The sequence below is a fragment of the Protomyctophum parallelum genome (genome assembly GCF_964188405.1).
Source record: "Protomyctophum parallelum genome assembly, chromosome: 20".
NCBI classification, from domain to species: Eukaryota; Metazoa; Chordata; class Actinopteri; order Myctophiformes; family Myctophidae; genus Protomyctophum; species Protomyctophum parallelum.
The window spans coordinates 16347426-16606955 of NC_139718.1; the positions used below are offsets into that span (position 1 = coordinate 16347426).

The window sequence follows — 259530 nt, forward strand, 5'->3', positions numbered from 1 at the left end:
CACCCGACTTTGAATTAAACTTTATATAACTTCACGGGTTCAAACCCCTTTGATGTTTTTCTCAATCATTGATTCACAATATACCAGAATGCACGTTTAATCATAATACATAAAGCAGACAGCCCTGTGATTAAACCTTCAGCATTACATTACACTGCAACCCCACTGTGGCTATACCTTTTTATTCACAATGCAAAGTTATTGTACTCCTAATAATATATCATGGTGTAGTCTAGCTCTGGTTTGATTGATTGATTTAAATATTTTATTAATAGTTTGTAGAATTACAGTACATTTCAAGCACAAACTCAATACAAAGACTGTTAACTGTGAGTGGACGACCCAATTAAGCATTACACTTGTTTTAGAGGGTCCACATTGTTCAATTCATCAAAAGTCCACATTGTTCAATTCATCAAAAAACAACATTATTACAAACCTACATTATGTGGGATCCTTTAGCTTACAAACGGAGTGACATTTCTGGCCACAACGTGGGTGTCGCTGGGCTGTGGCGCTGCCAACTGACTTTTGTGTTTCCCTCTGCTTCATGATCACCTTTTAGTTCCTTTATTACAGCGAATCAAAGGTGTGTGAAATACTTCTGTAATTAATGACTTGCTGACTATCTCGCGATTTTAGCCTGGATTTAGTGTTCACGCCACATAGGCTATACATTGAAGACCACATAGGCTATAGCCTACATGAAGACCCGACTCCAGCAGCAGAACTGACAGGTAGGCTACAGTACCAAAAAAAAGCCCTATCTTGACCACAGAAACGCCCCTAAAAGTATCCTACCGTCGGTATACGTGTAACATAGTGTGTATAAATTGGCAGATTTTATTTTTTATTTTGCACGTCACTTTCTGACTTTCCAAAGGAAACGTTTTAATGCCTTATTGCTGTGTTGTTGGTGATTTGTGGATTCGTTTTAGATCAATCAGGGATCTGTTAATAACGTAATACTGTACTGCAGTCTGCAGTTGTTCCCAAATCCACATTTGTTGAGCCAGACCCCCATTAGACACTACTTGATATGTATCAAACAAATTTGGCTAATAATAAATTAATTAACATAATTTCAAACATTAAACCATTTAAACTTCTTCACCTGAACTGACCAGCTCGGTGAAATAACTCAGTACTCAAAACATGTTAATTTATATCAATTTTATTTATAACTGCCAATGTCATGTAAATGTACAACGCACAAAATGTATGTCACCATAACCAAACATGTATTTCTACTTGATAAACCTTATTTATTGGAAGACGGAGCACTTGCAGCATGTATAGATTTTGAGTCTATAATTTTGTTCTAAATACCTGCAAATTGACAAATTGTACATAACTCCTGTACTGGACGCTTTATCGTATAAAGTAAAGAAAATAAAGAACCAGACCACGTGATTAGACAAAAAGTCTCTGCAAAAAAAAAAACAGTTTCTTACCCAAACTTACAAGTGAAACTTCAGTAGTATTTAACCCATTCTGACCTGAGATCAGATTCATACGAGGTTTCCACATGGACACACACTGGTCTGATTAACCCATTCTGACCTGAGATCAGATTCATACGAGGTTTCCACATGGACACACACTGGTCTGATTAACACGGTTCTGAATGTGAAAATCTGACATAACATTTCTATGTTCCGCATCTAGAGCCATACTGTAAAATAGATTCCAGCCTCACAAGAACTATGCATACATTTCACCTGGGCTGGTGGTGATTCACATTAAATGCCAGCAAAGCCATCCATCCTTTAATCACTTGAAACATGTGAAATTATCCTTTACAAATGTTCAAAAACAGCCTCACAATGCTGTGTTGTGAGTTTGTAGATCAGCCATTTTTACAATTGAACATTGTTGTGCGACTAAGTGTATATATTATGTAGGACTTAAGAGGTTAATTACAAAATGATGTAACAATAACTGAACGACTTCTACAAACATCTGTCAAAGGCATCACAAATTTAAAAAAATTGCAGAGTGTGGTTGCCGCAGTGGCTTACATATGCCCCTCCCACTAGTATTGCCAGCCAATTACAATTTCAAGTCACGCCTTAGATCATGCGTAAGTAATTCGGAGGGGATTTAACCCCCGAAATTCATGTTTTTGCGACAAACGGTTACATTTCTCGCATTTGCGGCGCCCCCTATGGATGAAAATGGAATTGCTTTGACATGTGATTGAAATGTGGGATGGATTGGACATTCCGTTCGTGATTTATGGCATTTTTTGTGATATAGGCCCCTCCTACTAACTTCGGAAGACGATTACGGCCGAACGATACGCACTTTCAAAATTCTGCAGTTCAGTTTTAATTGGATGGGTCCAGAGATCACGTGTGCCGATTTCTGTGAGATTTGGACAAAATCTGTAGGAGGAAAAGCAAAAAGTGTGTTTTGGACAAAATTCAAAATGGCGGAAAATCTATCATGGCGGAAATGGGCGTGGCCTATATGGGGAGATGCGTCATGACCCAAGGAACCTATGGTTCAAGAGTTATAAGCCAAAAGGTAAAGTGGGCTGTTATAGCGCCACCATGAGGCCGACCGATAAAATTTTAAGGTTAAATAATTTTAGGGATAATGTGGAATTATCCCTAAAAGTTTTGTAACTATAGTGATTACAGTCTCCGAGGAACAAATACTTGAATGTGAATTTTTGCCTTTTCCCATTCATGTCAATGGGGAAATTTAATTCACTAATAAATTCATATCAATTAAACTATACAACATTTCTCTTAACAAAATACAAGCACACGATTCCCGATTTTTCCGGTCAATTTGACATATGGCTCAAGTGCGTACAGCGTACAGTGTGGGAGGTATAAAGCGTCAAAATAAAGACTACTCCAGTGAAATAATAAAGTGTCACAGTTACAAGAGTCTGGTTGCCCATTCGGGCAACCACACTAACTACCAATATTTACAAGCAACTTTACAGAAAAAGAAGCCGCTTATAATAAACAGACATGGCAACACTCCAGCAGCCTCCCAGAGCCGCTCAAGTGTAAAATCAAACAGTGCTTTTTGCGTTTATGAGGTGGTCAGACCCACTCTAATCGTTATGCGCTGAGTGTTTTTAGGTCAAGGGGCTTAATAGCAAATTGCGCAAAGCGCAAATAATTAACATATGGACACTCCCACAATGCTAAAATATTCAGGAACGCCGTATGCCATATGTGTGTGCGTTCAACACGGGCCGATATACCTTTCATAATACGATTGTGTGCAGAGCGAGGGCAATTTATGTATTACCCCATTGTAAAACGCATCTTCAAAATCCAGCCCTCTATGTCTTCTGTCTATGTCTTCTATTTTTTATATTGCCTTATCCTGCACCTGCCGTCCAGTGGATGTGCCAGTTCTATTCTTCCAAACTGTTGAACTAACAGATAATATAGAAAAAGCAAGGACTCACTTTGTAATGCTCCAGGTTACTTTTATTCACGAACATTCGCATCAGCCCTTCCAATGCCTGGCTTTGTGTGTTCCGCCTGTGACATCATGTGTGTGTGTGGCCAAGTCTATGGAGTTTTTATGACGAAAAGTGTTCCTTACAAACTTTCAGGCCAAGTCAAATGACGTCATGTGACATACCCCGTGACCTCATCATCATACATGACCATCATGATAAAACCCACTACCCCATCTGTCTTTCTCTCTGTGTGCACCAGGACCCTCTGATATTAGGGACAAGTCCTGAGCACCTATACTGGCAACATCTTTCCTGAACAACATCACAACACTATGAAACTTCCCATTCTTCAAGTATAAATGCCCATGCCATTACAGTTATCAGATGGCATCTATTCCATACTCACTCAGAAACTTGTTGAAATATCTCACACCCTCTCTTCTCCAGGCTAGATTGTAACTCTCCATAACTGAATACAATGCCAAACTCGGGACACTCGTGGATGACCTGCAAGTGTACCTGCCTAAACCATTACTATATAAAGCAATACACAAGCTTGGCAATTGGTTTGTGTGTGATGTAAAACCAGAGCTATGCTCAGGCTATATAAGTGCTCATTGTATGGGGTACGTTAAGATGTTTTCAGACATTCACTTGCAGATGGACACCAGAAAACATTTTGCCAAGTTAACACCTAGAAACATGAATTCATGAAAAACATTGTCACTTAATCTCAATATAATTGTCTGGACCTCAGAACATGGTCGAGGCTTCGGCGCAGTCCGTCCGGGTGTCAGAGATTGGGGACCCGGTGGTACTGTTTGAACGGTACAACACAGAGGAGATCCGCGGCATCGAGCGCCAGGTCCGCAGCGAGATCGAGCAGAAGAAGGAGGAGCTGCGACACATAGTCAGAGAGCAGTACCGGGACCTGATCGATGCTGCCGACACCATCGGTGAAATGCGGCAGTGCTCGCAAAGTGTTGTCCGGTCCATACAGGACATGCACCAGTACTGCCACAGTCTGAAACAACAAGGGAGAACCGATGACTGCCAGCTGACAGAGGAGAACCAGTGGCAAGATAAATTCTACACCATGGCCTCACAGATCAAGCTTCTGCTGGAGATCCCTGTGCATATCTGTAGTGCCATGGAGTCATCTCAGTACCTGCAGGCGACACAGCTTTACCTGCTGTACTGTCACCTCCGCAGCCAGCTGCAGCTGGAGACCAACTCCACAGAGACACCTTACAGCCCTGTCCTAGCCCGCTTCCCCATCCTTATCCAACAGGTTTCCACCATTGGACACTTCAGGTCCAACATCCTCATGGAGAGCAAGTTACTACTGCGAGGACCGGCAATATCAGACCAGGCCATTGCTGAGGCGCTGGTGTCCACCATGCTTCTGGAAGACGGCTCAGCAAGACAGGCCCTGTCCGACTTTCTATTGGCCAGGAAGGCCTCCTTTCATCAGCTTCTTAGCCAACCATGGCACGTGACTGGAATCAAGGCCCAGGTGTGTAGCTTGGTGGAGCTGTATGTGAACACTCTCTTCCAGGCCTACACCATCTTCTACCTACCTCCAGAGGGGGCCCCACAACCAGTGGAAGGAGCCCCGAGCCGTGGCATGCTTTTCTCCACGCTGGAGAATGTTACCGCCAGAGGGAAAGGCTGGAGGGTTTTTCAGGACATGAGTGCAGTAAAGTTGTTCAGATACCTGCCTTCCTCTATCATACATTTCCAGCCCCTGCAGCGTAACTCCGCTCAGCCAATCCAGAGAGAGGAGCTCAGAGACACGTTGCAGCAGTGGATTGAGACCTGCAAGGAACATCTGTGTGGTGGCATCAGCAGCCTACTGGTTCATGTGAACAGCCTGAAGGGCTTGGCGTCTATCAGGGATGCTGTCTGGGACCTCCTCTCTTCTGAAAGTACCAGTCAGCAGCTCCTAGACTCAGAGGGTCCCCTGGCCATGTGGCAATACTTCCTGCAACAGCTCTTCCTTAACCGCCTGCAGGCCATCACCCGTGAAGACACTCAAGCCATTTCAGTCAGTTTCACCGAACACCTCAGCTCTGCCCTGAGGAACCTGGAGGTCCAGTCAGCCCAGTCACCAGCACCCTTTCCCGGTGGCAACCCAGATCCCAGCTCCACCCCTGGGGGAGGGCAGTATGAGGTGGACGTGGCTTCCTTCCTGTGGTCGGGGGACCTGCTTAGGGATGCTGCCTGGGAGAGCGTTGGCCTTACGACGCCCTGTGTCCAGAGCTTCTGTTGCTCCCTGGATGCCAGGCTGAGGACCAGGCTAGATGAACTGCAGTGCTACTTGTTGTCCCAAGACAAACCCTCCAGCACTGCATCGACCCCAGTCTCAAACTCTGGCACTTCCCGGGGCCCCACCATGTCTCCCTTCAATGTCTTCACCGATGCTGTGGTGGACAATTTACGGGAGAACTGCTCGGCCTGCATGCGTCACATTCTGTCCTCTGTCCACTCAGAACTGGTCCCAGGGCCAGAGGGCCCGTCCCACCTCAGCACAGTCCTGTTCTTAGCCAGGCTGTGCCAGTCCATAGGTGAGCTCTGTCCCAACCTCAGACAGTGCATCCTATGGGAAAGGAGTGGGTCAGTCACCCCAGGCCAGAGCAGGGAGCAGCTGTGCAAAGTGACAGCCCTTCAGGAGGTGACCCCTGCACAGGCTGAATGGGCTGGTCTGAACCAAGAACTGATTGGCTGCAGCTTGGAAGCATACAGCATCTGGACCAACGCCATCTCCAAGGTGCTGGTGGATTCATTTGCTACAGCCCTTCATGCAGAGTCGACAGGCTCCATCCTGACCACAGAGTCTGCAGGCTCCATCCTGACCACAGCCACCAACTGGGAAGAACATGAGATCCAAGATGGGGCTGAATCCGGTGGCAGCAAGACATCCAAAATTAGACTTCCTGTCCAGCCATCGTGGTTCATCCAGTCAATGTTGTTCCAGTTGTGTGTGGAGGTGAACCGGGTGGGCGGCCATGCTCTACCAAGGCCCACCCTGAACCTACTGCTACGAGCCTGCCTGGATGGAACCCTTCAACATTACCACGACCTTACACAGCAAGGCCAGGAGAGGGATGGAGTGTTCCTTATGACACAGAACAGAGCGTTGCAGCTGTTGTTTGACCTGCGCTCTCTTACTACCATGTTGGGAACAAGACCAGAGGAGGGCAAGAGCTGTCTGTCCAAACAAGACCCCAGGATCCAGCAGGTCTGTGACTGGTTGGAGAGCTACATTGACCCCTTTGACCTGGACGTCTTCACACCGCCTCTCAACGCTAACATCAAGCACTTCTCACAGAGAACCTCTGTGTTGCTGGGGCTGTTGATAGGCACAGAAAGTCAGTTAGTGTCACATAGCAGCAGTCCCCAGGAACAACACAACGTCATGCCACTGGCCAGCAGCCAGATCAGGTTTGCCTTGCTGCCTCTGGGCGCAAGGCAAAGTCATCCATAACAAGTACTAACCACATGTCTACTAGCTAATCAATCCAATTTAGCTAGGGGTAGGGGAATCATGAATGCAATCTTAACAGGTGCAAAAGCTTCAGCCTGAACATCTAGTGCCTAAAGGTTACTCATTATGTATAATAGAATGAATGTAACACTATGTAACATGACTTTTTAATATATATAATATTTGTATTACCATCTTTTGTTCTTGCTTACTGTAAAATGCTCTGGATTAAGAGTGTCTGCTAAATCCCTATAATTGTGTCAACACTGTGTCAACAGTGTCAACACTGAGCATTAGGTGCTCACACCTTTCAACAACTATGTCTTGAGCAGCAGGAAACAAGAATTGTTTGTACATTTAGTTAATTTCTTTGTTTGAACACTTTCCATCCAATGCATGGAAGCTACAGTATGTGCTTGTGTATAATGTACAGTATCTCTAGTGCATCTCCAGAACAGAGGTTATCAAACTTTTGAGGCTCAGGTCACCCCTATAAATACATTTTTCATTGATACTAACACCTTACTTACTTTTATGTTATATTACGGTACGGAAATATGTAAATCTCAACACTCGTGTGAAGTGAGCGGCGCACTTATCATCATACATCACATTCATATTTTTGAGGGGTACTAGCCTCATATGTCCAGCTTTGTGAGGGCAGAAATATGAAGACGGCAATTGTGATTGGCCGAACCACATTTGTGAAGATTTGATTGGCTGAGCACGGAATAATCAAATTAAATCTAAACATTCTGGGAACCCATATGGAAAGGTCTGTGTATACCGGTAGTCACACAGAAGATGATATGGACGTCCCCAAACTGTTACATTCTTAGGAGTTTTAGTAGGCTAGATGAGAAACTCAGCTCGAAAGAACACACTAATTTGCTCTAGACCGCTAGGTGGGGGGCATTGATATATATATATATATATATATATATATATATATATATATATATATATATATATAAAATAGTGAAAAATAATCTACAGGCTCACGTTTTATATTTTGCAATTTTTGTATTTCATACAATGGTGTGGTGAAAAAATAGTTCTCATGTTTGACATGGTAAAATGGTGCATTTGTATAGCGCCTTTTATCCAAGGCGCTTTACAGAGATTGTGCATTACATTCACCCATTCACACACCCATTCATACACCGATGGCAGCGGAAACCATGCAAGGCACCAACTAGCACATCGGGAGCAATTAGGGGTTCAGTGTCTTGCTCAAGGACACTTTGACACTAACTCTGGGGGAGCCCGGGTTCGAACTGGCAACCTTACGGTTACCATCCAGGCACTCCTGAGCCACCGCCGCCGCTATGGTAACCATAGCAACCTGATATAAACAAACATGGACGCAGGGCAAGGCCTTTTTAACAATTGGTAACTATAGTGACTGTAGTCATCTATCTGTGTCCCTAGTTATGCCCGTATATGGAGATCTCTATTGTCTATACTGCATTATATGTCTATCTTTCTGCCTGTGCCCCTTTATTCTCATATGCAGAGTTCCCTGATCTATAGTTCTCATCACTATCTGCCCAAATGAGCACCACATCTAGAGTTGGTGCGGCCCTCACATCTACGTCACATGGCTGAACCGGCTGATATGCCCATATATGGGGATCACTGGTGTCATCAGTATATGCCCATTTATGGGCATGCTGATGTATTTTGCGTAACTCTGTCTTACTGCCTTATGCTCATATATGGGTATACTCCATATTTGGGTGTAGCTGCATTGGGAACTACTTATATGGTTATGGCTGAGTCATGGTGACATGAGTGTCCGTCCAGTCCGTCCTCCCTTAAGCCATTTTTAATAGAGGATATCTGTACCCATCTTTAGGTTCGTGTCCCTTTTAAGAGAGAGGGGAGAATATAGTAAGCTGGCCTGTAATGGAGGCTTTCACCTCACCTAGCTTGTTCGATATAGGTCAACAAAAATTACCCAGAGTTTGGTGAGTCCTGGTTGTTATTAATGCTTTTAGTGGGTACACTGAACAACTACAATTCCATATATGGAGCTGACTGCAACATTTAGGTCTGACATCATATATAGACTCCATATTTGGGCATGGCTGACGTGTTACTCCATATATCGACATATAGCTGACTCAGCACTCTGAACTATAAATACAGAAATATAACATCAAAAATCAACGCTCCCAATAATCTCCAACTATCTGATCTCCAGGACAACGCTTTATAGACCTCTTCAAGATTCTACCTTCAAGAACTTCTGTTACCTACCATGACTGCTGCCATGTTATTGTTCCGGCGTCGGGTAAAGAACATTGTCAAAAACTACACAGAGGCTGAGATCAAGGTACGGGAGGCCACGTCAAATGATCTCTGGTATCCACAGAGCTCACTTATGTTAGAGATTGCCAACCTTACCTACAACAAGCTGGCCTTCTCTGAGATCATGCCCATGATCTGGAAGCGGTTGAACGACCATGGAAAGAACTGGCGACATGTCTACAAGACACTGATACTGCTGGACTACTTGATCAAGTCGGGGGCTGAGTCTGTGGCCATGCACTGTCAGAATCACATCGACATCATTAAGACACTGGAGGACTTCCAGTATAGGGACCAGGATGGGTGCGACCAAGGCGTCTATGTGCAGAGGAAGGTCAAGGAGCTGGTCACTCTGTTAAGTGACAGTGACACGTTGAAACAGGAGAGAACCAAAGCCCTGGTGACCAAGGAGCACATATGTGGGGGTGGATTGGGCTCAGGGTCCATAACACCTCCAAAGTCTCCAAGTTATCCCACAAAGGCAGCCCTCTATGGGGACGAGTTCAGCTGGTCCAGAGGTTCCCCGTCCTCTTTTCACTCTTCTTCCTATGGGATGAAGACCTCCTTCCACTCATCTTCACCTCATCTAGCTCGGAGCCCTGAAAAAACTGAAATGCCAGGTGGGGCTGCCATGGACCTGATAGATGTTTCCTCAGAGGGATGGCCCGAGGTTCCTGCTTACTTGGCCAGTTCAGACTCCTGGGTCTCACTTGCACAGAGAAATGTGAATGGACGAGGTGAGAGCAAGGCTTCCCACAGCCCTCATACCTGTCAGATCTCTGAGGCCTTTCTGGGGCCGACAGCAGCCTCCCTGGTCAACCTGGACAGACTGATCCCTACCAATCCCTCAGCTAACAAACCTTTTCTATCAGGTCTGAGTGCTCCATCACCCACCAATCCATTCCTCACTGAACAGCCCAAACCGACTCTAAATAAGATCTGTTCCAGCTCCAGTTCTATTGTGCCCCCATACAGTACCTCATTACTTCTACCAATGAGCCACCATCAGCCCACCAATCTCCCTTCGTCCCATAACCACCTGACCCAACCTAATTTGAAAATGCGTCAAGCGCTGTGGAATGCCCCGTGGAACAATGTCCCCAACTCAAACTCCACAGGTCGAATCTCACCCACTAACACAGCTGCTTTGGGGGCAGATCCATTCTCTGCCCAGCAGAAGGGTCCACAGTCCCCCACGGACCCCCCTGCCAATCCCCCAGCTAAGAACAACAACCCTTTTCTATCAAGCCTGAGTGCTCCTTCCGTCCATTCCAAGCGGAATGGATGACTTTTACCCCTTGAAATAGCATTCTAACTCACAATGTCTCAGCTCAAAATACAGTACATCTTTGGAAACATATTTAATACCTTAGTATTAGCTGTTTAGTATTGACACTAATTTATCCAACAAATGTATAATGGAGGACTACAGGCCTTTTTGTGTTATCCTTTTAGCCTTAATGTCTTACTGTACAACATGCTGTTTATTTCTGACTAATAAATATTCAATCAGTCAAAAAAGGATTAATAAACAAGTTCATTGCATGACCGAATTGTGTTCTGTTCATTGATTAAAACACCACAGACTACTTAATATGAAACCAATTTCATATAAGACGAGATAAAATGCAGTGAAAGGAATATAACTATAAATGAACTGATTATTCTGGGAATCACAATTCGAATCATTCAAGTAGAAAATCAGCGCATTAACTAATTGACCTCAGCGCATTTAAACCAGAAAGAGAAACTTTAAACTGAATTCAAAGAAGGTTTACTGGGGCAAACCCTTGTTTACTAAAATAAATTAAGTATAGAATAGGATTAGAGAGGTGATTTGGATTATGCCATTACTAATCTGCCCTCAATAAACTATTTAATACCATATGCCCATATATAGGCATAAAAGGGACACAGACAGACAAATGGGTACAACGGTTATTGCATAACCGGAAGGGTATGCATTCCCAATGAGAATGGCATTCATTGGCCTAATTATAGGCATTAGCCTAATTAAATGAATTACATAATATCACAAAATACCTAACCTACCTCAAGTCCAGTATAGTCATTAAAGGTCGGAAAACAATGAATCCAAAGATCTTTTATTCTAAGAGAAAATAATATAGAAATAAAAATAGAAAGTTCAGCAGAGAACTACTGGCAATGATATACTATTATCGGTGTTAGCTCGCCATTATCTTTGGACAAACTGCAAATGTGCCTGCGCAAATCAGTATTGGTAGGCATTGCATGGCAATGGTATGTGTTTTGTGTGATGTCTGACCAGAGCTGGAGTTGGCCTATAGGCTGACCAAGAGTCTGTAAAGATATAGGGTTAATCTATATTTAGATGATTAGATGATATATCTACAGCTGTATCTATGACCTATAGAGACAACATATTATAGCGAGTAAGAGTCACAAAGAGAGAAACATAATACAGGATATATAAAACAGCAAGATTAGCTATCAGGATGTGAAGCCTCCAGCTCCGCCGGGGACTCTCACAGGGCTGGAGGGATCAGATATGGAGCTTGAGAAAATACTGACTGATGAGAGGATGAGGTGTGAAAACCTCAAGCATAACTACAAGGCCTTGCATGCTGAGTACACCAGTCTGCAGAATGTGTTAACCCAGAAACAAGTAGAACTGAAGCAGCTGCTGAATGTCAAGCGGTCTCACCAGGAGAACCTGGCGTTTCTGCTGGCAGAGCTACAGGACAGCAGCAGGAACCTGGAGGAGCTAAAACTGCAAGTGATGAACCCTCAGTGGCTGGAGCGACTCAGGGCCCAGTTGCAGCAGGAGATGCAACTGGGGCCAGTTAGAGAGCATTTCAACAAGCTGGAAGAGGAGATGCAGAGGTACAGAGCAGAGTACAATAATCTGCGTTTTGAATACATCTCCCTTAAATCGCAGTTTGACCACAACGTAGAAGAAAGTGAACGAGTACTCAACGAGAGGAAGATCAATTTCAATGCAGTGATAGTCAATCTGGAGCGGGATAAGGAGGATCTGGTGGCCCGGTACAAGTGCTTCGACCCGTCTCGTGATAAGAAACGTGTGGAGGCTCTGCTGAAGGAGAGGGTCCAGCTCCATGTGCGGCTGAAAGGACTGGAGGCGGGTGAGCTCTGTGGCCAGAGAGACAACAGGGGCCAGCAGGTGGAGAACATGCAGCGCATCCACATCTGCCAGATGGCCGAGTCCCAGTTAACGGTTAAGTCTCTGGAGGCAGAACAGCAGTCGCTGTGTCTCCCATTAGATCGCTTAGAGAGAGAGCTGCAACACAGCCACAACCAAAACACCCAGCTGACTGGGCGACTGCACAAGGCTGAGAGAGAAGTGAACTCTCTCGCCTTCCAGGTGGAGAGCATGAAGCACACACACAAGCTGGAGATGGCCAACATCAAGCTGGAATGTGCCCGGTATAAAGGAGCAGAGAGGGACACGCTGCAGATGCAAATTGATGGTCTGCAGTCTGATGTGGAGGTTTTGAAAGGGACTGTGAAAAAGCAACAAGAGATGCTGGCTGAGAAAGACAGGGAACTCCGTAAGGTGCAGAGCACCCACAAGGAACAGTTCAACAAAACTTCGTTCAACAACTGCCTGGCAGAGAAGGAACAACAGAGGGTTATGCAGAGAGCCCACCCGGGGGAGGAGTCGGCCCACAAAGAAGTGTTAAGCCTGAAGACCAAACTACAACAACAGCATCACTCACATCTGAAGGATCTTGAAAGACAGAAGGCAGAGATAGATCAACTAAAACAACAGAATCAAAAGCTGGGTGTGCAGCTGGGGACGTCGTCTCGCTCTCAGAGCGATCTGGTGGAGACCAACAAGCATCTGAGGGAGAGGCTGGACAGTGTCCGTGAGGAGTTGAGGACGACTAAGGTAGAAGCTGAGAGGAGCCAGTTTGAGGCTGAGAAGCTTATGGAGGACCACCGTGTGCAGTGGCTGGAGGAAGAACGCAAGGTTCATCAGAAGGTTGCAGAGGTGCAGAACAAATATAGAAAAGACCAGGATAGATTGCAGAGTGTAATACAGGCCCAGGAAAAGCGCCACACCGAAAATGAGAAGAGCCAGCATGAGCCTGAGAAGCCTGTGGAGAACCACCATGTGGAGTGGCTGGAGGAAAAACACAAGCTTCAGCAGACAGTTTCGGAGCTGCAGAACAAATACAGCAAAGCCAAGGATAAATTGCAGAGAGCAGCACACGCCCAAACAAAGCGAGAAAGCCACAAAGAGAAGGAAAAAAGACTACAGGATAAGATCCAGCTGCTGGAGGCCAAGACTGCAGAGTTGGAACTGGAGGCCAAAGCAGCTGAAAGACATGCGTCCTACTCAGAGGATCACTTCAGTGGTCAATTGAAGGACCTCCAACGGCGACACAGTGAGTTCCAGTGCCTCCTATTTGGCAACCCGGTTCCTTCTGGTCAGAGTCCTGCCTTCACGACTTCATCCTCCAACCCCCTCCACATTCCTGGGTCTGAGGGAACTTCAGGACCAGGGTCAGAAACAGTTGGTGGACCAATGGACCATAGACCGGAGGAACTGCATGGGGTGCAAAAAGACCCCTCTTGGTCCTGAACTCGGACACCTGCAGAACTAACCGTGCTTTTAAATTGAATGAATCAATTCAATTGTGCCCTACTAGAATATAGCAATTAATATGTTTAGATTTTATAATTATATTATTTTGATAATATATAATAAATAATTATAATAAATATGCTCAGGAGGCACTAATTGAAATTGTATCGCTGCATTTCTAGCGTTACTATTTAGAGTTGTTCCAATACCAGTATCGGAAAAGCTGCCAATACTGCCTAAAATGCTGTTATGCCAGTCTATTCCATTATGATACCATTGTCATTTATCATTATATTAAACATTTACAGTCATATTTTGGTTGCTTCAGTTGATGTTGCACAACTGTTCTATACTGCCACAATAATGGAATTTGTATTTATTCCTAGATCAGTATTCAGTGGTTCTCAAACCTTTTAATTTCAAGGGCCCCCATAACCTTGAGTGTACAAGTGGAACCAAATGGACACATTATTTGGTTCCATTTGTGTACTATCATAGTTACAGAACTAAAGGTAAATTTTCTAGTATAATTTTGTAAATGGTATTGGTAGATTTTTATTACTAGCATTCATTCATAGAATCATATGCTAGCTAGTTTTTTGTTACAGTTTTCTATTAAGCAAACTGTAGTCACGTAAAGGCTACTTGGATTTCTGAATCCAAGTAACTTACTCCCTGTTATGTTACCCATTATGGGCGGGAACCCCTTTTTGTAACCATATACCTTTCAAGACAGGAACCCATTTTTGTACAGTATATATATGTACAGAACATAGCAATACATGTTTTGTAATTTATGAATAAACATTTTAAGTTTTTCAGAAAACTTGGGTAGGGATTTAGAAGGCGTTTTTAGAATCGGCCTCAGTCCTAAAATGGGTTAAGAGAAACCTGTACTGAAGTCAAAAAAGTTTGAGAACCACTGCTCAAAATCAAAAAGACATCTGTAACTTATGAGACTGGGTATGTTTGGGTGAAACAGTGGGAAAGGTGGGATTCCAACCGATTAAATAATTTGGCCTATTTCCATGTTTTTGTTTTTAATCTCATTCAATGCCATGAGCTGGCAGAAACAGGGATGTGCAGTTAACATAATTTATTACCACAAAAGCTTAATTTGAAGGGGAAAGGAGCAATTGCACTATATACAGGTAGATTGATTGATGATAGATTGATGTCACAAAATACAGTATCTAGAGTCTAAACTAGGGACGGAGACCACCTCTACTGCAGAATCACGCTATATACCGGTAGTTATGTTGTATTATTAACATGCTCTTTAACATCTGCATTGGTTAATAAAATGTTTTTTTTCAGGTGAAACCGGACTAATGAAAGCTCTTGAAATGTAGAGTTGTAGACGACATCTAACCTGACGCTGCCAGATCCAAGAAGCTTGCTACACAAATTTGTTTCACAGCTTATTGGGATCTGGGATCTCGGAAGCAAATTCGATGACGGGGCTGTTCCTTTTTTTCAAGAACGGAGACAGCGCCTTTCACCTGACACATTACTATGTAGCCTAATCATTTCTTGTTTATTCATTAAATTAAGTATCAGTATTGCAGCTTTATCACAAAGGAGGCCTTTTACTATATTCCCCACACAAACAGCCCATGGTGCATTTCTCGTAAAATAAGTGCTTTTACATAACTACTTGATTGGACAGGTGTGTAGCAGTGGGCCGCCAATGAAAACAAGAAGACAAAGACAAAAAAGAATCCGGCACGATTTGATCCATGAAATACGTTTGGGTGGCACTGACCTTCATCACCTCTGACATACCTGATGAAGGCCAGTGCATCCAAGACACATTTTCTGTATTAAATTGTTGTTGCAAGACTTTTTATATATATAGTCCACAACTGCCAAAATGTCAGCGTTTAACCACCTAAAGCCCTACATACTTCATTGACCGTGATCCCCCAGGGCTCTATACTTGGTCACCTACCAAGTCCTATACAGCACGCCATAACGTGACCTGTAGAGCTTCCATTTTTCAGTCAATGTTTGCCTATTTAATAGACCTTGGTGTGTTCTCACTTATCCGAGAGTGTCGAGTGTCAATAACAACCTAAAGCATCTGAATCAGGGCCCACTTGAAAATCTGTAGTTGAAAAAATACAATGTCATGCCGCGGTGGTCACGGCTCACACATGTTTTTACCAACCACCGTTTTCTGTGGTGAGTAGTCACCTAAAAATGTCAAACTGGAGTATGAACAGGCCTTAACCCATTTAGACCTGAGGTCGATTCTACAAATATCTTCTGAAACCTGACAGTTATCTGAAAAACCTATGTTTCTATGTCAGTGGTTCTCAAACTATTTTATGTCAATTAAGGAGCCCCAGAATTATATGTATTTGGCCGCTGACCCAGAATATGTTGTTCCACGGACCCCCAAGAAGCAAAGATTTGAGTTGAAAACGTTCACTCTGAAAGAATACATTCAAAGATCTGCGCCACATTTTCACAATTTAAAAAGAATGGTGCCGCGCTATGAGCTTGTAGATCTGCTATTTTTTAAAGCTTGTAGATCTATTATTCCAAAAGCGAAATAACGCCAACACCAAAAGGGGTTCCCGTCCGGAATGGGTAAAAACCATACATTGTTGAGCAGAGTCCCTCAGGGCTCTCTATATTGTTTTCTGTTTTCGCTCTACATCAAAGACTTTCACTGAAAATAGCAAATCTACAAACTTTTCCCAGGATGGGACCTGCCATGCCAGGTGTCCGAATTCTGGGCAGTTCATTATAGACCAAGTTTCAAGATCTTACTTTTTTGTGTTCAACATGGTTAAAACAAACAAAAAAACTTCAAAAATAGCAAACATAGCAGATCTACAAGCTCGTTCTATTTCTGTGTGAAGCAGACATACACAACTGTGTCTTATTCTCAACACAAACCGCACTATAAATCATATTTTTTATTTTTCAGTTCCTGCTGTTTACATCTGTAGGGCATAAATCTTGCCTGTATGTTTACCTCATTACACTTTGGTCGTAAAAGGTGTCCAGCTCAAATTGCTCAAATACAACGCATTACAAAAATAATAAACAGCTTAAGTATCCACAACCTTAATCTATGTGATTCATCACACTTAAATCGAGAGCAGGAAACCAACAGCTAGTTTAATGCTTTGCCCTACAGTAAGTTACTGTTGATACTCATACTCGTACATACCTGATCTACAAGCAACACGTCAGACGTGACATGTTGTGAGCTTCTACGTCTGCTATTTGTCATGCTTTTGGCAAGTTTAAATCAGGAAAGTTGTGGTTTGTGCATAAATGCTATAAGGATACGAGGAGGGCGCTTTAATGTGTCCAGCAAGGTTATTATAATTAATACTAACAAAAAAGCTAAATGTGGGGTGGGGGGGAACATGTTCAAATATGGAATTAAAAACAAAAGCTAGGCTTTGCCAAAAAAACGTAAACTACGGTATATTGAGTTTACAAAACTAGTATTTCATACACAAGCCTAGTATTTTGGGTGGATATGAAATCTATGTTACAATTTCAGATGTGCCAGATTAACTGAACACATTTTAGTATGTTTTTATTACAATAAAATCCCTCACAAATGCACCGTATTACAATAAAAAAAAGAAATATATATATGTATAGAAAAGGGCATTTCTGGCTCTGGCTACCAGAAACTACTAGGGCACATTTGACATCTCAAGATTAACCTAGACTTGGGGTGGGGGGCCTTTACGATTCTGTCCCTATTGGAACGTAACTCAAACGGCACCGAGTCAGCTGAAGCGTACTTTGCAACATTCAGCACGGCGACTCGCTCGCCTAACTCAATATAAAAGGAGATTAGCGTTCCACCTCGCTGGTACCGCTCATTAGTGAGCAGCACCTACCCTGGTAAACCATCCCGGCCACGTGAATTCACGAGTCTTCTGCAGACACACGATAATGTGAAATCACGCGACCCGGATGGTTTACCAAGGCTAAGCAGCTCCTAAGACCATGGAGCCTGAAGTTGGATATCACTGAAGAGCAGCAATTGTGCTCAGATAACTGGATAAATAAAAAGGTAAAAAGCTGATATTATGTAGACTCCAAAGTTAATGCTACAAGCATTTTATTCAATATATTCTACATCATTAGGGCTCATTTCTACTCTAACAATGTAGGCACCTGGTAAACATGAGTTGGTGTATTATGGGATGTACATGTACCAGCCACTGTTGCAGGTAAACAAGTTTCCTTCCCTGATCCCAAAGTAATATAATAAAATATAATGAAAATAATTGCATCAGTTCTACCCACCGCCCAATACAAAAAAAAAAGTAATTTCCTTGACAAATCCTCAGTTTAATAACACATTATTCCTCCATTGAAGACGTCTTTCCTCTGTTACTACTAGAAAACCCCTTTTTTAGGTCCCAAACGGCAGATTGGGATTGATCCTAAACTGAACACAAACGCATGAAGTTTCAAAACTAGATGGTTTGAAAACGAATGAAGAGAAATGTACGAGAAAGAGTTTCATTTCAAAAATGACCTATTTCCCAGTTAAGTGTCCATGTGGCTGAAGACACCGTCCTGTAACCTATTGGCTCAGCCTTCTATTGCAACGACCATTATGCTCCTAGTCTCACGTAGCCACACAACTATTCCACAATCTCCCAATGCTATATAGTCTGGAACTACACCTCCCGAAATCCGAGTAAGGAAGCTGCTATTTCCGTTCACGAAAAAATATATTTAAAATATCTTTACATTTTATTTTTTATTTCCTTTTCTGCTAAGCAACAAGCTATATATGCTTAGATGTTTTCCATTAATATTAGGATAAACTTGCGCGAATGTAAAGACGAAACGGAAGTGGGGAGGAGGCTCCACTTCCCCTTTATGTTTTACTCATGATAGCTTTTCGATTGCTCCAGACTGTATGACGGAAGCATTTGGAAATTGCGAGAGGCAACAGTCTGGCAACGCAAGACTAATATGCTCCTAGTGAGTGCAAGGAACCGGGATAAAATCTAATAAATAAAAAAAAACTTAAAAAATAGGTCACGTCTAATTTCTGCCTATGTACATACATCAACAGCCCAGTGTGTCTTTGAGCTGAAAAGAGTGTACAAATGGAACCAAAATGGTCATCTGGAGTTCTGTTGGAAAATTAAGCAAACAGAGTTGAAGCTCAAGCTACAATAATGATCCCAGCCCTGATCCAAACCCGAGAAGAAATAAACTAACAAACAAAAAAACTTAGCACTAAGGGATGGTGATAGATGAGAGAGACCATCACGTTTATGGTCGCGTGAAGTCAATTTATTTGTAAAGCATATTTAAAACTAACCAAGATTGACCAAAGTGCTGCACAGTGTACAAATGAAACATGTGTTGCATTTATTTAACTTCTTATGTCAGACACCAGTTCTTGCAGGTGAGTTCAATTGTGACGGAAACTATTGCAAACCAAAATACATGTAGTGTAGTGTAGTGTACATGGCTTGATATTTTGTCCATCTGGTTCTGAACAGTCTAAAAATAAGATTAGTGAAAGCCCAATTTTAGAGAACAGATGTAAACAGGAAGCATTGCAGCATTTTGAAATGAAACTCTTCAAGCAGCAATATACAGTTAGAACAAATAAAAACAATTCTTCAACAGTTGTCACTATGTCGACGTGGGTGTGTGATGACAGATGATGAATGGCATAAAGTGCCGCTAGTATCCCTGCTTATCAATCACTGGACAATAATTCAATCAAATGATCAGTGTCCATAATGGATTTTGACAGTTGGTGTTGGTCTCAGACCAGTCAGTCCAGAAGCAATGCGTTCAATATCAAACACTAAAACCCTAATAAAATAATTAAAATATGATTCTTTGTTTACCTGACATTGATCATTTACTAAAGTCAATCAAGCAACCCTCCATCATTGTAGATTAATGTCCGTTTGTCTTTCCATCTGTAAGCCTTCCCGTTTTCCCCCCCATCCTCCAATCTTCCCATCTATCCGTTCGTCTGTCTGTCTGTCTACCTGTCTCTGTGTCTACCCGTCTCTCTGTCGGTCTGTATTTGGTGTCAGCTGTGGACAAAAGGAGGGGAGGAAACTGGGATTTGTAGTCCAACTTAAAAAGGTCAGCACGAGGATCGCAACAGGAAATGACCTCTGGGAGGTGTGCTAATGTTCATAGGTCAAAGGTCATAGCTGTTGGCTCCTCATATCAAACAGAGAGAGAAGAGAGTAGCGATGAGGGGAGTGGATAAATAAGAGTGGGTCCAATCCAAGATGGCTGTCTCAGGAGGCAAGAGGCTTCTGGGAGTCCACTGGAGAGGAGGAGTCCTACACAGGATTAAAAAACAACAGTAGCACTGAGTACATTGGAGTCAAAGTCAGAGTAGAACAGAATAAAGTACATCAAAGCAGAGTATAATAGATCAATTGTTTTTTAAGTCTCCAGGACACTAGCCACAAGGCCAATGGTTTCCATTTATACGCTCTGGTTTGAATTAACATGAGGATTTTACAGTGTAGATTGGTAGAAGAGAAAACAAATTGTAGGCCTCATGCAACTGGGAGTTCTTGAAATTCAAAACAATTAGAAGCACTGGTTTAGACTAAAACATAATCGAACAAAGAAATATAGTGTTTATGCTCCCTCCCTCCCTCCTCCTCACCTCCTTTTGCTCCTCTGGGGTGTCTGGGGCCACGGCCCCGCCCCCAGCCATGGCTCCACCCTGCTCCTCCGGCGAGGAGGTGGGGATCACCTCCATCTTGTCGTCCTCCGCTCTCCCCGTCTCCATGCCGTGCTCGGCCTCCCACTCCTGAAGGACCTCGTCCAGGTTGAACCGCCGCCTGTAGTTGACGAAGAAGTTCTTCACCTGGACCACTGACTTGTTCCCGATCACGTCTGAGATGGCCTGGAAGTCGCGACCGTACTTCCTGATGGCTGTGACCAATGGGAAGAGTTGAAATTTGAAACTTCCCTCGGGCACATTCATACTTTCCTCTAGACATTTTCAGGTTTTGACAGAGGCAACTGAGGTCACTCATGTTGACATTTTAAAAATAACATGCATTCGTATGGTTTACCTTGTACAGCCAACAGCTGTTCATCTGTGGTCCACCTGGTGTTGAACTTCTGGTTCACCTGACCACAACAATGGCATCATGAAGAAGACTGTCTTTAGACTGTTTTTTTTCTCTCTATTACAGGGCAATGAAGTATTCTCTTTGTGTGTGTGTAAGTGTGTGTGCGTGTGCGTGCGTACCTCTGGTACTCTGAAATCTTCCAGTCCTGGGGTGAGTTTGTCCTTCAGTGCACTGTTGCTCTGTTTAATGGTCTGTATCTAAACAGGAAACACCATATTAGGAAACGGACAGCAGAATTAAAGGGAAAGACAGCGCTACATGACACACAAAAGGGAGGGACACGCGCGCATAAAATCACCACTCCAGCTCACCTGTCTCTTAATTGTGACAAGTTCACCGTCTAGTTGACGTATGACCCCTATGGCAGCGGGGGCGCTAGAGGACATGGCCGCTACGTCTGCCTGGTTGAGATGCATGCCTTTAGGAGGTTTCTTCTTGGCTCTGTGAAGACTTTTTCCTGACAGAGGCTGGACTTCCTTCTTCACGTGTGTGGGCTTCTCTGGTACACTGGCACTGGCAGGCTGGAGGGGAGACAGACACAACACACACTACTGAGGAGAAGATCTTTTAACCCATTCCGGACGGGAACGCCTTTTGGTGTTTTAAGGATTACGTTATGCTTTAGCAATTGAAAAATAACAAATCTATAAGCTCATAGCAAGGCACTGAGTGCCGCTTTACGAGCTTGTAGATCTGCAAATCTTTGAATATATATTCTTTCACAGTGAACTAAAAATTTAAACTCAAATATTTGCCTCTGGGGCAGTCCCCGGAAGAACACATTTTCAGATGGGGGTCGGTGGCCAATTTCATATAATTTTTGGGGTCCTTGAGATTAATTATTTGAGAACCAATGACATAGAAACATAGAGCTTTTCAGAAAACTGTCAAGACATTTTGTAGAATCGAAGAGACTAAATGCGTTAAATCAGTGGTTCCCAAACATTGTAGCTCAAGACCCAAAAAGGGAAATTAGAAGGGACCCAAACTAGTGAAAATAGCAGATCTACAGGCTCAGTGAGCTTGTAGATCTGCTTTTTTGTCTGTCTGTTTTGTCTTTTTTTTTAAGATATTTTTTAAGATATTTTTTTGCGGCTTACGCCTTTTATTGATTTTTGAAGGGACAGACAGTAGGCTGACAGGAAACGGGAGAGAGATGGGGGGATGACATGCAGTAAAGGCCGTGTCGGGTCCGGGAGTCGAACCCGCAGCACACTGCGACTGGATTACCAGTCCGGTGCCCAGACCGTTACGCTACGGCCTGGGCTTTTTTTTTTTTTTAATGGAAATTGTATTAAATACTTTAGAAAAATGTTGGAATTGTTTTTAATTGATGAAGTTTCTTGTTTGAACTTTTGAAATACATTTTTAAATGTAGAAAACCAAGCAGGGGACATTTACTCGCGACCCTTAACAATTGTTCCGCAACCCAAACATGACCCACTGTCAATGTCACCATAGCTTTACAGTACATGCTAGAAACAGCTATACTGAGAATTGATAGAGAGCTGGGTTTTGTTAGTTAACTAACAAACATACATTTAGAATGCATAATTAAGTCATGCTTTCTTTCAGCATACCTATTCCACTTCTACAATAAGAAATCAAGGCTTTCCTCCTAATGATAAAAAAATCTAAAACTAGGCCTGGGCCGGCCGAGTGGTCCAGGCGCCTAGGCTGGTGATCCTGCCTGACAGCGTGTAGCGTGTTTGGGTCCCGATCCTGACAACTTTTGCTGCATGTCTATATTAATCAATGAATAAAATAATAGTAATCGATCCCTACTATTACGTTTCAAGAAATGTCCAAAACAGTTCCAAATTAGCCCATCTGCCATTTTCACTATATTTGCACGACACCATTGTGCAAAAGGTAAATGAATGGAAAACAAGATGAATGATTAGTAGTAGAGGTTTACCTTCTGTCCTGTAGCTGGTTTGGTTTCTACCTTCTCTGTACCAGAGCCCAGCTGGAACAGAAATAACTCCATTAATGAGCAGGCTGATTTCAGTCACAATAGAAATTAGCACATTAAAGAAGGCTTCTGCAAACGATACTGTATATGCATATCGTCGCCGTTGGGTGGAACCTGTGTTCCAATGAATCCAATGCAGTTATTATGTAGTCACAGTTTTGTTAATACTTTTTTTCATTGATTCAATACTTCAATGAAGTACTGAAACACACACAAATAAAAGCAATTCGCTAAAATAACCCATTTACAAGATCACAATGTGTCACATTGCGATGAATTGTGAGCATGTCATTCGGCTATTGTCACTCCTTTTGTGCGACGCTCTTATACGACAAAGTAGAGTATTCATTTAGGGGACAAAATGATGAGGATACAATGTTTCTGCCCGACAGCAACATTGCCATTGGCTCACGTTTTCAACAGCCTTTGAGATACGTTGTTTATTTATGTGGTACATAATAATACACTAGTGTACATCCCAGAGGACACCACATTAAAGTGTACTTACTGTATACAACTGTCAACCTGGTGTCCCCATTTTGGACACGTGACACGTCATACAATGCAGTATAAATTAGGGTTTACTCTGCCAACAACAGGCCATGAAACCGTTTGTTACTAACCTCCTTTTTGTCGTCCTTGCTGGGTTCATACTCCGCGTCACTAGGAGGGCGGGCAGCATGTTCCTCTACCTCATCCTCACTACACACACACACACACACACACACACACACACACACACACACACACACACACACACACACACACACACACACACACACACACACACACACACACACACACACACACACACACACACACACACACACACACACACACACACACACACACACACACACACACACACACACACACACACACACACACACACACACACACACACACAAGCTTAGGAAAGGAACAAAAACTAAACAATTCAAAGAATAAATGACATTTTCCTCCTGTGTTAATAGCCAAATTGGATATTTTAACATCAGTTATTATGGTGGTTCTTGGAGAGACAGATTTTCTGTGGTGGTACTAAAAAGGGGGGAGTTGCACCACTCAGTTCACACAGGTGTGATTTTTGTTTTTTATTGTGAAAATGTGCCTCAAATCTTTGAATATAGATTCTTTCAGAGCGAACGTTTTTAACTCAAATCTTTGCATCTGGGGGTGGGTCCCTGGAACAACATATTTTCAGATGGGGGGCCCTTGACATGAAATATTGAGAACCACTGAAATAGAAACATGAGGTTTTTCAGAAATGTGTCATGACATTTTTTTTAATGCCTAAATGTGTTAAGGGATATCCTCACCTCTCATCTCTCTCCCTCTTGTGTTTGCGTGCGTGTCTGTCCATCAGGCTGGTTTTACTGCGCGTCTTCTTCCAAGAGTAGTAGAATCTCACCAGACTGGCTATGGACTTATCTGGCAGCTATAGAAGAATTAGCACATTAGATAGATACTATCTATACATTAGATAGATACTATCTAATGTTATCTAATTAGATAGATACTATCTAATGTTACTTATATCACTGTGCGTGTGTGTGTGTATGTGTGTGGTCCTACCATTTGCTGTATGCGGTGGAATGTCTTTCCATGGAAGCTGAAGCCTTGTTCAAATAGAACCCTGTCCTCCACTGTCCACTCGTCAGGGAATGGGGTGAAGTTCGGAAGGTCAGCCAGAGATTTCTCTATGTTGTGTCTGTGCCAAAACAACATCCCCAGGGCCTGCACACATACACAAACAGATGAATGGCATGAATGAGGTAAATGCATATATTAAATGAATATATAATAAACCAATTGCAGAGGTTGTAACTTCAGGTTAAACAACACAAGAATCCCAAAGGTCACTGGTAGATATAAAGGACTGGAAAGAAGTCAGAGGCAGAGAAAACAGAGTCAGAGACGAGTACCATGTTATGTTTGTATGTAAGAACACTAGCATTATGAACTTCAGACAAAAATACCTGCCAATTTATTTTATAAAGACTGCTACTTTCAGAAGAATTTGCATATAATGCCATTCCCAAATTTGGGACACCAAGTTGAAAGTGGTTAAAGAATGGGCAGGTGTTTTATAGTGTTATTTAGGATTGTTTTGTGTTCAGACTACAGTGAGGGTTAAGCCTAATTTATGCTCCGTCGGACGTCATGTGCCGGAACTTCATAGTGCGGTCACGTCACATCTGCGACACGTCATGAGGTTGTAGGTCTGCTATTTCAACAAATTATGAATGTACCTGTTCCATGTTGTAACCGTGCTTCTCTTTGGCAATGGCGATGTATTCATCCACTGAAACACACAAACACACACACACACTTTAATTTACAAAACACTATTATAATACATTATTGCCCTGTACTTGGTCAAAACGGTTTGCTTTAAAGGTTTTATGACATTCATTTTAATTTATTTATCTTTTTTCTTTTAGGTTTTATGACCTCAATTACACCCAAAAAACCTGAACTTTGAACATTCAGTGGATTTTCTGTGGTCTGAAGTTTTCTTTGGGGTTTGGAAGCCTTTTGAGCTACAATGAAAACAGGCAACACAGTGAAAACAGTGACATCTGCTGGCAAATCCCATTGACATATATGGGATTTGCAGGGTCTTACATCACTTACTGCCGGCAAATCAGAGCACCTGTTTGAGCCAGAAAACCCCAGATCACAGAAAATCTACTGAATGTTAAAAGTTCATGTTTTTTGGGTGCACCACCAGCCCTATAATACACATGACTTGATCATACGATGAAGAGTTCAAATAAATAAGGATTTGTTTTAATGAATTGAAATGGTCAAATACATCCACATGATATGAACATGATCATGAACATGATATGTGAAAATAAATAACACATAGAAAACAAAAAGTGATTTCCTTGTCATCTTACGTTTGTTGTCGGCGAGCGTCAGACTGGGAATCCAGACCAGCATGCCTAGGTTGTCTCTCTGCTGAGCCACCTTGGCCACCTCTGGGAACACACAGGATGTTAGGACGCACCGCAACAGGTACAGCAATATAGCCGTCCCAAATGCACGCTACAGACTAATCGGTATGGTATTTTGGAACATACTGTTGGGTGCATTCACAAGAGCAGCTTTCATTATGGACATACTATTCACATGATGTGCAATCAAAGAAATAATTTAAAAAATATGCATTTGTAATCTATGTTGTCTGCCCTTATTACAGAACAAGAACTCATGAAAGCAATCTGGGGAGGGCAGTGGGTTGTAGATACTGTAGATAAGACCTTTACAGAGCAGACAAGGGAAAAGTCACTTGTAAACATTGCGGGTGGCCCCCCTAACCAATCACAACTTAGAAGTCTTACACTCACTCTACTCACAAGTCACCTGAAACTAAAATGTTAGGGACTAGTGGACAAGAGATCCAGTATAAGTCATTTTACAATTAGTCAGTTAACAGTCATTACGACAGCATCAAGGGCTGCCAAAATACATTTTGTTCGACTAAATAAACTGTAGATCTATTCAACTAAAATCTTATGATATTTAGTCAAATAACTAACACTAAAACATTCCAGGTGACCAAAATGTGACTAAAACTAAATTAAAACTATTAAAGAGACTATGACTAAAACTTGCTGCCAAAAACAACACTGGTGACAAACAATTGCACAATCAGTTTTCTTACACTGGTTCCCAAATTGTCTCAGCTCAAAAGAGACATTTTGTGTCTCTCTCCAAATTAGTGAAATAGCCGATCTACAAAGCTTTTAGAGCTGCTATTTTCAGTTTCACTACTTCTTCACCCCTTCTTTCACTACATCACTTCACCCCTTTTGCAACCAGATCTTATTTTAATGATGTTTGGGAGACAAGAAACACTTTCCTGGGGTTTTTATGTGGGAAATATGTGTTTTTAGATATTTCAGTATTTCGAAGTGTCCATGGACTCCGTGATGTCATGGACACTGTGCTCACTTACTTGTGAGTCACGTGACTGGGCTGCGCCATGACACTTTCATAGGAGCCAAACTCACACCGGAAGTGCAATGAATACATGGCAGTGAATGGAGCCGGCTGGACCAGCTCATAACAAACATTATTTATGAACAATTGAGACCTTTGTCATATAAATCGGACATATCACAGGTTGTTTTGTAATCACTTGCTTTTCGATGTGCACAGTATATCATTTTATTTGAGGATCTAAACAGCAGCAGGTATCGTTTCTGGCTCGGAGGTATCGCGAGATTTGACTGACAGACAGGAAACGATGGGAAGTCTCGCGATACTTGGTACGTTCAGAAAGGTGCTTTGTGCTCTTTAGATACCATACCTCTATAAAATGACAGTGTACACATCGAAAAGCAACACAGCAGACAATAATGTGTTATATGTCTTCTGTTGTTTTCCAGAAACAATTACTTTACAAAACATCTCAGTCATTTAGAAATAGTGTTCATGAGCTGGTCACTGGGCTCTCATTGACTCCAGTGCATTCTGCAACTTCCGGGTGTGGTTTGGCTCCCATGAAAGTGTCATGGCGCAGCCCAGTCACATGACTATTTCCTTTCCTTCTCAAAGCTTCCTTGGTCTCAATTGCACATGTTTCTTTCCTTCCAGGGAGCAACATGGAGTCTACCGTACGGTCTTCGCTTCCTGTCCTCATTTAATAGTCCTTGGACAACATGTTGTCTTAATAAGACAGCCCTCCCCCTATCCACAAGGAGGAGCAGTGGGCCAAAGCATTATGGGAATTGTAGTCCAAGGACACTTTGAAATACAGAAATATCTAAAAACACATTATCTACATAAAAATCTCAGGAAAGTGTTTCTTGTCTCCCAAACATCATTAAAATAAGATCTGGTTGCAAAAGGGGTGAAGTGTCCCTTTAAGTTTTTATTTCATGAAATGTAGTATTAATTTATTTTGTAGGGTTTTTTTATGGATCTTTTGAAATAATATTAAAGAAGGAAACAAAACAAAAAAGACCCCATTAAATAAGTCTGTCTCTGTAGCCCAAAAATGGCACCCAACCCACTGGTTTCCCAGGAAACACTGGTTTAAACTGTCTCCTTTGAGTGACTGCAAGCCTGTCTGCCAGGTGTGTGCGCACACACACACACACACACACACACACACACACACACACTGTACAACAAATTGATGCTAGGATTCCATTCCATAGGGGTAAAGAATTCCTTATCTACTGTATACATTTATTCGTATACAAATGTAGACACAAACTAGAACTGCACTCTGTCGAGTGCCTACTTGCTTGTTGCACACAAGTAGGCCATAAATGGCCTACTAGTGCGCAAGCAGAACGCGCAAGTACGACCGCTACAAACTGTCAAATCTCAGTGAAGAACATGAAGGTAATTCTATTTATTCTCATTCATTCTTTCGTTACGTAATTAACAATCAATTACATAATGTTGTAATTACGGATGAGTGACGGCTTTCGATGGTGACGTATATGTCGATCAGTGTCGGGTGTATTAAATGAAATGCCTCTATGTATATGTAATTTGTAAGTTGATTAGCGGTATACTGTGGTTACTTTGCGTATGCCCCGTTTCGTAGCAGCATATGACGTCAGGGTATAACTGGTAACTATAACTAGCTCTCAATGATGACGTAATAAAGTAGTCATTACGTCATACGCTGGCACAGCGCATACAAATCAACCGGCGACATACGCATCGAAGCACTGGACGAAAACTATTAATTGTGCGCTCTGCTTGCGCAAGTAATAAGTATTAATAATACTTTTGGTAAACCGTAGGATTCGCAGTAACTGCTTTCTCTGGCACTTTTGAGTTACAATTTGAATAATGCTGCCTTCTATTCTATGAATTATATCACCGTCTGCAAGGTATTTAGACAGTGAATGAGTTGTTGGGTAATTTAGTATCTGTTGAATGAATTCATAATGTTACTGTTAATATCAAATAAAATATTTCATTCTAGTTTTCTGTAGCTGGCTTGATTCAGGCCTAGTTGTTTTCTTCAGACCCAGTGACTATTTACAAAAAAGGGAACTGGACAATGGACAGAGAAATCTGCTGAAATTATGAAGGAACTTAAAACTTCTACATCAACTGAAAGTTGATGTAGAATTATATAACAGTATGTTAGCTTGTAGGCAACATGTGTGAGAACCCATTGCATATCTTATTACTTTCTCCCTTTCTTAGAATTGCAAATGATGCCATCAATTACAGGAATCCCACCTGCAATATTACATCACAATCAAGAGCATTTGCATATGTATTTCAAAATATCCCGTTGGGGACAATAAAGCTGCAAGATTGACCAATCTTGACTCAATTCGTTAAAATATTAGCAGCTATAATTCAGCCAGTAGAATTAAACAAAGTTAAAACTTCCACTTTGGACATATATATATATAACAAACGGATGAAGTGAAAAAGATGGATGACTGGATTCCTTCATTTCTCCTCTCAACTCGTGGACTGTTCGAGGCTACCAACTGGCTCTGAGGTCTGCTAGTATATAGGCTTCAGCAGTTTGCAATAAATCTCACCTGGATCGTAATCGGGTACCACTGCTTGATACTGAGTCCCGACCCGCATGCCGCCGCCTCCTAGACACACAGAAACACACCTGGGTTTGATGCTTTCAAGGACCAAGTGTTCATGGAGTAAGTAAGACAAGAGACCGAGGCTACCCACCATGTTCATCATCACTGCTGGAGCCTGAACTTCCTTCCTCCCATGAATTGTTGCTGCTCCCGTTCGTGGCAGACAAACTTTTAGTGTTTCTGGGGTTATCATGGTTATTATTATTATTCACCGAATTCCTACCCCTTCTCTTCCCGGACATCTCCGTCCCGCTTTTCTCCAACATCGCCGGCATGGTCGGTCGTTGAAAAAAGATGGGGAACTCGGAAGAACTACACACAGCGGGGGTAGCCTTGTTTTAGCTTAGCAGGCTAGCGTCGTTAGCCCCACGTCCCGTTAATCCCAATGGGGTCGGTGTTAGCACCTTGCTAAAAAGCTAACGAGGCTAACTTTCAACCAACAGCCCCGAGGAAAGTAACCGTAGCAGGTTGGCCAGCAGTTAGCTGCCCGATGTATCTCTACTTAACTGAACAAATTGGAATTGACCCTTTCAATAAATCTTTCGGAATCAATGCGCCTCTTTAGCCAAATAAAAAACATAATCCCACCCATAAAAGCTAATAAATAACTCCCTGGATGTTTTACAACTAGATCTCTTATGTTGCCAAAGAGCCAGTGAGAAGTCTACTCTAGTCTGGACTATCAGGGATGCATCAGTGACGTCACAATCAATCAGACGTGTGTGTGTGGGGGGGGTGGATCACTTCTCCATGCAGATTTCTGCATCTGCTCTTGGTCTAGAGCGGAAACGGAAATGCCGAAATGGTAGGTGCATAAATGTGTGGGCTTTAATAACCGGATACAGTAGGCGGGATCTAGACCGGATTACACTGATCGATTTGGAATAGAAACCAGGCTTTCCACAGGTACTGCGGAGAGTCTGGTGACGTGGGTTATAGCCTGTAGTTTTTCCATGGGGCTGTTTGATTAGTCAAATATTGTATAAAACTAACAAAGGATAATATATATAAGTATTAGTTTACTAAGGTTTAACAATCCAATTTAATCCCAGAATATGAAATTTGCACAACATAATACCTATCGGATTATTATTTTTAAACCTATTGATTTATATTATTATATATCAGACTTCAATCAACAAATACAAAATAATAAATAAACTAGCAAAAATGTACATCTATGGTATCATTATTGCAGTGTTCTAACCACTGGTTTTCAAACATTTTCATGTCAAGGACCCCCATATTAATATTTGGTTGCCGACCCCATCTAGTCCCAGTGCCAGGGACCCCCAGATTTGTTTAAAAAATACTCAATTTGTCCCCCCAAAAAGTGTTTCAAGACTACAAGCTCACAATAATGCACCGTCCATGATGCATTTGTGAGCTTGTAGATTGGCTATTTTCAAATAGCCAAAGTATATGGTTAAAATCGTTGAATTGATGTTAATGTTATATTAACACATTTTGCTGCAGACCCCTGGAACCCTGTAAATTAAATGACTACATTTCCCAGTAGTTTGTGGGTAGCATACTTTACCTAATGATGTGGCCTTGTCATCACATCTGTGAAACCTCCATCCCCATACATTTGTAGCTTTTACAGTCATATTTTATTCAGTCTTCACTCAGCCACATTACCAACCACATTAGTTACAAAGCAGCTCCAATGTACACGTACACAGCTAGCTGCTTTTAGTCAGAGCCTTAGATATAGACAGAGTTACGCAAACTGCGTTCACTTCATGGGGCCAGTCCAATGGCTTCTATTGAGAATGGGGACAACCAACTGGGACAAGTCCTGGACCGGAAGTAGGCAGAAATGCATTGGACTCAGGCAACAGCCCAGCTTTAATGATAAATACCTTTTTATTTTAGATAGTTTTGTAGTAATAGTACCACATAAACATTAAAGAGACTTTAGTTGTTACTGTATAATACTTCAAAACAGTTGTCATGTTGCACATCTTAAAATAGCTCTTATTTGCGCCGCCCTCATTGAAAACAATATGTATTTCCAACTCCAGCTTGTCTCAGTTCAGGCTGCATGAACAGCGCTCGGTTTCTGCCCCCTCAATATCATAACTCTTCTATTAGATGGCTGTAATCCAAACATCTCTTCCTTAGTCTGCCCGGGGGTCTCCTCCCAGTGGGACGTGCATCGAGGACCTCACTAGGGAGGCGCTCGAGAGGCATCGTAACCAGATGCCTGAAGCACCTAAGCTGGCTCCTTTCCAGGCAAAGAAGCAGCGACTCTACTCGGAGTCTCTCTCACATGACCAATCTTTCTACCCCATCTCTAAGGGAGATGCCAGCCACCCGTCGGAGAAAACTCATTTCGGCCGCTTGTATTCGTGACCTTATTCTTTCGGTCATGACTCACACTTCATGACCATAGGTGAGAATAGAAGATTGCTCGGTAAACGGAGAGCTTTGCCTTCTGGCTCAGCTCTCTTGTCATCAAACAGTGCAGTACAATGACTGCAATATCGCCCCTGCCTCTCAGATTCTCCACCACACTTCATGACTATATGTGAGAATAGGAACGAACATTGCTTGGTAAACAGAGAGCTGTGCCTTCTAGCTCAGCTCTCTTTTCGTCACAACAGTGCGGTACAGCGACTGTAATACCGCCCCTGCCGCTCCGATTCCTCGGCTGATCTCCTTCTCCGTCCTCCCCTCACTCGTGAACAAGACCCAGAGATACTTCACCTGGGGTAATGTCTCATTCCCTACATGGACTGCACAATCCATTGGTTTCCTGAAAGCTGTCCAACAAGCTTGATGCTAAAAGCAACATCTTCAAAACCCAGGGCAAGATCATAATCATCATTTATACACTTGCCTCAGTTGCCTGGATGAATGTCTGACAGAATACTCTCAGGCAGTTAGATATCCAGAAAAAGGCAAACTGAGTCATTGCAGAACAGATGCTGGCATGCTGTAACAACTGTTCTTAAAATATATATAGATTCACACTCCCAGCTGTTCAGAAGATCTGAAAGCACTGCTACCCCCACCCTAGTAGTCCAACCACCAGGAGGCAGAGGCCTCCTTTCAGCCCTATTTTAAAAATACCTAATATAGCTGATCTACAAGTTCACAACAATGCAATGCAAAAATAAGGATGCGATGGAAATGTTTGTACTTGTATGGTTGCAGACAAGAACAGGTGGAGAAAATATGCATCAATGCAAATGCTAGGGGGTGGGTGGCATTTGCCCTCCCCCAGGACCCCAAATTAGGCCTACACCCCTGCCCAGAGGCGATGACCAAGGCATAATACCTAATGCCTTGACAGGAATATCTTCCATTCTGCATAGCGTGTATGTCTATTATTTTGGAAAGGGGCGCCACATTACGAGCAACATATGAATGACCAAATCTTTGTTTTATTACGCAGTTCATATAGCCTATTTAAACTAAATGAGACTCACCAGTCACCATGCAATCTCTCTCTCCCCCTCCCCCTCTCTCACTTTACGTGTTGGAAGCTGCCGTGACAAGCAACATAATGGGAAAAATTCGCCATGTACATAATGTAATGTCACAGATGATACAATCATCTTAAAACATATTTAAAATATGCCAAGTATAGCTAAAGTTCGATAGATGGTGGTGAAATAAGCATGTTTGTTTAATTTCGAAGATCTTATATTTAAATTTAAGATGAGACTCCCCACAGTGTTGTGCTATTAAAGAGGTTAATTATAATCGGTGCATCTCTGCTCTCGCATTTTGAAACAAGCCACTATAAAAAAATCAGACCAGTCTGAACTTTGAAGTGAGTGGTACTGTACTGTACTGTACTGTACTGTACTGTACTGTACTGTACTGTACTGTACTGTACTGTACTGTACTGTACTGTACTGTACTGTACTGTACTAGCCCTCCTCCATGGCCTGTGTGTCTGTCTGTGTGTTAGGCTGTGCAACAGTGACACTTAGTGGTGAACAGACTCTAGAACGCTATTTTCGTGCATTGACAGACAGACACATGGACACACATAGCTGTCTATAGGAGTGGTTGCACCACTCAAAAAGAACAGGCAAGATATGATATTTCAACAAGATGTCTGGAGCTCTGCTAATCCCTGAATCCCAGCTAGATCATGAAAAAAGGGGGTAAAGAAAGGGTATGTGCAGTCAGTTGCCAATACAAAAGGTTCAAAGTTAGTTAATTGTCAGCATTATTTGGCCCTTATAAGGAAAGTTGCGTGGAACAATCGGTTAAGTTTGGCATCGCTTGCTAGGGTTCTCCAAACGTGCGTACACTACACCGTGGTGTGTTTGGAGAGATGCGCTCACGGGCACTAGGCTACGGTGAAAGGGGCATGTTGTGGAAGACCGCCCCTAAGAACCACACACCCCATGTTCTCTTTGGGAAACCCGGTTACCCGACCAAAGGCAGTATGGATTTATTAAGCATTTCACGGTCTGAATACAGTCGTATGTAAAGATTTGGACACGTTGGCCTACCACATTTTGCTGAAGTGAACTGATTCACTTGAGTAAATGTATAAAAGTATTGGCATTAAAGTTCAAATGTATATACTGTACAAATCTTTTGAAAATAGCCGATCTACAAGCTCACAATGCGTACCATGGTGAGCTTGTAGATCGGCTATTTTCAAATGGCCGAAATGTATATAGGGCTGAAGTGGGTAATGTATGTTCTGTAATAATAATCAAAATCTACAAAGTAACTATAGTAGTAACTAGAACTGCACTCTGTCGAGTGCATACTTGCTTGTTGCACACTAGTAGGCCATAAATGGCCAACTAGTGCGCAAGCAGAGCGTGCAAGTCCTTTCGACCGCTGTAAAATGTCAAATCTCAGTATCTCTGTGAAGGAACATTTGAAATGATTAATGTTTAGATGTAACTATTTGCTACCTACTTTATACATATAAACATCTAGTATTATTAAGTATGATTCAAGTTTCTATCTATATAAGAAATACTGTTTTATCGTTGTAGATATATTCTGGATCCCTTTTTAGTTTTTCAGAGACAAATAAATCATTTATATGTGTTGAAAAAAAAGGTATATAAACTGAATTAAAATATGTTATACAGTATATTTTTTCTGTAAACGGTGGAATCTCAATATCTCTGTGAAAGAACATTTGAAATGTCTAATATGTATGTATACGTATATAGTATATGCCTATATACTATATATATACTATATATATTTCTCACGTCATCATTTAGAGCTAGTCATACGTATACTATATACATAATCAGTACAAAATAAAATAGCAAATTGTGCCTGATCTGCTGGGACCAGAGTACGTGGTGTGAAAAAAAAACATCAAATCTGTGCCTGTGTTGCTGGACCAAATGACCACAAATGACCATATTTCTTACGTCATTATTAAGAGCTAGTCATACACATACACACCACGTACTCTGGTCCCAGCAGATCAGGCACAATTTGCTATTTTATTTTTTACTGATTATGTATATAGTATACGTATGACTAGCTCTAAATGATGACGTAAGAAATATATATAGTATATATATAGTATATAGGCATATACTATATATGTATACATATATACTCTATACTCTACTGTATAAAGTGTGTAGTTGTAAGTTGATTAGCGGTATACTGTGGTTACTTTGCGCCAAAAACCGTGACAGCTGTTCCGCCATTTGAGGCTTACGCAGAAAAACATCAAATCTGTGCCTGTGTTGCTGGACCAATGATGACGAAATGGCCATATTTCTTACGTCATCATTTAGAGCTAGTCATACACATACACACCACGTACTCTGGTCCCAGCAGATCAGGCACAATTTGCTATTTTATTTTTTACTGATTATGTATATAGTATACGTATGACTAGCTCTAAATGATGACGTAAGAAATATATATAGTATATATATAGTATATAGGCATATACTATATATGTATACATATATACTCTATACTCTATATTGTATAAAGTGTGTAGTTGTAAGTTGATTAGCGGTATACTGTGGTTACTTTGCGTCAAAAACCGTGACAGCTGTTCCGCCATTTGAGGCTTACGCAGAAAAACATCAAATCTGTGCCTGTGTTGCTGGACCAATGATGACGAAATGACCATATTTCTTACGTCATCATTTAGAGCTAGTCATACACATACACACCACGTACTCTGGTCCCAGCAGATCAGGCACAATTTGCTATTTTATTTTTTACTGATTATGTATATAGTATACGTATGACTAGCTCTAAATGATGACGTAAGAAATATGGTCATTTCGTCATCATTGGTCCAGCAACACAGGCACAGATTTGATGTTTTTCTGCGTAAGCCTCGAATGGCGGAACAGCTGTCACGACGAAGGAGACCGGTCGAAAATATTACTTGCGCGCTCTGCTTGCGCAAGTAACTAAGTCTACAAATAGTTGTAGTGAAGTAAAAGTACAATATGTCTTTCAAATGTAGTGGAGTAGAAGTAAAAGTACTGAAAATTAAGTAAAGTAAAAATACCTCAGAATTGTACTTAAGTAAAGGTACTTAGTTACTTTTTTCCACTACTGCATATCAGCAAGCAAATTGTGATAACACACACAATAGATCCATACTGCCAAAATATAGGGATGCCGGATTTAAAGTGTTTTTCTTTTTTGAGGGGCGCTAGCCCCTCCTAAATTCAGCTATAGTGTAGATTATTGTCCTAACAAACATTAAATGCCATTGACAATGAATGGATGATGTCCAATAAGAGCGCACCCCTCCCTTCACACGAGTGTGATCTCCTCCAAACAGACAAGGTATTTGACTCTGAGAGTGAATACTTAATCACTTATATTCCGAATACTTTCCCTTTTCTTTTTTGTTTGTAGCACGGAATGTGATGATTTGATTGGCACATGAGTGTGATTTTATTTCTATCTTTTTTGTGACATTTAATTGTCTCAGGCAGGACACAGTGGGGTAGGGCCCAGGCCTTCTGACATCACAGCTGTGCACATTGTGCAAATTGACTAGCAAGTTCAAGAGTCAGGTTTTACCTGCTTCTTCTGACGGTTTCGACAGACCATGAAGATTAGGAGCAGTAGCATGATGACACCCATGGCCACTGGCAGTAGAGGGATGTTGGACAACAGTGTGAGGTTTAAAAGCAGCGCTCTCATCTTGGACGCAGACTCATCATCGATGGTTCCTGTCATATTGACAAACATGATGGGGAAAATTGTCTCTTTGATGGCATTTGTTTTGGGGAAGCCTTCCACTTTTTTCAGGAGGATATTTACCTGGCCTCTAACACAGGCACGGATTGGAAACCCTGTCATTGGCTGAAGATCGAGGTATGTCTCATGTTCCTCCTTCCTGGGGTTCAGCCCTTCAACACCATTGATGTATTTGGGGTCCGCCTGATAGAAATGGGGCAACGACATCACGACGGGAGCACCTTTTTGACAACTGCTGACTTTGAGCACGCCATTACCCAGGCAGTCGCCGGCAGGCACACAGAAGCCCTCGTTGACAGGGTTGTCTGTGGGACTCATCAGCACGTCCACTGGTGGGGAGAAGCGGTAAGCCTGGATGCCTTTCACCTCCACATCTTCCACATAGCCCAGATGGATGGACCTACAGAGTTCAGCAGCAAAGACATAGAGCAGCTCGTTCCTGGAAATCAGTGGGTGGAAGAGCGTGCCATCTGTGCCATTGATCATGTTGCTCTCTTTGGATGACCAACACGGCATCTCCCGCAGGCCCTTCCACGTGTCAATCTTGCCAAAATCCATGTAGTCGTGCTTCCCAGTGTGGAAGACAAACTCTTCGTCATCATGAGTCCCATTTTTCATCCACATCAAGCCAAAGTGGTCATCCACCTGAGGCCTCACGGTGTGGATAAGAGACAGCAGGGGGTCCTTGTAGCCCCACAGCACCTCATGGACGGTACGTGATATGAAGAAGTTGATGCCCATCCTGTCCATCCAAATGGACACTAACCTACGGAGCCAGAACGGGTATGAATTTAGCTTATTCATCACAGCCACATAGGGAATGTTGACAGTCCTGACAATGTCAACCTCAGGGTCACCGGATGACTTCTCGGGGACAAAGACATAGGTTTTGCGGATCTGGGTGAAAATCTTTCTGTCGTTTTCCAGGAATTTCACGTTCTCCTTCTCACTGTATACCCTGTAAATATAGGGACCTATCTGTCTGACAGCTGCCTTCCCACCAGCTACAAACACCTCAGGATTGGTCACGTTGAAGAAGTAATGCTCCCTGTAAACTGCAGAGGGTATGTTCTTCCACAACTCAAACACTTGGCTCTTCTCTGTCAGAGTTATTTCCTTTTTCAACTGGTTGTGTATCATTGTCTGGAAGACTTGTGTTAGAAGCAGAGTGATCCCCACACTCAGGAAGATGGTACACACTATCCCTGTGGTGTAAATGGTACAGGCTCTCAGAGCCATGACGGCTATCTGAATTAAACCATACTAAAACCTATGATAATAGAAGACAGACATTCCCACATTATTATCATCTTAGGGAGGGATGATGAATCCTGTTTTATAGACTGATCAGTGATGTGGTCTGACGTCACACACAATACAAAACGTTGCTGTGCCAGGTAACAACGTCGATTTGCGCAGGCATCTTTGCAGTTCGTCCAATGCTACGTTTGCTAACAGGTTCTGTTCCGACCAACTGTTTATTTTCTGTCTTCTTTTCCACCCCTCTGTATATTATAGTATATACTCCAACGTGAGTGACACCCACAGCCACAACACTAGAGGGAGTAACCATATATATGGTACCACCCAAATTTAGAACAAACATGGGAATTGTCTACTACTCTGCCACCAAAATGTGGAATGCCCTGACCACCAACAGGTGGACCACTGGTGGTCCGTGAAGGTATTGCATATGATCTCTTACTTAACGTGAGGATTTTGTATTTTCTTCCACAGAATGGTGCACTAACTAAACGTTTGTGCACTGGTCCATGAAGTGCGTCAATGTTGTCAGTTACTGGGAAGTCTGAGGTTAAGAAATTCCACAGAAAAGGGAGTCAGAATCTCAAGAAGGGATTGACTCAACATTAGGAAATGTGCCCACATCATGTGTCTGCTCTATCAGTACTGTATATCAGTTAACCTGAGTTTAATGGAAGGTTGTAAAGTAAGAATGGAATAACGGTAACCATGACTGGTTCTCAACCACCATCTCATACCACTTTAAGTTAAATCATGCAATGAAATCAAGCCCTTAACAGTCATGATTTAATTTCAATATTTTCAAATATTTTATTATTGGACTTTTGAAATACTGTATTATTTAAACATATTTTAATACATTTAACAAAGGCATTTCTATTTTAAAACATTATCCCATGGACCACCTGCAGGCCATGACCTAGTAGTCCGTGGACCATCAGTTGAGAAACAGTGGTATGTATAGGCATGGGATGCATTGCATAGCAAGTATTGTGAAAGCACTATAGCCCATATCCCATCGCAACACAACAGTGGTCCCCATGTTGATTCTTAGTCAAGATTCACTGGTTCACAATCAGTTGAAAACCCCTGCTCTATAAACTACTTGGAAACATTTTTTTCAGCAGATTTTGGTTTAGTCTTTTGAATAACAGCATTAGTCTAGCCTTAGTCGACTATACAATTATTCTGTTAATTTTGCCAGAAAAGATTTAGTTGAATAATACACCAGTTTTAGAAGGATCATAAATGCGTGTAGTGGAGTTGATAGCAACTCCCAATATGGACGCGAGAGATACTACAAGAACTACATGAAGAAGATTCGGCCTTGCAACTCGATTAGCATTACAGTAGAAGCTTCGGCATCCCGGTTTAAGTTCGGATTGAACACCACTGCAGCGGGCTCTAACGAGACAACCAGCACTGGTTCGAGCTATTTAATAGGTAGTGATTCACACCGAGCTGCACGAACTTCACTCTCCCACTTGGCAAACCGATGCATAACCCACCATGCCAAATCATGTGTGATTTTACACTTCGTGCCGAGTCACTCATGATCTTGTAGATCTGCTATTTATTTTTAAACTGTGTTGTTTGCAATTGTTGCAAATCTTTTAATATATCTTTGCTTCTGGGGGTTAAGGTTCGGTTAAGGTTCAGGTTCTTTATTATTTGTCTCCCGAGGAAGAAATTTGTCTTAGACAAAGGGCCTGCATGAGGCAAGCAAGAAGGGTCCCTGGAACAAATATTTTTAGATGGGGTCGTTATATAGTTTAGGCACTTTAGGGGGTCCTTTACATGAAAGAGTTTGAGAAACTGGTATAGAAACATACGTTTTTCAGAAAACGGTTACGATTTAGAAGACATTTGTATAGTCGGCCTCAGGGCTTAATGGGTTACCATTACCCTTTTTGTTTTGTTTATTTTAATTATCCATTTAGTTGGTAGTAAGGACATTTTAGGCATGATTTGAGTTGTTTTCATATTGGCTTGTTTTAATAGTTTTCTCTCCATCTCTGTTACAGTGTAACAGGCCGGGTCCGTCCCGCTGCACACAGCACTTTCTTCTCCTGTTGGGACTGCACTGTAGGACCTTTGGGTTTTATTGGTGTGTATTTGTTAACCCCCTGCACTGCATGTTTTTATTGATTTCATTGTTGTATTGCATGAGCTGTTTTTGGTGCTAGGCCTGTCCCCTTTCTTTCCCCAAATTATTTGAGTTAGTCAACTGTGTGCACGGGCCGACCCGCACTTCTTTAGGAGAGCTAATTATACACTTGTTTGTCACTTTATTATCTTATCTGCCTCATTGAAGTATTGCCCTAACTTTTTAATATATACTGTGTAGTTGCATACAAATAAAGTTGTTACGTTTTCCACAAGTGCCTCTTATTAATTGTTCCTTTTAAGGGCAAATTGGTCACAGTTCAGTTGAAGTGTTAAGGTTTACACTCTAGGGGTTCCTCCTGCCCCCCCTCAACAAGCGGGAGGTGGAGTAGTCAGGCTATTACCAGTTACTACATGTATAATTGTACGTCTTGTTCTGATTCATTGAAAATGGTAAACCCTATTGGAAACAAGTGTAATGCTTTATGGTGTCGTCCTCAGTTAACAGTTTTTGTATTGAGTTGTGCTTGAAATGTACTGTAATTCTGCAAACTGTTAAAAATACTTCAATCATTTCAGAGGGATGTGAAACACTGGTTCTATCACAATTGGCCTGAAAAATAAATAAACAATAAAAGAAATCCCATCTTGTTTGTTGTGTTTGTATTAGTGGTTGATGAAATTTCAAATTAGTGTTAATTTTTTAGATGTTGATTAATTTAATACATAGGACCACAATGTAAAAAGGTTGTGTGTTACCCTTTTAGCCTTAATGTATTACTGTGTGCCACGCGCCGTTTACATTCTGTCTAATCAAAGTATTCAATCAATCAATCCTGTATGCTTGGAGAAAACGATTTAACAAAGTAATCACATCATGTGACCACCAGGTGGCTCTGTACACCACCTCTTACGCTCCAACGTACAAATCAGTCAGTAATTTACCAGTAATCACGCCATTACAACAGCTCAGTTGTGAAGCCAGGAAACCTTGCATTCCTGTTGTTGTCACGTGTTCCTAGCTGTCATAGTCGGCTAATTAACGAGTCGGAAGGATGATTAAAATGTAAACGGTACAGAAATAAAGTTCTGTGTAAACAGCTAAAAACGGCTTCGAGGTGGTAGTATTTAGCCTACAGGTAAACTGGAAATATTTTCATCAGAACATCCAGTTGAAAGTTTGTGCCTGTTATTTATGAAATACTGGAGGGAGGGAGTCGAGGGACAGAATGTCACCTCTCTCTCTTTCTCTCAATTAAATTCAAAGATGTATTGGATTATTATTGGCATGAGAACACAACACATGTTGTCTGCATTGCCAAAGCAAAAAAAAAAAAAAAAGTATGTATGGGCTAAGTCTACAATTAGACCGCAATTAGCTACAAGAAAGTGCAAATAAAGAAATGTGTAAACAGAGCTGTTCTCTCTGCGGGGTGCCACGGCGCAGTGCAGCGGTCTCTGTTACATAACATGAACTGAACACTGGCAGCAACATGCGCGCTTTGCTGCAGCAATAAAGCGCGCGCGCGCACACACACACACACACACACACACACACACACACACACACACACAGCCAAGGGGACCTGCATGGTATGTTCGATATGCGGGGCACGGGGACACGGACACACGACACGGAGTCACGGACGGATGGTTATGAGAACATCTCGTCGTCCAAAACAAAAATAATGACAATTAATCATGATGTGTTTTTGCTTGTCTGCTCAAATACCGACAGTGCTGATGCCGGGGGTAAACAAATACAAATAGCCCACATGGCGCCATATAATTATATTACACAATAATATCATTACGTAACCAGGCTATAGAGCCAGCATAAAGCAAGAAGAGTTTAAAAGACTTTATTTTTTAGTGTACATTTGGGACGGCGCTGTGTGGTTTCACCCATCTAAGGTTTCACCACATTATCTTTAATCCGGATGTTTTTATATAGTCGCGTTTGTTTGTTTGGCAACTGCTCCAATCCAGTCGGTGCAATCTACTTATTAGCCTTGCACTGTCCACTATTATGACTGCTCACTGCAACCACCACTGTTGATATTATTGAAGAGGAGTGTGTCAGAGTGTTTGTGTGTGTGTGTGTGTGTGTGTGTGTGTGTGTGTGTGTGTGTGTGTGTGTGTGTGTGTGTGCGCGCGTGCGTGCGAAGTGCGTGCCCTGCCTCTGCATTGCAAACACTCTTGCGCTGCAAATATGGGCAAAGTTAGGACGGCACGCGGCTCACGGCCAGGGGACTTTGAACGGGGGGAGCTCTGACGTCACGCTGGCTGCCTTTGGAAACGAGCTGCCGTTCCCCCTCAGCCAATGAGGCGCTGGGGGCGGGGTGGTGGCTGGTGTGCAGGGGGTATAAAATACTCCCATGGAGTAGGAGGCAGGGGTTTGAACCTGCAGCATTGGGAGTCCCCAGGGACAGACAGACAAACACTGAAGACAAGAACAGGAGTCTCTCTCTTTTTTTTATACCCCTCTGAAGCCGCTGTTTTTTCTCTCCTGCCCTTACAACTTCCATGTGGTGTTGTGTTATGCAACTCCTTTATTGTGACTGTAACTGCAGCTGATAGGTTTGCTCTCCTCTCCTTGCCTCCTCTTCTCCATGTCATCTGAGCAGTGAGGAAGGATATCATTTATATATATTTTTTTTTGAATACCAAACAAATGGTCCACGGTGGAAGCATTTAAACACAAACAAACAAACAAAAAACAGATTTGTTTTTGTCTGCTAGAAAAAAAAAACCCACCCTAGCCATTTAAAACCAGGACACCAGGAGGAGCATAAGGGGCGGAGCCATGCCGTGGGATGTGGGCGTGGAGCAGCAGCAGTCGTGGGAGCGCCACGCTGACTACCGGTCGGAGAAGCAATGCCAGAGGAGCTCGTACGCCTTTTACTGCTCGGTGCGGGACCTGCTGCCCGTCTGGGCCCTGGAGGACATGCGCACCATGGAGGTGTTCCACTGGGAGGACGACGGACGGGCGTGCTCCTTTACGCCCTCCGAGGCGCTGCTGTACGCGCTCGTGCACGACCACCAGCAGTACGCACGCTACCTGCTCAACAGGTAAAAAAATATAAAATATAAAAAAATGTGTACTGTTGAATCCATATTACTTGTATTACAGTATTTTGACAGAGGTGTGTGCATGGTAGAGTATGTTAATACAATGTAACTACCGTAATACAACTGCACAACGGTTGTGGGTGTCAACAGAACCTGCTCTTCTATTGTATCCATGTGGGTAGGGCCAGTACTGGTTGACAAGAGTGCTCTCACAACACTATCCATTCTCTAATAATGGGCTTTCTATTATAGTTCAACTTAGAAAATGTGGCGCTCGTCCGGTCCAGTAGACCTATAGGTTCGAATTGTGGGTATCACAAAGACACAAACTCCTCTTGGAGGCATGAATGCGTCAGCGTGCAGATCTTGCCATCAGCTCACCCTTTACATTCTTCCACTGGAGGTGTGGAGATTCTGTGTGATGTCACCAATCCCACAAACCTATCATTGTCCGATATGCAAATTAGCCACATGCTGAAACTTGAAACCACTTTGCTTTGTGCAGCAGACTGTGAGGCCTGTGACATTTGCACGTTTGAATATTCATAGATCCAGAATTTCTAAACGAGAGTGAAAGACTAGATTCCAGACTCTTTTTCAGAGTTTTTATTTTATTTATCATTAATATTTATGTAGGAAAACCATATTAAACTGTACTGTACAGAGTATTTTAGGTTCCTGGGGGGGGGGGGGGGGGGGTTAAGGTGCTTTAATCAGATGCTGACAATGTCCCACTGATGTCTAATTCACACACATAAACACCACCTTGTATGTTATCCACAGGTACTCAGTGGGAGCATTGGAGATGCCCAGTCGCAGTTTCTGCTGCTGCCAGACCCACGCCGCTCCGCCACACCTGTCCGTCGCGGTACGCTACAACCGTACCTCTATCCTGAGGATGATGATGGCGCAGGTGAAGGACTTCTCCACAGAAACAGAGCGCCGCGTCTACCTCAACAGCCGCGGTGGGTGCGCTCACAGCGCTGATGCCGGGAAGACCCCGGTGCATCTGGCGTGTGACCTCGCACGCCCCGAGTGCTTGTTGCTGCTGCTCGGCCACGGGGCATGTCCCTACCTCGCCGACCACACAGGACTGAACCCCCTGGACTGCCTGCTGCACCACATGTGTCACGCCCCGTCCAATATGGCCGCCGACGCACGCAGGATGCGGGAGTGTCTCGGCTACTTGCTGCTCTTCATGCCCAAACCGAACTTCCAGCTCAAGGACGAGCTGCTGAAGAACCCACAGCTCTGGCAGCGGCTGGTCGGAGAGGAGGCTTTTAATTGGCTGGCGGGTCTGACTCCTCCCTCCTTATTCGTCCAGGCCATGCAGAGCCTCACTCAGTCCATCCCGGCGGAACAGATGGACGCTCTGCCGGCCTTCCTTAAACCTCTGGACTTCAGACTTCAGAATGTGTAAGCAGCCCTGTAGGCCAAAACATTCTGCCCCTACAGATGTAAACAGCAAGAACTTGACTACAACCATTAGCATCAAACACAGCCTGGGAGGAGTGTTGTTCTGGTTTTTACGGGTCACACTCTCTCTCTCTCTCTCTCTCTCAGGGAAACTGCACAAGACTGAAATGTCAGCAACTGAAATGTCCCTGCTCTGCTGAACTCTGGGTTGTTAGAAGTTAGGGGATAACCACTTAATCCCCATGTACTTTGCCGTATGACAAATAGAGCTTGTGAGTGTTCCAAGGGTACTTACTTGCTGTTCATAGTGATGGGGGTTGGAGGGGGTTACCTTCTTCAATGCGGTCCAACGATGACAGACAGCAGGACTATTTTTAAGTTCAAATGTCATCACAGGGTTTGAATCCTGAATGAATGAACGTCACTATGTTCAGCAGAGGAGACAAACAGAGAAGATAATTTTCATAGCCTTCTGTAACCTTTCTTGAATCTTGCAAGACAGAACAGTGAGCGCTCAGATACAAGCTGCTATTATTAATTTACTTTCTTCTCATTTACTGTATCTGAACACACAGACAAGCTGTTAGATAGACAGATTGATCAGAAGATTCTGAACATATTGATAAAACCTCCACACTGGTGCATTTATAGAGAATTTTAGGTGAGATCTGGTTAGACAGAATGACAGACTGTTAAGACACATATAGACAAACTGACAGATAACTGTAAGGTGCCAATCAATTGATCACTGAATCAATACACCTTCAATCCAATCAGCACAACATGTCAACAGAAAATGAGCCACTTGCTAATAACAAACCACTAAATGTCAGTTATGTAACTATGTAATATAATATATTTGTCATGAAAAAGTTGCAACAGTTTTTGAAGAAACGGCAGCTTATAAATCCTGACAGAACCGAAGGAAGGAGACGGTGTGCACGTATGTGTGCAGACTGTGCACATACCACAACACCAGAGTCGTATGTGTGCAGACTGTGCACATAGCACAACACCAGAGTCGTATGTGTGCAGACTGTGCACATACCACAACAGCAGAGTCCTAGTCATTCTCCTCGGTTCTTATCTTTGTCTGGAAAGTTCTAACCAGCCACTGTGTCAGGCAGCCATCATGTGACAGCTGTCATCACCGCCGGACATCCCGGTGTGTCCCTCCCTGGGTGAGACAGATGTTACTGTATATCACTGTATCATATCATGAATGTACGGTTACTGTAGCATGAAAATGTACTGTAAATAAATAGCAACAACAACCTCTGAAGGGTTTATGCACTTTAGACTAACTACTGTGAATGAGTTGTGTGTGTGTGTGTATAGAGATGCGTAGCGTGTTTTGTTGATATAATTGTAATGTAAATAAACCATTTCATGAATGAGTACCCTAAAGTTGTTTGGCGTTCCATGTTGTTACAGTTTGACCCCAGGTCTGGTTCTGGAGAATCTGAATGATGCTGGTTCTCTATCTATTCTAACACCTACAGTTAAATCCTCTGTTAGTTTGGTTCCCATGTCCACATTATCATTATCAGAGTTACAAATGGATACATTTACACTACACAGGATTATAATTTGTAGATTACTTATCGTTGCTGTCGGGCAGAAACCTTGCATCGCCATACGTCGTCAGATTAATGCCCTACCTATGTTGTTATACTACAGTATCACACAAAAATCACATGTTGTAAGCATGTAGGTCTGCTATAAAAAAAAAAAAGAAGCAGTGAAGTCTTTGCGGGTTTTAAGTATTGAATCAATTACAATAATACTAAAATAATAACTACATTGGATCGATTGGAACGCTGGTCATTTTTCATTCAACAGTTTTGGACATATGAGGTTTCCACCCGTCAGCAATGCTATCGTTATGTTCACCTGGTGTCCAATGTTTAAGCCATTAGACATAGACGGCTACCAGAATACTGACCAGCAGTAATCTCAGTCTTCAGGACCATAAATGAGAACCAATGTCCCTGATGCTTACAGAGATAATCTTGTGTACAGGAAGTCACAGATTTGATCTCTGAGACAGGAGCCAATCGGAGAGAGTAGCTTTCTGTAAAGATCTTTATTGAAGGAAGTTGTTACCGAGAGAGGGAGAAAGGCATATAAAGAGTTTAAAACAACAACAGAAGTCGGCGACTGTATCGACCAAACGCCTCCTGCTCAAAACAACTGACATTAGATCAGCGATAGCTTCACGTTTTTGCCGTGATTTACAGGACAGGTTTGTTTTGACTATGTTTAAGATAAAGTTTTATCAGTTGTGTTGTTTGATAAATACAGCCCCCTCCTCCCGAGTTACCCAGGCAACTTTACACTAGCGACACGTTCTTATTGGTCAGCATGACCAGCGTCTTAACCAATTACAGCTTAGAGATAACATGATAGCTTGTCTATGGGAGCAGCCAGACAGCAGTATGTATGGAGAGTTGGACACTGTATTGGAGGCATATTTACACAGGCGTCACTAAAAGGAGATACTGTAGGGAGGTCTGTTGTTCAAAACATCCCTCCATTTCCCCAAGAGGGGGAAGGATAACAACGATAAATTACTGAGTGACAAATTCATTACTGTGAATTAACTTCTATTATTAACCACTTTCAACCCGGTGTCCCTATTTTGAGCATGTCAGTATAGGCAAGAATTTAAAAAAATAGCAGATCCACAAGTCACACGTTGTGAGCATGTGGATCAGCCATTATTGAAACGTTTTGAATAGCGCGTAAATGGTTAACATGGTCAATGTCAACAGACCTGGAGGAAACACGAGCCGAAAGCTAGGAGTCAACGGACGTTAAAACATAGTTTATTTACAAAGGAGTTATTTCTTTGTACCATCGAGCATCGACATGTCAACCGTCACAGGCTCACTATGGTTGGAAGAGAATAAAGGAAGGGTAAATTAGAACTAAAACCGTTTAAAATATCATTAAAAGCACTTAAACTGCTTGATTTTTTTTAAATCTTAATGAAAGCCTGTGGTCACACGAACAAAGCATCTATCCTTTTAGTATGGATCGTTTTAATGCTAGATATTCCTATCAGCTCCTTTCCTCTGGCAGGTCTGTGAGTTCTAGATGCTCACACAGAAGGTACAGTCAGTAACAGTTAGTTTATGTTAAACATTTACATCGTTCAGCTGTGATCTGTACAGTAATCGATACAATATTTACAGTGTGTGTGTGGGTTTCCTTGTCATCTTATACAATAGCAGAATGGTTCTGGACTGGAAGGAGTTCCCACAAGCTGACTGGTTCCAGTTTTAAAGAACCACACTAGAAGGCAGAAGCAGTCATTATTTAGCAGCTTTCCAATGATGAAAAAGATAGATAATTTCACGTGTTTCAAAATATACAAAATCAAATTGCCATAAATATACTTTTAGTTTGTATATTCTTTTTTTACACCATGGCCCTCTCCATAGGCCTAAATATTTTATTAAAATAAAAATTCTGGACCATTTTGTTTGTATATTCTGAAACATGTGTGTTTTTGAGTCTTGGTCTGTTTGCTGCTGATATGATGCACCTTCATATAGACATAAACCATCAAACAACAGAATACATCTACTGGTCTGAGATACCAATAAAGGTAATAATCAATCACACTGATCGCAGTCATACACCAACACTCATCACATTTCGCGGCACAAAGTGACGTGCTGTGAGCTCGTATATCTGTTATTTATTGATATTTTCTGTGCGATCGGGTTGTCTAAATCCTAACAGTTTTCTGAGAAAACGTATGTTGGTACATACAGAAAACGTATGTTGCTACATACAGCAAACGTACGTTGGTACATACAGCAAACGTATGTTGGTACATACAGCAAACGTATGTTGGTACATACATATACTGTAGCAAAAATGACACTGATGCTTTCACGGTTTAAATGGGTTCACGCAAATGTATAATAATGTATGATGTATAATGTATAATGTTAATGTATAATGTATAATCAGCCAATCACATGGCTTCTTTAGACATGGTCAAGAGTCAAGACCATCTGCTACAGTATAAAGTGAGCATCAGCATGGGGCAGAAATGCCTTATTTTCAGTCAATTACACAGCCTTGAATTCATGGGGACCTTTTTTGTTTTTGTCGCATTCCTGAGCCAATAATTCAACCGTTTACTATTTGAATTGCATTAGGGAACGTACACATTGTTACATTATATTATTTGTCATATGGTGAAGTATTGTAGTGCAGGTAATTGCAACGACGACTGAAAAGTCAGGAGGATTGAGTACTCCCAGAGTCCCACTGGTCATCGAGTTAATGGCTCAGGAACGGGCTTAATGGGTTGTGTAATTGATAGAAAATAAGACTTTTTTGGGGGGAATGAACTACTCCTTGGTGGCTTTCAAAGTGGCTTTGAATATGGCATTAGGATTTTCATGCACAACCATCTGTAGGGTTTTTGCAGAGAATAGTAAAACAAACAACAGGTTTGAGCTGACAGAAAAGGGCAACTGTACTGCAGCAGTACAGTATCCCTGAAAGAACAACATGTCACACCTTGAGGCAGATGGTCTACAGCAGCAGAAGACCACACCAGGTGCCGCTCTGTCAGGAAACCGAGACTACAATTCACATTCAGATGGTAGGGTCAGAATTTGGAGCCTACAACATGAAGGAATGAATACATCCTGCCTTGTATCAACATTTCAGGCTACATTCAAAGCCAATTAAATCAGTTCTGTTCCCCATTCTGATATCCGGTTTGAACTGCAGTAGATCATCATGAGCATGTCTACAGGCCTAAATGCATTGAGTTGCTACCAATGTAATTTGATCATTAGAAATTAGACAAGCGTACCTAATAAAGTGGCCGGTGAGTGTATATCAGCAACCAATCATAATCATAAGATCAATCATGTTGGCCTGTCATTACAATCAATCATATGGATCGATCAGATGAGCGAATCAAGCTTAACGTTAAGTCATACAAACCTACAATCGTATTGATCGGTCAACTTGGACAATGTTTTGTAGCAAAGGAGAACTGAATACAGATGTTGGGCAGAGCTGTTCTCTTGCTTTTGTGGCGAGTGATTGTAATTATTATGATCTTGTCTGTGTATTATTCTGCCAGTGAAGCCTGGATATGCTTGTTTTGTATACTTGGTTGTGCGCTGCGTTGAAGTTCACAATTGCTTGTAGATTGGCTGTTTTCGATGCACAGCATCGGTGTGCAACTATCAGGCCTTAACCAACACGGTGACACAGACACGGACCTAAACAGGTCAGGAGAGGGACAAACAACAGCTAACGTACCGATCTAGAATCAGAGCACAGAGCACAGCAATACAAAGACAAATAATACTAAGTGACTGACTGAGTTAATCTGATGTTCATTCAAGGTGTTTTTGGTACATAAGTGGATAGAATGGTGTTTTCTTCTGTTATTTACTCATAATAACTACTCTTTACTTGTATACATACTGAACCCAAGCCATAACCTATCCATGGCCCTCAAAAGCCCTCTGTAAATAGTTTGTTTCCCGTCCTGTCTCAAATAGGACAGTGTAGACACTTAAGACAAGATGCGGGTCGGATTCGAACTCCAGGTCCTCGCGGTCACTAGTAGGAGCATATGGTATTTGCACTAACTGGCTGAGCCACCAGGTCCCTCTACAGCTGTTATTTTTACTGAAATGAACTCTAAACCCTAACGGTGACCTGTGACCTTTAAAACATGCCAAAAGTAGCTACGGCTGTATATAACTACAGTACACCATATGTCCATACTTCCTGCTCTCGCAAAGCAAACACACTACAACCACAATCTATTCATACTGAGACTGCAACTTCTAAAAATGTACTGTACTGTACTGTACTGTACTGTACTGTACTGTACTGTACTGTACTGTACTGTACTGTACTGTACTGTACTGTACTGTACTGTACTCAGTCCTGCAAAGTGTTTTACTGTAATCTGTTCACACACTGGTTGTCTATGGTTGTTATGCCAGTGGTTAATATAGCATCTAGCATTGTAGGTAGCACTGAACCACAATGTACAACATATATATAACCATAACTGTGTGGGATTAAGTCTAATAAACTGGGAGAATATTACATGAACAAAATGATAGAAAGAAAGAAAGAAAGAAAGAAAGAATAAAGAAAATCACCCAAATTAAGAAGTTAGAACAACATCCTGTCCCTTTAACTGTCCCTGCTACAGAAGTCTCTCAGACATGTTGGCACTGCCACAATGTTCAAATGCTTCTGTCGACCAGACCTGTCTGGTAATTCACAAGGTCTGAAAATAAGTAATTAGCCTTGTGCATTCACGTAAATAACCCTGACTGGAAAACAAATGAGCTTAAGCCTAGTTAGCAAGCTTCTTAGCAGAAATGGAAATTCCTAAAGGTATTTTTGATTCAACTCTTTATGAACGTGTCGGACGATAACCTTCCTCTCTGGAATTACAGCCTTTAAAGATAGTGGAAGACGAAGGCTTGATTTATACTTGGTTGCACACTGGTGCACCAAAAAGCAGATCTAGAAGTTACACAGCGTCACACTGCGACATGTTGTGAGCTTGTAGATCAGCCATTTTCATATACTGCTAAATCAGGCTAGTCTGATTCTGAGTGTTACAACAGCATCAGACCAGTCTGCAGCCAGACTAATGTCTCAATTAAAATTGCTAAAGTGCTACACAAAAAATAATTATAACTTACTTATAACTTCCTCCAACAAGATGCAAATAAAAAACATAACAGTCTTTACAACTAATGAGGTTATCAGGTGAAAGACTAATAATATTGAATATTTAAAAAACAAAAAAGATAAAACAGAGATGGCACCGAGGTCAGTGGTTTGAATTTCACAACTTCACAAAGTGCACGTACACGCACGCACACATACACACACTCACTCCTGTACAAACTCATACACCAGCAGAAACATGTACATTGGTCCTCCTGCCTTTCACTATATACAGCTCCTATGCATTTAAAAGGAGTAAAGTGCACCCTCGTAAAATCTACATCCCTTCTTCTTGTCATTTAAAATCCCAGAGTTTTAATCCGCTGTCCATTTTGTTTCCCTTCTAATCTGTATATAGTGATTCAAATGATTGGGGATCCCACGTTAGTGCGACGCCAAGAAACGAGAAAGGGGGATAATTATGAATCTCGCATCACCACCAGGCTTTCCGCAGTGTGTAAAGCCTGGTTTCTGCTCAGTGTCATCAGGTCTAGAGTCTGCCTACTCCATGAAATGTATTGACCAAAAATGTATTAATTGCACAGGGGAAAAATACCCCAGTGCGTTAGTACTTTTGTTGCTGTTCTCCCACATAATTGCCAAAGGGAGTATGCTAATTTTGTCAGTCACTACAAGTTATAGTAAAACATGGACAAACCAAATGAATTGTTCCAAGTAATAGTAGCCGGATTCCTAAGATCAGGTCTTCTCAAACATCAACCTGTTTTGTGCCAGGGACCCCCAGAAGAGAAGAGTTGTGTTAAAACATACTTTCAAGATCTTTTAAAATAAATGTTCAAAAATAGTAGCGACACTTGATGCTGACACTGAATCTTTGTAGTAGGAGTAGGCGGGCTCTAGACCAGGGGATAAGCAAACTGATCCCAGTCTAAGGGGGAATTGGGACGACGTGACAAACGTGATGTCACAGCAACAACAATGCAAAGAGTGGGGGGTGGGAGGTGGGAGATGTCACACAGCGAAGCGACGACGTTAACAAAACAGCTCGAGTCAATACAGCGTTCTTAAATAAACACGGTTAGCTCAATAATGCAGCTCAAATAAACGACCGCTAGTGCGTCGACTGGGACCAGCGTTCTAATGCATTATTTAATACGCTACAGCTTGTAGATTGGTGAGCAACACCACCAGGGACACCTCCTGTCGCCATTTCTGCAGTCCCATGAGTGTCCACTATTTTCAAATAGAATCCACTGGTCCCAGTGCTATAGCCCCCGTGCTCACTGGATTCCTGGGTTTGTCGGAACTTGGAAACAATATTTCCATGTCACCGTCTCAATCTTGTTTTCCAATATGGGAAGTGATGTTGCTGGCTAGTTGAAAGGGGTGATTTAATTCAGTGATTCTCAACCATCTTCATTTCAAGGACCCCCAGTTTGATTTGCATCACGCCAAGGAACCCCATTTGATTTAGATTTTTTTATCTCTGGGACCCCAATGTGCACTGCAAAATCGTCAGTGTATATTTCACTCTTAGAGCGCACAAATGGAACCAAATGGACCAGGGTCCATTTGTACACTCTAGAGTTACAGGACCTATAATGGTCCGTTTGGACCTCTGGTCATTGAGAAACAGTGATTTAAGTCAACACGTTTCCTTCTACTAACCTTTCGCTTTGTTCAGCTTAATTCAACTGGGGATCCAAAATGGTAACTACAGTAGAGCAGGATGTGTTGTGGGGAGGTTAGAGGATGTGATGTGATCTTGCTGGTCACTCCCAGACGTGTTGGCTTTGTTCATTCTGCTTATTAACACTGTCAAACTGTAACTTTATAAATCCTCTAATAATCCATGGAGGCAGGAAGTGACGTCACCAATGTTTAGATGACCTCCCATTCGTCGTCGAAGTCGTCCGCGCCGAGGGAGCAGGTGGAGGGGAGGGGCTTGGGAGTGTGGGGGAGGGACTTGGTGAGGCGGTGAGACAGACCACCCGACACCGTCACCGCCCACAACTCGTCATCGGGAGTCACTGCATGGCAGACACACAACACACTGTAAACAGCAACGCTACACACACCGTAACAAACAGCAATACACACACAATATAAAAAAACTACACAATGTAACAAACAACAATCACAGTTATCACACACTGTACTACACTGTTGAATAACTGAAAAAGACTAAATGCTGCAACATACTTTTTTTGGAAACAAAGTTTTGCCGGCAACTTCAGAGTCTAAAAGCCCTATGAATGGCCGCTAGAGGTTAGTTAAAACCTCCATAACTGTCCTAAGTAACGTAATGTATTAAGTGGTATAAACCAACCGAACAACACCGCCACAGAGGAAAGTCCATGGGGAGTATGAACATGAATATGTACACAGTAAGTTCCATGGCAAACTAGCAGGTAGTTTTCAATAGACAGACAGGTACTAATGCCATTGATTTGGGCTAAAAATTTAGAAGTTCTTAAAGGTGGGGTCACAAATAATACAACTGGATATGATCTTTGAGAAGAACAACGTGAAGGTTGTGATAGTCACCAAATTCTAATAGGTGATGTTAATCGTCAGAGCAAACAAGATAAAGCCATGTCATCATCTTATAATTCAGCATCTACATTCTACATTGCATCAACAGCTACGTAATCATATGAATACATTTAGATATCTGATTGGTCACTGATGTTTTAACACAAAAACAACCATAAAAATGGTAATATGCCGTTAGACAGGCATGTGTTCATAAATATTAAAAAAAAAAAAAAAGTGTTATGGACTTGGCCGGAATTGGCCTTAACCAATTATTGACCAACAGTGGACTGTTTACGGTTTTATCCGTGTTTCATAATGGTGATTCATAATGATTTGACTGCCTGCTTCTTACCAGTCAGCCAGTGAGCTGCTCCAGGGATCTTCTTCCAGTAATCTCCTGCAGGGTTTTTGTCAGTGATGCCGTAACGACGAGCCATCTCCCCACTGGGACAACGAACCCAAACTGTCCGCATACTGACCACCAGCTGACTGGCTGAGAGACCTGCACATAGAGATAGAACACTGACCACCAGCTGAGAGACCTGTACTGCACATAGATGTATGACATAGACAATACAGACTATCTAGTATACGACTATTAATAGTAGTGTAGTATTATACTACAGTACGTATTACATGTTCCCCGTTCACCCCTATTATTAGTATTAATGGTAGTATTAGTATAGTAGTATCAGTACCTGGTACGTGTTCCCAGTCTGTCCCTACAGGCATCTCGTCACTGATCGCAGTCCTGACGTGGACACTGCCTCTGTTGTCCACTCCCCACAGGAGACGGTCATTAGGACTGGTGTGGACACTCACGAAATGGATGCCCACCGGCTGAGCAAAAAACAAAGACAAATACCAGTAGTAAAGTCCCAATTAAGCCAGAGTTATGCTTCGCAGATGTGACACGTTGTGAGCTTGTAGATATGGCATTTGCGTACGACGGCACATAAATTAGACATCACTGTGTGTGTTCTACCTGTTCTGGAGGTTCTATACAGATCCACGCAGGCAGCATCATGCTGGGGTTAAATGGCTGGGTTCCAACCCGGAAGTAGACCATTCCGTGTGCATCCACGGCCCACACGTTCTGACTGCCACATGAAAGACTGACCAGACGGACTGGACCTAGCAGAGGACAGGAGAGTATAAAACAGAACATGAACAGAATCTTCCATTTCCCTCCCAGGACCACCACCCTGACTAAGAATCAACCTGAATGCTTTCGTAACACTTGCTATCCATCCCATGTCTATACATACATACCAACGGTTTCTCAACCGATGGTCCACAGAGGTGGTCCATGTGAAAATGTCTTAAAATGTAAATAAAATGTCTTTGTTAAATGTATTAAAATATGTTTAAATAATACAGTGTTTCAAAAGTCCATCAACTGTAAGAAAATATTTGAATTAATAGCTAATAAAAAGATAGAAATTAAATCATGATTCATGACTGTTGAGGGCTTGATTTCATTCATTGCACGATACTAGTGCAACAAATTATATCAAGCCCAGGCATAATTTAACTGAAATATACGTGGTCCAGAGCCAAAAGATTTTTAGATTCCTATCCCATGGTTACCCTTATTCCATTCTCTTACTTTACAACCTTCCATTAAACTCAGGTTAACTGATATACAGTACTGACAGAGCGGACACATGATGACATGATAATATAGGCACATTTCCTAATAATGATGACTCAATCAGGCAAAGCGAACTCCCTTTTCTGAGGAATTTCGTGACCTCAGACCTCCCAGTAACTGACAACATTAACGCACTTCCACGGAACAGTGTACAGAAGTTTATTTCACCGTACCGTGGAAGAAAATACAAAATCTTCACTTTGCTACATTACTAAATGGTCAGGGACCACATGGACTAACTTCACGGACCACCAGTGGTATATAATAGTTCGTTCCTTCAATAAGGTAAGCTACTGCGTTGCACATCAGTTGTAGCCTTGAAAGTGGGGCAGTAGCTGTCAAAATCATCTTTCCATTCTGTGTGTGTGTGTGACTACCGGTATGTGTGTTCATAATAATCCTGATTTTGCGGAGATAAAGCTCTCTTCCTAATAGCTTGTACTTGAGCGCAAGCCTCGTCTTTTCATTAGTTTTCTGTTCATTCTTTAGACGGCAAATGAATAATTTTACAAACGCAACGCATGTGAATTGTCATTCACACCGCTATGGTTCAGTTTGCCCCACAACACGGCGAGGGGGAGGAGATCAGAGAGAGGGGGCTCTCTATGACGAGACGTTGCTGGAAACTATACACTTGCACACTGTAAGTTGGTTTGTTAATCAGTCCTGACCCCCAGTTTGGGAACCAGTGGTGTAGGAGAGACAAAAGGCGACAAATCTCTCGTGGTGAACAGTAAATGTTCTGATTTATTTTACTTTTCCTCTTCTTTTTCCAGATAATGTTAATTTACTAGATGGAGAAATGTTTTGCTAACAACCACGTTGAAGCTAATGAAGCTAAGAGAAAAGACTGACATCAAGTAAGCTATAGAGACAAATAGTAAACAAAATGATGGTTTATTATGTAAGTGATCGACAAGCTCACATTTCACCTGTGACCTTGCAGACCGGATATTTTCGGTACACGACACCATCATATGAAGGTGTATAAGTTAACCACATTAACCCTGGTGTCCCCATTTTATTTATTTTACTTTGTTTATTGGTTTTTTCACAGAAGCATTCAAAACTGGAGTTGAAAAAAATGCTTCTCTTAAACCCCACAAGTGTAATGTAAAAGAAAAAACACATTGAATTTTCACCCCAAAGAGAGTTGAAAAATAAAAGGAAGACAAAAACAGACACAAAACAACAGTACAAGACATCCGACAAACAATTACAAGTACACAATACATCCATAATCCGCGTTACATCACAGCACTCCAACCACAGTAGACTTTCAAATCAAAAGTCCAGCAGACCTCACACATCCTCAAGCAGAGCCGGATTCAATTTCTGAATGAATTGAAAGAATGGACCCCATATCCTCCCAAACCTATCAGAAGAACCATTTAATGAGAGTCTAATCTTCTCCAGTTTTACACAGTACAAGGTGTCCCTAATCCAGTGAGTGTGAGAAGGGGAAGTAGGTGATTTCCAGTTGATCAAGTGTATCCCCAGAAGGTGTCCCTAATCCAGTGAGTGTGAGAAGGGGAAGTGGGTGATTTCCAGTTGATCAAGTTTATCCCCATTTTCAAAAGTAGATCATTATAGTGCATCTACAAGCTTATAACACGCTGCAATGCAAATGCTGTGAGCTTGTGCATTTTCGCTATTGTTATTTGGTAGGTTAAATTAAGTGATAAACATAAAATACACAGTAGCAGCTGGGGGTTGTTTGGGGATTAGAACCGCCAAGCTTATGGTCACCTCACCTGCTCTGTAGTGATTTGATTTGGAGAAAATGGACAGACAATCTGCTAATCTGGCTGACCCATGTTTACACTGATATCACAGACAGACTGCTGACCGGTGTGTAGTTCAGTCATGTGTTGTGGTTAAAAACAGCTCTGTCCCTCAACCAGGACCTCACTACCCTGTATCATATCACACTATGACGCACACACTCGCGCAAAGGGACGTACACACACACACACACACACACACACACACACACACACACACACACACACACACACACACACACACACACACACACACACACACACACACACACACACACACACACACACACACACACACACACACACACACACACACACACACACACACACACACACACAGTTCAAGTGTCCACTTGTAGTCAAAATGTCAGTAGTAAAGAGGCCAAACGAGCACACATCACTTGTGTGTTTGTGTGCGTGTTTGTGTGCATGCGTGTATGTATGTGTCTGTGCATTTTTGAAGGTAACTCATACATGTCCCAGCCTAGGGGGGACCCTTCCCTTCCAAGAACAAATTGTAAATATAGGAGTGTGGAGCAGTGGGACATCATGTCTCGTCTCCTCAAACTCAACTCAAACTTTATTTAGAAAGCACATATTACGACACCCAAAAGGTCGACCAAAGTGCTGTACAGGTTAGAGACCGAAAAAGACAAAGAAAACAGATTGAGACAAGAAAACAAAAAGAGGGATAAAAAATAATACATTAGAGTTATACAATTTACACAATCAAACCGTGTCAAAGGCCACAGTGAAAAATAGTCTAGGAGTTTATAGTTAAGGGACGCAATAAAACATTATGTAGTATCTATCCTACAATAACTGAAATGTGTTGCAGTAAGGTTACAAAATCAACCGTGTGCTTTTCAAGGCTGAATTAACAGAATCTGCATCCTTTAAATCCACTGGTCGTCCTGACTCAGGACCAGTCACTGTGACAGTGTCAGTTGCATTTAAAAAGAATGATGATGAGGAAGATGTCCCCGAGTCCATTCTCTGAGGCAGCCCTTCATTCTCTACTAAAACAATAGGAGTTATGTAACAAAGACAGCTTGTGCAACTCCAGCAGTCTGTTAGCCATGTGTTAATCAGGGCGTACTTGCCGTCACCTACTTGTAAAAGTTTATTTGTGCATGAGATGTAGTGGAATTCAACGTAGGTTTTAGCCGCAGCCATACAACTAGTATATATATATATATATATATATATATATATTTTTTTTTTGGGAATAATAAGAGGGCTAATAAAAGTTACAGGTATGGTGTGTGCGATATTAATTGTGAGATTACCATAATGACGGTAATCATTAAAGGACCACTTTTCAACCTATCTTCATATAATAGGTCCTCACTAATAATCATGATAAAATGTCACGTTTTTTTCTACTCAGTCTGTGTCACATAGGAGGGCTGTGGGCAGTTCAGAAACCCACCCAACAGTGACATCAATGGAGAATCCAAGCTAATAGAAACTGCAGGCTTTCTAGTCCTGAAAAGTTCATTTTAAGTATCAAGTATCATTTTGTACACTATGCACTTCTATAAAGCCAAAAACAGGAAATCATCATAAAGGAGGTAAAAACGTATACAGTGAGGGGGTTAAGGGGTGGGTGGAGTCAAGGGATTTACATGTCTTAATGACAGTTGGTAGGGCGTTCCACATTTTTGTGGCATAGGAGTGAAATGAATTTAGGTGGACCCTCTTGTAAACAAGTGTCCACTCGCAGTTAACAGTCTTTGTATTGAGTTGTGCTTGAAATGTAGTGAAACTGTTAATAAATATTTAAATCAATCAATCAATCCTTGTTTGTGCCGAATCTGGGTTGCACATGGTTTTTTGAACTCCCTCTGGTGTTGTTGTGTTGCTGGCATGATTAGACTGACTGAGCGTCACTGTTTATTATGATACACTTTTCATTTTTTTTCATTTTTTTTTTTTTAAACCACGGTAATGAACCCGATACCACGGTATGTGTTACATACCGGCGGTATGGCGATATTGCGGTTATTGCACCCAGCCCTACCAGGGCGGTCCGTATAACCCTCATATTATTGAAAGTGGATTGACCCAGTCTGAGAGGAGCACACTGCGCAGCACTCTCTCTGTGGCTGACTGCACGACTGGCTATTGCACGACTGTGAGCGACAGCCAGCAACATTACTGTTGTTTTGCTTGACCGGGCCAGTTCAGCCTGGAATGGAATGGACCATCCGCAAATTATGCTTGGTTATTGGACTTGCATATACTTAAGTTCTGACAGCAAAAGTCAACAATCTTAACTTAACCAAGGCCACACCTAATTAATGCTCCATCGCAGAAGAATAGCTCACTGTGCATTGCATTATGAGCTTGCAGCCACGTCATCTATTTTGACTTCCCAAACCTTGCCTGCAGAAGGTCATCAGTGACCGAAACGTTGCCCACTTCAAATGAATTGTCTGCTCTCTTGTAGTGAGCAGATCAACAGTGTGCGGGCGTATTTTATTATTGATGTGCACTTGCCTACGCACCTGCTGCTCATAAGCACTTACTCTAGGTCTAGGTTGTGAAAGTTTTTCTCAACAGACAAATCATCACAGACAAAACTGTGAACACAATTCTGTGCCCAAATGAACAAAGATTAATAAAATGATTACAGTTCTGATGAATTGAATATGGAAGGACCCCAATGGAAACAAGCCATAGGCTTTGCAAATCCTGTAATTTAAAGTGGCTAATGCATTGCAAGATTAAAATGCATTTCAATCTTGCAATGCAATGCATTAGCCACCTAAAAGTAAAGGCTCTTTATTTTTCTATAAGTGCTCATTCCTCTCTTTTTTCTAAGCCATAGGCTTTCTTGGGTTTTAAATCATCTTTGCATACATGGTATTGAACTGTAAGATGTAGCTGAAAGACTGTAGCTGAAAGATCAGCTACAGTGTGTGATCTGATCACATTGCCTCAAGTGTCTCAAACTAAATAAGATACCAGTAAGGAATAAAGGATGCATTCCAGATAATATAGAGTGCTACGTTCATACCTAGATGTGCAGAAACCTGTTGAGTAATTGCATGGTACAGCACGGTATAGCATTCTGTACACGAACATTCATGCACAAATGCAACAGCCACGTGAACGGCAAGACTCAATTCAAGGCAACCTTCAGGTCCTGTCCCGTTGAAGCAGTCCAGGCCCCCGAGATATTTGAAGTCTTCGACTGCCTCTAGCACTGCAGTGGGACGCCAAATATGCTTATCAATATTTATGCTCAATAAATAAAGATATTTGTTCAATCCAAGAGTTGTCTGGCTGAAATATCTCAGTCTCAAGTGGTGACAAATGTCACTCACTGATGTAACGCTTGCTATGTATAGCTGTAGCCTGGAGAACGTAAAAGTTACAAAATGCACGCACACAAGCACGTCTCGCGCGTGCACACACACACACACACACACACATACACAGTACACACACACCTCAAAGGCATTGACGCAGGGATTCAAGGACTTTTTTTATCAGGGAAGAAATACACACACACACACATACGACAATGCTGTCACATTGTATTAGGAAATAAGTGCATTTTGCACAGGTCATCTGGTCTTGTGATCGCACACGCACACACGCCTTGCTGCCTTGACCTCTGACATCTTGAGGTCAATTACTGGACTCTTACGCAAGGACCCGCTGTCAATCCAACTAAAATAACGCCTGCACCCATAAGCATTATACATGAGAACCCCCCCCCCCGCCGAGACACACACATATACAGAGTTGTGCCCACTCCAGCAATGTGTGTCTTCTAGGTAAACCGAACTAAACATAAACACTCTGACCTGACAAAACCACTGAGCTATCTACAGCTGGACTACAACTACACCAAAACAACACAATACACAACACTAGGACTACACAATACACAACACTATGACTACACGATTAACTAGAAAGCTGTGCTCAGTAAGGCGCACCAGGAGGCACACCCTGACCCTACCTCCCTCCGTTTCTCCGGAACATGTACTCACAATGTTTGTGTTTGTGTGTGTGTGTGTGTGTGTGTGTGTGTGTGTGTGTGTGTGTGTGTGTGTGTGTGTGTGTGTGTGTGTGTGTGTGTGTGTGTGTGTGTGTGTGTGTGTGTGTGTGTGTGTGTGTGTGAAAAGGCACAGGACAACAGGGGAAGGGATAATAAAGGAATGTTATTACATCATTAGAGTGAGCGGCTGTGGTGACCACAAGACATTTTGTCATCGTCACTCACTAGGACAAACATGCCGTTACAATGTTATATGTTCCAGTCTGACCTGGCAGGGGCAGGCTGGAAACAAAAGCCTTGGAATTGTCATGTATAAATAAACCTGTATTCAAAATCTTGACTTGAGGAGTACAAAAAGTATTGGCATCAGAATATATTTTAAGAACCAAAAGTGAACGTACCCTGTAACACATAATTATTATGTGTTAAAGGTAGGGTAAGTGATTGTTTTTTGGTCAAAAGATTAAAGCACTATATTCTTAGAGCAATCATAGCTATAGGGGGTTTTGTTCAGTCTCCCTGTCTCTCCAGCTCTTTAATAACCAGAAAATACATTTTCAGGTGGGTTGCAAAATGTCAGCCAATCAGGAGAGAGAAGTACCAGTGTGCGTAAATAGGGCTCCTGTCCATACAGTATGTAGGCCAGTTGGTGGACTACATACCAGTATGACATCACTGAGGAACTGGGAATGTTCCTATTCTGTCAGTTTACTTTATAGTAACAATCCTCTGTGTTTGAGAACCTGCTCTAAGGAAGTACTGTACTTAATTTATTTCCAGATACATGGCTCACTCTAGTGACTCTACATGTTCTCAAAGTCCACACAGTGTTAGGAAGATCTACTTTCTTTTTTACCATGTCGTACTTGTACATACACAATTACACATAAAGCTTTAAATACAAAACAATAAGTTTAACAACCCGAACCTCTAGTATGGCTTGTTTTGTATCCTATCAGGACCTCTAGTGCTGCTGATTGTGTATACTATCAAGTCCTCTAGAACTGATGGTTGTCAATCACACCAGGAAGACTTCTAGTACTGCTGGTTTTCGAGGCTATACAGGTACCTCTGGTGGAGATACTGAATGCTACAGAACTGGTGTAAGTGATCCTGTACCAGACACAGACAGACAAACAGACAGCTTGGCGTGTGGCCTAGAACTGGTCTGGTCTGAGGAACACAGCTGTTAGAGGGGAACTGGACACTATGTTCTGTTTAACCCATTGGGACCTGAGGCTGATTAAAGAAAATGTCTTCTAAAACAGTTTTCTGAAATACATATGTTGCTTAACTTGCTTATATCAGTACCCCCATGTATTAGGCCGCAGACCCCCATCTCAAAATATTTTGTTCCAGGGAGCCCCAGAAGCAATGATTCAAGTTAAAAATGTTTGATGTAAAAAATATTATATTCAAAGATTTGCACAAAATGTCATGATTATCAAACAGCAGATCTACAAGCAAGATGTGAGCTTGTATATCTGCTATTTTTGAATAGCCAACGCTAATAATTAATCTAAAATTATACAGATGCTTTTCTGATTTGAACGGGTTAAGTAGGGCAGACATGAAGGCTAGCTCGCAGACACAGGTCAATCGAAACACTGATAAAGTGTCTTTGTCCAAACAACTCTCAAGGAGTTTGCCAGCAAAACAACTTTTTACAAAACAACTCAAGTGTACCGTATCAAGTATCAACACCACCACCCCTGTTGGCTTGAAAAAACTAAACTATCACCCAACTGACACTAAAAGTATCTGCTATTATCATGAAACTTCATGTGTGATGGCTTCTTTGTCAGAAGTGTCCCACTTTGATGACATTTACCTTGGTGTACATATTTTGGGCATGTCACAGGTGAAACTTTTCAACAAGACACTGGACATGTTGTGTATTCAATTGTATTGTAGTACAGTGTTGTGTACTGGTGTGTATTGTACTGTAGTGCTGTATTGTAGTGTATATGTGCAGCTGTGTGTCCTACCTAGCTGGTTGAGGTCCAGTAGGGTCCACTGCAGGCCTGTAGGACAGGTGGGAGACAGGGTGCGGATGTGGACTCTACCGTGTGTGTCCAAACCCCACAATGCATCAGCACACGATGCCAACTGAACCAACTCCACCTACACACAAACAGGTTGGGGTTCTTCAGAAGTTCTTTGCGGTTGTTGACGTGCTTTATAGCAAGGATTCCCAAACCTTTCAGGCCACGACCCCACAAAATAATCATTGAACTGGGAAACCCCCCCCCCACTCTGACAAGCACTTGGAATTATAGGCATTACATTTAGGTTGACTCAGTGCCACAGATAAAGCTGACAAACTGACAACGCTCACTTATTTTCACATGTCCTGACTTTTTCTTACGTAATATTTGGCAACTTGCCCAATTTGTTGGGCAAGTTGCCCAATTAAAAAGATCTTAAAAGTAAATTGAATTGCAACTTTACAAATGTGCAGATATGCTGTATACATACATACTACATACTGTATGTTTGTTTACTGTGCATTGAGTGAGAAAACAATGGTAATTTGACTCCCAGTTTGGGAATCACTGAATTCACATCAGCAGCGTTAATCCGCAATCAATGCATTGTCTATGGAGAGGAGTGACCACCGCTCAGTTGACTTTAGTAGTATTGTGTGTGTGCGTGTGTTTGTGTACCTCAGGGGGTAGCTGTACAGTAGTTGGTCTTAGTTGTCCGTCCTGGTCCCAAACACAGAACAGATCTTTCCTGCTTTGAGCGAGCCACAAGAATGTACCTACACAAGCATGCATGCAAGCGCACACACACACACACACACACACACACACACACACACACACACACACACACACACACACACACACACACGTCGTGTGACATTCTATATCCCAAATGATGACACTTTCTGTGTGTGTGTGTGTGTGTGTGTGTGTGTGTGTGTGTGTGTGTGTGTGTGTGTGTGTGTGTGTTACCTTCTTTATGAAGTACTGATGATGAAGTAATAAAGACCCATCTGGTGGCTGATACCGTTCCCCTGGGAACCACGTTCTGCCAGAATGTACCTAACACACACACACACACACACACACACACACACACACACACACACACACACACACACACACACACACACACACACACACACACACACCTGTAAATCAAGCAGTTCAGAGTAATATATAGCTCTTGTCTGTTCTTTTCTTCTGGTGCGTGACCCAAACATGGGTCGTTTTGGAAACACTGTTGTAGACAACCACATGTCTCCTCTGATACACATTGGCTTACAATGTTAGACCAAGATTGGTCCGTTTTGAACGACATGGCCAAAGCATTTCCGGGGGTCCACAGCAGTACATGTATGGAAAGCCAACACCTTAACTGCTAGAGTGGGGTTTTTAAACAAACTAACTAACACATCTAAGAAATTCCAGAACATAGATATTAAGAAGTCGTGAAAATAGCCGATCTACAAGCTCGCAACGCGGCACGAAGCGATGCGTAGTGTGCTTGTAGATGTGCCATTTTCACTAGTTTGGTTCCCGGGCAAACGTCTAATCTCTCTTTTGGGTCACGACCTGAAAGGTGTGGGAACTACTGGTCTAGTGGTTAAGATGTTTGCTTTCCACACGGGAGACCCGAGTTCGAAACCCGGGTGTCGCGCACGCACACACACACACACACACACACACACACACACACACACACACACACACACACACACACACACACACACACACACACACACACACACACACACACACACACACACACACACACACACACACACCTATGAGGTTGCCCTTGGCAACGTGCAAGTGGTTCCGTCCCGATGCGATCCACACTCCAGTGCTGTTGGCAGCGAGCAGACTGGGTTGGCACTGGGCATGCTGGGAGAGGAAAGCCACGCGAAGGCACTCCGCCACACGCTCCACGGGCGCACGTGTAACCGTGGCAACACTCTGCGTCGCCGCCAGCAACGTCTGGAACAGACTGCCCTGGTCGAACACCACGTAGTCCGTGATACTGACCTACAGTCAGACAGGATGTAATAGATCTTTATTGATCCCACCAGAGAAATTCAGTCACCACAAACGGAAACTGAGACGTCAGACACAACAGAACTTCTACTGATCTTCAGTCAGACAGAGATACAGTCATCACTCAGTGTTCATTTAGACAGCAAATTCTGATTTAGTCTTCTGCATAACACAACATTTATTTTGAGTCCTCTGGAATTGTTTAGTCTTAGTCTAGCCTTAGTCAACTACGGTAAATAAAAAAATCGTAGTAGTCTTGTTCAACAAAATGCAATTAACAGTCATACTGTCATACAGTCAGGTAGAGAAACTGTCAAAATATGTTGATGCCTGGACCAGAGTGACAGAGAGGTGGACATTGATAGGTAGAGATAGAGACATATACTGATCTACAGTCAGACACAGAGACAGGTAGACAGGTATACAGATAGACAGGTAGACACACAGACAGGTAAAGACAGACAGACAGAGCAGCCTACCTGCCACCAGTGGTCATCCTGACCCTGTGGTTTGTCATGAGAGACGCCGGTTCGAAACCACAGACTGCCGCTGGTGTCCAGGGCCCAGGCCGTTCCGTTCTCACCCAGTGAGATACAGATAGGCTCTAACCCCTGAGCTTCACTGGACACACACACACACACACACACACACACACACACACACACACACACACACACACACACACACACACACACACACACACACACACACACACACACACACACAGAGGTTTGTCCATACATATTGTAAATATAAACTATTATATGACCTGTTGTGAATGTGATACACAGTATATGGTGATAAATGCGATGCAGTGCCGCAAACAGATAGATAGTCATGGAGCGACATCACACTCCACCCATTTGCTAACATGGAATGGGAGTGAACAGGATGCCTCTGTTACAGACGAACACAGTATGTGTGACCGGTGTACCCATAACCTCTCTCTGCTTCTCGGTTCTCGCAGCCATCTTTGGTTTGCTCAACATTTTTGTTATCTAGTTATTTCCGCACCATTAATATCTCTCTGCTTCTCCTCACAGGCACCTTTTGGTATGCTCCTGGTTAGGGATGTCCCGATCATGTTCTTTTGCTCCCGATCCGATTTCGATCATTTGATTTTCCGATATATTAAATTTTTATAGAACACTTATCCAAAATCACAGACAATATCATTTTATGGATATAATATTGATACTAGGGATCATGTTTTTTGCTCCTCTTCTGAATAATTTGAAAATGATGTGATTGGCTCTGATTTCCACTGACGTGATCGGATCAGGACAATCCTACTCCTGGTATTTATTTTGTTATTTAGTTATACTTTCATCACTTACACTCGGGGCTTAGTTTGAAAATTATTAGCTACTAATTGACACCTGCTTTGACATGAGGGGGAGAGGGGCCTTTGCGTTATTTGCTGAGAGCACACGGCTCAGAGGCGCAACCATTTTTCTAACAGCGAATAAAAACGTGATTACTGTGACGATTTACAAACTCAGTTTAATTTCATCTATGGTCCTAAATAAAAACGTAGTGCATTGAATGTGAATCTGAGGTGACAGAACACCATCTAGAGAGGTCCCGGAGCGCAGGATCCAGGTTCCGATCTCTGTCACAAATTAAGCCCTTCCTTCACTCACACTTTACTGGAACACTCATGTTTGTACCTGATCTTGTCGTATTTCCACATCTCTCCTTCGCTGCAGTAACTGGTCAGTCCTTCTCTGTAGAACACGGCTCTCTGCTCGCTCAGAGCCCACACCACCCCCCCGACCGCAGACACCTGAGAGAACGCACAAGGACACTCCACCTTCACTGAACGAGCGCACGGACGGTCTACTGACAGACCTACAGAGAGACACAGAGAGAGAGAGAGCATGAAAATAATGAATTCAACTGTTCCAATACATCTGTGTCATTGCCATACTGATAATACAATTTACAATTTAGGCAAACGCTCTTAATCCAGAGCGACATACAGTAAGCAAGAACAACACAAGGTAATACATCAAAAGCATAGAAATAGTCATCAATGATCGTAAGCAAGCTAAGAACCTAACATCCATCTAACAGTAGAATATCTGTACAGTGAAATTATGAGTATATACTATAGGTTGCTATGTCTACAGAATAGACTATCTAAATTACATATTTTAGCCTTTGCATATGCCTGCAAAGTCGTCGAGGCTAGGGTAAGTGCTATGGCAAGTGCTACGTTAAGTGCTACTATAAAGGGTAGCTATATTAATTAAAGCAATTACTATACTATACTATCTAGGGATGCACCGGTCGGAGATCGGAGATCGGCGCCGATCCACTCTAAAATTCTAGATCGGGTATCGGATCGGTGGCCGATCCATTATCCGATCCGATCCGATAATTATGTGTAATTACAGTATGAAAACAACTCTACCTCCTCTGTGACATAGCAGTGTAGTATTGACAGTATAACATGTGGAATGCAGCCAGGCTAGCCTGCGCACACATTAACCTGGTCTAATTTTTGCACAGTTATTTAATAAATAATTCAGTGCATTTATATCTGTGTTTGTTACATTTTGTTTTACAAAGTTGGGAAAGTAATGTTTAAGTCAAGCCTTGATGTTGCCTTACACAAAATAATGATTCCAGACTCCACACAGTGAGGCATACAGCTTAATAGGTTATTACGTTTCTTTGTGGGGGGTATCGGATCGGTACTCTGTATCGGCAGATACTGGACCCCCATGTATCGAAATTGGTATCAAATGCCAAAAAGCCGGATCGGTGCATCCCTAATACTATCATAATATAGTAATTTAAATCAGTGGTTCTCAAGTTGTGGGTCGTGACTATTTATCTGTGGAACCAAGTCAAACAAAATGGAATGCCTCAGCCCTGAACTCCTACATTCCAAGTGCTTGTCAGGGTGAGGGGTCCCTTGTTGAAATATGATCGTCTTAAATTGGGGGGTCACGGCCTGAAAACCACTACTTTAAGTCACTATTATCTAATGTGCTCTATAAATAGCAGGGGCAATACTGCGCTGGGGGACTGCATTAGACATTAGTCAAGGTCAGAACAGTCTAGGGCGCAATTGCTTTCTGACTTGTCTCACTCCACAACATTTAGCCAACAATTCACCAGACCACAGCCACATTTAGGATCAACCATGGGTGTACAGAAGGGTACAAATAAATGTGGTACTTGGTATGAAAACTGACCTAATATTCTGGAAGTTTGAGTTTGATTCAAGAAAAGGCCCTTAAGTCGAATGCTGTGTAGTCAAGTGTATACTCCATATAGAAAATTGTGAAAATAGCTGATCAGAAAGCTCACAAGGCAATGCTATGTAATGCATAATCGTGACACGTTGTGAGCTTATAGATCTGCAATTTCCTTTCCATTTTGGAATTTAAAAAAATGTAAGATTTAAAAATAAAAATAAACGGTTTTATAAATTGGGACTTCTGCTTGCCAAGGCATGCTCATATTTTTTAATTGTCACTATTAAATAGTGAGAATATTTAAAAACATGAAATAGTAACGTTTTATGTGAAACTACTAACTACTAACTAATTTAGACCCATTAGGAATGTGTATTGAGACTGAATAGAAAGATACAAGCTTCTGCACAAAATGACACATACAAGTCCATTGCTTATGTTATTTCTTATTATGTTACTTGAACGACTACAAAGCGTCAGAACTGTAATTGTATTTAAGAAACATTTTATTACTTCTATTCTTTATTGCTGTTTAACCACTTAAACCCATTTCTTTAAACATTATTACTGATGAATTGAGCACAATGGAAACTCGTTTGTGTTATCCTTTTAGCAGAACCTTTGACTGTGTTTATGTTTAGTAGGGTAGATATTATGAGTAGTTCATGTTTGTGTGTGCTGTGCATGCATCTGTGCCCTCAGTGTGTGCGTGAGTGAGTGCCAGAGACTTGGTTTGAGCTTCTGGCTGTAGAGACAGTTGTTTTGATGTAACTGCTGTGAATACCCTGAAGCAGTGGTTCCCAAACATTGGATCGGGACCCAAGTGTGGGTCACGTGCATTTTATTTTTTGTTTCCTACATACTATATTTCAAAACATTTTCAAAGAACATTCCCAAAAAAGCTAAACATTTCATGAATTAAAAACTAAATTCAGTGATTTATTTTTTCCAGAAACTTCATGAAGAAATCAAAGAAAAGTCCAAGAAATTCCATATATTAGAAAACAAATGTTTAAAAATAAGTGAAAATAGCCTATATACAAGCTCACAGTGTGGTGCGAAGCGCTGCGTTTTGTGCTAATGTCCAATTTATCTTTTTGGTCATAGGCTAAAAGGTTTGGGACCACTGCCCTAGAGACACCATCAAACACACACACTTACACGGTGCGCGTGTGTGCCTGTGTACGTGCGTGCGTGTGTGCGCGCATGCCTGTGTACGCATGCCTGTGTAGTGAGTATGTGTGTGATGCCTGGTGCACAATCTACATTTTGTTCCATGTCAAAGTCAGAATCTTTGGTCACGGGCCAGAATTGTTTAATGTGACCCGTTAATGTGACCAAACACGGTGACAGAGAAATTACATCATATCATATCTGACAATGAACAACAAAGACATATCATGCTGTACAATATAACAACAAACTTATAAGACAGTGGATAGCACACTGTGTACCTTGTCATTTGTGTGTGTGTGTGTGTGTGTGTGTGTGTGTGTGTGAGAGAGAGTGTGGGTGTGTGGTGTGTGTGTGTGTGTGTAGGCACAGGGTGGATCAAGACAGCTGCTCCAAGTCACCCTGCCTTCATTAGTTATGTAAGACACACACACACACACACACACACACACACACACACACACACACACACACACACACACACACACACACACACACACACACACACACACACACACACACACACACACACACACACACACACACACACACACACACACACACACACACACACACACACACACACACACCTCCTTATACAAGCAGTACTGTAATATCAGTGCCAAACCCAAAACACAACCTTTAGCGGCGACAGCAGCTGTCTGATTATGAAACAAAGCTCTGATTTACAATGGATATATCTGGGAGTTACATTCAAAACATAATAATATACCGGTATCAGTATGTGACCTGCTGGCAAAGCTACGATACTAAAGCCTATACTTAGTTGACCGCCCTATCTTTGGGTGACTGAATTCCCAAGGGCTCTACCCTAGATATCTTTGGCGAAAATAGCCGATCTACAAGCTCATTATGTGTCGCAATGCATTCAAGTTGCAAAAAGAATATATAATATGTAAGTAACTGAAACTTGGTGGACTTAACTCGATTTAGCTTGGCTTTCATAATTTGTATATATATTGTAAATATATAAATAAATATATTGTCACTCAATTAAAATAAGATTTTTTAAGTGTGTAAATGTAGATGCAGAAGTAGTTGAGAAGCTAGCACAGATTTATTTCTTATAGTTGAAAACCTAGTACATATTTTATTTTAACTTTGGTTGTGAAATTGCTGAGCAATTATCATTGTTATTAATACCAGTTGTAGTGGTAATAGTAGCAGTAGTAGTGGTAATAGTAATAGATATACTGTAGCAGTACTTAGCAGCAGCAGTAGTTAGTAGTAGTAGTAATAGTGGAAATAGTTGAAGAAGTTGTAGCAGCAATGGTATTTTTCAAGGACAACTTGAACTTTAAAGACTCAAGATTTCGATTGTTACATTATATACAGGTATAGGAGAGTAACATTCTTGGATGTTGTGTTCTTAACAGCAACAAGACATGTAGCTTGCGTGAATTTCAGTTGGACTCATTGAGACATGTTTGTGTTTGGTGTTCCTTCTACCATTTCCCTAGCTGTGGCCATCCAAGGTCGTCCAGCTTTTGTTATGGACCAGAGGAGAGCTCTGAGGACCCCTGCTGGTCGCAAAGACACATTTCAACAGAAACACTTAACTGGAAGCAATGTTTGTTTGTGGTCTCTTACTCTTTCACACGCACGCACGCGCACGCACACACACACCCTTATACAGTCGTACCAGTCTGTAGGTAGAGGTCCCCGTTGGTCCTCACGATCCAGGCAGTGTCATCACTGAGGGCAACGAAGGCGGTGTGCTCCATGGCCTTATACCAGTGACGCTTCCCCTTGATGGTCACTTTCCCACAGGCATACGCCGTCATGGACCTCTGCTCCACCTTCCACAGCAGCAGGCCTGGGTGGGAGACAACACGTCACTCAGTATTAATAATACAATGAAAACACAGAAATGTCCAAAGTCTCCAAACTTCCCATTAAGACCGGAGGCCGATTCTACAAATGCCTTCTGAATGAGTAGTTCTCACGCTTTCAAAAAAATGTTCAACAATAGCAGATGTACAAGCTCGCAGTGTGGCAATAAGTGACACGCTGTGAGCTTGTATATCTGCTATTTTTGCACAAAAACCGTGAAATGAGACAGTTGCTTTCCTGGTTTTAATGGATTGATTGATTGAATACTTTATAAACATGCATATTAACAGTACAGGTATAGTACAGTCAATGGATATGCGATAGTTTTGCCATAACCATTTATTTTGCCATAAATTAGGTAGTGTGGTGTATTATGAATAATATAGCATATTCATTAACTACCTGGTTACTCATAATTGTACATAACTTTAACTCTGTATCTCTCCCTGATCTCACTCCAGTGTCTCACCAAAGTGCCTAAAACTGAAGTCTATTTGCATATCAATTGTTCCACAGGCAGGAAGCCAATCTCGGGTTGAAAGACATGAAAGTCATTCCAAATTGTAGGTTTTACCCTTTGACTTCTCAAGATAATTCTTGGTGAGTGATCTTTGATCTGATATTATCTTTAGGGTCTCTTTGAACATCTTGTATCACTCAAGATGCTTTCAAAATAGACCATCTGGGGCTTTGGCCTTCCTGTTTGACTGATAAGTGACAGAGCCATTCTTTAGGGTAGGAGGCTACAGTTTGTCTCTATGCATTTTATTACACACACACACACACACACACACACACACACACACACACACACACACACACACACACACACACACACACACACACACACACACACACACACACACACACACACAGGGACAAAGGTGACACCCACTGCATGTTATAGATGTATAAAGAGATGAGACACAGAAGTGTTGGGGGGGATTGGTTGGGAGTTAGAAAACGGAGGAGACCATGATGGACAGGCTTGGCCTGGCCTTAATGTACTATACTATGGAAAGATAACTTTGTTATGCTGGTAACCTGATGTAACTATATGGAAGATGCCTTGTTTGAATAAATGATGGACTTTTCCTGGGAATCGCAACTCATTTCGTGCTACATTAGGAAAATAAGGAAATAATCCACAGACCCCTGTAAGAAAAGATACAACAGTAGCTTTAAGGTACAGCCATGACAGCAATGGTAGGAAAAAATATATATAATATTAATCATATTCGGATATTCGGTTTTCGGCCAACTGTTTCCTATATTCGGTTTTTGGTTTCGGCCAAGAATTTCCCTTTCGGTGCATCCCTAATCCCTTACTACACAATGAGGAGTCTTCAACATTTTTCAGGACAAGGACCCTTTAGCTGAGAGAGAGATGGAGCAGGGACCTCATTATGTTACATACTCCATAATAAATAACATTTAAAACACCTTAAATATGTTCTTTATTTTAGAAATATAATAGTTCATATTTTACTAAAGGGGGGAAACAAGTTGATGATGTCATTTGTGGTCCAGCCTTATGGAATATACAGAATGCATGTGCTAATAAAAACATATTTAAAATATTGTTTTGATACTCATGCAGGCCAAATATCAGATCAATTTATTGATAATGCAGCCTTGATTATACTGTATCTATCTGTGTCACCTGAGGGGGACAGTGCCATCTGGTGGACGTTGTCTTCAAACTTCTGCCAGTTGAGCCCTCCATCGGACAGAGAACTGCAGTACAAACCTCCTTTAAAGTCCAGACACCACACATACCTAGAACACAGAGAAACCAGTCACTGCACCACACATACCTAGAACACAGAGAAACCAGTCACTGCACCACACATACCTAGAACACAGAGAAACCAGTCACTGCACCACACATACCTAGAACACAGAGAAACCAGTCACTGCACCACACATACCTAGAGAACACAGAGAAACCAGTCACTGCACCACACATACCTAGAGAACACAGAGAAACCAGTCACTGCACCACACATACCTGGAGAACACAGAGAAACCAGTCACTACACCACACATACCTAGAACACAGAGAAACCAGTCACTACACCACACATACCTAGAACACAGAGAAACCATTCACTGTACCACACATACCTAGAGAACACAGAGAAACCAGTCACTGCACCACACATACCTAGAGAACACAGAGAAACCAGTCACTGCACCACACATACCTAGAACACAGAGAAACCAGTCACTACTACACCACACATACCTAGAGAACACAGAGAAACCAGTCACTGCACCACACATACCTAGAACACAGAGAAACCAGTCACTGCACCACACATACCTAGAACACAGAGAAACCAGTCACTGCACCACACATACCTAGAACACAGAGAAACCAGTCACTACACCACACATACCTAGAACACAGAGAAACCAGTCACTACTACACCACACATACCTAGAGAACACAGAGAAACCAGTCACTACTACACCACACATACCTAGAACACAGAGAAACCAGTCACTGCACCACACATACCTAGAACACAGAGAAACCAGTCACTACTACACCACACATACCTAGAACACAGAGAAACCAGTCACTGCACCACACATACCTAGAACACAGAGAAACCAGTCACTACACCACACATACCTAGAGAACACAGAGAAACCAGTCACTGCACCACACATACCTAGAACACAGAGAAACCAGTCACTACACCACACATACCTAGAGAACACAGAGAAACCAGTCACTGCACCACACATACCTAGAACACAGAGAAACCAGTCACTACACCACACATACCTAGAACACAGAGAAACCAGTCACCGTATTGGATAGAAAACCAGTAACTATATTGGACATACAGTAAAGCCATTTGCGGACACGAAACCAGTCACCCACCATACTGTACAACCAGTACAACCACTACTGTAATACAACCGGGGCTGTGCCTTGTGTTTATGAACTTAAATCAAATGCTATGCTATGTTCTCATTGCCTTTGTGAATAAATAAGGCTATGACTACAGTATATGACTATGTAGATATGTGACAACCAAATTATTGCCCATCATTTTTTTCATTGCCCTCATTATCCAACCTCAGGCTCATCTGCATTCTGCAAGGTATGATAATATGGCCCTCGGTTGGATGACCTCGGCCCCGGTGATAATTGATAAACTACGTACGGTATAGACAGTACACTGCAGTGCACATACTACTGTATTTGCAATATAGACATATACATTGAAATCACTATGCATTTTTTGTAAATATATAAGCTGATGGATATATGTGATTAGAGTGATGACCCTAAACTCATGCAGACCTCTGACACATGACCAAATTCACTTTCTGACACAATTGGCATTTATTGTACTGTACAACAGTATAAATGACAGAGGTTAGCACTAATAGTTGCCTCTGACATTAAGGACTGGGAAGCAAGCAACCTTTTTTGTTTGCTATTCACACAAAATGAGACAAAGCCCATCTGTCAAGGCTGAACATCCTCGCACTCTGTTCAAAGGGCTCTCTCTAGATATCTCTTGCTCTTCTCTCTCCATCACTGACACGCCAAACATGTACCAGCTAAGCAACGTACACGAGGGAGAAAAGGTTTGAGCTGTGATATATTTCACCCCTAAAACCTTCATTTGATGCATCTGTAATTGAGTGAGTGTTTGTGTGTGTATGTGTGCACATTGTAGCTTGATGCAATCCTTTCCTCGCCCAAGGCACTAGTTAATTTAGTTGGTTCGGGCGAGTCTTGACACTAGTATATATACAAGTAAGACGCGCAAACGTGGGAAGCGAACGCAGCTGTGTGTGTGTGTGGTTGTTTGTGTGTGTGTGTGTGTGTGTGTGTGTGTGCTACAGCTGCGCCCTCTGGTGGCGGGCGGGTGGTGTCACAGCGGGACAGACACACAGACACACACAGACATGATCTGCAGGGTCTCATAGTTAGTGCTCAGTGCATTCGCAATCATGATAGTTTAGTGTCATTCAGACAATATTTAATCAAACAAGTCCTAGTATGTTATTTCCACCTATTTTGCCTACTGACTGTGGCACACATACTGTATTACTCTGATAATGGTGAGCTGCTGATTTTTGTTGTGCTCAAGGAACCGAAATCAAGGGTAACATAACATGAATACAATTTCACTCCCTCAAATTAGTAGCATGAATTCGTTTAATTGAATTAATGAGGATAATTGAGAGACTTACCGGTCTGTCACCTGTAGACTCAGAATGCCACAACCTGGACCTGAATAACCCATCCAACTCTCTGCCAGCTAGGAGAGAAGAGGACAGATGCTATCACTACATAGTTCACAACACATTGTCTGCTAATGACGGCACGCAATCTGTCAATCACACAGGTATTCCTAGACGTAACCTCAGTAAAACTATGCCTAACCTAGCATCAAATGTTGGATGAGTGAGAACTTTCTCAAGCTAAATGAGGATAAGACAGAAGTTCTCATGATCGGTTCTAGTGAGCAGAAAGAATCAATAATAAGCAGACTTGGCAACCTGACTGTAGAAAGTAACAGCACAGTAAAGAACCTGGGGTTTATTATTGATTCTGAATTGAATTTTAATTCATACATTAATCATGTTACAAAGATTGCCTTTTTTCACCTTTATATATTGCACGAATCAGAGCCTATTTGTCCTTGGACGATGCAAAAACGCTAATCCACGCCTTTGTTTTTTCTCGGCTTGATTACTGCAATGCACTTTTTTCAGGACTGCCTAAGAAAACAACTGACAGATTACAACTTGTCCAAAATGCAGCAGCCAGAGTTTTAACTAGAACTAAGATGAGAGAACATATTACTCCAGTTTTGGCATCACTGCACTGGCTTTCCGGTTGTTTTTAGGATTGATTTTAAAAATATTTTACTTGTCTATAAAGCTCTCAATGGTCCTTCCTACCTACATGACTGCCTGCCTAAATATGTCCCAAACCGCCCCCTAAGGTCTTCCACTGCTGGCCTGCACGCTTTGCCTAATAAAATGGCAACTAAAAAATACGGGGAAGCAGCTTTTGCTTCTACGGGCCGTCGGCATGTAACAAGCTCCCACTGTACCTTCGTCAGGCAGCCTCTGTAGACATTTTTAAAGCTCAGCTCAAGACCCACTTCTACAACATTGCTTTTAATTGATCTTTTATTTTTTTGTTATTCATGTCCTAACTGTATTGCATTACTGCTTGTTTTTTAATGTCGTTGCCTTGCTTTTCTTTTATTCTCCATTGTTCTGTAAAGCACTTTGAGCTGCATTTCATGTCATGAAAGGTGCTATACAAATAAAGTTTTATTATTATTATTATTAACCTAATCTTAACTTCAGTAAAACGGTGCCAAAACATAACCTTATTCCTAAACTTAACCTGAGTAAAACTATGCCTAACCCTAAACTTATTTCTAACCTTATACTCAGTAAAACAAATACAACGCTGGGGGTGAACGTGTTTTGTAGCGAGCGCTCCGGTTACCATTATCACCACTACATACGGGATAATTCTTCTGACCTGGTCTGCTTTGTGTCTCGTCTTGTCCTCCTCCGTCTGTCTGTCTGTCTGGAGGGACAGGGAGCTCAGGCCGTCTCCTACGCTGACACTAGTTGGCACTGCAGAGTGCCCGTAGATGTCCTCCTCATCACTGGAGACACTGCTGGGCCGTCTGTCCAAACAGGACACAGTGGAGTAGAACATCTGCTCAGCCACACCACTGGGGGGCACCATGTCCTCATCCTGGACACAAACAAACAACAGCATCAGTTCACTTTCAGTCTGACTTCGCACACATGCACGTGGGCACGCAAGCACGCACACATGCATGCAGCACGCACGCACACAAACAATAGTAGATGTGCAGGTTTGGGAAACTCAAAAACAAGTGTTTCAGGATACAGATCACGTCATCACGAGTACAGGAAGCATCACCTCATACTTATATGGCGACTGCCCAATTATCACAGACACTGAACATCATTTTGCCAGTGCCTTTAGCTCTTGGCTTGGGCATTCCTGCAATCTTTTATGGACATTACCGAGGCTCCCAAATATGAACACGAGCAGTTTACATTTGTAACCGAGGTGTATAATAGCATCCTTAAGACATTGGTACTTTAAGCACCTTGGTAAGGAATGCCTCTTCCAGACTGTGGTTAAATGCACATCCCACTTGAAACATTGTTATCAAAACCGCCACACACACACACACACACACACACCTCATCCTCTTCATCCTCTGGACCAATGAGAGGGCTCAGGAACTCATCCTCCTGCTCTTCCATTGGTTGCAGGTCCTGGCCGTCCTGCGTCTCCTCAGAGTTGTGCATGTAGGAGAACGTGCACTCCAACAGGAGGTCCACGTCTGGGGTGGGCGGCTCCCCCGCCCTGCTGTCTGCCATGGGGTCTGATAACAAGTGAAGAGGGAGGGAGGCTGGTGGAGTCTCAGAGCTACACACACACACACACACACACACACACACACACACACAATGACTAAATAGAGAATCAAGAGTCATTTTAATATTAAATTATAAACAATCAGATCATGTGGATCCCGTAAACAACATGGAAACGGCATCTTGGGCTTCATGTGGCCTGCCTGTGACGTGACATATCTCGTATATGTCATATAACTGCGTATTTGGGCAAGGCCTCAGCCCGATCAGTCTCATTGACTCCGGCTATACAATTTCAAAGGTACCGTAGGGTAAGTGATATTGCTTTGTCTCTCCAGCTCGTAAACAGAAAATGCTAATTCCAGGTCGGGATACAAATTATATCCAATCAGGAGAGAGAACTCACACACAGATTCTCGGAATTCTCGAACATTGATGCCAATATCTTCAAATGCTGTCATCATAACATGACATGATATTTGACATGTAACATACCATACAGGTTTCCACCAAATGTTGTGCAAATTAAGTTGGGCTCTGACAAAGGTGAAACTAGGTAAACAGCTATCATTATTGTCTGATGTTTTCTGGCTGTCTGTATTGACCAATTGTATACGCACAAAAGGAAAGATGCATAATTCATAGAGACCCCAACCTCACCTCTGTATATCTAGGTCCGATTCTGCCGGGTGGTCCAGAATCTGTTGGTCAGAGCGGTCTTGGTTACTGTTCTGGTCCAGGTCTGGCGAGTCCTGGCCGTGCAGGTCACTCAGTGGCGTTTCACCGCTACACCCTCCATCACTGTAGCAGCCGCCATCTTGGAGGCCGAAGTTGGACTCTGACCAGCTGCTCTCTGACAGTCGGTTACCACTGGAACTGTCTGTCAAATACACATATGACCTGATATTCATTATGTCAGATACATATCTGGTGAACTGTTGGATATGCACATATGACCTGAAATCATTGTAATGTCTTGATGAGACATTACAATGTCCTTTATATCTTTCATATTCACAAAGAACACTTTATCATAAAACATAAAAGGAGATTCATACAGGGACATCACTGGCCAATTGATTATCCAACTAAATGACCAACTGACTGACCAGTTGAATGACTGATTAGGTCGCTGGTTAGCTTATTGACTGTGGCTGGTTAATTGTATAACTGACTGGTAATATAATTGACTAAGTGACTGGAAGGTTAAACAGCTTAGTAGTTGAATAATTTATTTAGTGGCAGGCATGTTAACTGCCTAACTAATTAAAAAGAAAACCTGACTGACTTAAATGACTGCGTCCCACCTTGTCGTCTCCTCTTGGCTTTCTTCCTGACTTTAATGGCCTTGACCACCAGCTCCTGCTGTAGCTCCTCGTGTCCCAGGGGGGCGCTGTAGCGACTGGCGTTCATTTCACTGTCCCAGGAAGTGACGGAGCTGCTGCGACTACGGGAGTCGGTAGTGACCAGACTAGGTCTGTGGTAGAGACGCTCAGAGGCCTGGAGGAACAGACAGTACATTGGTCAACATGCCTGAATTATGCCAATATGAGATGAACATGATTTCCATGATGTTAGAAACACAGTGAAACCACCTCATATATGTGGAGAGGTGAAGACATAGAAAAGTACAGAACATAATAGCCAATTATTACTTGCGCAAGCAGAGCGCGCAAGTAATAAATTCGCCCGGTCATCGTTCATCGCGACAGCAACCCGCCATTTTATGCGTATGCCAATAAAACAGCAAATCCGTGCCTGGTTTGCTGGTACCAGATCACATAAATGACCATATGTCTTACGTCATAATTTAGAGCTAGTCATACGTATACTATATACATAATCAGTAAAATAAACAAGCAAATTGTGCCTGATCTGCTGGGACCAGAGTACGTGGTGTGTATATGTATGACTAGCTCTAAATGATGACGTAAGACATATGGTCATTTATGTGATCTGGTCCCAGCAAACCAGGCACAGATTTGCTGTTTTATTGGCATACGCATAAAATGGCGGGTTGCTGTCGCGGTTTTTGCCGCAAAGTAACCACAGTATACCGCTAATCAACTTACAACTACATACTCTATATAGTATATGTATATGTATACGTATGTCTTACGTCATCATTTAGAGCTAGTCATACGTATACTATATACATAATCAGTAAAATAAAATAGCAAATTGTGCTTGATCTGCTGGGACCAGAGTACGTGGTGTGTATATGTATGACTAGCTCTAAATGATGACGTAAGACATATGGTCATTTATGTGATCTGGTCCCAGCAAACCAGGCACAGATTTGCTGTTTTATTGGCATACTGTACGCATAAAATGGCGGGTTGCTGTCGCGGTTTTTGGCGCAAAGTAACCACAGTATACCGCTAATCAACTTACAACTACATACTCTATATAGTATATGTATATGTATACGTATGTCTTACGTCATCATTTAGAGCTAGTCATACGTATACTATATAATCAGTAAAATAAAATAGCAAATTGTGCCTGATCTGCTGGGACCAGAGTACGTGGTGTGTATATGTATGACTAGCTCTCAATGATGACGTAAGACATATGGTCATTTATGTGATCTGGTCCCAGCAAACCAGGCACAGATTTGCTGTTTTATTGGCATACGCATAAAATGGCGGGTTGCTGTCGCGGTTTTTGGCACAAAGTAACCACAGTATACCACTAATCAACTTACAACTACATACTCTATATAGTATATGTATAGGTATACGTATGTCTTACGTCATCATTTAGAGCTAGTCATACGTATACTATATACATAATCAGTAAAATAAAATAGCAAATTGTGCCTGATCTGCTGGGACCAGAGTACGTGGTGTGTATATGTATGACTAGCTCTAAATGATGACGTAAGACATATGGTCATTTATGTGATCTGGTCCCAGCAAACCAGGCACAGATTTGCTGTTTTATTGGCATACGCATAAAATGGCGGGTTGCTGTCGCGGTTTTTGGCGCAAAATAACCACAGTATACCGCAAATCAACTTACAACTACATACTCTATATAGTATATGTATATTTTTTTCACATATCAATGATTTCTTTTTCTTTGAAAACCTAAAAAGGGATCTAGAATATATCTACATCGATAAAACTGTATTTCTTATATAGATAGAAACTTGAACCATACTTAATAATACTAGGTGTTTATATGCATAGTAGGTAGGTAGCAAATAGTTACACCTAATAATTTTACATTTCAAACGTTCCTTCGCAGATATACTGAGATTTGACAGTTTACAGCGGTCGAAAGTACTTGCGCGCTCTGCGTGCGCACTAGTTGGCCATTTATGGCCTACTAGTGTGCAACAAGCAAGTATGCACTCGACAGAGTGCAGTTCTAGTTTGTTATGTTTTTTCTTCTTCTTCTTCCAGTTTAGTCATTATGCCAATTACCCCTGCCCACACATTTCTAGTTTGCCAGTGAGGAGCCCCCACCAGGAGGACATAGCGCCTACACCGAGACACTTGTTCAACACCCCTCACTGACAGGTGGCGGCCCAGCCCATCAGTCTCTAGTGCAACGACAAAGGTCTCCCTCGCCACACGGCTTGCCTCCCCCAAACACTCTGTGACACTTACAGCTGGATGAACTATGGTGGAAATGGTGGATTTGAACCCATAGACTACAGTACATCTTTACTCATAATTATGTCACCTGAACACCACATCCTGTAGTGTGCAGTATACTGGGATCCAGAATCAAGCAGGTCATTGATCATTAATATTCTTTCCACCAAACTTTATGTCCCTTTTCTTAAGCATAAGTTTGTTTGAGTGGTGCGACCACTCCAAGGAACAGCAATGTCCCTTATGTCCCTCCCTATGTCCTAACCTACAGTATGTCCCTATGTCCCAATGTTTAGAGTACCAATAGGGGGTGCTGTTGCACCACTCGCTTCAGACTGGTCAGATTGTTTTGTAAGATATATTTTTTGGGCTTTTTCTGCTTTTATTGCATAGTGAACAGTATGGTGATTGGTGACAGGAAATGGGGAGAGAGATGGGGGGTGACACGCGGCAAACGTCATCGGGATCAGGAGTCGAAACTACTGTATATCAAACTAGCGGTCCCTGAAATTAAAAGGTTGCTCTATTCCCCCCATCTCTCCTCACCTCCACCTGCTCATCCTCCTCTTCTGCCTCCTCTACCGCCTCCACTGGTCCCTCTTCATCCTCCTCGTCATCCTCGTCCTCCTCTTCACCCTCGACCCCCTGTCTCCCCCCTGCGCCCTGCTCCACGATGATGGCCATAGTTCGGATTGGCTGAGCCGTTTCCACAGAGCCCGTTGGCGGGAGGAGAGTGGGTGTGGCCAACGGGGAGGAGAGGCGGAGGGAGAGATCAGTCACTAGAGAGACAGAGAGACCTTCTTTATTAGTTTGTTTTGTAATAGTAGTAGTAGTAGTAGTAGTAGTATTAATAGTCATAATAATTGCACTAGCATTAATAATTCCTATTAGTCCTTCAACAATACTAGAATTAGTCTAATGATAATAGTGGTAGTGCATACGGTTTGAAACAACTCCATCAAGGCTAACGGCAACAGTACTACAGTAGTATTAGTAGTACTAGTGATAGAGATGGTAGGTACATACAGTTTAATGCTAGTTCTTCTGTGTTAATAGGGGCGGTACTAGTATTAGTAGTGCTAGTACATACAGTTTGATGCTAGTCCTTTAAGGGCTAAGAGGGACAGTACTAGTGTTAGTAGTGCTAGCACATACATTTTGATGCTAGTCCTTCGGGGCTAGTAGGGACAGTAATAGCATTAGTAGTGCTATAGTAGTACAGTACATACAGTTTGATGCTAATCCTTCAGGGCTGTTGGAGATTCTAACGATGTCTCTGTCTCCTTTCAGGATGAAGATTTCATTTTCACAGCAGGACACTGAGACGATGTCACCACAGCTCTCCAATGCCCCGATGATAACCTACAGCACAAACAACACAGCATGCCAACCAGGTGAGGAAATCACAGATTGAACCTTTTTTTATATGGAACAACCGAGACTATTAAGATTTTATAGAAGATGATTCTGAACATATTGCTAGTTTGACCACTCCAAATGCTCTAATCTCAAAATAATAACCAAAAAATAGCCTATCTACAGGCTCTCTATGTGTTGCTTTTAGATAGGCTATTTACGCTGCACAACATGCTTCCATAGATGACATGCTGCTGGCTTCTATGGAATCCAAATGACTGAAATCAGTTGTGGCGACTGAGAACTTCCATACCATATTGTATAATGCTGTAGAACCAAGCCCCCAGTAAGGCTATCCAACGTTGAAGCTGCCACTACCTACTGGCGAAATGTGGAATTGCAGCACTTTCATGGAGGTGGACGGACGTTCATGACGTCACGTGCGTAAGCCCGGACCTCAAAATTGAGGTCTGGGGCTAGGTTAGGCTAAAATTCAGCTCGCTCGAGCCATTGAGTTATAATTATACTTCCGGGAGTCTTCCGGGTGCTTCATAACGCCACTGAGCAACTTCCACTGAAATGAATAGCGGGGGGCGGGGCTAACACTCCGGTTCGGTCTCTATCCTTTTATTACTTTATTACACACTATGTGGCCTTGTGGTTAGAGTGTCCGTCCTGAGACTGGGAGGCCGGGGTTCGATCCCCGGCTGGGTCATACCAAAGACTCTAAAAATGGGACCCAATGCCTCCCTGCTAGACACTCAAGGGTTGGATTGGGGGGTAAGTCCCTGCGACATACTAGCGTCATGTCCAGGGGGTGTACTTGTACATCAAGCTGCCTCACGCTACAGAAACAGGAGATAGGCTCCTGCCCTATGGGCCTCATGGCTCGGCAAGGCTACTTACTTACTTTACACACTATACGATATATACAATTACACATTAAGTGCGACATCCAGCAGCTCACTGTTATTACCTCCATCAATGGTGGTTGGTTCCGTTGTTGTTAAAGGGATTGTCATGGAGCATGGCAAAAAGAGGCCCTTAGACAATGATGTCTAGTTCTATATTGTACAATTAGTCAAGTGCAGTCACAAAATAAGGTTGTGGATAGCAGCTTTAAGTGCTTAAGCAATGGACATAGTTGAGGCATGTGCAATGCATCCCCGGGTATGGACTAGTTGTTATTGCTATCATCATTGTTACCTGGTTAAGACAGTCCAGTACATAAACACTGTATTCGTTCCAGCTGAGTAGCCAGCCATCTCTGAGAAAACAAGACAAGAGACCCAGCTGTCTCTCTCTGGGCCGGTATCCCCCCACTGGACCTGCTCTGGGGAACAACTCAACCTGAGGGACCTGGACAGATGGAGAAGGGGACAGAAAAGACAGACAGTCAAACACCTAGATAGAGATGGAAATATACGGATACAGAGGAATGCCAGCTTCACAGTTTGGAGTTTAAGTGGACAATCTGGAGGGGACTGTGGACTCGGATGCACTAGTAGGGACGTGGAGCACATTCAACCAAACGGCTTGATCATTCCTTTGTGCCAGTAGACAACTAGACATCAGGCTAAACAACCAACGCTGTCCACAATGTGCACTGTTCTGTTCTGTGATTACAGACTCCTGCTATAGTATAGTATTTTATTATTATTTCTTATACTTAGTATTTCTCTACTCTTACCTGTACCTATCCTGTGTTTCACTCTTGAATTTCCCCACAGGAATCAATACTCTATATGTCTGTCTGTCTGTGAGAAAGATAGACAGACAGACAGAGGTCGTCATTCAACAGAAGGAATCAATGTGTCACCAAACAGAAAGCCCCTTTAAGCCTTTTATCCAAAGTGCTTTACAACAACACAATCAGGCCATTATAGGACTATTATGGGATGGAGGAGACATTCAGCTGATGCAGTTATCCAGAGACATCTCAATCCTCTCCATGGTATACCGAGTTTAGACTAGGGGTGCGCATGTCTCCCTTATAAGACAAGGATACATGGGCTACAGATATGATTTAGGGATGATACATTACTTTGAATACCGAATTATTAAGTGTGATTAAAGCGATTAAACTCTGAGCTCTTAACATGTTTAATGTAGATATTAATTTTCCATCATAAATGAAAACAAGCCAATTCCATAAAAGTTGTTATTAATTGATAACAAACTGAAGGTATCCGGAAAACTCGCCAGTTTACCAACTCGCCGCGATTTAGAGCATTTTAGTTTTACTTCACCTTCATTTAAATTGCATTGAATTGAGAGAGAGAGGGGATAGTTGTTTAGAGTTAACACTAGAGAAAGTAGGAATGCTAAAAGTTTAAACACCAAAGTACTGAAACAATGTAATTCATTAATAAACAATATCCTCAAATGGTAGGCCTACTTATCATTGGTATTCACATAAACTGGCAAGTTCTCCGGTATCCCAAATTCAAAAGTTGGATGACTAAACAAGTATGCAGTAATATGGCAACTGCAGTGCATACTGTCAGTAGACTGTAAACCCTTGGTATCATTGCTGTGTATGCCGTGTAGTATAGTAGACCATGACAGAAAACCGTGTGTAGTACCAGAAGACACAGAATACAGCTAGTGATAGAAATACATTAAAAAACAACCTGCTAAGCTTAATTTATACACACGACGAGAATGTAGCTTTCCAAAAATAACAAATGTGCAAGCTAACAGGCCAATATTTTATGTTTTTAGCTTCTTTTTGGCAAGAAACATTGACAGGCTTTGGGTTTCAACCATAGACTGTAAAGAAATATGGACAAAGCGTTCTCCGGGTCTGATATGGACGTAAGATGAAGCCTGTCAATCCTTGAATTGTAAATCGCCATCTTTCTAGATCCGTTTGGGCCCAGCTGGCCATTGGCTGGCCCAGACAACGAGGGGGGACTTCCCCCCTTCTTCTTCATTGGTTTTTATTTTGACTCGAACGGGGGGTGGCTCCCGATCATAGACTGTAAGGGTAGCCACGCCCCTCAAAACATACTCGACTTTATTTTTTTAATAAATGGGACCATAATTTTCCAAAAAGAATATTATGACATGAGAAATGAGACTTTAAACTAGTGACTGGAAGCAGAAAGTATTCATGACCATGTTTATTAAGGTAATACAGTCTAGGTGAAGTTGGGCCCAAATACATGGACCTCTATGGAGCTATGGGTTTTTTGGGCCCATTACATGAACTTTCAGGAAGTCCCGATTTTTGTGTGGCTTCACAAGATATCTGTCTGACTGCCCCCCTGGTTTCAACGTAGTAGAATTCGAAAGCCATGCCATGGAGTGACTGGATGATGATTTTGTAATTAATGCATAGTGCTTCGGCTGCTGATGCGTAAGCTAAGCAGACCTACGAATATGATTACTTTCATTAGGTTGTTAGACCCATTATGTGAAAGGGTTTAATTCACATATGTGTGACTGCACTCCTTTATGCAGCTGCAGCTACTATTGTTACAACTACTAAACTACTGCAATCATGTACTGTACCTCCATATTAAAGAGTGGTTTCAACAGTCTGGTGTCCTCCACCAGTCCTTTGATGTCTGTCCTCCACAGTCTCAGTCCTGGTCTGGCTGCAAACACCTGTAGGTCACTTTGTTTGCACAAACCCGGCAGGAAACACACTCCAAACCGTCCACTACTACAGCACGCACGCACGCACACACACACACACACACACACACACACACACACACACACACACACACACCATGAGTTTTCCATTTAAAATGTAACGTAACAGAAGACGTTTATTTTGTGTAAAGTGAGGGGTGCTCTTATCAGGGATCCGATGGTAATTCCGACGGAGCATTAGTCCGACATGCGGGAACAACGGAGTTGTTTGAGTGCTGTCGGACTAGCACTCAAACATGCGCTGCTCCCGTGCTTGCGGTTATGGTAGGTTGTCGGTCTAATGACTGTCGTACCAATACAGGGTATGCGCAATTTGCACATGCATAAAGTGAATGGCAGAGCGAGTGGCAAAGTGAGTGACAAAGTGAATTTAATGTTGTTTAAAGTAATTTAATGCAATCAAATAGGACATTTCTGTTTGGATGTATGGGCTGTCAATGCTAGAAAGTAGTTTTTTTCCACTCAGTAGGCAATCCCGCATAACTTTCAGGTATGATGATGATGTCATACATCACATTCCATTCTCAGCCAATCAAATCATCACAAATGTAATTCTGGCCAATCACTTTTGGCGTCATCGTAATGGGGTGATCAGCCAATGTGTGTGTTCGCGCAAACAGACAAGAATGGGCATAGGAGGCCCTCAAAAATGTTGGCAGGTTTTATGGAAATCCGCTCATCATGGCCAAAGCATTTCTGGGGGTCCCCAGCCAAAAACGTTGAGAACCCCTGGTTTAACCAATATGGTTTGGAAGAAATATGTCACCAATGCGGAAATTAAATACTCTCAAAAATTGTTTACCATTTCAGCTCACCCTTAAAATCAACACAAAATTCAAGCAGACAGCAGCAATCATAATTATCATATTGAAATAATAAATTCAAAGTTCTATCGTGTCACCTCTTCCTGGGCTTGGTTCCTATCTGCTGTTGCTTGTGTTCCTGGGTAAAGAAGAGCAGTGATCTCTGCTGGGTGGAGACCAGTAGAACTTTCTGAGAGTACTCCAACTGAACCACACCGGACGGCTCCTCCAGCAACAACACAGGGTTGCACACTCCCTGGAGAGGACACATATGTACATATCAATGAGTAAAATTATAATAATAATGCGTTCCATAATATTTGCAGGTGTTAGGACCCTGCATTATACTGTACTGTAGATAAGCACACAGTATGACTTTAATACTATGGCGTTTCACACTGGTAGTGGTAGATAGATACAAAATATACAAACAAGTAAGACGCGCAAACGCGTGAAGCGAACGCAGCTTGTGTGTGTGTGTGTGTGTGTGTGTGTGTGTGTGTGTGTGTGTGTGTGTGTGTGTGTGTGTGTGTGTGTGTGTGTGTGTGTGTGTGTGTGTGTGTGTGTGTGTGTGTGTGTGTGTGTGTGCGCGCGCGCGCGCGCGCGCGTGCGTGCGTGCGTGCGTGCGTGTGTGCGTGCGTGTGTGTGTGTGTGTGTGTGCTACAGCTGCGCCCTGTGTGTGTGTGTGCTACAGCTGCGCCCTCTGGTGGCGGGCGGGTGGTGTAACAGTGGGACAGACACACACACAGACACACACACAGACACACACACAGACATTCAGCCCTTGCTGTCATAGTAAGTGGCTCACTGCGTTCGCAACTACAAAGATGCAAAGCTACACAGCACAGTTGCCAAATTAATCGTCAACTTAAACTTGTAATCGTGACAGCCCTAGAGTTGTGTTTTGTTGGGGTTACCTGGTCAAGGTCCAGCGAAGAGAATACAACCTTCCCTTTGTCATCTCCAGAGAAGAGCTTCATGCCATTAGTGCTCCATGCTAACGATGTCACTGTGCTTTTATGAATACCAACCACGTCAAAACGCCTCAGCTAGAGAGATGGAGAGAGAGAGAGAGAGAGAGAGAGATTATTAATTAACCTAAATCTATATTTAGAAGCAATAACCGACATATAACCAAACCTAATCAAGACGCATGTTTTAGTTTTTATAATCAACTAAATTGATTTTTTTTACTGTATTATAAGTTGTACAATGGTGGCATACAAAAATAGTGAACGGAACTGGAAGTGATGGTTCCAGTTTACCTGTTTGTTCCTTCCAGGAAGTTGAGACACCAGCTGGAAGAGAGCCACCCTTCCCGATGCTGTTCCCACAGCAACCAGGTCATCAAAGCAACTGAGGAGCTTCACAGCAGTGATCGCCTCACACTTCCCCTGCACACACGCACATGCAGTTCTGTTCTTTAACTACATAGAAGTGTCTATTTGTATGTCTCTAAATGTTTTGATGAATTGAACAATGTGGACCCTGTTGTAAACAAGTGTAATGCTTAATTGGGTCGTCCACTCACAGTTAACAGTCTTTGTATTGAGTTTGTGCTTGAAATGTACTGTAATTCTACAAACTGTTAATAAATATTTCAATCAATCAATCAAACACACACACACACACACACACACACACACACACACACACACACACACACACACACTCACTTAAGGCTCATACATAGTCTGGATTTTCGGTGGTGAGGTGACCACCGAACTACAACATGACGTCACGAGCCGCGGTGAAGAGCAAACCACCGCTCCAGCCCTTCTCTCTGTTTTTACTCACCACCGCTCAACGTTATTTCGCGGTGGTCGCGGTGGTCAGCTCACCACCGAAAATCCAGACTATGAATAGGCCTTTAAAGTACGTATTAATACAGAAAAGAAAATATATATATTTTAGGTGGTATTAATAATAGATGGTATGTGACAGGCTAAAAACACTGGCTTTAACCGAGGCACTCTATAAGGGCCTGATCACGTGGTATTGAGTTATGGGAGGGCGAGGCGCACAGGGCTAAATGCACCCTGAGGAATGAGGTTTGTGGATGTAAATGAGAACTTCTCTTGTACTTGGCTTCGTACGTCTACAGGTCTTGATGTAAAACTTAGTCTACCCACCCACCCAGGTCCTTGAACCCCACCTTAGCCCTATTTCTATCTGACGTGACGTCACTGCTGTGGCGTCACGGTCACGCTACTATCCGTTGTCGTGGCAACACTGGCAATTAACCTAATAAGCAATTAACAATAGCAACCTATAACTGTGAAAAGATCTATGTCAAGGACAGAGGTGGTCGCAGCATCCTCTTCATGTACTGTATGTACAGCAGCTACGAATAATAGCTGACGCAATGCGAAACCTCTCCGTTTAACCTGCTGTAAACGCAATATATTTGTACAGCGGAGACTCAACAAAACACATTAATGGAACATTATCACTTTAACCACGTTGAACCTGGTATCCCTATTTTGGGCATGTCATTATAGCAAAAGAAGTTCACCAATTTCACAGTTCACATTTTAAAACTTTTTTTTCCAAAAAAAGGTTCCAAAAATGTTTGTTTCTTTAAATAGCAAGAAGCGCAGATCTAAAAGCTAACAATAACCTTTTGCCATTTGTCATAAGGTTAAAATGATATAGGGCCTAAGTGGTTAACTCAACCACCATACTAGTCTTGTCAAAAGTCTTGTCTTTACACTCCAAATTAGAAGCGACACAAATACATGATAGGAAAATGTGCATATTACACATTAAACAATTAATTTGGTGATGCCTAATTCATACAGGTGGATGATTGTATTTGTGCTGAATCGCCTTTTCACTGCATAATATTCACGTTCAGTATGTTCATGACATAAACAGCAGCTTAAATTAATGTGAATTCATCGCATGAAATAAACTCTCCCGGTGTGTACGGACCTTAAAGCTCACTACAGGACACTCACTCTGTAGATGTGAAAAAAATGAACATTCCAAACTAGATTTCAGAATATGTCATAAGCAGCTACATTTCTGAACTAGCTACAGTCGATGTCTGAGACACAGAGTGGGTAGACAGAAATGGTATCGTCCTATAGTCAGCATTAGTGAGGAGGACCCATACAGTAGATATGGTTGAAAAATGTTACTTTAACCATATACAATACAGTGATGGTAGTGAAGAACCACAGAGTCTCACTCGCAGCTGTCCTACTGTGTGTCTCACCTACTGTACACTGTGAGACAGACTTGGATACAAAAGGGAAAAAGCATTAGAGACAAAACCATCAATTTAAAGTGGGTGGGGCACGTTCGTATCACTTAAAATAGAAAAACATATCGATGTCTATTCGAGATCTCTAACCCATATTAGCACTGAGCTGCTCTCTACATTAACTACTGTACTGGTGCTGTCAGACAGTAGGTAATCAGGGTGTTCTCTAACGTCCTTAGGAAACGGATAAGTGGCTTTAGAATTTCACCCACTTAGTTACAGGGGATGTAAGGGGGGAGGGTAATGAGACTTCTACATTGATTGTAACCAGTCTTATGACCCCTTGGACCTGGGACCTGGGAGTTTTCTGTTGTTGACCACTGAGAGATGTCCAGTATGCCCAGTACAGTCCTCTACTGTTGTTTTCTGTATCCTGATGACTGCTTGGCACAAAACAAATTTCCGAAAGGACAAATAAATCATTATTACAGTATCTATCTATCTAGCCCTCGGGGACCTGCCCAAGGCACAACAACCACAGTCTTCTACTGTTAGCTGCCCAGCAGGCTTCTACCGTTGACCCCTTGGACCTGCCCATAGCACAACCTACGGTTGGCCACCCGTAGCTGGCTAGCAGCCAGTACAACTGCATGCTCCTACCGTTGACCACCAGGACCTGCCTGGTGCTGTCACAAATCACAATTACAAATTTAAGTTGGCAAATATGACAAATTAATTGCGATAACTTGAATAATTGTGATTAGACGATTATGTAATAATTGTGACAGGCCTAGACCTGCCCGGCAGTAGAACCTCAGTCTTCTACTGTTGGTCACTGGGAGCTTCCCAGTACAATCTCAGTCTTCTACTGTTGGTCATTGGGAGCTGCCCAGTGCAATCTCAGTCTTCTACTGTTGGTCACTGGGAGCTGCCCAGTGCAATCTCAGTCTTCTACTGTTGGTCATTGGGAGCTGCCCAGTGCAATCTCAGTCTTCTACTGTTGGTCACTGGGAGCTGCCCAGTGCAATCTCAGTCTTCTACTGTTGGTCACTGGGAGCTGCCCAGTGCAATCTCAGTCTTCTACTGTTGGTCATTGGGAGCTGCCCAGTGCAATCTCAGTCTTCTACTGTTGGTCACTGGGAGCTGCCCAGTGCAATCTCAGTCTTCTACTGTTGGTCACTGGGAGCTGCCCAGTACAACCACAGTCTTCTACAGTTGGTGACAGAGCAGCTCCCTCATTGTATACTGTAGTATGAGAGTATCTTGCTCCAGGACAACTCTCAGTGCCTCAATAACTCACCTCCAGGTTGTATTTGTTCATAGTGCTCAGTCTGCGGCAGTAGAGGTAGAGCATTCCAATGCTGCTTCCCACAGCGATGTAGTCTGGTGTGACGTCCAGCGCTGTCAGATAGACCACCACAGACTTGAACCCCTTCTGAACCTGATCCAGACCAAAACCACAACAAACAGCAATCAACTGTCAGTAACATCATAATAACTCGAATCAATTATATCACAAACAATCAATACAACACAGATCATATTCAAATCAATTACAACATCACAATCATCATCATCATCATCCTTCGAGTGCCCTCGAGATCTGCGACACAAGCTACTTCCACTGGTCTCTGTTGCTCATTGCCACACCAAGTTCATTCACAGTCAGTCCTGTGTCCCTACTCAGAACATCTGGAAAAGTGAGAGGTCGTGTTCCTCTTGATGGGCAGGGTAGTCTCCACAGAAGAATATCCGAAATGACCTGGTCTTTTGCTCTGTGGCAGTGTCCAGCAAAGCAGAGTCTTCTTTCTGCCACCACAACTGAGATGGGGGGGGTGCCTCCATAAATCTGAGCTTTTGTGGGATGGTCCTTCCATGAGAGATTCTGGACACGCATGAGGAGTCTTGTGTATGTTCCGTCAAGACGATCCCGAAACTCGTTATTCATTGTCCATGTTTCGGCACCATAGAGAAGGATACTTTTCACACAGGCTTTGAACAGGTTGATCTTGGTAGCTCTTGAGATGTCATATAAGATGTAGCTTATTACAAGCATTCCAGGCCTGTCCTTTCCTTGTCAGGAAGTCCTTTCTGCTACTGACTACGTATGATCCAAGATATTTGAAATCCTCAGTTTGTTTGATGTCACTGCCGTCCATGGAGCGGATGGTTGGGTGAACAGAGTCTTCATTCAGAAGCAGGCATTCTGTCTTTTTGGCATTGAGCAATAGGCCAACTTTGGCTGCTGACACTTCTAGTGATGTTAAAAGCTCTTGAGCAGAGTTTATGTGTTCAGCAAACAGTGCGATGTCATCCGCGTAGTCAAGGTCGGTCAGCCACTTCTGACTTTGACGACCAGATCTTCTGTACACAATCAATACATCTGGATAGTGTATTATTACAATCAATTACAACATTTCAATCAATTTAACAGTATAATTATATTAATCTAGAACATCATATTCACTGACAGAATAATAATGTATTAAAATCAATTACAACATCACAATTAATAATGTAATAATTAAAATTAGAACAGCACAAGGCCTAACTTTTTTTATGACAAGGTTGCAGACAAAGAACTGTAACACAGAGAAATACAGTTACATTTTATATTAGATTAGGTTTCAACTACGGCTTTGCTTTGAATCCCTAAATAACTCAAGCCACTGTACTGTACTGCAACATTACTCATTTGAAATGTGGTCATCTGAAACCTGTATGTACTGCAGTATTCCTGACGCTGTCTATTTCACCTTCATCACCGCACTGAGCTTTATTCAACACTACATCCAACGTGGTTTATAGCTTCTACTTAGCTCTAAAGGCACATGGGTTATTGCAAGAAGATTGGTGATGTGTTTATACGTGAGAGATTGTATGTTTGTGTGTGAAGTGCTCCTCTCAAGTGACAGACGGTACCTTGGCAGGGATGGCATTGAGGAGGTAGTACAGAGGACAGAACTCCCTCAGAAGCGACGGAGGAGGGGTCTGGGTCGCCATTGGTTCAGCTGACAAATGGATCTGTGCTGGTGGGTTCAGCAAGGAAAACAAATAAATAACCATATAGATTCAAGGGAAAAAGATGAACATACAGAAAGAGGTAATTATAGAAAAACGAAACATATACCTACATAGCTACATCTGTCAACAGTTAGGCTTAATAAACATGTAACAACGGAAATGGCAGATTGTGATTAACTTGTCTAAAACACACACACACACACACACACACACACACACACACACACACACACACACACACACACACACACACACACACACACACACACACACACACACACACACACACACACACACACAAATCTTTCTACACACTGCAGTGTCACTACTGTCAAGTATACAGCTCAATTGTATCACCGAAAATGGTGACTAGTCCAATTCGGTGACTCCAGAGGTTTCACTTTCACTTTACATATTTACTGTGCACAGAGATGAGGAGATGGGTGCAAGTAAAGTAAGTCACCTTATAATAAATATAATCTGAACCAAACGCGTGGTGATACTGTAATTTCAGAGAGTTCATGTTTTTCAGTTAGATGAAGTTACATTACAAGGGGCCGACTGACATTGCTTTTTTAATACACATGCATATGGTCATTTATGTGTGGACAATAATACCAGCATCCCTCATAAATAAGTAAAAATATTGATGGGACTGTTATTAATACTAAGCAGGGGGGGGGGGTCACAGAGTTCGATAGGTTTCCACTTCGGGTGTAACACTGACTGCTCTAGTCTGTACTACACGCCCAAGGCAAACAGCTGTTAGCAACAAACATTACGTCCACCCACAACTAATGCCCACGTTACATACTCACATACATAACTATTTAAGTGTATACCTGTGAACAGGCAGGCAGTGCACAAAAAATATATATAGACGTGTTTGTATTCTTCGTTTATTTTCTTATGGTTAATATATCAGCAGGTGAATTTGACGCTGAGAAACCGTCGTAACTGCATAAATAACACACAAAACACACACTCACAGCTTCTGTCGTCTGCAGTTATCCGTTGCCACAACACACGTGTATGACGCGTTTAAAAGGTCGTCGGCGACATTGCTTCGTTTTGACGTTTGTTATTATGTTAAAGGATAAATAACATCTCATGCTGACGCTCTGACGCTGTGTCAAGTCACACGAGACAAGGGATAAATACGACTTCCGCTCGCAGACTTAAAAATAAAAGCTACATTTGCATTCCGTGGCGGGAATGTGTCGCTTGAAAAAAAGAAAATATTGCAAACTTTTTTCTTTTCGTATTATAATAATACGGATAAAAGTCGATTAGATGAATATGCTCTTTCTTTGTAAACACCATAATATAAAGGAGTGACTGTGAAAACACTGACGCTTGTTGTCGGCAACAAAATAACAAATCTCCACATCCGAAATTCAACAGCGCACACTACTGACCTCTACTGGTCCAAAAAAGACACGTTTGACATGCTTTCTCCTCGGGGTTTGTTTTCCCTGTATATTTTATTGTCCATGCTGTAATATAGAAGGATTTTAATATGAACTATTGGGATAGTAGGATAAAAGACTGCATTTAGATTTGATTTATGTTATTACCATCATGGATGTATTATTGGCTGTTCTCAGTGTTCTGTAATCTGACATGTACGATGTAGCAATGTAGCATTGAACTGTAATTTTATATCTGCCTCTTTGGCCAGATCTCACTTGTAAAAGAGAGAGACTCGGTCTCAATGTGTTCTTTAATGGTTAATTAAAGGCTAAATACAAAATAAAATAAAATCGGTCAAATAATTATTTTCACATTAATGAGAGGAACCGGAAAAGCGTCACTGGATTCGGCTAAAACCAGGAGAGAGGATTTATTTTTAAACGGACCGGGGTGCGTACAGCTCGACCTGTCATCATTACGCTGAAGTGTGGTTTTTTTAGGAGGCTCCATCCCAGAACTCCATGTCACAATTTATCAAGAACCGGCCGGACGCTGCTGGGGAAAATGCTATGCTAGTAAAAAAAACAACACCGTGAACCGTTACCTTTTTTTCGTGCTTATTAACTGCACTGGTTAATATATTTTTTTCTCTCGTGCTACATTTTATTGCATTTTTTGCGGTAAAAATTTCAAGGAAATTAGATTAAAAATATTTGTCAAGGGCAAAAAAAATAAAAAATAAACCCACCGATTGGCTCCAAGTAACTGCATGAAAATCTTTTAGCTTAGCTACGGCTAACAGTAGCTAGCTAGCTTCTTCCACAGACTGCCAAAATGGCGGACAACGGGGATGAAACGACCAATACGTCAAATATGACAACAACAGTGGCAGCACCAGGGGATGCAGTCAGTGTCGCACAGGTTCAGTGTGTTTCTGGATTAACGTCCAAAAACGACACCGCCACGGTGACCGCGGGTCCGGTGGCTACCAGCAGCCAGGACGTGACAGTCTACCAGGGACTGGCGGACTTCCTCCAAAGCTGCTCGGCCAAAGGAGGAGACGGAGAGTGTCAGGTTGTCACACAGTATGTCGGTGGAGGTGGCGGCAGTGACCAGGTGGAGCAGAATATATTCGTCGGCACGTCGACGGGGAGCGAGTACGCCACCATCAACGCCGACCTGTCCAACACCACCATCATCTACGTCCAGCCGGACGGGAGCCTTGTGGAGGGATCCGGGCTGACCCCCGAGGAGCAGCAGGCTCTGTTTGAACAGTTGGCCAAGCAGCAGATAGTCCAAGTCTCCGACACTGAAGCTGCCCGTCTATTTGAACAAAACCAGGTGGTTAAGACCATCCCGGCTGGAGCTCAGTTTCTCCCCAACGCCACACTGGCCCCCAGTGAGCTCCAACAAGTCATAGACCAAGTCACCAAGTCCCAGCAACAACTGCAGACACCCACAGTCCAGATCACCAAGTCCCCGCAACAACCACAACAGCAGATGTCCATAGTCCAGGTCACCAAGTCCCCGCAACAGCAGCAGACATCCATAGCCCAGGTCCCGAAGTCCCCGCAACAGCAGCAGACGTCCTTAGTCCAAGTCCCTAAATTACAACCACAACAGGCATCTGTTGCCAAGTCACAGTCACAACAGCAGACGTCCATAGTTCAAGTCGCCAAGTTGCAACAACAGGCCTCTATGGTCCAAGTCACCAAGTCTGCTCAAGTCACCAAATCCCAACAACCACAACAAGTATCCATAGTTCAAGTCACACAGCAGAGCCAAGCAGCAGCTAAGCCAGGGGAAACCCAGGTTGTGGCAACTGTGGATGCCAGTGGGTTGGTTACGTTAAGCACTGCCACTGAGGTGTCTGGAAGTCCCAAGCCACAGAACACCCCAGTGCCGCTGAAGAAAGTGGCCAAGAGCATGCAGAGCACACCATTACGTGTTGTCCAGAAAAAGGTAAGATGTAGTAGTTAGGCATGTATTAGCAAATGCACATGAAATGACATGAAAGATGGTGACATAAAAATCACACCCGTGTGACTGTGAAGTGAGGGGCGCTAATATATTAAAGTCTAACTCATGTTCATTAGGTGATGTAATCTTGATGTAAAACAAACGGTGCCAACATAAACATTAAATGCCATTAACAATAAAGAGACAATATGATGTAAAATGTCCCTTCATTGTCAATGGCGTTTTTAAAACAAACATTGAACTAAAAAGAAACATTAAAACCTGTATATAGGAGCCCCTCAAAAATCACCATAGTTGTGGCTGCCTGCTATTGATCATTATCGGGCTGTGTAATTAGGTCCACAGTATGTATTCTTAATTCATGTTTATTCTGCAGGGAATGAAATGTGCAGCCTGTTGAGTGCCTTGATCTGAACTACATAGGATATAGAACCCCTAATTCTGGCATTTGTTGATGTTCAGTCAGTAGTTTCATTATTTTATGCTGTTTTTTTAATGACTTTTCTAAAGCATTTTGAACTAATTTACACTCTAATTTACTCTCTCTCAGCCTGAGCCAATCAGGATCCAGCTCCAGGCCCCTCCCAAACAGGAAGTAAAAGCAGGGGGTGTAACCACCATCACCCTCCCACCTCAGACAAAGCCCCTGGCCATCAGTCAGACACATCAGGTCAAGGTCTCAGCCAATGGTGGATTAAGCGGCCCACAGATCATCACCCTCCAGCCAATGGTAGGCCAGCAGGGCCAACAGTTCTTCCTGCAAGGGAACCCCGGGGACCCACCCATCCAGCTGCTCTTACAAAGCCCTGCCCCTGTGGTCGGTTCCCTGGTCCCGGTGGTCCAGAAGCTAACGGGTCAGCAGAGTGGAGCCACGGTGACTGTACAGACTGCTACGCCCGTTACGGCCGTTAGCATTCAGAAACCTGTAACGTCACAGATTCGCATTCAGACGTCTCAACCTGTTAAAACGGTCACCCTGCCTGTTGTCAAGCCAGCGCCAGCAACCCCGGCTAACGGCACTGCGACATTGAGCACTGCAAAAGTCGTTAAGAGTCCCATTAAGACTCTCACTAAGACTATTGTTAAGACTCCAATTAAGAATCTCGTTAAGACTCCAATTAAGACTCTCGTTAAGACTCCCATTAAGTCCCCCGTTAAGGCCGTCGGTGCCGCAGCCACAGGCACAGCTGCTTCAGCAGTTACAAAGGCGACTAGTTCTGCCACAAAGGCGGCCGGCGAACAGTCGGCGCCTGTGGCGAAAGTAGTAAAGAAGAAAGAGAAGAAGGCAAAAGCAAGGGAGAAAAAGCCACTGAAGGTGCAGACGAGGTCAGGGCGCGTGTCTCGTCCCCCTAAACACAAAGCCAGGGACTTCAAGTTCATAAAGAATGAAGACCTGGCAGAGAGCCACCAGTCCGATTCTGACGACTACTCTGAAATGAGCATGGAGGAAGAGGAGGGTGAGGGCGGAAAGAAGAAGGTGGGAGGTGACCCCACCTCTTCCTCCTCATCAACCTCCTCTATTAAGTCGCGGTCGTTCAAGTGTCAGACCTGTGACAAGTGTTACATTGGCACCAAGAGCCTGAATAGACACTACAAACTTAACCCCACCCATGGAGACCCCGAACCCCCAACCACACCCACCTCCCCAGGAGGACGAGGAGCTGGAGAGGACGTGGAGATGAAGGAGGAAGGTGGAGAGCAGAAACAGACAAGCACTCTTGAGACAGAAAAGGATTCCAGTAAAACATTAGATACCTCGCTGGACAAAGTAAGACCATGTTCCACTCATATTACATCTACACACTGATTGGATGGCTGGTTGACTGACTGTTTAACATAGACAATGAAGTTACTATTTTTTTAAATAATAAAATAAATCCATGAATCTGATTAACTGTTGCAGCCCTATTAGACTTGACGGCAAAACTGAAGTGATGAGCAACTTAAAAGCTCAGCTTCCCCAGAAGCCCTTGACAATAGGGCTGGAAGAGTCAATGATGTTACCAATCATTGTGTTTATATGATAAGCTTACATTTCATATCGCACACCATATACGCTCATGTTTGATTAAACTGTTGCATCCCTGCTTTGGTTTATTCCCTGTTCCCACTCTTTCTCTCCTCCAGGATGAGGAGATTACAGGGTTGAGAGTCCAGCCCCGGGGCCCCGGCAGGCCAAGGGGCAGGGGTCGGGGCAGAGGCAGGGGTCGCGGCAGAGGTCGTGGTAGAGGACGACCTCTGGGTCCCCCTCCTAAGGTGGGTACAACGCAATGAGCCCATACGTTTATTTGATGCACACCTGTCTAGAATCTAGATGATAGTATCCAGATGCTATTTATCCCCATTCTGTTTACACCTGACCGCATCAATTGTAACTTCATCTGCCAGATGGAAATCTGATTGCATTTACCCTGCACTTTAACAATATCTTTATCTTGGAGATGTAAATGTGGGAGGAACAGCAGTGACAAAATGTGGCTTTAGTAGACACATTAATTTACACTTGACCAACTTGTGGCTTGAATACATCAGATTTCAATCAAGCATCTAGGGGCATGCATCTGAATATGCATGCATACTCGACCCGGTGCTTGCCCGTTTTTCCTCCCGGAATTGTCACCAGTGAGGGGGATAACTTTGTAATATGCTATTGGCTGTTTGTATTCTTTTTGGAAAAATATAAAAAGATACTCCTGTAGAAAGGCTATATTATTTTACTTATATTGACCCTATAAACAATTTAGTATTATTTAGTATATGTAAGGTTTTGCACACTCAAATGGTACCTTGTCAGATAATCCCCACATATCCTACAACAACTTCTGTGAACAGACTTCAATGTAGTAGATTTTCATAAATTATATTTGTACTTAGGCTGTCTGCTGTCATGAAAGTTTATAGTTAGATAAATTCAAAGTCCAGCCGTCTGCTGTCCAGCCTCTCCCAGCCCTCACATTGGGGAAAATTCTGGGAGGAAAACAGAAACGGGGCGAGTCTTCTTGTTACCATGCATCTCACCCTGTGAGACCGTTTCCATATGCATCTCAATACGCAGTCAACAATATGATACACTAGACACATTTTGATAGCCATATAGGGCCTACTGCACATTTATTGGGTTGGACATGTCACTAAGGTCGCATTCACACCTATACTTCGGTAGAGTCGATGCGAATGGGCGGAAAAGTTGCATCATTCTTGCATATTTAATTTGCTGCGTAGGTCTGTACTACGAGCGCAAACACTTTATGCAACCTGCAATATTGTGTAAATGTGCAATAGAACCTAATCGCCTCCATTCTCTTGCTATATATCCTACACTGCATTGTTCGTGTGTAACCTTCAGCATAAGCCTATGATGGTCTAACCATATTGCAATAAGGGCTTCTATCTCTTCATTAGACCACGTGTGTCCATGGGACATCTTTACATGTCGCTGCGTAATAATGCCTTCTCTTTCCTTCTTGTGTGCCAAATACCAACTTCTTCATCCCACAATGGTACATTCACTCCCTATGTTTAATGTGATTGCATTCACACCTGCAGGGATCCGGACTCGGCTGCGTTTTGAAGCAAAGTGAAACCCCTGTTTTTTGGCGGAGTAGAATGCGGTTCTTTGGTGTGCATTAGGATTCGATTGAGCCTTCACACCTGCCAAACGAAGCGCACTTTCCGACAATTCGTTTTAATCGCAGTAAAGCTTTCTGGTGGGTTGTAGTACTACACATGTACTGGGCACTGGGCAGCAGAACTGCAGACTCACTTTCTCTTACAGAACGGCATCTTAGATAAATGACTACCTGTATACTGTATTTTTCTTGAGTAGATAAGGCATTTGTCTTATTATTATTAAGGTGGTGGTTGGCCATCCAGGCAGACGGGGGCGTAGAGGCAGACCGCCAAAGCTAGGGGGCACAACAAGAGCATCAGCAGAACTACAGGCAGAGAGGAGGAGAGAGAGACTGTCGGAGGTAAAGGAACATAATGTGATCTGATTTAACCGCATTAACCATATTTATAGAACAAATATGTAATGTAGTGTGTGTGTGTGTGTGTGTGTGTGTGTGTGTGTGTGTGTGTGTGTGTGTGTGTGTGTGTGTGTGTGTGTGTGTGTGTGTGTGTGTGTGTGTGTATAAAGTTGGTAGAACAGTGTGATGAGGAGGAGCTTGTAGATGCGGTGCTTCCTCGTTTGTCCAAGACTTTAACACTCTGGGACCTACTGCTCGCCAAGGTAACACACAATCCTGTAAACCCCCCCCCCCCCCCCCCCCCCCCCCCCCAAAAAAGCTATTCTGTTTCTCTCTCTCCCTCCAAGCTGTCTATCTGATGTCTCTGTCTCCAACCTAACCTGATGTCTCTGTCTGTCCCTCCAGGTAGAGAAAGGTCGTCCTGCTAGGGCTCACTTTCCAGAGATGTACCGTGAGTTTGAGACCCTGCAGGGCCAGGTGAGGAAGCTAGCCCAGGAGTACATCTCCAACCCACAGAGAGCTGGAGATGCTCTGGAGGTCCGAAATATAGAGGTGAGACTTTCTATTTGACTGTTCTCTTCTGTTCTATTGACTCTGCTACACTAGTGCAGGGATTCAAGACCTAGATGCAAGACCTCCAGTTTGATGTGCATTAGGCCACAGACCTCCATTTGATACCAGTCTTTTATGTCTGGGACGCCAAACTACACTGACAGAGTTCCAGACCCGGCCGTGAGGGTCCATTTTGACCCTTGGTGGTCCACCAACCCGTTGAGAACCAGTGTGCTACTGGACAACTTTCATGTACTTTGAGTTTGAGTATAATATCACTCCTGTGTGATTCACATCTAACATATTGATTGTGTCCAGGTTGCCAAGTCTCTGGGGATCTTTGATGAGGTGAACAAACTGAAAGTTGTTCCTGGAGCTCCTCAGAGCTCAGCAAACATGGCAACCAAGAATGTCCGCTACATGGAGGTAAAAATAAATCACACCCGTGTGAAGTGAGGGGCACTCTTATCATACATCATCATGGATCATCTCATACTGGCCAATCAGAATGCCTGTTGCCTGTGATTGGTTAGCTGATTTGCTCATTTACATATGACCTCAATGTTCCCTTCAATGTCAATGGCGTTTAATGTTTTGATGTTTAATTTACGTCCTATTTAGCAGCGTTTTGACCAAATCTCTCCCTACATTGTCAATGGCAAATCTTGAGACGTGGGGACAAGATTTAGCAGACATTTGACCTGAATTCCCCTTTCATTGTCAATGGCAAATCTTGAGACATGTGGGGACAAAAGCTGTATTATAATAAATAATAATGATAATAATACAGCCCTTAAGGTCTGTGATGAGGTCAAGTACTTAGGCTACTATTTAACAAATTACCTATCTGATGATGGGGACATCTACAGTCAACATAGAATGTTATATGCACAAGCAAACATGATTGTTGTTCGTAAGTTTAGTATGTGTTCAGCTTCTGTGAAGTCCACACGATTTAAATCTTTTTACACACCGATGTATACTGCCCACTTGTGGCGGCGTTACAAAGCAAATGTGGCTTATAATGATGCCATGAGACTGCTGCTTAAAGTGCCATGGTGCAGCAGTGCAAGTGAAATGTTTGTCAGTATCGGTGAACCTCATGTACAAATGTATGTGTAGGCTGTCTGATTCTGCCAACAGAATTATTTTAACCCTTTATTGATTGAGCTCAGTCAGGTTTGTTTCTAAACTGTGGAACCATTGGCGTGTAAGCCTGTATATGATTTTATGTGGACAATGTAATGGTAATGGTTCATTTGACAAGAAATAATTTTTAGCAGACTCCCACAGGAATTCTTAGTTTTGTCAATAATGTATTCATGATCACACACTGTATCCTATGAACCTGTGAGCCTGGTATTGTGTGAGTTGCATCTGTACTTAACAGCTCATTGAAATCCAATGCAGAACAAAAATAAATGTCTAATTGCTTTGTTTTCTAGAACTCCAAGATGCTGCCTCCTTCTAAAAGGTTTAAAATGGAGAACAGTGTTCCCATTCATCTCAACGGGATAGAGAAAGGTATGAGCTTCTGGAAAGCTTAGTTTGAAATCGACACACACTTAAAATTACCGATACATGCAGTCACCCTGAGTCCATTTGATGGAAATTGTAGAAATGGTTATTAATGGTCAGTGTAAATTGTTTTATGAAAACTTGAATCTTCAAATGACAAACTTCACATTCTGTTCTCTTCCCACCCAAAGTCGGTGGTCCCACAACCCCAGTGACTTCTATCACCCTGAAGTCAAGCTCTGAACCGTCTGGATCCAAAATCCTCTCCTCCACTACCACCTCCAACACCATCAGGTACCTCCACCATCACACACTGTAATACTCCACCTCCAACACCGTCAGTTACGTCAATAATCTCACATGCAGTGTAATACTGCTGGTTATGGTAAACGGGACATGAACACAGATCACTGATCCTTCCTTTTCTGCTCCTAGCTCCTCCACAGCCACGACCACCAAAACTACCCAGCCACAAACCTCTACGCCTCCCACATCGAGAGCCACACCCATGGAAGTCTCCCAGGACTCCGCTCCAAACAACGTGACCCAGGACGCCGCCCCTAACAACCTAACCCAGCAGCCTCCAATGGGAAAGGCAGAGCCCATGGAGACAGATACCCAGGGAGGGTCTCTGCAGGCTGGGCAGGGAGTGGTCTCAGACCCACTTCTGAGTGTGGAGGACCAGGCTCTGAGCAGCAGTGACATCGCAGCCCAGATGAAGGAGCTGGAGAAGGCTCTGGGTTCAAGTCCCGACCCACTAGTGAGCAAACAAGAGTCTACTAAGGGAGAATCGACCCAGCAACAGAACACAGAGCTGTCGGTTCAAAACCCAGCTACACAAACCAAGACCACCGCCGCCGCCGGCCAGAAGTCAACCACAACTCCACCCATCTCTTCTCCAAAGCAGCCGTCAGTGATCACCACCCCCACACCACTGCCGCAGCAGAGCACGCCGTCCTCGGGCACAGCGGATGCTACGGTGGCCCGCGAGGGCCAAGAGATCTACATCCAAACGGAAGGACTGACCATGCACGTGGAAGGGGAGGGCAGGGGGGGCTCGGACAGGGTGGTGGTGGTGAACGGGCCGGACGGCACCACCATGCACATCAGGACTCCTGAGGGAGTCCCCCTGGAGGCCGTGCATGCCCTACTGGGCATCGAGGCCGCGGCAGCAGAGGAAGAGAAGACGCAATAGACGAACTCAAACCCGAATTTACATCTTCATCATACAACGTCGCACACCGGAAATAGCAGATCAATAAGCTCCGCATTCACCACACGTTGAGGCGAAATACACAGACATGGAAACAAAATCACAGACACACCCATATATACTGTATATATCTGTGTTGTTGTATATATAAATGTGTATATATACATACACGTGTGTGTGTATATATATACTGTATATATACACACACATATTCAGAGTTACATAAACACCCAATACACAAGCAGAAATTAACCCATACAGTTACATACTACAGTATTTTAAAGGGCAACTGCTCCGCAAAATATCTACGTCAGCCTACGCCAAACACATTTTCATAGATCCTTGAGTTGACAACATATTGGGAAGTGTTATGTCACACAATATAGCTCGGTTCTGAAGTTGCCCTTTTACCCATTTAGACCCGAGTCCGATTCTAAAACCTAACCTAAGTTTTCTGAAAACCTTACAATTCTTATTCCATTTTTATTTTGTTTTAAATGATGTTGCTATATGTATAGCAACAACTTATGAGACACAGGTTGATCCCGGATTAAAAGGTATAACATATCTAAATGGGTTAACAACAGACGCTTACTCGTATGTATACAAAGCCACACGAACATACAAACGCACTACCCTGCAAGAGCCAACAGCAGAAAGTATTTCCTGCATGTTTTTAAGATTATCAGTTGTGTTTCAGATCCCATATAAACTGCAGTTAAACCAGTAAATGTTCCCCACATCTGGACCTGAAATACTTCTCCCCTTCGTCTCTCACTCTGTGGAGCAGTACATGTATAAATGATTAATCACTTTATGTATGTACCAGTTTATACCGGACATATGGACACTTAGGTTGTGTTTACACTGAGGCAGAAAAGTTTTATTTTTTTTAATAATTTTCTGATTTTACACTCAAATTGATCTTTATTGAAGTTGAAAACTATGATCACCTTTTCAACAATTCCATCAGTTTTTCCATATTAATTAGATGATATGGCTATAGAAGATCAATTAGTTACATAATACTGTTACATAATATGTAACAAACTGACTAAAATTGACAATTGTACTGTTAAAGATTCAAACCTTAGACCACGGGCTAAGATAAAAGGTGGCGTTTAAAAGGTCATGGGTAAGGGTTGGGGCTGGCAGTGTTTGTCTTGAGTGGAGTAGAGCTGGGTTCAAGAGGTGTAATGTTACTCAAAGCCTGGTTCATGCTTACAGCCTGCAGTCTTAACTGGTGTGGCCAGCGCTAATAGTCTCCATAAATGTTATTTCATAGCTGTCAGAAAAGCTCAAAGAACAGAGTTGACCTGGTCACCATGGCAACAAACTGTCCAGCTTCTTTTGTATGTCTTGGCTTTGTAGTCTACTAGTGGTAAATAATGCCACGTATAGCACACAGTAGGGCAGTATTGTGTGTTTACGTTGAATGTATCGAACGTATCTAAGAAGCAGTTTAAGGATAATACAGTTTAGTCTATAGTTTGTTTTGCTCATGGCTCTTATAACCCTTGCCTATTTATTGGCTTCCTCCTACTCTACCCTCTACACACACAGGTTAATGTTGATCAATTTGCTTGGTTTGTCAAATAGTGAAAAGTGTTTGAAATCCTCAGTTCCAGCCTCTTGTTTGTTTCAGAGGTGTGTTTGTGCGTTGGTCTCTGTTGCTACAGCAAGTGCTTGAAAATCTGTACATGATGAAAAATTTGAGATGAGATGGAATGACTCCAGTTATTTCAAAGTCTTAATTGATGCACGTTGTTGCCGAGGGACAGGATAAGCCATCCAAAGACAAATGGCAACAAGTACCTTTTGTGTTCTTAAACGTCTAACATGAATAGAATTTAGATTGTATATCAACAAAAATGACACCCATAAATGGTTTGAAACCTATCCAAACTATCCACTTATGTACAGACATACACTCCACCAGGGTATGAGGGTTGGGAACTAGTATGCCAGGAAAATCTGATGATCCTTTGCTTCAAATTGTTCACTAAATGTGGTTTTTATGGCGTATATTCTTTGTATATTTGTAAAACTTTTGTTTTTCAATGTGTTTTCATATATAGGAATAGACCCTCCCTTTACCGGATAAACAGTACTTAGTCGGTTGTGATATGTTTATATGTAGATAAATACGAAAAGGAAGTTAAAAAAAAAAAGAAAACAACGAAAAATAAGTTGCACTATTTTATTATTCCTTTTTATAAAAAAAGAACAAAATCCTGGCGTAACACTTTCTGAACGTAAAGCTAGGTTTGTAACAGCAGGATACGTGTAAAGATGGAGCGTCAAAAAAACAAATAGGAGGATGTGATTTTATTAATTTTTATGTGTTTCTGTTGGGTCGCTGAATGCAGTACGTTTCATAAGCTGAACTGTACAGTTCTACTCATGTTCCCTCAATAAAGAAACTGAGAGACCACATGAATGCACATTATTTCATATCAGTCTGCATATGATCAAATCACACCAGACACGACAGCTGTCCTGCCTGTCTTGCCTACACACTCATCAGCTTCCCTACTATCTGTGACAGAGCTGCCAGCACCTTACTGCCATGCATTGTCAAAATGCACTAGGAGAGCTCTTCCCAGAACCTCAGGTTTTAGAGGTCATCGTTATTTAGCCAAGTGCCCCGGGTGCCTCATGTAGAAACACATTCAACATTTGGAGAGGAGTGCCACTCTTTAATGTCACTTCTTTCAAATCTAGTTGCGTATCAAGTTATCTGCAACAGGATTATAAATTATAATAATCTCAATGTGACTTCATCTGTGTCGCCCAGAGACGACATTCATTCATACAAAGCTGCTTCATTTGAGATAAGCATTATACATTAAGTAAGCTTTACTTTTATACCAGTTCTTCCACCTACACACATGAACACTGCCACAAAGTGTCCCTGAGAAAGACAAGTTACTTTAGAGAAATCAGCTGCTGTGTAGTTTGGCTGGACTGAATATCTCTGAGGGAAAAGTCCAGTCACATCATCATGGGTTTGTCTCTTTACCGCCTCTGCGTTTAACATGGAGTACGTCCCTGTCAGAGAGGTGGTCTTATAACAGAAACCTCACAGGTTCAACCGCCCCACCCACCCTGGGCAGTGGGCAGAGACCCTGTAAGTGTAAACCTTTATAACGGCCGGTGTCCCGTCTCCAACAGCAGGGACTCCAGGGTGAGTCTGGTGTCCGACTGGATGTAGGGCTGGTACAGCCAGCAGGACAAGAGCACCATGGAGAGGTCAGACGTGTCCCAGTGGGCCACTTCCTGGAGAATGGAATGCTTTAGTTTCAGCTCCTGACTGTAGGAGTCAAACAGATAGCGAGACACCTCCACTAGAGACGAGAGAGAGAGAGGCAGCAGTACAATAAGGCAATGCTTCTATTAGGCTATTCATTCTGCCTTGTATTTTTGTGTAGGACAGTAGAAATCTGAGAGGGAAGATGAGTGTGTGTGTACACCTTACCAAAGCGTGCAGTAGGCCAGCTGATAAACAGTGGAGCAGTTCTGCCTTGAGGTCCAAACTGAAACAGTTCCAACTGAACCACTCCCTCCACCGTGGACACCAAGCGCTCCATCTTACCCACAATATGATCCTGGGGGATTCACATGAACAAACTCTGGTGTAAATATTATTATGTAGATTGATAAACTGACATAATTATTTGGCTACACTTTAAAATGACATTAACAGCATCATGTTTAAGAAGGTATTTTTTTAAGCTTACCATCTTGTCTACGATGTCCACTAGTCGGCCACATGCCTCCTCCAGCTGTCTGTCCATACTGGGATGAGAGGAAGAGGTAGAGAAGGATGAGGAGGCATGGTCCTCCATCGTGATAATCTGCTGCTCCTTTTGGGAGCTGGGGCAAGGAGGGACAAGAGGAGGGGTAGAGATGAGAGTGTGTGACGCACACAGTTGATACTTTTTCAGCGAACAAAATGTGAGCCCAGGCAGCACTTTAGCCGTTTCTTTTATATCTTCCGGGCTTGGAGCAGCTGGTAGGCAGTGCCATCAAAGTGCCGCTTCAAAGAGATTGGCTGGTTTTCCAGACGTGCAGTAGATTGTATCGTCCCATTGGTTAGTGCCCATCACTGCACCAGCAGTGATGGGCACTAACCAATGGAGGAAACCGTGCAAGGGTTCAGTCTTGCTCAAGGACACTACGACACCAACTCTGGGGAAGCCCAGGATCGAACTTTGGGGAACCTTCCCATCCGGCCGCTCTACCGGCCACACTGCCACTAAGCCACATTGACACCAATGCTGAACCTGATGCTTCATTCTTGACGCTATTGAGCTGCTTCAACTTGTAGTGCGGGGACCTTCGTTCCGATTTATCCGCTTATAATGGGAGTGGATGGAACTTGATGCTACTTGACTTGACCGTCTGCCTGGACCCAATGTGGTCACTAGCTCAGTGGATAGTGATCGGATTTCAGGCACGAATTAATTGAACAGATTAATTTAATTTTTGCTAGAAACAGACAGTATCATAATCATATACGTCGCAAACGATACAGAGACCACAATGCTTACAGTATATGAAATGATTTTAAGATGACCCCATGTTATTCTCCATAGAGAAATTACTTCCGTGAACCAGGGGAATCGAGGGGATGAGTGAGTGACGTCAGGACTTCGGCACTCTATTGTGCCTCCCTAGAACCAAGTTAGAATTATTCAACCCATTAAAACCAGGTCCAGGCAGTGCGCCACGGGTTCGACTCCCAATCTCGACGGCCTTTACGGCATGTCTTCCCCCCTTCTCTCTCCCCATTTCCTGTCAGCCTACTGACTGTCCCTGCATAAAAAATATAAAATAAAGGCGAAAGCCAAAATAAAAAAACGGAAAAGCATCTGTGTCACTCATTTGAGATGTTTTGGCAATTCAAAAATAGCAGATATATACATAACAATCTCCATCTGCTATTGTTTAACTTTTTTTTTTTAACCTTTGGGAACTACTGATTTAGCATACATTTGTAGAATCCTAGATATCTGTATAACAAGAAAACAACATTTTCAAGGGTTTAAAGGGGGGGGGAAAGTGGTATGACTTTTTTATACAAGAATGTCTAGAGAGCAATTTGAGCCTCAAGTTCCCTCAACCGGCAGCTCATTCTCAGGTGGTGAGAACAGCTTGTGGAAAACAAGACAATATCAAAACTACTGTGATGTCACCTTACTCTCTGGACGTGGTCCTGAGGTTGACGATGGCGGTCGCAACCGTGGTGCCTTCATCGTTGAGTATCCCCCATTTCAGCATCAGGTTGTGCCAGTCAGCCGCGTTGTCTTTGATCTTCCTGGCACTTCCCGTCACGGCAGAACACTTCCTGTTTCGTGACGGAGTCACCGCAGGGTCACACGGCTGGGCTGAGAGAGAGTGTTATTATTCTGTTGTGTTCTGTAAACAGTAACACCTACATTTCAGATGTAGGTACAGTGGTACACAGTACATTTTTCACCAGCTCAGTGGCCTTGTGGTCTTCCCTGATATGGGCGGTCGGGGTTCAATCGTACTACCCCAAAACTGACTGACAAAGCCTTCCTGCTCATCATCTAATTCTAGGGGTGAATTGAGGGCAAGTCCCAGATAGTGATGAGCGTCTGGTCTAAACCTAACCTCAGTAAAACTATACCTAAACCTAACCTTAACCTCAGTCAAATTATGCCTGCCCGTTGGTGGGATTCATAATCACACATCTGGTACTGAAACGCTGACACGCTTCAAACCCAGAACTATACATTTACATAAGAACCACTGCTTCAGGGCTTGCTTCAGTGAGGAAAAGTCACGTGACCAATGACATCCGAAGCAGCAACTGGTTCATTTCCTCTAACTGGTTTGAGACTTTGAGTCGCCACGAATAGGCCGACGCATAGATAATAAAGCCTACAGAGAAAACCTGTCAGTGAATTACTTCTGTGACTTGCCCATTACGTGCTGGATTGGTGAATGGAGGGTCGTGGGTTCCTGGGATGGAGTGCTGCAATTACTTTCTACAATAGACGTCGACGACAGTGACAAATCTAAATATTTGTTACTAAAAGTTACAATCGATGACTGTTTTATTACTCATAGACCTACCTGCTTCATTTAAAATTAAATCTGACAATGAATTAATTGGGCATAAGCAATACATTCAATGTACAGTCACATATTTGAGTGTTCCCCATCCTACAAACATAATCACACACTGCTCTATAGACAAATTAACACTCTTGTGTTTCTTTTCATTTATTTCAATATTTAATTACAATTTAGGCATTTAGCATATGCTCTTCATCCAGATCCATGAATTAGAGGATAAACCTCGGATGTTGTTGCCCAAATAGTTGAATACAAACAGGAAACAAACAATTAAGTCTGTATTTGTATGATATATTTGCTATCGTTTCGCACAGCGCAGCATTGCGCCAGGAGATGTCACTATCACCGAATAAGTGGTCCAGTGGTTCATAAAAGCTTCATGACATACACATCATTTCATGTCCAGGCCTCGCGTAGCCAGCCTTCAAATTGCCTTTGCAATGCATATTATTTTATTATATATAATAAAAACTGGATTGAGTCGGAAAAACTCTGCAGTCCTGCTTGGTTGTAATTCTATTTGGTAATTTGAGGACAGGACCGGTTAGAAACAGAATGGCTGATCTAGCCAGCTCCAAAGCCTCTTACCTTGCATTGTTATGGTGATGTCAAACAATCATTGGTTTGTTCCAATATTAGATACTAGAATTATCTCTCTAAAAACACGTTTCTCTCCACCTTGCTCACTCCAAACAAAAAACTTCCGGGATCGTCTTCTTCGTGTTCTCGGGGCGTTGGTGTAAACTGTCTGCCACCTAGCGGTCAGTATGAGAAACAATATTTGGAAAACATGATTGATTGATTGATTGATTGATTGATTGATTGATTGATTGATTGATTGATTGATTGATTGATTGATTGATTGATTGATTGATTGAAAATTGTATTAACAGTTTGCAGAATTACAGTATATTTTAAGCACAAACTCAATACAAAGTCTGTTAACTGTGAGTGGACGACCCAATTAAGCATTACACTTGTTTACAAGAGGGCCCACCTTGTTCAATTCATCAAAAAGCCAGATGGACCTCTCTGATAGGAGGGTAGATGGCTCTGGTATGGACCAAATCAGATCTGTATCAGTGACGACGTCACATCCGTATACTGATGTTACACCGTCATTGGTGTGTAAACAACTGAATTTTGTGACTCCACTGGTCGCTTTCTTCACCGTACGTCAAGTTGTATTTTATTTTGTAATAATGTTGTGTGAAGCGCTTTGTCACTGTGTTTTTTTTAAGTGCTATTATTATTATTATTATTATTATTATTATTTAAAAAAAAGAAGTCTGAGTCATGAGTCTCAGAAATCGATGGGTCACCAAAGTCAGTGTAACATACTGTGCCCATGGAAGCAGTACAGTACAGTAAACAATGAAGAAGATTGTTAATCAGTTACTATATCACGTGACCTGGGGATGACGCATTCAGGAGCAGAAAGAGACGATGATAACTATTATGGGAGAAACTATAGCAGCTTACCTTGAAGTGGAGAAGGTCTTCTCTACTCTACTCGGAATCTACTTTCATTTTATTCAGGTCCCGTGAAGTAAAATTCCACAGGTTTATTAAATCAAATTCTGCGAGAATAAAACAGATTTCAACGGACTAATTTACTAACGTAAGGGGCTCCACGGGAGGAACATCATCATGACACTGGTGATGGAGCGCTCCCTGCCAGAGGAGGTATGGGTCCAGGTCAGTGCAAGTGGTGAAACCAAGTAATTATTAACACATTTTACTCAAGTACAACTTTGTCGAGGTTCTTTTACTTTACTTATATATATGTATTTATATTTTCCGATATTTTACAGCCTACTTCTAGTACACTCTACATCTCACAGAGTCAGAGGCAAATGTTGTACCTTGGCTTTAACCTTTTACACACCACTACCATTTCAAGAATCAACTTTATTGACACATGGACATGGTTGAATAGGACTGTGGATGTCACTCACAAAAGGACATACTATCATCAACAAACTGTTGTGATTATTAGTCTAGGCTTAGAGCACTAAATGTGTACATGTCATGACCATAAAAATAAAAACGAAAAAATGAAAACATATTATGTCAATAAGTGTCAGTTGGACATTGTCTCCGCGCTTGATCACTGGTTTGAGAATTGCTGCCCATGCTATGTAGTAGCCTAGTATAATGTGACAGTTGCAGTTGCTTTGAATTGTACATGTGTACATGGTCACTTTGCATTGTACAGATTGTACCTACAGTATAAGTCGGTAACAAATTCATTTTTGTGCAAGCTACATAATTTTGTTTCTCAAGAAAAAGAAAGGGTACGGGGGACATGGAGAGGGAGAACAATTATGGAGAAAAAGCATTAAAGCAAACATTAAAGAAGCATTTCAAACAAAGAGAACAAAAAGTATGTATGTACACGTTTAGGTATGAAAGTGGTAACACATCAGTAGGTCCACATAGGTAGGTATGATGATTGAGATTAGATAAGGTGCACACACAAAAAGGTGAAAAAAAAAAGAAAATCAACACCACATAGGGCAAGTCCACAAGGAAAGTAAACTGTTGTTCCTGTTGCCAATCTGGTAGTCTTGCCCTTGACCTTGATGATACTTTACAGATTTGTATTTTTAATACAAAAACCCTATGCAGCTATTCAAAAAATAGCAGATCTACATATTGCCCTTTCTACACGGTGGTATTATTTGCTGCTTTTACTTTATTTAGATTCATTTAAATCTTAATCTGACCTCAGTACTTCTTCCACCATTCATTCATCCTACCAGGTGTTCGACTTTCTGTCCACAGAGGACAAACACAGTGTGCGGTGCAGCTGCAGGTACTTCAACGAGCTGATGGATAAATATTCGTGCCTCTGGAGGGATTTATGCGTCGTGCTGAGCAGGTTCTCCTCCTACAACCGCCGGTTCTGGTCCACTCTGAGCCGACGGAATCTTAGCGGGGCGGTACTGAGGAGCGGCAAGCAGAAGAACCTCAAACACCTGGCGGTGACGCTGCCGTGTCTCCGCAGCATCGCCATAGAGAACTGGTCGGAGGAGAGTCTGGATCACCTGGGACAGTTCCCCAACCTGAGATGTCTCACCATCAAGTACCCATCTAACTGTCCCCTGGAGGTGTCCCGGGCCCTTGTGCCGCTGAGCAGACAGGTAGGTAACCTTATGTTGATAACTCTGAGTAGTAGACATTTTTATCATATCACAGTTTAGATCACTGATTCTCAGCCTTTTTCATTTCCAGGACCCCCAGTTTGATATTAATTTGGCCATGGATCCCCCATTTGATACAATTAGGTTTTATCTCAGGCCCACCAATCTACACTGTAAGGTCCTCAGTGTACTGGGACCAACGTTGAGAAACAGTGATTCAGATGCTATAATGATATCATATTGTCTTCATTTAACAACTGTCTATTTCCCATGTCACAAAAACACCTTTTGACAGATAACACACCTGAACATCTGTAATGTCAAACTCAAGTGTCCTGTCACGGAGTTCATCCTCTCAGTGTCCAAGATAAAGAGTTTGACGTCCTTCCTATTCCACCACGATGGAACACAGCGCGTTCCCATTAAGGCCTTCCATGCCTTGCTCATCGGCTTGCCCAAACTCAGGCACCTGTCCTGGGAGATGATCAGCTACAAAGTCCTGCCTGAGGACTATTTCTCACCGGCTGTCATCCCATCAGACAGTTTAGAGCTCCCTCTCTCCAGCTTAGAGCTTCTCAACTATGACACAGTGGTCTCAGAGGAGGCGCTAGTTTGTCTGTCTGGCCTCACCTCTCTGTCTGTGTACCATCTGTACTCTGTACCCGGGCCCCGTTGTCACCTGAGGACCTGGCTCACTGCCCTGCCCAACCTCACAACCCTCAACATCCACGGTGAGTTGTAAGATTGTTGTTGATTGATGTTATGGAGGAACCGCAATTAAGATTGTAAGAGCCATTTCCTTTCTATGCTTTTTATTTCTATAATTGACGTCACGGTCAAGGCCAAGGCCAACGCCCTGTCTATATGAGGAAGTGGGCAACAAGGCACAGGTGCTACTGAAGTGAAAGAAAAGAGGCAACAGTTTGTTGACTGTATCGAATCATGAGAACAAAGGCTGTTGAAATTGTCGTTGTTTAAACCTGCTGAGTGACGGTAAATAAATACCAGTTAATTCAAAACGAAGTCATACGTTTGGACATCTGTTCTTTGTTTTTATTATTATTATTATACACGTCTAAACTAGATCTCGCTTTCAGTAACCAGCCAGTGGTGTCAGTTCAGGACTGACACTACAAAGATCTTATTTTAACCGTGTTACCAGCTTGCCTGCCGGTGCTGGTGTTATTGGACTGAAACGCTCTCTCTCTCTCTCCCACTGATCGAGCTCAGCATTTTGCAGTGTATGGCTAATTAATAGACGTTATGTTGTTGTCTTGTGTAGGTGGGCATCCTCTCGGTGCATATGCAGACTGTGTTCCACACACTGTGACCAGCCTGACATTGTGCGTGGACATGACAGCGGGTGACCTCGAGACTTTGTCCAGTCGGGTTTCAAACCTGCAACATTTACATTTGGAACCTTGGGGCAGCATGGGACACATCAGACGTCTGCCTGAACTCTTTCCACAGCTAAGGACCCTCAAGATGAGGTCAGCTGAGCGAACACTGGTTGTCAACATCGGGTCCGAGGGCTACCAGGTGTCCAGATAGACCCTTATGGTTCTGTAACCCTGAGAATGGCTACATTTAGAATTTCTATTGTAGATTGAGGTCCCAGAAATGAAAGAAAATAAAATCAATTTGGCATCTGTGTGGCCCTATTGGCCCGTCATTGTCAATGGCGTTTACAAAACAAACATTGAACTAAAGACAAACATTAAACCTGTATATAGGAGGGGCTAGCGCCCCTCAAAAATAGAGAATCTCTGAGCTACAAGCTAATGCTATATTAGATTTACGTCCCAAACATCTACCAGGGTGCAAATAAAGAATGATACACAATTGAGAATGTTATCTCCTAGGGAGGGAAGTAGAATTTCTTGCATACATAATACATTTGATACATAATGTATTTTCTTTGTCAGCAGTCACTTTGACCTAACCTCCCCCCCACTGACCGTTGTATGTTTATCCCTCTACAGGCACCATAATGTCCCTGACAGCGACTTCCTGGATCTGTACCACCTCCAGTCCTTAGAGAGACTGGAGGTCCTGGATCCGTACTACTGGCCCGACCGAAACCTTGTGGACCACATCACCTACCAGCCCAGCCCCCGCCTCCTCAGCCTCATTGGTGGGCTACAGGGTTTGACCAATCACAGGGTCCACGTCATCACCGCCAAAAACACAAGGGATCCAATGACCTGCAACTGTATCGAGTGACATTTTAATTAACAATCACCACTAATCACATCGAAGCCAAGGCCTTGCACTCTCTTTCCTCGACACCCAAACTGTGTTTGGGCAGTGGGCACTGCCAGTGGGTTGACTGCAGCTGTAAATAGAAATGTTTTAGCCTACTGCTATCCTGTAACCAGATTAAAGGGTTATTTAACTTGCTTGACTCAATATTTAGTAGATATATTTTTATCAGACATGGCCCCCTGCTATAAGCCCAACCATGTTACTCATCTAAGTCTGTGGTTCCGTTGATAGTCAATGTGTGTGGGCTGTTATAACTAATAAAAAAAATACATAATTTAATAATATAGCCCTATCATGCATTAGGACAGAACTAGACTTTAAATGAGGCAGGATTAAAGTTGAATGGGTTTACAGTACATGGGGGGGGGTAGGAATAAATTGAAAATCGCACATGGAAGTGTCGTCATGTTACGACTGTCCTGGATGCTCTTGGTACATAATGATATAACCGTATAAACAAACCTTGCCTATCCATTTGAGTCTCAAACCCCAAATCATCTTTGCAGAGCATCAGTAGGGACAGGAGACAACCTCCGAAGTTGTTAAAACGAAAGTTCTGAGCTTTAATAGCAAACGTGTTGGCATTTGCGTTTAAAAGAAATCCATCAAGCTTTGAGGAACAAAGCATTGGTATCACAGGAGACCAAAGAACCAGATGGAGACCTTGATAGGTCTCCTTCAACTAATGCATCTCACTCAGTTTACAGTTCAAGCAGCCATGACAAAATCCTTTGTATGTGTAACCACTTGTCTTAAATGCTCTTTTTAGTCAAAAGAGACCAGAGCTGCAACTGTACTTAAGACTGCCTTTGCATTTTGGGCATAGGGTTGCCACTGTGTTTTTTTTACTCATCAGAAATTGACAATCAATAGATGTCAAACTTTGTGCTAGTTCAAGGAGAATCCTATGTTAGAAAACTTAGCTTTCTTTGTAGTCGTTACGTCCCCACCAAAGAGGTCCAGGTGTTTTGTGCAAAAACTCCTTATTGGCCATTTCCCCTACGAAGCCCTCAATGAATTGCATTGAATAGGGCTATGGGGCGTTGTGCTAATTCGCTTATTGCCATCGAAATAAGTAGTAAAGTGTGCCGCTTGGGATATTATTTACATTATGAAGAGAGGATATACCAACAAAAAAAAAAGGGAGCAATGGAAATAAGCGAATTAGCACAACACCCCATAGCCCCATTCAATTCAATTCAATGCAATTCATTTAGGGCTTATGGTAGGGGAAATAGCCAATAAGGAGCTTTTGCACAAAACAAACACCTGGACCTCTTTGGTGGGGACATAACCACAAAAAAAAAGGTAAGAAAGCCTACCATGGAATTCTCCTTTAACATAGTCTACCATAATGGCTGGTGTGTGTGATCAGAGTCCGAATGGACGGACACTCGGACAGATTTTGTAAAGCCTGACAATAAACCCACTTGAGCACAACAAACTAAGAAAACAATGGTTTTAATGTTCAAATTACAAAACAAACATAAACCAGGCATAGCCATTGTACAATATATCTGATCAATAAAAAAAAAGACAAAAACCATAAACCATCTGTTATACATAGTTATACCATCACACTGCTCATCCTCCGATTGCTGGGGGGGGGGGGGGGGGGGTTAGTGGGGCTGTGGTCTTGTGGTGGTAAATCCCACATTCAGGTTCATTTATTATTCTGCAACTCATTGGTTGCAGAAAGTGTCCATCAGTTTGGCCCGTTCTGACCAGGGGCAGTTTACTGTCCATGATTCTCTGGTAGCAACAAGCTTTGTTCACTCAGTTTCTCCGTCTGTCTCTTTCAGTTTCTTCTTTTTCTTCTTCTTTTTCACACTCTCCCCGACCTTTGAGGGAAAATAAAATAAAAGAAAATATATATTTTTACCCCATCATTTTCTTGTCTTCCAGAGAAATAATCAGATCTTGGTCCCTCAACAAAAGCATTGTTGAGGTGTGCAAGGCAAGTTCTCCAAAATAAAGTTTGGGAAAGAATGACATTCCATTTAGCCTTAGTAATTTACTACTTTTAAATCAGTGGTTGATCAGATAGCCAAGAGAATCATGACATCACAAAAATTCAGAAATGTCGCGAAACCATTCTCATTATCATCACATCAACCCTGGTTGGAAAATAAACCAGCAGGAAGTTACAATGCTTCCCATATAATATTTGTCATGTCATAAGCAAACTTTAAAAAAAAAAGCTAATCCACAATTTTTTTTTATAGAAATTGTACTTAATACCAATTAATTACCGGTACTATTGAAATCTTAAAAGCGCAACCCACCTCAGTCTCCTCTGCTTCAGCAACCTCTACGCTTCCTGTCGTCTCCTCCTCAATCTTCTGTTTCTTCTCTTTTTTCTTCTTTTTCTTTTCCTTCTTCGCCTCCTCAGCAGAAGGAGTAGTGGGTGTAGAAGCTACACCCTCCGCATCACTGTCCCCATTAGTTTCTCTCTTCCTCTGAAAAACAGCGTTTATTGTACAGATTAAGTCAACCTTCAGCACTGCTCCGTCATGCCGAGTAAGAATGGTACAGTGCTGGTAATCACCCCTGGTCCTCATGGATCACTAGGTAAGGTAAGGTAAGGTAATTTTATTTGTAAAGCGCCTTTCAAAACAATTGTTACAAGGTGCTGTACACAGTAAAATAATAAAAGTAAAACACGAAAAACACAGTCAACAGCAAAACAGTGAAAACAATAAGAAACAAGCAACAGAAAACAATTCATAAAAATAAATACAGGCAGGACAAGATACAATAGAGATACTCACTATAATGGACCAAAATATTTACGATATAGGTGTGTTTTGAGTAGCTTTTTGAAAATGTCGACTGACTCTGCAATTTTTAGGTTCATAGGTAGCTCGTTCCAGAGTGTGGGTGCCATAGCTGAGAAGGCTCGATCGCCTTTAGTTCTCATCTTAGTTACAGGGATGATAAGAAGGCCTTTGTCAGAGGACCTAAGTTGCCTTATGTATACCCTGGGGTGAAGTAGCTCTGTCAAATATAATGGACCCAGACCAAAGAGGGATTTGTAAGTGATTAATAATATTTTAAAAACAATTCTGGAGTCTATTGGTAGCCAGTGTAAGGCAGCGAGCACAGGGGTAATATGTGACCTTCTGTGTGTATTTGTTAAAAGTCTAGCAGCGGCATTCTGCACGAGCTGGAGACGGTGTATTGAGGCGCGACTCAGGGTGGTGAACAAAGAATTACAGTAATCCAGACGGGATGAAATAAAAGCATGTATAAGTTTTTCGAGATCCTGTGGTGTTAATAAAGATTTGATTTTTGAGATATTTCTCAATTGAAAGAAACATGTTTGGACGACCTTTTTAATATGAGGTTCGAAGGTAAATTGGTGATCAAAAATAACGCCTAAGTTCTTAGAGGTCTTAGGGTAATTGGCCGTAATAGCCATAGACTGCTGTATTTCAGCCTGGATGCTCTCAGGTCCTATGATCAGGATTTCTGTCTTATCCGGGTTTAACTGTAAGAAGTTAGTACTGCAGGTAGTTTGTCTTAACAGAGGTTTAACTGCATTCACCAGGTTTTGGTGGGTCCAACCAATTCCAGAAAGAAATAACACAATTCCATTTATTCAAAGTAATTTTAAAAATCAGTGGTTGATCAGATAGCCAAGAGAAGCATGACATCACAGGATTTCAGAAATGATCGCGAAACCAATTCTCATCATCATCACATCAACCCTGGTTGGACATGAGTTAACAGCAGTAATACCAACTAGAGGTTCTGGTTAGATAGAAAACCACCAGCAGTACTAGAGGTCCTGGTAGTACAGAAAGCTACAAGTACAAGATGCTCTGTTCAGTAACAATACTAGATAACCTGGTACCAGCAGAATCAGAGATTTGAACTTGTGTAATGGATGCGTCGTACCTTTCCTGGCCCGGTGCTCGACTCCTCAGCCTCCTTCTTCTTTGCAGCAATGCTGTGAAAATAAACATCAGTAAGATTCCAGACGCTGAAACCCCCCAAACATGCGGTAGACAACGGAAAATGGATTCACCTCTCAAGACAGAAATTAAACACCAATTATCTGTCCTTAGGTCAGCGGCTGGAAATGACTGTTGGCAAGACCGGACTACAGCTGTGGTCAGAAATCTGCTGTAGCAGACTGACTCACTCGGAGTCCAACACAGGCCACCAAGGGATTCATTGTGAATCATCTCAAATAATTGTTCATTATCTCAAATAACCGCACTCAGACAACAATGTAATAATTGTGACAGGCTTAAGAGTATTTAGGGTGTAGCACTATACCTGTAGTCTACATAGCCTGCCTTCCAGTCTGATGGAGTTTGGCCATTTGGTTTTCCATGTTTGTCCAGAAGACCGGACTTAATCATCTGCTTCTTCTGACTGGCCTGCAGACACAAAATTAACCATTAATAAATTCAAAAGCACTGTACATTGTATAACCAACCAACGATCCTATAAATATAACCAACGACCATCAAGGTATCCAACACTCTGGCGTACTGAAAACATGTGTTGAACTTGTGACATCGGTCATGAGGGTGGAGATTTCTACGCCTCTTTACTGGTAGAATCATGCCATTCATTTTAAGTCCCATGTCAGTCAGATAGCCAAGAGAATCCTGACATCAAATTTCAGAACAAATAGCGAAACCAGTTATCATCACATCAACCCTGGTAGCCACACCCTAAACTAAAGCACAGTAGCATATCCTGCTTTAATGTATATTTTACTATAAATTGGGACAGTAATGCTAATTATTGTATTGACGACATGAAACAAGTGACCGAGGCAATAAATAAAGTATTAAGTAAGATAACTTCCCCTTTTACTTCTACACACTTTACTTAGTATTCCACTGGAGTTTCCTATGGCTGTCCTTTAAGAGATGATGCAGGTTTAATTGTCAATTGTTTTCATTTGCCTGGTACCAGTGTTGTACTGAATGAGTGCGAGTTGTGTCAGTGTGGCATTGAACATGGTTACGGATGTATCCATGTTGTACTGAAATGTACATACCTTGGGCCCCAGACCCCACTTGCGCGGGTAAGTGTCTCTCTCCATGATGACCCTCTTGATCTTGGCTACGATCCCATGGTCACATGTAGAGATGACTGCTGTGGTCATCAGTGCGACCCCTACATTGAAGAGCAAGAGAACGGAAGCAGGTTCAATCTCGCATACATTGCAATAGATATTAAGTTGGCCAAATAAATTGCCATCAGATCTCAACCATAGCAAGTCACCACAGCAACATAGTGCTCTTGTCAGCTACACAATCATCATTTGGTTTCACGATAATATTGATAGTCACGAGATGTTAAACACAAAAACTCACCTATACAGATGGCTTCTCCTTTGGTCGTTATGACGATGATGTCCTGGTTCATTTCGATGCCGTCCTCATAGCGGAGAACTCCTGGTAACATGATCTTGGCTCCGTAGCAGATCGCATTCACCTGGTGTAGAAACACGCACATTAAAGTTACCAAAGAAACTATTTAATTCACTGTAGACCAACCAAAACTTTATCGATATGGCTACAGACCAAAGCCATCAGACGTGGGTGGTAGATAATTGTCATCTTTGCACAGAGTGCTAATGCAGTCTACATATCTAATCATTTGGCCATGTCTGTAAAACACTTTACTGAGGGACACAAGACCGCTTCGAGGGGACAGTGAAGGTAGGACAGGCAGACAGGACAGATGAGAGGGAGACGGCATAGGAAACAGACGGTGAGTAGGACAGCCGAGAAAGACAGACAAGTAGGACAGCTGAGCTGGAGACTGTAGGAGCTGGAAAGCAGAGTGAGAAGTCAAGGTTCTGGTAGGATGCAATCCCAGACCCGCAGAATTCTGTGTGAACTCACAGCGCTGTCTTTCATCACTAGTCTCTTGTGGGACACCATGAGTTTCTCCAGAGGATAGATGACTCTCCTCAGGTATGACTCGTCTTTGTTGTGGTCATACTGCCACTGTGCGTCCAACACGTCGTGCATGGTCACCATGTTGTCCTACAGCAGCCACAAAGCAGGTCCACGGTTAATACATTTACACTGCTAGTCAAGCGACTACACTTGGCATCCATTCGTTTCCACAGCTGTTGGAACAACAATTATGTAGCCGTTGACACGGTAAATGTGTGAGAAATGGCATGAGTGGTAAAATGTCTTGTAGGATAGAGTGGGATCTGCAGTCAGGTTGACAGACAGCAGGGGTCACTCATGAGCCACATTCTTTCCCAAAGAATTATTACCAGAACCAGGGAGGGACCCAGAACTGAACTCAACACTTTGGTTATGTTTTGGATGGGTGCTATAAATCAGTCGACTTTAGTACAGTAACACTACACTGATGTGTGGAAGTAGCACACACAGTATATGATTTGGCTGCCTTCCATGTGCAAACAGGTTATTTTAAACAATTGTTTATGTAGATCATATTATAAATAACTTGATGTTAAGTGTTATTCAGTTACTCTCACCTTCTCACCCAGAACACCTGAACGGACCCTCCTCAACTCCTGCATCTGACCTCCGACCCCGAGGAGAAGACCAAGGTGGACACATAGTGTTCTGATGTAGGTCCCTGCCTCGCAGCTCACCCAGAAGATGCCTACAACAAACACACACGTTGTCATCTCTCCTGAACCAAATGTAGCTATTGGGTTGTGTGTGCATGGGGGGGGGGGGGGGGGGGGTCTTACCCAGTCGTCTCTCTGGGTCGTACTCCACCAGTTTGCTGTCGTAGATTGTTCTGACTCTCAGCTGTCTCTTCACAGCAGCAATGAGAGGTGGTCGCTGGAACAGTGCACCCGTCAGGGTCTCCAGGCCCTGCAGGAGGTCAAGGAATGGGTCATGAATAAACTGCTCAATGCAGATTCAAGTTAGTAGAGGCACTTTACAGTTGCTGCAAACCAATTTCAACAGCATTCTGTGAGGCTTTCAATGATGCAAGATTTTATTTCTACATTAAGCAAGTGTTATGACATTAGTGAGAAAACATAAATCCACATCTTAAACCAAATTAGTTGGTGCCCATTTGGTTTATCTTAACAGAGGTTAAACTGCATTCACCAGGTTTTGGTGGGTCTTTTAAAAATCAGTGGTTGATCAGATAGCCAAGAGAAGCATGACATCAAAGGATTTCAGAAATGTATGCGAAACCAATTCTCATCATCATCACATAAACCCTGGTTGGACATGAGTTAACAGCAGTGCCCATTTGGTTTAGATGTGAGATATTACAGACGGAACACATTTGTGGGCCTCTAAAACAGATTACAACCTTTAAAATTTCCCTCATTCCACAAAACAAATACACTTACCCTAGCAAGAGTGTGTTCATTTTCAATAGCATTGTGCAGCCGAACTATTCCCACATACTCTTTGCCTGCAACACACAGCAGAAGAGTAGTAAGGTAGGCTGATGTTTACTGTACAGACAGCTGACGAGACCACAAGTGGCAGCAGAGCACAGCTGGGGTCAGTTTTATGCACTAAATAGATATTAGATAATAGATAGGAGTGATTATCAATTTGTATACCGAAAGACAGTGGTAAGTAAATACATATATTTACCCAAAAATTCTAACCTTTTTGGCCCAACAATACCTGTAATCAAGAATTGACCCCAGCTGTTGTGCCCCCCACTATTCTGGGGAACATATTGCCTCCTCGTCATCATAATTTCTATAATAAAATATACAGATTGTAAAGGGAACTAAACATCAAGCAGCTCTGATCCAAAGCCATGAGACTTCAAATGGCCATCAAACCTGTGCCCTGCCCCTCCAACCTACCAGCACTCTGCTGGGACTTGACGAGTCGCGTGGCACGGTCCACACATACAATCAGACATCCAGTGACCTTGGGGTCGAGGGTTCCACTATGACCAGTCTTCTCCACGCGCAGGATTCGCCGAATCCAGGCAACCACCTCATGGGACGAGGGATTGGCCGGTTTGTCCAAGTTGATGAAACCAGACCTGAAAGGACGTTCAGATAAAAACTGACATTAGATGTCAAAACGACACCTTGGCATCTATATTTTGGCCATGTCAGAAATAATACAAAATGTCAAGATGTGAGACATTTGTAACCTGCTAATTTAGAACATTTTAATAGGGCACAAGTCAATAAAAAAAACACTTGACAGCAGCCATCAGACGTGGGTGGTAGATAATTGTCATCTTTGCACAGAGTGCTAATGCAGTCTACATATCTAATCATTTGGCTTGCTCCAAGGATTGTTTTTAGTTTAATACAGTTTAAATATGCAGGGTTTACAACTGCGTTTACCTGACGTAATCCTGGATGTTCCTTTTGAGAGGGTTACAGCCATTAGGTAGGGGGGTGTAGTGAGCTGTTCTGACGTTTAGTTTATCAAAGTTCTGAAATAAAATAAAATAACAGACCCAAGACAGAGCAGCTTAGTTAATACATTCTAACTTGTAGTGAATGAGCAGGGATATCCAGTTACCATACATTTCTTGCTTTTGATTCTTACAGAAATATTTTGTAATCTAAATCAAGTTTGCATGTGATCAGGTCAGCGTTCAAGTCTTGGTTGAAGCTCACCGTTGGGTCCCAAACCCAGCATGCCCGGTTCGGCAGCCGGCCCAGTAGAACACTGGGTCGGTACCGATGGCCGGGCAGCCAGACCCCCCGATGTCAGAACGACACCGGGGGGCATTGGAACCCGGGCTCAGCACAACTCATAGAATGGATTAAGCTGTTGCATCATTTCATATGCTTAATTACACACTGTATTCACTCCGATCAGTTTGTTAAATAAGCCTTTTATTACCATATGAACTATGAAGATACATAAATGTATGAATTTTCTGTATTTTTTTATTGATAAAATGTACATTATGTTAAGCCAGACAGAGACCAAGGGCAGATGGCTAGGGCCAAGTTATTTCTCACTTTGAGTAGTAGAGGCCACTGAGACGTGTCCAGACTGGCCACTCGAGACTCTGGTTTGATGAGGAAGTCTTCACTCTGCTGGATTTCCTGAAAACAAATAAACAGTGATAAGCTGCCATACAGTGGCTTGTGTCTAGTGTGTACGACATATAATCCTAACGCTGAGAGTGAAAAGGGTTTAGTAGCATTTGCACACTCAGAGTTACAACTTACAAATGGATAAATTATCACATTGTATTAAAGGTATAATGTTAAACAATCATCTCATGTGTCATCTGAGGGGATAATGAGTAATGACTGCTGATTTAGTCATTTGTTACATTGCAGTGACAGCATGATGAGCTCAAGCTATAATGACTTTGGCTTAATGTTGTCCATTATAGATATTAACAGTAAACAAAAATGTATTCCTTACCCCAAGTTCATCGTCGTCTACTTTCTTCTCCTTTCTCTTTTTCTGTTTCTTAGCTGACACTGGAGAAACATTAAAAAAACGTTATTTTCACGCATTAAGTGGTAAAACGATAAACACTTGACCAATCAGATCACAAAATCATCACCATCTTACTTATCAGATCATTTTACATGTATAGCTCGTGTCTCTGAAGGGACACACGTGGCCGGTGAGACGACACGTGGTTAGCATGAGGCGCTAACCGGGAGCCAACATGTGCATCATCAGACATGCATGCAGCATTGCAGGCCAAACCGGGGAAAACTGGCGCACAATCTATATAGTCTGGACGACGATGCGTTTTATAAACTGGAATTTAATGAGCTGAGAAAAACGGGTCACACTTTGCAACAAACCCATTTATCTGAGAATGATGACGTTGCATCGGGGACGGGGTCTAAATGAATTAACGCAGCCCCGACATTGACAACGGACGATGTTACGTTGATTGTAATAAGGGTTAAGCAGATCATCTTTGTTTAGTATAATATAAAATAAATAACTTAACTGCTCACGTTTGAAATGTGAGCATGCAAGACCAGTTTGCATTCATGCACGAGTCAACTAATGGACTCCCAACAGTCCATCTAGTAACTATTCTTAATGTCAAAGGTTTCAATCAACTCAACTTGATTGTTGCTTCAGTTTAACACAACATGAAAACTATGTTTTGCAGTACAGATGTTAGAATAATACAAGTTATTAGGTGAAATGTAAAATGTTCACGCAGGAGCCGCTGACACACACTCACCCTCTAAGTCCGCCATTTTCACAATGTGCGCAACTCTCTCTTCAGTCTTCCTGAAGAGTGAACTCAGCTCGTATGATCACATCCGCCACGTACGTATGGATCTGACGGGGCGCTACCGCCACCTAATGTTTGAAGGTTAGTGTGTTTGGGTTTAATCGATTGATTGAAAGTTGAATGAATACTGTAACAACAGTTTGCCAAAAGGTACAGTTTCATACAAAAAGATGCTAAAAAAATAACCCAAGAGGGGGCGCCCGCTGGCCAAGTGGTCCAGGCGCATGCCACATATGCTCTGGCCTGACAGTGCGTTGCAAATGGTAAATGGTGCATTTATATAGCGGCGCTTTACATAGACTGTGCATTACATTCACCCATTCACAAACACATTCATACACTGATGGAGGAAACCATGCAAGGTACCAACCTGCACATCGGGAGCAATTAGGGGTTCAGAGTCTTGCTCAAGGACACTTTGACACTAACTCTGGGACTGGGACCACCGCGTCGTGTTTGAGTCCCATTCATGACGACCTTTGCTGCATGACTCTCTCCTTCTCTCTCCCTCTTTCCTGTCATTCTTCACTTTATATAAAGGCAGAAAAGCCAAAAACAAAGAAAATAAATCATGTGGCTTGTTTCCATTTGATTGAGGTCATCATGGTGCATTAGCAGCACCACAGTGGCTCTCAACTCAGGCCGTACTCCGTAGTAGCCTAGAGGAAGTTGTCATTGGATACAATGAACAAAAATCCAACAGCAAGAGACTTACAGAGCATTTAAAAAAATACTCTGCAGCCTGCCCTGTACCAACCTATCCCTCAAACATTATATCATGATCATCACATCGATCGACACCACCTGTCACCTTGTATTTTGTGGTTTTATCCTCAGATTTGACACAAAAGTCATTGTGGTCTAAAGTTGTCTCAGTTTGAAGAAACTCTTGTTCACTGATTCACACTAGTACATACTAGTATGTAGAGAAAATGTACTGTACATAAAACTCATGTCCTGACATTCAATTTAAATATTTAAAAAGACAAATATTACAATGTACAATTTTAATTACCATTACAGTCACTACTAGGTTGCACTGATAGAGAGAAAAGAAGCAGATGGGTGGATTTGTCATTTAAAATACAGTTAGAAGTGGTTAAACATTTCCAAATATACTCACTGATGCTTATAACTCAGGAAGTAATAGAGGTCTTGTAAGCAAGCTACAATATATAACGGAATTATATCATTGAATAAGGACTCTACAATATTATGTGAAACTAGGGAGTGTGTGTGCAAAGTTTGGCATCGACCGGGTTAACGCTGCCGGAGATTAGCTGGTAATGGACGGACGGACACACACGGACGGACGGACTAACGGAGTGCATAACATACTCTCCCCATGCCTTCGGCCTGGTGGAGACAAGTATGGGAACAGGAGCTGAGGAAGAAGCCCAACAAACCCACGGTGAGACTTTTAGGACTGGAGGGCCATTCAAGCCTCAAGCAGAGCCTGCAGTACCACCAAGGGCAAGGTAGAGCCTGCGGAACCGTTGCGGCTCGAGAATCCACCATTCCTGAATAAAGTGCCTGGTGCTGGGAGTCTGGTGCAACGCACAGGTACCTCCCAGTCCCGGCAGAGTAGTTCAGGAGGAACGGATTGTGTGGCCCTGTTTTTTTCCTAATGGGACTGATCGAGGGTAGCTACTGGGACGTAAGTCGGGACTTGATCACCCCGGCTGGGTCACCTGAGTGAGGGGTATGACCCAGATGACCTTGGGATACATCACTGAGGATACGTCCCAGGTGCATCCATGTATGTATGCCCTGGGTTCGATTCCCGCTGGGGACGTTGTTCCCTCCTCTGCGTCATCAGTACCCATACCCGAGGCGGGGTTGGTGAAAGGGCCTTTCTGTGTGGAGTTTGCATGTTCTCCCGTGTCCCCTAAGGTAGGTACCCTCACAAAAAACATGCAGTAATCATGGACTCTAAACTACCTCCTCCTGGCCAGTAAAAGTAGTTTATTCTAAATATCCACATGTTCTTCTAATCTTTATTTCTATATCGTAAAAACGTCTATAGACGTTCTACTTCTACCCAGAATAAACTGGTCTATATCTAGTGTAAAGTAGTATGTAGAGCTTCTGTCAAGATGCCATTACCTCAGCAAAAACGTAAAAAAAAAAGAAAAAAGTTTACTTATATAAATATATATAAAGAATAAAGTCATATCAAAATGTAATGTAGAGATAAAGCCTCATCTTTTATTGTATGAAAAATATATCACAATTGCAACTTGCTTTTTCAACAATTCAAATAAAACTCAAATAAAACAAATTCAATCGTGTAAGGCTTAAAAATAATTGATCTTCAACTAATGAAAATCAGTTAATTTCAGTCGTAAACATTTCAAATCCCCAGTGTTTTATATCAAGTGACCACCCACAGGAAGGTGGTGGTGACATTTGTAATCCTTTTCCATTTGTAGTCCTTTCCCATTAATTTGTAGTCCTTTCAACCACCAACCTCTTCTGCTGACGTCACTGCATCCTCAGATATCAACAATCATAAAGATCTCAGGTTTTTCTATATCATGAATCTGCATTGCAGAGTATGTGATAGCTTTCACCTCAGTTCCCTGGAAAGACAATACAGGACAAAAAAACAGGAATTTAACCGTTATATATAATATCTTATCTTTCAATAGCATAGTACACTACAATAGAGTATACAGAGTACAGTACTGTAACTGTACAGTAACTATAAATAAATGTATAGTTGCACCGCTCAGTTCACACAGGTGTGATTTCTTTTGCTATTTTTCAACATTTTCACCTACGATAACATGCCCAAAATATGGAGCTAAACTGGAAATGCATCTCCACAACTCCACTAGCATACCTGTGGATGCTTGACCAGATTGAATTCTTCACCCCACCTTTAAAAAGGAAATACATAATAATAATTTAAAAAAAAGGTCAGACAGAAAAATAATGTGAGTTTGAGACGCCACACAACTCAAGCTCTATAATAAATGTTGCTGACGACACCATTGTAATCACTAATCAGCCTGATCACAGTCAATGATGAGATGGACAAATGGAGTCACATTCAGTTTCAGCTTCATCAAGCTGTTGGCTGCTCAGATGATGAGCACTTGAACCGGGGGACCTTCTATTTCCCAGGACTCTCTACCTACATTATTCAGCCATAGCTAACTGAATAATGTAGGTAGTAGGTACCTCACTAACTCTGGAGAGGAAGTGAGAGCCCTGACATTGTGGCTGCTGAAGAACAATTTCCATCTCAACATCAGCAAAACAAAGGGGATGATTGTGGACTACAGGAAGCTACAGGGAGCACATGCCCACATTCATAAGACTGCAGTGGTGTTGTGAGAGTAAGCACTCTCACACAGCCACTCGACAGAAAAGTACTTCCTGATGCTGCTGGACAGTGGACACGCATGGTTTATCATGGCTCCCTGTATGAGGCAGGCCATCAGCTTTACAGTGAGGTTTCCAAAACCACGCTGAGATGTGTGTCAATGTCACCCAGCCAATAACTTACCCAATAGAACGAATCCTGAAGTTTGTCCTGTCAATGTGAACAACCTTCACCTCCTAGAGACAGGAATGATCTAATTACTTTCTATATTCCATAAATCACACTAATAGAAGAGATTTTCATAATGAGGTATGACATAAAAGCAATAATTATCAGTTATGCTTAGTTAGTTCCCAAACCTCCCGACATAGCTGACCACACCCCCCACATGGAAATATAAATTCCATAAGCTATATAGAGACATATATTTCCTTTTTATCCACATATATGAACCTGAATATGGCATAATATATGCAGCATAGGCTATATTCTGCATTGCTTGCCATATTTTGGCATAGTATGTTAATATATTTAAAATAAAACCATAAACACCACCATTAGACTTTTCATGTCGCGCACCCACTAGAAGACGCTCGCGCCCCACAAGGGGTGCACGCACCACAGTTTTTTTTCCTGTATTCTTTTTTGAAAAAAATGGATGGTTGTACTTTGTACACTGTCAATAAATACATCTTAAAAAGAGAGCTCTATGTTCTGACTTATTACTGTAGAGTTTTTGTTCAGTTGTGTGTCTCTTCGGTAGACAGGATACATTTTCAGGTTGGGATGCCAATTTTACCCAATCAGGACAGAGAAGTCATGATACAGGGAAAACAAGCAAAATATGAAGTGATCAAACCAACACTGAAGCTGATAATGTTTATTTTTTACTTTCTTTTACAAATAGATACCACTTAAATAAATAAATAAATACCCAATCTACCGCCACTAGGGATGTGAACGACCCTGTATTTTGCTAGTCAATGTGTCTGAGGAAACAACCAACAAGTCGACTTTTTGTTTTTGCAATTAACTGCCAGACTGTACATGTTCAGAATTTGCATCCAAGCCTTAATATGCACATAGTCAGTTAGTGTTTAATTATTTTCCCACTGACATAGACTTGATAAACCGATACAAACTAAGATCTTTACGCACCGGGAGCATGACCGGCAACATGACAAATCACAACTATTTGTATAGTAATTGATGCCTTGGACCTACATGCTGATGCTTTGTGTAAAATCAACCGTGTCCTGAATTACAAATTGCACCGCTTTTATTACGCGTAATATTTGCGGTCTGTGTTGATGTAGTCATGACACAAACAACAGTTTGAACATTAGGACATTTACGCTGCATACTTTGCAATGCAGGATACAGCACATAATTTGAGGAAATTACTCCTTCAGCACGGCGAGCACACACACAACCAGGCATGTTCCATATCCCATTTAGAAAACAACTCATTTTGAAAACTTTTAATTGCCTATTTTGTAAAACGGTAACGTTTTCAGAACATTTTTTAATAAGCTATTAAAACAAATCAAATACTAACTAAATAAAAATAATTTGGTTGAGTCTACAATACGAATTGTCAAATTTCCACAAGCTCACACCGCATCACATGTAGACCTGTTATTTTCAGGGAGCGACAATAGTATGACGGATTGTACATTAATCATATTAGAATTAGTCACATTCTTGAACACACTTACCCTAGGAACGAAGAAAAGATCTGCACAAAATTTGAACAGCCAATCATCTAAGAAGTGGAAAAGGAGAGATTCCATGTCGTGGCCTGGTCAGGAGAAAGACAGACAATCAGAAGATTTTATCAATATAGCATAGTAGTAAATATAGTAGTAAATATGTATAGTTTATATGTATAGTTTCATTATATAGATATTCCACTGTTACTTTCTTAGCTTATGCATGTTTCATGATAAATGCTTTTATGTGATGTATTCCCATGCTTTTTGTTCTTGCTTAATGTAAGACGCTCTGGATTAAGAGCGTCTGCTAAATGCCTAAATTGTAAATTGTAAATTGTAACAAGGTGACGATATAACATTAAAACAGTTTTGATGTGTAGCCTACTTTGTTTCATAAACAACATAAATGTCTTCCATTCACCTATAGGCTACCAATAGTTTCTTCTTTTTTTAAAATAATATTTTGGACCCTGTGAATATACTTTTTTCATTTACCGGTAATGTTGAAATGTTACATGTCTTTTCGGTAGTGGATTTGTTGGATCCAATACCGGTATTGGATTCGGTATTGGGATTAAATAAATTGCATAAATGGTACCAATTTACCAAACTAGAGCGGTGCCCTTGGGCACTGCATGGCTTCCTTGGAATGATGGTACATTTATAATAAGGATGGCCCTGTTCTGGGTGAAATTAACACTGAGGATTTGTCTGTGTGTGAATTGTGAAACACCATCCAGGTCTCACCCTCTGACTCGACTTCAACTGTATCGAGGGGTTCCACCGTCTCCGTGTCGGTCATGTAGCCAAACATTCCCATAGCACACTGTTCAAATGCCTCCTCCAGAGAATTCCCCCATGAATGGATTCTTATAACACAAAACAAAAGTCATAAGTAACAATGACAATCCAAAAGAAAAAGCATACTGAAATTTGACAGCTGCTACGAATTATAATTACTGTACTCACTGTACATCAGCTGTGTGATCCAAATCTGAAAAGATATAGGTACTTTTATATAAGAAAGAATGTCATGTAATCTTGTGAGGTCATCTCTACACTACATATATTTGATAGCTTTAGTTAGTTAGGTACAGTAACAGTGCAATATAGATTATTAAAAATATAAATCAGTACGCATTGTGTGTGTTTTACCCTGGGTAAAGTTGCTCTTTTGTCTAAATGTTTGTGATACGCAATGTTTGTCCATTCATTGTCGATGGCATTTAATGTTTGTGTAGGACAAAGTTTGTGTTTGTACATACACCAAAAGCTGGACATAGGAGGGTCAATATAGGACCGACAGGAGCCTTCATCACACAGACAGACAGACTATCTCTGTGTCTAGACTCTAGACTGAAGCTCATCTAAATTCTAAAAGCATTGAAGCAACACCACCACCACCAGATTACATCATATATGCCAGGAAATATGAGCTCACATTCATATTTCTTGTTGATTTTAGGATATTTTGCTTTCGTGGCTTTCATTTCCTCTGTCAGGTCTAGTTCACGGTCGTCCATAATTTCAGATTATTCAGATGTCAGTCCGAGAGGAACTATTTCTAAACAACATAAATGTTAGAAATGCTATAAACACAACACGAGCATTCGAGAAACTGGAACGATCACGTGGGACCACCTTCTTCTTCCTGAGTCTAGCTCTTTCCAGCAGAGTAGAAGACAGTCGGCAAATTGCTGCCTCCCACTGTTTGTGTTAAGTAATGCGCAGATGTACTTCAATCACAGTGCGATTATGGACAACTTTGGGTTGTCCTTTATTTAAGTACATTTTAATGTCAGACTTCTATTTGTAACTTGTAAGAGTGTTCCTATATTGCTGTATTGATAATTTTACTTAAGTAAACCCATGTGAGTAATCAATCATTAAGAAAATAAATCCTTCCTTAAATCCTTGCAGTCCATTTAGCAATGCATTGTGGGACTTGAAGTTGTTCACGTAGCCGCCGTGGTGGGCGGTGCTTTGCTTCCTAGTTATGATGACAACTACCGGTTCATTTTGCCGATCAGTGATTGGTCATTTGCATTGTACGGAGTTGGCGCCATTGTAGACAGTGTAGAGAGGCTGCTTGCTGTCTTCACTCAGAAGGTTGTGTTTCAACAAATAAACTAACAATAAACAACACTGTGCGCGGTGTTTAAACACAACGACATGGCCGATAAAGAAGGTAACGTCTTGTTCACTTCCTCAATACACGTGTTTAGTCTGCTTACTGAAGGATTATTGACGGGTCTCTACCCGGCCGGGGGACGCGCTGCTTGGCGCGCCAGTCAGCACCATGTCTCATTGTTAGTAACCAATGCTAACTATTAGCCCGTTAGCCAGCTCTGTTGATCAACTTCTTATTATTAATCGTTGATTCTTTACATTGTACAGGTGTTTTTAAATCAACAGCAGGGCGCCCCGTTAAGGGTATATTTGGTTCCATGTGTACTCTAGAGTGTCAATTCAATGTTCTTGTAAGTCACCATAATAAAGTTTATGATCATGAGCTGAACCTTTACTGATCCGTGTGTGTGTGTGTGTGTGTGTGTGTGTGAATAATTATGTATTTATATGTCATGTAGATTGATCATAAATGTAGGCCACATAATGTCTGCACAGTGCACACACAAACGAACCTATGCACTAAAAATGATGAATATGAGTGCATTGGTTTGTGTGTGCACTGCAGACTTAATATTCAAACTGTCATGTGCCAGTTCGGCGCCTACATGTATGTGCGTGATGTGTAAATGAGGAGTGGGTGTGTGTATATGTAATTATGAGTATGTGCAGTGACTGCAGTCTATAAACAATTACTATTATGAGTATTATTATAGCCTATCAATAATGACTGTCAACATAGACCTCGAATCAAGGACCCCTTTTGGGGCTTCCCAGAGGATTAGTTTAATGTGCAACAATGTTTTCTCACTCAACAGTAAACAAACCAACATACAGTATACTATAAGAATTAGCCGCAACATTTGCAACACTAGATTATTTATAATGGGATGAATCTAGAGTTGCAATACCCTCCATTGACATCCCATTGATCGATTGAATTGCATTTCCGATCTGCTTGTTGTACTAAACAACTCACCAACATTGCAGCTCTAGGGAAAGTTTGAATTATCCTCGTCTTTCAAACGGCAAAGCGTTTGCTTCATAAAAATCCACCGTAGACATGTTATGAGCTACTTTCTGTCAAGAAATTCTTTGCAGGTGATTCTTGTTGGATTCTTGTTGGAAGCACTCGTCAAAGTCACTGAATGGCCTGTTTTGAATGTGCACATAATCCAGGAGACAGCAGCATGACCCTTTAATAAAAACGAGTGCTTCCAAACTCCAACACTTCGGCACGGAATTTCTTGTTCAAATATGATTCTTGTTGGGGGTCGTGGCCTGAAAAGCTTGGGAACCCTTGCTGTATGTCATACTGTCATCATCATGTCAATGTAATTTTGTGCTCACGTGATGTTTACCCTTTGCAGCGGCGTTCGACGATGCTGTGGAGGAGAGGGTCATCAACGAGGAGTACAAGATCTGGAAGAAGAACACCCCGTTCCTCTATGACCTGGTGATGACACACGCTCTGGAGTGGCCCAGCCTCACGGCTCAGTGGCTCCCCGACGTTACCAGGTGAGAGAATGTTCATGTCAGAGCTCGACCCATGCCAGGTTTTGCAGCCTAGTGTGTTGGCCCCATGCCAGGTTTTTGTGTCTGATCCTGATTTTTGGATAGTAACGTTTTGATAGATATATATTTTTTTTAAATACATTATAGTATGTTTAGTACCCCATGAACCTAGCATCCCTATTTTGGGCAAATGTAAAAAAGAAAAAAAAGAAAGAGCTCCACCTACCAAACAGTAGGTGGGCCCAAAGAAGCCCATTGGGGATTGGAGTCATTTATGATTTTTCTTGGGTGTGTGGTGTTTTTTCTTTACCTCTGCAGACCAGAGGGGAAGGATTACAGCGTGCACAGGTTGGTTCTTGGGACACACACTTCTGACGAGCAGAACCACCTGGTGATCGCCAGTGTCCAGCTCCCAAATGACGATGCCCAGTTTGACGCCTCACACTACGACAGTGAGAAAGGAGGTGAGGGAACTAAGACTTCTGTTCTGTAGTTATGTAATTAATATGCAATGTGCCTCAACTTAAAGGTATATTCAGTGATTTCACTCAAAAAACCTTAGGTTTCGTTTTTGGCTGTGGGACCCAGCCTTTCGTCCAATCAGGATAGAGTCAAAAACGAAACCTACGTTTTTTTTTACCCCCAGGGGTTAACTGGGGACAGGGAGGAACTCCTTATATGGTCAGCACACTCTATAGTAGGGAGGATTATCACAACAAAACAAAAAAATAAGTGATATTTGAATTAAGTGAAATCACTGAATATACCTTTAAGACATAGGTGTGCGCGTATATTTGATAATGTGACAAATACTTACTCATCAAAAGGCGGAAACGGCTATACCACGGCTAATGCTAATCCTCTTTATTTCAGAGTTCGGAGGCTTTGGTTCGGTGAGCGGTAAAATAGAGATTGAGATCAAGATAAACCACGAGGGAGAAGTGAACAGAGCACGCTACATGCCACAGAACCCCTGTATCATTGGCACCAAGACCCCCACCAGCGACGTGCTGATATTCGATTACACCAAGCACCCCTCCAAACCAGGTGGGATTACAATATACACCTTTTTTTTGGCGGTGTGGCCCGAGCCTAGCTGCGTATAAGAGGTTCTGTGTGTGTCCGTTTGTCTGGCGATAAACTCGCAAACTGCCATTTTTTTCCATTGTGATACTATTTCAGACCCCTCTGGCGAGTGCACCCCAGACCTACGTCTAAGGGGCCATCAGAAGGAAGGTTACGGTCTCTCCTGGAACCCAAACCTGAGTGGCTGCCTCCTCAGTGCTTCTGATGACCACGTAAGTTCCACTTTCTATTAAATTATGAATAATTATTATTAGTTATTCCCTTTTGTCCCTCACTCTTTAGGTCCCTGCACACAGAGCACGTTTTTCGGTTTCCCGAAAAACGTGTCCAGGGTGCAACCACCTTTTCCCTCTGATCCAACTGTGTGTCTCTCTTTCCCTCTGTCCTGACAGACTATCTGTCTATGGGACATCAGCACTGTGCCTAAGGAAGGGAAGATCGTTGATGCCAAGACCATCTTCACAGGTCACACAGCCGTGGTGGAAGACGTGTCCTGGCATCTCCTGCACGAGTCCCTGTTTGGATCCGTGGCAGACGACCAGAAACTCATGATGTGAGCAGCATCTGTTTCTATTTTTACAACGAAGACAAATAAATATGTAGATACAAATAAAGGAATCACTGCAGGGATAATACAGTCTATACCTACAGTAAATGGGAAATATTCATAGTTTACAAAGAATACACTGGTAGTTCACATGTTACATTTAAAAAAAAACACGCACACAGCAGAATTAAGTGGCTTCAATGATTATTCACGGGAGATAGGCGTTGCTCTTTCTAACAACGGTGTGTTTGTTTTGTTTGTGTGCAGTTGGGACACGCGGTCCAACAACATGTCTAAACCCAGCCATGCAGTGGACGCCCACACCGCTGAGGTCAACTGTCTGTCCTTCAACCCTTACAGTGAATTCATACTGGCCACTGGCTCCGCTGACAAGGTACATCTGGCTCCTGTCCTGTGGGGAGTTAGGATCCTAGAATGTTTTGTTTCAGTCTCCACATTCAATAGTCATGTTTTTCAGATTCAATTTAATTAATATATCATTAAGCCATCGACTTATTGTTCACACCGCCGGCCAGTTTGTTCTAAATGTAAACTTTGAGTGAAGAAGAGTACTGCAGTGTGAATATTAAAAGAACATTGCCAGAGCAGCTAGAACATTGATGGATGATTTAGTCATAAATATCCCTACTACCCTGCATTTTAATGATATAGCGCTTATCATCACGTTTATTATTGTTGATGTTTCTATATCTTTAAGTGTATAATTTTCCTTTGTTAGACTGTGGCTCTTTGGGACCTGCGGAACCTGAAACTGAAGCTACATTCATTTGAGTCTCATAAAGACGAGATCTTCCAGGTGAGATGAAAGAAAGAACCGCAACCTGTTGCCTTTCCTGGTAATTTTGTTTGTTTCTCGAGCACTTTGTATCTTTCCGATGTGTTGAACCAAAGCCTGTCTATTCTTCCCTTCAGGTCCAGTGGTCTCCTCATAATGAGACCATCCTGGCGTCTAGCGGCACCGATAGGCGGCTTAACGTGTGGGACCTCAGTAAAATCGGAGAGGAGCAGTCGCCAGAGGATACAGAGGATGGACCTCCTGAGTTGCTGGTGAGTTTTCAGAAACAAATTTCAGCTCGGCAGGCTGCGTCTTAAAACGTGGAATGAGGCATGGGGCATTTTTGTTCTCGGTAATTTATAATATTCTTGTGTGTCTGTCACACCCTCTAGTTCATCCATGGTGGACACACCGCTAAGATCTCTGACTTCTCCTGGAACCCTAATGAGCCTTGGGTCATCTGTTCGGTTTCGGAGGACAACATCATGCAAGTCTGGCAGATGGTAAGAGAGCTGCTTTTACTGTCACGTGGATGGATATTCATTCCATCATGTGGATGCTGATCAAGGTTGAATTGAAGTCAATTTGTCCATGCATAGAAAATTATATATACTGTATTGCTATATTTATTTAAAAACGATAATAATAATAATTGGGGTGCCGATGGTCTAGTGCAGGGGGTCTTCAAAAGGGGGTCCGGGGCCGCTAAGGGGTCCTCAGGGTTACTACAGGAGATCTGCCAAATCTTTGTGTGTTGCGAGGTGTTATTTAGTTTAGAGTGAAAAAGACCAGACCAGACCGAGCCAATGCCAACCCAACAGACGGGTATTGGCATGAATCCAACATATTAATAGGAACGATAATGTGTGTGAAACAAGATTATATAAAGTTATCTATTAAATCTATGAAAAGGTTTAATCTGCAGAACAATTGTAGTGGGCGTGGGATCCCTGCTTAATCTCTCTCGCTGCTAGGGTGTCCGTGACCTGAAAAAGGTTGAAGACCCCTGGTCTAGTGGTTAAGAATGCATGGTAGGCAGCCACATATACTAGTGTAGGCTCTAATGCAGCCTGACATGGAGTCGCTGGTTCGATTCCCAAGCCTGGCGACATTTGCTATGTGTCTCTCTCTCTCTTTGACTTTAAAAATAGTAAATCATATACAATCATATATTATAATCATAATACATGTTCCCCTCCTCAGGCTGAAAATATCTACAACGACGAGGACCCAGAAGGTGCTGCAGATACGGATACAGTCCAGGCATGAGTACACTGTAATGTCCTCAGTGTTAATGTAGCTCGGAGAGTGTACAAATGAAACCAAATGGACCCTTAACCCATTTAGGACTGAGGCCGATTTTTGCTATGGATCTGACCCAAGTCTCCTGAGGAGGCGCGTCTGAAGCCTGTCCTGGACGGGGTATCCGCTCGTAAAAACAAAATCCTCTGTAGATAGCAGTGCACCCAGAACCCCAATCGGGGTTCCCGTCCTGAATGGGTTAAGGTTCTATTTGGTTCCATGTTGTACACTCTGGATTACATTAGCACCATGGGCCTTACTTGGGTGGAACCTTTCAGGCCATCTTTACTTTTCTGTCTGGTTCAAACATCAAAGTGGATCTGCTTTCCATTCCTGTTGGACACACAAGCAGTGGTGTCTTAAAAAAAAAGTTTTCTTTGCAACAACCGCTTTTGTAGAGAAACAACACATTGTGTTATGATATGACGTACGTATATTTATATGTTTGGGTGAAGATTTTAGTACTCCATTACTGTGTCTATTACTTTGCCTTTGTTTGATGTACTGATAGGCGGGCATAAGTGTTCTGGGTGTACTGGAAATAAGTGTCCATTATTCAGATCCTCTTGCTCTGTGTGTATACTTTGATCAGTGAGGTCTATCAATTCAATATTTCAATTGTTTTGATTATAAACATGTACATAGATTTCCATTTTAATCAAGTCCCTTCTATGAATCTTCTGAGTTGTATGTGTAGTGTGTCCTGTATGTACTTCTGCATTGTCTTTCTATGCTGACTCTTAATGTACTTTAAGTGTATTCATAATAAAAAAATATATTTACTTTACATACAACCACTTAGTTTCTTGTGACGGTGTGCCAGAACTTTAAGACCAACTGAGGAACAATGTGAAATGTGAAAGTTTGTCTCATAAACGGCTCCATCTAAAAAAAATGCAATAGTGTAAAAGTTCATTTTCTTCCCTAATATTCAAAAAGTGAAACTTTCATATATTCTAGTACCTTTTTTTGTTTTAATCTTGATTATGATCTTAATGATTCGGCTCATGAAAAGAAAATCCTATTTCAAAATATTAGAATATTTTACAAGACCACTAAAGACTACTTTTTAAACGAGGAATGTCGACCATATGAAAAGTATATTAATGTATGCAGTCAATACTTGGTCTGGGCTAATTTTGAACAAATTATTTCATCAGTGGAGCGTGGCATGGAGGTGATCAGCCTTTGTCACTTGAGGTTATAGAAGTCCAGGTTTGCTTTGAGAACAGTAAATGCATTTGTATTGTTGAGTCTTATGTCACACCACCTTCACAATACAACCTAGATTCTCTGTGTGGTTCAGGTCAGCTGGTCAGTTAAGCACAGTAGTACCATGGTCAGTACACCAGTTACAAGTAGTTTTGGCACAGTGGGCAGGTGCCAAATAAGGCTGGAAAGGAAATTTAGCATCTCCATGAAGCTTGTCAACATGCATCTAAAAAGATGGCTGTGTTGAAACCATTGTTAAGTTTTCACTGTCAGTGGACCAACTCCAGCAGATAACTTGGCCTGCCCTAAATCATCACTGTGTTTTATCAAGTCCAGAGTCTCAACACAACCATCTATTATGATATTTTGCAGCACTGTGTGCTTCCATACATTCACAAGCTTTATGTTGATGCTGATCTTCCTTTTCCAGCAGCACTTGGCACCTGCATACTGTACACTGGCATTCCTTCATATATACTGTAAGAAGACTATATAGTCTACTCCCATCCTACCTATGTGTTTATAACTTGTTAAAGTACTTTAATTTATGACAGACATTTTAAGAAAAGATATTTGGGATCAGGATGTCAATAAATATTTACTCATCTATTGAAAATGTCAGTTTCTACTGTAAACTAACTAATCCATTTACCGGTAATTTGTGCTTGCATCCATTGAAAGAGATACTCAATTTTCATGGTATTTTAAGTATAAGTAAATACATGTATGTAAACAAGAAGAACAAATAATTATGTAGTGCATTAGTATTTAGGCACTTAAATTTATATTGGTCAGGTTGGTGTAGATATTCAGAAAAATAATAGATCCGCTTTTACAGTTCAGTAGTTTCACTGGGTTCATCACAGCCCCTGTAAGACAAGAAACCATTCTCCTGATTATTTAACCGTTTACTTCTTTGTAAGATGCCATGGATATGCACATTATTGATCAATATTAGATTGTACCTGAGAAAGACCAGTTCTCTTGAAAGGCCATCTTTCAGTTCCTCCAAGTGTTTCTTTGATGCACTCTGAATTTTAAATTCAGTTTTCAGTTCCCTCAGTATCTCCTCCAATGTTCCTACAGTCTCCTACAGTGGTACACAATTGATCAGTAGTGTCACTTACCGTAATGGCCTATGCAGCTCCTCAAAATTGTCTAGAATTGTTTTCTCATTTCTAGGCCTTAAAAAGGTCTTGCACACACTTAACCAATTAAGCACTTATGCCGGCCTATTTCAAAAATAGCTGGCAACATGTCACATCTCAGCATGGTTAATGTGGTTAAGCCCTAAATACATGTTAACCACTTTCCACATGCCATCCCTATTTTGGGTATGTCCTTGCAGTATATGTAGGTGAAAAAGGTTGAAACATTTTCAAAGATAGCATAGTGATATACAAGCTCACAATGTATTGTTGTATTGTGATGCATGGTTTGTAGTTAAATTGTTGTTGTTCATAGTTAGTTTTTATGACCAAAATAAGGACATCAGGGATAATGTGGTTACATTTTGTGTTTTAAATGAATTCATAATTGTTATTTTGAAATATACCAAGTCAAAGAGACTTACAGTATATTGCCATTTTCCATTTAATTTCACTGGTGAAGATGACAACTAAAAAGCTATTAAATTGATCTTCAGATTAACTTGCTGAACGTGTACACCGTTAACATAGATACTAGGCCATTGTGCGCGAGGCACCCTACCCACTGTACCTTGTACTGTGTTATGTTCTCCTCTCTCTCCCTTTCCATCAGGTAGATTCTCTGCTCCAGAGAAGCTTTCTGAAGCGCCAGTGTCTGGGTCTCCTCTCTCAGGGGCCCCAGACGGACCTTCAGGTCTCGCCCCAGCTCCTGGCTCCTTCTCAGAGCCTCCTCCACAAACTGCTGCCTCTTCAGCAAGGTCATGACCCGGGGCTCGTACCAGCCCTCCAGTGCCCTCATGCTCCCGGAGAGCCGTCGCTGCAGACTGACGGAGGCTTGTCGGCAGTGGCTGACATCGCTCATGGTCCTGGGCCGGCTGGGCGCTCTGGCCCGGTCCCTCAGGGCGTTGACCTGGTTCCTGTGGGCCTCACGGAGCTGTAGCAGTTCCTGGGTGAGACTTTCGATTTGGCAGTTGAGCTCCTCCTGTTAGTGATGGACAATAACACACACACACACACACACACACACACACACACACACACACACACACACACACACACACACACACACACACACACACACACACACACACACCCTCATTAGGCATTGACCTCTTAAGCCATATATACTATATACTTTATCAAACAAAAATAAAGAAAATAGCGACGCTTTATGAACTTGTAGGTCTTCTATTTATCCCCCCTTTTTTGTGAAAAAGGTTTGAAGATTGTTGTTGAAGTTTTTAAGCATGTTTTTTTCCCTTTCCTTTGTAGAATAACAGGCTAAGTAACTTAAAAACATCAGACCAATGAGCCCAGATGAAAGCTCATTGGAGTTAATATTGGAGAGTGAATATCCATGTTCAGTTGTCCATTCCTTCCACTACGGTTAACATACAGTAGAGCTGCATGCTGGTAGCCATGGATTTTACCTGTGTGACAGTGGATTGAGCCACCTCATACTCCTGTGCTGCTAGTGTCACCTGGCTGCGGATGCAGTCTCTGGCATTGGAAAATAGCTTCCTCTTCACCTGCTGCACCTCCTCGTGCACCGCGATGTAATCCAGCCGTACCAGCGTGAGGAGTCTCTGCGTCTCCTCCAGCTTGCCCCTCAGGTGGTTCACCGCGCGCACCATGGGCTCCTGCAGCTGCCGCAGTTCTCCTATCAATTCATCCCTCTGTGTCTGTAAACGAGACACTTCCCGGATGCACCAGTCGAAAAGCAGCCCCAAGTCTTTCTGGTCCCCTCGACTCACAGCAATGTCACCTGGAATGTTCTCCTCCATGTGATGGATTATCTCACTCCTGTGGCTTTGTCCCTGGTATCCCGCATCACATGTGCTGTCATAGTCAGTTATGCCTAGATGAGAGTCTGTGCTGTTGTTGTCCAGATTGAGGAGGAGATCATCCACGTATCTAAATTCAGCTTGTGAGTCCTCTGTAGACACCATGCCATCCCTGTCCTGCAGAGACTCCATAACAGGCTTGCAGGCATCCATCACCTGCCAAGAGACAGTAAAGGGAGAAAGTGAAAACACTATCACTATCTAACTACCTAATAAACCAAAGGACATTTGTCATTTCGGTCTAGTTATTTTGGATTTCTGATGATAATTCTGACTGAGCAAAGACATTAATCCAAGCTGAAGTATGTGCCAAAACTTTACTTTGACAACACAGTATGGCTCAAATTAGCCTATCAATAACAAGTAACATTACTACTCACTGTGATTGTGGAGGTGGACAGTGCAGGTTAATCACAGTCTGAACATGTAGAGACAGTATAGAACCAGTTTGTAGCTCAGGGCCACTCTGTTGTGCTTCAGTCTCCAGGAAAACAGAGACACAATTTGTGTTTATTAATAACACAGGAAGGAGGGGAAGAAATACTATCTGCTGGCTCTGTTGGAAGGGGTCCTACCCCCCACACAGAGTCACTCACTGTGTCACATATACTACTATATACTATACTAGTTTTAGTTTAACTCTGAGTGTACAAATGTAACTAAATTGACCCATACCAATACAAATGGACAAATTAAAACTGATTATTTTACTGTGTACTTATATCAGCCTTTGTGTGACAGTGTAGGTAGGGAGAACTGGCCCAGTTAACTGGGATATATTTAGACAATATTATGACATGTTTTATGAGAATCCAAGAAAGCATCTGGGCTGCATGCTGACCAACTGGACAGGCTTTATGTGAACAGTATACATTTTCATTATTCATACATTTATGCTGCAGATGTAAAAAATAAATAAAACAATGAATCTGCACATTTTCATTCAGTCGCCCATGAAGTTGAAATATGTAGTTAAGTGTTAGATACTTAACTTCATCTTTTTTAGTCATCTTTAATAGTGTTGTGTCTTAGCTGTTTTTCTTTTCTTGTTTGTTATCATGTTCTTGTTGTGTTTGTGTGTTTATTGTCTTTAATTTGGTTAAAAACCAATAAATATACTTTATAAAATAAAATAAAAGATAGGCCTATGTGTTAGATTTGAACATAAATTGTTTGTGTCCGTGTCATCTTACACAGTAAACGTGAGTCTTAGCTGTAGTGATTAAATAAAAGTATAAGAAAAAGATCCTCATTCCCAGGTCAAAGCAGTGAGTGTGGTTGTTTTCAACTTCCACCACTAGATGGAGGCAAATCGCTGAATGACGTGAAAGTAACTCATCCTTTCCTCACCTGGGCGCATAGCGCCCTGGTTACAGGTGGAGGGACAGGACAGGACAGACGCGCGCTTCAACTTTTCCTCATTCTCCACCAAGTAAGCACGGGAGCGTCCACAACAAGTCAACTGACCCACCGACAGACAAACTGGCTGACAAACACCGTCGGTTTGTTGACGTGACGTTTCTACAGACGGATATTATCAGGTTATTAAAGTCAACAGAGCCGTTTATTTGAGGCGCTTCGCGAAATGTTTTACCTGAAGTTGCATCTGGGACGGAGAACATAAAGTTTGGAGGAGAAGAACAGCGTGAAGTTTGGAGAACAGCACGTCCAAATGGAGAGCGGATAGGGGAAGACTTTCACCCAGTGGGATTAGAAACGTTTATAAGGTAGGATTCCTCAAATCGGTTTTTGTCGTTGTCTAAACAAAGTTTGAGGAGGAGGAATGTCGTCGTTCCTAATCATGAATAGATTGGCAGAAAGGTATACTGATTTATGAATCAAATTGCTGTTCAATCAAATGAGTAGGCTGTAATCTTTCCTCAATTCAGGCAGTGGAGAAGGATTAAAACCAGGCTTTGTCATTATGTAATATAATTTCCATTCGTATTGTTTTGAAATTATATAACACATATGAACATGACGTTATTTTTTTAACTAGTATCCAGTAGGCTACTTTTACATTTAACCCAATGGAGCTGAATAGATATGGAGGAACAAGTCCAAGTTCATTATTGACACGCATGGGAACAAATAGCCTATGTGTGGGACATTTCTTTACTGTGGCCTTGAGGGATATCAAAAAGAGGTAATTTAAAACCAATGTGTTTTTCTTTGACAATGAAGACTATTGTGATAGTTTCCCCTGTCAATGGCCTAAGTGGGACTTCTTGACACTACTGTATATGACCACAGAACTCATTGACAGTTCAGTCTCATCCAGTCAATGGGTGTGTGTTCAGTCTATCCATATCCTCTTTATCAGTCATGGAAGTACTCATATGTTTTACTTAAGTAACCGTGTATCAATACTGTAATGTAAATCATATACTCTGTTAGAAGTCCCACATTCAAAAGTATTGGCATCAAAATATACTTAAAGTACCAAAAGATAAAGTAGCCTACTCATTATGCAGAATGTGTCACAAGTTGAAAATTTATTAAAAAAATCTTTGGAAGATAGCAGATTGTGAGCTCACATCTGCTATTTCCAAATGACCAAAATAGTGTGTTTTGTAATAATAATAAGCTACAAAAGTATTTGTTTACTAAAGTTTTCATATAATTGTGGTAGAATAAAAGTACAATATTTTCCTCTGCGATGTAGTGGGGTAGAAGTATAAGTGTTTAAAATTGCAAATGCCCTTAGTACAAATTAACCTCAAATATAAAAATATATATAAAAAATACCTCAAAAGTCTTCAGGAATCAGTACTTGAGTACATGTACTTGTTACTTTACAGAACTGCTCGTTATCAAGAGCTAGGCACCGCTTGTTTATTAACCTGACAGAAGATAACCTCAAAGTCTCTGAACCTCCCCTGCATGGGGTCTGTCTGCTACTGTTTGCCTACACCTCCTCTCTGTGGACTTTGGGCTGGAAGCCACAGCTCCAAATCCATAATTCTCTTGAAACATTGCAGCATTGATCTGATGGACAGGACTTCGGGATTCAACACAAGCAAAATTGTTTTCATTGACTTTGGTCCAGTCAGTCACACATTCCGTGGGATACAGAATAGGTGGGAACTATAGGGACATCTGGGCACCTTGCATGTAAAATTGTCTATTTTGTCAAAAATGTTAAAAACAATAAATGTAAAAAGTGAACATAGATAGATCTTTATTTGTCATTGCAACATGTACAATGAAATTAAAAGTGCCAACCAATGCACATGCCAATGAACATGCACGGTACATCATTATCAGACTGAATTTTATCCATCAACTTCTTGTTTATGCCACAACATGACTGGATATGCACTGAGTGTAGCAATTTGTAGAAATATTATACCTTAATTGTCTAAGCATGTTCTAATCATGTATGCTTTACATTACTTAAAAACAAAATAGCCAATTTTACATCGAGGTGCCCATGATGTCCCTAGTGCCCAGTGCCCACCTATCTTGTTAGCATTCAGGTGTCATTTAATTTGTTGGCCCATGATTTGAGCTCTTGCGACATCAGTGGGAATGACCGTTCCAGGTGTTAAGTGACCGTTGTTTCTTACTTTGCTAGTGCTTCACTGTCTGGTGAAGGCTGCAGCCAAGAGAAAGAAGCATTATGTTTAGGAAGGGTGTGGCACAATATTCCTTCCTCCTTCTTTACCTGGCTGCCATGCCAGGGCTTGTTGTACCCAACTACCCATGGAGATTATTACAGGTGTGTTATTGTAAGCACCGGTGGTACGGTAGCTGCCAGAGCTACCCTGGCATTGAGAGAGGGAAACAGACGAAGATAGGGAGAATGGGGGCAAGACAGAGATGTTAGCAGAAAAGAGATAAGAGATGGAGTGAGATCATGATGTGACTTGAGGGAGAGACATCAGATTGAAGATTTGCAACACTGATATATCCAGATGGCAATCTGCAAGTAGCCTGAACTTCCCTGAAGTGAATTCAAGGACGATGTGGAAAAATAAAAAGCCTTTGTTTGTGTGGTTAATGCATAGGGCAGTGTGTTAACGGCAGTAAAAAAGAAAAAAAGTGTTGCGGCACATCAGCCTTCATCATGGTGACTTAGGAACAGACAGAAAATTACATCATCATTACCTTAATTGACTGAGTGAGCACTGCAGGTGACTAGAAATGAGGGGGAAAACACATACTGTATACGCACACACAATGTACATTGAGTTGAGTTGTTCTCAACTGTTGAGGCAATTCCATGTGTGCCATGGAACTTTGAGACAATAACACAATACTATTGCAATATATAGGCCTATGCCTATATAAAAGGTTGTGTTGTTCAGCTATTTCCACTGTGAATGAATATAGGTGACCCTTGAGATTTTGACTTGCTCATTTGGTTCCATTTATATATTGTCAGAGGTTAGGCAAGTTTGAAAACCACTGTTATGAAACCCCATCAGTAAAGTAGCAGAATATCCAGTAGTACCACGTGGGGGGGAAACAAATCACATTTGTTTACTCAAGTTAAGAGAAACAAAATAAATCAAATGTTAATAATAGAAAGGACAATTATAGTTCTTCATTTGAGACATGGAAAAATCATAACTTTGAGTTAGATTGACGCTTCTGTGAAACTGACCAGTTTTGGCAATATGCCCTCTGTATACCTGTCAGTATCAGTGTTGTTTCTGAGGAAGTGATTATTGATTATTCCAGGAAGAGGATAATCGAATTGTAGTTGCAAGGTGTGTGTGTGTGTGTGTGTGTGTGTGTGTGTGTGTGTGTGTGTGTGTGTGTGTGTGTGTGTGTGTGTGTGTGTGTGTGTGTGTGTGTGTGTGTGTGTGTGTGTGTGTGTGTGTGTGTGTGTGTGTGTGTGTGTGTGTGTGTGTGTGTGTGTGTGTGTGTGTGTGTGTGTGTGTGACTTGCTTGTGAAAGACAATGGGCCTTTAATCACAGGGATTGGCTGATGAGTACCTAATTACTGTGGTGCCATTATCAGCACTATTATGACTCAAATAGATCCAATATGATAAGAGACATGAACACTTTAAAGGTATATTCAGTGATTTCACTTAATTCAAATATCACTTATTGTTTTGTTTTGTTGTGATAATCCTCCCTACTATAGAGTGTGCTGGCCATATAAGGAGTTCCTCCCTGTCCCCAGTTAACCCCTGGGGGTCAAAAAACCTTAGGTTTCGTTTTTGACTCTCTATCCTGATTGGACGAAAGGTTGGGTCCCACAGCCAAAAACGAAACCTAAGGTTTTTTGAGTGAAATCACTGAATATACCTTTAACAGGTGTCTGTGACTGTTGTTCTGTAATCTTGGGCACCTTTTTTAACCACTAGCCAAAATTAAATAGCCCATCGATCACATTGAGTTCCTAGATTGGATATTTTCGCTTTTGCTTTCGTTATTTTTCTTCCTAGTCTATCTATAATGAGAATTACATGCCCACAATAAGGATGTTGAAAGTGGTTATGTTGAGCTTTATACAGTATACATTGAATTTGACCGTAGGACCCAGTCTACTGTGACCATGTCTCTACATCGGGTTAAGTGAGCGTTTGAGTCAAAGTGTGTTATTTTAAGCAGGTCTCAGAGGTTTTGTTTTGACTTTAGGGGAGAAAAGAGACTCGGAGATGCCAGTGTGTATTTTTAAACCCCACCGTCCAGCTGTGTTTGCCTCCACTGTTACTTGCTACCAAAAAAAGCTGTCTTCTGACTGACCCATTCAGGATCACGTTCTTTGGCTCCTTGGAGACTGGAGTCCTGGCTTAGACCCGGCCTTGGCAACCCCTGGAGAAGCACAGCAAACAATGTTGGAATCTCAAGAGCTTTAGATGGAGGTTCTACCATTTGTTATTCTGGTGCTTTCGGTTTTTAGGTAAAGTAGGCTAGCTATAGCTGTTCAGTGTTAATAGTGATTTATTTCAGATTGTTACACCCAGAACTGATATTGTAAATGCCAGCATGCATGCATGCATGCATGCAGAGCAGGCACCTGTTGGTTTGGCTCTGTTGGTTTGTTTTAATTAGTTCAATGAGCCTACAGAGCACTTCATGGCTCTCTGCGTGGATTTCTAGTTTCATATTAATTCTATACTTCTCTATCAGCTCAGTGGTATACAAAAAAATGCCTTACTATCATTATTATGAGTCAAGGAAGTAAGGAACGGCTTTTGGGTTTCAGTAACATTTTGGACAAACCAAGTCTTGGGAGAAGGAGCACATTAGTCACTCTGTTGAAATACACAATGAACAATAACCTTGACCGGTGCATTAGCACATATTAAAATGTTATCTCACAATGACTCTCACACGCCCCTGCTATTATGTTTGACTGTTTATTTTTAAAATGGTCCGTTTCCCTAGACCAGTGGTTCTCAAACTGGAGTCCAGGGAGTCGGCAGGGACTCTGAGTTCCTCGAGGGGGTTCTAAATAGATAGACCCTTACACGTCTGTAACTCTGACAGCATACACATGGAACCAAATGGAACCCTAACAGGTTCCATTTGCAATGAGTTAAAGGGGGTCCTTGGAAAGGTTTGAAAGAACCACTAGTGTCCTAGAGACCTAGACCACTGTATTAGAGGGAGAGACAGAGAGAGAGGACAAGTGGTGGGGGGAGTGTTGGTGAAGATTGAGAGAGAAGAGTTCCTCATGCAGTAATTATCAATCTTTCAGGAATGCAGCCCGTGTTCTTACTAGACAAGCTGCTGCATGGCTACTGCCTGATTTATACTCCCTGGTACAACAGTGTTGCTCGCCGACAAAGATGATCTGACCTTCAAGATCACACCGTTGTGTGATGGATTATAAGCTTAAAGTGGCCCAAAGGCTGATTTATAAGTGCACTGAAAAATAGCCAACCTACAAGCTCATAAAGCACTGCACGCAATGTGATTCGTTGTGAGCTTGTAAATCAACTATTTTTTACTTAGAATCGGGCTCAAAAGCATTATTACCCAGGATTACATTAGATAATTGACAATGGGTGAAAAAATGGTTGCGAAATCGTGGGATATATATCTATTTTTTTAAGCACTATTACATGCACTAATCCATTTCCCCTGGCAGGTCCCCCCCCCCCCCCACACACACACACACACACACAAAATAGTCTCCATGAGCCTGCTGGATGGACCTCGTCTGAGTTTTGGCTTGTTCATGTCGTCATTATCTTACACAGTGTTAGCGTTTATTTTTTATCTCTATCATTATAGCCACACAGTGTTTTTCTGCAACTGGATCCTTCCAACAGCAAACAAAGGGACCACATAATGTCAGTAAGGGATTGTCTTTCAGACCAGCTACTTTGCTACTGTATATTTATAATGCTGACATGTTGGTACGAAACCAGCTCCTGGGCATGTACATCTCCCCTTATAGTCTGTCTTTATGGCTCTGTTTTTCACACCAAGCTCGTTTGTGTGTCATCATTCATATCCTGTGACTTATTAAAATAATAAATGTAACATAATTTGAAACATCGCCGTGCTATTATCTGCTCACATCCTATATGGATTGAAGAGAGCAAGAACTTCCTTGTTTCCTTTGCTTCTTGTAATGGTTTTTAAAATGACGCTCACAGTCGCTGATGACTGACACTTTGTTTTGGGTTTGGGGGGGGGGGGGGGGGGGGGGGGGGGCTGGCTATCATTTTAAATTTGTTTCCTGCAGTAACAAGTTACAGGTCAGGCGCTAGCCTTTTGTATTGAAAAGTTTTCACTGTCTTAACATCTTGGCACATTCCATAGACTGACAGTCCTACTAAAGACATGGAATTGAGTCATTCCAGTTTTCCCTGTGATGGCCTCACCTTCTGACACACAGAGCACAGAGAGTGTGTGCGTGAGGTTGTGTGTTGTGTGTGTGTGTGTGTGTGTTGTGTGTGTTGTGCTCTAGTCCAGACATGGTTTCTTGTTAAGTATGTTTGTGAGTAGCAGTACTCTCCTTTGTTAAATAGTGCCCAGGGAAGACGGGCAACGCCCTGATTGATGCCTACAGGTACGGTAAAGCCAGCTCTGACAAACACTAGGGTAAGTTGTCATTTTCCGACTGGCAGATGCAGAGACCTTCTGCACAGCGGACATTTTGTATTCATACCATGGGACACTGCTGAAGCCAATCACATTAGTTGTTTAATCTAGGTGTTTTGTTTTTGTGCTGGGGCTGGCATGAAGTTAGCAGAGTTGCCCATGCTGGCACATGGAAACACCTAAATGAAATGCACCCGCAATTATTTCTGTTAGCTTCTGCTGTGTTTACCTGAGAGAATAAAGGTGCTTGCGGCCTTGGGTAATGGATCTATCCAGATCTTGATTGACTCCGCGATTGAAATTAAGTTGTCATAGCAGCAGCTCGGCACTATGAAACACAGATACATACAGATTCATCAAACAAAAATTTGCAAAAATCCACCTGTTGGTGGCACTACAACAGGCCAATGTGAAAAGAGTGGGATATATTCCTCAGCCTAGTAGGAAAGTCTGTGAAAGATTTCACGTAAATTGCACGCTGCGTTCATGATTTGAATGTATTAAAAAAATCACACCCGTGTGAACTGAGTGGTGCAACTCCCCCCCCCCCCCTCCTCTCCTCTCTCTCTCTCATTAGCAGGCAACAGGCAGCACTAATACTATCTCTCTCTGTTTCTGGCAAACAGCGCCCCTACTGGTACTAATAGTCATATACTCGTGCTCATGGCCACATAGGTACGCACGTACATTGCTGGTTGTAGGAGTGGTTGCACCACTCAAAAATGAAAGAACATTTAATTTAAACTCCTCTAGTATAGTGCCTCAAGGCTCTACACCAGTGTGTTTCAACCGTTTTCATGCCAAGGTCCATTATTTATTCAGAATTTGAGCCACGGACCACCATTTGATGACATTTAGCCTCTCAGACCCAAAACTAAGAATATTTTGTTGTCGTTGGATAAGATTTTGGATAAGACCACCTGGAATCCCCACAACGACCACTGGTGGTCCCCAGACCACTGGTTGAAAACCACTACACTCTACACGGGTGCCTTTTCTGTTTTCGCTCTACATTAAATATCTCTGCTGAAAATAGCAGATCGACAAGTTGTGATGCACTGTGAGCTTGTCGATTTTCTATTTATGCACAGTTGTTTTCCCCCAGAATAATCAATCAAAAGGGTAAAAGAGAACTTTAATTGCGGTTTGCGGATACCGGTATGTTTAATTTAGGTTTTCCTGTGCATGAAATTAATCACATGAACACTAATGGGCCTATTTTGGCCATACTAGGTGAATATTCACAGAAAATAGGCAAACATTTGGCACATAGCCTATACAGTAGCAGATCTGCAAGCTCACAATATGTTGCGATGCATTGTGAGCTTGTAGATCTATTGTCAGTAAAGAGATTTGGTTCAGAATGGAAAATAGGTGAGCACCAAATTGTACTCAAGCATCCATGCCTAGGTTGTCCCACACGAGCCGCCACAGTAAATCACGTTTTGGGGGGGTGAGTGTTCGCCACAAATGCCAATCAAAGTTAATGGTACTGGCCACAGCGCGTCTTTACTGGGACTTGGCGAAACGCATAACAGCATGACTGTCTGTCTGTTTAGCAGACTACGGCGGCTCATGTGAGACAACCATGGCATGGATGTGTGTTTAATGACAACTCATTTAAAAAATCAAACCTGTGTGAAATGAGGGACGCTTTTGTCATAGTACATCAATTTATGTTAGCGGACATTTGACATTGCTATATAAGGTACATACTGTGAGGTGGTCCCTTATTGGCCAAGCGCTCCCACCAACATGTGATTGGTTAGCCGATTTTCTTGTTTACATTTGTTTGTTTACATTAATTCTTACCGTGGTCAATGGCAAATCTTGAGACCTGGGGACAAAAGCTGTTAAAAAACAAAAGAAAAACATGAAAAATAAAAACTTTTGACCGCAACAAATTGCTTAAGTAGCAATATGGTTATGGGCTCCACGTGCATATGGTCTCTATGCTATGAGGGCTGCTGTGGTCTACTGGGGAAACTGGATGACGGGGGCAATTCATATGGGCTCTATGCTATTAGGGCTGCTGTGGTCTAGTGGTCTACTGGTGAAACTGGACGGCAGGGGCAATTCATATGGGCTCTATGCTATGAGGGCTGCTGTGGTCTACTGGGGAAACTGGACGGCAGGGGCAATTCGGCAAAGTAGACCCCATGTGGCAAATTATTTGAGATCAATATAAGTAGGAAAATGAGCCTATATGTTGTTTAGTCCGGAGGGATTTTATATATAAAATCCTGTATTTATTTAGTATTTCTTTACTATTGGGAGCTATTTTGTTCCATTATAAAAACCAACATTTAGGACTTATCCTTCCATACTGACAGACAGCCATGTTAAACCCTGCTGCAGTCTCAAACAAACTGTGTGTCTGTATCGTTGTGTATGATTTAATCCCATGGTTTTTACTTCCTCCTCTGAGTCATAGCAGCCATGGCTCCTGCTCCTAGATTCTCAACCTCTTCTTTCCTACCCAACCGCGTTTACATTGTTCATATTTGTTTGTCCGCCTAGATAAGATAGTCTTTAGGTCTGAATGGAGAGGTTATTGTGTGAGTTTCTTGGGAGAAACCTGGGTATGATTCTGTGTTCAAAAGTTCAGCATGGGGTTGTTGGGAGGTTTATCCCTGACTTTACCCGAAACTAAACAATATTTCCCAATACCTTTTATGATTTTAGGCCTGCGTTTTAGCTTTTTCAGTGGCATTTGTCTCAAAGGACAATAGTATTTCATAGGCACTATAACACTACTAAAAAACGAGTTAGTCCTACTATTGTAGCCTATATGAATTGTCCTAATTGGGAAAACGGCCCATCTATCTACAAACTGTTTAACCCATTTTGGGCAGGAACCCCTTTTGGTGTTAGCTATTGAAAAATAGCAGATCTACAAGCTCATAGCGCCACGAGTGGCGCGTATCGAGCTTGTAGGTCTGCTATTTTTGAAAAATCAAAGAACGACTGACATAGAAACATAGCTCTTTCAGAAAACTGTCAGGATGTAGAAGACATTTTTTGAATCTGATCTCAGGTCAGAATTTACTGCACATATTTGACCCAGGTGTGGTTTGGAAGTGTAAGCCCCAAATCACTTTCTAGATCAGAGGTTCTCAACCCGTGGGTCGTGACCCCCACACATTATTTTGGAGTCACACACAGTGCATGCATAAACGTTCTTTAATGATTATATCTGGTTTCAGTATTTATTTATGAGGTCTTTTTAAGGTTATTGTAGCTGTCAATTTGTATCGGGGAGGGGGATGGGGCCGGGGGCGTGAGACATGAAATAGTCCTTTTCACTTGCTTGCAGTTGCAACTATGGCTGTACCCTTTATCAATTTGTCGGGTAGTTTTTTTTTTTTGTCAGAATTTATTGAAAAGATAGCACTTTGAGATGTAGCACCTCATCTTTTAGGTTTCTTTTTTTTCATGCACATCTGCCAGCTACTTTCAATAGCTAGTAAATCAAATCAACATTAGAATGTTCAGTTTCAACTTTGCTAACCTGAAAAGGCTGGTCTCTGCACGATTGTGTGCATGCAGCAAACACAATTTCACTGATTTGTTGATTAAATCAACTATAATTTATTAGCCTACAAATTCCTTTTGACTACTAGGGCGGCTGTGGCTCAGGAGGTAGAGCAGGTCGTCGAATGATCCCTGGGTCCCCCGGCTCCTGTCCTTTGGCAAGACACTGAACCCTACATTGCCTCCAATGAGTTGGTCGGTGTGAGCTTGCCACTATTGGTGTGTGAATGTGGGAAGTGAGGATGCTGGCGTCGACTGTTCGCCGCTTCACCTCCCTATGAATGAATGAACCATTGTAAAGCGCTTTGAGCACTTGGAAAAGCGCTATAAAAATGCAATTCATTATTACTAGTCGACAATGAATGTCTTCAGACGAGAACAGACTTACAACAATAAATCTGGACATAACAGAAGGTACAGCAGAGCCCAAGAGAACAGCAGGGAGATTTGAGGCGTATTATCCTAGCATTCTGTGCACTCGTTTCGTATGTACACAGTAACCTGTGCTGCTGTGCTCTGCTTGAGGCGAGGCAGGTGTTTGTGTTTTGCGTTGCTTTAACGCTGCTGAAACCCTCTGTATAAAAGTGGAGATCCAGATTTCCTCTGGAATTTATGCCCTCAAGCTCTATGACATGCAGTATAGCTGTCAAATGGACCTGATCTGAAAAATGAAAATGTCTGTGCTGGTTATACTGTCTGCCACAGAATAAGTCCTGTCAGTGTGTGTGTGTGGCGCGTGCGTGCGTGCCACAGTCGCTCCTGTTGTCGTCGTTGCTATTGTAGTTATTGATGGCATTGAGGTTTGGTTTGCTGTACCTCCAGCTCCAGTCCAATGTCAAAGTCTCATGTCTTTTGTGAGGGATAAGTAAACAGCATGTTAAAACACATGCTGGCTCCAGCAGGATTGAGGCTGGGCTGGAAAACCGCAGTGGAAGGCCAGTGGGGACTTGTGAGTGTGTGTGTGTGTGTGTGGGGGGGGGGGGGGGGGGGGGGGCATGCATGCATGTATAAACACAACTTTTGTGTCTATAAATGTGCTTGTGGAAGGTTTATCCACTGGCTCCAAAGCGCTGTGCAGGTTTATTTTTCTTCTTCGTAATACAATAGATGTTGGCGCCTCGACCACAATGGTAGGTGTTCTCAGTCGGACATCAATGGCTGTCCGTCTGTAATGGTCTCAGGGGGATCGTCCGTTAAAGCCTCCTTTTGCATCATGTACAATGTTTGTGTATCAACATTCACAAATTGAGAGGTGTGGTTATGCCGTAAAGTAATTACTGTGCCAATGAAGCAACTCTGTAATTTTGTCAAAGGCCGGGGAGCTTTAAGGTTGTTTGGAAAGCATTTGTCTGTGCTGCGAGGCTCATTGTATGCGTGTGAGAGAGGGTCACTATAGTAACAGGACTGCTCAAATTGGCCTAAGAGCTCTGATGTTTGCTTGAGTAAACCGTAACAACGATCAAAGCGCTGACTGTTTTAGAGCAGTGAGATTTCAGATTTGTAAAGGCACAATCGCCATTGTGTGCGTCACCCCTGGTAAATTCGTATCAACAGTTTACAAAACCAGAAATTGCTGGTTGCCGTCTGTAACCATGACGACGAGGGGTGTGTGAGTCACCTCCTTGGGACTGGACCTCTCGGCAGTCAAGTGGGTGGCCTTCCTCTCACTGATGTCCCAGGGAACACCACACTGCTTTGGTGGAAATTTCAAATAACATGTGGGGGGGAGATAGCTCACTCCCAACGAGCCATCCCTGGGCTATAAACGAATACTCCAGCCTCCTCTTCCCAAGGAGGGCGTCTGCAAGTTGTCAGCCACAGCCAATACAGCATGCATGGATCTTACTCATGCTCAAATGACTGTAATTTTCTGGAGGAGAAACACAGGGCTTAGTTCTGGGAGATGAGAGGGGATGGTGCTTTCCCCTGCAGTATACGTAGGCAGATGGCCGGTCTGGAGTTAGGCGGCTAGCCTTTCACTTCTAACATCAACACGCCACTTTCTTCAGATGCACCGCAGTCGAGGAACGCATTTTGACAGAGCCGTGTCGAGTTTATTACAAGCCATTTCCAAAAGCTCCCACGAATGATCTTTCGGGGAAGTCCTCAAGCACTCTTTGCTTTCGCCCAGAGACCTTCTCACCAGGCTGTGACCCCTGTGACAAGGGCGTATTTGGGAAACCAAAAAATTATAATTAAGTTCAACTCCAGGCTGCTGGCTCATCTTGCATGTGTGTATGGTGCACTGCTGGCCACCGTCTTGTCTATGGATGACATGCATTAAAAGCTTGCAGATTCCAGTGGTGAGATGCTGACATTTTGAAGCAGAGATCAAACTGATAAAATGTTACGATCTACTAAGATTTACTGTGTGTGTGTGTGTGTGTGTGTGTGTGTGTGTGTGTGTGTGTGTGTGTGTGTGTGTGTGTGTGTGTGTGTGTGTGTGTGTGCGTGCATCGAGGGTCCTCTGGTTTAGGAAGGAACACATCTGCCTATAAAATGCTCTGTGTGACAGATCCAAACCAGATCCCGCCCCGTCAACTCCCGGCTCCCTCCTTACGTTAAGTAGAGCTCTGATAATGAGAAGCCATCGGGGGAAAAGTCTCGTTGGAGAGATCTGTAATTGTGAGGAGACGTGGGCCTTGGGTTTTTGTGGTGCGGTTCGGCTTGTAAGCAATCACTGGCTGGGGGTATGCAAGGATCTGTTCCTGGAGACTCCGTGTTCGTTGGGTTCCTCGGCCAAGGCGTTCACTACAAGAGAGGTTTGCCTGTACTTGTGCGCGTCAGCACATCGGGATTCCTCCATCAGAACACCTCCAAGCAATTGGGCAGGATATTCTCTTTCTCTCCCCCTCCACCTCTCCCTCCCACCCTCTCTCCCTCTCTCTCTCACTCTCTCGTTCCATTCCCATTGCAAAGCTCTCCCGTCTGCCCGTTTGCTGGCCTCACCTCGTCATCCTCTCAACTCTGAAGGGCTCGTTGCCTCTCCTTGGCTTGTGATGTGAAGATAAGCGGCTCATAAAGCACTCAGCTGGAAGGAGTGCTGTGTAAGCTTCATGTCCCCAGCAGCGAGGTTGGGAAACCTGCCTCGGAGCAGGGGAGTTCTGCTGGGTGTGGAGTAAGCAGAGAGAGAGAGAGAACGGAGTGAGATCATTGAGACGAGAGTGAAAAAGCAAGACAATGAATGCACGATGAAGAAAGACGGAGGGAGGAAAAATCTTTTTTGGAAATGAATGGAGGCCATATGGTTAAAATGTCTCAGTGTACAGTACATGTGTGTACAGTATGTTTATTTTCTGTGTGTGTGTGTGTGTGTGTGACTGTGTGTGACTGTGTGTGTATGTGACTGTGTGTGTATGTGAAAGTGTATGAAACTCCGGGTGGGGCTTTGTGAATTATGACTCCATGTTGTGGAATGAAGGGAACTGTGCCAGTTCTCTGCAGAACACTGGAGTTTGGTGGAGAGGCTGGAGGGGGTTTTGTGTAGGCTGGGTGTGTGGGCTCTCTCTCACTCACACACACACACACACACACACACACACACACACACACACACACACACACACACACACACACACACACACAGAACCGAGAGGTCTGGAAAAACAAAGATTTTGCCATAGTTACACTGTAAGTTTGGTTTAGCTTGTGTGCTTTTTTTTCCTGCTTCACAACTACATTAAAGTGTCCATGTGATGATTAGCCTCCATTGAGTGCATTTATTGTAATGGTGGTGATTAAATACTGTGAGTGATAATTTAACCACTTTAACCTTGGCGTCCATATGTTGGCCAATTGTTCAAAAATCTCTTTTCATTTTACTGTGTACACAATGGTTATATTTGGATTTCTATTTCACAATTATTTTTCTTCTCTTTCGCTTCCCCATCTGTACCCCCCTCTCTCTCTCTCTCTCTCTCTCTCTCTCTCTCTGTCTCTCCCCCACTCTCTGTCTATATGCTTCAGGGGCGCAGGTCCTCTTTGACGTGCAATGTCAAACCGGGACTCCCTGGGGGGGAAGGGGGATCTGATTCCCCAGGACGTGGTGGACGTCTTCGCCCAGGAGAGGCTCAGCAAAGCGGGCCGCAAGAAGAAGCGCAGCAAGTCCCTGGGACGGGCGTTCGGCTGGCTGAAGGGCAAGAAGAAAAAGGACGCGGGCGCCAACGGGCAGAGCCTCGGCCTGGGTCCAGGGCTGGACCTGGCCCTGGACGCACCCCCCGCCGCTGGGCACAAAGCAACGCAGAAGGCAGGGAAGCAGGCGGGCAAGCAGGCCCACCCACAGAGCAACAGCCACGGTAAGACCCGACAGGAAACCTGAGAGGAAGTGTGAACCTCTACTGTACCATGTTCTACATGATCCAATCTGTCTCTTATGGGTGTTTACAGCTTCTCCATTGTTCTCGTTGAGGACATAGTGTAGACCCTACATACTGTATGAGTTTAACCACAAATCTTTACAGAGTAGATGAGACGATTTGACCTACAGCAAAGCTTCCACAATTGCCAAAGTATGGCAGCATGCAACTTTAATGAAATAGTCGCTGTTGGGTGGGAAACCTTGCATGTCCAAGTCTGTTGCTTTCTTCTAATTATTATTATTTTAAATACATTTTTAAATAGTGAAAATAGCCGATCTACAAGCGACACACGCTCACACAACCCATTTGTGGGACCCATTTGTGGGTCCCGACCTACTGTTTGCCACTGCTTTACAGCACTGGTTCCCAAACTTTTTCATGTCAAGGACCCCCAAATTGACACTAATTAACCCCGCAGACCCCCATAAGAGAAGATCTTTACGGCTCTAGCAGTGATTCTCAGCCATTTTAATTCCAAGGACCCGGCTCAGTTTGATATGAAATAGGCTACGGACCCCCATTTAATGGCATTTCTACCTCTGGGACTCCCATTTATATTGTAAAATCAATTTTTGTTAATGTAAAAAAAAATTGGGTTACAGACCCATAAAGGCCCATTTGATTCCAAACTATCATTTAGCTGGGGACCCCCTGGAACTCTCTCAAGGACCCCTGGGGTTCCCCGGACCCCACTTTGGGAACCAATGCTGTAAAGTATACACAAACTATAACTATCATCATGGAAAGTAATATTCACTTTGTATAAACGGAAGAAAATGATGTCACTTACAGTAGGTGCAGCCTATTTCAACATGGATGATTTCACAAACTGGCACCAGAAATGCTTGTGCTTTATCTGGTGGTTACTGCATGTTGCAAGTTGTACGCTTTGATTCAGCTTATAGACTTATTGCCTAACAATAGCTTCATAAGTATAAGTCATAGAGAAGGTACCTCGACAGGACAAACCAGGACAAACCCGATTTATTTTCCAACCATAACACCGGATCATTAACATTTTATTTTACCACTTTATCCTTATTTTATACATAGTACTTTATTATACTAGAGTAAATAGCCGATCTACACAGCGTGTGTTTGTAGATATGCTGTTTTTGCTCATTTTGACAATGTCTTACAGTTTTCAACATCTAAAATGCCATGCCCCTAAAACATAGGGACGCAAAGTAAAAGTGGTTAAAGCAAAGTTCTTAACACAAATCCAGTCACGGTCCACGGTCCACTGCTGAAACCACGGTGAATATCCTGCTTCTTGGCTTCCAGGCATGAGTGTAAGTTTGTTCACTGGAGGACTACTATTTGAACAGACTTTGACTCATAGGCTGACCCCTGACCTTCAGCAGCCATTGTTTGCTATGAGGAAATCTCCCTCCGTCTCTCCTGTTTCTGTCTGTGATCCTACTACTAGCACTGAGCTGCTCTTCAGTTCAGGTTACACATCGGATGAGACTAGACTACCATCCACATGGGAAGGGCAGTGGGCACCACACATGTGCTGGAGGGGGGGGGTTATGCAAATACACAAACGTGCACACAACCCTATACTTAAACTCATACCATATCACCCACACAGATGTTTGAAAGTACAGAACCTAATCCACACACTCGTATGACTTTTTTTTCTTCTTCTCCCCTATGAGTTGTGTCAGACAGATCTTGTTGGAGCTTGCAAATGTGTGTGTGTACGCACGAGTGTACAGTACGTGTGTGCGTCTGCGTGTGTGTAAATTTGAACAATGCCAGCCAGCTCCCTGCTTTCTCAGGGTGCTCTGTAACACAACTTTTTGTGTGTACCTACCTACAGTATACCTACTGCTGTGAACACAAACTTTGCTTTCATATTCTCACAACAAATATTAAATCACACCCTTGGCTCATATACAGCACTGAACAGAAAACACACACACACACACACACACACACACACGCACGCACGCACACACACAAGCGCATTTGTTTTGATTCAGAGCCTGACTGTACATGTTAATTATCTTAGCGTGACCCGTCGCCCCATGCAGGAACACAACAGAACGATTGGTAACGGCTGGGGTTTTGTCAGAGAGTGCATTGCCTTGTACAGTCTTATTGTACAGGGTTCGAAAACATAGTGCGGATGCTAGCCTGCGGTGTAAACGTGGTAAATGTTATGCATTTTATAATTCAAACGTATTCATGTGAATGTAGACTTGGCTAACTGTGTGACCAGCGTCAGAGTCCACACTCCTCCCTGTTGCTCCTCCTGGTCTCCAAGAAGAAAGCCACAGCAGTTTGTTCACATGTGAATGTGTTGTGGGGGAATTCCACTGGACTCCATCTACGTTTACACTCGCGCAGTCACAGCTTGCCTGAGTAATAATGAATATATACACTATCTAATGTATACAGTACACATAGTTAAGCCCTATAGGCTGTATTCCGTTCATTGTACAACAAATAGTGAAAACAGCAGATCTACAGGCTCACAAAGACGTGACCCCAATTCTTGTCATTTAACAAATATAACAAATTATTTGGGGCTTAATTTTTATGCTTTTATTATGGATAGGAAATTGAAAATTGGGAGAGAAACAGAAAGTTGGGAGAGAGAGATGGGGAGTGACACACAGAAAAGGTCATCGGGATTGGGACTCGAACGCCGTCAGGCTACATTGTAGCCTAAGTGCCTGTACCGCTACGCCAGAGGTCCGGACCGAATTATTTTGAAAGTAGTAGTAGTAGTAGTTAGTAGTGAGAGTAGGGGAATGACATGCAGCAAATGGTCCGACCTGCCGAGAATTGAGCCGGGGACTCGCTGATGAGAGCACAAATCTTTTGAAATGTTTTGAAAAGGTTAAAAGTTGTTCAAAGGGGTGGGGTCATACTTACATGAACACGCTTAGAAATGCATCATCTCACACAGACATCTGCTATTATACATTACACATACACACACACACACACACACACACACACACACACACACACACACACACTGTAATAGAGACTCGATTGTATGTACAGACGAGGAGTACAGTGCCTCTTTTGGTTACGTGAACAGTGTGCTGCTGAGACGTTTGTTAGGGAAAGTAAACAGTGTGGACAGATAAGGCATTTCTCCCCTGGCAAGGTCAGCGTAGAGGTCACCGCCCCTTCTCCTCCTCGCTCTCCATTCACGGCAAACAGACTGGAATCAGTGCACGGCGGTGCGCGGCACATTTCAGGTTTGTCCTGTCGAGGCACAATAGTGAGGCTAAACAAATGTGAAAACAACGTAGGTAATGTATGAACGATGATGAATCTCCAATGAATGAATAGCTCATTGCGGAGTGCTGAACAGACCTGTGGGGCATTGATAGCGCCATGGGGCAGGAAGCATGGTGCTATTAAGTGTGATTTATGTGCCAGGCGTATACACAACCACTGAGCCCTCAGCGATGAACTTTGTTGTGTGGCAAGCAGACAGTTGGCACCTGACAAGAATCTAGCAGAATACAGACACTACACTACAGTATGTGGGATAACGTGAGGAACTAACAGTTCATCAGGCTGTATGAATCTAGATGGAGAGATAGACAGACAGACATACAGACAGACAGACCTTTTTTATTGATGGGGATTGAGGGGAATTCTGTTGTCATAGGAGCACCACAGTAAGGATGAAACGGAGACACAGGTAAGGGTAGAGAACGTACAGAAGTAGTAACACTAGTTAAAAATGGCTGAGAATATATTATTAAAGACAGTATAACATCTGTCCTGTGGTCTTGGGCTGGTCAGATGTGCATGGTGTAGGCCAGTAGTAGCTAGAAATAGAGGGATAGGTATGTGCGTTCCTTTGCTAATAAAAACATACAGTAGCCTATTATACCGTATAAACTTGAAGGCCTGGTAGGGATTAAGGACTGCCCTGACTCACTTGGATGGACCGAACATAAATAAATAATGTGCAATCCCTCACCAGTAGAAAAAAAAAGGCCAAACGGTAGATACAGTGTGGACATGGTGTACCGAACATAAACAGTAAAACTATCTACACGCCGATAAACCTCACATAGAGACAGAGAATACCTCCACTCCAGTCCCATGGAAGCAAACAAGCTTATCCTGATAGGGATTTGCGTCGATGCCAAGGGGCCCTATTGCCCACCGCATGCCTGGTATGGGAGAGCGCTTGGCAGCGCGCCTGTTAATTACAGGCCGTGCCAGAAGAGCGCTACAGCAAGGAGGAACAAGGGGTTTTGTTCCTCTCTTGACCCAAACTTCTTCTCACACTGTTCCTCCTCAATGAGATTAGACAGATACCCATGGACGATCAAAACGCTGGTGTGTGTGGCACGCACACACTGTGTGCGTTCGTGCATGCGTGCGTGTCCAAGCATGTGCGTGTGTCTATTGATGTGCTGTTAATGCTTTGGTCTTCACGTAATGAACAAAGAGGCCTGTTATTAACAGATAGGAGTCAACCTTATCTACTGAAGTATTTGTTGTCCTGTTAAGGGGATGACAGCGTGCAGTTAACAGTTCCTTCCGTGGATGTGCTTTATCTTAACTCGCTGTTAAGATACACGCTTATATCCTCAGTGTTCATTTAACTCAAATTACTACAAATTACCGGTCCATTTGGCTACGTTCTCAGAGTTACAAATGGATGAATTATCACTGAGAAATGTTACTGTGTACTGTGTTTTTTGGACCATAAATTTCATGTCTGCCGAGATCGAACCTAGTCCTACTGAACCTTTCTGAACTAAAATGACGTGTTCGTTTAACCTGGAGAGTGTAAATATTGCTCCACTTTGTGCCAGAGTTAGATGGACAGGACACTTGAGGATTTTAGTGCACTATTACTGCATAGACACGTCCTCCCAGATAACATGAATTTAAGTTGGGACATCATGAGACCAACATGTAGAGAGTGCGTGTGTGCTGTGTACAGACTTCCAGAATGCTCTAAGCAAAATGTTTTAATAAAAAACATTAATGTCTGAGCCCCCTGGTGGCCGCAGGGTCCTAAGCGGGCACTTAAAGTACAGTAGTTGGCTTACGCCCCGGGCCGGCCCAGGTATGTGCATGTGTCTTTGCATGCTATTTCACTTCCATTAGTGTGCAAATCTCTGAAGCAAGTATCTGTGTGTGTGTGTGTGTGTGTGTGTGTGTGTGTGTGTGTGTGTGTGTGTGTGTGTGTGTGTGTGTGTGTGTGTGTGTGTGTGTGTGTGTGTGTGTGTGTGTGTGTGTGTGTGTGTGTGTGTGTGTGTGTGTGTGTGTGCGCGCACATTGTTTGTTTGTGTTGTCTGTTTGCATGCATTCCCCTGGAGTGCTCTAGGTGTAATTGATACTACATGATGCCTAGAGAGTCATCTCATATCCTGTCCGATTTCATTATACAGTATGATGAACAACGGGAATGGCAGATCTATGAGCTCACAACGCATAGCGGCGTGACACGGTGTGAGCTTGTGTTTTTTAAAACATTTCGCATAAGTTTGGAGAATTGTCCGTCTAATGGCATGCCAAAAGGACAGCAGGTTGAAAGTGGTCATCTCACATGCATGGGTTGTTGTTCTTTTTGACCAAGGGTTCCTCGAATGTCACCAGAACACCAGTGGAGGAACCGGGAGAAAGTTGAAGGGCAGAATGATAAAGTGATCCAGTTTCTAACCTGGCACCTGGTCCTCTGAGATTCCTCACATTCCTTAGCTCTATAAAGCTATTTCTCTGAGGGAAGAGATAGGGGTGTGTGTGTGTGTGTGTGTGTGTGTGTGTGTGTGTGTGTGTGTGTGTGTGTGTGTGTGTGTGTGTGTGTGTGTGTGTGTGTGTGTGTGTGTGTGTGTGTGCTCACACACTCGCGCAGAACACGCACCCTGAACACATTGTGTGTGCGCGTTCCGCGTACATCTGGTTGCACATCAGGGTTGGACCCCATTTGTCAATGTCGTTGCCCTTCTTGTTTGAAAAAGGTCTCCGTGACAACAATGTATCGGTTGTTCCAGACTGGGCAAAGTCCAAGAAGTGTATATATGGTCGGCGAGTTGCTTCGACCCAACTCCAGCTGAACTCTTTATAATCACTGTGACTTTTCAGGCCTAAATCACTTTATCATCTGGATTTCCTGCCCATGCTATCAGCGAAGCATGTCGTGCCATAGTCTGCCAGTTTGAGACGTTGTTTCATAATACCTGTGTGTGTGTGTGTGTGTGTACAGTAGGTGTGTATGTGTGTTTGGGCGGGACAGAATGGATAAGCTCGATTGCACCAGGGATGATGATCATACAATAACCAAGAGGAACAACAGTGCAGGCGAACAGGTTTCATAGTCGGACTGATAGTGTTTCACTTTCCTGCATGCTGTCATGACGATCAAACGGGCCTGTCCCATGTCTCTGCCGTGTCCTCCTTGCTTGCGCACCCGACGGCGTACCTCTTGTCGCACAGCGGTGTCGATTGCCGGCAAGAACAGATCTACGAGCTATGCTTAGCACTGCAAGAACAGATCTACAAGCTAAGCTTAGATCTACAAGAACAGATCTACAAGCTGAGCTTAGATCTACAAGAACAGATCTACAAGCTGAGCTTAGATCTACAAGAACAGATCTACAAGCTGAGCTTAGATCTACAAGAACAGATCTACAAGCTGAGCTTAGATCTACAAGAAGAACAGATCTACAAACTGAGCTTAGCTTGTGGAGCTGTTCTGGTCGGCGAGCGTCACGTCATGCTGCTTTAACCCATTAAGACCGGGAAAGCGGCTGTGTCATTTTAGATATTAGCCTACTATGAACTTGTAGATTTGCTATTTAAAAATAAAAATAAATAAATGCAAATCTTTGAATATAATATTATTATTTTTTGCTTCTGGGGGTCCCTGGAACAAAATATTTTGAGATCGGGGGCTGGTGGCCAAATATAGATATCATTTTGGGAGTCCTTGACATGAAAAGGTTTGAGAACCACTGACTTGGAGACAAATCTTTCAGAAAACAGTTAACCTTAATGGGGATTTGTGGTGTCCTCCGGTGACAGATTATGTGACGTAATTACAATACTCAACTCACCTGAAAGTCATCCACAATGTTGGTTGGTTTGGCAGGCAAGGCTCGCTATGACTGGGTGCCGTTTATGTTGTTTGAAATTAAATTTTGTTCCAGGGACCCCCAGAAGCAAGATTGAAGTTAAGAAATCTTAGCGTGCATGGCACATATAGCCAAAGTATAAAATAATGCTTTTTAGTTCAAATCTAAAATGACGCGGATGCTTTCTCATTTTGTATGGGTTAATAACCTTTATTTGGGAGCATAAGCATAAACAAGGTGTTCAGATACCAACAATACCATTAGTGTTAGCGATTCTGCCTGTTGGTGCGATTCCTTATCACTTTCCATATTGATTCCTGATTAGTCTTACAGTGTTGTGGAAAAAGGTGGTCCGCCTACACAGGTTTTCGACCTCTCGATCTCTTGAGTCTGAGCATGATGTGGAAACAAAAGGCTTGCATGGCGACTGCTGTTCTCCATTCCCATCCCTGCGCAGGATACTGTTCTCCATTCCCATCCCTGGTCAGGACGCAATGTTGGTTGTTCTTCAGGGGGAAAAGGTTGCAACCGTTGCCACCTTTTGCATGTGTGAAATGCCTGAAAGTATATGTCAACCCTGAAAATCAACCCCACACAGGCAAACACACACACACACACACACACGCTGTGGGGCTGACATAAAATCACAGATGCTATAGGTTAAAATTACAGACGCCACACCCTCTAATTTCAGAGATCATATTCAGATCAGTCAAAAGGTGGAAGGTAAGGTAGGCTACAGTATTTATTGTGTTCTCTGTCGGTGTAGATTTCATCACTCTGGTCTTAACCTTTTGTAAAATGCTGTAAAATGCGTCTCCACCAAGGCATGCGGGATGGCCGTCGGCATGGCAGCAGTAATAATTAATGAAACAACGGATCATTTTATTGTCCAGGTATACAGAATACGGATGCATTACAGATTTTGCTGGCTGTTGTCATGGTAGGAGAATGATTGCAAACACACAGTGGCAAGTCTACAAAGGAACTGATTGTATGCTGGGACATTCTGTGAGTCATCAATCAGCATAATGGCTGATGAAGCCTTTTCTTTATCGATTAACCACTTCCACCCAGAATTCCTATTTTTGGGGGCTTGTCATTTTAGGCCATTTTCTGTGAAGTGAGGGGCGCTCTTATCATCATACATCACATTCCATGCTCAGCCAATCAAATCATCAAAAATGTCATTCTGGCCAATCACTTTTGGCGTCTTCACTTTTCTTTTTTCCCCTAAATGTTTTATCCCACAATTTTGTAACCCATTTTTTCACCCAGTGTCAATTATCTAATGTAGTTTCCCCAGCCGGACGTAGTGTGTGGAAGGAACACGTTATTCCGACCAGTTCCTTTCCCCTCCATCAGGCGCCCCGGGTGGCCAGGGGGAGGTAGTTTAGAGACCAGGATTACGGAATGTTTTTCTGAGGGTACCTACCCTAGGGGACATGGGGAAAAACATGCAAACTCCACACAGAAAGGCCCTTTCGCCAACCCCGCCTCGGGTTTGGGCACTGATGACGCGGAGGAGGGAATACGTCCCCAGTGCCCACAGCGGGAATTGAACCCAGGACCTTCTAGCTGTGAGGCGACAGCTCTACTGACTGTTCCACCGTGACCCCTGTGGTGTCTTCACTTTTCTGCCTTCAGCTAATCAAATCATCGCTATGGGGTGTCCGCCACCGTGGAGTCTAGGGGTTCAAACCCGCCGCAATGCATCCGGCTTGGCCATTCGAACACAATTGGTTCGGGAGAGTGAAGCCGGGCAGGGAGGGAAATCTTTTTTGCTGAACCAGCAAATCCTTCGGACTAGGGCGGCGCCTATTAGGGTGTTAAATGGGAGGAGTAGGATGGAGGCTTTATGTCCTGTCCTCCTTGTGGGGCCTCTTCACGCAGAAATGTTACGGCAGTTCAATGGCAAATGGCAGATGTCCAAGCTAACAATGTGTTCCATCGCAGCTTGTCTGATCTATGTTAGAAACATTTTGAATAGGGCTTAAGTGGGCTTAATACTGTGTAGGTGCATGTGGATCATTGCATACCGTGGAAATGAACGGCGCCATCGTCATTGAGCGTTGTTGTTGTGGTGTGGTCGACTGCAGTGACCCGACAATTTGGTGACGTAGACGGCAAATGTGGTTCCACTGACAGCTGCTGCTGACGTGTGCAGTAGAGTCAGTCATGTTGTTCGTTCCAGGCCTGTTCAAGGACTGGTGTTCTCTGTTCTGATAAGGCCATGCTGTATGTTGTGTATGTAACAGAGACGAGTCTAGTTCATACCAACACAACACAGCGTGCCGGTGCCCAGAGGCGATAGACTCCAGGAGGTTACGGAGGAAGTGGTGTCACTTTTATTCCTGTTGATTGTGACAGACCTGCCACAGGCTCTGCCACTTGTCTCTGTGTTTAGTCACCTCTTTCAACATGGCGTTTAGTTTTTTTCCAATTTCAACAGCTTTGAAGAATATCGAAAATAGCCATTCTACGATCTCGAAGATGGCTAATTTACAAGCTCACAACACGTCGCATTGGGACGTCTTGTCCGCTTGTAGAGTAGCTATTTTCATGAGACACCATCGCACAGCAAAGTATGACGTTTTTAAATGCTTTGGCATATACAGGTCAGCCTCCTGGCTTTACTATCAAAACTATTTTGATAGCAACTCTATATCTACACAGTTCGCTAAACATTTAACCTTGTGTGCTTCTTGGACAACTCACCCTTGCCCTACTAATGAGAATGCTGAGCTGTTTCATTGTGTCTGTGACACCCACCTGTCAGTGTGTGAGCCTATAGCAGAGTAGCGCCTACACCGTACAGGCCCTAGCAGGTCTGAATGTTTTACATTCTCCTGCACAGGTAGGTTGGAGGGGGATTTTGAACTGTCGTGAGGTGCATTTCATCTGTGAAGTAATGGATAAATGCTGCCTTATTTATTTGTTCCAATTACCTTGATCAATCATGTAATGTGTAAGCAGCTACTAAATGGTAATGACTAATGTGGGTTGTCTGCACAGCCTACTAATTGAAATTGGTTTTAGTTTACTTTAGTTTAGCTGGGTTGCCCACAAGTCGCGAAACATTTTGGTTAAAAGCCCAGTACTTATTTCCGTCCTCTGAGTTATCAGAATATTGAGGGCTGTCAGTATATCTGTTACCAAGAGTTACATGTGCCTTTCAGACCTTCCAGGCCTTTCCCACTGATTCCAGTGTGCTCACTTGGGTTCACGCTGTGCAATGAAGCATTTAAACACCTGGCAGACACACGGCACCCTCGGAGCTGCAGCGAACATCCCTGCATTACTGTCTATTTGGCAAGCAAAATGGGAGCGAGAGGGCAGGTTGGGGCAGGGACAGTGTGGGAGGGGGGGGGGGGGGGGGGGGGGGGGGAAGAGAGAGAGAGAGAGAGACTAGTTATGTGCGTCTGTGTAAGCCCCATCAAAAGAGCCATCTAGTTAAAACATGAACGTTTACAAAGTTTGTCTGTGCTAAATGCACATGTCAATCTACAGTACCTGAATAACCTGTCAGTGATGTGTCTCCAGTACTCGCTGTGATTCTGATAGATGGATAGATTCCGGCTCGGTAAGTAGTAGCTTACTCCTTTCCGGATGATATGCCTCTGTCTGTTAAATAGAAGGTATCCTTAGAATGACTCAGAGTACGTAGAAGGTTGTTGTGCTAAAGCCCAGAAGTGAAAGCCCGCAATATTAATGGCAGTGCCAGTGAGGACAGAGAATGCAATTTATATTAAAAAAGACAGATGCTTGTTTAATTCAAATGTTCTTAAAATCCATTATTATTTCTAGTGTTAAATGTAATCTTAATGCCCCATTTAATCTGAAAGTTGTTTTCTTCACTGGAGGCTCGTAGTCCACCCAGCAAAATCCAGTTTTGATTTAATTGGTCTATGTCACAGGACTTTCTGTTAAATGTTTTATCTCTCTATAATCATAATCCCAGATGTAAACATCAGTTGGCATTCTGCCACAGTCACCAGTAGCCCATTTAGCCCATCTTCCCCATAGGCCCTCCATGACAGATGGTGCCTTTAATATCTGTGAGATTAATATGGACATAATTACAATGGACTCACAAAGCCAGTGATAATATGTGACCCTCATTAACAAACACAGTCTCTGTATATCCCTGACCGCTGGCCTCCCACCAATCACATGCATGAGTTTATGTCCAGTGTCCTCCCGCTGTTAACGAGATCAATGTCGTTTTGATGTTGGCTTACGTTTGAGGCGCATAACTTCACGTCGCTTGGTGTACACGTCGGCTTCCTGTTCCTGCAATCTAAAGGATTCACATCCCCTAGCTGTTTTTTTGGCTGGTTCCTGAAAATGCCAAGTGAAGACACGTGTGAATCATTGCTGTACAGACTGCTTTTGTTGAGTCATTCAGTCAGATCATCATGAGTATATGGGAATGTTTTCCATTTGTTCAGATGTCGTACGTTCACAGCATGCCATGTCTGTGCTCAACTGCAGGGAGATAACCCCCCTCCCCCGCCCTCTGCCCCAGATAACTTATTGCTTTCCTAATCGGAAGTAGTGAAAATGTCCGCATTCTGTTGAAGTGTAAGAACTAAGAAGTCACAGACATGGAGCCTCAGAGTGAGATACTGTGTGTTTTTTAAGAAGCAAGCAGAAACCACAGCAGAGTTTCTGCTGTATTGATTTCCTGAGCATGTGAGAAAAGAACACTTTCTGATGTGCACTTAGTTCTTCTTGTACAGTTAGATTAATTTAATAAAGAACTAATTAGAAAGCGGAAATAATTCATAAAGAACCGGTAAACATGTGTTTTTCATGTGCAGTGTAGCTGTTCTTTTTCTTTCTTTCTTTCTTTTCAGGAGTATAGGCTACTGGAGTAAAAACATTTTAATTCACCTACTCCCCCTTGTGGAGAAAGAAGCACAGATGAAACCTGGCTCCTGAAAAGAAGCGATCTGATTTGTTCTTACAGAATGTCTTTTAGTGAAGAACCACAGTGTGTTTATTCTTATTGATAATAAACTAATACGGCTCATGTAACGTAAAAGAGAGCCCCTTCTTTCTTTCCTTCTTTCTTTCAAACATTTAAAAAAAAAACACAAAAGGTAAACGTATAAAATAAAAACCAATACATATTTAAACAATAAAGCAAAATGTGAGCAATGTGTTTAGAAAGGGAGCAGGACGAAGCTAAACCCCTTCATCAACAGTTTCATATTAACTCAAATCTTATGAAGCTCCCCTCTTAACCACATTTACTCTGGCATCCCTACTCTGGGCATGTTATTAGAGGCAGAGCAGAAATGTCACAAATTTGTTGATTTGATTTGTCAAAGTGAAAAATGTGTTGTGTTTGCATAATCCCGCCCACACGTTATGAGCTTGTACTTTGGCTATTTTCAAATTTGCCAAAGTATAAAACAGGGCTTAAGTGGTCAAGCTGAGGTCAATCACTGTACGTCAAATCCCCCTGATATATGCTCTCTTTACCTTTTGAATGAAAGGACATGCGTGATCTTGGTGTCATGACATCCATGTTCATTATCATCATAAACCATTGGTCGACCAATCCTGGATCAGCTTGGCCACAAGCAGATAGCAACACTACTGGATAAACTATCTGTAGGGAAGAGGGGGGGGGGTTATAGAGCGCTACGGCAGGAATTAGGCTGAAAAGGATTAGTTGGCGAGCTGTCATTGTGTGTAGGGGTGGTTAGACCTCTCTTCATATCTGTTTTGACCACCAATAACAACTGAATTGATCCCATCTGGATCCTATTCCTAAGGGGATGTTTTTCTTGCTGACGGGACTTTAATCCAGCCCTGTTGACAGACATCTGTCTATACGTGATTTTTCTCTTTCACTTTATCATTCTGGACAACGGCAGCGCTGTGAAAAGTAGCCATTATGGTGGTGCTCCTGAGTAACGACTTTCATAATAATGACTTCTTATATTGCATTCCGATAGTCTTCAAGAGGAAAGGTGAGTGAGAAATGATAACATGCGTTCTTAAATTCACTTTTATGTTGTGCTTGTCAAGATTTGAACTCCTAGTCTTCCAAGAATGGCCACTTCTTAAGTGATATGGGTGAACTGGTTTTAGTTTCTGTCTAGACAGTCATTAGAGCCAATAGAAACCATTGATAATGTGTATGGTAATGCTGTGAGAGTTGGTCAGAATAATGAAATGAAGTAAACAACGATTTTAATGACACCATTAAAACCAGGATAAGCATCTGTGTCATTTTGGATTTTAGCATTGGAAAAAATAACTCCTGCACACTGTCTTCAAATGCAGTAGAAAAATTTATTAAGGGAACAGCAACGTCAGCAACTTATTCGACCTTCATCAGGCTATCTTTGCTCTAAAGAATTTGCAGATATACAAGCTGACAGCACGTCAGCAGTGTTTTTGGGGGTCCTTGGCACGGAAAAGTGTGAGAACTACTGATTTCGGAGGCATTTGTTGAATCGGCCTTAGGTCTTAATGGGTTAAAGGCACATGTCTGAATTATACTAAATAGAATATAAATAGACCTGGGTTCATGGAAATCTTCTATTTTTAACCAGATATTCTGCATTTAGTCATGTCGGGTTAACTGACCGCGACTAATGCCGTTACACAGCAGACAGTGGTAACTATAGCAGGGATCACGGTTATCTCATAGCTGTCAAGATAAAACCCCAGCGTGGTCATTATGCTGACACGACAGTCTGTGCACCGTAGAGTACAGTACTCTATACTGTAAGGTGTCTAAATGGAGAGCAACTGTCACTATTACATAAAGTTATTAACCTACTGATCCTGTCCTGGAAATGTGGGGGCATCAATTAAATGCACTACAGGGCTTCATGGTGTCAATAACTCAATGGGAGTTTTCCTTTTATTTTTTATGATTAATTTTTTTTTAACTAGCTAAAATATATGATCTACATACAAGCTTACAATAGTGTATGTGGTTATGTAGCAGGACCCAGTTTAGTGAACGTTTTGTGAAGATTCTTGTAAACTATGTTTTTTCTGTTCTATGGACCCTATAGAAGACAAAGAAAACAGTTTACATTTTTTATTACCGCCCTAACAATATTTTATCACCATGGCAATACATGGCAATGTGTAGCAATATTTTGTGTCCGTCTGTATTTCTGTGCTGTGAGCTTGTACAGGATTTTTATCTGGGAAAGAAATTACATTACATAATTATATAATATACAGTATAATATAATATCTGTTGTCTCTGTCTAAATAGGGACTCCAGGTTTAAACTGGTAAAATAGCATTAAAGAATGAACTAGAACAAATAATTAAATATTGGCTTTCGTTAGCTATTTCGTTGAATTACAACAACAACTTTACAAGAGAGCTTTGGGAAACATTGCCAGCAGCAAAAGACTGTACTGTACTACATTTCTCACAAAGCTACTAAAAAGCTACATAAAGCTAAAATATAACCCTGAGAGGTTATTCCAGTTTTCTTTGATCGTGCCTATAACTCATATACATAGCCTAATAAAACGTTGTCCCAGGTTATCTGGATAGTTGCCTGTTTAGTGACACATTGTCTTTGTAAAATGATGACAGTTATTTATTATTCATGTCTTTTTTTTTTTACAATCACATTTTATGACTGCTTGCAGTAAACAATATAATAGAGCATATGTTGTTCATGAGGGATTTCTGAAGTGATAATCTCCACAGGAAATCGGTACAGTAATGTTTAACCACATGCACCCTAGCATCTCTATTCTCAGCATGTCATAATAGCCAAACATTCTGGAAGAAAAGGGCAAACGTTTGGCAAATATAGCAGACCTATTAAGGCACAACACAGTTAAATCACAGTTAAAACCAAGTATAGACCTGGGCCTAGTCAAGAAGTACGGTATGTACTTGTATCTTCTGTATCTGCCAATGCTTTAAAAAGGGAAAAAGGAGGGTTTTGAGTGGTTAATATTGCATGAATGGAAATGGATGTGATATCCAGATTTTTCTGTACTATTTGTTTTTGTAGTTTGTCCTCAAATGCATTAAAATGCACTTCTGCCGTCACCTGTTTCCTCTTATAGGCTTTGGCAGTGTTCAGAGTCTGGAAGATGTCTGGTTCAGCCCTAAATGCACTTTGAACTGTCCATATGGCTCCTTATTTCCCTCTGAGAGGAACCCGGAGCTCTGAGCTGATCCAGGCTGATCCCCTCTTTCTTCTGCTACTGTGCTATAGGTGTCCAAAAGCAGGAAGATGAATACAAGACGGACTTGTTCCAGGAGAATGTGTTCATCGAAGGCAGCAGGGCAAAATACGTGGAGGACCTTCACATTGAGGCCCAGGAGGGTCTGAAGCTCCAACGACAGGAAGGTAAGGAACTTATCACCTTTACCCCAGGGGTTAACTGGGGACAGGGAGGAACTCCTTATATGATATTTGAATTAAGTGAAATCACAGAATATACCTTTAAGCCCTATACGGACACCAGGGTTACTAAGGTCACGTGTACGGTTATGGTTCTCCATGTAGTGGTTAGATTTGTCTGTCAGTGGTGAATCTTGCACATTGTCAGTGGGATATTTCTGACAAAACCACATGAAGAACACCACGTCCATTGTGACATCCAGGCTCTAAGGACAGGGGGTGTCGCTGGGTTCCCTTGTGGGGTCTAGTGAAGCTCTTGGAGACTAAACAGTGATTTAAGGACTGTACAAAATACATTTGAATTGAATCGACAGTGACGACTTTTGGATCATGACACACTATGACACACTATGGGCACACTAGTGGTTCTCACAATATTTTCAACAGCCCCCATAACTCTGAGATTGCACAAATGGAACCAAATGCCATTTGTGTACTCTCAGAGTAAAGGATATTTAAGACTATAGCTCATTTGTATGTCCATGGCAAATATAGAATTTTGGCAAAAATGTCCACCACAAGCCAGCTCCTACAGAATTTAAGTAACTAAAATGAGTACCTCTACTGTATGTAATCTTACCTAACCTACCTTTATCTTACATTTCACCTCCTTTTCAGAAAGTAATAATGAGGTGGATTACCGAGATGATGAAAGCAGCATTGTAAGTAACACACATACTGTATTTACAGTGTAATTTTACACCCCATTCATCACCATTGATTTAATAGATTAAACATTTGTAAGAGATCTTTTTTTGTTTCTGTTAAAATAAGGTTTATATTCTTAAAAGTGTCTCCCCTGCACTTTTGTAAACAGAATAATACATTTTCAGTTTAGGATAACAACGTTATCCTATCAAGGAGAGAGAACTCATACAGGATATTCAGGATTAAAAAGTGAATGAAACTAAAAGTGAGCGGATTAAATTGGAACACTATTTTTAAGATGATAAATAATCTTTGTGGGGTTCTCTCTATTTTGTATCCCAACCTGAACATGTATTTGCTGCAGACATGGGGAGACCCCAGGTAGCTTTAACCTCAGTTACTAAACAGAATAAATATAGCTTTAGCTTGAACCTTTTAACAACACACACACACACACACACACACACACACACAATGACTAAATCACCCATTTAATTCCTGTGTCTGACAGTCGACTGTGTCGGTGCAGCAGAGCGATGACGGCAGAGGTTTTCTGTCAGACAGCACCATACCTGATGCATGCTCCACCGTCTCCACACCGTCCATCGTCTCTTCCAGATCCTCTCGCTCTGGACTCACCAGACAGGGTACGTACGTGGTGGGAATACAGTAAGCATGTAAACCTGTTGGTTTATTCTGTGTTTCTGAGTCTGGACTCACCAGACAGGGTAACGTGGTGGGAAATTTTGATTAGATTAGATTCAATTCATTGTCACTGCACATAGTATACAAATACTTTGACAATGAAATGAAGAGTGGCGTCTAGCCAGAAGTGCAATACAGTAATGCAGTAAATGAGAGAATAAATACAGGAAAAATTACAGTATGTCTGCACCTCTTGGTACCACAGCACCTCAAAGGCCCTTAAAACAAGGCTCCAGACTTCCCACAACAAACTGGTCAGGCTACTACTTGGCCTCACTCCCCAAACCCACCTCACCCCTGCCCACTTTGACAGGCTGGGATGGCTTAGGGTCGATGACAGAGTACAGCATCTTGCAATGGGTCTGGTCCACAAAATTTGCTACACCACCAAGATACCCATGTACCTGTCTAAATACTTCCTTAATGTCAACGAAGTCCACACCCACAACACCAGAGGGAGTTCAACAAACCATGTGCAACCAAGATTCGGCACTAACGGGACTAAATGTTCGAAACCGCTCTCAAAGGGCACCTACGGATGGCTGCATCTGAATCCCCCCCCCCCCCCCCCCCCCCCCCACCGCTTTTCCCCTCACTGTATATGTTTTCCCCCCTTTTTACCTCCTTTCATGACGATTTCCTGTTTTTGGCTATATAGAAATGTATATTTGTACGTCTCTAAATGTTCTGTTGAATTGAACATGCTGGACCCTATTGTAATCAAGTGTAATGCTTTATGGTGTCGTCCCACAGTTAACAGTTTTTATATTTGAGTTGCGCTTGAAATGTACTGTAATTCTGCAAAACTATAAATACTTCAATCAATCAATCAATCAAAAGGGGATATTACAGATAAAGGATGTTCTGGGAATCTGTTATCTAACAGGATCATTTTGTACCATGTGTCTTTGTTCACGTTAGCATCAACATTCAGGCCACTGAGCTCGGGGAAGAAAGCAGAGAAGACAAGGCACCGGAGGAGACACCGGAAAACCGTGATGGGAATCCCACAGCATGTCCAGAAAGAACTGGGTATGTTTCACATTCTGGAAAGTTGACTTCCTCTGCCGGGAATTGCAACGATGTCCGAACAACAATATAGATGGAGGTGCATCTTGTGTCCAATCCAGTCTGCTTTAACCCATTAAAACCGGGAAAGCATCTGTGTAATTTCATCATTGTACATTGAAAAATCTTGAAACCGTGGGAACAAGGGGTGTAACGATACATTTTAACAGCGATTTGATAAATCGATATAGTAACTATTTAGCAAATACATTAAATGTGTGAAACAAGTTTTATTAAGGGAAAGATTCATTATTATGGATATAGATAAGTAAACAGTGATTCTCTGGCAAATAGATGGACATTGTATTTGAACAAATATGGACAAACCCATGCCTTTTCGATAGACCAATTGTAGCTATATGGAATGGAAAAGTAATTAAACCCATCTTTTTCTTTTTTTCCTCTAAATACAATGCACAAGTACTTAGTATTGATAAAATTAATTATTTCCATTCCAAACGATTCGATACCGATTATTTCCATTGACGATACGATACAAAGTCAAACGATACTTAAATAAACTTAAACTTATATATTTGCTGTTTACATTTTGATATACTTCGAATTTTTTAATTTAAATTAAAATCAATAGACGAGTAGGGAGAGCACCTCTAACCACTGCACATTTGCACTAGTTGTAATGTATTGACATACTCGACTATTCAGGTTGGTTCAAGTAACTCAGCAGTCTTTTATTTATTTATCAGTATGTCATGTCTTTTAAATGTTGATTGTATTCACATTCTGCTTTTATTTCATTCTCGGGGGTGGGGTTGGGTGTGCTGTGTGAAAATTGGGTCAGTTGCCTTCAATAAGCCCCTTCTTCTCTGCTGTATTCCATCAGGGTTGGATAGAATAGGCTGGACCATCACTCGAGCTCTGGATGAGGAACAACTCCAAAACGGTGAAATGGTTGAGACCATGTCCACTGACGGGTCTCCCCCCGGAGAGGGAGATGCCCACATGGAGGGGGTCCTGCAGCCACCCAGCAAGGATCAAACTCAGCAGTTGAGCTCCGCTCATACAGGTCACAGGGACGACCTGGCTTTACTGCAACGCTTCGGCCCCCAACTGTCGGCCTCAGCGAGGCCTCATTCTCTAGCCGTTCCCTGGATGACCACCGCCAACAGCCTCCAGCAACCACCCAGCCCTGTGATGTCCATGTCTCCGCAGGCCACCTACATGTCTAAGATTATCCCCAACGCTGTGCTTCCACCCTCCGTTGAGGTCGTGGCGATCAGCCGTGGGCGAAGCCGCAGCAGCCTCCGCACTGTCAGTAAAAGCAGCCTACTTTTAGCCAGCCCAGCGTCTTCCCGTGCATCCTCCAGAGCTTCTTCCGGCAGAGCGTCCACGCTCTCCTCTGCGTCACGTTACAGACCCCCCAATCTGGGAGACAGCTCCGCGTGGAGCCACTCGGGGTCCTCGGAGACGCTGGTGTCCGACTCCTCCACCATCTCTAGCAACAGCACTGCCTACCAACATCAGGGGAGATCACAGGAGGGAGACGCAGAGGGTTCGTCCAAGGATGGCTCTCCTAAGGAGGACGAAGTGAGTCTTAAATCCTCCGTCAGCCAGGCCTCTAGAGCCACCTCCAACGGTAAGCCCAGGAACAAAGTAGAGGAGGTTAAAAAGGATGGCTCCTTCATACGCAGCCTCTCTGTGATGAAGTCCAAGAGAGCTCCGCCTCCTCCGAGCCGATCCTACTCCCTTCACAACAAGATGAAACGACGGTCACGGGATCTGGCGGAGGCCAGAGTGATTGTGACAGATTCCTCTCCTCAGAGCAGCTCTGCATCCACTGGAGAAAGTGAGGAAATGTCTGGAGACATGAAGGAGGCTGGACCCTCGCCCATGTCCTCCAGGGCCACAGATAGCCCCGGGTACACTGCAGACACCAGCTCTCTGGATGACTCCACAGGCTCTGTGTCCTTCAGTCCCCCCAAAACACAGCCTCAAACACCAGAGATGGTAAAGACTGAGACAGTGGGCGAAGACAATTCTTCACCTGAGAAGCCACAGCCACCTCAGGTGAATGGGCTAGAGAAAACGGTCTCTCCCTCCAGTGGCTACTCCAGCCAAGGTGGCTCGCCCACCAAGTCCTCAAAGCAGACACAAAGCTCCTCCCCAAAGCCCAAGAAAGGAATCCTGAACAAGCTTCAAAGTTTATTCTCAGGGTCGTCGTCCGCCCTTGCGGTCAAGGCCCCATCCCCTCTTGCACAGCCAGAAGCCCCTGAGAGCACGAATCCCCCTGAAGCTCCCCAACCTCAGCCCGGCCCCTCATCTAATACGGCCACTGCCAGCCCGTCAGTCAAGGCCCTCAGAGAGCTCTTCAATATCCCACCCTCACCCAAGATCCATGCGCCTCCCCCACCTCCCCCAGAGGTGTGGGCCCACAACAAACGCACCTTTGAATTGTTGCTTGGACCTCCTGCCCCAAACAACACACACGAGATTGTGAAGAAGAACCCCAAGGATAGAAGACAGCAGAGGCAGTCACCTTCTGTTTCCAGAGAGGCGTCTGTGAAGAATATGTCTGCTGAAAGAAAACAGGAGACAAGTGAGATTGTTCTGATGGGATCGAGTAATGGAACACCCAATGTGTCCGAGACGAGGAAAGTTCCAGGAAGTGATCGGTTGAACACAGAGGTACAAAAAGAGCTCAGTGAAAAACTGAATCGAGTGCTAAAGTCTGTGGAGATGAAAGGAAATGGAAAAGTGACAGAGAAAGATGAGAAAGTAAATGGGACGTCAGTGAATGTCCTGCAGAAACCTAACGAGAGGTTAGCAGTGACACAACAGGAAGCGATAAAAACGGAAACACAGACGCAACCTGCTGTTATGGGGGTAAAAACTAAGGATACATTAGCTGTCATAACACTATCGCGGGTCTCCCCTTCTCCATCCCCCCCTCCGGCACACCATCCACCCCTGCCCCCCACAAAACAAGCCATACCTGCCACCACTCACGATGCTGCCCTTGCCCCGAGACTAGAACCTCCGCTGTCCCCCCAGTCTTCTTGGCCGCCACCTCCTCCACCGATCGTACCAGCTACTGACATACTCTCGGCGGGGCATGATGAGATGGATTTCCCCCTCCCACCGCCACCGTTATTAACTGAGGAGGGGCTAGTTGTGATGGACTTAGCCCCAGCTCAAGTGCCTGTAGAGCAGACCACTGCGACCTGTCCTGTGGTGAACCAGCCAGTGCCACCTACATCCCAGGGAATCCCTCCTCCTCCCCAGAGCATCCCTCCTCCACCGCCTTATTCGGCTCCAGATCCACCCGTTCTGAGCCTCTCCTCCTCTCCTCCTGCAAAGGAAGTTGCTCCTACAACTTCTCAAGTGGCTGCTGCTTCACCAGAGCGTGTACTCTCTCCACCCCAAATTACTGCCCCACCACCAGAAAGCAAACTCTCTCCGCCCAAAAGTATTCCACCTCCACCACCCCCAAAGAGCAAACTCTTTCTGGCCAAAAGTAATCGATTCCTACAGAGTGTATATTCTCCGCTCCAAAGTAATCCACCTCCGCCACCCTCAGAGAGTGTAATCTCTATGCCCCAAAGTGCTACTCTTCCTCCACCCGAGTCAGAACCACTTCCTTTAGTCCAGGAGGTTAATCAGCTCCCCAGAATGATTCCTCCTCAACCTGACACTGTTTCCCATCCACCTGAGAGTATTGTTTCTGCACCCCAGACCATTCCACCGCCGCCACCACCTGCCTCAGAGGCCCCGCCTACGCCTGCACCTCCTACTGTTGATGCTGGCCTTCCATCACGTGCTCAGGAGATCCCTCCACCACCTTCACTGCCAACCTCACAACAAGTGGACCTGCACCCTGCCATAGAGACACCTGTGAACATTAGCCTGCCTCCAGCCCTACCTGAACAGGCCCCAGCCAACGTTGAAGACCAGCCAGAGAACCAAAGCCAGACTTCTCCTCCTGCCCCAGAGGAAACCCCCCCTCTCCTCGTCAAACCCTCGGTCAACAGCAGTTCTGAGCCTCCCACAGCTCAAGGCCAGGCTCAGCCTAAGGTCACCATGCGGGTCCATCAGCCCAGGTCTGCTAGTGGAGAGGCTCCTCAGAAACCCATCAGGAGGTCGCTAATCATGGCCTCCACCCCGTCCATTTTACCACCCACTGTGGTTCCGTCACTGCCAGCTGCTGTCAAACCGGAGCCCACTGTGGTCCCTCCCACCTCCACAGTGACCCCTCCCACCTCCACAGTGACCCCTCCCACCTCCACTGTGACCCCTCCCACCTCCACTGTGATCCCTCCCACCTCCACAGTGACCCCTCCCACCTCCACAGTGACCCCTCCCACCTCCACTGTGATCCCTCCCACATCCACAGTGACCCCTCCCACCTCCACAGTGACCCCTCCCACCTCCACTGTGATCCCTCCCACATCCACAGTGACCCCTCCCACATCCACAGTGACCCCTCCCATCTCCACAGTGACCCCTCCCACCTCCACAGTGACCCCTCCCACCTCCACAGTGACCCCTCCCACCTCCACAGTGACCCCTCCCACCTCCACAGTGACCCCTCCCACCTCCACTGTGATCCCTCCCACATCCACAGTGACCCCTCCCACATCCACAGTGACCCCTCCCACCTCCACAGTGACCCCTCCCACCTCCACAGTGACCCCTCCCACCTCCACAGTGACCCCTCCCACCTCCACAGTGACCCCTCCCACCTCCACAGTGACCCCTCCCACCTCCACAGTGACCCCTCCCACCTCCACAGTGACCCCTCCCACCTCCACAGTGACCCCTCCCACATCCACAGTGACCCCTCCCACCTCCACAGTGACCCCTCCCACCTCCACAGTGACCCCTCCCACCTCCACAGTGACCCCTCCTACATCCACTGAGGTCCCTCCCACACCCACTGTGGTCCCTCCCAAATCCACTGTGGTCCCTCCCACATCCACTGTTGTCCCTCCCACATCTACTGTTGTCCCTCCCACATCCACTGAGGTCCCTCCCACCTCTAATGAGGTCCCTCCCACACCCACTGTGGTCCCTCCCACATCCACTGTTGTCCCTCCCACATCTACTGTTGTCCCTCCCACACCCACTGTTGTCCCTCCCACACCCACTGTTGTCCCTCCCACACCCACTGTGGCCCCTCCCACACCCACTGAGGTCCCTCCCGCACCCACTGAGGCCCCTCCCACATCCACTGAGGCCCCTCCCACATCCACTGAGGTCCCTCCCACATCTACTGAGGTCCCTCCCACATCTACTGAGGTCCCCCCCACATCCACTGAGGCCCCTCCCACATCCACTGAGCTCCCTCCCACATCCACTGAGGCCCCTCCCACACCCATTGAGGTCCCTCCCACATCTACTGAGGTCCCTCCCACACCCATTGAGGTCCCTCCCACACCCATTGAGGTCCCTCCCACACCCATTGAGGTCCCTCCCACACCCATTGAGGTCCCTCCCACACCCATTGAGGTCCCTCCCACACCCATTGAGGTCCCTCCCACACCCATTGAGGTCCCTCCCACATCTACTGAGGTCCCTCCCACATCTACTGAGGTCCCTCCCACATCTACTGAGGTCCCTCCCACATCTACTGAGGTCCCTCCCACATCCACTGAGGTCCCTCCTACACCCATTGAGGTCCCTCTCACCTCTACTGAGGTCCCTCCCACCTCTACTGAGGTCCCTCCCACACCCACTGTGGTCAATCCCACACCCACTGTGGCCCCTCCCACCTCTACTGAGGTCCCTCCCACCTCTACTGAGGTCCCTCCCACACCCATTGAGGTCCCTCCGACACCCATTGAGGTCCCTCCCACAACCACTGTGGTCCTTCCCACACCCACTGTGGTCAATCCCACACCCATTGAGGTCCCTCCCACCTCCACATTCAGTGAGGCCCCTCCCACCTCTACTGAGGTCCCTCCCACATCCACTGTGGTCCCTCCCACATCTACTGAGGTCCCTCCTACACCCACTGTGGTCCCTCCCACATCTACTGAGGTCCCTCCTACACCCACTGTGGTCCCTCCTACACCCACTGTGGTCCCTCCCACACCCACTGTGGCCCCTCCCAAACCCACATCCAGTGAGGACCCTCCTACATCCACTGTAGCCCATCACACATCCACTGTGGTCCCTCCCACATCCACTGAGGTCCCTCACACATCCACTGTGGTCCCTCCCACAAACACTGTAGCCCCTCCCACATCCAGTGAGGTCTCTCCAACCTCCTCATCCACTGTGGCCCCTCCCACCTCAACTGTGGCGGCTGTGGCCCCTCCCACATCCAGTGAGGTCCCTCCTACCTCCTCATCAACTGTGGCCCCTCCCACATCCACCTTATCCACTGTGGCCCCTCCCAACTTATCCACGTTGGTCCCTCCCAGCTCTTTATCTACTGTAGTCCCTCCCACCTCCCCGTTCACTGTCACCTCTCCTACAAACAAGTCACCTCCTGCCATGCCCACCTCTCCCTCCATGAACCTACAGGAGGCTATTCGCCTGAGGACAGCTGCTAGAACCAAAGGTGGCCTTTCCTCCCATCTCAACAAGTCACCCTCCAGCACTGCCAGCTTTATCTTCTCCAAGAGCACCAAGAAGGTGGTGATTGACACCACCTCATCACCAGAGGCCCAAGCTAACTTCCAGAAGAACCTAGCTGCTGATCTTTCCTTTATATCAAAGGCAGCCAAAGCAGACTCACATAAGACTGGTGTCAACAAGGTGCCTCCGCCTGTGGCAAAGAAACCCAAAGCAAAAGCCAAAGACATGGAAAGCAATGAGGAGACGGAGCAATTGAAGACTGCAGGACAGGACACACAACTAGAGAGCCTAGAGGGTAAGAGACTGATAATTTAAAGGACATAGTTGGGCTTTTTTGACAAAAGGAGGTATTTGTTAAACGTGATGAAGATATGATCACCTGTCTCAGAGGTTTAGCAGCTTGTCAAAATGAACAGTGCAAATTTCAAACAAAGTTAACAAAAATATTTTAAGTGTCAACACAACAAAACATTTTCACAGTCCAACATATTTCATGTGTTACTGATGCTGTTTCTCCTCAAAGACTCCACACTGATCAATCAATCACTCACTGTGAGGAGAAAGAATGTTACTCTTTTGTGGATAGTTACAGTCGCCCCGAAATGAGTTTCCTAGCAGTTGACCCGTCGTTACTTGAATTCTTGGAGATTGTTTTTCTTGCACGCCTTCACAGCGAAGGAAGAATCCAAAAACGGAGAAAACACTTAATTTAAATTAATATGGGGCTCAAGTTTAAAGATAGACTAAGTGATATTTATTTTTGTTAAAATAAGTTTTAAATATATATTAAATCTATATTCTGATAGTAATCATTGCTATAGAGTGTTTGTTCAGTAAGGCCTCATTCACACGTACCAAACACCAATCAAGCAAATGTTTGGTCGTTTTTTAGTTTTTTTGGGTCACCACAATGCTTTTCCAATGGGAGTCACATGATTTGATCAAACATTTGTGTTTGATGAGGGGGGAGGGGCAGAACACCACCAGCAATCAGCAATCAAACACACATTGGTCAAACCATGTGACCACGGCATGGTTTCACTAATAACTTTGGGGCAGGCCCGTCTAGAGTTTGAATTGACAGGTATCAGTCAAAAAGGGAGACATCGAAGAGGAAGGACTGGAAGGATCAACATATGGAATGTCAAAACAGGTCAGCTCCATATAGGGAGGGTTTGAGGTCAGATGTAGAGTTGCTGGCCAATAATGATGAAATCAGGGATCTCCATATATGGGCATTCCCAATATATGGGCTTAATATTGATGACATCAGGGATCTCCATCCATTGCTGACGATGTCACGAGGCATGACCATATGGAGGTGTGTGGTGGCGGACGGACAGACACATGCATTTGAAATTGTAACGTTTATATGAGTTTTACACAAACATGTCTGGATAAACAGTCTTACGCACGATGAGGTGAATGCTTGTGTCTGAGTGCGGCTGGTGTTGAAGTGCAGTTGAGTAACTTGTATACCGCCTTGTGTCGAAAACACAAACTAACCCTTTAGGCACATCTCTCATACCTTAAGCCTGCATGCATGGTGTGATGGTGTGTTGAAAGTTTAAACAACAGAATGGAAAGTCAATTTAGTTTAATACAGTGGTTCTCAATCTTTTTAATGTATTTCAAGAACCCCCAGTTTGATGGGTATTAGACCATGCCGTGCCATGGACCCCATTTGACATCTTTTATATCAATCTAAATTCTCAGAGTTACAAGATTTTTTTTGTCATTGACTTTAGGTACAAGCAGCGAAATGTTGTTGGGATTTGTCCCGCAGATTGTGCAACATATTAAAGAGAAAAGAAAAGATAGAATAGAATGACAATATTAAAACATTATATATACAAATATACAGTGATAGAACTATACACTAGGGACTTGTCTAAGACAGGCACAGTAACTCATAGTAAATCATAATTAGCAGCATTTTCTTGTGCGGTCAACCATCCATTTGGACCCCTTGTGGTCCCCAGACTTCACGTTGAGAACCAGTATTTGTCGTTCCATTCCTATGAACTAATCTCAGTGTTGTCTCCAACTCAAGGTTGTGCTGAGAAGCCAAATGGGAGTGTTGAAGGACAGGTATCGTCAACATGATCAGAAAGACTGAAGAAGAATGCTGTGAGGAAGAACTGGAACAGACTCGATATAAAGACTGAAATCAGTGCAGGTTGAAAAGTGCATGTGTGTGAGAGAGGACATTCTGAGAGAGGACATTTGGCGAGTTGGAAGGAAGACGTTCATGTTACACCGCTGGTATTTTGAAGAGCTCTGCGTTTCAAAGAAAGCTCCTTTCAGTTTGATGTTTTATGGTGTGGGTCTAAAATTTCTCAAGTACTCCGTGTATTATAGTAAGAATGAATAAATAAGAGTAAATATATTTCCTTTGCCTGAGGGTCTTCTAAGGCTTTAGCTTCATGGCGCTTGTTGCTGGTCATAGAGTTCCATCATAAGATATGGGGTTATACCGCCATCTAGTGTCATGATGATTGTACCACTAGGGTACAGTTCTGGCTCAATGCAAAACGTTAGTACATCTAATAAAATGGGAGACTTAGGGGCTTGTCTGTAATATAATGGAGTATCCTATATTTAATATATCCAATCATTATGGACGTGCACTATGGAATTATGTTATGTACGCTCAAAGGTGGTGTTACACCCATTTATATTTGTTACAATAATATTTACTGTAAGTTATTTTTCATGTTATATGTTCCGTTCTGTTCTGAGGGATATTTTGTTTTCCATTCTGCCAAATGTTGCATTTTAATTGTCTTCACATTACAATGGTCTGAAGTTAGAAGATCTAGAATTTCACAGCATGTTTCGATGTGACGCAGAACGCATCACATGGAAATGTGCTGTGAGATTGTAGATCTGCTATTTTTGCTATTCATCTTACAAGTGTATATAGGGCTTAAATGGTAAAAAAAAAATATTGCTATTGAATCCCAACCAATGTGTCTGTAAATGAGTTATGCTATTTGTGTTCTGCACTCTTAAAATGTCAAATCGTTATAAAACCACACATGATTTTGCAGCACATTTTTGTTATCTGGAGTGGGATATTCTTCTATGCTTTTGAACTACAAAATATTTCAGTTTAATTTCAATGATTGAGAAGCTATCAAATGATTGTATAGTGAACAGAATAAACATTTATGAACAGAATAAAATTGTCACGATGAAAAATGTCTTGCTTTGCTCCTTTCTAACCCATATTAGATACGTTGTGGTTTACCAGGGTGTAGTGGAGCACTTCTAAAATTAGGCTTTCGGTTCTGGTCGCAACCACTTGAACCGCAACATCCATATTTTGGGGGAAAGCTGATTTAACAATGCGACGTGCTGCGATGAGTTGTGAGCTTGTAGATCGGCTATTTTATGATATTTGGTGTAGAGAGAAACAACCGGCATAGATGCGCTCCCCACTACTAAAAGTAACACTTTTAACCGCTGGTTTGTCATAATGAACCCTGATCATGGATGTACAGATTCAGTCATTCTGTCAGTGAGTGTGCTGTAGATTTTCAACTTCTGATCTGCCGCCTCTCCATTCAACCTCATATGTGAAAGGCCTGGTTTGAATCTTACACTTTTTTGTGTGCTAGTCACACATTAACTCCATCAAGCAGATGTAATTAGGTTGATTAATAAGAACAAGGTTCAAGGTTTCTTTATTTTGTCTCCCAAGGGAGAAATTTGTCTTGGACCCCAAGGACCCGCCCTGCAGCATACAGATACAGATACAATACAATACAATACAAGACATCAAAGGCACACAGTCACCCGTACAACATTAATACACCACACATACCTAGTGCAAAAGAGGAAGAACATCACCTCATAACCTTCGACCCCTACCCTGTGTGCCTTCTGCAAGGACTCTGTTAAGGAGTGTGATTGACAGAGGGACAAAGAAATGCTTGGCCTGCTCAAAGATGACCTGGGGGGTGATCTTCCCTGCCATTTTGGCTAATCTAAGGATCTCAGATTTGTATTTTACAGTTAGGTTTCCAAACCAACTGGTGATACCATACCTTAGAATTTACTCTATACTAGCTCTATAGAAGATCAGCATTATGTTTCTACTTACACCAAAAAGTCTGAGCCTACGGAGAAAATGAAGGCGTTGGTGTACTTTTGCACATGCACATACTCACATGGGAGTGCCAGCTCATATCACAATCAATGTGCACTCCCAGGCTCAGAAAGCCCCTCTTGATAGTTGCCAAGCAGGGGACCCCTAAATCTCTATAGCCGCTTTGAAATGGCTTTAAGAAAAAGTTAAAATAATGTAGCTGATCGACGACAAGCTCACAACAAGACCTGTTGAGTTAAGAAACCTATTTCTGTTGTGTCCAGCTGTAGATTTATCTTTTGAGCGAAACAATTCCCGAAAACATCTCATTGATGGATAATGGGATAGGCCTGGCTGGGTATCACAAGAGAAATGGAAAGGCTTCAAAATCTTATGGGGGTGGCGGGGTTGCTAGACGTTTATTTCGAGTGGTGGTCACATGTTGTTTTGTGCGGGAACTCCTTTTGTCTCATTATTCGCACTGGCTGCCTGCTTCAACGCACCTGTCCCTGTAGGTGTGCAGAAAGACTTTCTACAAAGTTTGTCATATAAGTAAATATCTTTGATAAACACCTCAATAAATATTTGCCATAATTGAATTGCATTTCTGATGCAAATGGGACTTGTTTTATTAGGCTACTTACACCTGACAGGGAGACCAGGCCAGGGTGTCTACACCCTAATTACTCAGGTGTAAGTAGCCACTGATTAGCCCCTCCCCTATAAAGCCTGGTGCCCATGTCAGCTTTCCTGTTTGGTCTGTCTTTGTTTGCACTGACTGAGCAAAGTAGGAAGCTGCTTGTATTTGCTTTAGCACTTTTTGAGTTTGTCTACTCTTGCCATTGTGGAACACATCAACAGTGTGGTTACCTTAGCACTTTTAATGGATTCCCAAGATGGAATACCATCAAGTTGAATTTACTTACTCTGCAATGGTCAAATGTATACAATTTCCATAGTCCTGTTCTTACCCCAAATTGTTGTTTGGTTTTGTATTTAATTGTTTGGTGTTTGTTGCAATAAATACATGAAATGGAATTTGTTGGATTCAATTTAAAAAGGTATCCTTGAGTCACTAGCTCAAAACAGAATGCAGCTTCACAAGTATGGAGCTCAGCCTATAATTGATTTGATTGACATGCTGCATACCATGAGTGTATAAAGTGGTATTCTTTTTAAATTAAATAAGCTACTCTAAGATGAGCTGTGGTCATAACAGCACTGTTTGAGAAACTAGTTGAAAACACTTTAATGACCATTTTATTGTAACAGTCTAAAGTGAGAACAGCAAATGTACTTAACAAAATGTAAAAGAATATATACTAATCACCAAACACTTTAGTTTCTTTTTTAGATTTTTATTCAGCTTATCAAAGAAGTGCTGTGGTCAAAGCACTGTTTGAGAAACTAGTTGAAAACTTTATATCCAACTTAATTGTTTAAATAAAGTCTAAACAGACTACATTACATTTGTTCTCACTTTAAAGTAAAAGTGAGAACAAAATGTACTTAACTTTTTATCATCTGAAACTAATATGATACAAAGGGTATGAATTGTAATGATATTACTTAGGCTGAAATGAAACTTCTCTATTTTCTTTCAATGAAAGTGTAAATCTGTGTGCAGTCTCTAACAATGTTCTAACTGATGGTTTTAAGCAACAACCTAAATCTCAGTTGAGTCGTCATGAACCCTGATAATACCTATAGATTCACTCATTCTGGCAGGGGTAGAGGGGTCTGAGGTGGATTTTCGTCCCTTGACCTATCACCTTTGCCTTCAACCTTAAATACAACCTCCAAATTCTTATTAGTGTGAAATGCCTAGTGGCGCAAGAGGAAAGCATAGGTCTCACAAGCTGAAGGTGGTGGGTTTGAATCTTGCTCAGGGTAAACCTTCATTTTTGGGCTTTTTAAGGCAAAGTGTGCCGAAATCCGGCCTCCCTTCTCCCGGTCTCTTTTAGCTCCGATTGAAGAGGGAGGATCTTTTTAGGAGCCCGCCTCTAGAGGGATGATCTTTCTTTGGGAGCCCGCCTCCTTGGGGAGGAGCTTAATTAATTTACATATTATGCAAAGCAGTATTTTTTATTTTTTATCTCACATTAGGTTGAGTTGTTGAGATTAATTTTAGGTTTTTATAGCTCCCTACCAGCAGTTGATTTTGACCTTTTTTTTTAGGGTTGAGTGTTCTTGTTTTTAGTTGGCTTTTTTTTCTTTTCTTTTTGGTGGGGATTTGTTTTTAGTTGGCATTTGAGTTTTGTTTGAGGTTTGAACCTATGACGTTAGGTTTATGAAGCCTAGTTTTATCTATTGAGCCACACTGGCATGTAAGCTATAATCGGGAATGTAATACTTAACCCACATTCGAGAATTTAGATGGACAGTGAAAATGTTAGGTTTGAACCCTGTACCTCTGGTTTCTAAGTTCCAGGTTTATCTTTTGCGCCACACTGACCTGTCTGATGTATCGGCGAACGTCTTACTTAACCCACCTTTCAGAAATTAGATGGACAGTGAAAATGTTAGGTTTGAACCCTGTACCTCTGGTTTCTAAGTTCCAGGTTTATCTTTTGCGCCACACTGACCTGTCTGATTTATCGGCGAACGTCTTACTTAACCCACCTTTCAGAAATTAGATGGACAGTGAAAATGTGAGGTTTGAACCCTGTACCTCTGGTTTCTAAGTTCCAGGTTTATCTTTTGCGCAACACTGACATGTCTGATGTATCAGCGAACGTCTTAATTAACCCAACTTTCAGAATTTAGATGGACAGTGAAAATGTCCTGTGGCAGGTTCGAACTCGCAACCTTTGGTGTACAAACACTGGATTTTACTCATGAGGCACACAGGCATAAGTAATGCAGTTGAGAACCTCTTACTTAACCCATCTTTCAGAATTTAGATTGACTGAAAATGTTCTTTAGGAGATACAAACACTGCCCCTTTCAGAATTTAGATGGACAGTTAAAATGTCCTTCAGGAGACTTGAACCCTAAATGTTCTGTTTAGAAATCCCAGGTTTATCCACTGAGCAACAATGGCATGGTATGCCATGTTGTTTCAGTTTTTATATTGACTCATTGACTCATTTTTGAGTTTTCTGTTGATTATTAGTTTTGTTTGAGTTTCTTTTAGTTTAGTTTGAGTTTTTTGTTGATTATTAGTTTTGTTTGAGTTTTTTGTTGATTATTAGTTTTGTTTGAGTTTTGTTTGAGTTTCGTTTGAGTTTTTTGTAGATTATTAGTTTTGTTTGAGTTTTGAACCAGTAACCTTTGGGTTGTAAACCTCAGATTTATCTTTTGAGCCACTTTGGGCTGTAAGGTGAAATCTGGGACTTATATTTAACCCACCTTTCAGAATTTAGATTGACAGTGAAAATGTTCTTCAGGAAATACAAACACTGCCCATTTCAGAATTTAGATGGCCAGAATGTCTCATTTAACCCACCTTTCAGAATTTAGATGGACTGAAAATGTCCTGTGGCAGGTTCGAACTTGCAACCTTTGGTGAACAAACACTGGATTTTACTCATGAGCCAAACAGGCATAAGTAATGCAGTTGAGAACGTATTACTTACTGAGTCAAGTAACACTTCACCCACCTTTTACAATTTAGATGGACAGGACAGTGAAAATGTTCAAGAGATTTGAAGCCTAAATGTTCAATTAATTAAAAACAGATTTACCTCTCGAGCCACACACGTAATACTCATATGACACAGACCGAGTAGAAACAAATGTAGTGAAAGAAAATGTGTGAAGTCGTCCTTTAACCTTTTAGGATTTAGATGCACAGTATTTCTATACATTGTGGTATTGATATTTAAGTGGTATTGAACTTCACCACTTAACTTGTACTTTGACCGCTTTTTTTAGTCTACACCAAATCCCTGCATTATAAATAGTCAATCTGCAGCTCACGTGTTTGACATTTGTTTGTCTTTTAGTGTATTCAGGTTGATGGCGGGGAAAAGATTGGAGATGAGCGGGGCACGAGTAGAGCAAGAAGAGGCCTCTGGCGATGGCCGAACAGCCCATCTACCAAACGAAGGAGAGAGAGAGACTCTTCTTGGAGAAGGGGTATGGGAAACGATGGCTTCAGCGGCGAAAGGCCGTTTATTGAGGGATATAGACATTGTTTTTATTTTTTAATCAATCCAGTTTGATTTCATAGCAGTTTTAGATGTTTATTAAGTTGTTTATTAGTTTTGAACCTTTGGTTTATAAACCAGTACCTTATTGATTGTGCCACACTGGCATGGAAGATTGAAGTGAGAATGAAATACTTAACTCTTTAGAATTTAGATGGAATGTAAATGTGAAAATGGTCCCAAACGGTGGTCTAGAAAGAACCCCCACATGTTGCACTAAAAGAGCTCTCATGGCACACAGAAGCATGGCAGGTACTGTAGAAGTGAAAAAATACTAACCTTGTAGATTTTACATGGAGTGAAAAATTGCCGTTATTACATTTTAATTTGATACAATTTGTAACATCAGGAACTCCAGGAGAAAGTTTAAGGGGCCATGGCCAGTAAAGTCTTCCCAGGTCATTGTTAAGCAATAACAAAAACATGGCATACATCACATAATATATAAAAAGTAGTTATCATGAATCATGTATAAACTAAGAACGTAACAGTGGAGTATCTATGTAAACTATACATACTATATATACTATAAAGTGCTATGACTACATAAAATGCAATTCTAATGCTGTCTACGTAACAAGCTATAAGTCTGTTTAAAATATATCTAAGTCTACATAAAGTGCGGGCCATGGTGGAGTCTGAAGAGGTGGGTTTTCAGACTACGGCGGAAGATTGGGAGTGAGGCTGCAGTTCTGACTGTGATGGGAAGTGCATTCCATAGTTTTGGAGCCAGAAGGGAGAAGAGTTTGGTACGTGGGGTACAGGGTTTGATGAGGGCCCAGGTAAGGCCGGGCCTTAATTTTCGGGCCCGATGAGAACTCTAGTTTGCAGGCAGCGGGGGCATGCAGTGTCTTAAGTGTACAGGGTTTGATGAGGGCCCAGACAGACTGACATACGTGACCATATATGGAGATGTGATGTCACAATACGTGACCATATATGGAGGCTTGGGTGACTCAATATATATCCATATATGGGGTATTATGTCACATGATGTCACGTGTCTGGTGGGTAACAGGTTTGGTCGCCCCTTTTCCATCTCGCCTCACTACTCTACCTAGCTGTAAATAACAAACATAATTCATGTTGGTGATTATAGCCTATAAAAGGTATTATCATATTAATGTATCATTGTTAAGTTCACTCTGTATATCATCCACGGGCATAATAGCATGATGATGCCATTACAAAACATGGGCTTTACATGGAAGAAATGTGTTTCTTTAACGAAATTAACTGCTAGAAGGTCCTATTAAATTAAGCAGTCACTTATAACTGTGTCAGTTAATCTTTCTTCATTTTGTATATTATATCGACTACTATTACTATTACGAATCAAATAAATCTGTATACAAGATAATTTCAGATTTCAGAGAGGGAGCTATAGGGAAATACAGTAAATACTAAATTAACTGTAAAGGGGCGAGTTGGTAAAGGGGCGAGTCGTTTGGTAGAGACAAAGCGAGCAATGCTCGCTTTGTATTTATATATGTGCGAATGAAGTATGTATATATGTGCGAATGAAGTATTTATATATGTGTGAATGAAGTATGTATATATGTGCGAATGAAGTATGTATATATGTGCGAATGAAGTATTTATATATGTGTGAATGAAGTATGTATATATGTGCGAATGAAGTATTTATATATGTGTGAATGAAGTATGTATATATGTGCGAATGAAGTATTTATATATGTGCGAATGAAGTATTTATATATGTGTGAATGAAGTATGTATATATGTGCGAATGAAGTATGTATATATGTGCGAATGAAGTATTTATATATGTGTGAATGAAGTGTGTATGTATGTACAAGGGAAGTATGCATGTATGTGCAGGTGAAGTATTTATATATGTGCGAATGCAGTATGTACTGTATGTATGTACAAGTGAAGTATTTATGTATGTGTGAATGAAGCAAGTGAAGTATTTATGTATGTGTGAATTAAGTATGTATGTATTTGCAAGTGAAGTATGTATGTATGTGCGAATTAAGTATGTATGTATGTGCAAGTGAAGTACCTAAATGTATGTATGTGCAAGTGAAGTATGCATGTATGTGTATGTGAGATATGCATGTATGTGCAAGTGAAGTACAAATATATATGTATGTGCAAGTGAAGTATGCATGTATGTGTATGTGAGATATGCATGTATGTGCAAGTGAAGTACCAATATATATGTATGTGCAAGAGAAGTATACATGTATGTGCGAGTTGACTATGCATTTATGGCCTAAACGGCTTCCCATAGGGAACAATTATGATATACCATCTGAAAAAACCTGGGCTACAGCACTGGCTGTTCACTGATCACAGGACTGTTTGATGTCAGTCTAACTTTTGACTCAAATTTGAGTTACCACACATCACAAGCTCTGCAGATTTAGGCAGAATATGTTCGAATGTTGAAAACTATGTGTTTCACTTATTTCAAAGTAGTCTTTCTTTCTTTATATACAGTATAACTGTGGTTCCTTGACCTATGGCAGTAGAATTGCATTCTACTACAGCTAGTGTCCTTTCCTAAGAAAAAGCTAACAGTAGCATTGATATGTAACCCTGTTACTGAATTTTGAGTCACAAGGTTGCATGTCCTTCAGTTCACTCAGAAGGGACAATATAGTTGTTTCAACTGCTCAAGTGTTAAAAAAGGAATTATGTTGCTATGTACCATGTGATTCAAACCATTCACATGCCTGGTTTCTTCAGTCAAATCAGTGTACAAAAGGATATGAGACCATTGAGTGCAGTTCAGACTTCAGTGTTTCACACAGTTCATGGTTTTTATTGAATAATATATGCTACCTCCAGGTGAAAAACCAAGTCATTTGCTTTCCATCCAACACACCAGTTTCTAGTAGACCATCACTTGAGACGTGATCCTCTTCCTCCCCCTCAGTTCTCTGTGCCTCTTCACTTCCCGCTGTGTACAATTCTATTTGAGCGTCTGCACTTTGATTTCCCAGTGGCTGCTTCGTATTCAATCCTCGTTTCTGCGACAGCTGTGAGTCTCCTTTCGCCGCTGAAGCCATCGTTTCCCATACCCCTTCTCCAAGAAGAGTCTCTCTCTCTCCTTCGTTTGGTAGATGGGCTGTTCGGCCATCGCCAGAGGCCTCTTCTTGCTCTACTCGTGCCCCGCTCATCTCCAATCTTTTCCCCACAAATTCACTTTGTGATCCCAATTCATCTGCCCCCTCTGTCACTGGTAAGTCCTCTATAATGTACCCTGAACCATCCAACAACTCTAAGTGCCCTGAATCATCTGCTCCAAACAACTCTAAATCCATCACATCCCTCTCCTCCTCCACCTCATCAATTACATCCTTCTCCTCCATCAGCCAAGAATTGTCTAACAGTCTGTCTATCACAGGCTCAAGGGGAGCCCCACTATTATCAATCTGTGTTGCCACCTGTTCCTCCTCTTCTGCGGAGCTCGGCTCAATGTCAGCTTCTCCCCACAGGCCCTCAGGACTCTGCAGCGCCGGGATTTGCGTGGTTTTCATCTCAACGTCGAGAAGGTCTTCCAGCTCCCGGTCTTCTATGCTGCCGACCGGAGAGGAAGTGGATGGTGGAACGCTGTCTTCATGTGAAGCCAGCTGTTCTGAGAACACCAACGGTCCACTGCTGGCAGAGCCTACGGAGATGGAATCACATTAGCTGGTGGATGTAAATTCTAGTGTGCACTAGTGTGGTATACACTATACAGTATAATGCACACAAAAGCACCTCTATGCTTCTTTAGAGGTTTGGTTCTTCAGCTTTAGTTTTTTTTAAGGCGGCGGTGGCTCAGGGGTAGAGTGCCTGGATGGCAACCGTAAGGTTGCCAGTTCGAACCCGGGCTCCCCCAGAGTTACTGTCGAAGTGTCCTTGAGCAAGACACTGAACCCCTAATTGCTCCCGATGTGCTAGTTGGTGCCTTGCATGGTTTCCGCTGCCATCGGTGTATGAATGGGTGAATGTAATGCACAATCTCTGTAAAGCGCCTTGGATAAAGGCGCTATATAAATGCACCATTTACCATTTACCATTTACCATTTTTAGCTAGTTTAATGGTTCTAGCAACATTTGACAAAAGGTAACATCTATTAAAAACATAATGAAACGTAATTACAGACCCATCATGGCCCTCCGGGTTTTGGAGGACACACATTGTGAGTCACAGCAGTCACATATGGAGTCGTCACCGGTCAGGGCTCTCCACCTAACATGACAAGGTCAGGAATTCAGAATGCTTATATGAGCCCCCTTGTAAAGAACATCAGTCCATGATGGTGGGTCAGATAGGAGTGATACAGTACCCGTTCTCTCTGTAGGTGCAAGACTTGCGTACAGGACTTGGGTCCCCTGATGTCACAAATAGTTTGCAGTGAATGATGACCTAAAATCAAGAAGAGATTATATTGGCATTTTCAGTATCAGGAACAAACTTAAAACGAGTTCAGTGCTTTTCCCATACCTTATAGACAGGTGAGAAGTTACATATTTATCAACAGTATCTAGTGAACCGTAACATATTTTAGGACCACTAGGTCCACTAATTTTGGGATACCAAAGGCACTAATTACTAACGTTTCAGCTTTAAGTTCAACCAGTGACATCACCACCAGTAACTGAGCAGTGAGCAGAGCTGTTCTCCACGCTTACCTGGGAGCCTGGATCAGATATAAACTGGAATGCACTGATGGAGAATCGCAGGGTATCATTCGTCCTGGGGGAGAGGAACTGGGAAACCGCTGGTTCTTTCTGGCTCTCCAACAGACAGCTGTGAAAGACATCATGATACTGACCTTACATCAGTGGATGAGAAAGTGACAGCCTCCATTCTGCCATTATTTGACTTTTAACGACATCTGTATCTGCAAATAAGCAGCCGTGATGTGTAGCCTACCGATGTGTTTTCTTTCCAAAAATAATGAAACAGCAGATCTATAAACTCACTACACACTGTGATGTGTTGTGAGATTATAGAAGGGCCATTCTTTTTATTTTTTTACTTTAATCTAATCTACATTTTTCAAATTGATTAGAATTCATTTTGCACCTTTTGATTATACCTATTGTTCAAAACATCGGTGGCCTATGAGAGCGGACCCAACAATCTGGAATCGGTTGGACTTTAAAAACCAGTGGGCCTCAATAAACGACTGTCCCCAGGACTTTTTCACGTTATCCTTCCACCCTAAATGTCTTCCTGTACCACCGTGCTGTTTTACATTTCTTTCTAATAAAGTATTCAATCAATATTACACTTACCCAAAATTGTCAATGATGGTGTACGTCTGGGACGGTAAAGAACCCCCGGACAGGGCGGCGTAACACCTCCTGACGTACACCGTTCCTCCAGAGGGGAGATATGAAGCCGACACCTGGATGTTAACAGGCTCTCCAAGAAGGTACACCAGCGAGCTGGCTGGATTAGTCCATGAATCTGACGAGAAAGAAACACAGATCCAACTATGAATGTTCCCACGACAGTTGACCCATCATGCTCCGTATTAGAGATATTTACCGTCCATTAACTGAATATGGAAGTCGTTGAAACGCCCCCGCAGCGTTTTGCGCAGAGTAGGAGTATGCCAGGTGGGACGCACAGCCAGTTGGTACACATGATGATACCTGGACAGTCAAGTGTGGGGAAATTGGAATTCAACAAAGAGATAAATGTGGGACACATTAAGTTGTAGAAAAGAGCTGTAGTAATAAACCAGTCTGACCTTTGAAACCGGCATTCGATGTCAACGTCGAGGCGAGGAGAGGGCACATAGTGGAGCACGAATTTATAGACGAGATTCCCGTGACGCATCTACAGGTGAGAGGATCACACCTCATGAGTGATGTTCCAGCAAGTAAACCATGGCTTCTAAAAATGGTTCTTCGGCCAATTTAAAGTGGGTTACACATTTTATCCAATCAAAAGTGAACACCAAAAAGATAATTTATCAGCAAGCAATTCCAATTTGTCTGATCATTAATTTGTTTTGTCATTTCCAAAGTGTATCCTGACTGATTGGATGATATTGGTATCCTGGCCTTAATTTATTTTTTACAAAGAGATAGAGAGATGGGGAGACTGTTGAACAGCAATGGGAATATACAGCTAGCTATATACATCTAAACACTTATGTTAACAAAGAAATGTCATGTACAACCCCTAATTTATTATTTGGCTATTCAAATAGCCGATCTACAAGTTCACAACACTTTTGCGCCTGTGAGCCTGCAGATCTGATATTTTATGGTGGTCCCTCCCTGGCACAATCTTTTCAAATGAAGAATGTTACAAAACAAAAGAACTGTGCACATGATAACATGGACACCTCACCTCGCGTTGTCCATCACACTCGGTCAGATGATACGTGAAGAGCAGGTCACCATAGGGCCTGAGCACTCCATTACTCCTGCAGGTGGTTCCTAACATCAGGTCATCCTTACTCGCTCCGTGGCCGTAGAACGATGTTCTGACCCGCACCACCAAGCCAGACACAGAGCAGCTCACCGACACGTCTGGGAGGTCTGACTGGACGTCTGGACAGTGTTGTTGCGCAGGGAGAAAGTAACTTTAAGTACATTTACTACAAGTGCTGAAATAAAAACAGACACAAATGATTAGGAAGCAAAGTCTGGCTGTTCATTCCTCAAAGCCATAACACTGTTTTCAAAAGGGTTTTGTTATACCTCGAGAATAGCAGAACTAGTACAAGCAGATCAAACATTGTGAGTCTGTTATAGGGGAGGATGGGGGAAGATGAACCGTCGGGTAAGTTGAACCACCCCCTGTATCTTTAAAACTACACACAAAACTACACACATGAGTTGTCATGTTTAGCCTAAAAATTAGCCTGGAGCATTAAGCTAGCCATGTTTTGTCAAAAAGTGGCCATGGGGCAAGTTGAACCAATTCCTTGGGGTAAATTGAGCCAATTTTCTTAATGTGAATCACCATTCATATTTTTGTATTAAGTATTTGCTACTCAAATTATACTGAATGACCTTTAATTTGGATGTTTGCAAATGTGCTATATTGTATTAACAATATTGCAAATATTATAAGGTTCTGAATAACAAACTTTATTTAATTGTCTTTATATTGTTTAAATAATAAATAAACAGATAAATAAGACTATTTGCAAAAGGGAAAACTTATTTTCAATAAGTGAATACATTATCTGTTCAAGTTTAAGCTCTTTACATTAAAATATCATGTGGTTCAATTTTGGATCAACTTACCCCTTACCTGGGGCAAATTGAGCCACATGACCAGTTTTTTTGAAAAGGTCATATTTTCATGGCTGCTTACTCATTTCAATTGATAGAGGACATCCTGAAATATGTGTAGATCATTAGATTTGACTGCCATCTCATTTTTCCTTGCTTCCAGGACAACTTAAGTAAAAAGTGGTTCATCTTCCCCCATCCTCCCCTACTCTATTTTTTTGACACATTTGGAAATAAGTGTAGCCTACTTTTTACTGGTTAATTGGTTCTCTAAGAATATCTTTCCTGGTGCCGTTACTTTTGTATTTTATGTTATTGCTACTTTTACTGAAGTGGAAATTAAGAAAGAAAGAAAGAAAGAAAGTAAGAAAGAAAGAAAGAGATTAGCGTACTACTGGGTTGTTGTAGTTGCTGTTGCAGCAGCATCTCCTGGCTGTGTTGAGACGAGGACAGTCTCATGTCGGCTGATGACAGCTGGGTGCTGGTGTCCAGTTTGAAGAGCTTCTCCCCTCTAACTGGTGGTCTAATGGTAGGCCTAGATTCATACATTTGTGGTACAGGGTTGACTGTGCTGAGTAACACCGCCGAGCAAACACTCCACAAAATGTACACACGACTCGTTGTTTTCATGTTCTTCTGTCAGTCCGTGAATCCACGAGTGGGGCCGTTCAATGATCACAGGTGGAGATAATTATACGGTTGGCAGTTGGCTGGCTTCAGTCTTAGACTGTCTTACCACTGTTTAGTGTCACTGTTTACTGCTCTTCTGTTCTTTCTTCTGCTTTGTACCTAGTATTATACAAGATCAAGGCTCCCACACTGCATTTTTGGCAGGTCGTTTATCCTTTATGAATGATGATTGATCGCAGGTTACAGAATGCCATGAATAGAAGTGAAGAGAAAGTGTCACATGCATTGTGAGTCGGTTCGGAAATCCGCCAGAGGGCGCCAAATGCGGGGTTCGAAAGGGTAATACAATAGGTGGGCAGTGGGCACCAAGAAGAGTGCACCTCGGTGTCTATTGCTTCAAAACCTGTAAATTAAATAGAAAAAAAGCCTTTAAAACATTACATTTTAATTAAAATTCGGTTGATTACCATTTTATCAGTGAGGACCAAGTATGAATTTTAGGTTGAAAAAACACATACTTAGAGTGAGAATAGAAGTGAATTCAATTGTTTTTCTGTTTCTGATTTTATTCACAAATTACAGTTAAACAGTGTATCAATATTTCACCTCATTTTTTGCATAAATTTAACATAATCACATCATAGACCAACTTTAGAAAAACATGTACAATATAACAATAGAAAAGCATGTATAAGTGCACACCCAGTGCCCCTTAAGTAAATGCCCTAATAATGAAAATGAGTTTGTGAGCATATGCATATATGTAGATATTATTTACATGCAGCATACATATAATCGTAATCATTTAAAAAGATTGCGTGAAAGCTGACAGCACTGAGATTCAAATCAAGGCATTTAAAGATATTATGATGTTAAACAAAATGTGTCTGGGATTTGCTCCTGGCGAAAGGGCTTCAATACTAATCACACAGATTGTCACATTTCACCTGCAGCCCTTTCAACTCAGATCACATGATCTCACATTTTGATGTCATCATCACTGATGATGTCACAGGATTTCCCCAGGATGTGTAAATTACAAATTTACAGATTATTTACACACACACACACACACACACACACACACACACACACACACACACACACACACACACACACACACACACACACACACACACACACACACACACACACACACACACACACACACACACACACACACACACACACACACACACACACACACTATAGTGACTAAGTTCATGTTTAGATTTATCTTTTACAAATACACAAATTACTAACACATATAAATTTTTCTTTTTTGTTCTTTTTACAATAATCCCTTGGATTAAAACTAAAATAAATAGTTAAATAAATCCTTTCTCTTCTCTTGAAAAGGGAATATTTTTGCTTTATAGCTGAAAGGAGTTTGAAGTGTGCATGTTTGTTTCAAGGCAGAGCATTATTCACAAATTGCTTACCTTGATACAGATTTTAAAGGTTTTAAAGCACATTTAAAAAAAGTTGCATTGAAACCCTTCTCAGTAGCATAAACAAGCATCTATGCAATCTGTCATTAGCTCTACAAAAGTAAACATTTGCTTAGAAGGCAGTAATTAAATTGACCTTGATTAATATGTCTAACTAATGCTTTTCTAAATAGGCTTTCCCACCAGAAATATTTAAGTAGTCTTTATAATGCCTTTACTGTGGTAATAAATAACTACTTACAGTATGTAAAAAATATATTAACAATCATTTAGCACTGCTTCATAAATCTCCAACAGAGATGGAATAATTCCTGGCAAAAAAAAGACTAATACTGGTACATTTCTGTCTGAGCACCATCTAAATGGAAAGTGTAACAAGTGCAGCTTTCCTCCAGTAGACATAATTCACAGGCTAGGTAACAACCCATTCCAATCTCAGATACAGCCTTGTAAACAGGCTAACACACAAATACAGTACAAATCACAGATGAAGGCTATGACGGTCACAGAGGATGAAATGGCATTAACTGTCCACTAGAGGGCCCTGTGAACCTGTGCGTTCCAATGGAACGGGCCTTTTTGCGTTTCTGGTTAGCCCGCAAGCAGCCAGCCTGCCACAGTGTGGTCTGTGGTCTCTGCTCCGTTAGTCCAACTACATCCAAAACACACACAAGGCCCGTCCAGCGTCCCAGGTGGTCGCTTCCCTCTGTCCAGTTTGTGCAAACACACCAGACAGCGGCAGAGGCCGTTTGGCTGACTCCATCTTCCCTGCTTCGCTGGCTTTACACCACGCTCCCCAGCTCCGTGGAGTCAGACTCTGAGTCATCAGCTTCAATAGCTCTGTGGAGATACAGGAGGGCAGCCAACAGTCAAACACAAAGAATGTGGCTTGTCCCAACAGCACATAATAAGGCACTGACACAGCAAAGTAGTTTGTTTCATTTACATTTAGCCGTGGCAATATTCTATACATTTCTGAATGCAGCGCCTCAGTGTCAACCTATACTGAGCATCTATTCTCTCCTGGTTTCAGAGTTATCTGTAGCCTGGCATTGCCAGACTGATCACATGGGATCACTCGCAAGTGGAGGAACTAAATAACTAAGCTAATAAGTGATCTGTATAACAGAGACGATTGTGGGCATTGGGGACTATTACCATCCTGGATGTCACTTGACTCACATCAGTCCACAAAGTAAAGACACTTGCTATCTATTGTTAACTATATCCACATTATGACCACAGTTTTGCTCTAAAAGTGTGAAAAAACATATTCTACATTTCAGCAGTTTATACAGTATGTTCCTTCTTGTTACCGTTTGCCTGCGACATATGACATAACTGAATTGATATGTTATCCAATCAGTAGTGTGTGTACTGTTTATGTGTAGGTACTTGTATTACTATTGTTAGGGCCTAATGGCTCCACAAATATAATAGAATTGTGAGGACAATTTGGTCCTCACAATAATCTTTAGAGTTGGGTTTACAGCTAGGAAAGGATTCTGGTTGGTGTTAGGGTTAGGATTAGGCATTTATTTTAAAAGTTAGGGGTTGGGGTTTGAGGTACTGTATGTCTGATCCATAGCCTACTTGCTAAAATGCATTTTTCTATGCACCGGTGTTGCAAATTGAAAATAGCCAATCTACAAGATCACAATACATGGCATTGTGAGTTTGTGGATTGCCTTGCAACTAAAGTAGATGTCCTCACACTGTGAGTTTGTGGATTGCATTGCAACTAAAGTAGATGTCCTCACACTGTGAGTGTGTGGATTGCCTTGCAACTAAAGTAGATGTCCTCACACAAGTACAGTAATAAAGTGCGGGCGCATCACTCACAGCCTCTCCTGCAGCACCTTGTGGTTGCATTTCCTCCTCTCCTCGTCTATTGGATAAGTCTTGAATATTAACAACCCCACTGCAATGAGAACGACAGGTGCAGGAGACACCAGCATCTTAAGGGTTAACGTCACTGCCTCTGGCTGTGAACAGCCCCGGGTCACATAGCCTGCAAAGCTGTGGAAAAATGTAAGGAGAAGAGGTGGTTACATGCCGGCTTAATTATGAGTTGAAGGATTATGTTATTGTTGAGCACATGACTACTGTGCTGGAACGCAAATATTAGGCTACACTAATCTCAAACCGTGATCCTACAGACAACTATAATAAACTTAAAGTCATGTAGACAGATTTACAGAACCTGAGTGCTGATAATTAGTTTTCACCATGTCTGTCAATAAATAGAAGGCAGGGAATGAAACTGGTCTGTGATGCTTCAATCTAACAGTTAAAAGACACGAGAGGGATCGCTTTAAGCACAATTTAAACTTTGTACGACGGAGCATGTGCTGTGGCCTTCAGTAGGCATGTCGCCTTGCGCAGCCGTGGCAATAGCCACAACCTCAACTCTTTTGTTGCTTTTTTTTTTTTAAGATATTTTTTTGCGGCTTACGCCTTTTATTGATTTTTGAAGGGACAGACAGTAGGCTGACAGGAAACGGGAGAGAGATGGGGGATGACATGCAGTAAAGGCCGTGTCGGGTCCGGGAGTCGAACCCGCGGCACACTGCGACTGGATTACCAGTCCGGTGCCCAGACCGTTACGCTACGGCCTGGGCCTCTTTTGTTGCTTTAATAAAAGCACTGCACTGTCATTAAATCTTTGTTTTAGATGTGTTAGTAGTGTTCAGTTTTTCTAAATTGCATTGCTTTCAACCCTCCACAATCCAAAACATACCACTGAGTGATATTTTATTGCCAGTGTGTTGTTGGCAAATTTGGCATGACTAGTAAATTGGCCCGGTAAAGCAGCATGTTGTATGTCACTCTAGAAAAAAGTGCTTCAACGCAAATTAAGGTTGTGCGATATTTCGGTTTCGCGGTTTAATACGGTTTAATGATTTCATTAAGGTTTAATCCGTCAAAACCGGCAAACCGTTTCACCTCACATGAGCGTTGGGTGGCCGTGATTATTGTTTACGGAAGCAGTGGAGAATGGCAGCATCGCATGGTCCATCCGTCTGTCTGTGTCTGACTAAATTCTTGTGCCAGTTACCGACTTGCCGTGCTCTCCCCCGCCCGCCTCCCCCTAACGTGCGTGCACCATGACAGGCAACGCTGAAGCCAAGTGACACACAAGCGCTAAATAATAAACTATGTGTGTGTGTGCGTGCGTGCGCTGTATGGTTTACGTCAAGTCACAAACTCATGGACGCCAACTCACTCCAAGCTGAGTGTGGAGACGCCTAGCGACACTCCAGAGGCAAACTTGGTGAAGAAGACGTAGAAAGAGTAGAAGATGGCTTCATGGCCGTGGATATCTGGGTTCTTCACCTTGAAGTCGTCTACCACATCTGGAAGCATTGACCTGCAAGGGAGGTCAAACACAGTATATGAGTGGAAACACTAATAAACTAATAAACAAATTACTTCCACTCCCAGTGGAGTGGGTGTACTCCGAACAAACAAAGGCTGTTTATTTGTTTGAATCTGATTTAGATCAAACTTGACATATGAATTGGGGTAGGTCACAGGGCAAGGTCAGAATTCAGCCCTCTTATACACAGCATGTAGTAGCAGGAGTGTAGCATCTGTCATTAAAGGTGTGTGTAACTTCTGAAGAAAACTCAATACTTACCAAGGAAGGAGGAAAGCTGCAGCTACACTCACACCAGCCGCTACTGAGACCATGTACGAGATGATGATATGACTCTCAATGCAGACGATCAAGATCATGAAAGGAACTGCCCACTGTGGATAGAGAAAGCAGTACATGAACACATGACTAAATTCAATGCTCCCCAAACGTCAGACACAACCTTCTAAAGATGTGTTTTTGTGCCAATGCATCTGTACACTGCTTACCGAGATGCCGATGTATACGGCTGTCTTCTTTCCAAAGCGAGTCAGGAACCATTGCCAAAATGGAATGGATACAGTTCCAGAAAGCTGGAGAAGAGAGAATGTGTATTAATGCTTTTATAGGTAGCCTGGCCTGGTAGGAGGCAAGATGGGTCTGCCTGTCTGTCTGTCTGTGAGTCTGTGTGTGTGTGTGTGTGTCTCTCTCTGAGGCTAATCTCGCGAACCGCTGGACCAGTCAGTGGCAAATTTCCTGTGCGAGTAGCCAGTATAAACAAAGCACCGCTTGGCTGGTGTTAATTTGGGAACCTGCTTGTGGGAACGGCACAGCCGGGACACGCTGACCACTGGACGAAGGGGTCATGGGAGAAAGTCACCATCAATCTAAGGGGCTTTTTATTTAACCATGCAGGGGGCGAGTAACCCCTGACCTGTAGGGGAAACGTGGTCAACCAGTATGTCAAAAGACCACACAAGGACAAGCTTGTCACCAGCCTGGGAAATGTCACATAACTGGCCAAGATGGATCAAAGACGGCAGCAAATATTTCATTTCTTTCTATTGCCCACCTCTCTTAACTACTTAAGCCCTATTTAATGTTTTAAAACTATATACAGTATATTCGTCACATCACAACATAGTCAACTCGTAGATCAGCTATTTTCACTATTTAAATTATAGTGATTATTTAAAATTCACATTTTGTGGAATTTCTTAGAAATATTCATCATAAAAAACCCCCATTAAAACCTTTTGCCTATGATGACATGCCCAAAATAGGCACACCAGGGTTAATGTGTAATGTTGCGTAGTTTTTCTTCCAAGAGGCAATAAAGCAGAAACCAGTGATGTAAAACCAATGAGAAGGATGGGACAGAGAATCAGAGTTGCCATGGCATCGCTCTGACAGATCGCCCTGGGCTACAAAAGCTGTCTGTCCTCGCCTCTCCTGCTGTCCTGGATGGAGTGGGAAAACAGGGGACAGGTTCCCAGGGACCCCAACGACACCTCCTCTCACCCTGAAAATTATTTCCTTTTCAGTCTGCACAGTCATCCTTCTCCTCATGTGAAGGAAGCCCCTCAACTAATGGCCAGAGACTCCATGTGAGGAGACCTTCGTGGCAAACAACATTAAATAGAAAGATTTGAATCTGGTCATTCTGGTTAAGTGTGGAGGAGATGGAGATAATTCTACTGATGTTGACTAAGACCAGGGGTTCCCAAACCTTTCCAAATAGCCGTGGCCTCTGGCTGCGGAGCCACGTGTGGTTTACAGTACACGACAGACGAGGGTCAAGAGTCGCACGCATAACGACAAGAATCTCCTGAAGCTCGACTTTCATCGTACGTCGTCTCTCATATCTTATGGACACGTGACACTGGATCAATGGGATATGGATACTTCCAGGGGGCTGGAGGTCAACAAAGCAAAGGACAAGCCTTTTGTCTTAAATGGTCTGGGTGGTGATGGGCCCAACAGCCGGGAAACGTCATATAAGCATAAAGTGAGTGAGAGACAGCTCGCTGGAGCTGGCATCACATTAGTTGCTTCCGTGCTCCCTCCCAGAAGGAACATGGGCTGGCGTTTAACCCCAACCTGACAGTGTTCATTTCATTATAGGCTAAATTTAAAAAGATATATGATTGTCAAAAGATACAATACAAAATACAATTATTAACTATTCATTCATGATGATGATTTTATGATGTCACCAGATGGTGTTCAAATGATTAATTGTGCAATAATGTGAATTAACACATTATATATCTATTAACTATTAATCAATACATTATTTAATTCATATAATTATATAAAATATTATAATTATAATATTATTTCCCAAACTTTGTATAGTAGCCATCTAGAGGCTAGCTCACGGTATGACGTGATGCGACTCTTTGTGAGCTTGTAGATTGGCTATTTTCGCTTCGTGTTTCAAATCCCACAGGGGGCACAAAGGTCTTTTACACTACAACATAATCAGACGTGCACAGAAGTTGCCTGGACTGTGTCGATGTGCTGATCGTTGATATTATCAACAGTTTATTTGTGTGAACAAGCTTACGTGTAAACTAATCTCTCAAGACAGATTATTCTGCTGAAAGCATAAACTGTCAGCACCACTGCCTGAAACATGTAGTGTTGTTGTTAGTAGAAATAAACACTGAAAAGCCCGGGAGGAAGTGGACTAAGAAAGGGGAGGGGCCAAACCAAGTTCCTGTTTTTACGCAAAAAAGCAGGTGATGCCCCCAGAGACAAAAAATATTTTCACGCTTTTATTTATCGAATTGGATTATTATTATTTTTTTAACCTTTATTTAACCAGTAAAAACTACATTGAGACTGAAGTCTCTTTTACAAAAGCGGCAAAATAAGTGCCAGTAACAATAAATACACGACAAAAAAACAGGACAAACATACAATGCTCATAAATAAAGTACCCACTACCGAAGAAGCTCAAAGGGAGAACAGGAATGGCTAATAACGCAACCAATAAAGACTAATAAATTAAAAATGAGCAACAAAATTAGCTAGTAAACTCAAAAGCAAGAGAACCAACATTTGCTATACGTCAAAGCAGGAGCAGTGTTTGAGAAGTGTGCCAATGGCAATCCTTTTAAAGCTCACTAGGGTAATCACAGAAGCCAATTTGAGTCTGGTCTGTAGGTCATTCCACGACCAGGGTCCGAAATAAGCATCCACGACCAGGGCACGACTTAGCGCAGCCAAGCATTTGATCTGAGGTTGAGAAAGTTTTGGACAAGTTCCCAGAACTTTAACACCTTGAACCCTAGCATCACTATTCTGGGGGAAACATTCGCCAAAAACAAAGTACAGAGCTGGCCCTATAAGTAACTACAAGTATTAGATTACTAGAGCTGTTAAGAGATGGACTCACCATGATCACCAGGAGGATGTTCTGAAAGTTGTTCCTGTGGCCCAGGGCGTATGTAATGAAAAGTGCAAAATTTCCCTCCAGAAGCTGTCAGAGATAGAGGAATACAGACACAGTATGTTCAATTAAAAGAGGACAATGAGGGAAAAACACCCATATTGCTGCTTTTGGCCATAAACCTTGCTTGTCCATATTTCATCATTTGTCGTGTTTTTTTCATAAATTATTCATTTATTTACTATTTTAAACTTTATCACTGTGTCCTTTAAAAGTAAGGAAAATTGATGATGGACAAGAGTTACTAGTGAGCTTGTATCTGCTCTTTTTGCTATTTTTTCAATACTTTTGAATATTTTGGTGTATAATGACATGCATATAGGGACGCCCAAATAGTCAGTCAATGGGTTTTATTAATATTTAATCAATGAAAAGTATTAGCAAGAGCTTGTGGATAAAATAATAACTACACTGGATCCTTACACAGGTTCTTAGGCCATTTCCTGACTATTTTGGACAAACAAGGTTTCTGCCCGACGTGACATGAAAATGACTTCTGCAGCATCTAGTAACAACAGTCTTACCATGAAGGCTAGAGAGGTGAAGAGGAACCCCATGACCAGTTTGATGTAAGGTCCGTGCCCCATCACCAGCCTCAGACCTTGACAGAAGGTTATGGGTTCTTGATTCTTGATTCTTCGCCCACTCTCTAGAATATGCCACCATAGATGAAAGAAACAGTTATGCGGCTTAGGCCCACAGCGCCAAGAGAACAACAATACAATCATATCTATTCAGGGTTTTGCTTTCTCAGATTTTATACGTTGTCAGCTTTGGTCAGATGCTTATAGGGTGCACTGCAGTCACACCGAACTTTGACTCTGTCTATGCGGCGGATTCTGCCAGCGCTTTTCAATGGGTGGTTTGTTGCCATTCGCGGATTTCCGCAAAAAAACAAACGCTCTGTTCCCATTGAAAAGCTTTGGCTAAATCCCACGCACTAGACAGAACATCAAAGTTCGGTGTGACTGCACCCTAAGTTTTAAGCATCTGACAAAAGCTTCTGATCATTATAGAAAAATTATAAATCTAAATACGTGGGTGAGCAAAGAAAAGGGTTGATGAGGATAGCTGTGAAAGGCCGATAGTAATAGAAAACAGTTACAGGTTCACTCCATCATTCGCACCTTCCTTCTCCTTTACTCCTATGAACAAGACGGCTGCACAGAGGACGTAGATTGCGCAGATGACACCTGAGGCTATCATGTAGGCTTGTTTCTGTACACAGGAGAAGGATGGAGACACACGACTTAACTTTAAAACCATAAACCAATGCCATAAAATACATCTTTAAAAAGAGCTCCAGGGACAATAAATTACATGTAGACATTTAGCAGAGTACGCGTGAACCCTGGTCAACAAACAAGGTAAACTGTCACATAAGTAGAGTTCAAAGAGACCAATGTAGTGCCTCAGAGTAACTAGGATACCAGGTAAGCACCAAACCTAGCATCTGAACAATATGGTATCTAAATATTTTCTTAGATTCTGTGGTCAAGAGAAAACGAATGTATACAATAAACCGGTTAACCAGGTACCTACAATCTGCATAGAAAAAACTAGAATCTATTGGAAAAATCGTGTGAAGTGAGGTTTGCCTTTGGGGGCACACGCAAAGTCCATAGACTTGGCTGCCACATGACACATAGCGCCCCTCAAAAAAGGTGACAAGAAGGGATAAACTAGCATCTAATGGATGGCATTTTTCAAGATTATTATTTAAGCCATTTCTGTTGCAAAGACATCACAGTGGACAGAGACAGTAAGGAAAGAGAGGGGGTCTGTTGGTCCCAATATCCAAACATAGTGGGTCACAATCAGATGATATGCACAGTAATGTCTGTCACTAACTGCACATCAAGCCTACACGGAGTGCATCCGCTTTCAAACTGCTCCCGTGGTAATCAGTGAGAGACTACACAGTGCACGCTGGACGCGGCCTCACAGAGCTGTGAGTAAGAAGGTGTGGAATACTGAGGCCCTTGGGCTGCTGTCGGCCAGCTGCCAGCCTAGTAGTTTGCGAAGGCATGGTCTCCTGGCGGAGATAATTACTGACATTTGATGACTGTCATCACCAGATGGTGTTCAAATTGACAGGGGATCTGACAGTTTGCTGACAAACAATAGCAACGGTCACAAATTCCATTGATCTGAGGTGAAAATGATATCATATAGTTATACGTAGTTCCCCCAATAATACTAATCCTATTGCTTGTCAGTAAATGTTTACTTTGTACTGAACTTTGATGACCCTTCTTAGTTTACAGTAAAAGAAGGGTGAAATTAAATTTGTCAGGGCTCCTCAGACTTGCATCACATAATAAAAAGGGTAAAAATAACCTGTATGTCAAAACGCTATTTACCAGACACACCATCATACTTCATGGCCGCTATATTGACCATCATATATGGTGAGGAATATACAAGTGATATTTGAGCCAGAATACAGCATTGACGAATACAGCATTGACTCAAGAGGAACTAATAGGTGACAGACAGCTATACCCGCTTGCTACTCAGAAAGGCATGAATGGTTTGTGTAGAAAATCATGGTTCAGTAAATGTTTACTTTGTACAGAACTGCTGGGACAGCTTGTCGTGGAGTTATCCATAAAGTAGCTACTGTTGTAGAGCCATGGAATTCCAACATTAACTCTCACCGTCTCATCCAGTGAAATTTCAGAATGGTTTCCCCTGGATATGGTTTGGGAAGAATTGTCGAAGACGTCAAACTCTGTGGGGATGCAGTCGGCAATGGCCCCGCCCACTATCTGCCCCTGGATGGCCGTGCCGACCACCGTGCCCAGCACCTCGACGGTCATACCTGAGAGAGATCAGGAGAGGAATGAAGACATGATGAAGCCCTCGTGATGAGGTTCAGCAGATCACACAGACTAGTCTCACTGGCAGAATAATGCAAAATAAATGACCAACTGCAGACTCCTGCTTTTGTGTGATGTTATACGGTCAGAAGTGGTAGCCTACTACAAGAACAATATCCCTCTGTGTCAAACAATGATATTTCTTCAGCACACACGAGTCCCGACAACCCGACTTAATAAACAGCAGCAATTGTTTCCTGGCAGACCACCAGCATCAAGTCGAAATGATGAGAGTCGAGCTTTTGTTTTCACAATGTAACAACTGGCATACATTCAAAGGCCATCAGACATGCAGTCTCATGTTCTCCCCGTGTCCCCTAGGCCTAGGGTAGGTACTCCCACAAAAACATGCAGTAATCCTGGTCTCTATACTGCCTCCCCAATGTCAGCCGGGGCGCCTGATGGAGGGGAAAGGAACGTGTTCCTTCCACCCTATATACTACTGGGGAAATTCCCCCCTGTCAGGTGATAAAGAGGGATGAGGAGTGAGCGGTCTACTCACTCCACTCTTCATGCATTGAAAAACGCATGAGCTCAGTTCGGGGCTCTCCCCAGGTTGTATTGGCAGAGGAAGAGTACTGCCCAGGATTACAGTTTAGGCAATTGGCACCGTGTGAAATAAATATGGGTTACAAAATGATGGGATAATAATCAAAAGGGGGGGGGGGGGGGGGGGGAGTCTAATGGCTGAGACTACAATGAGACTGACTTACGGTAGGCAGTGGCAGAGTCCCTCTCCTTCTGTTCTGTACTGATGAACATGGTGAGAGCAGAGTACGGCACATGAAAGCACTGTCAACACAGAACAGAAACACATTGAGCTGTCTGGTCCTAAAACACAAAAAAGCGCATATAGAATGATGTATCAGAGTATTATTAATATACTGACTGTCTGCATTGACTGGAAGAGACAGTAGACGACCAGGTACCAGACCACTTTCCCCTGCTCCACCGGAGGAACGCACCAGATCAGGAAGTAGGTTAGCACAGCGAATGGGGTAGATATAAGGATCCTGTGAAGACAAGTGGATAGAAGTCTTTGAGCAGTGATTCTCGAACCTCCCAGTTTGATATGCAGATATCATGAACCCTCATTTGGTATGATGATGATGAGTGATTATCTAACTCTGAAAATGTACAAATGTGTACAGTACAGAGAGTTACAGTCCCATAATCCATAACGGTTCATTTGGACCCCTGGTGGTCCCCAGAACTGATGTTGAGAAACAAGTGATTTAGAGCAGTCGTTCCCAAAGAAACTACTAGTAGTTTGGTTCCCCGGGATCCAAACTAATGAAATAGCAGATCTACAAGCTCACAACACGTCGCTTTGCGACACGTTGTTATCTTGTAGATCAGCTATTTTCAGTACTACTTAAAGATTTTGGTTTATGGAATTTCTTAGATTTTTCTACTGGAAAACAAAATCATGAAACAATTAATTGCTTTTAATTGACATAGATCAACGCCAATGGCAGATTTTGGGTTATTGGGAAACAGTGATTTTGAGGATCAAATGATATGATGAGAGGTGGACACTTTTCACTTTTGCACACTTTGATGGCATTTATTTGTGTCTCTACTAAACTATGGAATGTTTCTGCTACCTCTGTACAAAAACATATAGGCCTACGGTAGAGGTACTGTAAATTGTGATTGATTCCCTTTAATATCAATGCAACAGTGTTATGTAGGTGGTTCTATGAAATATGTGTGGCAGCAAAACCAGAGGGACATTCAGGTGCCATGGCAGCAACAATGAAACACAGGAGAGATATAAGATCCAAAGTAAAATAAAGTATCTACAGGTATATGATATATCTTTATAGAATGGATCACTAGAAGTGTATCACTTCATTAGGACCATTATCCTGGTACTTTCAAATGAAGCTGGTACAACATATGGTCAAAATGTCTCGGCTTTACGGTTTAATAAAGTCTGTCTAATGTATTATACCGACTGTTTAAATGGCCTTGACCTTCCTTTCATTCCTGTTCTCTTACAGTTAGTTACTCTCTTTATTACCACCTGGGTTACTTGTGAGTGGGTCTTATCTCTTTTGTGAATAATCCCCCTAATCCTGACTTGTTTGGACTCATGTATTTAGAGGCCAAACAAGGAACCGTCTACACACAAACTAGGGCAGGAGGGAACCACTCCACATTCTACTGGCACAGCTAACCCTGCTCTCCGTCCGCTCCATAGCCTTTATTTCTGTAGCTCTGTACTGTGGGTCTTCCAACTGACCTGACTAAAACATTTATTGGGGGCTGTTGCTTCCATGTGGATCGCGGACGTTGTTTGGCCAGGGTTAGTCGGTTTTATGACATCAAGCCATCTCCATATTTGGATAAAGTTTCAGCTAGCCCAATCCAAAATAACCTGCTTTGACTATCAATGTACATTTAAAGTTATAAATAATGAAACAATATAGCCTACACAATGTGTAGGGAAAAATGGGGGAAAATATACAGTCTACTCAACTGGCAGCATGCACAAGAAATGTCACACTTATCGATCCAGTGGTTTGCGAGATTAGACACAGACTGGACGGACGGACGTCTTATAGACGGCTCGCCCCACATGGAGTTAACACGGTATAAACAACAACAAAACCCCTTCATGCTGTCTTTTGCACTTTACACAAACTGTTAAGAGCTGTACAAATGGAACCAAGTGGTTCCATGTGTGGTACAGTTAGTGCAGTTCACCGACCACTAGGTCAGCGACGCAACTCAAGCTGCATTGGGGTGATGATGAGTACACCTGCTGCTGCTATTCCTCAACAGAACATGTCTGTGCCAGCATCCACGGGTACAACACAAGGTCATATCACGTCAGATTTTCTTTCACATACTGATGTACAATATACGTAAGCACGATTCATTCCTGCACCGAAAATACGGAGTCAAGAATGTCACGCCTGTGGTTTGTATACAGTATGTCATTTATTTTATCTCAGGCGTCAGCCCATACCAACCACAATTAAGATTAAAATAATTTGTTTGTGGCCCAGGCCGTGGCGTAACGGTCTGGGCACCGGACTGGTAATCCAGTCGCAGTGTGCCGCGGGTTCGACTCCCGAACCCGACACGGCCTTTACTGCATGTCATCCCCCCATCTCTCTCCCGTTTCCTGTCAGCCTACTGTCTGTCCCTTCAAAAATCAATAAAAGGCGTAAGCCGCAAAAAAATAAATAATAATAATAATTTGTTTGTTAAAAGGTTGAAGCTCTATATTGATATCAATCATTGCTAGTGTGTTTGTTCAGTTATGTATAGTAGAATAGAATAAATAGAATTTATCAGCCTCATCAGCAAACATAATTTATCAGCTTTACAGTGTTCCATCCCAAACTGGTTCTGTATCCTGAGTTCCCGACCCGGAAATGTATTTTCTCTTTCCAAAAGAGCTAGAGATACGGGGCCCATGGCTATTGCTGTCAGAATATAGTGATATTCAATGCTTATTTTAACAAAAACAATATCACTGACACTTACGCCACCTTTAACACTGTTAGTTTTATTGTGGAAGTGGCTGGAAGCTCGTGCAGTATCATAATACACACACATTTGTTTATAGAACATGACACACTAGTCATACACTCCTCTCCCTCCCCTGTATAACACACACACACACACACACACACACACACACACACCTCACCTCACCTCACCTCATACGCTCTAGTCTATTGGCTGACCCAATCAGTTTAATGAGAACTAATGGGTTCATTTAGCTGGAGATGTGAGGTCAGACACACTGATGCGATTGGCCGATTGTAGAAAAGATCACAGATGCACGTAAGCATGCAGAGGTGAGCAAGTCACTGGCAATGACCTTGAGGCGAAATAGAACGGGGAGGGATGTATTTAATAGCATTATCCCATTATACATCTAGATTACTTTTTCAATCAACTGAAATGTCAATTTCAACAATTTAGACAAAGTTTAGACAAATCTGTTATTGTAAACAGATCCTTATCCGAGTTTATCTCCTCATTCATGCACAGGATTTGTTACAAGAGACGGTCGTTATTTCCGCTCACAAGCTACCGTCCACGGTCCACACAACCATATTCTAACAATGGCTTCATTGACATGCAGCCAAGCATCAGGCCCCTTCTTGACCCGTTGTAACCTCTCTCCAATCCTCTAACCCCCCCTCCCCCCCAATTTCATCCCCTCACAGCATAGAGCGCACACGGACCTGAATCCCACGCTCCCATTGGCCTAAACTGATGGTGTGTTGTGGGTTGGACCAATCGTGTAAGGAGAAGCCGGTGCTTTCCCCACCCCCCCAACAGACATATGCAGCACATGGCAGCCAGGATGGTATTCTACCTCTCAGTGACTTGCTATATGACTATAGAATTTCCTCTGTGAAAACGCCTGTTAAGATATTTCTATATCTGCCTGCAGAGGGGATGAAAGCAATCTCTCTCTGGCTCATGCAACCTGAAACACAGCCAAATACAAGGAGGGTCGCTTCCAATCCTTCTGGTAATTATTCTGTTGTCCCCCTCCAACAGTGTGAGCTTCAGTATATTATGGAACAATGGCCTCTATATTGTTTTGGGGTGAATAAACGTTGGGCAACCCACTGTGATAATGTCAGCAGGGAGTCAGCAGTGCCCTTCAATATGTATACAGAATTACATGTGAAAATAAATGTAGTACTAAAATATTTAGTATTTTCTCAGAATAAAATTGAAGAATTACCGTAGACTAGAAAGGCCTAATCGCTTATCTCCTTCACTGAGTAATTTACAGACATTAATATGCTATTTCAACACAAAACACAATTCCTGAAATGTTTTGTCTTGCAACTTACTTGCATACAGCGGACTAATTGAAAATACTAACTGATTTATTGTGTACAAGTGTACGAATGTAAACAAATGGTTCCATTAACCCTGGCAGTGTAAAATCTTAATTAAATTAACTTTGCGCAATTACTATTTGTTTCATTGTTTTGAGTTGCAACTGAGGTCCGTTTTACCAAGTACAAGTAAGTGGTCAATCATAATGTTGTGCTTTGTTCTGTACCTCACCTCCTCGCCCTCCATCCTTCTGGCAGTCTGGCACACATTGGCAGACTCACCAGTCTCTCATATGCCTGCTTAGCCATGAGCTTCAAAAAAGAACCGCCAGCTTACCACCGTTTCACACTTCCAACTTCCAACAGAAGGAAAACCACCTGGGTATTCCACTACTAATGAGATCTACTGAACCTAACAAGCTTGATTGTTCCGGACCTCATCTCCAGTCTGCACCTGTGATGGAGAACACTTGAACTGCTCTTAGTTGTGTGTGGAAAATAGAATCACTGTGCTACTGTGTGGCATAAAGAATAGGCTACAGGCACATTATGTGCATGCAAGTCAGGTTGCATGTATTACATTGCTTATGCAAGACTGTAGACACAAGCATTGCATGTGTATACACATGTGTATGCACCTGCACGCAACTCAACTCAACTCTGTCACATCACAGGCTAGCTCCAATCGGAAGTTCAGAACTGCTCCATCTACTGTATAGCTCTGAGATGAGGTTCCACCACTGCGTAGGGAAGGTGATGTCGACACCGGCGAATATTGGCTAATATTGTAGATTCTTACCTTTTTCCGCATGTCGTATCCAAAAAGCAAAGGTTGCCCCCCTCTCAGATGTTTTTTTATATATATATATATATATATATATATATATATATATATATATATATATAAATCTGCCTTTATTGATAGGTTGAAAGTAGATTGACAGGAAATGGGGGGGAAGACATGTGGCAAAGGCCGTCGGGATCGGGAGTCGAACCTGCAGCATGCCATCAGGCTGGCTCAGCAGCCTGGGTGCCCGGATTGTTGAGCTAACCGTCTGGGCTGCTCTCAGATGTTTTAAATTTTAGCGGTCAAGAAACTTTTGTCAGCCGACCGACTAAAAAGAAACGGCACTAGATGCTGTGGGACCTTATCTGGGAGCTATACAGCAGATGGACAGGTTCCACATGGGGCTGATCACAGGTTGACAGGTATAAACCTGTGCAAGCCACACATACCGTGTCACTGCAGTCAATGTTCTTTTTAATTTATTTCCACTTCCATATTGTTGTCATGGTTACAGAACCAGTTCTCCATCTCATGGAAGCATCTCTCGCCTTGCTGATTCTACTTCTCTCATCATCCTGCCGGCTTCGATAGTTTATTTGTTAATCACGTTTCCTCTTTTTTTCCCCATTTCCTCTCCACTTGACGTCTCCATGCTAGACTAAAACACACATGTTGCTATGTGACTCCGGCACGTACCAGGGCATCATGCGGCCAAAACGCGTCCATTTGCTCCTGCTCACCAGGAAACCCACGGTTGGATCTGTCACTGCGTCCCAGGCCCTGCCCACGAACAGAATGATGGAGGCGTAGAATGGATCCAGCTGTGAGGAGTATGGTAGAGGATTGTGTTTAGAGATGACTTCATGCAATTTGAGCTTGTATTGTAAATCTATGTCTTTATTATCCAACTACCAGAATCAGAGAGGCAACGTTGCTGTGTGTGTCAGCACATCACGGGCTGACCAGCACTCCACCTGCCTCCCAATTTGCCACAGACTCTTCACCACTTCTCTGTCTGTGATCTAGGCTTATTATGCCGCCCTCATTGTCTTCGCTATTGTCCAGTTAATAATAAAACACATTACTCAGGCACTACTACGCAACATCATCAAACAGCGACGCGCACCTATGGTAACGTGATTCTACAGGCCACAGGTTTATACCTTACACTTTTTTCCCCTTTTTTCCCCCGTGGCAGACGGTCAAGCTTCTAGTTTTATTTATATCTGCTTGTCCGGGACTGCTGGTGGAAATCTTCTATATTTCTAATTTTCTAATATTTTCTTCCACTTGAGCTTACTGCATTTGTTCACTGTCATCCATGATTAAATAAACCATATCATCGTCGTCCCTGATTAAATAAACCATATCATCCCTGATTAAATAAACCATATAAAAAATAATCAACTCATATGCCACCGAAGGCTTAACATGATAACAGTTGTGAAATCCCCCAGAGGATTTATGTGTGTGTTCTTGTAACGTCAATTATTTATGAACGAAGTACCAGTTAGCTTGGCTGTAATGATGTGATCGTTCTGTCTGAATGGGCTGCATTTAGAGTTGTACAGCACACTGGCAGTCATAGAGTGGATCTTGTTACTGCACTAATTGAGTGACAAAGCAGAACAGTGGGAGTCTTGGTTAATGCGCTTGACTGCCATGGACTGTTAAAATGATACCAGGCTTTGTAGTACAGTCTCTGGAGGGGGGTCTCCTGCACCCCCCGGAAATATACTTCTAATCAGGGTTTTCTTATTGGAAAAAATGTGCTGAAAATGATGAGCCATGATAAAAAGTTGTCAAAATGTCCCACCTACCTCAAAATCCACTTTTTTGTATAAAGCTCTGGCGAAATTATGTAAATGCAAATATTAATTCACCAAAATTCCATAAATGGACATGCTAGTCTGAAATTTGTCATGGACTATCCTGACACATAAGGGTAAGTAGCAGAATAGCATTTTGGGGCTTGCTACCATTGTATTTATAAATATGACCTATATAATCCCCAGAAACACAGAAAAATATACTGTCCGCTTGACAAACAACAACAAAGATGGTAATTTTACAGCACTTTCTGTGAGTATCACTGCCCCACTTGTATATAGAAAACTTCCCATATCCATAAGCTTTCATTTAAGCCCAAGATGACCTTTCTATCTTGAAAATTACTCTTTCTGTAGCCAAAAGTTTGCACTATACCTCAAATCGGAGAAAATTGTATATTCAAGTCAGTTTTCCACAAGCCTAGAATTTAACAATGTACTGCAATGTACTGCATACCTTAGGTTTGAAATATAAAAAGTGAATACTTCAGCAGGGGGAAAAAAATGCTTTTAAATTGTGTTCAAAATAAATATATATTTTCTTTTATGTTTGATATGAAAATATCCAACATAATTTGGATATATCACATTTGCATCTGGTGTGCAAGTTAGTGCCACCATAACAAAAATAAATCTACTTTTAACATATTTATTAATTTGACTCGGGCCAGGTGTGACTGTTTAAATTAGCCTTGAAACTGGGTCAAACTTATTGACCACAGAGTTAACTGTGACTGCAAGGCTGTTGTGCATTGGGCTAATCAATGCATAAACTATAAAGCTGACTTCACTACACACACCTTCAACACTATCCTCCAAACAACCAAGGTAAGAAGCAAACTCGGCTCTACATTTGGAATAAATTAATTAATTAATCATTGAATTTGAACTGACTCCACACTATGGAATGTTTCTTATTTGAATTATGTTTCATAGACTATAAGTCTGTTAAAATACAACAAATTACTTAAAATAATTACTGTAAAATATGATTGCACTCAGAACATATATCAGCTATTGAATAATATTAACAGTTTTTGTCATTCAATTCTCCAACACAGAGATACACATTAAGCAAACATGCCCAAAAGAAAATCTGCACCCGCAGCACCTCCGGTTATATGCATCCTTCATGTGTCATCCTTATCAGATCATGGTAATTTTACACCCCTCACAAAAATCAAAGGAACTGCTGAAGAAAAACTACAGCGACTTCATAAGATCCGGGACCAACGTCTCCAACAATCACATGAGTCTCCATACCGCATGCAGTCAGTCTGTGACCAGATCCCTTCAACTCTGCCTGATGACCTGGAAAGTGTTGGATATCACCGCAACTGTTATCTGCGCTTTACTGCCAACCTTAATCTCCTAAGACATGATGCCGAACCAGAACCATCAACCTCAGGGGGGTATCGATCGCCTCGCCGATCGTCGTCTGGTCCCATCTTCCCACCAGAGTGCATTTTTTGTAACAAAGTTGCGATCAAAGTCAGTCATCGGAAAACAGAGAGACCTGAATTGTTCTCATCTTATAGGAACAAAACAAATGCATGGGAGAAAATTGAATCAAGGGCAGAGAAAATGGGTCTAGTTCGACTTCATAGACAGGTGAAAGGCAAAGATCTCTTTGCTTGTGAGGCCAAACATCACCATTCATGCTTTAAATCTTTCCACACAGCATTCACTAACTATGAACGCAGGATTCAAAGAGCCAAAGGAGCCAAGGGTACTGAACAGGATTGTATGTCAGCTGCCCATGAAAAAGCATTCATCTCGGTATTGGAACACATTCAAACTCATATCATCCAGCAAAATGAAGTCCTACAGCTAGCTTCCTTACGCTTGGTCTATGTCGAACAATTGAAACTGAATGGGCACGAGAACTCAAATTATCGTTCTGAAAAGCTAATGAAACGCCTACAGAAAGACCCCATCAAGGAGCATATCAACTTCACGAAGGTAGAACATCATAAAGCTGATGTAATTTCATTGTGGCTTGTGTACAGTTCACATCTCACAGTTTCTAGTGCTCTTGCACAAGCTTACACTCTAGGAAGCACAGACGAGCACCAAAATGTTGCTCTCCAACTTCGTCAGAGTATTCTACAGGCTTTCAGCGACTCCAAAGACCTACCGTGGCCTCCAACAGCCGATGACATGGAGCTTACATCTGAAAATCTCTTGCCCCCAGCCCTTGTTCGGTTCCTACGCACGGTTATGACTGGCAAGGAAAACATGGAGACTGATGAAAAGGTGAATCGTCTGGTATACTCCATTGGGCAAGACCTGTGCCGTGCAGTGTCAGAGGGAAAATGGAAGTTACCAAAACACATTCTACTCTGTGAGACTGTCAGGCACTTGTTCCGAAGCAAGCAACTCACGAAGATATTACATCGACTTGGGCACTCTGAGAGCTACCTGTTTGGCTTAGAGTTGGAAACTGCCCTGGCCAAAGACCTGCTCACTAAAGGTGCCATTGCGGTAGCCCGCTCAATGATACCGGGAGCACTCAGTGCAGTTGATAAGACCATGGAAGAAACGTTCATGCGCTTTGCAAAATCACCAGGTAAAACCATTAACATAGTAAGCACATTTGAGGATGGAGAACAAAGCTGTATAGTATAGCTGTATTAAGTGCAAACTGTATCATTTTCAGGTGGCTTTGCTGGACTGTACAACCAGTTTGGGGGATACCAAAGATGGTGTCGTACGACCTCAGCACGGGCACAGTTTTATGAAAAGACTCTGGAGATGGTCGACCTCATCGATGATCCAGACTGCCCAAGGGCGGGGAGACATCGTGAGTTGGAGAAGGCTGAGGTCAAAAAAGGTGAAGAGGCAGTTCAGCGAACCCTGACAGCTATCAAGAACTTCACCAATCCTTTCACCATCACGGATAAGGACAGGCTCTACTCCCTAGCCTCCGGTGCTCCTGTCCCTGTGAATGTCGAGATGGACATTTCACAAGCAGAAGCTGTGGGTAAGGCTGCTAAAGCTGACTTCATCAAGCGCCTTCAGAGTGGCGAACCAGGAAGCTTCTTCGATCCGATAAAGAGGAAGAAGCTCAAGACCATGGAGGCTTGCCATAAGAAGGTCACCCTTACATCCTCACAGGGGAAGGTAATGTTGCATTTTAAGTGGTAATTAAGTGGTAATCTTTATTTTTTACATTATATTTTGAATGTTAAACACCACATCAACATAACACCACGTTGTATCATTCCAGGTTATTCAGTATCAGGAGCAAAGCAACATTGCATTCCAGCTCCTCGTTAAGTCTCAGAGTCAAGATGAGCCATTGGTCTTGGAAGAACTGATGAAATACTGCCTGGTGCCTGTACCCCCCAGCCTAGGGACACAGGATGGTTTTTTCTCCAAGACCAATAAAGCCTCCTTCTTGCACTACCTTCTGGAAGATTCAACCCCTGGAAATCTGACCTACCCCAAGGATGCTCTCTTCATCCAGGATGGCATGGCACTGCTTCATGTTCTTACCAACCTTCCCCCAACCTGTGGTGAAATATGTCTGCAGATACTTGATCAAATGGTGGCCAAGAAGCACTTTTTGTTCTCAACTGACAGTTACCATCCAGAATCAATCAAATCCCAAGAAAGGTTGAGGCGGGGCAGCTCAGATAGAATCATTTTGGCTGGACCAGCAACTAGGAAGCCATATGACTTCAAGACGTTTCTTGCCAATGACGACAACAAAAAGCAGTTTTGCCAGCTCCTGCTACGTGTATGGAGTGACCAACAGGCAGCTTCAAGGCTGGAGAGAACAGAGATGGCAGTGCTGATCGTGGAGGGGAAAGCCCATCAACTGGCCTCATCAAATGGAAAGGTAAATAGGAAGCCTATATTCTTCTTATTGAGATTTTTTGTCTAGATCTAGAATTGGTGGTGAAGTAATCAAAATGCAATGGCCCTGTGTTTCAGGTTGAGGTGTGTGAGCGCCCTGAAATTTACAGCAACCAGGAAGAAACTGACACAAGGGTGGTGCTGTACCTTCATTATGCTGCTGCACTAGGATACGAGAGTGCTGTGGTCAGAACACCAGACACAGACATTTTTGCTATTCTTCTGTACCATGCTCATGCCATCAAGTTGACGGTGTACCTAGACACAGGATCAGGGAAGCATCGCCAACTTCTCAACCTCACTGAGCTTGCGGAATCCCTGGGAGAAGACTACTGTGCCACTCTTCTGGGATTCTATGTGTTCAGTGGAGAAGACTGCACCAGTGCATTCAAAGGGAAGGGGAAGGTGGGGCCCTTGAAAAAGCTGGAAAATAATCCCAGGTTTCACGAGGCATTTCGTCAGCTTGGTGACGACTGGAATGTCAAGCCTGAGGTGATGAGGCAGTTGGAGCAATTCACGTGTCTGCTGTATGGACAGAGTCACGAGTCTTCAGTGGATGTCACCCGTGCCAAGTTGCTGCAGAAAATGGTGGGGGCGGATGACAAACTCAGTTCTAAATCTAAAGTTGACCTGGCTCGCCTTCCTCCATGCTACTCTGCTCTGAAGCCACACATCCAACGTGTGAACCACCGTGTTGCTTTATACAAGCGAGCTGATGAAGCTATTGTGGAAAAACCAAACCCCTATGATGAAGGGCAGGGATGGTTGAAAACCGAAGGGGAATTGACACCAGTGTGGTCCTGCGGTCCAGTCCTACCAACCTCACTGGTTGATCTCCTTGACACTGGAGATCATGGACAAGAAGACAACGAGATTGAGGAATTTGAGGAAAATGTTGACTCTGACGAGTTCTATGATGACTGATTAATGTGACTGTGCATTTTGTTATGCATGGTGCAAGTTAGTGTACATGGTGGACACTGTTTGTACAATGTTGCTTACAAATTTCCCTGTGTACAGGGCAGGATACTGTAATGTGTGTATTTAGTTCATTACAGAGGATGTTGTTTTGTGTGTGATGTTATGCTATATGTTATAAAGCTTGCTTAAAAACTCTGTCTAGACATCTTATTTGCACATAGAAACCTATTGTTGGATTCTAGCTACTGACTGAATTTCATATTTTCTCCGATTTGAGGTATAGTGCAGACTTTTGGCTATAGAAAGAGTAATTTTCAAGATAGAAAGGTCATCTTGGGCTTAAATTAAAGCTTATGGATATGGGAAGTTTTCTATATACAAGTGGGGCAGTGATACTCACAAAGAAGAGCTGGAAAATTACCATCTTTGTTGTCATTTGTCAAGCGGACAGTATATTTTTCTGTGTTTCTGGGGATTATATAGGTCATATTTATAAATACAATGGTAGCAAGCCCCAAAATGCTATTCTGCTACTTACCCTTATGTGTCAGGATAGTCCATGACAAATTTCAGACTACCATGTCTATTTATGGAATTTTGGTGAATTATTATTTGCATTTACATAATTTCGCCAGAGCCATATACAAAAAGGTGAATTTTGAGGTAGGTGGGACATTTTGACAACTTTTTATCATAGCTCATCATTTTCAGCACATTTTTTCCAATAAGAAAACACTGATTAGAAGTATATTTCCGGGGGGTGCAGGAGACCCCCCTTCAGAGACTAGACTATTGTCATTGAACCTAAACCGAACCTTCTGGGAAAAGATTGATGCATTGTAGCAAAACTCAGTGTTAAGCTCACAGAGATATAGGCCTACTTCAGTATTGTTTCTTGCTTTGAAGGATTTCTATTCCTGCAGTGGTTGTATTCTAGTGCTAAACACACCCGTGTGAACTTAAAGGAGAATTCCATGCTAGAAGGCTTTCTTACCTTTATTTGTAGTTGTTACGTCCCCACCAAAGAGGTCCAGGTGTTATTTTGTGCAAAAGTGGATTGGGGGTTGGGTTTTTGTGCTAATTCGATTATTTCCATTGAAATAAGTAGTAAAGTGTGCCGATTGGGATAGTATTTACATTATGAAGAGAGGATATATACAAGAAAAATTATTTTTGATTGATGGAAATAAGCGAATTAGCACAAAAACACCCCATATCCCAATTCAATGCAATTCATTGAGGGCTTATGGTAGGGGAAATAGCCAATAATGCGCTTTTGCACAAAATAACACAGGCCTCTTTGGTGGGGACGTAACAACTACAAATAAAGTAAGAAAGCCTTCTAGTATGGAATTCTCCTTTAAGTGAGGGGCACTCTTATCATCAGACTGTACATCATTATATATCATCTCATTCTGGCCAATCACAATTTGCGTCACTTTTGCCCTCACTTTTTATCCTCAATACGTACTTTGCTCAAAATCTCAATTCCGTGCTCAGCCAATCAAATCATCGCTAAATTCACACAAACACACAAAGCTGGGCATAGCCCCTCAAAAAGAGGGTTGCACTCATGTCTCCTTGATGATATATGATATGATATAGTACTTTGTCAGTTTGCACTGAAATTTGTCTTGCAACCCAGCGGCCTTGCATGCAACACATATAGGGCCTACACACATTTGACAACACAATGTAACATAACACATAGTTGGCCTTTATTTGTGCTGGATGGTCAAAAACTAAAAATGTGTTTGAATTCAAAGTAATTGGAAAAGAGAGAAGTGAATGCAACCCTCAACCATGTTGAACTCCATGATACACCATGTGATGCAGCAATGCACTGCAACTGGAAGCACCACCACCCCCTGCTCATGTAGAAACAGAAGTGAAGGGAACGGGGTGCGACTTTCAGTGGTGAATGTGTGACCGTAATAAACAAAACAGTCGCACACCCACTCACTAAAGTTCCAGGCAGAGGTCAGAATCCAAAAAGAACAAGTCTGGTGATGCTCCATCATTGAACAATTATTTGTTTCCAGCATTTGGATGTGATGTTTAGAGCCTCACTATCTGATGAATTGCCAGTGTGCCTCGGACACTTCAAAATGGTGGAAACCAGTACATTTAAATCTTTGGAGACAACTTTATTCTTTTTTAATGTGTGACCGTAACCTTAATCAGGCATAAGGATAACGTACCGCAGTGGGTGGTGGCACACTATTCCAGATGATATTCTAATCGTGGTCTTTGACCACATTACATGCTACTGTGTCTCACCTGGGCCACATCCAGTAGGTATATCTGGAGGAAGAAGCCCAGAGCGCTGCCAGTGATCTGGTAGGGAGCTCCGCCGAAGGCATAACACACCTTACTGCAAACAGACAGATGGCCTTTTTGGTCTTTGGTCTTCTGGAAAAGGAAAGCGAAATGAAAGTGTTAAATGCAGAAACACCGACTCCAGAGAGACGGTTAGATGGAACAGAGATAGTCGTGTCATGGACTACAGAGAAGTTGAGTTCTGTGATCCAATTATGATTCGGTTGATCAGGGGCTTAGTGACTGCAGATTGTACACTAAGCCCTTGATCAACCAATTCATAATTGGATCACGATCATCTCTACAGTTAATGTCGAGTTCAGAGAGCTCACATTCCAAAGAGGGAAAACATGTGATGATTATCTCATCACTGTACAACAGTACACTTCTCAGACATGAGGATGAATCGTCCTCCTCCAGCCCTGCGCGTTCCAAACGCTTGGTCTTTCTCGCAAACTTCACCCTTTATGAGCTCTCGAGGCCATCAGAAACGCTGTAATGCCTAATTCATGCTTGGTCGAATGAATGCCTTGCTGACCGAAAATACACCCGCTGGCCAAGTAGTCCAGGCGCATGCCACATAGGCTTTGGCCTGACAGTGCGTCGCGTGTTCAAGTCCCGTTCATGATGACCTTTGCTGCATGTCTCTCCCCTTCTCTGACTCCCTCTTTCCTGTCTCTTTTCACTTGATACTATCAATAAAGGCAGAGAAGCCAAAAACAAATCTTAAAAAAAAAAGAAAATAGCCGACCCATAAGCTCACAGGCGAGTTGCATCTGCGTCGCGAGCTTATATAGATCGGATATTTTCAATCCACGGGCTTTACCATGTAGGACTGAGATTGGCCAAATCTCCCCTCACCTCATGTACTTCTCAGGATGTCAGATTACACACAAACCAACAACAGCGTTAGCCTGTTGGTCAGCTTAGAAAGTGGTGCGAGACTTGTCGGGTCACTGTAGTTCGTACACACACACACACACACACACACACACACACACACACACACACACACACACACACACACACACACACACACACACACACACACACACACACACACACACACACACACACACACACACACACACACACACACACACACACACACACACACACACACACACACACACACACACACACACACACCCTGACTCGGCCACAGCCATTGGCTCTGGCTGTGGGATGTTGCAGGCATGCAGGGTGACATGTCAGGCCAAGACAGACATGTCAGCAGAGAGTCAGGAGGCTGTGTGTATGTTTACATCCTGCATCCATACAGCCAATGAACACCTACCATATGATGATGTCATGTCAGCCTATGATTACATTATACAACAAACACACATGAGTGTAGCATCAAATAGACTAGTCACCTGTCTCCTGTAGAGGAAGGACCTCTCCAGAGATATGGTACAGATATGTACCATATCGATACGACAGGAAATGCTGTCCGAGTCGACAGTTACGATTAAATCATTTGCATTTATACATCCAAACATGATTTTCAAATTGATTTGGAAACATGAAATGTTCAGACAATAGGGGTACCCAGCAAAAGTAGATAATATAGCATTACAACAATCTTTTTTGTTTGTTGTTAATTTAAAATTTTATCCCACGATTTTGTAACCCAGTTTTCTTTTCACCCAGTGCCAATTATCTAATGTAATCCTGGGCGCTACACTTCCTCTGCCAACCTGGGGGGGCAGCGGACTGACCTCATGCCTCCTTCTATGCATGAGGAGTCCAAGCTGCTTCTTTTCACCTGACAGAGGTGAATTTCCCTGGCCAGACGCGTGGAAGGGACACGTTATTCCGACCAGTTCCTTTCCCCTCCATCAGGCGCCCCGGCTGGCCAGTGGGAGGTAGTTTTAGAGACCAGGATTACTGCATGTTTTTGTGAGGGTACCTACCCTAGGGGACACGGGGAGAACATGCAAACTCCACACAGAAAGGCCCTATCGCCAACGCCAACCCCCGCCTCGGGTATGGGCACTGATGACGCGGAGGAGGGAACACGCCGCCAGTGCCCACAGCGTATTTTAACAATTTTAACTACGATCCATTTATATGTTGGCGAATTAAAAATAGCCTACACTTGTGAATCTGCTATTTTGAACGAATATGGAAAAATATCTAAAATACATTTTCAGATGGGGGTCCTCAGCCAAATACATATCAATGTAGGGGTCCTTGACATGAAAAGGTTTGAGATAGATAGACAGACAGACAGACACTACATGCAGACGCGGCCGGCCCTATACCCACTGATGACAGAACATGGCTCACATAGCCTAAGTTTATCTTCATTAAACAAAAGTCTCAGCAATGTCATGAGTCATGACTCATCACCGAGAAAACAGCCACCACACAAAGTGGCTCATGGTCCAAGCAGGCTGCTAAACTAAACAGTAGCCTGCCCTAGAGTAGACTAATGAGCTCTATTGGATACAGCTTTCCCGTGTTACCGTTTAATTGAACACGCCAAATGCAGGAGGAACATTCACTATTCATATCTGCAACTGCTCGTCGTCAGCTTAATGTTTTACACACAATCGTATATGATCTCCTTAATGAAGAAGACTGCATGTCTTTATTATGAAGACATGGTTCCTTTAAAACCGGCATTATAGTAGCATATTGCTATGAAGTATGAATGGACAGCTGCCTGAAGGTGAACAACACAGAATGATGAACGTGGACATGCTGGATGAAATATAATTCAAACCCCGCGTGGACAGAAAACATTAGATGTTTTAGCCTGCGTTAGAATGTATTATGAGCGTTAATATGGTGGATAAAATCGGCCGCCTTGCTCGACCCATGAACAATTAAATCCATGTGTAAAAGGCAAAACCATGAATTCTAGGGCTATCCAGTCCAGTGGATAGTATCCACAGGACATTAAAACAGCCACCCTACCTACGCTAACGCGTGACGCCGTCACTTCACTTACCTTTGCAATTTTAATTCCATCTGCAGCACTTAACGGTTTTACCGGTAACAAAGTTGTAGCAGCATATTGTTCAGCACCCTCTCCTCTTGCCATCTCCTAATTAGATCTCAAGACGATGGAAATACCTATATTATTAGCGCTGTCTTATTTATTGATGGCGAATATCTTGCACAGCCAGCGATATACTGCCGAATGCGGACCGTTACAGAGCGGTGCGTCTTTGAATTTGATCAGTGCGTCCTCGCTCATTCATCCACTATTTCTCTCTCTCTCCCCCTCTCTGTATGACATACATACACTGTCACACACACACGAGGTGCGCCTCCTACGTCATTTAACTCTTTCAAGGTCGTTGCCAGTTAACCATCTCTCTAGGACAAAATGCGCAATTCAAGCCACATCAAATATTGTGGAGAATCGGAGATATCTATGCTGTGAATATTGTCTCTATAATGACTCATTATGACATGGCACATGCATGGCTGTCAGGATCGAGAATGTCATCTTCTCGGTTGTGTGTGTGTGTGTGTGTGTGTGTGTGTGTGTGCGCGCGCATGTGTGTGTGTGTGTGTGTGTGCGCGCGCGCGTGCGTGCTGTGTGTGCCATTAAGGAGAAAGTAGCAGGACTCCTGCAGGAGGGAACAGATTTAGGCCACACTACTTTGGAATTTATTAAACAACAATCATGAGCTCATGTAGGCTAACTTACTTTCTGAGAACATAGACTTAAATGAGTTAGTATAGGCTTATTTATGGATTAAGCAAGCGATTTGTGCTAATGTATTCGAATATATCGGTATTGGTCCTTCTGTCAACCCTGGTTACTAAAGGTGCACACTGCACAGCACACCAGTCCTTGTGAGGTGCCAGCCAAAAGGATAACACTAATAAATGTTTTTGCCATTTTTGAGCAGAGGCAGCTTGACTGTTGGGACCCTGTGCAGAAAATTCTACATTTAAAAGGGGCACATTAAATGTGTCACTTACAGTATATGCGTGTGTGTGTGTGTGTGTGTGTGTGTGTGTGTGTGTGTGTGTGTGTGTGTGTGTGTGTGTGTGTGTGTGTGTGTGTGTGTGTGTGTTTTTAATCCTTTCTTATTTCACAATTTTTATTTTAGTTTGGGGTGGAAGATTTTCAGCAGTCCAGATTTGAGTTTTTGGTTGAGTTTAGATTACATTTTCAGGCCCATTGTATGGTTGGCCCAGTAGTTTTTGTAATTGTAAAGATTGCTTTACGCTTTTCTTCTTTTTGTTCATAATAAAGAGCTCCTTTCTTGGTATTCAAAGTCACATGTTTAGTTCTGTGTTTGAGCCTTGTTTAAATAGAGACTCGAGGTATAACAAGAGAGGCATAACTCACCAATGTTACCAGTGTTACATCTGGCCAACTTACAAGAAACTACGACTAGAAAGTATGGCAATGTCCGAGATCTACTTAGAAGCCATGTCGTTATTAGACCCCATCTTCTCTTCTGTGACAATGACATCGTCACATTCAGAAATGTTCAGAGATTTTCTGTGAAAATGCAAACACACATTTTTCTATGTGCTGAGTTTTCATTTTGTGTGACATCAAAATCAGCTCACATGTGCTTGAATCAAATACGAATGAAAAACATGTGAAAGTTTAAATCGAGTTTCGTTCTACAAGTTCTCACATGTTGCATGTTCTACAAGTTTTTCTAAATTTTACAAAACATTCACCTTAACCACCACCCCCCCTGTACTCATCCATGCAGCGCCAACAGTTAAATTGCACAGCAGGTCTTGTGTCTCTGTACAATATGTGACACTGATTTATTTATTATTTATCCATGGCAGGTTCTTCCAGCTGTCATAAGTACATGTTGGATGGCGATGTGATAAACCTCCTTCCATAATGCAAATCATCTGCAAGTATAGACCAGAACATACACTCCATTTAGAACTCAAGAGTATTAAAATGTCACGTGAGGCTCGAAGCTTCCTTATTTCAGATTGGGCTGAATGACTTGAATGTCTCTAGGCCTATGTAATTGTTAAAAAACAAAAACAAACAAAAACGAAAACAGGCCTTGAAAGGTATAACAAGGTGATGTATAATACTCCAATATCCTATGGATCTGTATGTCTTAATTGTTTATTTTTGTCTATATGTGTAATCTCGACAGAATTGCAAATTAGGTTAAACTGCAATGCTCTTTTTGAGAACACATAATGGTTTCACTCAATCAATAATGGATCTTGTAAAACAGTTTTTTCCTTACATTTTCACTTATACAATATGGGTATAATTGTCACAACAGGTCAAAAAATCTTGTAAAAAACTTTGAGATCTTGTCTATTGTTCAAATATCCTGTGCTTATTGTCTCTCTAGATCATGGGTTTTCAACAGGTGGTCCGTGGAAGTATTGACCATGCATTTAGTAATTTGTTGATTTAAAAAACTAAAATCTTTCCACTAGTTGAGAAACCGTGAACTGAATGACCTGGTGACCTGATGACCGTCCATGTAGTCATTTACTGACAAGTTGGAGGTCAAGCAATTCAACACAAAAAAGGAGTTAGAATCTCAAGAGATAAAAGTCACAAGTGTGATGGTTTACTTTTATGTTATTTGAACTTTTAATTTATGTCAATGACAGGTACAGTATAGGTTGGTATAGGTATACAGGATGCATGCTGGTTGGTATAAGTCTAAACGCCCTAACCACACCACAGGGTCACCATGCAACTTCTTGGGTCCAAACAGTTGCAAGGAGTTAACGCTAAAACCATCTCGACCCTTTGGTGTGGTTTGGGACATTGAATTCCATGCGTTGAATCACTAGGGTCAACGTGGGTCAACGTGCAACAAGACATATCACATCGCAGGGACAACGCTAAAACTGTCTTGACCCTTTGGTGTGGTTAAGGCTTAAGAAAAGGTGTCAGTCAAAGCAGAACCTTAACCCACCAAGTAAAAAAAAAAGGTGTTCATTACATCATTAACAGAAAAACCCGCAATCGACACTGTGTGTGTCAAAAAGGGATCCCATGTGGATTCTTTTTTTAGACTCTCCAGAGTGAAAATAACAGTGAGGGTGAAAGTTTAAACATATGTTTGCTTGCTCTACAAGTTCTCACAGTTTCTCTTTACAACATATCGTCTCTGTCGGGTGTAAACCTCATGTGTCCAAAACTGTTCATTTTCAGGATTAAAATTAAAAAGTAGCAGATAGACTAGCTCGAAGCACTGTGCAATCTGATACTTTTTATGCTTTTGTATGACGCTGTTCAAGCACGGACTGGCACAGAAAATCGGCCCTGGCATTTGTGGTCTTCACCGGCCCAAAGACGCTATTATGTCTTTTTTTTAATAACTTTTTCTTATTGTTTTGGCTCAGCCCCGGCCCCATGACTGGCCAGCCCTTCTGGCATATGCCAGAATTGCCAGACTGTCCAATCCGGGCCTGCGCTGTTGTATATGATCGAGTAGGCTAGGACATTACTTTTAAAAAATGGAGATAAGAGGTTTCTGCCCGACAGCAACGCTTTTAACCTTAACCACTTTCAAGTTTCAACCCTATGTTGGGAATGTTATAAGAGTGAGGGTTGTTGTGGACCAACCATGTGGTCTAAAGAGTCTCCCTCTAACTAAGGGTGGTAAGTGATGTTTCAGTCTGACTCGTGTGCGCAGAGAACATGATGACAATAGGCAGTATCACACAACTTCTGAAGTTCTGAAGTTTAATACACACATCAAGAAAGAATATACAGTATTGGGCAGTGGACACATGATGTGACCAGAAGATATGAGACAAGGACAAGAACAGAATGGATAGGAATAGAACATGCATCTCCAATCATTGTGCACAGACATCATCAGTCTCTCTGATAAAGTGTGGTCATCACATATCAATTATGATTAGAGGATTGATTCACACTAGGTCAAGCGGATAAAGGTCATAAATCATAACAAGGTCCTACTGACAACTTGATGAACATTCTTGACAATTCCTGTGTCTGGCATTTAGTGTGTGTGTGTGTGTGTGTGTGTGTGTGTGTGTGTGTGTGTGTGTGTGTGTGTGTGTGTGTGTGTGTGTGTGTGTGTGTGTGTGTGTGTGTGTGTGTGCGCGCGTGTGTGTTGAGCTTCTTTTAGTTTTAACTGACACCTCGTGCCCTCGGGCATAATATTCATTATTTATGAATTGGAGAAGAAGTCATGATAAAGATCACTAAATATTCATAATTAGGTTTGAGTTGACGGCACAATATTCGTGTGTATTACAAACACAGGTGGAGCAGTTGAGCAAATTAGAATGGCATGGACCTAAATGGATGATTTAACACACACACACACACAGATTTAGTGGTAAGTTTGAATTTAACAGCACGCCGCTGCTTAGCAGTGCCAGTGAGTTAACTAATAAGCTGCAATGTGAGCCCTGGTTTTACACTGTCAGGTTGTAGAGGTGGTGTTTTGTTTTAGATGACCACTAAGTTCACACACACACACACACACACACACACACACACACACACACACACACACACACACACACACACACACACACACACACACACACACACACACACACACACACACACACACACACACACACACACACACACACACACACACTTCTCTCTCTCATATCATACAGACACAGCTGTAGTAAAGTCTGTTACTGGGCCATTTCATCTTTCTTTCCCTTCCTGGGCCCCCCTCATGCGGCCCCTCCCTCTCAATCTGACCTGACCTCCCACCTCCATCAGCTGATTTAGGCCACGTGTGACACTGAGGCCTCACTGGTACTCACAAGTATGCTGATTATTTATTTACTTAAAGCGGCACTATGTAACTACTTTTGTTTTATGAATAAAATAAAATTTTGTCCATTCTGTATGGTAGAGCATACAGACTGGATAACTTACACAATTGGGGTGGTTGTAACTTGTAACTTGTATTTAGTCTCCCTGCTCTTCTATCGAGACATTTAGATCGTGTCAAAGGTCATGTCACAGAACCTGAGCAAGCAGGCCAGCTCTATTAGCTCAATGGAAAAAAATAAAAGCACTTTAAGTCCTGCATACAGTTTACATGACTAAAAGTACAATAGTATTTTGGCATCAAAATATTCTTGAATATTAAAAGTAAATCTAATCAATTTGTCCCAATTCACAAGTTATCAAAATTTGTCAAAAACACTTCAAGCTCACAAGGCATCACTTTGAGGTGTAGTGGAGTATAAAGTAAAATGGAATTACTTACTAAAAAGCTGCACTATATGTGACTTGTGAGAACTACTTATTTAGAAGGCATTAGTAGAATCAGCCTCAGGTCCTCAGGTCCTAAGACCTTAGGTCACCAGTATTTTGGCAATGGCTATACTGCTACCACTCGACACTCATGGAGACACCCCCTGTTCTTTACGTCAGCCTTTCCTTATCTATACCCCTCCCTCCTACCAAAAGAAAGAGCTCAGTACACGCCACAGAGGTCATGCAGACATGCCTCTGTCTCACATACAGTATGTACTTAATTGGATCTCACCCATCATATACAGGCCTACTGTACATCTTTTGTTGCCCCACATTTATGAGCATAGCTGAGGAATCATAAGTTGTCCAATTGAAAGACACAAAGTCCCACATTTCCTGTGTAAACGCGAATGACTTGAGAAAAAAAAGATTCACCCGCAGTAAATGATTGAGCGTGCAATTATGGAATCGCATTCCATCTTCTACAAAGCTAAATTTGAAGCTTTTGAAATTGAAGTCTGTGAAGTTGTTGCCTTTAGATTCAAACCATATCCTTGAAGTGATATTTTTGGTTAGAATAAGTGTTAAACAGCTCTATATTCATTCCTTAAAGTGTAACAGTAACAGGGGTTTCCCTGTGTCTTCAGCTCTTTAACAAACATTTTCAGGGTGCAATACCAATTGTATAATTGGAACTGGAACATTATACAATTATGATAAATTAACTTTTTGGGCTCTCCTGATTGGTTAAAATTGTCATCCCGAAATTAAAATATAATTTCTTTACTACCAGTAAGACGCCTGGGTGACAGCAGACTGCTGGGCGAGCACTGGCGCATTCATGGGGGGTCAGATCAACATATGGAATGAATAATGTACTGGCCATATATGGAGCGTGTCTTGAGTGTACAGGGTTTGATGAGGTCAGATCAACATATAGAATGTCAGAACAAGTCAGCTCCATATATGGAGATCTAAGGGTGGCAGAGGGGTCTTGAGTGTACAGGGTTTGATGAGGGCCCAGGTAGGGCCGGGCCTACTTAAGTAAAGTAGAGACACTCAAAATGTATTACTTAAGTACAGACTGTACAGTACTCAAGTAAATGTACTTAGATACTGTCCACCACTGAAGATGAGGGAGGAAGACTTGGCCTGCACAATGCCCTTGGCCTTAACCCCATAATGCTGTGAATAAACCAATGATTTTGGGGGAGGCTATACTGCCTGGTCTGTCTCTCTATTACTGACCTATCCGAAATGTAGGCATAAAATCACAAACAAAAATAAATCTGAAAATCGTTTTTCTTTCTTAAATAAATAAACTAATTTATGTGAATTATTTACAATTTGACATGGATAATTCTTTTCTAAATGACCTCCCAAACTTGACTTTGTTGTGCAATGTTGCCATCTCCTGGTGTAAATAAAAAAGAAAAATCATAATACAAAATAAAATTAATAAAATTAATAAATACATTAAATGATTGCTGCATCAATGACTGACTGACTATTTCACTGAACAGGAGGGGCTGCTCATTATATATTAATTAGGACATACTTATATTCAGCTGCACTGATCTTACTGCTTTGTTGTATTGAGACTTTTCTCAGACGGCTCCCTGACATGTGCTTACACCTTTAAAACACCAGGTGGCAGCCCAGCTCAACCTTCATTTGATTCTCAGACTGAGAAACAAATGAAGACTGAGTTCTTCTTTCTTTATCTTTCTTTCTGATGACAGATATGTCTCTAATGTTTTTCAATCAGTTACTTTCGATATTTGTTGTACGATGATACATGTGTATGGGGGCTCAAGTAGTAGAATCTTCACAATTTAACATGTTTAATAATAACACAACTATAGGCTACCAAAATACATTTGACACAATCAATAACAATGCAATTATGCAACCACCACTATTCTTGGTTGAGATGATGCATTTTTCTCCCTTTTCTTCCACGAGTCATCATCAGTGATACCCTGCAGGTTCAACAGCGTGTGTCTATGAATATGCAAAATGTCACAGCAGGAAAGTTTACATACAACTCATCACTGTCCCTACACACTGAGGGTGTGTCACAATAGGACGTTATCCATCCCCTGGGGAGCAATAGGGTTTATTCTTGTCTTTCATTCTCATTTACAGGGCAGTTTTTTTCTCCTCTTTTTTTCTCAAAGCGTAGGGTGACAGGGCTCATTTCAATCTGTTTCAGGTCCAATCTATTAGGGTGGGAGGAGAAGGGTCATAGGTCGGAGGTTATAGGGGTCCCAGTGTCATCAGGGTTATGGGGAAGGGGAGTCAGGGGGACCTCTGGTGTTGAGGACAATCCCAGAGGGATTGCGCCAAAAATCCTCCAAATTCCACCAGTGTACTCTCTCTGCTATTCCCCCAGTGGCTTACCAGTGGGTGTTAATGTGTACTGCATGAGTGAGTACACCCCGAGGGTGAAAGTTGAATCCTCCTGCCCCTCCCCCACATCAATGTACCCCCCCATCCTCCTCACACATTATGCTACTCCAACAATGAGCATGGAAACAATGGCAGCTACTCGAAGTTAAGCTGGAGATGAGTTGAGGAGATGCATTGTTTAGTGTTAAGCATTGTCACAACATCAATGAGGCCTCTGAGGGAGAAAAAAAAACATTCCCAACTTGCCATCCCTTGGAGGCGGAGAGGGGGGGCCCTGCATGGTGTCTCAGCCAGTTTATGCACTGACCATATGCTCTTAGCGAGCGTGAGGAGGACCCAGGTTCGAATCCGACCCCCTGTCCTCCGTCTTGACTCATATGTCTCTCCTCTCTCCCTGCCCTTGGTTTCATCTCTTTCATCTCTCTACACTAGTAGTTCTCAAACTTTTTGATTGAGGACCCTCAAATTGATATATTTTGGGCCGCTACCCCCATCTGAAAATATGTTGTATCAGGGACCCCCAGAAGCAAAGATTCTGTGATTTTTTTAGCAGATCCATTGTATATATCCTATTTTTGAACAGCCAAAATATAAAAGGTTGAAATATTTGTGATTCTTTATTAACTAATATTGCTGGATCCTCCCCAAGAGGACCCCTGGGGGTCCCTGTACCCCCACTTTGAGAACCAATTCTCTACACACCAATGATTCTCAGCCTTTTAAATAAGTCTGCATTTTTATATAGGTCACCAACTACACAGAAACAATCTGTGTTAATTTATCTGTGAGCGTGTACAAATTAAACCACGTGGACCCATTTGGTTCCATTTGTACAGTCTCAGAGTTTAGAGTTACAGGCTCGTAATGCCTCAAGGACCCCTGGGGGTCCGCGGACAACGGACCTCATGCTGAGAAACATTAGTCTAGTAGTCTATAGGCCTACTGAAATAGAAGATAGAATGCCAAAATTAAAAACGTTTCCATTTCTTGGAAGTGAAAGCACAGGGGGAAGGATCGTCCCTTATCTGAATTTTATGGGGGCAAAGGTCTCCTCTCTTATTTATGGGGATGAAAGCTTCCTTATTGTAGCAGATTGTGGGGTGGTCCATGTGACTATCCATGTGAAGTTACCGAAATTAAGAGTGTGATGAGATACGCAACAAACTCCTAGTAGTAATCTATTTGTAACTTGAGAGGGGCTATGACTACGTCCTCTCGGTTGGGGCTCCTCACTGGCAGGGGAGCCAGTAGGGTACAATAGAAGACTATAGGGAATACAATAGAAGTGGCAATACAAATGTGTGGCAAAGATTAATTGCCAACTAGATTGGGAGGAAAAAGGGGGTAAAAGTAATTGACATAGTCTAAAATAAAAAACAGTTCACCTGTTGACTGGAGATTGAATATGGAGAATAATCACAACTGTTGCACCAACATGAATTAGCTTCCTGTGAAATTATAGCTGGATTGATGAGATTACTAGAATGTAATTAGACAGGCCGAGTTAAACCACTCCAGACCTGACCAGATCCCACACTCTGTCCTCGTAAATGGAGATCTCACATAAGGGGACGCTACTTTTAGGCTTTTAGGGTTGACCACCGCAGGCTGTAAGTGTGTTTGACCTCAGGCTCAACAGATGTCCATCGCTAATCAGTGTTATTAATGTGGCCTGGATGCGGCCAGGGCTGGGGGGGGGGTCCACCCCCATTGGGGGGGGCATGCCTCTGATCAATAATAATCCGACCATAGTGACCTTGTCTTGTCGGGAGACTTGTGAGAAATTTTACCCCCAAACTCGCCCCAACCTTCATGCGACCACGGAGCATGACACATTCTGACTTCACTCACTCCACACCAGACTATGACATTATATTAGTTTACCTCTCCACTAAATTATTCCCTGGGTCAATATACCTACTGTATGTTTAACCACTTAAGACCTATATACTTCATTGTATGATGAATAATGAAAATAGCAGATATATAAGCTCACAAAGCGTCACATTGTGTGAGTTTATACATCTGCTATAGATTTATTTTATAGATCTTTGCACAAATTAGGGATGAAGGTCAGTGCGGGAGCCAGTTTTCTGTTCCCAATGCATCAACGTGTCTCTCCAAACATCCCTTATAATATCACAAACAATACAATAATGATGATAAATGATTAATGAAAAAACATTTCTAACTTAAAACCCTTAAAACACACCATTCAGAGAGGCACCCATCGATAGCACACATCCCTCCAATCTCGCCTTCAGAGAGATGTCTCGTTTTGCAATCCGAGAAAGTACTGTACTTAAGTACACTTTTGAGATATTTGTATAGCCTACTTTACTTGAGTATTTACAATTTACAATACATTTACTTCTACTCCGCTACATCTTGGATAAAAATATTGTCCACTACATTTATTTTTGAAAACTTCAGTTTTTAGTTACTTTGTAGATTTGTATTATTCACAAAACACACATTAACCACTTCAGCCCTATATCATTTGAAAATAGCTGATCTACAAGCTCACAATGCGTTGTAGATCTGCTATTTTCAGATCAAGATTTTTATACATATGAAAAGTTGTGAAATGGAACATTCTGTACAATGAGTACTTTTTACTTTTGGTACTTTAAGTACATTTTGATGCCAATACTATTGCACTTTTACTCAAATGTGCGGAATACATTTTGAATTCTGCACTTTTACTTGTAACATAGTTTTTCTACATTGCAGAATTCATACTTTTACTTCAAGGACCACTTCGCCACTTTTCAACTTATCTTCATATAATTGGTCCTCACTAATGTTCATGATAAAATACCACAATTTCTTTCTACTCAGTCTGTGTCTCATAGGAAGGCTGTGGGCAATTCAGAAACCCGTCCATCAGTGACATCGTTAGGCAGATATATTTTTAAACAAAATGAAAAAAAAAATATATATATTTAGATTTTTATTATCGTGAGAATGATGACTTCCATTATCGCAACTTTTCAGGAATATAAAGCCTGCAGTTTCTATTAGCTTGGATTCCCCATTGATGATGTCACTGGTGGATGGGTTTCTGAACTGCCCACACCACAGCCCTTCTATGAGACACAGACCGAGTAGGACAAAAATGTGTGAAGTGGTCCTTTAAGTAAAACATGTTAGTACCTTTTCCACCACCTTGTGACATTATCCCAGGTCATATTATGTTCAATTAAATATGCTAATGTTGTGTTGTGTCAATTCTTACCCTTTGTAATACAAATTAGGAAGGAGATCCACAAATTACAACAGAAACCGATTTAAAATTTAAATCCTTTTAAATCCAATTGCCATTTAATGGCGACAATTGGGTTTGAAATGACATACCTTTCAATAAAATGCAACTCAGGAAATACTCATGAATAATTCCTGAAATAAGAGAGAAGTTATTTTTAGATTATTGGACATCTTAAGAACCTCAATTTAGACAGTTTCATATGATTTTAACTATACGGTTATTGATAGGTTATTTATGTGCAGCAGGCTGCAGCCTATGTGGGCAACACAGCACTGATGTTGCATTATTTACTACTGTTATTTTGAGCAATTAGCCCCCCCCCCCCCCAACGGCTATCAATCAATTAATCTATCTGTCTATATCTATCTATCTTGAGCGAACGCATTCAACGTGTGATCAACAACATCTGAGCCTGAGTCATTGGAGCAACATTAGATGTCTTAAGGCGTTTATAATTGCTCAAATATTTTCAGTTATTATTGCCATGAATGGCCTTTAAGGCTGGGCGTGGCACAGGGTGCCTTTCCCCGCCTCCTATGCAAACGAACGCGCCATTTACCCGGATCAACCGCTGCAGATATTTCCGAGGCTCCTCCCTCTTTTACTTTATCATCTTATAACAGGATATCTCACTGGCGCGAAAAACGCACTGTGCTCTGCTGCTTTTCTACTAGAGACTGTCTGATACGGTTCCACGTCTCGTTCTTGACGCTTTTTGTGCGAAAGAAACACAAACCTGCGTCGGAATCAGGAAGAACCTACTCCTCTCTCTCCAGGCTGACGCCGGCACCGGGCTCGTCTCATCGCAGCAACTCGGGACAGCTTTTCCATTTATCTCATCTCGGCGTTTTGGGAGTTTGGAATTTCCCCCTCTGCGTGTCTTGATTTGTGGATAACATTAAACCTGGTGAGTGGTTCGTTTATTCATCGGGGTGGTAAAAGCTGCAAAGTTTTGGAGGAGGAAATTGAGGGCAATGAATCAACCCTCATAAAAGCCGTGCCCTTTCCCCCCTTTTCCTTTTTTACAACCTAGTATATAACAGCGGCAGCCCCACTTTTGTCTCTAAACCGGCTTACATGTCTGTCTGCCTTTCTAATTAGAACAAAGCGCCGGCTGCATTTCAGGGCATGGCTTGTTTGTATTAGTTCGTCTACGCCAGACAGACTGTCCAATAAAACCAGACTTTTAGATTTGCATACCAATTTCTTGTATACGCAAATAATAATTGTGCATAGTAACCAGCACTACTACCACATACAGGTTATAAACTGGCTTTATGTAATAACCTTGTGTGTCTGGACTCTGAGTGGACAGTCCATCACTGCAAGGCGAACATCCGCAAGATGTAATCAATTATGAATGTAGTCCCATTTGTAGAAAGTGGGCTGTGTGCTATTAGATCGCCTAATAGTCCATTAGACGGTGCTTTGAAATGTGATCACATCTGCTGAAAAGTGACGTTAACTGCTTTTAAAAACCACACTGCACGGATCGTTTTCGCTAATTTGTGACACTTTTGTTCCTTCAGGTTGTAACGTGGACCTCATTACAAGTCTCATTCGTCAAGAACACTGGTGTCATTTTTTCCGCCCTTATTACTAGTAACCAATTCTTTACGGATTTTACTAGAGAACTTTAAAAAGATGGAGTTCGACTGCTACCAGCACTATTTTTACGACGGCCTCGACACCGAGGAGGATTTCTACAAGTCGACCGCCCCGAGCGAGGACATATGGAAAAAGTTCGAGCTGCTTCCCACCCCTCCCATGTCACCCACGCGGACACTGAGCGTGAGCGGTGCCGGTCCCAGGCAGGGTCACCTCTCAGCCGGGGACAAGCACCTCCTGTCCCCCGGGGACAAGCTCAGCTGGCTGTCCAAGGTGCTGGGACAGGACGAGGAGTGCGAGGGACAGTTCCTGCCCGACACGGAGGAGCTGTTTGGGATTAACCTCAGTTCCATCATTATTCAGGACTGCATGTGGAGTAGCTTCTCTGCCAGCAAACAGCTGGAGAAGGTCAACGAGAGACTGTCATCATCATCCTCAGCAGCGGTTGCAGTAGCCCAGCAGGCTGCCCGCGTGCCATCCGTGGCGGCGCCCCAGATCTCAGTGAGAGCCGGCAAGGCGCACTGCGCATCCTCATTGGCATCGCCTAATGCATCACTGACCCGCACTTTGGCGGACTGCGTTGACCCCGCGTCTGTCCTTACCATCCCCGCAGCAGCAGTGGCGAGCAGCTGCAGGAAGCTGCCTGCAGCATCATCTGGCTCCGAGTCACACTCCGATTCCTCCGGTAAGTGAACTGACCACGATGTACCGAATGACCCCACCCTTGCCTCCAGCATGGCACACAGTGAAATCCTCAGTTCTTTTAACTCTGAGAGTGTACACACATACACAGATGTGAACAAACTGGTCCATTTGGTTCCATCTGTGTACACTCTCAGACTTACAAACGGATATTGTGAATCCTGATGATTTTACTGTGTACATGCCCTCTAACAATGCGTAATTCTGGAGGGCTGTGCCTCCTGCAGAGCACCATATCGACTTGAGTCGAGTCCAAATTACATGATGGTTCCGCTGGTCAAAAATGTGACATCGTCTGATATATATGACAGGATCGCAGCCACATCCTGACACAGACATTTGATTTATTTTTAAAAACGCGCCCTTGTCCAGTTCAGCGTTTGGGATTCCTTTCATATAAGATAAACCCCAATAGTCTTGCATTGCAATTGGAGTGCAGTAGAGTGGGTGTGTCTGTCTGTGTGGATGATTTATTGCTTTTACACACTGTTGGCAGCCTGTGAGTGAAACTCTTTCAGTGCCTTTAAATGGCGTGAGCCCTCTGACTTCTAATGAATAATACTTCAGTCCCCAACGCCTGTGACAATAGCCTGAATTCCTGCAGAGCGCTGACACGTATGACCTCGACTCGGTTAACATCTCAACCAGTCCCCTGCACTCTGACTGAAGCGAAGGAATGCTGATTTGCATACCGACTTGTCAGTGGAAAGTACTTCCTTCCATCTAGTTTAGTATTTATTGCTAGACGTGCAATTTTGACGTTCCACTCAACGTTTGATGTGGCTTTGCAGTCTGATCTTGCACATTGCAAGTCACTTCAGTTAACATCATCTTCTAAATGTCTAGATCATGTGTAGTGACCGGTGTTTTTTTTTGTTTGTCTTTGCTGTCGCAGATGAGGACGATGACGAGGAAGACGAGGAAGAAATTGACGTTGTCACCGTGGAGAGCAAGCAGAACCGGGCGCGGCTGGTGCGTGGCAGGAAACCGATGACTGTCACGGTGCGGGCTGACCCTTGCCCCAAACGCTTCCATGTGTCCGTCCACCGGCAGCAGCACAACTATGCCGCCCGCTCGCCGGACAGCGAGCCTGATGAGGAAGAGGACGATGATGACGATGACGACGACGACGATGAGGAAGAAGAGTATGAAGATGAACCTCAGTGCAAACGTACCTTCGTTGAGTCCTGTCAACAGCAGCGGGCGGCAGCGTCCCCGTCGACCTCGCTCTCCCAGTCCACATTTTCCACAGACAGTCAGAGCTCGGACGTGGAGGACACCGACCGCAGGCGGAACCACAACTTCCTGGAAAGGAAGCGGCGGAATGACCTGCGCTCCCGTTTCCTGGCGCTGCGGGATCAGGTGCCCGGCCTGGTGGAGTCGGCCAAAACCCCCAAGGTGGCTATCCTGACCCAGGCCACGGAGTATCTCGCCCAGCTGCACACCAGAGAGAAGCACCAGGTCCTGGAGAAGAAGCGCCTTAAAGCCCGCCAGCAGCAGCTCCTCCGCAAGCTAGCTGAGCTGAAACGCTCCTGAGGTCCAGACAACGTGGGGTCACACAATAAACTGCTGCATTCTTAAGCCTAATTTGTACTCCATGTTACGACGGTGTCAACTTGCCAAAGAACAGATCCACAAGCTAACGACTACACGCTAACGACACGTCGCATTCAGCTTGTAGTTGTTAGCTCGTAGAAGCACACTCGCACGATGGAGAATGAATTAAGCTTTAGCCAAGTACCCTTCAATGTCTAATCGACTGTCACTTTTTCAAAAAAGCTACAGACTTTATATAACAACATGCCTCATCTAAAAGGATATGGACTTCTGTTTATCAATAAATGCCTCATTCATATTGCTATGGGCTTCCTATGACATAAGTTAACTCTTTACTGGCCTATGAACCCATTGTGGGGAAGGCTGGAAGTTGGAGTTTTTTCTTTTTTTGTCTTTATTTTGCACAATGTTTGTAATGGTGAAACGTTGGTAATGGCATAGCTTAGATAGGTCCATGGAGCCTGTTTTTTGTTTGCTGGTTTTCTCAGTGGAATGTCGTTTGACATGATTATCGTTGCACACTTGCATTGGAGTGAAAGGTGAAAGTCTTGCTGTGTACATAGGAATGGGTGACACATGACAGATTGTTTTGCTGTATAAATTGTTATGTAAATATAGCTTATTTGCTCCAGATAAGGAGATGGAATCAAAACAGGAATTGAACTGCGCTTCTTTCTATAATAACCTACCAACAGGGAGCCTTTATTTTGTTAATAAAAATCAGAAAATTGTTAAAAAAATAAAAATAAGTAGCACTGCTGTACTTTATTCACAGGTCACTTTGTGATATTTTCAAAGCTTTTCCTCTTGGCTTGATTTTGATGCATGCTCATATCACCAGAAACAATTAAATTTTGATACCATATTTACATACAATCTTGGTGCTCATGTCTTTTGTTTTTTTTTCTCCCCCCTGCAAAATAAGTGTCACAAATGCATCATTGAATATCTACATGAATCTTGAAAAGATAATCAACTTATTGTGATTTATTTAACTGCTACTATGGTAACTTAAAGGAAAAAGCCCACACAAATGTGAATATAGGAGGCTTTAAATTTCAGTTCAGGCAGCACTTTTTTTCCAGGTGGATGAGATGTTTTAAACGCAAGAACCCTAGCAACCCTATTCTGGGGTTAACATTGTGCAAAGCTTGAGCTTGTAGATCGGCTATTTTCAGCCTGATATTTGATGTCGAGGGATAAAAAGGAGTTGACCAAATATGAAACCCTGGAGCTCCCTGGTCAATGAAGTATTTAAGTTTAAGTTAAGCGCATTGTTAATTGTTAATACTTTGTCTCTTGAGAAGCACTCGCAAAATAATGCTCTGCGAAATAAAAACTGGATGCCCTGAAATTGCCCAAGTGGTTTATTCAAGCCATTGACGGACACGAGTAGACCTTATACAGATATAGTACATTCTGTACTACAGAGTAGTACTTCTCACGCTACACAGGGTACATCTTGTACGGTCTACTAACTCCACTGTAGGTTAGAGAGAACGTGTCCTTGAGGTTTGTCCTTGAAGAGTCTGTGGTACCTCGGAGGATCCTCCCCTCTGCAGTGGCTGCTGCATGCTGGGCACCTGATGTGCTCTGAACTAGGTTACAGTGACACACACACACACACACACACAGTATCTTTAGAACAGTCTCCTGGGTTCATAGAGAGGGGTTGTGTTAACGGCTACTTTGAGATGGGTTCGGTATAGCAGCACTATTAAGCCAAGCATGTATCATTGCTTCATGCTATACGCCATAATAATAATATCATGGCTGTAATATGGCTTCTCTGGATATTTGGACAAGGAATCCACTCTGGTCTGCCAATGTTTTCTATCAAAATTAATTCCAGAAAGTCCTCTTGGCGTTCATGCTGCATTGCTGGTGTATTAGGTTGTTGAATTAGCGGTTAAGGAACATTGTAACACGTCAACAATGCAGTATAAAAACAAAAATACACTCATGATTGATAAAATTTGAGTCAGTCCATGATTGGATTTATTTGTACCTGGGCCTTGTACTTGTTTTGTCACGGTCATGCAATACCAGTGACCTTTGCATGACAAAAGTCACTTCAGAGGGACTTCACAGAACTTCACACTTTAGGCTCAGACGCTCAGATAAGATCAGATGATTCCAGCAATACTTGCAGCACTGCGAACAACTTGGCAAGATCAGCTCAGAACCGCATCTTGCAAATAAAAAGTTGTACCAAGTTCTGCAAGTGTGTCTGGAATCCTTTGATCTTATTCCTGCAGCAGTACTAATTCATTAATTGATTACAATTTCAAGAATAGTGGAATAGTAAAGCAGATTTACAAGGTCATGTGTTGCAACAACATGGTTTCTTTATTTTTATATCTTATGTATAGGTACATAAGAGTACATTTCTATTGTTCTGTTTCCTCAGACATTGTAGAAGCAATAATAGTACTATTAATGTAAACAAATATACAACAAGAGGGAGAATACATAGATAAGAAAACAAAACTAGACTACTAGAACTTATCCAAAGCAGTTGGAACAGATTTAGGGGAGCTGGACTTCGGCGTCTTGCTCACAGACACTTCCACATGGAAGGCTGGGGGGCAAAAGATGGCCTCTGCCCACTAAGCTACGGCCGCCCCACTGTATAATTGAATAGTAGAGTGTTTGACTGAAGTTCAAGAGGTCGCTGGTTCAATTATAAGTGCATACAATGTTATGGACAAGGTCTTAACCGAAGTCTTAGCTATTGGTTTCATTCCCAGTGGGGCTGTGCTTACTGTCATAAGCCTTATGATGCACTCAGTACTTTAACATAAGTTACGTAAGGTCTAAAACATGTACGCAAAGGTTTGTGAGTGATATACACCTTCAGCAATATATCTCTTACTTTTCAACAAAAACGACTTACAACTGAAAAAGTTGATGTCTTAACTAGAACGGAAATAACATTGCATGGATGCACCTGGGACGTATCCTCAGTGATATATCCCAAGGTCATCAGGGTTTCGGGTCTCACAACATCATACCCCTCGCTCAGGCGACCCAGCCGGGGTGGTCAAGCTCCGACTTACGTCCCAGTAGCTACCCTTGATCAGTCCCATTAGGGAAAGACCAGGACTACACATTCCGCTGCTCCGAAACTACTCTGCCGGGACTGGGAGCCAAGGTAGATCAATCTGGGGCGTGGAAGGACTAGGCTCTGTGGGTTGACTCCTGTCCGGGCCCCTCCTACGTCTCACCAGGTCCACTCCTGCTCTCACCAGGTCCAGGACCTGTGCATTGCACCAGACTCCCAGCACCAGGCACTTAATTCAGGAGTGGTGGATCTTTGAGCCGCAATGGTTCTGCAGGCTCCACCTCGGCAACGGTGGTGCTGCAGGCTCCGCTTGCGGCTTGAATGGCCTCACCGTGGGTTTGTTGGCCTTCTGCTCACGAAAGACATAGGCTGGGGCGCCATCCCATACTGCTTCCGGGTGCCGTCTACATTCCGGCTGTCACCCGTCTCTCTGGTGGTCACCATACTGTTCCTGGTTGTCTATTCATATGATGAAGAAAAAAGTGGAATGTCCGCACACGATTCTATTGTCTATTCCTATGAGTCACTATAAATAGAATAACTAGAACGAAAAAACAAACATGAAATGGTTCAATCTTAACTATTTAAGACCAACAGATTATACTTTGTCGCACAATAAACCGAAATCGACAAGCTCACAACGCATCGCGAGTCGCTGTGAGCTTGTAGATCTGCTATTTTTCCAAATTCTATGAAAATGTGTGCCTAGAATGACCCGAAAATAGACATGCTAGGTTGAAAGGGGTTAAGGAATCATGCTGGCCTGTACTAATGATCTCACCAACCAGTCTCAGCTAGCCCAGCTGTGTACATGACAGAGACTTGGGCTCCAGCTGTATGAAAAATAAACTCCAACTACTGTTTCACTGAAGGACAAGCTTGACAGACTAGCCTGACACACCCTGAACCGCAACAGTCTCACACCTCACCGGCCTTTGTTATGGCTGCAACCGGCTGCTGTTTCACCTGAATGTTTTCTCTGCTGAGTGGGCCCCATTTCAGCCCTAAGGGCACCATTTTCTTTTTTCAACCACAGTTGTATTTTTCACACAAAATCCAGCTTTTGTCTCAGGGAGGCACCGTTAAAGGTGTCGAATATTCGATTCCACAAACAATAAGAACGATAGGAGACAGAAACTTGTTTTCATTCCATTCAACAAAAAATGACACTTTAGTCCGATGAAGAAGAAATCTTCCAAATCCTATATCTTCCTTTGCTGAATCAAGGGCAGTCAGTTTCACCACTTGAACCTCAGCATCGCTATTCTGGGTGGAACATTTGACAAACATACAATCTACAAGTGAGATGTGAGCTTGTAGATAGGCACATTTTGGCAAAGAGATTTTGTGTAGACAGGAAAAAGCGGTCCAAGTAGAATTGCAACTCGGGTCCGTTTCACTACTGGGTTTAAAGTTCTTAATCTTTACTTCTGCAGTTACAGTTGAGTTTTACAGAGTGAAAGTGATAGTAGATTGTCAGATAACTCTTTTAGATTGCCATCAGCAGCAGGTATTGCAGGGACACAGCTGTTCCTGTAAACTTACCAGGAAGTGAAAACAGCACACAATCAGATTAGTGTGAGAAGGAAGCAACCTGCACTGCAGAATTTCTGTGAACTAACAAACATGTTTAAGTTCAACTACAGAATTAATCTAAAGCGAATAAACCTGGGAAGTTTGCTTCCGAGGTGAAACGGCTTCATCTGTATAATATACAGATTATGGTAAACAGTAAACAGTGCTTTATTTGTGGTCTTGTGATAGTGTAATTATTGTCCACAAACAATATGCAAAGTATTCCATATCCATATAGACAAAAGGTATCCTTCCTCCAAGTTGTACTGCTTGTCAAAGTGTGAATTGCAGACTTGAAAAGAAAAGAATCCAAGTCTTTGGTGAAAAATTAAATAGTTTATTTGATGATGAGCAAGGCAAATAAATAACAGGACCTACGCGTTTCGACCAAAAGGTCTTCGTCAGGGTCTATCTGAAGTATTCCATATTCCAAGTATTCCATATCCACTTTGTATGAGGAGGGGAGGGACACACGTCAACTAGCGAAAACAAACAATTTACAAACTCACATGTGAGCATGTAAATCAGCCAATTTCTACCGATAATTCACACATTTATTAATATGACATGCCCAGAATAGGGACACTACAGTTCATATGGTTAACTCAATTCATGTTACCAATTATCATAGAGCCTCCTAACAGACTTACTTATACGTTAAATATATGCCCTCCAGTCTTTCCATGTTCTGAGAACGAGGATCTTTTCCTCAAGGAAGCGATGAGGTCAGACTATCTCTGTTCTGTTCTGTTATAGGCCGCTGGCGCTTAAACTGCACAGACTTGTCCGACCAGATCTTCTGCTCTCAAGTCCACCCCACGCCTACATGCCTACAGTATACAGCAGCGTTGCTGCATGTGTGATCACTTTGACACACATGTTCAGGGCTGTGTGTGGGTGGGTGGGTGGCTGGTGTGTGTGCTGTTAGTCCATGTGGGTTTCATCGTCACACATCTGTGTGCTACATTTATTTTCCACGATTAAAATAAGCCCCTTTCTCAGTCCTAAACTGCTTCAACATGCTCTGTGTGTACCCTCTTCTAGACCAGTGGTTCCCAAACATTTTTGTCTCATGTCACCCCTGTAAATAACCGTTTCATCCACAGTACCCCTGAATTACATTACTTTATACCACTTTATATTAGTTTTTTTACCACATTAAACTATCCCCCTGGTGGCGCACTGGCGCTATAACAGGCTGACGCGAAACATTTGGGGCCGGAGATTAGCTGCTCACAGACAGACAGGGGCGAAAACATAATCTCTGTCACTCCTTCGACCTGGCGGAGACAGAACATACAAGTAGAGGCTGTGTCCACACTCATTTTTGCACTTAAATGTCTGATGTAATTAGACAGATGTTTTGCATACCAGAGCTTCAGGATCAACCCATGTAACCTATGTATTAACGGAAGTATATGCGGAAAAATGCACTCCTACTAGCTAGAAAAACTAGTAACTGAACTATGACTTTGTTTCAGTTCCAAAACCTAAAGTACCCTAGCCTAAAATCGGTAGCTGGCTCCTGAAATGTCTGGGACATGGTGAGAATGCATTTGAGATATATTCTGTGCAAATTCATTTTCCCTGTCACATCCGTGTTGTAAGAATGTAGCCCAGCTGCCCTGAAGACAGCCAGGATATGCTCCGGGGTTACAGCCGAGTATATGTCTTTCATTTATCATTTCAAAGGCTTCGCCTTCCTTCCTTCTATATTTTCTTCCTTCCGTTTGCCATTTATAAAAAAATATAAAAAAATTAAATAATTGAAAGGGTTATTATGCGCCCTCATGTGAATTCTGACCCTAATCAACACAACAGTTACTAGGGCAAATCGTCATGTGACATGTGTGCTACTGCTAGCTATATCACAAGCTGACTTTGGTTTAAGTATGGACTATGAATAGACTATGTGACATTGACAACCAGGTATAGTCAGGTGACCACCGGAGAGACGGGTGACAGCCGGAATGTAGACGGCACCCGGGTGAGCAGTATGGGTTAGCGCCCCAGCCTGTGTCCTCCGTGAGGAGGAAGCCCAACAAACCCTCGGTAAGGCCTTTAGGAGGGCCACTTAAGCCGTAAGCGGAGCCTGCAGCACCACCTTCCTGCTCAGGTGGAGTCTGCAGAACCATTGCGGCTTAGGAATCCACCACTCCTGAATGAAGTGTCTGGTGCTGGCCTGGCCTGGGTCCTGGGTCGGGTGAGAGCAGGAGTGGACCTGGTGAGACGTAGGAGGGGCCCGGACAGGAGTCAACCCACAGAGCCTAGTCCTTCCATGCGCCAGAAGCGTACCTCCCAGCCCTGGCAGAATAGTTCCAACGGATTGTGTGGCCTTGGTTTTTCCCTAATGGGACTGATCGAGGGTAGCTACTGGAACGTAAGTCGGGACTTGATCACCCCGGCTGGGTCGCCTGAGTCAGGGGTATGATGTTTGAGAGACCTGAAACCCTGATGACCTTTGGATACATCACTGAGGATACGTCCCAGGTGCATCCATGCGATGTTTTTTCTTATATGAAAATACACCCTTCCCTCCTTTGTACACACTCAATTTTATGCATGTCAGGAAACAAATGCTATTTTTGAACATTTGTGAAAGAATGAAATAGGGCTTAAGCGGTTAAACGGTTTGTTTGGCATTAGTAAACCGAGTGATGTGTTGGATGCTATTTTGCATGGACATCAATACAGGTATGCCCTGAGATTTTTGACTTTACCTTTGGTGGGGTGCAGTACTTAGTTCAGACTAGTCATTGGTCCGACAAACGACAACCTACCTCAAACCCTAACCTAAACCACAAGCACGGGAGCAGCGCATGTGCTCCGTCGGAATTAGATGCGGATCCCCTTTGTTGTTCCTTGGCCACAAAACGTTTGAAAACCACTGGTCTAAAAAGCTCCAACACTGATCTTTGCATGGTTGTATCAAACAGGAATGTGTGACCTCTGTATGCAGGTTTGTCATACATGGTCTGTGTGTGTGTGTGTGTGTGTGTGTGTGTGTGTGTGTGTGTGTGTGTGTGTGTGCAGTGTGTGTGTGTGTGTGTGTGTGTGTGTGCGCTTGCATGATCAGGGTGGGACTGTGGATAATTGATGATTAGGCCGGGCCTCAGTACAAGGGGCCGTCTTTCTCTCCTACTGATTTATATATCCACTCTTTAACACACTCCGTCCTTCCCACCATCCGTTAACAAGCATTTTTCATTGATATCCCTGTGACCTTTTGTTCACCGGGCACAAATAGATCTGTAGATTTCCTGATTTTGACACATGGGACTAATGATAGCATTGTGTTTTGATAATAGCTCCCCCTAATTTAGATACAATTCAATTCAATTTAAAAAAAAAGTAAAGCCCAAGGGGCAACTTCGGAGGTAGACATGATTCGGGAATACACCAGTGAATAGACATTAGGCCATTCTGCTTACAAAATAAATATAGTTGCTTGTAACAGTGACTAATGAATGAGTTAATTGGGAAACAGTTTGAGTTTGATTGGGTTTAACAAATCAGTGGGCATAGGGTGAGATGAGAGTGCGAAGGCCTCTATGAACCTGTTCATGCCTGCTCTTTTGTGGGGACAATGTTCAATAGAGTTATAAGCTTAATTCATCATTCTTATATCACTATAAGGTAACAATGCGCCACAATGTGACAAGTTGTTAGCTTGTGGATTAGTTTATTTTTGCAAGCGACACAACTGTATCACAGACTATTGATTAGGCTTTACACTGAGTGAAGAGGCATTTATAGTCTCTCCTATAGCACTTGTCCAGGACTTCCTGTAGCGAACCCGGCTGGATAAAGAGGTTGAAGGCCAACTGATGATGTGAAGTTTCTTTAATAGATCAACGTGAAAACTAAAAACAAGACACAAACATATAATCAATACAGACAGACATAACCAATAATGTGAGGCATTCATATAAACAATTAAGTTTACAAATAACCAATAAAAAGGTTCATATCAAACCATAATACCATATAAACAAACCAATAAAACAAGATCCCCCAACAACATGACACAAACCAATAACCATAAAAATAACATTCACCTTGTTCCCTCTCCAGCTAGGTGCTAACTTGTTCCAGGGTGTCCCAATGTCACTCAACCATGTCATACTCCAGAAAAGTCACTAAAACCAATGAATCAACAATTAAAATCCGGCAGTTCCATTTCCATTTCATTTGTTTGTTATTTCATTGGTCTGCACTCACTTGATCTGTTTGTTGTTCCATTTCATCCTGTTGTGTTGGTGAGGTTAGGTTAGGTTGTTGGTGAGCTTTCCATGCTCATGGTTTGGAGCACATGAGGAACAAACATTTCTCCCTGGGTGATGCATGCTGGGCTTAAATAGCCCTCTCTAATGACAGCCGGAAGGAGCTGGCTGGCGCTTCCGGCCATACCCTTCAAAATAAAGTTCAGCCTTCTCGGGGTCCGTTACACTCCCACCAATAATACAGTGAATTTTAAACCCTTTACACCAAGTTTAAAATTACAAATTATTACAAAATCATGTGACCCCAGAAGCATTTAAAATTTTCACAAGAGGTAGCAATAAACTGTACCACCCGTCTCCCATCATGATGCCTCCTCCCACCTTGGGCAGAGGTGCCTGTGCTTCCTCAGGTTGTCCTCGTTGCTGCGACGCTCCTCTAGCTGCCCGTTCCGCTACTACAGCAGCCGGGGAGTCTTCCTTGGCAGCCACCTTGTAAGCCACCAGAGCCACTGCATGAGGCTCTGCCCCCCTGACCTGTCGAGCACCAGCTCCCACTGAACCCCCTGGTGCCTCGGCATCTGAGGCCAGGGCAGCTGCATGCTGCTGGACTGAGTCTTTGGGCCTCCCCGCTGCTGCTCCCTCCATCTCCAGCAGTTTCTTGACACACATTTCTTTCTCGCCGTTCGGAGCACCCAGGCCTGGCTGTTGTGTCGGGTGGATCTCCTCATGTTGCTCCTCTGTGACTGCATGGAGTCTGCTCTGCTGCTCTCGCTCCTCCGTAGCCGCCCTCTGTTGCTCCTGCTCAGCAGCCAGGAGCCTCTGCTGCTCTCTCTTCTCTGTGGCAGCCCTCTGTTGCTCCTGCTCAGCAGCCAGGAGCCTCTGCTGCTCTCTCTTCTCTGTGGCAGCCCTCTGTTGCTCCTGCTCAGCAGCCAGGAGCCTCTGCTGCTCCCTCTTCTCTGTGGCAGCCCTCTGTTGCTCCTGCTCAGCAGCCAGGAGCCTCTGCTGCTCCCTCTTCTCTGTGGCAGCCCTCTGTTGCTCCTGCTCAGCAGCCAGGAGCCTCTGCTGCTCCCTCTTCTCTGTGGCAGCCCTCTGTTGCTCCTGCTCAGCAGCCAGGAGCCTCTGCTGCTCCCTCTTCTCTGTGGCAGCCCTCTGTTGCTCCTGCTCAGCAGCCAGGAGCCTCTGCTGCTCCCTCTTCTCTGCGGCAGCCCTCTGTTGCTCCTGCTCAGCAGCCAGGAGCCTCTGCTGCTCTCGCTTCTCTGCGGCAGCCCTCTGTTGTCGCTGCTTAGCAGCCAGGAACCTCCTCTGTATCTCCTCTTGCCTCTCCATCTCATGTTTTTGAACTTCCAGAGCTTTCCTTTGTTCTTCCTGCTCACGTACAATTTCGTACTCATGAAAATAATTATGCACTTCCATTCCGTAAAACTTTCCATTTACCATATTCTCAGCAACAACTTTGAAAAGATCTCTAGAAAAGTATTCACATAAATCCACTCGGACTCGTAGAACAACAGGTGGTGTGATGCATTTCTGGATCTCACCATACAGTTCAAAAATGTCTTTACTCTTCTCCAAGGTGTAAAGGAGAAGTCTTGGGTCCCTCTCTGTAACGCTGGACCTTAACTGTTTCTTTACTATTCGTGCTGCTATTTTCCAATGATCATATAGGTCAAAAATACTTTTCAATTTATGCTCAACCTCGGAATCTGTATTGTCTGCCATTTTGTAAAGGAAACTGAGAAAGAATAAACCTTAAATGACCATAGAAAATAATTTAGCACAGAAAAGTATATTTCCCTTGGCCAACTGTATTATCAATTAAACAGAAACAATCTTGGAAATCATAAACAGCTGAAAATTTAATTAAACAATCCTTGTGTAAGTTTCATCGTTTGTTCAGTTCCTTTTCCATATGGTTTGTTTCCTGACCTTGTTGTGCATGTTCTGTTTTTTAGCTGTAGTGTTCGTGCTGCTGTTTACCAGATCCAGTCAACAGGTTTGATGATGTTGAGCTCAGGTGATGCCTCAGAGGTTGAATGGCGGCCATTTTATTTCAGTTGTAGAGTAGATAGCAGGCAGAGTTCTGATGTACAGATCTCAGAATCTGAGACTGTGAGGCAGTGTAGATGTCTTACAGGGGGGGTGGGGGGCCATGTTGGGTGAAGTTTTCACTGTAGCGAACCCGGCTGGATAAAGAGGTTGAAGGCCAACTGATGATGTGAAGTTTCTTTAATAGATCAACGTGAAAACTAAAAACAAGACACAAACATATAATCAATACAGACAGACATAACCAATAATGTGAGGCATTCATATAAACAATTAAGTTTACAAATAACCAATAAAAAGGTTCATATCAAACCATAATACCATATAAACAAACCAATAAAACAAGATCCCCCAACAACATGACACAAACCAATAACCATAAAAATAACATTCACCTTGTTCCCTCTCCAGCTAGGTGCTAACTTGTTCCAGGGTGTCCCAATGTCACTCAACCATGTCATACTCCAGAAAAGTCACTAAAACCAATGAATCAACAATTAAAATCCGGCAGTTCCATTTCCATTTCATTTGTTTGTTATTTCATTGGTCTGCACTCACTTGATCTGTTTGTTGTTCCATTTCATCCTGTTGTGTTGGTGAGGTTAGGTTAGGTTGTTGGTGAGCTTTCCATGCTCATGGTTTGGAGCACATGAGGAACAAACATTTCTCCCTGGGTGATGCATGCTGGGCTTAAATAGCCCTCTCTAATGACAGCCGGAAGGAGCTGGCTGGCGCTTCCGGCCATACCCTTCAAAATAAAGTTCAGCCTTCTCGGGGTCCGTTACACTTCCCCTAAGGCTATGTTACTCTCCACGTCCTGCGCTCGCATGAAAACCAAACGCATAAAATGCACTTTTTAGCCAGAAAGGAAAGACTTTTACCTGAAGAAATATACTTTTGGTGGGGGGCTTAGAGTGCGTCCACTAGGGAAAGTAGAAAGTTTTCTTCATCACAAAAAGGTCTTTGTATTGGTTAGTAGCTAAATTGTTCTTTTTATTTTTTCAGAAGTCCAGAGCCTGTGCAGCATTTCATGCGAGGGCAGGAAATTGAGAGTTCCATAGCCTTAAGGCCTATTCATAGTCTGGATTTTCGGTGGTGAGGTGACCACCGCTCTGGTGGTGAGCTGACCACCGGAGCTGAAATAACGTTGAGCGGTGGTGAGTAAAAACAGAGAGAAGGGCTGGAGCGGTGGTGGTGGTTTGCTCTTCACCGCGGCTCGTGACGTCATGTTGTAGTTCGGTGGTCACCTCACCACCGAAAATCAGGACCAGAGCTAGGCCTCTCCTATGTGTGATGTTCATATGATACGTGATGCTTTGCTGTATGAAAGTCTGCAAAGGGGAGCTCAGGGATACACATTATAGAGGGTATGCGTGTGACATCATCATCATACCCGGAAGTTATGCAGGAACGAGTGTCAAAAAACTACTTTCTGGCCTTGACAGCCCATACATTCAAACAGAAAAGTCCTATTTGATTGCATTAAATGACTTTAAACAATGTTAAATTAACTTTGTCACTCACTTTGCCGATCTGCCATTCACTTTATACATGCGCATCTATACCCTCTATAAATGGCCTGCTATGCTGGCCATTTAGTTCACATTATTTTCCTGTGGTACCGGTGTATTGTAATGATTTTTGTGAATTTGTCTCGTCAATTAATGCTATAACATAGCGTTCTGTCTGTGAGCCCTTTATTACTCATGTCAATTCTTGACTGTTATTTGTCAATTCAAAAGTACTGCTGATCCTGGGCCAGTACCCTCAATGGTGGGGCCAGTGATCTTGACTGGCCCAGAGGGACACTGGCAAATGTCCCTTAATGTCTGCCTACCCTACAGTGTACACAGACTTTGATCTTCCTCAATATTGTTTGTCTACAGGTCGTTCCAGCACCTGCCTACAAGATTTCATTGATGTGTGCGAGGACTCTTTTGATACGTAGGCCTACAGCACAATGCCAGACAAACTTGGTGACCTCACAGCACTAGTATGTTGACACACACACACACACGTGTCCCTGATTTTAAACCCAACCAGTCTTACTCCTTACTCCGGCACTTCTGGTTCCTCAGAAGAACGTTATATAAACGCAGGCGTGCATCCGGAAGATCTGGTGTTATGGTTGCGACACACCTCAACGATTCGTTGATTTTTATAATTGCGCAACAATGAACAAGCGCATCCCCTGTTCAAGACAAAAGATCGAACGGCACTTGGACCATCCCTGCTGGGCTGTCGTTGTGACAAATGTCATACCTCTGCACTTTTCTTTCTTTTAAGCGCCGAGTCGTTGAGCAATGTTTCCGCCATGTTAACCATTTGTGTCTCTGACTGGCCTGGTTTGTGTGTGCCACGCACACATTGCATGTTTACACAGGGAGAGACGCGGGAGGAAACAGGCCGTAAACGCTACACTGGTTCGTGGTTCTAAGTGCATGGTATAACTGGCAGCTTATCTCTGACCTACATGTGGACCACATGAGGTCAAATGAAGAGTGAAGACTATTGTAGTAGGTTGGACACAGATAGGCTTCTTATGCTTAAGTCCTGCACGTTGTCCTGTTCAGAAGGTATAGTGTCATTTGAACCCATTTAGACCTGAGGTCTAAATGGGTTTTCCAGGTCTAAATGGGTTTTCCAGTTTTCTGAAAAACCTCATGCTTCTATGTCAGTGGTTCTCAAACTATTAAGGACCCCCAAAAATATATGTAATTGGCCGCCGACCCCCATCTGAAAATATGTTGTTCTAAGGACCCCCCATGAAACAAAGATTTTAGTAAAATACTTTCGCTAATATATATTCAAAGATTTGCACCACATTTTCTCTCGCACACGCACACACACACACACACACACACACACACACACACACACACACACACACACACACACACACACACACACACACACACACACACACACACACACAGATTCTATTTTCAAATGACTGACGGTCAAAGGAACGTGGGAGTACATAACCGAGAAGACATGCACGCACGCACGCACACAGGCACGCACACACACACGCACACACACACACACACACACACACACACACACACACACACACACACACACACACACACACACACACACACACACATTGACTTACTGTACATTCATTCCATATCCCCAAACCTAACCCTAAGTGAAGTGTAACTGGGGACACCGATTTCGTCCCCAGTTGACATGCTGAACCCAATCATTCGTTTTTTGTGTTTTATGCCTATGTCAGCAGAAACACAAACCAGCATGAATGCACGCTGCATTGCATTCTGCTGCACTGCACTACTCCGCACCACACCACACGGTGCGATGCTGCGCTGCACTGCACTGCATCGCACCACACTGCATCGTACTGTACTGTACTGTACTGTACTGTACTGTACTGTACTGTACTGTACTGTACTGTACTGTACTGTACTGTACTGTACTGTACTGGTGGAAACTTTCCCTGATGGCAGTGCTCCATCTCTCTGCCCACTGACCCACATTCCAGCCTGGTTGTGTCACTGGAACAGAGCCGGGGCGGTGGCAGCCACTGTCCATCTGATCCTAATGAGGCCACGGTCCGTGTACTCGTGCACGAGACGAGCCGGCACAGAACACAATGCATGAGTGCATGTGCATACATGCATGGCGACGGACGCATTCTTCCTGATACTACTTAATACCCATGTCCTGTTTTCCTACCGTCCTACTGTCATTTCCTGTATCCCTCTCTCCCTTTCTTTCTCTCTCTGTCTGTCTCTCTCTCTCTCTCCCTTTCTTTCTCTCTCTCTCCCTTTATCTCTCTCTCTCTCTCCATTTCTCTCTCTCTCTCCTTCCCTTTCTCTCTCTCTCTCTCTGTCTATTTCTGTATCCCCTCTTTTCTGATCTGAGATCTGATCTTAGCAGTAGTCTGCTGCTGTCTCCTGCCCTTCCCTGGGTTGCTTATCTATGCCATTTGCTGATGTAGGTCAGTCCCCCCCCCCTTTCTCTCTCACTGTCTCTCTCTCTCTCTCTCTCTCTCTCTCACACTGACTCTCTCTCTGTCTCTCTCTCTCTCACCCACCCACCCACACTAATGCCAGTGTTACATAACTGCAGTGATTCTGTTGGAACAGGCTGTATATATTCCTCTCTGTGTACATCTGGCCCTGGCTGACCCGTGTGTCATACCATTGCTTCGCTTTAAAGCTATGCCAATCCACCACATTGTTCCCATTGTTAGAAGACAGAATAAACACGTTAAACCTTTCGGACACACCTGTTGTGCTACATCAACATCAACAACTTTCCCTCCTTCCACAGCATTCAGCGCACGTTTTAACCACATGAACCCTTGCATCCCTATTCTGGGGCGAACATTCCGTGAAAATAGCAGATCTACAAGCTCAAAATGCATGACAGCACAATGTGTTGTGGGCTTAAAGTATGTTGCTCGATTCAGTATTTAGATATTTGATATTCATTTTAGCTGCCCCGCCCCTTCCTATACAAACCCATTGTAACTTCAAACTCCATTTTAAAGCTGCTATAAGCAATAATGTCAATGACCTTTTTTTGTATTGAGACAGCCATCAATGGGTAGAACGCCCCCAAAGCATATGTAGTCTCTGTGACACATCTAGGGGGCGCAATCTGCATTCAAACATTTTCCTAGAAGATTTGTCATTGGTCGATTTGCCTGTCGATCTTTGAATGCAGATTGCAGCCCCTAGATGTGTCACAGAGCGTTCTACCATTTGTAAAATAAAAAAAAGTCATTAAAATGTTGATATATTATTGCTTATAGCAGCTTTAACCATGTTAGATTCATCGAAAACATTTATTTATTATTTTTAATAAATGAAAAAAGTAATAATAAAATAAAATAAAAACACAGGCACCTGACGTAATAGGAGGGCATTATCAGTCACCAGAAAAAAGGTTGTGTGTTTTGGATGAATTAAAGAAACAAGAAATGTTTCAGGAGGTGTGGGGTCGTTTTATACGATTTTATACGATGCTGTTATTTTTCTTTTTTGGTTGTTGTTGTTTTCTTTGTATGAGTAATTGTCTTGTAATGTTCATTGTTGATTTTTGTATATTTGTATTGTATTGTCATTTGTGTGATTCAATCAACAAACTACCAATCAATAGTTTGTTCCACAGTTTGGGAGCCAGTTTGTAGAATGTGTCTAGGGGTGAGATTCAAAAAGGTCAAAAAAAGTATTGTTAAAAGTCGCACAAATAAAACAAAATAGATTTCATACGCACTCATATAAATACTAGGTTTACCGTATGTGACAACAACATAAATTGACAAAGACGAAAGCTATAAGGACAATTTCTCTATGATTTTAATTTGTTTTCGTTTTGTAAACATACACTTTTCTATGTTAATTATAATTCCTTGTAAAGGTGCAGTCACACTGAACTTTAACTTTAACTTTAATTCTACCTATGCGGGTGGATTCTGCTTATGTTCAATGGCAATGGAGCGCTTTGTTGCCATTCAACGAATCTCTGCAAAAAAAACAAAAAACAAAACACTCCTTTCCAGTTCCCATTGAAAAGCATTAGCAGAATCCGCCGGCATAGGTAGAATTAAAGTGTGGTGTGACTGCACCCTAAAGCATAGTTTTTGTTTTTATTTCAGTTAACTCGTTTTTGTTTTAATCCCATCTAGTTTTCATTATTTCTTTAGTTCTGGTTAGCTATAATAAGAGAGTGGCGAAAGGGCCTTTCTGTGTGGAGTTTGCATGTTCTCCTCGTGTCCCCTAGGGTAGGTACCCTCACAAAAACATGCAGTAATCCTGGTCTCTAAACTACCTCCCCCTGGCCAGCCGGGGCCCCTGATGGAGGGGAAAGGAACTGGTCGGAATAACGTGTTCCTTCCACGCGCTGCGTCCGGGGAAACTCTCCCCTGTCAGGTGAAAAGAAGCAGCTTGGACTCCTCATGCATAGAATGAAGCATGAGGTCAGTCCACTGCCCCCCCAGGTTGGCAGAGGAAGTGTAGCGCCCAGGATTACATTAGATAATTGACACTGGATGAAAAAATGGGTTAAAAAATTGTGGGATAAAAATAAAAGGCTATAATAACAGAGGTTCAGCGTGCAGCTCCATCCATCTCCCTTCCCGCCAGATTATTCTACCCACTGTGGGTCAGTAGGGTCTGAGGTCCGTGTCGTGTCAGCGCAGCGCGCCTTTCAA

The 259530-nt window shown here is 42.6% G+C and overlaps 16 protein-coding genes across 24 annotated transcripts; 8 read left to right on the plus strand and 8 right to left on the minus strand.

Moving 5' to 3' along the window:
• Nucleotides 1-4193: 4193 nt before the first annotated feature.
• LOC310877670 (conserved oligomeric Golgi complex subunit 1-like) lies at nt 4194-6920 on the plus strand (the record flags this gene model as incomplete). The annotated part of the gene is made up of 1 exon (XM_083791621.1): nt 4194-6920. The coding sequence occupies one exon, from the start codon at nt 4194-4196 to the stop codon at nt 6918-6920; it is 2727 nt and encodes a 908-aa protein (XP_083647747.1).
• Nucleotides 6921-9183: 2263 nt separating this feature from the next.
• Nucleotides 9184-13821, plus strand: LOC310877671 (centrosomal protein of 83 kDa-like; the record flags this gene model as incomplete). Its single annotated transcript, XM_083791622.1, has 3 exons — nt 9184-9970; nt 11747-13125; nt 13279-13821. The coding sequence occupies 3 exons, from the start codon at nt 9184-9186 to the stop codon at nt 13819-13821; spliced, it is 2709 nt and encodes a 902-aa protein (XP_083647748.1).
• Nucleotides 13822-16351: 2530 nt separating this feature from the next.
• On the minus strand, nt 16352-30200 carry rcor1 (REST corepressor 1). Its single transcript, XM_083792240.1, has 13 exons — nt 29611-30200; nt 29463-29522; nt 25833-25913; nt 25179-25231; nt 24502-24663; nt 24246-24364; nt 23550-23628; nt 22870-22920; nt 21263-21472; nt 21071-21148; nt 20892-20949; nt 20477-20748; nt 16352-20141 (listed from the first exon to the last, which is right to left on the minus strand). Exons 1-13 carry the CDS (start codon nt 29792-29794, stop codon nt 20097-20099), a joined length of 1452 nt encoding a protein of 483 aa, XP_083648366.1. The 5' UTR covers nt 29795-30200; the 3' UTR covers nt 16352-20096.
• Nucleotides 30201-36512: 6312 nt separating this feature from the next.
• Nucleotides 36513-37949, minus strand: LOC310877672 (lysosome membrane protein 2-like; the record flags this gene model as incomplete). The annotated part of the gene is made up of 1 exon (XM_083791623.1): nt 36513-37949. The coding sequence occupies one exon, from the start codon at nt 37947-37949 to the stop codon at nt 36513-36515; it is 1437 nt and encodes a 478-aa protein (XP_083647749.1).
• A 4446-nt stretch (nt 37950-42395) lies between these two features.
• ankrd9 (ankyrin repeat domain 9) lies at nt 42396-45968 on the plus strand. 2 transcript variants are annotated; one of them, XR_014570858.1, is made up of 3 exons: nt 42396-43151; nt 43935-45554; nt 45635-45968. XR_014570858.1 is itself a non-coding variant. In XM_083792245.1 (2 exons), exons 1-2 carry the CDS (start codon nt 42886-42888, stop codon nt 44569-44571), a joined length of 903 nt encoding a protein of 300 aa, XP_083648371.1. In that variant the 5' UTR covers nt 42396-42885; the 3' UTR covers nt 44572-45968. The 2 variants fall into 2 exon arrangements, 1 of the variants encoding a protein (XP_083648371.1); XM_083792245.1 differs by having other exon boundaries at nt 43935-45968.
• A 2522-nt stretch (nt 45969-48490) lies between these two features.
• tecpr2 (tectonin beta-propeller repeat containing 2) lies at nt 48491-94722 on the minus strand. 4 transcript variants are annotated; one of them, XR_014570856.1, is made up of 28 exons: nt 94590-94722; nt 93499-93605; nt 91877-92017; nt 88634-88762; nt 88286-88417; nt 87467-87624; nt 86419-86572; nt 84109-84261; nt 82776-82908; nt 82093-82325; nt 79249-79441; nt 78602-78821; nt 77765-77993; nt 77061-77282; nt 75749-75816; nt 73188-73303; nt 71334-71507; nt 66959-67139; nt 65768-65909; nt 65039-65279; nt 64224-64313; nt 63930-64027; nt 63252-63387; nt 54796-54944; nt 54509-54650; nt 54163-54312; nt 50497-53302; nt 48491-50435 (listed from the first exon to the last, which is right to left on the minus strand). XR_014570856.1 is itself a non-coding variant. In XM_083792231.1 (27 exons), the coding sequence occupies exons 2-27, from the start codon at nt 93577-93579 to the stop codon at nt 53154-53156; spliced, it is 4014 nt and encodes a 1337-aa protein (XP_083648357.1). In that variant the 5' UTR covers nt 93580-93600; nt 94590-94722; the 3' UTR covers nt 50486-53153. The 4 variants fall into 4 exon arrangements, 2 of the variants coding, with proteins under 2 accessions (XP_083648357.1, XP_083648356.1); XR_014570857.1 differs by having other exon boundaries at nt 48491-50440; XM_083792231.1 differs by lacking the exon at nt 48491-50435 and having other exon boundaries at nt 50486-53302; nt 93499-93600.
• An 846-nt stretch (nt 94723-95568) lies between these two features.
• Nucleotides 95569-106413, plus strand: znf839 (zinc finger protein 839). The gene is made up of 10 exons (XM_083792232.1): nt 95569-96975; nt 97544-98761; nt 99121-99249; nt 100848-100964; nt 101132-101224; nt 101367-101513; nt 101832-101939; nt 102959-103037; nt 103223-103325; nt 103467-106413. Exons 1-10 carry the CDS (start codon nt 95848-95850, stop codon nt 104224-104226), a joined length of 3882 nt encoding a protein of 1293 aa, XP_083648358.1. The 5' UTR covers nt 95569-95847; the 3' UTR covers nt 104227-106413.
• A 144-nt stretch (nt 106414-106557) lies between these two features.
• cinp (cyclin dependent kinase 2 interacting protein) lies at nt 106558-111062 on the minus strand. Of its 3 annotated transcripts, none has more exons than XM_083792250.1 (6): nt 110941-111059; nt 110183-110261; nt 109448-109634; nt 107985-108120; nt 107723-107852; nt 106558-107591 (listed from the first exon to the last, which is right to left on the minus strand). In XM_083792250.1, exons 3-6 carry the CDS (start codon nt 109525-109527, stop codon nt 107389-107391), a joined length of 549 nt encoding a protein of 182 aa, XP_083648376.1. In that variant the 5' UTR covers nt 109528-109634; nt 110183-110261; nt 110941-111059; the 3' UTR covers nt 106558-107388. The 3 variants fall into 3 exon arrangements, with proteins under 3 accessions (XP_083648376.1, XP_083648377.1, XP_083648375.1); XM_083792251.1 differs by having other exon boundaries at nt 110183-110257; nt 110941-110990; XM_083792249.1 differs by lacking the exon at nt 110183-110261 and having other exon boundaries at nt 110941-111062.
• Nucleotides 111063-111727: 665 nt separating this feature from the next.
• Nucleotides 111728-115948, plus strand: LOC310878182 (uncharacterized protein). Of its 3 annotated transcripts, none has more exons than XM_083792338.1 (5): nt 111728-112073; nt 113118-113498; nt 113794-114229; nt 114781-114988; nt 115481-115948. In XM_083792338.1, the coding sequence occupies exons 2-5, from the start codon at nt 113187-113189 to the stop codon at nt 115719-115721; spliced, it is 1197 nt and encodes a 398-aa protein (XP_083648464.1). In that variant the 5' UTR covers nt 111728-112073; nt 113118-113186; the 3' UTR covers nt 115722-115948. The 3 variants fall into 3 exon arrangements, with proteins under 3 accessions (XP_083648464.1, XP_083648462.1, XP_083648463.1); XM_083792336.1 differs by having other exon boundaries at nt 111728-112050; XM_083792337.1 differs by having other exon boundaries at nt 111728-112050; nt 113140-113498.
• Nucleotides 115949-117208: 1260 nt separating this feature from the next.
• dkc1 (dyskeratosis congenita 1, dyskerin) lies at nt 117209-125952 on the minus strand. The gene is made up of 15 exons (XM_083792718.1): nt 125901-125952; nt 125111-125169; nt 124696-124782; nt 124066-124157; nt 123568-123752; nt 123094-123158; nt 122473-122599; nt 122251-122381; nt 121637-121780; nt 121103-121223; nt 120784-120902; nt 120048-120151; nt 119664-119715; nt 118049-118222; nt 117209-117604 (listed from the first exon to the last, which is right to left on the minus strand). The coding sequence occupies exons 1-15, from the start codon at nt 125914-125916 to the stop codon at nt 117536-117538; spliced, it is 1545 nt and encodes a 514-aa protein (XP_083648844.1). The 5' UTR covers nt 125917-125952; the 3' UTR covers nt 117209-117535.
• A 2190-nt stretch (nt 125953-128142) lies between these two features.
• Nucleotides 128143-132657, minus strand: zbtb8os (zinc finger and BTB domain containing 8 opposite strand). The gene is made up of 7 exons (XM_083792214.1): nt 132442-132657; nt 131970-131994; nt 131748-131869; nt 131004-131086; nt 129469-129521; nt 128800-128836; nt 128143-128536 (listed from the first exon to the last, which is right to left on the minus strand). Exons 1-7 carry the CDS (start codon nt 132521-132523, stop codon nt 128450-128452), a joined length of 489 nt encoding a protein of 162 aa, XP_083648340.1. The 5' UTR covers nt 132524-132657; the 3' UTR covers nt 128143-128449.
• Nucleotides 132658-133051: 394 nt separating this feature from the next.
• LOC310877443 (histone-binding protein RBBP4) lies at nt 133052-139154 on the plus strand. The gene is made up of 11 exons (XM_083791305.1): nt 133052-133188; nt 134498-134645; nt 134961-135106; nt 135516-135689; nt 135825-135940; nt 136121-136281; nt 136543-136669; nt 137015-137092; nt 137209-137343; nt 137464-137574; nt 138275-139154. The coding sequence occupies exons 1-11, from the start codon at nt 133173-133175 to the stop codon at nt 138338-138340; spliced, it is 1278 nt and encodes a 425-aa protein (XP_083647431.1). The 5' UTR covers nt 133052-133172; the 3' UTR covers nt 138341-139154.
• Nucleotides 139155-140352: 1198 nt separating this feature from the next.
• Nucleotides 140353-143063, minus strand: LOC310877845 (syncoilin-like). The gene is made up of 5 exons (XM_083791805.1): nt 142958-143063; nt 142164-142733; nt 141305-141715; nt 140551-140675; nt 140353-140454 (listed from the first exon to the last, which is right to left on the minus strand). Exons 2-5 carry the CDS (start codon nt 142728-142730, stop codon nt 140418-140420), a joined length of 1140 nt encoding a protein of 379 aa, XP_083647931.1. The 5' UTR covers nt 142731-142733; nt 142958-143063; the 3' UTR covers nt 140353-140417.
• A 902-nt stretch (nt 143064-143965) lies between these two features.
• LOC310877673 (uncharacterized protein) lies at nt 143966-186122 on the plus strand. The gene is made up of 9 exons (XM_083791624.1): nt 143966-144304; nt 158102-158422; nt 173777-173911; nt 174584-174627; nt 175125-175260; nt 176240-176350; nt 177231-181600; nt 181748-183221; nt 184980-186122. The coding sequence occupies exons 2-9, from the start codon at nt 158119-158121 to the stop codon at nt 185030-185032; spliced, it is 6627 nt and encodes a 2208-aa protein (XP_083647750.1). The 5' UTR covers nt 143966-144304; nt 158102-158118; the 3' UTR covers nt 185033-186122.
• Nucleotides 186123-199575: 13453 nt separating this feature from the next.
• On the minus strand, nt 199576-227923 carry LOC310878181 (sodium-dependent lysophosphatidylcholine symporter 1-B-like). Its single transcript, XM_083792335.1, has 14 exons — nt 227669-227923; nt 224671-224802; nt 216476-216600; nt 211059-211182; nt 210883-210961; nt 209948-210111; nt 208415-208505; nt 207812-207936; nt 207234-207317; nt 204340-204423; nt 204113-204225; nt 203699-203842; nt 202315-202491; nt 199576-201312 (listed from the first exon to the last, which is right to left on the minus strand). The coding sequence occupies exons 1-14, from the start codon at nt 227759-227761 to the stop codon at nt 201255-201257; spliced, it is 1593 nt and encodes a 530-aa protein (XP_083648461.1). The 5' UTR covers nt 227762-227923; the 3' UTR covers nt 199576-201254.
• An 11249-nt stretch (nt 227924-239172) lies between these two features.
• On the plus strand, nt 239173-243314 carry LOC310877374 (protein L-Myc-1b-like). Its single transcript, XM_083791202.1, has 3 exons — nt 239173-239478; nt 240101-240864; nt 241777-243314. Exons 2-3 carry the CDS (start codon nt 240216-240218, stop codon nt 242415-242417), a joined length of 1290 nt encoding a protein of 429 aa, XP_083647328.1. The 5' UTR covers nt 239173-239478; nt 240101-240215; the 3' UTR covers nt 242418-243314.
• Nucleotides 243315-259530: the final 16216 nt, after the last annotated feature.

Excerpts from the sequence above, each read along its gene's own strand:
- rcor1 (XM_083792240.1), bottom strand. The coding sequence starts at position 29,794 with ATGCCGGCGATGTTGGAGAAAAGCGGGACGGAGATGTCCGGGAAGAGA. Across the intron at positions 23,629-24,245 it reads AAGAGGGAGAGAGATGAGAG|TGAGGATGAGGTAGAGGAAC; the intron begins GTGAGGATATCC and ends GTGTGTGTGTAG. Across the intron at positions 21,473-22,869 it reads AACCAGCTACAGGACAGAAG|CCTGCCAGTGCCAGTGTACC; the intron begins GTAAACCTCTAC and ends TCTCCCCTCCAG.
- ankrd9 (XM_083792245.1), top strand. The coding sequence starts at position 42,886 with ATGCCGTGGGATGTGGGCGTGGAGCAGCAGCAGTCGTGGGAGCGCCAC. Across the intron at positions 43,152-43,934 it reads GCACGCTACCTGCTCAACAG|GTACTCAGTGGGAGCATTGG; the intron begins GTAAAAAAATAT and ends TGTTATCCACAG.
- tecpr2 (XM_083792231.1), bottom strand. The coding sequence starts at position 93,579 with ATGGCGACCCAGACCCCTCCTCCGTCGCTTCTGAGGGAGTTCTGTCCT. Across the intron at positions 77,994-78,601 it reads TCGGACCTAGATATACAGAG|CTCTGAGACTCCACCAGCCT; the intron begins GTGAGGTTGGGG and ends GTGTGTGTGTAG. Across the intron at positions 77,283-77,764 it reads CAGAGGATGAAGAGGATGAG|GATGAGGACATGGTGCCCCC; the intron begins GTGTGTGTGTGT and ends GTTTGTGTCCAG.
- znf839 (XM_083792232.1), top strand. The coding sequence starts at position 95,848 with ATGGCGGACAACGGGGATGAAACGACCAATACGTCAAATATGACAACA. Across the intron at positions 99,250-100,847 it reads CTCTGGGTCCCCCTCCTAAG|GTGGTGGTTGGCCATCCAGG; the intron begins GTGGGTACAACG and ends ATTATTATTAAG. Across the intron at positions 100,965-101,131 it reads GGAGAGAGAGACTGTCGGAG|TTGGTAGAACAGTGTGATGA; the intron begins GTAAAGGAACAT and ends GTGTGTATAAAG.
- cinp (XM_083792249.1), bottom strand. Across the intron at positions 108,121-109,447 it reads CTCAGGACCACGTCCAGAGA|CTCCCAAAAGGAGCAGCAGA; the intron begins GTAAGGTGACAT and ends TCCTTGCCCCAG. Across the intron at positions 107,592-107,722 it reads CTGGCCTACTGCACGCTTTG|TGGAGGTGTCTCGCTATCTG; the intron begins GTAAGGTGTACA and ends TCTCGTCTCTAG.
- LOC310878182 (XM_083792336.1), top strand. The coding sequence starts at position 112,003 with ATGACACTGGTGATGGAGCGCTCCCTGCCAGAGGAGGTATGGGTCCAG. Across the intron at positions 112,051-113,117 it reads CAGAGGAGGTATGGGTCCAG|GTGTTCGACTTTCTGTCCAC; the intron begins GTCAGTGCAAGT and ends TCATCCTACCAG. Across the intron at positions 114,989-115,480 it reads CTAAGGACCCTCAAGATGAG|GCACCATAATGTCCCTGACA; the intron begins GTCAGCTGAGCG and ends ATCCCTCTACAG.
- dkc1 (XM_083792718.1), bottom strand. Across the intron at positions 123,753-124,065 it reads AACATCCAGGATTACGTCAG|GTCTGGTTTCATCAACTTGG; the intron begins GTAAACGCAGTT and ends ACGTCCTTTCAG. Across the intron at positions 119,716-120,047 it reads GCAGGCTATGTAGACTACAG|CATTGCTGCAAAGAAGAAGG; the intron begins GTATAGTGCTAC and ends TTATTTTCACAG.
- zbtb8os (XM_083792214.1), bottom strand. The coding sequence starts at position 132,523 with ATGGACGACCGTGAACTAGACCTGACAGAGGAAATGAAAGCCACGAAA. Across the intron at positions 131,995-132,441 it reads AATCAACAAGAAATATGAAT|ATTTGGATCACACAGCTGAT; the intron begins GTGAGCTCATAT and ends ATATCTTTTCAG. Across the intron at positions 131,087-131,747 it reads AGTTGAAGTCGAGTCAGAGG|GCCACGACATGGAATCTCTC; the intron begins GTGAGACCTGGA and ends TCTCCTGACCAG.
- LOC310877443 (XM_083791305.1), top strand. Across the intron at positions 135,107-135,515 it reads CTACGACAGTGAGAAAGGAG|AGTTCGGAGGCTTTGGTTCG; the intron begins GTGAGGGAACTA and ends TCTTTATTTCAG. Across the intron at positions 135,690-135,824 it reads CAAGCACCCCTCCAAACCAG|ACCCCTCTGGCGAGTGCACC; the intron begins GTGGGATTACAA and ends ATACTATTTCAG.
- LOC310877845 (XM_083791805.1), bottom strand. The coding sequence starts at position 142,730 with ATGGATGCCTGCAAGCCTGTTATGGAGTCTCTGCAGGACAGGGATGGC. Across the intron at positions 141,716-142,163 it reads CTCAATCCACTGTCACACAG|GAGGAGCTCAACTGCCAAAT; the intron begins GTAAAATCCATG and ends CATCACTAACAG. Across the intron at positions 140,676-141,304 it reads AGAACATAACACAGTACAAG|GAGACTGTAGGAACATTGGA; the intron begins GTACAGTGGGTA and ends GTACCACTGTAG.
- LOC310877673 (XM_083791624.1), top strand. The coding sequence starts at position 158,119 with ATGTCAAACCGGGACTCCCTGGGGGGGAAGGGGGATCTGATTCCCCAG. Across the intron at positions 158,423-173,776 it reads CCCACAGAGCAACAGCCACG|GTGTCCAAAAGCAGGAAGAT; the intron begins GTAAGACCCGAC and ends ACTGTGCTATAG. Across the intron at positions 176,351-177,230 it reads GCATGTCCAGAAAGAACTGG|GGTTGGATAGAATAGGCTGG; the intron begins GTATGTTTCACA and ends GTATTCCATCAG.
- LOC310878181 (XM_083792335.1), bottom strand. The coding sequence starts at position 227,761 with ATGGCAAGAGGAGAGGGTGCTGAACAATATGCTGCTACAACTTTGTTA. Across the intron at positions 211,183-216,475 it reads TTTGGCCGCATGATGCCCTG|GATCCTTATATCTACCCCAT; the intron begins GTACGTGCCGGA and ends TTGTCTTCACAG. Across the intron at positions 208,506-209,947 it reads AAATTTCACTGGATGAGACG|AAACAAGCCTACATGATAGC; the intron begins GTGAGAGTTAAT and ends TCCTGTGTACAG.
- LOC310877374 (XM_083791202.1), top strand. The coding sequence starts at position 240,216 with ATGGAGTTCGACTGCTACCAGCACTATTTTTACGACGGCCTCGACACC. Across the intron at positions 240,865-241,776 it reads GTCACACTCCGATTCCTCCG|ATGAGGACGATGACGAGGAA; the intron begins GTAAGTGAACTG and ends TTGCTGTCGCAG.